This window comes from Malaclemys terrapin, chromosome 2 (genome assembly GCF_027887155.1).
Source record: "Malaclemys terrapin pileata isolate rMalTer1 chromosome 2, rMalTer1.hap1, whole genome shotgun sequence".
NCBI lineage: Eukaryota > Metazoa > Chordata > Testudines > Emydidae > Malaclemys > Malaclemys terrapin.
In genome coordinates this window covers 184,697,401-184,985,758 of record NC_071506.1, presented here as the reverse complement: position 1 = coordinate 184,985,758, position 288,358 = coordinate 184,697,401, and the positions used below count along the sequence as shown (strand labels likewise).

At 42.8% G+C, this 288,358-nt stretch overlaps 3 protein-coding genes across 10 annotated transcripts in view; 2 read left to right on the top strand and 1 right to left on the bottom strand.

Moving 5' to 3' along the window:
• The window catches only part of VWC2 (von Willebrand factor C domain containing 2), a 115,428-nt gene extending 12,763 nt beyond the window's left edge, over positions 1-102,665 (top strand). For 3 of the 7 annotated variants that reach the window (XM_054017170.1, XM_054017168.1, XM_054017169.1), the window contains exon 4: positions 97,487-98,015. In XM_054017170.1, coding sequence (XP_053873145.1) covers positions 97,487-97,878 — 392 coding nt within the window. In that variant the 3' untranslated portion in view covers positions 97,879-98,015. Of the gene's footprint in view, positions 1-3,962; positions 4,048-29,709; positions 29,809-97,486; positions 98,016-100,891; positions 101,359-102,124 lie in introns of those variants that run through there. The other 4 variants (XR_008443738.1, XR_008443739.1, XM_054017172.1 and 1 more) reach the window with 4 other exon arrangements.
• A 10,183-nt stretch (positions 102,666-112,848) lies between these two features.
• On the bottom strand, positions 112,849-198,153 carry ZPBP (zona pellucida binding protein). Of its 2 annotated transcripts, XM_054019651.1 has the most exons (8): positions 197,889-198,153; positions 186,115-186,195; positions 184,503-184,628; positions 153,517-153,666; positions 150,894-151,112; positions 146,324-146,400; positions 134,472-134,649; positions 112,849-112,940 (listed from the first exon to the last, which is right to left on the bottom strand). In XM_054019651.1, exons 1-8 carry the CDS (start codon positions 198,106-198,108, stop codon positions 112,849-112,851), a joined length of 1,143 nt encoding a protein of 380 aa, XP_053875626.1. In that variant the 5' UTR covers positions 198,109-198,153. The 2 variants fall into 2 exon arrangements, with proteins under 2 accessions (XP_053875626.1, XP_053875627.1); XM_054019652.1 differs by lacking the exon at positions 186,115-186,195.
• A 3,237-nt stretch (positions 198,154-201,390) lies between these two features.
• SPATA48 (spermatogenesis associated 48) lies at positions 201,391-249,938 on the top strand. Its single transcript, XM_054020009.1, has 9 exons — positions 201,391-201,904; positions 213,422-213,519; positions 214,641-214,717; positions 217,908-218,046; positions 220,294-220,361; positions 227,427-227,468; positions 227,997-228,104; positions 245,655-245,762; positions 249,769-249,938. Exons 1-9 carry the CDS (start codon positions 201,391-201,393, stop codon positions 249,890-249,892), a joined length of 1,278 nt encoding a protein of 425 aa, XP_053875984.1. The 3' UTR covers positions 249,893-249,938.
• The last annotated feature ends 38,420 nt before the right edge of the window (positions 249,939-288,358 follow it).

The following is a 288,358-nucleotide window of genomic DNA, read 5'->3' as shown; positions in this document are numbered from 1 at the left end:
TTTAATTTTCATAACTAAATGAATTAAACTTCCGTGTTTAATTGAATATTCTTTGTAACTAAAGTGGGTAGAAAGTCTCTACTGCTTAGGTGAATAGCACAAAGATGCATCTGAACCTGTGGGTATGTACCCCACACGGCTCACTACTCACCCAAGCAGTGCCTCCCCATCTACGCTGCTAGTTTAAGCAGTGTGGGGTCCCACTGCTGAGTCTTTCCCTCCACCCAGAAAGATTCCATCCGCAGTGACTCTGGCAGCAGGGAAAGGTTCGAGCAGCTCCTTCCTAGGTGTCGACCACTGTCCAAGACAGGATACAGGACCTGAGAGTGTGACACGTTAGTTTAGGAATGACGGGAGACACACCCATAGGGGTATTTGCTTTCAGTATCTGCTGTATTGTTTGTAGCTCCTAGCACAGACTGGTGGTGGCAGGGAGGAAGCCTGTCCCAGGGTAAGTCTACACAGCAGCTGGGAGATGTGATTCCCAGCATGGATAGACATACACGCACTAGCTCTGCTATTTTTAATGCGTTAGCTCCAGCAGAGTGGCAGGAGTGGCACAGGCAGCAGCTCAGCATATGCCGGAGTACGTACCCAGAGAGTTGGGTGGGATTGATCTTGGATAGCTAGTCCAAGTGGCTGCCTGTGCTGCTTCAGGTGCACTGCTATTTTTAATGCACTAGCATGAGCAGAGCCAGCACACACGTGTCTCCCCAAGCTGGGAATCTCACTTCCCAGCTGCTGTGTAAATATACTCTCTGAGGGTTTGGGTTAGAAGAGCAATACACTACATACACATCATCCTTTCCAAGGGATTTCCCAGGAGGCATTAATGCAGCTCTAAGCAGCAGTAAAACTCCCGCGTGATGACTTTTTTCCCCTCAGACAAAACGGTAGTGCAAAGTGGTGGGTACCTACCAACGATAGCTTGACTGTGAATGAGCCAGGAGGAGGAACTGGGGCAGGGTCTGGCTCTCTGAATGGATTCCCTGAGACCAGCAGATTTCCTGACACGCTTGGTTAGAGGATTGAACACCCTGCCCCAAAAGAGCAGACCTCTGTACTCATAAGCCTCCCTCCCCTCAGAGAGGGTGGTGCTCAGAAAGTGCACATAAGGAACCAGGCTGAGTTTCTAATTGAGCTATCCCCTCCTGTAAGAAAGGGTGATGGGATCCTGAACATAGACTGTTTCTCTGTAATTGTAATCACATGTGCCCTGTATAGTCTAGTGTAGAGACCGGCGACACTGACATAATTTCAGACAAAAATTGCTGGAGATGTTGGTTTCCAATGAGCTGTTCTGACATTAACAGGAGCAATCAGAAACTGAAAATATTTTTCCTTTTTAGGTTTTAGACAAGGAAAAAATGCTATTAACCAAAACAAAAACAAGACAGTTCGTGAGAGGCTTAGCTTTTCTGGTTCAGTGAAGAAGTTCATAAAGAAGCTCCTCTGTATAGAATTTGGTTTTAAAAATATCAGGCTCCTTGCTGTCAAAGCAGGGATGTAGCTGTTTAGGAGTATGGCACCTGCACAGTTTGAAATTGTTTGCCTTCGCAGGCAGAAAAGGAATATCGGTGAATGTTTTAAATTAATGTCTGGGCAAACTGATCAGCTAGGAAAGCTTACCCTGCCTTATCAGTCATATGCAAGCCTGGTGATACAAATTCACTGTGGGTATGCATCACAATATTTCATGGCAAAGTTGCTCACAATATGATTGTCATCACATCACCTTGCTGACCCAGAAGACCCTAGCTGAGCACATGGGGAAGGCCATCCATGCAACCTGGGAGGAGAGAGAAGACCAGCTGAATGTGGAAGCAGCTATTATGGAGTACCCTACAGCAGAAGGCCATAGAGGAGCGAGCAGGCTAGTTTCATACAACCCATTCCATAAGAGACTTGTGCTCTCATTCCCTGTCCTTGAAGTGAGTACAAGAGGAAGAGATTAGATTTGGGTTCTGGAAATTTCCTGATCTTTGTGGCAAAATCCAAACTCAAACTTACCTTGGTTTTCCTGGCACTTAGTGATACACAGCAGTTCCCCAACCCTCCCTGGCTAGAGAGCTCACTGTCAGTGCAACAAGAGACAGAGACATGCCCTTTGCAAATAAGACCATGTACACAGGTATGGGACTAATGAGTGTGGAGAATGGTTAGTGAAAGCATGACCTACATGGAGATGAGCAAATTCAGTCTGTACTCAGGCCGGTGCAACCACTAGGCAAACTAGGGGGCCGCCAAGGGTGCCAAGATTTGAGGGCGCCAAAAAGCGGTGCCCAAAATGTCTGGGATGCTCACCCAGTGCCGGCTAAATGTGTAACCCTCTTCCTGCTGCTGTGCGATAGGCAGGGCCGGCTCTAGGATTTTTGCCGCCCCAAGCAAAAACAATTTTGACCGCCCCCCCCCCCCCCTGTTTTTTTTCTTACTCCGGCCCCGCCTCAACTCCGCCCCTTCCCCAAATCCCCAGCCCTGCCTCCTCTCCCCAGGCTCTCAAACCTAGGAGGGACGGAGGGAGGGGGAGCAGCGGCGTGCGAATCAGCTGTTTCATTCGCCACGGCTGCTCGGGATCTCGCCCTCCCTCCCAGGTTTGAGAGCCTGGAAGGGAGGGCGAGCAGCGGTGTGCGAGCGGCAGCAGCAGCGGAGGTGAGCTAGGGTGGCCGGGGCACATTTTTATGGGCGACGGGCGGCATGGCTGGCGTCAGAATGCTGGCTGGCGCCCCTAAAAATGTGCCGCCCCAAGCACCAGCTTGTTTTGCTGGTGCCTAGAGCCGGCCCTGGCGAGGGGGCGCTGTGGCTTTGATAAGCTCTCGCTGGCTGGGAAGTGATGTCATTCCTCCTCTGGCTGCCGGGGGCGCTGCGCTGCTCCCTGCTGCTCTGGCCCTTCCCCAGGGCCCCGCCCCAGCCCCACTGCCCTGAGCTCTGCAGCAGGGTCAGGCCTGCACTCAGAGACCCGGCCCCAGCCACGCCGCCAGTGAGTGCTGGGGGGTGGTTCCCCCCTGCCCTGCAAGCCAGCCACGCCCCCCCACGGAAGCCTGGGGCCCCTCTGACCCGCCCCCGGAGGCCTGGAGCACCACCCACCCCCCGTGGGGGAGGGCTACGTAGGGCCTCAGAATATCTAGGGACGGCCCTGGTACCCGCCACCCTGTCCACAGCCAGCCCTGCTGCACCTCCCCTCCGCCCTGCCCGCAGCCAGCCAACCCTGAACCCTGCCCCGTCTCCAGCCAACCCCTGCCGCACCCCCCTGCCTGAAGCCAGCCAGCCCCACATCCTGTCGGGTTATTAATTTATTTTAATTAAATATGTAGACTAAATAATGAAATTAATAAATTTTCAAGCCGAATGTGTATGTATTCTAATGAACAATGCCACATTATGCAGTATTCATTTTTGAAAGTTTATAATAAGCGATGCTCCGGGGGGAGGTGGGGGTGGGGGGTACAAGGTGGAAGTTTTGCCTAGGGCGCAAAATATCCTTGCACCGGCCCTGTCTGTACTCCTGCAGGAGTATGGAACACTGCACATGGGATGGGGAGTCCTGCCATGTTCTAGCACCATCTTGGCACACTATCAAATAAGAGACAGGTGACTTTACATTTGGTAAATTTAACTGTTCACATACGCACAAGTACAACTGGTGCATTGAACGTGACGAGAAAAGTGAATGGAAAATCTGCTAAATAGCTAAGAATAAACGTCTTATCTTAAGTCTCTCTCTCTCCACCAGTCAAGAAGGAAATTGGGTGTTTTGATATCTGGGAACATCTGGATGTAGGTAAATAATAATGCTTTTTCTTATGGAAAGGAAAAGGCATAAAGAGCACCTCTGCTCTGAACAGCAATCACAATATGTAAAAATGGTACCTTTTTACTCAAAGGTTCTGCTCCCCGTGTGCACTGAGTTCTATCTTATTGGTTTAGTGTCCAAAATAAGTTTCACTGCTTTTTGTTTCTATTAGCCCTACAGAGACATCATGGATGAGAGCGAGCGAGCTGTGTTTTTTCCTTCTTGTGCATCAACAGAATTAATGCATGGTGGGTGAGGTAATATCTTTTATTGGAACAGTTTCTGTTGGCGGGAGAAATGAACTTTCAAGCGACACCGAGCTCTTCCTTGGGTCTGGGAAAGGTACTCAGTGTCACAGCTAAATACAAAGTCGAACAGAAACTTTAGTGTAAGTAGTTACAACGTATTCTAAGGGACCATTCAAGGTAAAGTGGCCCATTAACTCCCTATAGTCATAGCCCAAAAGGGGCATTTGAGGGTTACAGATTGTTGTAATAAACCATAAATCCACAATTTTTAGTGTCTAGCATGGTTATGAATTTAAGCTCCCAGGCTCGTCTTTTGAAATTGTTGTACAGGTTTCCTTTGAGGATGAGGAGTGATAGGTGAGATATAGAATGATCACTTTGTGAAAAGAATTAATGTACTAAGTTCCACTTGCAAGGCAGTCAATGACTCTAGGCATAATTTGGTCATCTGAACCTTTAACAAAAATAGTGAAGCAAAAAGAAAGAGATCACCTCCTACGAGATGGGACTAGACTGTCTGAGCCCAGGATTGGCAGTTGTGGGGGCAGGAAGAGTAATCCTCTTTATTTACAAACTGAATACATTTTTTCTGGAAGTCACTGAGACACAATAAACAGGGAAATTCAGGATACTTTTCAGACAACTTATAGGTAGGGAGTAAAGGTTAAATATGGCAAATACGTAGCTTTTGATGAATAATTCAACTAGGTCAAGTTTACACTGATTGGTATGGAAAAATAACACCAGGGAAGTGCAATTTCTTGTGAAAATCCTCTGCAGATCCTTGACCAAGATAATGGACCAATCTCAAAGAATCTATCTCAGATTTTACACAGGACCTTGCACATGCTGGGACGGGACTTGTGGAGTTATAGGGAAAGCTGAGTTACCAGAGAATTTGGACAGTTTTTGTATATATTATGATTGCATCTATGTACACAGTCAAATCAAGCATGTTAATTTAAGTGTCTTAGCCATTCAGTAGCTCAGGGAAGGGTGTTGTGCAAGTCCATGAGGGAACCAGGCAATCCTTGCCGTTGGATGCAGCCTGCAAGTATGTGAGCTACATCTTCTAATTGGCCACAACAGCAAAGGTGGGAGTGACAGAGGCCTCACTTATGGTCATCAGCAGCACATCTGGTCACTCCACATCTGAAGTGATTGTGCTTTACCCAAAGGTGGTGTGGAAAATCGAAACCAGGGTTCTGGACTGTTGGATCTGTCACAAGATAGTCATTGGCTGTGTTTGAATCTTGTTCTTGCCACCTGGAGGCGATGTTGAGGTTCCTTACGGGAATTGTCCAAATGGAGTGCCTTGAGCTGAGGAGGTGGCTTGGTGGATTAAACACATCTCTAAGCAGGGATAGATATGGCATGTCTTGCACCTTAAGGAGCAGATTCTCCATGATGACTTGTTGCCTAATATCAGGAGAGTTGATGTTGGTCAGAACTGGCAGCCAGGCCAAGTTAATTGGTCTCAGGGTACCTGCTATACTCATGAGTTTGTTCAGCTGAGTATCGACTAGTCCTATGTGAAAAGAGTTGAACTGCATCGGGGGTGGGAGGGTGATATTCTGCTACAAAATAGCACAAGGCAAGCCCAGAGTTTCTCAGTGTCTGCTCATTGGCTCCCCAGGAAGAACCAGCTAGTTTGCTGATCAGACTTTCTCTTACTTCTTTGTTTTCAATGAGGTCTTGATAAGATGCTCCTTAAAATTAAAGGTATGATCCAGTGTAACACCTAGATACACAGGCTTTGGGTTGTGGCTCAGCCTGTGTCTATTCAGGAAGCGGGGATCTGTTTGTTGGTCTTTGTATAGCATAGATGGAAATGTTTTTTATTCTAGGTTTAAGTATCTATCTTTTGCAACAGCAAGCCTCCCTTTCATGTCAGCATTCAGGACTTCTTCTAGATGTCTGAAATCCTAGTCCTGTACTGTCAGACAGATGATGTCTGCATGGATAAAATGCCTGGCAGTGGTGTTGGGAAGGTCACTTGTGAAGAGATTGTGAAGTGTTGGTGCTAGAATTGAGCCCTCGTGTAACCTGTTTTGGAGCCCCCAGGAGCGTATTTATTTATTTATTTTATTTTTCTGGCTGAGTGAAACTTGAAACCGGCGGCCTGTCAGCAAGAGTTCCACAGCCATGACAACCCACTTGAGTAGGCCCAATGACCGTTTGTAAAGTAGGCCCATTTGCCAGGCTGTGTCATACGCAGCAGTAAGATCTAGCAATTACTCCTGTCTTCTGCCTGGTGTGGAAGCCATTCTCAATATAGTTGTTGAAAGCCAGCTCTTGATCACAGGGAGTGCAATTAGGTCTGAAACCTGCTAGATATATACTCAGGAAGTTGTCAACAGTAGGGGAGGTTCTTTGAGGGATAAGACTTCCAAGTAATTTGTGTACAGAGTTTGGCAAAGAGATGGGGCAGTAACTTGTTGGAAATCTGTGATCTTTCTCAAGTTTTTGGCAAGGGTATTACTTTTGTGCTGTGCCAAATCTTAGGTATTTTATTCTCCTGGATAACTCTAGATAGAGAGATGGCTTAACCATTATCTGCTAGGTTTTTTCCCCCAACTTCTTCAGGAATTTGGGGGAGGTATTGTCAAGCTCAAAATATCTTACCTATTTTCATTGTTTTGATCACCCTTTCTGTTTCATCTTCAGTGAAAGGCTGGAAGTCTTATTTGGTTTCATATACACACCGTTTGTATTGCTGCCATTTTGTCTTCACCTCTCCTTCAAACTTTTTTGAAGGAGAGGTTGTTTTTGCAATATTTATCAGGTGGGCAGCAATGCTGTTTGGAGAAAATGGGTAATGGTGCTCTGGTGGAAGTTTCTGAGCCGTACCAAGTTTTCAGATTTGTGCTCAGACTTTGTAGCTGGATCTTGACATGTTTAGTTGTGCAGGGACCTGCTCTCATCTTTTTCTTCTAGAAGCATACAAGTGGTTTAAAAGCTGTCTGGATCGCTACTTGCTGGAGGGGTTCTACATGCTCCTCATCTATACAGGGAATGTAGCTTTTATAACAGCCTATTGGAATTGACTCAACGGAGCTTTATAAATGGTTTTTGTGTGCTGTACGTGAGCTCTCTCAGTAGAGATGGTGTGTGGGATACAAGTAATGGGATACAAGCAGTCAGTGAACTGTGTAAAGGCTAGGCCAGTTTGCTTTCCGATTGTTCCAGCGAGGGTTTTCATTGTAGCTCACAATAGGTATGGGTATGTTATCTTTGGTGAGGATCAGAGGATGTTGTCTACGTGAGAAGTTTTTCAATACACTGTTTATAGCTTGAAGTGTATAATTGCCTGTGCTGATGGAGCTCAGGAGAGTAATCTTCCTTTCAAAATGAAAAGTACGCCCATTGTTTTGGGTCATGGGTGAGGTGAAGATAATGAAGTGAGGCCCAGTCCAAAAGATCAACTCCATTTTGATCTGACTTGCTCTAGATGGTGTGGTGGCTATTAAAATTTCCAATACAGATGGCAGGGTATTGGAGCTTTGGGAGAATATTTGGGTTAGGCCAGGATTGGGTATGGAGCTTGGATGCATTTGCCACTCTGAAATAATCAAATCTCACAATATCATAGAGGTCTGAATTAGGTGTGAGTGGTTCCATACCAGTAAGATCTGCTCTAACGTAGGTAGTATGTGCATATTTGCTATGCAGAGAGTAACTCAAAAGATCATAATATTTGATGTTAATGCAGCTAGTAGAAAGGGAGTCAACGTGTCTCCTGAAAGCACAGATGTAATCTCCCATGTTTGGAAGGTAGCAACTGGAAGAAGGGAGCATTTAGCAGCTGAGACCTTCAGTGTTGATCATGGTTAAGATCCCTGACATGGCTTGAGAGACCATGCTGGCCAAGATCTGAAAGATTTGCAGCTTTGGCTATCAGGTATTCAACAAGAATGTAGCTGCACTGTACCCCCAACAGTTCAATAAAATTGATTACTATAATGCCAAGTTTTACTGGATTAATTAAAGAAGCCTGGGACACTTCAGGCAGCTGATAAATTAGTCTGACTACACTAAAGTATAAAGACCTGATTCTTTATCTCATTTTATTTTTACACTGCCGTAACTCCATTGACTTCAGTAGACTTACTCCTTATTTCTGGCAGTATTAGATCAGAATCCAACAGACACATTTCTGGAATACAATTCGGCCATTTAGAAAAACAGAATAACTAGCACAGAATTCCCTTTTCACTAGAAAAGGGATGGGCATTTGTTACTACTTGTGGCTGGTTTGTGTTTTGTCTTTTTTCTTTTTTTTTTTCTTCAGTGTTGCAAAGTGAATTATCTTTTTATCATTGAATTAGCTTGGTTGTCTGTTTCACATTTATTGTCAATACAAGTACTCTAATAGGCATCTCCATAAATGTGTCTCTCACTTGAAAGGTTGCTACTCCAATTAAGTTAATGGAGAGCCTGGTGCCTATGTCGGTAGGACATCAATTAAATCAGTACCCCAAATGGAGGCAGGGGGAAAAAAAGGATAAATTGTAAGATCCAAAGACATTTCTTTCTAAGACTCCCCAGAGATTTTCTTCCTTACTATAGCTAAGGCAGCATCCAAAACAAAATGCAGTTAATACCTGTCTCCTAGATCTCAGCCAGCAGATAGCTGATGGAGGCTGGCAGCTCTGTTGCCTCCTGCATCAGCAATCATCTCCATAGCATGAGGGAGGAGCAAGGGCATGGCATGGAAGAGCAGACCTCTACATGTCCTGTCCTCCATAAGGTCTCTTAGGAAACTTATGCCAGTGTATTTATAGTCTACACTACATTATATTCTGTGACAGGCTGGGTCACAGAAACCCTCTTGGGACTGCCACCTGATGTGCTGGGACTACTTCTGTGCCCGTTTTCCCTGGCAGGTTGGGACTTCAATACCTTGCCTGGTTGTACCAGACAAGCTTGCCTGCCACAAACCCAGACCCAGGTCTGAACCACGTCCCCCAAAAGCTGCAGGCTTAACTGAAAACAGCTTAAGAAGTGCTCCTGTCTCCAGCACCCAGATACCCAGTTCCCAATGGGGTCCAAACCCCAAATAAATACATTTTACTCTCTATAAAGCTTATAGAGGATAAACTCATAAATTGTTTGCCCTCTATAACACTGATAGAGAGAGATGCACAGCTGTTTGCTCCCCCAGGAATTAATTACTTGCTCTGGGTTAATTAATAAGTAAAACATGATTTTATTAAATATAAAAAGTAGAATTTAAGTGGTTTCAAGTAATAACAGACCGAACAAAGTAAGTTACCAAGCAAAATAAAATAAAACACATAAGTCTAAGCCAAATGCAGGTGTAAATCACCCTCAGAGATGTTCCAGTAAGCTTCTTTGACAGACTAGACTCCTTCCTAGTCTGGGTCCAGCAATCACTCACACCTCTGTAGTTACGGTCATTTGTTCCAGTTTCTTTCAGGCATCTCTTTGGGGTAGAGAGGTTATCTTTTGAGCCAGCTGAACACAAAATGGAGGGGCTTTCAGGGCCTTTTATATCCTCTCTTGTGCAACATCACAGCCACAAGATAGGGTCTCTAGCCACCTGGGCAAGTCACATGTGTAATGAATGATTGAGCTTTTTGCAGGCTGATGCCATTGTTTACATGTTAGTTTGAATGTTCCCAGGAAAGCTCAGATGTGGATTGGCGTCTCCCAAAGTCCATTGTTAGTTAAGCACACCCAATTACTTGAATGACCCCTTCACACTATGTTGACCAAATCTGTTTTATGTGCTTCCTACAACAAACACTTTAAATACAAGCATAGAGCCAACACTCATAACTCCAGATATCAAAATCATACATGCATACAAATAGGATGAATATATTTATCCTATCATAACCTTTGCAAAGATGTTACATGGCATATCTAGCTTATGTCATATTTACACTTATAAGCCTATTTCTATAAAGCATTAGGGGGTGCAACCAGTGATGAGCTCCCAAAATCCTAAGAACCGGTTCCCTACTGGGTCCTCGGAGGCACTTCGGAGGCAGGGGAATCTTCACTTGCTCCGGGTTTTCGGTGGCATTTTGGCGGCAGGTCCTTCACCCGGAGTGAGTGAAGGACCCACCGCCGAAGACCCGGTAGGGGACCGCACGGTGAATACAAGCCCCACGTGCCTGTCTCTCCCTCCCCCCCCCCCGCCACCCACCCATCCGACCCCAACCCACGTCCTGTCTCCCTCAGAACCCGCAAGCCATCACACCCCCCCTCCTTGTCCCCTGACCACCACCTCCCAAGACCCCCCACCCTAACTGCCCCCCAGGACCCCACCCCCTACCCAACTCGCCCCACTCCCTGTCCCCTGACTGCCCCAACCCCATCCTCCACCACCACCCTGACAGACCCCTGGGACTCCCACTCCTACACAACCCCCCCCACATTCCCCGTCCCCTGACTGCCCTCCCGAGCCTCTGCCCCCTCCAATCGCACCCTACCCCTTATCCAACCCCTCCTCCCAGCCCTGGCTCGGCTCCCTTACCATGCTGCTGTGTAAGGATGCCACGTAGCTGCTGGAGCTTGCAGCCCCACCCCCTTACCCAGAGGTGAAAGTAAGCCGGTACGCCCCCGTACGGTATACCAGCAAGAGCCAGTGCGCCATACTGGCATAGCCCGGCTTCCCCAGGTGGCAATTTAAAGGGCCTGGGGCTCCCAGCAGGGGCTGGAGCCCCTGGCCCTTTAAATTGCCACCAGAGCCCCACTTCTGGAGCCCTGGGGTAGCGGCAGCGGGGCTCTGGTGGCTATTTAAAAAGTCTGTTGCTCCCGCTGCTTCTACCGCCCCGGCCCTTTAAATAGCCCCCAGAGCCCTGGGGTAGCAGGGCGCTCCATGGGCTCTTTAAAGGGCCGGGGCTCCAGCTGTCTCTGCCGCCCTGGTCCTTTAAATAGCTGCTGGAGCCCCGCTGCTTCCCCAGGGCTCCGGCGGCTCTGCAAGAGGGGTGGGGAAGTGGGGGGAGGGGCCAGGGGAGCCTCCCCAGCTGGGAGCTCAGGCGGGCCAGACAGGACGGTCCCGCAGGCTGGATGTGGCCCACAGACCCGCCCCTTTAGGAACCGGTTCTACACCGGCTTCTAAATTTAGCAACCGGTTCTTGTGAACCAGTGTGAACTGGCTCCAGCTCACCACAGGGTGCAATGTCACATATTCATTTACAGGGAAATCGATTGGCAAACTTCAAAAGAATCAGTTTGGATAAGGACCACAAAGTTTGGAAACTTATCCAGAACTTAGCCAAATTATCCAATCACTTTGGGCTCTAATGCATTACAGAGATGAAGAAAATTAAATTTTTTGACACTGGGAAACCAAATTGATTTCAGTAGGGGTTCTGCTGTGGATAGACAGCAGTATATGGCCCTAAGGATATAACATCTTGTCTTTCTGTTCATGCATACAAGGACAATTGGAACAGCTACAGTAGTGTTTAATATTTAAAGTGGAACTTTTATAGTTGAATGGGAGGAGGGGAATGTAAAATATTCTATTAAAACATAAAAAGCAGTTTCTTCATAGGTTTTTCAGAACTGTCTTTGCCATATTTTCTTATTAGTTATTTCTGCCCAGGCTAAGTTCCCCCCCACCATACAAACTTTGGAGTGTCCTCTTTTTGTTATTTTAAAAAATGGTAACCCTATGGTTAGGAGTGTGCTTTTTTTGTTTTGTTTTTTTAAAGTTGCAATCTTTGTTAATGTATCCTACCTCTAATAACACACTTCCTGTCCGTTCCTATTGCTTAAGTGGTGCATCAAGGGAACTTCCTTACCCTCTCTGACATCAGAGTGAGACAGGTGATATTCCTGTACAGCCTCCACCAGCTGGAGACTCAAATGCTTGCTTATTTGAAAAACTATGACTTCATATTAAATCTACTCCTCATACTTGGTTGTAAGCGTACCTCACCTTGTGAACTTTTGGATTGCTGCCCTAGGTATAATCCTCTGTGCAGCTGTGATTTTTATATTTAAAGCAATTCCTTAGCTTCACTTGCACCTTTATCAAAATGAAGAATTTCCAAGGAAGTAGGGCTATGTTTAGTTTTCCGAACATTTAAAAAAAACAAAACCAAATACTATTTAGATTATGCTTTCGAGTAGGAAAACACCTAGCACTGTGTGCCCAACTTCTTGCTGTACAAGGCTATTTAAACTTGCAGCTCAGTGGTGTTTCTCCCCCCCAAAAAAATCACACTCTCTTCCAAACATGCTATATTTTAGCTGACTGTTCAGCTCTTTATTTGCTCTATGTTAGTAACCCCTGGACTGTGGTTGGTTTTGAGGTATCCAAAATGATGTGCACAAATCCAGTTTGCCTATTAATTTTATGGTTGAGCAATGTCATGCTTTTCTAGCTCCTCTTCTTCCTGGGGAACTTTGCCACTGCAAACTAGATAATGGGTGGGTTATTTATTTATTTATTTTTAAACACAATGGTAACTGAACACTTCCCACCCTCTTTTTGCATCCTGCATAGAAAGTCATTCCACCCAAATGTAGGATCATTTCCAAGGAGATTGATCAATGAGGGCAGCAGTAAAAAGTCCGTATAAACCAAGCTGTGTCATACAGTGTTTTATTTGAGAAATGCTTCTGAATCAAAACTCTGGATTAAAGCACCTCCAAATTTGAGGGAGTGATCAATATTCCAGATTGGATCCAGATCATAGTTCTGGGCCAGATTGAGAGATTCTCTCTTACAATATGTTGTGCCTTACTCCAAAGTAACTCAGTTGACTTCACTGGCACTGCTTGTGATATAAGGCGCTGTTCATTGTTAGTAAAGGTATCACAAATGTGTCCCAAGTGGCCCCTCTCTTTATGATAGTATAAATCGAAATCCTGGATCTAAATACCTCTGGAGATTTAAGTGTTCAAATGAAGAGCATCTTGGAAAGAGATTAAATGTGGTGCTACTACTAGTGGGTCTAGCTAAACCTATAATAGAAGGAGATTCTTAAGCAATGTAAGCACTCATGAGATGAGAGAAGGTCTTTTCATGGATCAGTAACTAGTTGAAAGATAGGAAACAAAGGGCAAGAATAAATGATCAGTTTTCACAATGGGAAGAGGTAAATAGTGGCCTTCCCCAAAGATCTGTGCTGGAACCTGTGCTGTTCAGCATATTCATAAATGATCAGGAAAAGGGGGTAAACTCTGAGGTGACAGTTTTCAGATGATACAAAACTACTCAGGATCGTTAAGTCTAAAGCTGACTATGGAGAGTTACAAAGGGATCTCACAAACCTGGGTGACTAGGCAACAAAATGGCAAATGAAATTCATTGTTAATAAATGCAAAGTAATGCACATTGGAGAAAATAATCCCAATTCTACATACAAAATGATGGGGTCTAAATTAGCCGTTACCACTCAAAAAAGAGATCTTGGAGTCATTGTGGATAGTCCTCTGAAAATATCTGCTCAGTATGCAGTAACAGTCAAAGCTAATAGAATGTTAGAAACCACTAGGAAAGGGAGACCTAAAATATTATAATGCCACTATTTAAACCCCTGGTACTCCCACACCTTGAATACCACATGCAGTTCTGGTTGCCACATCTCAAAAATATGTTACCCTTCTCCATATTTTTTCCAATTCTAAAAAATATGGAGAAGGGTAACAAATGTGATTAGGAGGTATGGAACAGCTTCCATATGACGAGAGGTTAAAAAGACCTGCACAGTTGAGCTTGGAAGAGACAAGAAAAGGGGGGATATGAGAGAGATCTATAAAAGAATGAATGAAAGGTGTGGAGAAAATGAATAGGGAAGTATTATTTACCTGGTCACATAACACAAGAACCAGGGGTCACCCAATGAAATCAATAGGAAGCAAGTTTAAAACAAACATAAGGAAGTATTTGTTCACACCGCACAGTTAGCCTATGGGACTCATTGCTAGGTGAGGTTGTGAAGGCCAAAAGTATAATTGGGTTCAGAAAAGAATTAGATAAGTTCATGAAGGATATGTTGATCAATGGCTATTAGCCAAGATGGTCTGGTCTGCAACACTAGGCTAGGAGTGTCCCTAAACCTCTGACTGCTAGAAACTGGGCCTAGATGACAGGATGGATTACTCTATATTGTCCAGTTCTGTTCATTTCCTCTGAAGCATCTGGCAGTGGTTACTGTTGGAAGACAGGATACTGGTCTAGCTGGACCATTGGTCTGACCCAGTATGGCCATTCTTATGTTCATATGTGTTATCACTAACTTATTTATATTAGTGAATACAGTAACTCCTCCCGGTTAACATTGTTTCATTGTTACGTTGCTGATCAATTAGGGAACATGCTCATTTAAAGTTGTCCAATGCTCCACTATTATGTTGTTTGGCTGCCTGCTTTCTCCACAGCTGGCTGCCTCCCTATGCCTCCCACCTGCCGGCAGACCCGGTGGATCAACACCTTTCCCCCTCCTCCTCCTGCCTGTGACAATCAGCTGGCTTGCGGCATTTAGGAGGCGGGGGGGGAGGAGCGAGGACTCAGCATGCAGGTTCCCCCTTCCTCCCCTGCCTCCTGAACACCGCAAACCAGCTGATTGCCGCGGGCAGGAGGCAGGGGAGGGAGGGGGAGCGGGAGCCTGTGCACCGAGTCCTTGCTCCTGCCTCCTAAATGCTGCAAGCCAGCTGATTTGCCATGGGCAGGAGCGAGGACACAGTGTGCAAAGTAAAGGGGGAGGAGGTGGGGCGGGAGAAGAGGCGGGTCAAGGGTGGGAGCTTGGGGGAAGGGGTGGAGTGGATGGGTCAAGGGTTGAGGCCCCTGTCCCTGCAAGAACAGCAAGAGGAACAGCCGGACAATCCACCTTCTTCCACTCTCTGACTCCACCACCTCAACCAGGCTTCATACTCAGCAGTGATGATTGTAGTATTAAATTGTTTAAAACTTATACCTGTATTAAATTGCTTGTTTAAAATGTATATAATGCCTTTTGTCTGGCAAAAATTTTTCCCCCTGGAACCTAAACCTCCCTCTTCTCTTCTCCCCCCCCACCCATTTACATTAATTCTTATGGGGAAATTGGATTCGCTTAACATCGTTTCACTTAAAGTCGCCTTTTTCAGGAACATAACTACAACGTTAAGTGATGAGTTGCTGTCCTAAAGAGTATAATAAGACATTTCAGAAGGACCTTAATAAGCTAGGTAACCGGGCAACACAATGGCTGATGAAATTCAGCGTACGCAAGTATTAGATAATTCACATTGAAAAAAACTGTTTGAATATAGTTGTGGCCTCTGATTTAACTGTAACCACTTGGTAAAAAGAGATCCTAAGCATCATTGTGAACTACTTAATATAAACCTATTAGGCTGCATTACGAAACATTTAGATATACTAGAAATATAATATTATGGTCATCTCTTTCCTGTTTAATGGGTGGTTTAGTGTTGACCACCTCTATCTTCAAAAGGATAGAGCAGAAATTGAAGGGAAGGGCAGAAAAAATTAAGGCATAAAAAGATTTCTCTATGAGGAGAAACTAGGACTCTAGAGTTTAGAGAGGAGATAGTATAGACAGGATCAGTCGGGAATTCCTCTCTTCTCGTAAAACAAATAAAAAAAGTTTAAAAATTGGAGAGGCTTCAGAGAAGAGCCATAAAAATGATTAAAGGTTTAGGAAAATTTGCCATAGACTCAAGGAGTTCAATCACCCTATTTCTTTAGCTTAACAAAGAGAAGGCTAAGGGGTGACTTGATTACAGTTTATAAATACCTACATGGGGAACAAATATTTAATACTGTGCTCGTCACTCTAGCAGAGAAAGGTGTAACATGATCCAATAACTGGACGTTGAAGCTAGACAAATTCAGGCTGGAAATATGGTGCATGTTTTCAGGCCCATCCTTAGGCATACGCAGCTTCGTAGGGCACCTGAAAATTTGGGGCACCCCTGGGTCTTAGTGTCCACCCTCCCATCTCTTCCTATCCCTGTGCTGACCCTTCCTGCAGGCTCCCACAGCTGGCCGCTGCTGCAGCCTGGTAAGTCTTCCTCTCTTCCTCTGGAGGGAATCTAGTGACTTAGGGCACATCTTCACTGGCAATGCTAAAGCTCTTACCCCCCCCCCCCAAAAAAAAAAAAAACCACCCACCTGCACAAGGGGAATAGCAACCAGCGCTGGTACACTGTCTACACTGGCACTTTACAGCACTGAAACTTACAGCGCTTAGGGGTGTGTTTTTTCACATCCCTGAGCAAGAAAGTTGCAGCGCTGTGAAGTTCTGGTGTGCAGGGCCGGCTCCAGGGTTTTGGCCGCCCCAAGCAGCCAAAAAAAAAAAAAAAAAAGCCGCGATCGCGATCTCCAGTGGCAATTCGGCGGGAGGTCCTTTGCTCCCAGCAGGAGTGAGGGACCGTCCGCCGAATTGCTGCCGATTACCTGGACTTGCCGCCCCTCACCGGAGCGGCTGCCTTGTCAGGCTGGTGCCTGGAGCCGGCCCTGCTGGTGTAGTCAAGTGGAAAAAGTCTTCCAGCCTGCCAGACCTATTAGCAATGAAACTGTTAAAGAGGCATTCAAGTGGTAATGAAGCCATTTAACAGGCATTTGCCAACCCCCAGGTATATACTATCAGTTTCCGAATTTACTGACAAAGACAGTTGTGCATTACTGTAATATTTACTAAGAACATGTTAGTCTACAAGACCTTAGTTTAACATTTGCTTTAAAAATATTTCATTAGTCTGTTGGTGAAGATTATAAAATTACATCTCTAAAAAATCCTTCCATAGATTTTTAGATGCACAATCTGAGTATTCATCTTTAGCCTTAAATGCTTGGATCTTCAGACATAAAGTTTTTTAAATAAATCCTTCAAAAGACCAGCCTTATCTAAAATACACATTTTATTTTTAATTATTATAGTACAAAAAACTTGCTTCTGAAGTCTTCCTGTCCTTTCTGTCAATCTGTTTCTCCCTTCACCTCCCTGTTGAAGAGAGCCGTTAAAGGGACAATACCCCTTTCCTTCCAGATAGCGGGACAAAGGAGTTTCCCTTTCTTTACTTCTGACTATTTGATGAACTAGTTTTAAGAGAACCCTCCAGCAAAATCAGTGCCTTAGTAAGATATAAAATCCTTTATTATGCCTAAAATCTTTGGAAACATATTTTTTTAAAGTTGGTGAAATTTCATAAACATGTCTATTGTTATAGAGATCACACAAAGTAAATTAGTGTTCCCTTTTTCTAAAAGCAATGGACATTGTTATGAACACACTAAACCTCTGTGACTGATTTAATTTAAAATAATGTCTTTGTTTCAGTGAGTTAAATATGTAGTAATCTGGAATGATTACTTTATGAAGGCGTAAGAGTACATTTAAAATATAAAATCAGATTAGAAATACTGATTAAGAAAATGCAAAACAGAGAAGAGCTGCATCATGTATTCCATAATATTTAATGTTGTATTCAGCAAGACGGCTGACTTGCCCTACGACAAAATTTTTGCAAATAAATCTCTGACAAACTTCAGGATATATCAAAAAACCTGTGACTGACATTTTTTATTCCCAAATGTAGTGCTTTTAATTAGATACCTTCTGCATGTCCAGTCTTCACCATCTGGCATGCAGTGGAAAACATGCTCCATTTTCTTTAGAAAGAAATTGCAGAAGAGTGGTTTTTTCAAATGTCATTTGCTTCATTTGGGTTCAGGGATTTGGCTGGAAGAGGGTGATCAGGGTGGGGGAAGGAAGTGAGGAAGGAGACAATGGGGTGAGGGCAGGGCAGGGTCTGGGGCAGGGCAAGGGGCGGAGCAGGAGTGGAGTATGGGTGGGGCCACAGGCAGAAGAGGTGGGCTGGGGAGCTAGCCTCCCCAAGCAGTAGCTTCACCTACTGCCCATGACAGTAGGTAAGAGTGGGTTGGCTCCCGCATACCCAGTGCGCGCTGCAGTCTCCTAAGGCAGGGACTGTATTCACAGAGCCAAATGTCCCGGCACCGCGCTTCCAGCAGCTCCCATTGGCCTGAAGCGGCGAACCACGACCAGTGGGAGTCACGATCGGCCGGACCTGTGGACGCAGCAGGTACACAAACCGGCCCGGCCCGCCAGGGGCTTTCCCTACACAAGCGGCGTCCCAAGTTTGAGAAAAACTGATCTATAAAATCAAGGGATGATTTAATGAAAATGAAAAGTAACATAGATAATAGTGTCTTTAATGCAGCTTGTAATTAGCCTGTGTAAAACACTGACATACATTATTGATTCACAGTATTTACTTGGATTATGAAAAAAAGAGACCTTTGATATGAATGATAAAAATAGCTCCAGTTACACTAAGATGAAAAAATATCTGAGGGATATCAACCTTCATGCTATAGAGACTAGAGGCAGGAAGAAACTTCTCCCATTAGCATGTTATTGCATGACTGTCCCTTATGGTGGAAGGGAGGTCTGTTTTTGTTTTTTAAACTCATGGAATCATAATTTCAGATTTTCAGCCTTTCTAAATTTTATGTTTTCCTTTTAAATTGCATTTTTAAGGTACTTTTCAGAAATGTGATTGGTATTTCTGGGCTACCTTAATTCCAGCCCAATCAAATTTTTGCCTGGGAATAAATGTCATTTGTTACTAATGGTTATTGTGAATCTTGGCTTTAATATAGTGGTCTTTTTCCTACACGTGCATTGCATCATCATTCTGATGTGTCATGGGACACAAAAAGTACATTCTAAAAAGAGGCCTTCAAGGCATTCAGACCAGGCAGATGGTGGAGAAAATTGCGAATGAGAATGTCTTTTGACATGTTCTCCTTTCAGGGATCCTATCAAGCTTTACTGAAATGACCTAAAGGCAGGTCAGCTGTGAATTGCTGTATAATCACTATGTGCACAGCCTAACTCTGCCCTTACTGAGTGATGGGGTCTTCTAGGTATAGCACTTCAATATTTAAAATGATCCGCAGAAGAGTAAATTAAAGAGGTCTAAATACCAAATAAATCATACAATGTGTGCAGTTACTGCTTGTGTCTGTGTGAGAGAGAAACATGCAGCCCCAAGACAGAAAACTAATTATTTTCTAGTAATGGCAGCTTGCTAGTTTGAGATATTCTTAATGAACTGATTTAGACAGGGGCCTGGCAGCATTATTAACATATGGGAATGACTATTTACTTAATAGTAATGCTTAGGTTCAAGCTAGACTGTGTTTATGACATCAAGCCCAAACTCACAGGTATTTCTGTGCTTAGTATTGAGATTATAAATACAGCAGAAATTTCTTGGAAAAATCTCTCTGCTGAAAGTTTCCAGCAGAGCCTGGTGGTATTAAAATACTATTGTCATGTCAAGAGTTGGCAGCCCAAATATTAGATCTGGTTGTGATTTGGTTTGTGGGTGTGTCTGAGCAAACCATGATGTCCTTCTGTTTTGTTGTGAGCTGGCAGGGAGATGAAATATATAAGAACCCTTATGCCAAATGCTTCAGAGAACAAGTTTTTTGTATATTTCAGCACCCTGCCTACTCAGAAGTAGAGTAAAACAGTGGGACTTGCATGTGTGTGTGATAGTGAGAAAACAGCACCTTGGGTTTATGGTTGGCAGATCTTTCAACAGAGGAGAATTTTATCACCTTTTATTCTGAGGGGGTGATGTGTTTGCCAGGATCAGGAAGAGGAACTTTTTTTAGAATTCATATCATTATAATATTCTCTAGTTGGGGGGAGGGTTTGGAGAGAGGTCCCAAGATCAATTCCTGGCTCTCGTCTTGATGTTCAGATGGGTCCCCAATTTTTCCTGGTTGATTTAATGTAAGAATTGGAGCAGTTCTTTAAAACCAGTGCATCTGTTAAAGATAACGGGGAACTAAAGCAATTTTTATTTTTGCCATGCATTGCTCCTAATGATCTACTTCTTAAAGAAAACCTTACATTCCTACATTTAAAAGATCAGGTCACGGCTTCTTTTTCTTTGCTGGAGGACTCCAGGCAAGATCTGTGGAGGAGTTGAAGAGTGATGTCACATGAGGCTGTAACCTGACCTGAAGATTTAGATATGTGAAAGAGGCATTTAAAGACATCTTCATTGCCACTTGTGACCTGTCTTCTCCCCTCCCCCCCCCCGCCCAATCTATGCCCTCTACAAATCTTATCAGGCTCTCCAGCAAAAAGCAGAAGTAAACTTTCTAATATAGAAAACCGAGAAAGAAAAAAGGATTTGGGTGAGATGGGAGTGACTCTTTGTACATCATAGACTGCAAAATCCAAGAATGGATTAAGGCGGTCTGGGGCAGTAGGTATGTCACTGCATGGGGGCCTCCTGCCTCATTCCCTCAGATCCCCCCCCCCACTTGCAAGTAGCAGGAGACCCTCTTTCCTCCCAGAAAAGCAGAGCCAGCAGCATGGGACTCCCTTCTCCTCCTTAGGAGTGGCAGTAGGGGCCTTTTCCATGCCCAGAGAGAAGCAGGTGGCAGGCAGGAGATGAAGGCACTCCCCTTCCCCTCCCCTCTCCCCCCCCCCCCCGGTACTTACCCCAATAGCCATGGTATATTTGCTTGACTGGATGGACCAGGCACGCAGCACTCTTCTCTTCCTGCAACACTCGAGTCTTTCCTTGGAGTGGTGGTATGGGATGCCCCGAGCAGCGGGTCTCGGTGTTAACAATCCATAGAGATGAATGGGGCAGTTCCCTCCTCTCAGAGCAATTGTTTTAGGCTGTCTGCAGACATCACTGCATCAGTTGTGCTCGGTTCATATTTTCTAGGGTTTTTTTGTCTTCACAATTATGAGAGCCAAAGATTTATTGCTGTCGTGTGTGTGTGTTTTAAATGACAACTGAAATTCTGATTTAATCATGGTTCCAAGAACCTATGTACGGGCCTATAGTGCCATGATAATAACTAAAATAGAATAACTAATATAGAATTGCTTTGAAATTCATCTTTAATTGCATACTCCTTGAAGTGGGCATGAATTTATGGAGCAGTTAAGGGTGCAAACTTCAGAGAAAAATCTTACCAATTGTAACAGTACAGAGATGCATTCCTAGTAATGTTGAATCCAGCAGCACCTCCAAAAGAAAATTCCTACCTCACGGCACTAGAGGTCAGTGTTAAGATAATTTACATTTGCCTTTAGGGCAGGGGTGGGCAAACTTTTTGGCCCAAGAACCACATCGGGGTTGCAAAACTGTATGGAGGGCCAGGCAGGGAAGTCTGTGCCTCCTCAAACAGCCTGGATCCCGCCCCCTATCCACCCCCTCCCACGTCCTGCCCCCGACTGCCCCCCTCAGAATTCCCGACCCATCCAACCCCCGCTGCTCCTTGTCTCCTGACCGTCTCCTCCCAGGACCCCCGCACCCCCAGCCAACCCCCCCTGTTCTCTGACTGCCCCGACCCCTATCCACACCCCCACCCCCTGACAGGCCCCCTGGGACTCCCACGCCTATCCAACCCCTGCCCCTGTTCCCTGTCCCCTGACCGCCCCCCACAGAATCTCCGTCCCATCCAACCGCCCTCTGTCCCCTGACTGCCCCCTGGGACTCCCCACCCCCTTACCATGCTGGAGTCAGCCATGCCGCTGCACTGCCCGGCAGGAGCGGCGGACCAGAGCGCTGGCGGTGAGGCGCGCTGAAGCTGGGGGAGGGGGGACAGCAGGGCAGGGATCGGGGGCTAGCCTCCCCAGCCGGGAGCTCAGGGGCCAGGCAGGACTGTCCCGCGGGCCATAGTTTGCCCACCTCTGATTTAGGGCAAAATTCTTTTTTCCAATCCACGCTCGATTTCCTGCAGCATACCTATCTGTTCTATACTGTGCCTGTGGAACCTGAATGGGTGGTGCGTCAGTAGTGGCTCTGTGTGTGGCCTGAGTGCACAATAGGTGTTATGAGAGTTGGAGTATGCCATAAGTGCAACTATCCTGTGAGTTCTTCTTTCAGGAATCTGACTTCACATCACAAAAGGAGTAACGTGTAAAACCTTTAATTCTGTTAATTCCGTTTTTAAGAAGTGTTCTATTGTTGGCCTTCTTGCTGTGAAATGTGCCGTATTTGTTACAATATTCAATATCTTCTCAGCAAATAATGACATCACTGCTAAGAAATAGATAGTTCAAGAAAGGGAACAGGGTGTATGTAAGAAAGGAGTAAAAGAAATCTTTATTTTTTTAGAGCTGTGTCCATATAAAGTGTGTTAAACACCTCTTAAAATCTCTCCTACAGTAGTATAATTTCCTTGATTTTTGGTGGAGTGATTGTTGATTTACCCTAGCGTAGGTTACAGAGAAACCAGGTCCATTAATTCTTCTTTTAAAAAAAATAATTCCGTGATTTGTTCATTTTTAATTTGTAAATTGGTTCAGCTGTCAGTGATAGGTCAAACTGAACTGCTGCTGGGGTGTGCTATCATTTAAAGCTTAGGAGGCTGTGTGCACCTAGAGTCTGAGCAAAGGCATGGAAGACATGAAGACTCTGATTACTTATCCCGGCTGAGCCTCTGACTTTGAATCTAACCTTGTGCTTCCCCAGCCCCTATAAGGACTGGGTAAGAGTTGACGCTTGCTGGCCACCAGCTGCTGAATCTGAGTTGAACTAAAGTGAGAAAATCTATTTTTTCATTAAATCCATTAACATCTAGCTCTTTTTTTTTTTTAAAATGGATATACCTAAATGTCTGTTTTGCTAGTAGAAATCTTCAAGATGTGTTGCTCAGGTGTATTCCACGTCCCGCCCTCCTTCCCCTCTGTTGGAGTTGTCTGGCAAGAAGGAACTGAGGATGGGGGGAGCACGCAGCCCCCTTTATGGTGCGACATACCGGCGCCACTCCATGGGTTGCAGCAGTGCTCCCCCAGTACGGATACTGCTAAGGGAAAAACGTCCAGCACCGGTGCATGTGGCGAGCACGCACACCTATAGTGGAATACACAGGAGCAAGCACTCGAAGAAGAAATAAACTTCTTACTGCTTCAGGTAAGAGACAAACCAACTAATGCATTCATTCCTTTAGGAGTCCATACCCCTTTCCACTGCATGCTAGAGAGGGTAGCAGAAGAGTGAATTGGGATGAAAATACCTGGAAAGTGATGGAATGGAGAAATGATGGTTTGCTCTATAGAAGCCCCCATTTCCCCCCCCCCCCTCAGTATGGGACAGGCCTGGTCTTACATGTCTGGGAAGGAGGAGAAGAACATGGGCAGGAGGTGGTTTACATGGCATGCTCCCTTTATCTACTGTCAATACTTCCATCTGAAAGTGAAACAAGTTATCTGCTACCCTCTCAGAAGAAGAAAGGTATAGGTGTAAGAGACAACCGGTGTTAACAGTGTTCCTGAGGGACCAACACAGGGGTATAGTTGGAACTGGCTTTGTGTGGCCTGGAGGCTATACCCTGGTGCCTTATCTAGATTGGGAAAAGAAGTTGCAGTTCCAAGTTTGCCTCTTGTGTAGAAAGAGGTTAATAGCATTTAATGTGAGTTTCCAGGTTCTGGTTAACTCTAAGCTCCCCTCTAACATGTGAATCTCTTTCTACAATGATGGCAAAGTCCTGATTGGCATTATGTCAGTCTCAATCTCTTCTCCAGTCTAGATGGGAGTTTCAAAACCCCTCTCTAAGGTGAACATGTGGCAAAATGTGGAAGAGTTTCCTGAGTTCTCTTTCCCCGTCCACGGGTTTTATCCTTGGGGAGGGTATGATTTGGACCATAGATCAAATGTCAAAAAGATCCCTTTCAGAACTTCATCAGAACAAATCAGGGGAGCTTACAATGTCACACACTGTAAGAACCTCTAACAGCAGGCATCTTTGTAATTTTCTCTCCATGTTTATACCTCTGTGCCATAACGCATTTTCCTTTTTGATTCTGTATCAAGTTCTGTTATGATCCTGTATCCCCACAAATGTGGTTCTTGTTGCAGTCTCTGTGTCTCTATATAGCAAATCCCTATGGTATCCCTGTGGTGTGTGCCATAGGATCAGGGATCAGTCAATTGCATACGTTGCATTTGGCATTGTACTTTCAGGAGCCAGAGGTTGCATGTGTGGGTTTGGCCGACTTCAATAGTGGGAACAATGTGACATCAGCAAATATCTTTAAGGCAACTAGCTAAATAAAATAGTTGTGATTAAAGGCTCTGTGACAAATAATGAGGATGAAAGCACATCTCTCTTAAAATTCCTATTCAAATATTGTTTTTAATTTTCCTGTTCCATTTATACAATATAATGAAATAATTATAAACAGCAAATTGTGATTGTTCTATATGTTCAGTATGCTAATTATAGGAGTATAGTAACATTTTCAAAAGTGCCTAAGTCCCATTTTAAAAACTAACTTAAGCATTAGAGACCTGAAGTCCCATTGACTTTCAGTGAGACTTAGATATCTAAGGGCTTGTTTACACGGTGTGTTCATCTGTACCAGAGAAGTATAAATTTTAGTGCATGCAGAGACGGCTCTATGTATTTTGCTACCCCAAGCATGGCAGTCAGGAGGCTTTCGGCAGCGTGCCTGCGGGAGGTCCGCTGATCACGGAGATTCGGCAGCATGCCTGTGGGAGGTCCGCCGGTCCCGCCGCTTCAGCGTACCTGCTGCCGAAATTGCGGGACCGGCGGACCTCCCGCAGGCATGCCTCCGAAGGCAGCCTGACTGCCGCCCCCCACAGCTTGCCCACACGTGCTTGGTCTGCTGGTGCCTGGAGCCACCCCTGAGTGCGTGCACTAACTGGTTTGTGTGGACACTGCTGGCTCACACTAAAAGAACCCTAGTGTAGTGGTTTTCAACCTTTCCAGACTACTGTTCCCATTTCAGGCATCTGATTTGTCGTGTGTACCCCCAAGTTTCACCTCGCTTAAAAACTACTTGCTGACAAAATCAGATATAAAAATACAAAAGCGTCAAAGCACACTCTTACTGAAAAGTTTCTCATTTTTACCATATAATTATAAAATATATCAACAGGAATATATTGTACTTGCATTTCAGTGAATAGTAAATAGAGCAGTATAAACAAGTAATTGTATGAAATTTTAATTTGTACTGACTTCACTAGTGCTTTTTATGTAGCCTGTTGTAAAAATAGGCAAATATCTAGATGAGTTGATATACCCCCTGGAAGACCTCTGCATAACCCTTGTTGAGAACCACTACCCTAATGTGTGTTAATGTATTCCTGAAACAGTGCTATATTAACACGCGTTAGGAAACTTATTGCATGCCAGCATGTCCACGTACGCCAGTTAGTGCATGACACACTAGTGCTCACTAGAATTTACACCCTTCCAGTGCAGACTAATGCACTGTATAGACAAGCTGTTTGACTATCTAAGTCTCATTGAAAGGCAGTGGGACAGAAGGTCTCTAGAGCTTGTCATATTTAAAAATGTGACTGAGGTGCTTTTGAAAATTTCCCTGTAATCTGCGAAGTATATATGGTTGAATAGTTATAATTAAACTGTCTTGTTTATAGCAGTCACTTGTGTAACAAAAGGCACGACTCCTAGGTTTTTCACAATATATATCAGTGTGGGGAAATTCTGGTCCCATGGATTTCATGTAAGGTCTTTGTTGCCCTGGGTAGACAAAGGAGCAGGATTCCTCTACGCATTTATACAATCTGTGTGTATGCAAGTCCAGTAAAAGTTTTTCTAGTGACTTGAAACTACCATTGAAATCATAAAGAGTTTTGAACGTTTTTTATTGTTAAAGGATATTTATTTGATTTTTCTTAGAACTTCCTAAAACACACTTAACATTCATTAAAATATATGCCACGATTTTCCTTTTTATAAGTGAAATGACTCTTGCATTTTGTGTCATGACTTCCTCAATTTTTTGCCATGACAAGCCAGCCTTAGTGATAATTAGAGGGACTACATTAGCATAGATACATGTATACACATGCTTCAGTCATTTGAAGCATTTTCAGAGAAAAGCAGCGAAGTGAATTCACAGCATTGCACTCTTAATGCTATGTTCAGCAAGGGAAAAACAAGGAAATAAACTGCTGGACCCTATCTCTGATCCCTCCCTTCCTCTCTGAGATGCAGCCATGGAATCTCAGCTGCCTGGGTTTGTACAGATGGGTTTTCATGGGCTCTTTGAAAGGGTGGGAATGTGGCACAGTTGTCCCATCACCTTTTTACCCCCTTCCCCACTTTTGGGGTATTTCCATCACATATTCTTCCTATTTATTCTCCTCTATATCTCAGAGCTTAAATTACTACTATGTTAGTTGGTTCAGCTCTTTATTTATTTCCATAAGATGTTTCTTATGTTCTTAAAGTAACAATAACAGCTGGAATTTTCAAGAGTCTAAGGGACTTAGGACCAAAATTCTAGCACATAACTAACCGTGTGACTCTTAGGCACTGATACGGCCCCCATTACCACAATATCTGAGCATCTCAAAATCTTTAATATATTTATCTTCACAACTGCCCTGTGAGGGAAGGAAGTACTATTAGCCCCACTTTAGAGATGAGGCACAGAGAAACAAAGCAGTTTCCCAAGGTCACCCAGGAAGTCTGCGGTGAAGCAGGGTCACAAACCTGGCTCTCTCAAGTCCCAGGCCAGCACCCTAACCACTGGACTATCCTTCCCTAGTCTTCTTTGAAAATCCCAACCAGCATTAATATGGAAGAAAAACAGTGAAGCTGTTTAAACTATTCCCTGTGGGGCAATGTGAGAAACTAAAATCCCCTGAGACATCATTATTAATTGAAACTATTCAGACATATGTAATAATATGATATATATTTTAAGCAATCCATTTCTATGCTGGTTAATCCTATTTCACAGAGCTTTGAAAAGAACATACTGTAATATGATTCTCTCCTTTAAATGCCTAAGATGAATCTATAAATTCAGCTGAAGCAACATGTCCTTTCTGTTGCTAAGCTCTTTCATTAGTGGCTCTTGACAAAACAGTGCTATGTAAAAGGTGACAGTCACACAGATAAAAATCCAGTTTTCTTTGTTTAACTAAAAAAGGGTACATTGTCTATATTTTTTTCTATGAGCTTTGAGACTGCTGGCAAGATTGAGATAGGTCTATAGCTATTCAGGTCTGTAGCTAGAATCAGTCACTGATCATTTTCCAGAAAGAACCATACCTAGCAATAAAAGCACTGATACCACAAATCTATGTTAAAAATGATAAATCTTACAATACACCAAATCTAAAAAAGGAAAACAAAAACAGTACCCTACCAAAATAAGACACTGAGGTTTTATATGTGTTAAAGTGAAGTAACTGGGGGAACAGGAGAATCTTAAGGAAGATGCACCCATTTTGTTTTTTAGTCTGAAAAAGATTGCAGAAATTAAAGTAATATCATAGTGCAGATTCAGACTGTGCTATAACTTTAATTCCATTGGCCATGATGTAGGTATATTTATATACACATTAGGGGGTAAATAAACATCACTGTTCTGCAGCTTGAATGAATAGAGGTGAGTGTGTGGTCTTGCTCTCTCTCATATAATTATATACAGAAGCTGGGAATGGGCAAAAGGCGATGGATCATTTGATGATTACCTGCTCTGTTCATTCCCTCTGGGGCATCTGGCATTGGCCACTGTCAGAAGACAAGCTACTGGGCTAGATGGACCTTTGGTCTGACCCAGGATGGCCATTCTTATGTTCTTAAGTACACACACACCAGTATACTCACCAATAATATTTAGACTTGACTTGTGTGTGTGTGTGTCCATAAGAATGGCCATACTGGGTCAGACCAAAGGTTCATCAAGCCCAGTATCCTGTCTTCTGACAGTGGCCAATGGCAGGTGCCCCAAAGGGAATGAACAGACAGGTTATCATCAAGTGATCCATGCCCTGTCACCCAGTCCCAGCGTCTGGCAAACAGAGGCTAAGGACACCATTCCTGCCCATCCTGGCTAAAGGCCATTGATGGACCTTTGTCCATGAATCTATCTAGTTCCCTTTTGAACCCTGTTATAGTATTGGCCTTCTCAACACCCTCTGGCAAGGAGTTCCATAGGTTGACAGTGTGTTGTGTGAAAAAATACTTTCTTGTGTTTGTTTTAAACCTGCTACCTATTAATTTCATTTGGTGGCCCCTTGTTCTTGTATTATGAGAAGGAGTAAATAACACTTCCTTATTTACTTTCTCTATACCACTCATGATTTTATAGACCTCTGTCATACCCCCCCCCCCCCCTTAGTAGCCTTTTTTCCAAGCTGAAAAGTCCCAGTCTTATTAATCTCTCCTCATACGGAAGCTGTTCTATACCCCTAATAATTTTTGTTGCCCTTTTCTGAACCTTTTTGAATGCCAATATATCTTTTTTGAGATGGGGGTGACCACATCTGCACGCAGTATTCAAGGTGTAGGCATATCATGGATTTATATAGAGACAATATGATATTTTCTGTCTTGTTATCTATCCCTTTCTTGATGATTCAGAGAACTATCCACAATGACTCCAAGATCTTTCTTGAGTGGTAACAGCTAATTTAGACCCCATCATTGTATATGTATAGCTAGGATTATGTTTTTCAATGTGCATTACTTTGCATTTATCAACATTGTTTCTTCTGCCATTTCGTTGCCCAGTCACCCAGTTTTGTGAGATCCTTTTGTAGCTCTTCGCAGTCTGCCTGGGACTTAACTATCTTGAATAGTTTTGTATCATCTGCAAATTTTGCTATGTCACTGTTTACCCCTTTTTCCAGATCGTTTATGAATATGTTTAACCATAAACAACAGTCATAAATCAGAGTCTCCTAGGAGGAGAGCTAAGTAACCATTTTATTTATGAATTGATTTGGATTACATATGTAATTATATTAGAGTGACCAAGAACTTACCTATGTTCAAGCTGCAGAAGAGCTTTATTTTCTAATCCCTGTAACATAGTGTACCAAGAGAAATACTATAGGCTCCTTAATTAGATGGCAGTCTGAAAAATGCCCACATTGTAAAATGCTTTATTCTCTAGTTTTCTTTTCTGAGAAGCTTGAGTTGGCACAATAGTTTATAGATCCCCTTGACTGAAGCACCGTTAGTGGTACATGGGAGGAGAGGGCTATTTATACTTGCCTTTAATTCTACTGAGATCTGAGTTCAAATCCTGGTTTAGGTGAAAAGAAGATGGAGAGACTGTGGGAATGAGGAAAAAATGGGAAAGAATAGATTAAAGAGGGAGACTAGTGGGAGAGAAGTGGATGAAATTAGGAAGGGGAAAGAATTGGAGGGTGGAGAGTGAGGTGTTGGAATTATGAAAAGGGAAAAGAGATACTGGAAAAGACTAAGGACTGAAATAACTATGAAAAAAATAGAGGAAAAAATCAGAAGAAATGAGCTAAAAAGAGGGGAAACTTACTTACTTTATTGTATAGAATAGCAAATAATTACACACACAGGCTGGGTTTTGTATATTAAGGAGATGTTGGAGGACATGACTGAGGAGGATGAGTGGACTTTGTGGGACCTGGCTGTAAATGGGAGTGAAGTGTTGGAGCTGTGTATGGAGAGGGATTAGCCTGCTTGGCTGGGTTTGTTTTTGCAACATTTGCTGCCGGCTGTTTCAAGATGTTTGTATAAATTCATATAAACAGTTAATGGTGAAATATCCAAGTGCGGTTTGGGTGTGAAATATTACAACAGACCTGAATTAGATGGGCAAGTTATTTTAGCATGGAAATCTAGAGAAATAGCAGGTAGATTCCCTGGCTTCTGACATACCATTTTAATTTGCTGTCTAGATTTGGAGGAGGATGGGCTGTCTCTTTCCTGGTCAAGACTAAATATTGCTGAGTAGAAGAATGTTGGGGAGTTGAGAAGAGAGAATAAAGGGATTCTAGGTACTGTATATGCCCTTTCACAGCTCTGCATTTTGTCCATCTCAAGCCAGTGCTCTACTGATTTTTCACTTTCTCTAGCACTAAATTCACTCCCATATTTTAACCATAAACAACAGTCATAAATCAGAGTCTCCTAAGGGGAGAATTAAGTAACCATTTTATTTATGAATTGATTTGGATTACATTATAACATGCATCTGACAGTGACTCTTTTCACAGAAGACCTTTGTTGTTTCAGCAGTTCAGTTGTGACCAGAAGGTGAGATGACGAGCAACAATTCTGGTGCTAATACTCCGAAAGAGATCTCAATGCCCTGTATAAAGTGGGGAGGGGAGGTATTATACTACTTCAAATGGGCAAAGTGAGGCACAGAAAAATGAAGTGACTTGTGCAGCGTTCCACACCAGGTTTATGGAAGAGCTGGGTTAGAACCCAGGTCATCTGACTCCTGGTCCAGTGATCTAACTGCTCCCTTGATTAGCTGGTGAGGATTCATGCAAGCTCCTTGTTAAGAGCCAGTCTTTGCCCTCTTCTCCCCTCCCCCCCGCATAGGACTTGTTTGTTTTAAAAGTAAATGTGTCATCTGTGTCCTAAAATAACAAGCCTGAAATATCTGAACTAATGCAAATAGGTTGATAGGGTTTAAAAGAACAAGCAGGTGGGTGCCACTTCTGCAGCTGGAGGAAGAGAAGTGGGAAACCTGGAGAACAAAAGAGAAAACCTACCTCCACACCATGCACGCTCACAAAGAATCATCTATCTCTCTCCCCCAAACCTGTAAGCCAGCTCTAAACATCACGATAGGCTCATAGACAATAATTGTTTCAGTGACTGGTAGAGAACAAAGCAATGGTTTTCAGACCCGATCAAGTATGCTGGTTTGCTCTTCTTGTTAAAATGTTCAGACATGTCTGAGGCTGGGTCTGAGCCAGTTGTTGCTTGTTCAGACAGCTGCCTTACCACACATACATGCTTCAGCAGCTGCTTCAAGGGGAGCTCCCTTTCTGTGTCCCTCATAAATACTCTTAGGAGCTTATGAGTGATGCACCGTATAATTCCTGCACCTCCCTCACCTTACTCTGGCCACTCCAGCATCACACAAAGAGTAGGAAAAACAGGAGGCAGAACCAGGTTTCTGTTCCAATGGGTGGGAGTCCTGTTGCTGATGAAGCCCCATTTTCTCTCTCGCAGTACCTGGCTGCCCAGCCCAAGTCCAGAGTTTGAAGAGCCAGTCCTATAAAGGAAGCCTTATTTCTTCCAAATTAACCTCCCCACAACCGTTTCCACATCAGCTAAGGAGACTTCCAGCAGTCAGTGGGAGGGACCCATTCACTTCAAGAACCAAAGGAGACCAACTCCTCACCTGAGTAACCACCCTATAAAAAGCAGCTCCAAGATGACCCACCTGTTCCTCTGAGGAACTGCTGCTCCTCTGAGGAATAGCTGCCATTTAGGGCAACCACCTATATATTGCTTCTATGAGGCGCTAGAGGAGGGGATAAGTGAAGAGGTGCCGAGCCAAGGACGAGTATGGAAGGATTGTACGACTTAGAGGCAGAGAGAGGAAAGAGTAGAAAATTGAGGAATTTTTGAGAAGAGGGGAAAATTGTATTTTCCCCAGGGAAATCTCACCTGACTGAGGTGGAATATATTTTGGGAGACTCTTGTTAAAATGTTAGTAGCACTGGCTCTAATCAGTAGACCATGTAGAGGTATTGGGGATATTCAGATAATTGAGCAATCTGATTAGCTGAATATTCATAGGTGCTTTTAATTAGTTCTCCTTAACTATAACAAACTACCATCCTGCTTGGCACTAATTGGGAGTCTCAACTGAAAGACTAAAGACTGAATGAGCACCGTTGGAGATGGTTCCTCCACGTCACGGTAAGGATGTATTGATGGGACAGTACTGTGCCTGTTCTATGCCTAAAAGGAGGGCTGCACACGCCAAGGCTATCAAAGCTCCAGCTCCTTTCATTACCATAAAATGCACATGAAAATATTTCTAGCTGTGGGGAGATCGAAGCTCTCAAATACAGCACTAGGTGTAAAGTCAAATATCCTGTAAATCCAACATTGCCCTCAATTTTTGTGATGTTCTTTATACATTCTCCATTTTGACACACTTTCTTTGTCCAGGGCAAGCATGATGTGTGTGAGAATCCCAGGGGAGGCTGACATAAGGCCATCTTATCAAAGATGAGTTAATGATGTCCTTGCAGTCTGTTGTTATTTTTGAGTGAAGAGTACATTACAGTGCCTGACTGTTTTGTCACTATCAAAGTCAGCATAATTGATGCTGACCATGGGAAAATCGGGGAAGAGTTGCTTTTTAGCTGTATTTTATTTTAAAGGGACACAGTCCACTTAAATTTAGCCTAAAATTTAAATGGTACAAAAACTGATTCTAGTAGAAGTGATTTGTCTTTTGGTTTATCTTCCAGTACTGATTCCAGGTCTCTTCTTTGCCTATTATCACTAGGGTGACCAAATGTCCCGATTTGGTAGGGACAGTCCCAGTATTTGGGGCTTTTTCTTATATAGGCTCCTATTGTCCCCCACCCCCTGTCCCGATTTTTCACACTTGCTGTCTGGTCACCCTAATTATCACTCTTTCAAACTAACCGAATCAACATGCTCATAGTTGTAGTTTATGTTTGCCGAAGCATCCAATGCGGAGATTTGGGGTGGATTTGTTCATAGAATTGAGCCTCATGTTGTGACTTCCTAGGGTGTGCATATGCTGCCTCACCTCTCCATCTTCTCCCTCACACAGTTACCAGCAGGATCCAATCCCTTGATCAAGTTATAACTTCAGTTTGGACAAATTTCTCTACAGTTGGTTATTATGGTGGTGCCCAGGAGTCCCAGTCATGGACCAGGACCCCATTGTGCTAGGTGCTGTACAAACAGAACAAAAAATCCCTGCCTGCAATGGGATGTGCACTCCACACTGGCCCTGCAAGAGGAGATGAATTAGGCCAGGTGGGCCCAATCAGCTAATTATGCTGCAAACAGGGAAGCTTTAGGCTGGAGGCAGCTAATTAGAGGCTCCCACGTGAAGCAGCCCAGGGAAAGGCCGCAGGGTGCAGGGAACGGACCTTAGTTGCTGTATAGAGAGTGAGCCTGGGTTCCCCTGCCAGCCACTGTGGGAGTGGCATTGGGAGGCAGTGAAGCAGAAGACTGCCTGAGACTGCTGGAAAGCAGGAACCTTGATATACTTTCCCCTGGAAGCGGAAATCACAATAGTGACCTGCTCGGAGGGCTGAGTCATGAAGAGGACAGCTGCAATGCTAGAGAGCGAGATGGAGGGGAGGGATAGCTCAGTGGTTTGAGCATTGGCCTGCTAAACCCACGGTTGTGTGTTCAATCCTGGAGGGGGCCACTTAAGGATCTAGGGCAAAAATCTGTCTGGGGATTGGCCCTGCTTTGAGCAGAGGGTTGGACTAGATAACCTGCTGAGGTCCCTTCCAACCCTGATATTCTATGGGAGCTGTCTGGGTGAAACTGATTGGTGTAACCACTGAAAGGGGCATCGCCCAGACCGATTGGTGTAACCACTGAAAGGGGCATCGCCCTGACCTCCAGGAGTGTCGCCATCCAGCAGAGTTTACAATCTAATTATATAAATATAATAGAAGCATTAATATATGAATATTATGGATGAAATACTGCCGCCTCAGTCCCTAAACTAGTACCTGCATATCTTTTATGCATAGTTGTTTGCCTCTAGAAATGGTCATCCTCATGCACCATCTTTTATATCCACAAAACTTGTTGGAGCAAATTTGGAAGCCTAATACCTTTCTCAAAAGGGTAAAATATCTCTAAAGGTTAAAATGTATCATATGGGGAAGAATATTTGGGCTTCATTATCGTTCCTGAATTGGATAATATAGTACAGTTTGGTTAGAAATCTTGTATTAGCATAAAGATTTCTACATTTTGCCAGCACTTTCATTGTTCATTTGGAACAATGCTTGCATTATAGTAAACTAGTAGTTTCCAGATTACTTTAAATGTTAGGGTTAGTAGCCAACACCTTTTCTGGATCAGAGACCTTCCTTAGCTAACACAGGATTAAGTCTGCTAGTTTAGGCTAATTGGCAGTATTTATCTTGAAAGCAACAGGGAAAGTGCATCATTTAAATTAATTTGTGAGGTAGGAATTATCAGTTTCTTCAGTGTCAGACCCTTTATTAAGAATGCATGTGCCAGGGCACAAGTTAGCGCCTTCCATGTTGCAATGTCTTCTGGTCTGAACAAAAATTGAAATAACTCATAATTGAAGAGAGAGACAGACAATATAGGACAATGTAATTCTTAGGGTTTAAAAAGAGAGTTTAGGGTTGTGTGGTGTTCCTCTCTTTCACAATGGGCTTTTGCGGTATCAAGTACAGGAGAGTTCAACATGCCACTACCATAATTTTACAGGATTTCTCTGCCACAAACCTACAGGGATGTGATTTCCCACCCCATTATGGGCCATTTAGATACAGTTACTATTGTGGTGCTTCTTGGTCCCTAGACCAAGGCTATCAAAATTTATTTGGTCACAAATTTTGGACAGTCCCTTGCTGCAGCCCTGGCAGATTCACGTTAGATGTCGGATTGTTGCTAAAGGTAACATATGGAAAAGAAATACGTAGTCTAATCTCACTGTTCGGGGATTTGTACATAGGAAAGTCCCAGTAATCCTCAGGACTGAGACCTGTCGCATCCCTGTGAATAGGCATGAGGATAAACCCTTTTAAAATGTATAGCTTTTTAAAAAAACCAAACATAGTATACGTGTCTTGGGGTCCTGTGTTTCTTGTGCAACAGTCAAGGATACAACTGATTATCCTGGAAGGCTCTATCTGACTACCAAACCTACATATCACCTCTAATTTTTTCCATCCACATGCGGAATAAATTTTATTATGTACACTAAGGTAATGTGTGGATGTGCACCACCAGTAGAAACAAAAAACCTAGATATAACATATATATTTTAAAAAGTTACCATAGGGATAATTACTCCAGCCAGGACAGCTTACGCATTTTAGAACTCACTTCTCAAAGAATTAAATTTAAGTGTATGAGAGAAATAAAAATTATGAAATGCATTGTAAAATATATGTTCTCCATATTAGAGTGGAATGCTAAGGAGAGCTGTGTCTTCATCGGGAGAAAAATTAACAAGCAATATGTGCCTGGCTATGAAAAAACCAATCCAGATTTATCTTCTATTTTCTATGCAAATGGGAACTCATCTTTGGGTTATTGACATAACATGATATGTTGATGCACTTGTCTGCATTGTCTGAGCTGTGTGACGATCTGGAAGTGACATAACTTGGTCACTTGAACAGTGTCTCTGTTCTGAGCTGGAGCTCTCAGTTGCAGTAATGTTGACCTCAAGCATTAGGTTCAGCATTTTGCATCTGTCTTTGCCACAAGTGTCAAATATAATTTCAAAACAAGTGGAAAAGTGTGTGTGCATGAGGGAAATAGAATACTAAATTGAATGGTCGTTAAACTGAAAAAAATCAGCATTAAAACTCTTCAACCTTTGATGTTTTGGTTGTTTAGATCACATAGCATTAAAAATGGGCTTAAAACTATCTTCATTTTATATATCATCTGTCAGCCATTCCAAGGGCTTTCAAGTTGGAGTCAGTTAAGGAGGCTTTAATGATAATGACCCAATTATTTTTAAGACTTGGTAGTAAACATATTCTGTAGAGATTATAAGGGTTTAAATTAATGGTTTCAGCTTTTAAACTTGATAAAAGCTACTGTAAATAACAAGAACACTCTGTGAAATTCCATTGACCAGACACTTTAATCACACTTTAGTCTGATTACAACAAGATGCGTTAATTAAAATTTTGAAACCTGGGAATAATTATTCTTTTCTCTTCAATATTTTTTGAATATCATTACCATATTCAGATCCTGTGAAGAGGGCACTGTTAGGTGTTTTGAACAACTAAAAATCATTTTCAGTCTTGTGGAAGCTTGAGATCTCAGTCTGGTTTTTTTTTGTTTGTTTGTTTTTTAACTGATTTTTTCCCTATAGAATCTGTGGACAGTTGTTTGTTTTTTTAGGCTGTTTATTGGTATGGGGCTGCTGACATTAATCACCTGTTTTATTAACAGGGAACAAAAACATTAAAGCATGTGACTAAAAATCAGCATATCAAAAATGTGAATAGACTTTGCTTATAGCTTTTTTTTTTTTTTTTTTTTTTTAATGAGGATGATTTAGAGAAATTGAAATGTAATATAGACCCTTTCACTCACTATATAATTGATTTGAATCTGGGCTTGATTAGTGGTGACCAAAAGTGATTTCCATTTGATGGCTGTTTGATGTATGTTAAATCAGTTTGGTCTGGTGGACAAGGGTCCCAATCACAAAATCCACCGCCACAATTGACACTCTTGTTAGCAGACTAAGCTGAGAAGCCAAGGACTGAATAAGAATGGAGACTGAGCTATCCTTTCAACCTTGTCATTGGCCCTTCCAGGTCAGGGCTGACTCACTTGGGAATGGGTAGTGTGGAGAAGCTTGTACAGTTTTTATACCAGTATACATTATTTCAGTGGGGGTTGTGTGTGGTTTTTTTTCTTTTTTACCCAAATAATTATATCAGTACAGCACCTAATGAGGACACATTTACACTGGTATAAAGGATTAGGCCAGGTCCATGCTACAAAGTTTTGTCAGCATAGCAGTGTTGGCTAGGGGCGTGAAAAAAAACCACACACCCTTACCTGATGTAGCAATGCCAGCAAAACTCCCATTGTAGACAAAGCTATTTTGACAGAAGAGATCTTCTGTCAGGACAGTAATGTCTTTTGGGGAGGTGGTGTTCCTTTATCAACACAAAATCTCCTGTCATCTTATGCAAATGTCTACACTAGGGGGCTCTGCTGGTGTAGCTATACTGGCAAAGGATCTGTAGCGAAGACAACACCTTATATCGGTCTAGCTTATATCCCTTTTCTTGTGCAAATAAACTATGCCAGTATAAAACACTTTATATTGAATAATTGTGCCTATACTAAGGGTACTTTAGTTGTACTAGGCAACAGAGGGTCCTGTGGCACCTTTAAGACTAACAGAAGTATTGCAGCATAAGCTTTCGTGGGTGAATGCCCACTTTGTCAGACACAAGTGGCATTCACCCACAAAAGCTTATGCTCCAATACTTCTGTTAGTCTTAAAGGTGCCACAGGACCCTCTGTTGCTTTTTACAGATTCAGACTAACATGGCTACCCCTCTGATACTTAGTTGTACTAGTGCAGTTAAAGAGCTGTCACTTTTGTGTGTAGAGAAGTGTGTAGTGGACACTGCGTGTGTCAGCTTGTATTAGTTATTCATATTTTATTAGATAAGAAGTTGGATCCTGCAGTGATTTTTATATACTCTGGACAGTGCATTTTAATGGTAAAATGCCAGTTCTTTTATTTAGTAAGGAAGACTCAGAACACCAGTATGTGATCCTTTCTCACTGTAATTGAAGTAACCCTCCTTCATTCAAATCACATGCTGGTACCATCATTTAGAACACTTCATGCTGGAACAAAGACAACTACACATATGGGAAAGTAAACAAAGACAAAGGAAGGAAGAAGAAACAATGATATGAACTCCTTCTTTGGTTGGCAGCCTGTTTCCTTTGTTCTTCATCTCTTTTCTCCTTCTCCTTATTCATAGATGCATGGATTCCAAAGCCAGAAGGGTCCACTGTGATCATCTAGTTTGTCCTCCTGTATAACACGGGCCATACAACTTCTCCAAAATAATTCCAATAGAATGTCTTTTAGAAGAACATTCAATCTTGATTTTAACATTGCCAGTGATGGAAAACCAATTACAACCCTTGGGAAATTGTTCCAATGGTTAATTACCCTCACTGTTAAAAATGTGTGCCTTATTTCCAGTCTGAATTTTTCTAGCTTCAGCTTCCAGATGCTGGATCTTGTTATAGTTTTCTCTGCTAGATTGAAGAGCCCATTATCAAATATTTGTTCCCCAGGTAGATATTTATAGACTGTAATCAAGTTACCCCTTAAGACTTCTCTTTGTTAAGCTAAACAGACTCAAGGAGCTCAATCACTATAAGTAAGGCTAAGATTTTGTCACGAATATCTTTAGTAAAAGTCACCACAGGTCACAGGAAATAATGAAAAAGTCACAGAAACCTGACTTTTACTAAAAATATCCATGATAAAATGAGGAGCCTGGACAGCTGTGGGTGGGCTGGGAGCTCCAGGGTCCCCCTCTGCTAGTGTGTGCCATGTTGGTTTCTTATTCTAATTTCTTAGTCAAAATGTCATCAATGCTCTAGATAAGTCTAAGTATATTACAGTAACACTATTACCTTTATCAACCAAACTTGTAATCTAATCAAAAAAGATATCCAGTTAATTTGACAGGATCTGTTTTCCATAAACCCTTGTTGATTGGCATTAATGATATTATCCTCCTTTAAATATTGATTGAGACCCAATTCAGCCACTCCATTACTTTGTCCAGGATTGATGTCACACCAGCAGGCCTATAATTACCCAGGTCATCCTGTTCACCCTTCTTTTTAAAACTGCTGAATATAAGTTATCTGGACTTGTTGATTTAAAAATATTTAACTTCAGTAGCCGTTGTTTAACATCCCTTTGGGATAATAGTGGAATAGAAAGTGTTATCATGATATGATGTGACGGTATCTGTTTTTTCCCCCAAATATAGACTAGAAATATGTATTGGACACTTCTGCCTTTTCTGCATTCATAATTCTACCATATCCATCTAATAATGGAGCAATACTGTTATTAGGTTTCTATTTGTTCCTAATATACTTTAAAAACTCCTCCTGATTGGCCTTACCTCTGCTGGCCATATATCTCTCCCTGTGTTATTAGGTTACTTCAGTTGTACTTCATTGAAATCAGTGGAATTATAACCATGTAAAAACTAGAGTAATACAGTGGTGAATCAGGCCCTGAACTTATGGTTTTATTTTGCTAGAGTAAAATAAGAAAAATATTTTCATTAATTCTTTAACGTGTTTTTCTCCAGAAAGCCTGGTGAGATTTCAGGTGGCTTTTACTATTTGGAACACATATTTAGTTTGCACTGGCCAGATCTGCCAGCACCCCTTATGATACTGATTTACAGGTGAACTGTGGAAAGCTGCTTGCCTGGTAAGACCTGTGTTTAGAGTTCAATATTTTTCATATACAGTGATAACACAAATGTCCTCTAGAGCAGAAGTATGTATTTCCTGCATTCCTTGCACCGCTTTAGTGCTAGTGACCTTGTAATTGTATGAAGGGAAACATAAGACCCTGGTCTTGGCAGGTATGTAAAGGAAGAACTGATTTTCATTGAAAGTATTTTGTTTAAAATTGTATTTGCCATTTTTAAGTGTGTGCACACTCTGTTATTGGTTTGAAATATCTTTCCTTCTCTATACAACAAAAATCATGTAATTTTTAAGGCCCTGCTCCTGCAATAAGCACTATGGGTCTTCCCTCAGAGGCCCATTGACTTCAATGTCTGGGTAAAGAGGTCTGCCTGCACAGAGCTGCTTATTGCAGGATCAGGGCCTAGCACCTTAAGATACTGACCATAGAGTGTGGTGCCATAATTGTTATACTTGCTGTTTTCCAACCTATATGATGTCATTAAAAAGCTTTTATGGATACATGCAAGATAAATTCTTTCAGTTAATACATTTGGATCTGTGTGCATCTTTCTCCTTTCAATTCCATGAATGAGAGCTGGAGACTCAGAGTAAGCGTGTGGCTATCACAGGGAATGATCGGGTTTTGCTGTGCTTGGAGGGATGATAAGTGCTGTTGTCACAAAGCACTGCAAAGTATTTTTTTTCTCTTGCAACCATGAATTGAATGCAGTTGCTGCTGTGACTGTGGGCCTGCTCCTGCTCCCATTGTTTTGAATGGCTCAGGATCAAGCCCTATGTGATTGCACTGATGCTCTATATTTTGTTTGGTATAGGGCTTTTTCCCCCAGGATTTGTCTTTAATTTTGACACCTGGCATTTTATTTAATAAAAATAGAATTAATAAGATGAGACTTGGGGAGGGCATCTATTTACTGGAGAATAGTCTATGTGGAACAGAAAATGAGTTTCCTTCTTGATGAACTAGGCAGTCACAGCAGATACATTTTCTTGACAGGAACCTCACACACTCTGAAAACCTTTTCATTAAAGGATTATATTAACCCATGTGCCCTTTTAGGAACAGGTAAACTATTCCCATTTTCCCTCCATCCAACCTTCTTATAAGTCTGTGACTTAATTACAGTATCAGTGGAAGAGATTGAAGTCTAGAGGCCCATTTGTAGCAATGTACTCCAGCAATGGACAAATGAAAAATAATCTAGTATGTGTGCCTCTTTTTAGGTGGTATAGTGAGATGGTCCAACAAAGAGCATTGATATGGGAAGTTACAAACTATCACTTTAATCGGAGACCCAACAGTATCATTTACACAGTGGTAGCAAGACTATATAACTTCAGGGCATTTATCAAAGTCCCTAGAGTTAGTTCCTTATTTCAAGCAAGATAGGTAAAACAGATATTGAGTAAAGAGTTAATCTCCATTCAGATCATTTAATAAATTGGGAGTTAAAAGTAAAAAACCAGAGAGGAGCTATTGGCTCTTGACTAACTGTGTCTTATTACATTCATAATTGTAAGTAAAAATGTCTTGAGTGCAAGTATGAATTTCCATTGTAAACATCATATTTAACTTTGTGATTTGGATGTTGTAATTGCATCTCTGGCTTGGTGCAACTTCCCTATGTTTAAAAGGTCCATGTCCCACATTTGGACTTACATAGTTGTAAGACATGTGATACAAATTCAGACCTAATCTTCTTTCTCCTCTAATCCTATTCAAAAGCCTTGGCTTACAGTCTGCTGGTAAAGCTGTTTAGCATCTATGTCTGTTTGCATCATCTACTGAGCTAGTCATCAGTGAAAAGCAAGTTATAGTCCAAGATATCCAGATATGATGGCTGCCTTCTTCCTACCCCCCCCCCCCCCCCCCCCCGCCCAGGGATTATAGAAGCTAGCACTAATTAGTGTAACATTTATAAACAGAGTAGAGGTTTGAGTGAGTGAGGGGGTGAAATTAGAATTTTTTACTTTATTTTTTTAAAACTTTTATGCTTAACTGCCTTTATTTTTATTGTGAATTTAGAGCTTGTGAAAGGAGACAAATAGATAGCCTTGGAGACTGAAAGTATCCATTTAGTCAAAGCATGGTACAATATATGCAGTCACAATGCAAGCTTCTCCTACCCCTTACACACCTGATATGGTAGATTAGTATCAATGGAGCAGATCCTGGAACCTGGCAAAATTATATGCAGTGCAAGAAAAGTTGGGGGTGCAAGGGTGGCTTAAAGCTAACCTTTGGATTCTGCTGATCCTGTAGCTGCTATGTGCAGGGCCAGTCCTGAGCTGCAGCAACCTGTGAACTGCTCCAACTTATGCAATCAGTAAATGATCTAGTGACTAAAAATTCAGCCTAGGAATTGGCATAACCTGTGGGGCATCCCAGCCAGTCTCCTTTTGTTCTGACCATAACATTTTCCCCCTGCTACACCTGCAGCAGGGAGTAGGGTCATGCAAGAGCCTCTAAGTGGATTCTGTGTCAGCAGAGAATCCCACCTGCACTGGGATCTCATAAATTTCAGTCTATATTCAGATTCCCAAATAAAGCTAAATGGCTATATGCCCCTGAAAATCTGGCCTCGTGTTCTTTCTACAGAGAGCCAAATATCAAGGGTTTTTTTTCTGACAGGGACACCTGTCCATGAAGGACTGGAGTGATTCCTTCAATGCTTCCCATCTGAAGAGCCATCAGACGGTACTGACATTGTCTCTTCTTATCCAGGAGTGACCAGGAGGTGAAAGGTCTCTTATACCATTACCAGTCCATGAATCATCTAACCACCTTAGTAATATTGTTCTTCAATAGCTGTTATGTTACAGTGTAACGCTATTGCAAAAAAAGCGAACATCCCTCTGGGATGTATTAGCAGGAATATTGTAAGCAAGACATGAGAAATAATTCTTCCTCTCTAGTCTGCGCTGATTGGGCCTCCACTGGTGTATTGTGTCCAGTTCTGGGCGCCACATTTCAGGAAGAATGTGGACAAATTGGAGAGAGTCCAGAGAAGAGCGACAAAAATGATTAAAGGTCTAAAAAACATGACCTATGAGGGAAGACTGAAAAAAAACCTGGTTAGTTTAGTCTGGAAAAGAGAAGACAGAAGGGGGACATAACAGGTTTCAAGTACGTAAAAGGTTGTTACAAGGAGGAGGGAGAAAAATTGTTTTTCTTAACCTCTGAGGATAGGACAAGAAGCAATGGGCTTAAATTGCAGTAAGGGAGGATTAGGTTGGACATTAGGAAAAACTGCCTAACTGTCTGGGTGGTTAAACACTGAATAAATTGCCTACGGAGGTTGTGGAATCTCCATCATTAGAGATTTTTAAGAGCAGGTTAGACAAACACCTGTCAGGAATGGTCTAGATAATACTTAGTCCTGCCATGAGTGCTGGGGACTGGAGTAGATGACTTCTCAAGGTACCTTCCAGTCCTATGATTCTACCTGGAAAGAGTTAAAAGAAAACTTTTAAACTGTGCCTGCTGTATGCAGCCTTATGGCTAAAGGCCTCATTGCAAAACAACAGTAAGCCAGATCCACACCTAGTGTAAATTTGCATAGGTTTTCTGAAATTAATGCAATTCAGTGAAACACTGTGATTTACACCATCTGGGGCTCTGGCCCATTCTTCACCTGCTACATTAATTGTTGTTAGTGCATGTTTATACAATTCCTCACTTTGCCACAGACTTCCCTTGTGACCTTAGGCAAATGACTTAATCTCTCTGTGCCTCAGTTCCCCATCTGTACAATGAAGATAATAGAAAACTTCCTTTCTCCCACCTTTTGTCTGTCTTGTCTGTTTAGACTGTAAGTTGTTTGTGGCAGGAACTATGTTTCCACAGAGTTTAGCATGATGGGACCCCAGTCTTGCTTGGAGCCTCTAGTCACTAATGTAATACAAATAATATTTATCATTATTACTATATTCTAAACAATTTTCAGTTAAAATACAGCAATTTTTTGTAGCTCTATGGCACACCAGTACTCTGTCTCCATCTGGAGAACACACACTGATGGGTAGTTGGTATTTGATATCACATAGTACAAAGAGATTAATTTCTAATTGTTATACCAACTGACATCTACTCATTAATTTGAAAATTTGAAAATCTGTTAGCTCTCATAATGTTTTTCTTCTTTTTATCACCTGCCTTGATATACAGAAAACCCTAGCTCTAGATTATATCACCAAAGACTAATCATTTTTTCTTATTAACAGAAAGTTGGGCAGACTGCCATAAACCTCACTCTAAGTGACATGTTTATAGTGTGACTTTAGTGTTCTTAGCAGGAAAGAGTTTAAGTAGAACAAATAATTGTACAGGATGAGTCAGTACTCCTGTGCTTCATGCCTGATTTACATCAGATCAAGGTTATGATAGGTGTGTGCAGTATGTGACAAAGTCAGACCACACAACCACCAGAGAGTGGTCCTGTTGGGATCCAGGCAGTGGGCATGCGGAAGGACGTCCCTCCAGCCTAAGGGGAGGATCCACAGGTCTGGGATTCCAAATGATTACGGATAACTAAAGAGATAATAGGAATGGGAGTGAGGTCACAGGGCTAAACGAAGGGAACCTGACAGGGACACCGAGCAGAGAACCCCAGACAGCGCCCACTGCTCCTCGAAGGTGTCAAGGGAGCCAGCAGATGCTGCCCAGAGGAACTCTGCCCTGATGCGTGACTGGACGGAGGAGTGGAAATAGGTGCCACAGTCACAGGAAACCCCATCAGGCAACCTCCTCTCCCTGGTTTTGTAAATGGCCATTTTGGCCAGAGCTAGGAGGAGGTTGACACTCCAGAGAGTGGTGGCAGGCAGCCATATCAGTCCTAGAATGGGAAAGGCCCTTGTCTCCATGACCTGAAAAGAGGTTACCTCAAGTCAATTAGGGACATCTGAGTCCAGTTAAGGGCCGCTTGTGACCTTAAAAAAAACAAACAAAAAAACCCACCCATTTTCTGGTGGGGGGAGGGTGGGAGAGATGAGAGACAAGCTGTAGCAGGGGTAGTGGTAGCTGGGAAGAAAAAAATAAAGCTTTGCCTGGGTGGAAGGCTGCTCTCCTCCCTATAGGGGAAGCAGCCGAGCTAATGGACTGTTTGGGGAAGGACTGGCACCCAGAGGCCAGCATACCAGAGCAATGCTCCAGAGAGGGGACAGGGAGAGATATTTCCTTTTTGTGTTATGAACTTGTTTCTTTTTGTTTGACTGAAGAGGATTCGTTGGGCCTACCTTAAGGCCCACTTTGTAAATACTGAAAAAATAAAACCTGAGTGAGGAATAAAAACTTTCTGGGATGGGACTGATTTATTCCAGGCCCCCACCACCAGAGGGGGAAATGCTGAGTCCAGTGGGGCGAAAGAGGAGCTTTGCCGTGTGGTGTCACAAGTGGGATTTGATGCAGTTGATTAGCCTGGGGGCAACATAGATTGCTGCTGAGAATGGATGACGTAATGAGGGTGCTGGTGCAGGCTACAGTGGCACAACAAGAGGCTACTGGAGTCCAGATGGCTGCTGAGCAGGAGTCTGTGTGGGTACAAGAAGAGACAAATCAACTGCTGATGAACCAGGCAGCCCAGGACAGAGCCACCATACAGGAGTTAGTGGAACAACTGAAAGCTCTGACAGCTCTGGCATGTGGCCATGATGGGACACAATCCCTGAGGGCCAACCGTTACCTAAAAAAGATGATAGCGGAGGATAACGCTGAGGTGTATTTCCTCATGTTTGAAAGAACAGCTCTACATGAGGCCTGACCCCAGGCCAGTGGGCCAGTATCCTTGCCCCTTTCCTGTGTGGGAAGGCCTATGATATGGCAGCAAAGGCCGCTACAGACTACTCCCAGTTGACAGCTAAGATCCTGGCAAGATCGGCTATGCCCACCATGATAATGGCTCAGAGATTCTACGAGTGGAGGTACCAGGAGAACAAAGTGCCCAGGTATCAACTGTTCGACCTGATCTATCTCACACCGAAGTGGCTTCATTCCATGACCCACTGTTACAGAACTCTTGGTTTTGGACAGATTCATGAGGACTATAGCCAGACCTATGAGGATAGGTTAACCAAAATGATTCTCTCTCTTATGATGATTTGGTCACCTTCGTGGCGATGCAGTTAATGGTCAGAGACCTTTCTTAGATTACCAGGGAAGAGATGTACTGGACCAAGAGACTAGTCCCTGGCCCATACTAGCTGGCTTAGGCTTGGGCTAAAGGGTGTTTAATTGCGGTGTAAATGTTCTGGTTCAGACTGGAGCCCAGGCTCTAGGACCCTGCAAAATGGGAGGGTGTCAGAGCTTGGGCTGCAGCGTGAGCCTGAATGTCCACACTGCTATTAAACAGCCCCACAGCCAGGTGTCTACCTGCAGTCTACCTATCCTTAGTGGCCAGCAGATCAGAGGGCATCCCCTTCTGTGATCCTAGCAGGGTCTGCTGGAGCAAACCCCTATCAATATCCTAGGTTTTGCTGGGACAGGGCTCCTCTCCAGCAGGGAGCTTTAAAAATAAATAAATTCCTGCTCACTTTCACCTAACTTTTTTTTTTGTGGGTACAGGGCCATGGAAGATAATGAAGCACTGCGTTCTGCTGAGAAACTTACAGTTTAAACAGTTAGAATTCCAGGAAATTCAGAGTGGAGAAGCACAAATATCCCTTTTACCAAGCAATGGTTTGTTAAATTAAGGGATATTCTTCTAATGGAAAAAATTGACTTGTCAGTAAAATTATTTGCCATAACGCCTGGCATCATACTATCATCCATAGTAAGTTACAAATACATGCAAGCAGCCAAAGCACCATCTCTAGCATAATTTGAGCTGGAATGATCTCAAGTGTGTGACTAGCAATGATAATTTTCAACAGCGATATTAATAGTGTGTCTGCATTTAGTAGCTAATATAATTTGATTGTTTAGTGTCAGTTGCCTTTTGTTCCCCACGTAAACTCTTCACTCCTCCCCCCTGGTCTATTACACAATAAAAAATATAGTAATTAAGGGTTAAAATCTTGTCTCTGTTTGAAGTCAATAGCAAAACTCTTTAGTGGGGCCAGGATTTCAGTCTAAGGGTCTGTCTACACAACAATAAAAGACATATGGCACTGAGTCCTAGAACCTGGGTCAGCTGACTCAGGCTTGTGGGGCTTGGGCTGTGGGATTAAAACCGTGTAGATGTTCAGGCTCAGGATGGAGCCTGGGCTACAAAAAGCCACAAGGTGGGAGGGGCCCAGTGCCCAGGCTCCAGCTTGAGCATCTACACTGCTATTTTTAGTTCTGTAGCTTGGGTAAGCTGACTTGGTCTCTGGAATTCATTGCCATGGGGTTTTTTTAATTGGTATGAAGATACATACTAAAAGTGTTTCTGAATTCAGTTCAATGTAACTACCAAGTTGTTTTAAAAAGAACCCATAATATATACAACTTAGATGTGTGTATTAAAAGTTATGGCTAAAAGTTTCAAGCTACAGTGACTAACTTCAGCTCCTAAATCCATATTTAGACACCCCAATAAAATGTTTTTATAGAGATACTGGGCACCCACAAAACCCAATGAAGTCACTTTAGACTCCAGGGTTTGTAAACTTAGGCCTATATATTTTAAATGTTTAAGGCCAGTGGAAAATGACAGGCCTTTCCATAATTTTCGCTAATAGCTTATTTTAAAAAATGCAGGTCATTCATATTTTTGTAAAGACTGTCCTCCCTGTTGAAACCATCTCAATATTGCACTCTAAGGCAGTCTTGCATAGAGAGAGCTTCAGCCAGAGAATGCTAGTTTCAGCAAATGTATGAAGCTACTATCTACTACCACTATACTTACCTCAATGAGATGCCTCGTTGGAACCATTTAAATGAGAATATTATTAATCAAAGTGATTTAATATTTATTATCCATTTCACTGCTCTGTGACAGTACAGTAACTCCTCACTTAAAGTTTTCCCGGTTAACGTTGTTTCGTTGCTGATCAATTAGGGAACATGCTCGTTTAAAGTTGCGCAATGCTCCCTTCTAACGTCCTTTGGCAGCCGCCTGCTTTGTCCACTGCTTGCAGGAAGAGCAGCTGTTGCAGCTAGCTGGTGGGGACTTGTAACCAGGGTAGACTGGCAGCCCCCCGTAGACTATCAGCTCCTCGCTCCCCTAAGTTCCCTGTACTGCAGCCACCCAGCAGGCTAGCAATTGCAGGCTATCAATCGGCAGTTCAGCTGTCCCTCCCCCCACTGCCATGTGCTGCTCCTGCCCTCTGCCTTGGAGCTGCTCCCAGAGACTTCTGCTTGCTCTGCAGGGGCGGAAGGGGGGGCTAATGTCAGGGTGTCCCCCTCCCCCCTGCTCCTGCACCCCACTTACCCCTTCTCCATATAAAGCAGGGAGGGGATACCGACGGAGAGAGACAGAGAGAGCTTGGGGCAGCAGCTGTTGTCTCAACTTCCTGATCCACTTAAAAAGACAATGCACTTAAGAGTGGGTCAGCTTACTTAAAGAGGCAGTGTGCATCTCTCTCTCTCTCTCCCCCACACACAAGGTATGTGTCTGTCTCTGTCTGCTATGCCTCTCCCCACCCTCGTGTTCATGCTGCCTTGTGTGAGAGGCTACATTAACAACAATGTGTTAACCCTTGAGGGCTCAGCTGAGTGCTAGTTCATCATTTAGCAGTAAGGCATTCCCTGGGAAATATCCCTCCCTCTTCCACCCTTTAACTTCACCACCTCAGCCAAACTTCACAATCATCATAGCTGTGAACAGTATTAAATTGTTTGTTTAAAACGTATACTGTGTGTATATCTATATAATATATAGTTTTTTGTCTGGTGAAAAAAATTTCCCTGGAACCTAACCCTCTCCCCATTTACATTAATTCTTATGGGGAAATTGGATTCACTTAATATCGTTTCACTTAAAGTCGCATTTTTCAGGAACATAACTACAACGTTAAGTGAGGAGTTACTGTAACACGGCTGTATTGCATTTATGGTCTTAGGAGCAGTTTCAAACACAAGGTTTATTCAAATGAATAGGCTGCCCAGTCCCCTTCACAGAGCAATCTCATTAGATCTCAGAAGTTAAGTAGGGGTTTGAGCTTGGTGTGCACCTGAGTGGGATGTTGCCAAGGATAAATTAAGGTGATGCAGAAGGTAGTGTTGGAGATTCTATAGCAGGCACTCCTTCCCACTCAACCAATGCACCAAAATGGCATTAGGGGGCATTCTGGTGCTGGAGGTTCCTTTTTTCCGATGAGATGTAGGTCCATTTTGTCACTAAGTTTTCATAACAATTCTTGGTGAGTCTGCCCCAGTACTCTGGCCAAATTCTGTCTTGGGTAATTACATTTTCCCTAAACTGTTTGTGATGGTGCTTATCATTATGGTTGCATTGTTCTACCCCAGAATCAGCTGCATATCCAAATGTTTTTGTAACAGAAATTAATTTATATTTTTCAACCAGCCTTACTAGAGAGATACCTAGTACATATCAAGGCACATTTGAGGCTGTGCTGTGTTTAGCCCTCTTAACTCTGACTGGTAGGTCTTTGTGTTCAAGTGTACACACTTAAACATTATTTTATGGATATCCAAGAATCCTGTTGACAAAACAGTAGCAAAAAGACTGTAGAGACTGAAACAGATGGTGACAGCTTTTCTTTACATGGGTTGTATGTTAATTTAATTAGGCATAGGTCAAAGAAAGCTTTGTATTCATCTATAGCTCCCCCAGGCTTATGCATGTCATACTTCTGATGCAGGGCATTCAGAGCTCCAGATACTCCATTACTATATATTCCTAAATATATAATGGGTCAAATTTTGCCTTCAGTTTGGCTTTTGTTGCGTTGTAAAAGAGTCGAATGTAGCTCCATGAATTTATTTGTAAGGGTTGCTGGCAGGAAGAAGAGGGAATTGTTTAATCACTCTGATGCTGTCACGGTTTTTATTGTGGATATTCATTGTTCATAAATGATTAATGTTCATGTGAAATAACTTAAAATGAGATTTTTGTGATGAACACAATTTTCAATCTTCTCTTTTTGTGCTTTAATGGATCAATGGATCTTCCTCCTCCCCAAAACCTAAAATTTGTTGTTTAGACAGATTGTGGTGATGCTGTACAGAAGTAACCAAATTCCCTGCCGAGTTCAACCCTTTATTGCAGTGAGAGAATGCCTTGATGGCAGATCTTCTCCGTTGCAACCTTGCAGCAGTAGATGGGATTAACTGTTTGCTCTAAAAAAGGAGCTGATAGTGAGGTTTAGCCACAACAACCATTTCAGAAAATCAATTCTGTATCAACTCACTAGCTTTCAGCAACCAAGAAAGTCAGACCACACTGCAGTAAAGATCAGGGAGTTCTGGAAAAACTTATGGGCACATTCCAGCAAAATATATCTCTGGTCTTCTGAACCACGCAAGTTGTGAAAGGTTGCAGCTGCTGGGTCTGTGGCAGTCAATTACCTGGGAACAGGCAGTCAGCAGTGGAAGCCAGAAAAGAACAAATAAAACTATGTCTATGCATTGTGGAGCTTTCTAGGGGAAATAACGTGTGCAAAGGAGTTCCCAGCCTTGCAAGCATTAATAGTCCCTGTACTTGGTCGACCTGTCAAACTTTCTCTGCATCTGTTCAGCCTGCAGAAATGAGTCCAGCCATAAAGTAACCCTCACTTTGTAGATTCAAATAGGAAAGTTGAGGTTCCTAGTTCAATGTCTAGGCCATAAAAGCAGGTGGAAGAGGAAACAAACTGATTATCATTGAGGGGGTTCACGCCCCCTCTTGCAATTGTTGCTTGTTTGGCAGCTGGAGGATGAAGTAATCTCTGGGCTACGTAATCTGTCGTGGACTTCTGCTCCAGATGTGGACTGGATACAGAACTTGTTCATACACACCAGATGTGTTCATCATAAGATCTTTTAATGCTCTACCAGGTGTGGCTAAGGTTTGTTTAAATAAGGTATTCTACATACAGCATCACCTAGTGGCTGAACAGTATAATTCAATAATGACAAGGCCAATTCAGTCAGTGCGGATGTAGTCCATTCCCAATAATTGAGGAGGAAGTATCAATACCAAGAGAGGGAAATTGCTTTTGTAGTGAGCCAGTCACTCCCAATCCCTATTCAAGCCCAAATTAATGGTGTTAATTTCAACAATTTCCACCCCACCATTAACCTCAGCCTGGACCAGTCCACACAAGAAATCCACTTCCTGGACACTACAGTGCAAATAAGTGATGGTCACATAAACACCATCTTATACCGGAAACCTACTGACCTCTATTCTTACCTACATGCCTCCACCTTCCATCCAGGACCCATCACACAATCCATTGTCTACAGCCAAGCCCTAAGATACAACCGCATTTGCTCCAATCCCTCAGACAGAGACAAACACCTACAAGATCTTTATCAAGCATTCTTAAAACTACACTACCCACCTGGGGAAGTAAGGAAACAGATTGACAGAGCGAGACTGATACCCAGAAGTCACTTACTACAGGACAGGTCCAACAAGGAAAATAACAGAACACCACTGGCCATCACGTACAGCCCCCAGCTAAAACCTCTCCAGCACATCATCAACGATCTACAATCTATCCTGGAAAACGACCCCTCACTCTCACAGACCTTGGGAGGCAGGCCAGTCCTCACTTACAGACAGCCCCCCAACCTGAAGCAAATACTCACCCGCACCTACACCACAGAAACACTAACCCAGGAACCAATCCCTGTAACAAACCCCGTTGGCTACTCTACCCTAGCGACACCATCAGAGGACCCAACCAATCAGCCACACCATCAGGGGCACATTCACCTGCACATCTACTAATGTGATCTATGCCATCATGTGACAGCAATGCCCCTCTGCCATGTACATTGGCCAAACCGGACAGTCTCTACATAAAAGAATAAATGGACACAAATCAGACATCAGGAATGGTAACATACCAAAGTCAGTAGGAGAACACTTCAATCTCCCTGGACAGTCTATAACAGATTTAAAAGTAGCCATCCTTCAACAAAAAAACTTAAAAAACAGACTTCAAAGAGAAACTGCAGAACTACAATTCATTTGCAAACTTAACACTATTAATTTGGGCTTGAATAGGGACTAGAATGGCTGGCTCACTACAAAAGCAATGTTCCCTCTCTTGGTATTGACACCTCCTCATAAATTATTGGGAGTGGACCACATCCACCCTGACTGAATTGGCCTTGTCATCATTGATTCTCCACTTGTAAGGTAACTCCCTTCTCTTTATGTGCCAGTATATTTATGCTTGTATCTGTAATTTTCACTCCATGCATCCGAAGAAGTGTTTTTTTACCTACGAAAGCTTATGCCTAAATAAATCTGTTAGTCTTTAAGGTGCCACCGAACTCCTCGTTGTTTTTGTGGATACAGACTAACATGGCTACCCCTCTGATACTTGAGCACAATTTAATTTCACATTCCATCTCCCTGTTTAAGTTCTACATTCCTACAATTTACAATATTTACATTATCACACTGTCTTTGAAGTTCAGAACGTATCAGTCTGTTAAGTGTCTCTGAATCATACTGCTTTCCTAATTACATGACCCGAAAGCATAACAGTTTGGTTTATTGGCTATCTATTAGTTGCAATAACTGGCTATGTTTGGTCTAGAATCCTTGAGTCATCATCTTGTTCTGCACCTGCCATCTGTAGAGTATGCTCTATTGATTGTTCTCTCTGAGGAACCAAACTGAAGATGTTGACGGTTTTTGTTGAACTCTCTGCTGTCAGTCTCGATTACATGATTTAGGTGCTGAATTCATTTTCTTTGAAACTTGCAGTTGTCCATCCCTTTTCTTCATCCGATTTGAAATGAACATCGTCTCCAGGTTCTAGACCCAGCAGTTATCTAATTGAGTGACCTCTGTTGTAAAAGCATTAAGCTTTTTTAGCCTTTTAATCGAATTTTTGGCTATTCTCTTCATGTCTGTCCACTTTGGAGACAAATTATTTTCCAAAGTTGGAATGGTAATTCTGAGTTGTCTTTCCATTAGGAGTTGTGTGGGACTATATCCAGTAGTTGTGCTTGGTGGTGATCTGTAACTCAGAAGAGCAAGGAATGGATCTTCCTGCTGTAGGATTTTCTTGGCTGTCTGTACAACTCTCTCAGCCTCTCCATATTAACCAGAAGTTAATGGACTGCTAGTAATATGATGAAGATCATATTTCATTTGAAATGACTTAAATTCTGCTGCAGTGAGCAAAAGTGCATTTCAGTTTCTTGATAACACTGTGACATGTTATATCTTTCAAGTACATTATTTCTATATTCCTGAAAAAATAGTCCATGGTGATCAGATAATTATGTTCTCTGAATTTGCATAAGTCTGCAGCTAGTCTCCTCCAAGGTCTGTTTGATAGAGGTGTTATTAAATGTTCTTTGTGTCACATTGCTTTGTTAGTTCTGCAGTATTCACATACAGAAGAACTTTACGTCCTTGCTGATGTACGGACACCGCACTGACTGGTTGGCCCATTCATGGCATTTAGTTAATTTCTGATGTCCTTCAATGGATGAGGTTTAAGATTTCTCCAGTCGTTTAATTTGGAATTACGATCCAATTACCTTTATTTTTGAGTCCATTCGACTTGTTTAATTGTCCATGCACTGCAAAGTAGTCTCTTGTCACTTCCTTAGGGTATGTCTACACTACGAAATTAGGTCGAATTAATAGAAGCCGGTTTTATAGAAATCGGTTGTATACAGCCGATTGTGTGTGTCCCCACATAAAATGCTCTAAGTGCTCTAGTCGGCGGACCGCGTCCACAGTACCGAGGCTAGCGTCGACTTCCGGAGCATTGCACTATGGGTAGCTATCCCACAGTTCCCGCAGTCTCTGCCGCCCATTGGAATTCTGGGTTGAGATCCCAATGCCCGAATGATGCAAAACAGTGTCGCAGGAGGTTCTGGGTACATGTCGTCAGGCCCCTCCCCCTCCGTAAGAGCAACGGCAGACAATAGATTCGCGCCTTTTTACCTGGGTTACCTGTGCAGACAACATACCATGGCAAGCATGGAGCCCGCTCAGCTCAGCTCACCGTCACCATATGTCCTCTGGGTGCCGGCAGACGTGGGACTGCATTGCTACACAGCAGCAGCAGCTAACTGCCTTTTGGCAGTAGATGGTGCAGCATGACTGGTAGCCTTCATCGGCGATCTGGGTGCTGGCAGCTGTGGGGCTGGCAGCCGTAGGGCTGCATTGCACCAGCCCCTTGCCTTTTGGCAGTAGATGGTGTATTACGACTGGTAACCGTCCTATTACAAGTTGGATCATCGCACATTAGCAGAGTCTTCCCTGAGCGGCAGATCGTGCAATAGGCCTGAAGGCCATCGTCATCATACAGGAAAAATGTGGCTAGCAGTCTTAGTACACTAACTGCCAAGCGCCCAGTATTTGCTGCCAAGCACCCAGAAGATGCCGAGGGCTATCAGTCATGCTGCACCATCGTCTTAAGATATAAAAAATAGATTTGTTCTGTATTCGTTTGCTTCCCCCTCCCTCCGTCAAATCAATGGCCTGCTAAACCCAGGGTTTTCAGTTTAATCTTTGGGGAGACCATTCTGTGTGACAGTTGTTTGTTTTTCTCCCTGATGCACAGCCACCTTTCTTGATTTTAATTCCCTGTACCTGTACGTCATGTCGTCACTCAGCCCGCCCTCCCTCTCGCCCTCCCTGCTTCCCCTGGTCTGTCAGATACTAGTTTCGCACCTTTTCTCAGACCAGGCGCCATAGCTAGCACTAGGATCATGGAGCCCGCTCAGATCACCGCAGCAATTATGAGCACTATGAACACCACGCGCATTGTCCTGGAGTATATGCAGAGCCAGGACATGCCAAGGCGAAACCCGGACCAGCCGAGGAGGCGATTGCAGCACGGCGAAGAGAGTGATGAGGAAATTGACATGGACATAGACCTCTCACAAGGCACAGGCCCCAGCAATGTGGAAATCATGGTGTTACTGGGGCAGGTTCATGGCGTGGAACGCCGATTCTGGGCACGGGAAACAAGCACAGACTGGTGGGACCGCATCGTGCTGCAAGTGTGGGACGATTCCCAGTGGCTGCAAAACTTTCGTATGCGTATGGGCACTTTCATGGAACTTAGTGACTTGCTTTCCCCTGCCCTGAAGCGCCAGAATACCAGGATGAGAGCAGCCCTCACAGTTGAGAAGCGAGTGGCGATAGCCCTGTGGAAGCTTGCAACGCCAGACAGCTACCGGTCAGTCGGGAATCAATTTGGAGTGGGCAAATCTACTGTGGGGGCTGCTGTGATCCAAGTTGCCAGGGCAATGAAAGACCTGGTGATATCAAGGGTAGTGACTCTGGGCAACATGCAGGCAATAGTGGATGGTTTTGCTGAAATGGGATTCCCAAACTGTGGTGGGGCCATAGACGGAACCCATATCCCTATCTTGGCACCGGAGCACCAAGCCACCGAGTACATAAACCGCAAGGGATACTTTTCAATGCTGCTGCAAGCCCTGGTGGATCACAAGGGACGTTTCACCAACATCAACGTGGGATGGCCAGGAAAGGTACATGATGCTCGCGTCTTCAGGCACTCTGGTCTGTTTCGAAAGCTGGAGGAAGGGACTTTCTTCCCGGACCAGAAAGTAACCGTTGGGGATGTTGAAATGCCTATCGTGATCCTTGGGGACCCAGCCTACCCCTTAATGCCATGGCTCATGAAGCCGTACACAGGCAGCCTGGACAGGAGTCAGGACCTGTTCAACCAGAGGCTGAGCAAGTGCCGAATGGTGGTGGAATGTGCATTTGGACGTTTAAAAGCGCGCTGGCGCAGCTTACTGACTCGCTCAGACCTCAGCGAAAAGAATATCCCCATTGTTATTGCTGCTTGCTGTGCACTCCACAATATCTGTGAGAGTAAGGGGGAGACATTTATGGCGGGGTGGGAGGTTGAGGCAACTCGCCTGGCCGCTGATTACGCGCAGCCAGACACCAGGGCGGTTAGAGGAGCACAGCAGGGCGCGGTGCGCATCAGAGAAGCTTTGAAAACAAGTTTTGTGACTGGCCAGGCTACGGTGTGAAACTTCTGTTTGTTTCTCCTTGATGAACCCTCCGCCCCCCTCCATCCGGTTCACTCTACTTCCCTGTAAACCAACCACTCCACCCTCCCCTCCCCACTTCGAGCACCGCTTGCAGAGGCAATAAAGTCATTGTTATTTCACATTCATGCATTCTTTATTAATTCCTCACACAAGTAGGGGGATAATTGCCAAGGTCGCCTGGGATGGGTGGGGGAGGAGGGATGGAAAAGGACACACTGCATTTTAAAACTTTAACTCTTATTGAAGGCCAGCCTTCTGATGCTTGGGCAATCACCTGGGATGGAGTGACTGGGTGGCCAGAGGCCCCCCCACCGTGTTCTTGGGCGTCTGGGTGAGGAGGCTATGGAACTTGGGGAGGAGGGCTGTTGGTTAAACAGGGGCTGTAGCGGCGGTCTCTGCTCCTGCTGCCTTTCCTGCAGCTCAACCATACGCTGGAGCATATCAGTTTGATGCTCCAGCAGACGGAGCATTGACTCTTGCCTTCTGTCTGCAAGCTGACGCCACCTATCATCTTCAGCCCGCCACTTGCTCTTTTCATCCCGCCATTCAGCCCGCCACCTCTCCTCTCATTCATATTGTGCTTTTCTCATGTCTGACATTGACTGCCTCCACGCATTCTGCTGTGCTCTATCAGCGTGGGAGGACATCTGGAGCTCTGTGAAGATATCGTCCTGCATCCTCCGTTTTCTCTTTCTAATGTTCACTAGCCTCTGTGAAGGAGAAACATTTGCAGCTGGTGGAGGAGAAGGGAGAGGTGGTTAAAAAAGACACATTTTAGAGAACAATGGGTACACTCTTTCGTTACAAGGTCGCATTTTTCCTCTTCTAGTGAGGGCCTGCCGGTTTGGTATGAGAGATCACTCACGCAGTGCCAGGCAACAGATTTCGGCTTGCAGGCAGCCATGGTAACATGTGGGAATGGTTTCAAACAGCAGCGCCCTCATTTCCCATATCAAGGATGAATTGGGTTGGCCATTTAAAATGGGTTTTCAATGTAAAAGGAGGGGCTGCGGTTTCCGGGTTAACATGCAGCACAAACCCAACTAAACCACCCGCCCCACACACACACCCAATTCTCTGGGATGATCACTTCACCCTCTCCGCGTGGCTAACAGCGGGGAACATTTCTGTTCAGAAGAGCAGGAACTGGCACCTCTGAATGTCCCCTTAATAAAATCACCCCATTTCAACCAGGTGACCGTGAATGATATCACTCTCCTGAGGATAACAAAGAGAGATAAGGAATGGATGTTGTTTGCATGCCAGCAAACATGGGGTCCATACGCTGCCATGCTTTGTTATGCAATGATTCCAGACTACGTGCTACTGGCCTGGCGTGGTAAAGTGTCCTACCATGGCGGATGGGATAAGGCAGCCCTCCCCAGAAACCTTTTGCAAAGGCTTTGGGAGTACATGAAGGAGAGCTTTCTGGAGATGTCCCTGGAGGATTTCCGCTCCATCCCCATGCACGTTAACAGACGTTTCCAGTAGCTGTACTGGCCGCGATTGCCAGGGCAAATTAATCATTAATCATTAAACACGCTTGCTTTTAAACCATGTGTAATATTTACAAAGGTACACTCACCAGAGGTCCCCTGTGTGCCCTCAGGGTCTTGGGTGAGTTCGGGGGTTACTGGTTCCAGGTCCAGGGTGACAAACATATCCTGGCTGTTGGGGAACCCGGTTTCTCCGCTTCCTTGCTGCTGTGAGCTACCTACATTACCTCCATCCTTATCTTCCTCGTTCCCCGAACCCTCTTCCCTGTGTGTTTCTCCATTGACGGAGTCAAAGCACACGGTTGGGGTAGTGGTGGCTGCACCCCCTAGAATGGCATGCAGCTCCGCGTAGAAGCGGCAAGTTTGCGGCTCTGCCCCGGAACTTCCATTTGCTTCTCTGGCTTTGTGGTAGGCTTGCCGTAGCTCCTTAATTTTCACGCGGCACTGCTGTGTGTCCCTGTTATGGCCTAGGTCCTTCATAGCCTTGGAGACCTTTTCTAATACTTTGCCATTTCTTTTACTGCTACGGAGTTCAGCTAGCACTGATTCATCTCCCCATATGGCGAGCAGATCCCGTACCTCCTGTTCGGTCCATGCTGGAGCTCTTTTGCGATCCTGGGACTCCATCACGGTTACTTGTGCTGATGAGCTCTGCGTGGTTACCTGTGCTCTCCACGCTGGGCAAACAGGAAATGAAATTCAAACGTTCGTGGGTCTTTTCCTGTCTACCTGGTCAGTGCATCTGAGTTGAGAGTGCTGTCCAGAGCGGTCACAATGAAGCACTGTGGGATAGCTCCCGGAGGCCAATAACGTCGAATTCCGTCCACACTACCCCAATTCCGATCCGCAAAGGCCGATTTTATCGCTAATCCCCTCATCGAAGGTGGTGTAAAGAAACCGGTTTAAAGGGCCCTTTAAGTCGAAAGAAAGGGCTTCGTCGTGTGAACGTGTCCAGGCTTAATTCGATTTAACGCTGCTAAAGTCAACCTAAACTCGTAGTGTAGACCAGGCCTTAGTGTCCTTTAGATACTTGGGCCAGCTATCTCTAATGTAACTTAGAGCTGCCATGTTTGTCAAGGCTGCTTTTTGTGGCTGGTGTAGCCTCTTTTCTGACACTGGTCTGTATATGTCCACAACATCTACATATGCTTTTACATTATCTTCAAGCTCATGGGTAGTTGAGTGTGATACTGGGCTCAGTGACAGAGTGTCTGTTACTTCCAGATTTTTCCCAGGTACGTATTTTGCAATTGGGTTAAATCCATAAACTTTAGCAATGGACACTGGCATCTCAGTGGTGCTTGATCAGGTTTTCTCCATTGATACGAGGGTTACAAGTGGTTTATGGTCTGTTTTCAGTGTAAATGAATCCAGTTCACTCAGATATATCTGTAAAAGTTCTCACGTGCCCATACATTTGCCAGGCACACTTTTTAAATCTGTGCATATCATTTTTCTGCTTCTGAGTGTGTGAGTGAGCAAAATGCAACTGGCTTCCATTGAGAGCCATACAGTACACTGCCTAGGCCGTAGCTGCTTGGCTCCAGCCTGATCATTGTGGGTCTGTTCACATCTCAACATTCATATGATCAAGTACTGTGATCTTCTTTTAAAAAAAAAAAAAAAAACTTTTTGAAGGTAATTTGCTTGATTTGACCCCATAGCCAAAATATATTTGAATGTAATAGTTTACTCAGTGGTTTGGTTATCATAGAATGGTCTTGTAGTATCAACTAAGGTAGTTTACCATCCCCAGTATATGTCTCAGTTCTGGTACATTAATTGGTATATTCAATTTTCAAATTGCTTTTACTCGCTCAGGGTTAGGATTGATTCCGTCTTTATTTATTTTCTGTCCCAAAAAACTCAGTTGGGAGTAGGTGGAAAATTCATTTTTCCTTGTTTAGCTTCAGTCCAGACGGACGGGCATTTTTTCCATTGAATATCGTTCATGAAAACTACAACTTTATTCTGTTTCTTAACAGTTCTGCTATCTTTCCTTGAAAAATATCAGGTGCACTGGAAATCCCAAAATCAAAGGGAAATCCCAAATCTCACAAAGGGTGTGAAAATGTAATCAGTTTAGCATTTTTTGAAGGAGGGGCTAACAGAATTTGCCTGAATCCACTCCAGGCATCCAGCTTGGAGAATACTGTACCTCCTTCCTCTTTGGGGGAAAAGGTCATCTAATGTTGGGAGGAAATACTGTTCTCTCATCACTGCTTCATTAAGGCCTTTTTTAAAGATCCACAATGATTTTGAATTTTGCCAATTTTCTTTATAACTTGTTCCATTGGGGAACCCCATGCTGTTGGCTCAGAGATTTTCTCGATTAGGCCAATTTGCTTCATTTTCATTAACTCAGTTTCCACTTTATGAAGTAGTGGGAGAGGAATCCCACACCATGTGTGTACGCTGTATGGTTCAGCATTGTCTCTTAATGTTATTTGTACTGGATTTCCTTTAAAAAATCTAATGTAAACAAATATTCTGTCAAGTTCTTCCGCTTTTCTCACTAGGCCCATGATGGTCAGGGTGCTGGAACGGGGAGGGGGAGGCAGGGGGCCATGGTTCCATCACAATTAAAAGTGGGAGGGCTATGCTCTCCCACTTTTTGGCCATGAGATGAGCAACGGGGGGAGAGGGAGGAAAGGAACAAGTGGGGGGAGGTCTTGGGGGAAGAGGCGGTGTGAGGGCGGGGCTTCAGGGGGAAAGTGTGAGATGAGGGGAGGTCCTTGGGGGGGCGGGGCCACGGTTCAGGTGCCTGTGCCTTCCCCACTTTTAGGGCACTTCCGCCACTCCTGATGATAGCTACCACACTACAGCTGAGAAGGCTGCTGGTCTGTGGTCCTTTGATCACACTCTCTGAATCAGGGGTCTCAAACTCAAATGACCACGAGGGCCGCATAAGGACTAGTGCATTGGCCTGAGGGCCACATCACCGACACCCACCCCTTGCTGCCCCTGGCCCTGCCCCCCTCCACCCCTTCCATGAGGCCCCGCCTCTTCCCTGCCCCCATTCCAACCCCTTCCCCAAAGTCCTCACCCCAACTCTGCCCCCTCGCTGCCCCCAGGGGGGGCAGGAGGGGCGCAGGGTGTGGCGGGGGTTCAGGGCAGGGAGTTGAGGTGCAGGAGGTGTGCAGGGTATGGCAGGGGGCTCGGCAGGGAATTGGGGTGTGGGGTGCAGGGAGAATGAGGGGTGCGGCAGGGGGTCGGGGTGCAGGGGGCTCAGGGCAGGGGGTTGGGGTGCAGGAGGGGTGCGGGGTGCAGGCTCCGGCCCGGCGCCGCTTACCTAGAGCTGGTTCTTGAATTCTCTGGTGAAAACATGCTTTTTCATAAATACCATTTCTCAGTGGTATAAAGTATGCATTAAACCAGGGGTCGGCAACATTCGGCATGCGGCTCACCAGAGTAAGCACCCTAGCAGGCCAGGCCAGTTTATTTACCTGCTGACGCAGCAGGTGCGGCCAATCCTGGCCCCCACTGGCCGCGGTTCATCGTCCCAGGCCAATGGGGGCAGCGGGAAGCCGCGGCCAACATATCCCTCGGCCCGCGCCGCTTCCCGCCGCCCCCATTGGCTTGGGATGGCGAACCACGGCGAGTGGGGGCCGTGATTAGCCGAACCTGCTGTGTCAGCAGGTTAATAAACTGGCCCGGCCCGCTAGGGTGCTTACCCTGGCGAGCCATGTGTCTAACGTTGCCGACCCCTGCATTAAACCTAGCTGTTTGACTGTCAACAGTAATAGTCATCTTTGTGACTGTCCTGAGTAAAGTCAAAAGATTTAAAGATATGCACTGCTTGCATCCCTAAGCATAAATTAAAGACGATACCTGCATATCTTCAGTTTCCTTGTGGATTTGTTTGCAATTTAAAGTTGTGCAAAGTACTACTTCCAGTCTGTCCATTATGAAGATTTGTCAAAGCTGACGCTCTCTGAGGCATTGAAGAGTGGCATGTTGATGAGATCTTGCAACCTTTGTTGCTATTTTTCCTTCTGTTTGTTCTCACAGCTTGCTCATATACATGAGATATGTTCATCATAAGATCTTTTAACACTCTGCCAGGTATAGCTAAGGTTCATTTAAATAAGATCTCTTACACACAGCACCACCTAGTGGCTGAACAGTATAATACAGTTGACCATTCCCTTACCTTAACTCTTCCTTTTCTCCCAACTCTGAAGTGTAACTATCAGCCCAAGAGCTTGATCTCTTCAGATTGCAGATCTTTAAGAATTCTTCATCACCTCACTTCTTCATTGAGGCCCTGAGTCAGGAAAGTATATCTATCCAGGACATGAAGTCAATGAGATCTAAGCACAAACTTAAAATTAAACATGGGTGTAAATGCTTTCCTGAGTTGGAGCCTGAGTTAGGAAAGAACTTTTGCTGTGTGTCAGGAGAGTTCTCTGACATTATTTCCAAGAGCGTCTTAACTGTATGCAGCAGTGGCAATATAGTTGTGTGTAAAAGCATTAATAGAGTACAGCCTATGACTGCTAGAGAGGAATTAATCCTGTACCCAGAATACATGACACTTCCTCCCCCACTTCTGCCATAGCCATTGAGTTTCTGGGGTTTCCTCCAGCTACATACAGGTAAGGCTCTGGAATACTTGAAAATGCAAGTAACTGTTCAACTGCCAGCTTTAGGCAGGCAAATTTATCAGGGTTTTGGAGCTGTGCTCCAGCTCCGCTCCAGCTCCAGGCAAAAACCTGCAGCTCCACTGCTCCGGAGCTCCTCCGCGCTCCAGCTCTGGTCTCCGCTCCAAAGTCCTGAATTTAGTTCTTGCTTTGTGGCATCCTATGGCATTCTTTGTGCCCCATGTATGTTGGTACATGTGTGCCCCTCCCCTCCCCCCGTCATTGAATATCTGACCCTATTAAATCTATGCAGGAAGAAACCAGTGTCATTGCCATGAGATGAATAAAGAATCACAACTTTTCTGGAACTACTTTTCATATTCATTATACTTTCAATAGAGGGAACATACTTTTGCTTTTCTGCAGGAATGTGTAAGCTGATACTGATCACTGGACTGCTGCTGGCTCTCTCTCCCAGTGTTTCAATTTTGGTTCTATGGACTCTTGAGATGGGCAGACCCTTGTCTGTCAGTTTTCAGAATCCCAAATTCAGAAAGGGAGGTGGTAAGGGCCCAGTTGGGTAAGGGACCTGTCCTTCCCTTTATGATTTTTTTCTTGTATTATTGTATCTGCATGTTGCTTCCTTTGATCTATACAAGCTACAGTTAGGGTAAGGCTGTTCTAAAGATGCTTTAAAATCTGCTTGGTTGATGATTTATGCAGTGCCTAGCTGTGCACACAAATGAGTGAGAAAACATCCTAATAAGCTTATTTATAATAAACTCCTATTATAGATTGCCTATGTAAATACTCATGATTAATGTGTACAATGTTTCAGTGCTATTACTTCTGGAAAAAATCCTCTTTATGTGAACATTTATCAAAACATAATTTGTGTGAGTGACAAAAGTGTGCGTGTGCATGAATATAACAGATTTCAGTAATGCTGCTATGAATATTTTAGTGCAGAAGTTGCACGCACAGTTCAACAGGGAATCTCTTCACTTTGAACAGTTTATAAAAATCTATCCAAAGACTTTTGTTCATGTAATGAGCTATCTGGCCAGTCAGTAAATCATGATGAAAAATGCAGACTGTCACCAAAGGATTTACTGGGATGGCATAGTTGTGTTGGTCCCAAAATATGAGAACGCCAAGGTAGGGAAGCAATATCTTTTATTGGACTAAATTCTATTGGTGAAAGGTACAATTTTTTGGAGCTACAAAAGTAAAACACCATATCACCCATAAGCAAACACTTTTCACGAAGTGATCACTCCATATCTGATCTTGCAATACTTGTCCTCAAGGGATACTAGAATAACACCTTCAAAAGGTGAGCCTGGGAACTTAAATTCCAAAACACCAAAAGTTCAGGGCTTAACAGGGATATACACTGATTTTATGGCTTATTACAATAATTTGTAACATACCACAATGCCTGTTACCTTTAACTGTCCACTTCAAAATGTATATGTATAACAGTCTAACCCCCAATTGCTCACTAACCCCCAAGTAGCTGCCTGCAACATGTTACCCTTTCTGCTTAACAGTCTGTTCCAACTTATATGTATTTCAGACACTCTGCTTCCTTCCCCAGACCCGAAGAAGAGCTCTGTGTCACTCTTAACCTTGTACCTTCCACCAACAGAAGTTGGTTCAATAAAAGATATTACCTCACCCATTTTGTCCCCTCTTTCAGCTCTTATTGCACACCGAGAAGAGGCCGAAAGAAGCTGTTTGAGAGGTACCACCTATGTAGTGGAGACTTGGGAAATGGGGTACAGAGTCAGAGAAGGCTTCCGGGTGTTGTGAGGTCCTGGGGGCAGGCTGCTGTGAGCTTAATTGGACTAATGGGAGGGTCATTGAGGTAGGAAGGAAAAGGGGTTGAGGTCACAAAGGGGAGAGATTTCAGTGAAGAGATCCTGTATGGCAGGGCAGAGAGTGACTAAAAGAATGAAGAGAGACCAGGGGAAATTCTCTCCGAAAAGAAAAATCCAAGGGCGTGTGCCCAGAATGATTGAAGGAGAGACTGGAGAAAAGTAAGAATGATGGTAGAAGGAAGGCAGCAGAGACAAGATAGGAGGAAATGTCCAGTGCAGAAAGTGTTGAAGCCATGGCAGGAAGAGAATTAGATCCTCTTGATGTTCTAAAATCTGGTCTTGCAGTGTAAACAGGACCAAGCCAAGTTCCCAAACTGTGCTGTACCCTTGAATTTTTTTGCAGGGTTCTAGCATGATTTAAGAGCACAGATCAAATATAGTTTTAAACCTGTCTACTGAACCATATTTTAACAGTGATGGGGCACTACTGTATTGTGATCCCCAACACTGTAGATTCCACAGTGGAGATGGGAGCACAGGAGGAGGAAGGCTGGAAAAGAAAAAATAGAGGAAAAAGGTGATGAAAGGAAAGAAAATAGAACAAAAAATAGAAGACACTAAATATTTCTATGCACTTTGGGCCTGATTTTCAGAAAGCATTCATGCAAATTCTTGAGTACATGAGTGCCACAACTTTTCAAGCATTGACACCTGTGTGGTTAGTTGACTGAATCTGTTAGCTACCAGTGCAGCTATCAGTGCTTGTATAGTACATACACAATTGTTGCGCTCTCAAATTGCCATGTGCACAGAAGAATGCTACACTAAGGCCTCTTTGAAAATTAGGCACCAAATGTTTCTATATGCATCAAATGGGAAATGTGAGGGCATTTGGAACCCTGGTTTCATAGTGTTTAGTGTGCACTAACTGCTGTCACAGAACCTAACCTTCATACTGTAAAACTTCCCTAGTAGAGAATTCCAGATATCTACTTTCTTTATAATTTAAAATAAAAGTCTGAAAATATTTGTACATCTTCTAAAATGCAGGAAATTGCTTCTGGTGTTTCAAAATGGTCTGGATGAAAGGATGCCTGGAAACATCCATTTTTGTTTTGTATTTTCTAGAATCTGAATATTTTCATCTACAGCCAGTGCTGTAGCCTATCTTAGATAAGAATGAGGTGTCAATCATACCTAAGCTTTCTAGCCTTGTCCCTTAATCACTGTCTTCCACTTTCTGATGATCTTGGGGTAGAGTCTGGCTTTTAATAAATATCCTTATGTTTGGAATGTTTTTAACAACAATGTCATATTCAAGAAAAATTTTCAATAGAGTAGCTATTAGAAAGAAATAAGTAATTGAATGTAGCCTCTAAAATCTCTACTTTGAAGGGAATGAAGCCTCATATGGGAAATTATTAGAGATGAAAGGCAGGTTTCTACTGCTGCCTTCAACTAGATTTAACATTTTATCCAATTTGAAGGGTTTGCCTCTTTCTGACAGTCAGTATCTGCCTTCAATCACTCCCTGTCAACACAGTTTTATTTAGGATGAATAAATATGACATAATTAGCTAAAGAGTCCCATAATTACAGGTGTAGAGTTCTTTTATTTGCTAAGACTTCGTGCCTAAGGAAAATGACACAACATGCCAGGAGTGTTTAAAATGTGAAATCTAAATTTATCAATGTGATTATTTAGCAGTGATTAGAGTATTTTGACTTTGTCCCAATTTTCTTTGACAGTTCTGGTGCCTGTAGCATTAGCCAGAGATGCAGATGCTTTTAGCTGTAGTTGTTGTCAAAGGCATTCTAAGAGCAGTTGCTATACTATTTTGGCTATATGATTCCCTCAGAGAATCTTATCTTTACAGCTGGATTATTTTGTCCTGCTGTTGGTACATTTTTACCTAGAGCACTGTTCTAAATACAACAGAATTCAGCTAATGTGGCAACGCAAATCCTCAAAGAAGGGTGTAAAATGTCTTCCAGAAACCACACAAATTCCACTAAGCAGCTTCCATTTCTAAATGCTTTAGCCTCCTTTCAGGTGTTAAAGTGGCCTTTTATAGTAAAGGGTCTGCCAGGACTTCCATTATAAATTACTGTTTTTCACAAGTTAGAAATCAGACATAAAACATTGATGCAGGTTAAAACTTGCATTCAAGGATTAAGTCTATGTGGACAATAAGGAAACAATGTTTCCTTGGCATTCTGGATTGGGAACAATTTAGACATGAAATTATTTTTAGAAATTGGTTAGTGCTTCTGTACCATGTGCTTTAGAAAAAATGTCATTTTTTGCTAAGGGACTACACAATTTATACTTTTCTCAAAGAACTGAGCAGGCCTCCCTGTGTATCTTGAAAAATAAGTGGTATGCTTGTGCTTAAAAGAAGGATGGCGCCCTCTGAATTAGCATTCAAAGCATCTGGTTTGACCTAGCAGAGCATGTGTCCCATGAAATAGTTTGCATTTCTGTGGTGCTTTCCAGATGAGGATCTCAAAGTCTTTTACTAAGGACTTCAGGCAAATCATCTTATGAAACTGCAATAGTGACTTCACAGTTATAATTGCAAAGTTAGTCATTTTCCAGTGTAAACCGGATCTTAACCCTACTCACTCAACTTTCTGAAAAAGCTCCTTTCCACCTCATGTTATTTCTGAGAGTAGGGTTTTCTGAGGGGAAGGATTTGGGGGCGGGGGAATCTTGATGTTGATTGGATGGGTAATCAGGGTGGCCCACTACAAAAGTGATTTTTCCTCCTGTTGATAATAGCCCACTTTAATCGAATTGTCTCGTTAGAACTGACCCCCCCCCACACACACACACTTGGTAAGGCAACTCCCATCTTTTCATGTACTGCGTCTATATATCTTCCTACTGTATTTTCCACTCCATGCATCTGATGAAGTGGGTTTTAGCCCACGAAAGCTTATGCACAAATACATTTGTTAGTCTCTAAGGTGCCACAAGTACTACTTGTTGTTTTTACTATTTACAGTGTTTTTCTTTTAGCAACGGTATTTGACACATCCACAACTCCACTCCACACCAACTCTATTACCTATGGTGCCTTGGATAAAGACAATCCTCAGGAGGAGGAAATACAACTCTCAAAGCAATTTTATAACAACATCTTTGCTTCTGGGGAAAAATAATTTAAACAGAGTTCTAACCTCAATCAGGCCTTGATTCAGCAAAGCACTTCAGCACTTGCTTAAATCTCATTCATCTAATTGAACATAAGAACATGTTGAAATGCTTTGATGATTGGGGCCTTAATCTTTATGCCTACCAGTAACTTTGGAGGAAAGGAGTCAGGATTCTTAGAGAGCAGTGCAGATTCTGTATCATACATAACATACTAAATAATGTGGGCTTTTTTTGTTTTAATCAGTAAATTGTTTGATCTAGTTTAAGGGCTCTCCCCTAAAATATTTAATAAAAATTAAGTAAATAACTAAAATTCATAATTATCGAGACATCTTCATCCAAGACCCAGGAACTTGCAATATCACTTAGGATGTTATAATTCAAAGGGAACTGATGTATCACTGAATGATTGCATTGTGATTGTGTGACACCCAAATTGTAAGGGTTTCTCAAAATGACAGCATATAAAACCAGCTTCCTCCTTCAGTAATGGTTTAAGAAATGGGTAGAATCAGTGTGGAGGGGACACGGTAGACTGATTTTTAAATCCGAGTGATTTAAATCACGGATTTTAATAATGATTTAAATTAGTGAACAGAAAATCTTTATTTGCATTAGCAGCTTTAATCTTGTTTGCAATTGTACTTTAATTAATTTCTTAAAGGGTTGATTCTTATTGACTGGTAGCCATTAAAACATGTTGATATACAAACAAATATAGCCTTCATTCAAAATTTGGTACTTTTTTTGCTAGCTATAGCTATACATGTTTATGTAAGCAATTATTTAGCTCAACATACATTCCTTCAGTTTCTTTTTACTTTTTTTTGTTAGAAAATGGTGAATGACATATTTATTATTTACTAGATGATGCTTATTTTTTTTACTTGTAGTTGTCAAGCTGCATTCCGATGGAAATTGAAATAGAATTAAAAATTCACAAAACGAACATTTAAGAACTGTTTTTCATTTAAATGTGCTGAGCATATAAGAAAATACATTTCTCAAAATATGTTTTACATTTTTAAAATTAAGTGGTTTATTAAACAAAGGAAGCCTTATCTGAAGTCAATGAATTGAACGGATTGTTTCTAGTCCTGGTGTCCTTTAAGATTTTTAGAACTAGTAACTCTCATCTTCCCACACCTAGTTTTTGGTCACATATTGGAAGAGGAAAAGAAGCTTCTATGCTTTTTAAACTCCCAGTCAATTTCTCAACTTCTGTCATTGAACTGAATTAGTTGAATAAATTGAAAAGAAGAAAATATTCTTTATGCACCTGCGGAAGAGGCTACTGTTGTCAAAAGCTGGTTTAACACACAACATAAACTTGTTCCAGATGCTTAGCCAGTGATTTCCTCCTGTTCAGTGGTCTTTCTTTAAAACTTTGGCAGCAAACACCTACTGCTTGAATATTATTTATTTGATTTAAATTATTGTAATCGATTATGGTAAGTTTAGGCCTTAAAGTAGGTTGTCATAATTTCAATTTAAGTATAATCAAATCTGATAAAAATATTTTTACTTTAATCCACTTTGGGAAGGGGACCATTTAAAAGATTAGAGATCCCCCAAGTGGCCATTTAAATGATATAACATGACTTTATTAAATGCGATAGTAGCTGGATAATGGAGAGCTGATTGAAGGATGGCACAGAGGCATTCCCTGCTTCCTATAGTAGTTGAGATGTCTTATTTGGTAGGGCATAATAAGTAATTTCACAGAATTCTGGGGATAACAGAGGCGCTAAATCCAGGAAGCTGCCTATGCACATACCTAATTATAACCTGATTATTTCAAGTGCTTAAAATAAAAATACTGTTGAGTTGGGGTCATGTTGTGCCAACATAACAGTGCAGGGCAGAATATTCTTTTCAGTGTTGAAATTAGTGGCCTTTAGGAGAAGATATTTAGGCCAGCATAATCTTCTGTTTTTCCTTCTATGTTTATGATGGAAATTTAATAAAATACTCTTGTCATATTGCTATTTTGAAGAGTAAATTACAAAAGAAATCTCTTTCTATCGCTTGCCTATGGTATTTTTAGTACTGGGTAAATGGAGACTTCCAACCTTTCAGTCTCTGCAGAATCTCCTTGGTATTTGTGAATGTTACTGTATGGTATGTCTTTATTATTGTCAATGTCCTGAAAGATCTGCAGCCTTCAAACTGCCTATCCAGTGATTTCATGTTTCCTTTGTTTCATAGATACCTCTGTGAGAATTCATTGATATTTATCTTTTTCTCACCACGCAGTTTGGTTTAACTCAAATTTCTGAGTCAGCAGCCTTGTTATTTAGTATCGAGCACCTAGTTCTGCATGGCTCGTAGACATAATTATTAATTGTATTACTGTAGCACCTAGAGACCCAAGCTGGGATTTGCACCCCATCATGCAAAGTGTTGTACTAAGAAATAGTAAAGAACAATCCCTGTCCTGAAGATTTTATAGTCCAAAAATAGATAAGACAGAAATGTTGGGAGGGGAAAAGAGGCACAGAGATTGTGACTTGCCCAAGGTCATACAGCAGTCCAGTGGCCAGAGCTAGGAATCAAACCCAGGTCCCCTGACCTCCCTGTCAGTGCCCTATTTACTGGACCCCAGACAGGAGCCCACCCCAAAAATTCTTACTCATGTGATTAATTTTATGCATGCAATACACTGACTTCAGTGGCACTACCTACATGTATAAAGTTACTGCTACCACTCACAATAGTAAGCAGTAAATATTAGCATGATCAGATCCTGAGTGAGAAAGTGTGACACAGGGATGAATCACACTGGGCAAAGGGGAACAAGTCCAAGAAGAGGAAGTTTACTCCCCCTTGGAACGACAGTCCCATATTCCCTTGGAGCATGTGATTCTCACATTGGAACCATAATGATAGATGTCTATCTCCCATATATTTTTGCAGTACTAAGATATTTGCACAATAATTTATAGCTGCTGCTTCTTTTAGGCCATGTCTACACTAGCACTTACGTTGGCAAAACGTATGTCACTCGGGGTGAAAAAACACCCCTCCTGAGCAACGTATGTTTCGCCAACATAAGTGATAGTTTGCACAGTGCTATGTTGGCATGTGAGCTTCTCCCGCTGACATAGCTACTGCCACTCATTGGGGGTGGTGTAATTATGTCAACAGAAGAGCTCTCTCCTGTCATCATAGAGCAGCTACATGAGAGATCTGACAGTGGCACAACTGCATTGGCCTGCTTTATGCTTGTATTAGGTAATTGTTGGTGGAAGTGGTCTAGAAATTCACTTTTATTACTGTTGAACAGAAGAACAGTATGAAGATAAATGTAGTGGCTGGCAATGTAATCATACACATAAATTGAGCTTTTAATTATTGCTTGAAGGAGATTTTGTAGAAACAATTTAATTAGATGAGTAAAATGAAATTTTTTAGGTTTTTTTGTCACTTTCCCTCATTTTATTTACCCCTCTTTTCTGGTACACTAATCTGAGTTTTATGAAAATCAGCCTGGAGAGTCTGGGGAGTCATTTCTAGTTTCCTGTAGCTCTAGTGTTGCCTAAGAGAAAGCAAACGTAGCTTTCAGATAAACATTAAAGTACCAGCTGTTCTCTCCCCCTCCCTCACTGGAAGTTTAAATTTCCATAATACTTGCCTTTGGAGATAATTTTACAAAGAAAAAAATATATAATATGGAAATATTTCAGAACAGGTTTACAATAATTAAATTACAGGAAATACAAATACTAGTTTTCATATCTCAGTAATTGCTCCAGATCCTGATGTCTTGGAGAAAAGGAGGTGCTAGCAGGTCGCTAAGTCTCCCTACAGCAGTAATGTGTCTGCGGTACCTAGGGGCTGGGAGGTGCATTGCTCTTAGCCAGGCAGCAGAAGGCCTGAGCTGTGTTATCTTCTCATGAGATTTCCATTATTAGAGCCATAAAGGCTCCTTTCCAGAAATACCAGCAATCAGGACAGAAGTGCCTGCTAATGGTATGCTTTCCATCCCAGGGTGGAAAGAAGTTTTAAATGTCAGTCATTTGTAAAACATCACATCTAGTCCACACTACCTCAAAGAGAAAGAAGCCGACAGGAGCCATATACCAGGCTTCCAGCTGCTAAGCTTGTGGGACTCTGGTTCACACAAAACCATGAGCCAGGGCTGGATCTCTCTCTAAGCACTTTGACCTCTCTAGGGGAGAGGAATGTGGCAGTGCATCCTGCCATCATAGAAGGCTGAACTAGCTAATATGAACAAGATACTGAAGAGGGACATCTCAATATTAATGTTGAAGGCTGACCGTACAAACTAGGACTGTTGCTATCCCATGAAAAGTTGTGCTGGGAGTGACTAAGGGAGAAATCTTGGCTATATTTTCTTCCTTTAGCTCCTCTGGAACTTGCTCCCATCAAAACATCCAATTATGTAGAAACCTGGCCCTTTTAGACAGAGCTACAAGACTCACCTCTTCAGCCTGGCCTTCCCAACTTGAGAGACTCAGGTAACACAGAGAAGAGGTCCAAGAATATGCTTATAACAGCCTGAAGAAGAGCTCTATGGAATTTAAAAGTTTGTCCCTTTCACTGACAGAAATTGGTCCAACAGAAGATACTACCTCCCCCACCTTGTTTCTTATAACAACCATAAAAGGAGAAAGTGAAATATTATTAGCTGTAAACAGGTGGACTCAAACTATCGGTCTCAACTTCGATTGACATTCAAAGAAAGTTTGATGCTAGATGGTAACACTGAAGACAGGGGAGCTGTGCAACAGTGTCTGAAATGCAAGAGATTTCCTTATACTACTATAGATCCTCATCTGTTTTACCCTGTGGCTCCAACTTGCAACTTCAGCAAGATTAAAGGGATTGTAGCATTCATGGAGCACTGCAGCCCTTTTGAGTTTTACAAAGCTAGATTGAATCCTCCTCACCCCAAAGCAGCCTGAACTTCTGTCAATATACAGCCCAACAGCCATGACACTTCTTCCTACTAAACAGAATAAATACAGTCCAAGTGTCCCCCCGCCCTTGTAGCTAACACTCTTGGGCCATTTTACTCACAGCCCTGCCTGCCTCTCCTGCTTCATCCCTCCATTGCTTGTGCCCTCACTACTCCTTCTTCTCACTCTTTATAACTCCCCCAAACTATTATTTCTTTCTTTGCCTCAAATCATCCTTCCATCCTCTGGCTCCCTGCCATTCCCTGCCCCCAAATATCTCCTCTACTCAACTGTTGATTTCCCTCCTTTGTTTCTGAATTTTATGGGACTGGAGAGAGCAGAAATTAGAGGGAGTTACAATTCCATCATTGTTTTCAAAGTTTATCTTTATATTTTGCATTTACCGTGTAATTGATTGTGGTTGTAAATAGCTCTTTTGGGACCAATAGGTTTAATCTAGTAGATCAGTAAAACTATTTAACTGTTACAACACTATCCTTAATTAAGCCTGCTGCTGACGAGAGAAATAAATCTGTCCTGTGTAATCCAGTGACTCTTGCCTCTCCTATTGAACAATACAGATAAACACTGTCCAGATTAGGGCTATTCATTACTTAGGTGGGTGTCTGTAACACAGGCACAAGAGCCTAACTAAAATTATTACTATGTCTACACTGCAAGCTAGGAGTGAGATTCCCCTGCTGGTGTATACATACATGTGTTTGCTCTCATCAAGTTAACACAAGCATAAATAGCAGTGTAGCTTGAAGTGGTTTCTATCATATACAGGGTTTACAGTTTGGTTCAATGGCTCTCAGCACAAACCCCCTCCCCCACCACCCAGCATCCCTGAGTGGCAGTGGAAGCATGGCTGAGCACATACCTGCCTGAAATGGGTGGGTATGTACCTATGCTACCACAGCTACACTGCTTTTTATACTTTTGCTAGCTAAATGAAAGCAACGGCAAGTATATGTACAGGAGCAGGGAAATCATATCTCTAGCTTGCACTGTAGACATAGTCTTAGAGATGTTAACATCTGCTGCATGCAGCCACTAGGAGCAGGTTTGCAAAGAGATGAGAAGTATTAAGTGGATGTCTTCATTTTTTACAAGAAAAATGTAGAAAAACTGTTTAACATGGTTAGACCACAATCCTGGGACTATTCACAGTGTGTAAAGTTAAGCACACACATAAGTCTTTGCAGGATCAGATCTTTAAATTTTGCCTATCTTGGAGAAGGGACTTGAATCTGGGTCTCCCATGCCCCAGGTGATTGCCCAAACCAGCAGGCAACTGGCTATTCTGAGGTGGGTCTCTCTCGCATGCATGCTATCAGAGGGGTAGCCATGTTAGTCTGAATCTGTAAAAAGCAACAGAGGGTCCTGTGGCACCTTTAAGACTAACAGAAGTATTGGGAGCACAAGCTTTTGTGGGTAAGAACCTCACTTCTTCAGATGCAAGTAATGGAAATTTCCAGAGGCAGGTATAAATCAGTATGGAGATAACGAGGTTAGTTCAATCAGGGAGGGTGAGGTGCTCTGCTAGCAGTTGAGGTGTGAACACCAAGGGAGGAGAAACTGCTTCTGTAGTTGGATAGCCATTCACAGTCTTTGTTTAATCCTGATCTGATGGTGTCAAATTTGCAAATGAACTGGAGCTCAGCAGTTTCTCTTTGGAGTCTGGTCCTGAAGTTTTTTTTTTTGCTGTAAGATGCTACCTTTACATCTGCTATTGTGTGGCCAGGGAGGTTGAAGTGTTCTCCTACAGGTTTTTGTGTATTGCCATTCCTGATATCTGACTTGTGTCCATTTATCCTCTTGCGTAGTGACTGTCCAGTTTGGCCAATGTACATAGCAGAAGGGCATTGCTGGCACATGATGGCATATATGACATGCAGGTGAATGAGACAGTGATGTTGTAGCTGATCTGGTTAGGTCCTGTGATGGTGTTGCTGGTGTAGATATGTGGGCAGAGTTGGCATCGAGGTTTGTTGCATGGGTTGGTTCCTGAGTTAGAGTTGTTATGGTGCGGTGTGTGGTTGCTGGTGAGAATATGCTTAAGGTTGGCGGGTTGTCTGTGGGCGAGGACTGGCCTGCCTCCCAAGGTCTGTGAAAGTGAGGGATCATTGTCCAGGATGGGTTGTAGATCACTGATGATGCTTTGGAGAGGTTTAAGCTGAGGACTGTAGATGATGGCCAGTGGAGTTCTGTTGGTTTCTTTTTTGGGCCTGTCTTGTAGCAGGAGGTTTCTGGGTATACGTCTGGCTCTGTTGATTTGTTTCTTTATTTCCTTGTGTGGGTATTGTAGTTTTAAGAATGCTTGGTGAAGATCTTGTAGGTGTTGGTCTCTGTCTGAGGGGTTGGAGCAGATGCGGTTGTACCTCAGCGCTTGGCTGTAGACGATGGATCGTGTGGTGTGTCCAGGGTGGAAGCTGGAGGCATGAAGGTAGGCGTAGCGGTCGGTGGGTGCATTCATGCTGTTTGGTTTTTGACCAGAAATTCCACCCTGAAGCCAAGAAACCATCCCAATTACATTTCCATTGAAACAGATTGGTTCCATGAAAAGTTTTGGATGAGCATTTTCCAATTATAAAACATTTAGTCAAAACGCTCCTGATCAGCTCTAAATGTCATACCTGTTACACCAATAAAGAGGCAATTTGTATATACACCTCTACCTCAATATAACACTGTCCTTGGGAGCCAAAAAATCTTACCGGGTTATAGGTGAAACAGCGTTATATTGAACATGCTTTGAGCCATCAGAGTGCACAACCCCGCCCCCCTGGAGCACTGCTTTACCGTGTTATATCCAAATTCGTGTTATATCGGGTCGCGTTATATTGAGGTAGCGGTGTACAAGATATATTCTTAGCACGTAAATAAAGCTGAAAATACTCCAAAGAATGTTGTTAAAGTTTATCATTGAAAACTGATGTCAGTAATGTTCTCCAGTTATATTTTTTAGTTAGCACTCGGAACCCCATCCCATTTGTGCCCATAACAGAACACGGATGCTGTTTTTGTGTGTGGGGGGGGAAAGGCACAAACAAATGGAAACTAAAGGGAATTTAGTTTTAAAAAGCAGCTAGTGTTCAGCCACAAAGAAGTTAATAATTCTTGGGTTTTTTAATAGTACACTTCATTTTTCTTATTAACAACCCCACGGCCATGCTCTGACAGGCAATTTTTTGCCCCAGTGCAACTGTTATTTTTAAATTAAATCTCAGGCAGCTTGTTAACTTCTGGAATACACTTCTGGCATGCGCCTGCTGCACTTAAACTCACTTACCACTTTCCACAAGAGATGGATAATTGTGTAGCTTTAGCATTAAAAGTTATAGTTCATGTTTCCAAAAGACAGAGAGAGAACAGAATGATGGATGTCTGGAGTAAAAAATCAATTGTGAAATATTTGATGGGCAGAATATTCTGGATATGCTTGTCTGAAGTGCGTGTGGATATCTCATATAAGAGGAGTGACCTGACTATTGAGCTAAGCTGGGAACCTGTGCCATTTGAAATTAAACAAAGATCATAATAATTTACCACGGGAAAACAAAGATAAGACAATGAATAGAATTATGAAAGATGTCCTCCTTGTACAGTAGCAATTTGTGTTGCTTTGTGATGGTCTGACTGTGCAACCACTACTCCAGTTCATGAAATATTCCCATTGACTTGAATAGGACTACTTGACTAAAGTGTTACCCTCTATAAGGGTGACTGCATCTGGCCCATTCTGTGTAAGGATAGGGGTTGATAGTAGCTGTGTTGCTGCATTCTCACCTTTTGTCAAGTAACTCAACAAATATCTTGATGAAAAAAGCACCTCTCAAAAGCTCTCTGATATGATGATATTAAAAAAAAAAAAACGTAGCTGCTATGGAAAGTTGAACAAACCCAAAATACTGAGTTACCAGCTCTGACATTCCATGCTACCTTTCCCTTCTGTTACGTACAGGTCTCATTTCAGTTAAGGGTCCAAACTTACTAATCCTTTAGCCCTAATAATATTCTTAGGTCTCATTTACACAGGCAGTTTGTACCGATTTAAGTTGAAATGTGAATTTAAGCCTGTATAGTTAGGCTGGCATAACTCCCCTTGTTGACACTCTGACTTCAGTGTAAGAGTGCCCCAAACACTTAAAGCACCTCAGTTGCAGAAGGACCTTTAGAGAAATTAAACTGTGTACTTTGACAGGTAAACAACCTTTCTAGAATTTAGAGAGGCAAGTGAGTGAGGCAATGTCTTTTATTGGGCCAATTTGAACGGGTGAAAGACAAGCTTTCAAGCTTATGCAGAATTTACTAGAATTTAGTATTTCTGGATTCAGTATTTGATGTAAATGACACACAATAATTCATAAGTAAGGCTACGTTTTAGTCACTGTTATTTTTAGTAAAAGTCATGGACAGGTCACAGGCAGTAAACAAAAATTCTTTCATTTTTACTATAGACCCCTAACTAAAACTTGGGCTGGGGGAGCATGGGCACCGTGGGTGCTCGGGGGGACAGGTAGCAGGCACAGCTCGGGACTCCTGCTGTTCCGTATGGATACGTTTGGCGGGGCTGGCAGGCTCCCTACCCATTTCCAACCAGCATAACTTCTAGGTGGGAGGGGTGGCCAGGGGGGACCTGCGTGCTACTCCCGCCATGAGCGCCAGCTCCGCAGAGCCCATTGGCCGGGAACCGCAGCCAATGTGAGCTATGGGGGCAGAGCCCGCAGGCGTGAACAGCGCGCAGGGCCCCCCTGACCATTCTGCCTAAGAACTGCAGGGACATGCAGTTCCCTAGGAGCTCCCCCCAGTGAAGCACTGCCACACACCCCTGCCTCAGCCCAGAGCACCCTCCCACACACCCAAACTGCTGTTGCTAGCCTCTGAGCCAGCACCAGCCGCTGCAGAAGTCACAGAAAGTCACGGAATCTGTGACTTCCGTGACAGACACGCAGCCTTAATCATAAGATAACTCTAGGACTATGTAAAAACATATATTGGATCTAAAAAGAAGTTAAACAGTAGCTGATACTTGGTATATCATTCTTGGTTTTTTAATTACATAATGCCTAACAAAGCAATAATTATGGACTAAATCTGGATATAGTACTCTGGATGAGGGCTACCCAGTGTTTTACATAGATAGACTGTAAAACTACTTACATTTATTTATATCCTATTCAACTACCAAGGTAGTGTTATATAATACTTTGGTTTCACTTTATCTTTGAATGTATCTGAAGATTATGGGGATTTTTCTTTAGTAACTCCCAAATCTCTTCCTTCATTAGTATTTGGTAGTCTTTGTCAGTTTAACACAGATTTAGTGTTAATATGCATAACATTTTCTATTTTGCTAACCTAGGCTATTGTACATTTCTCATTGACCTAACTAACTCCATTGCTGTGCTGTGAAACTGAGCAGTTTAGATTGTGCTGCAGTACTTTGGTGGATTAGATTAACTATTTCAAAATTTGTAGCACTTCTCTAATGCATTAAAGTACTGGCCTGTAATGCCTGCATTTTGTAAATTCAGTCTCTTTAAACAAGTGTGATAGTTTTAAGATAAGTTGTTTTGGGCCTTTAACAAGGAAATACCTGCATTTTACTGGTTTTTAAGGTTCAACAGTAAGATGATCTTGACGTTGTGTGAATGCTAAAATCCAGTCCCTGTTGAAGTCTATCCAAACCTCTTATTAGGCCCAGTTCTGGTATCACACTGGTGTAAGTCAGGAGTAATAACACTGCTCTACAGCCAAAATGCTTCTGACATAAATGTAGTCAAACTTTACTAATTCTGGGTCACTAAGAACGAAAATGATGCTTAAAATTGTTGATTGGCTCTAGTTTTCAAGATATGCTATTGGATCAGTATATACAACCCTTGACTTGGGAATGGCGGAGGATAAGTGAGTTATAAAAGGAAGGGATCTCAATTTAAACCAGAAATGACTAAAATACATCTTTGACTGGATCTATGAATAAATCTATGACTGGCTTTGGACAGTACTTGCTTTTTAGGCAAAACAATGAATGATGCAATCTGAAGCTGGTATTGCATCATACATGATCTGAATTGCATCATGTTATTCCTAGAAGTCATGGATGATGCAATCATAACGAAGCTTACATCACTCTGCTGAACAAATTGCCCTATATCAGCTCTAGAAATCATACAGTGTCGTGCTCTCTTATTTGTCAGTGTTTGATTTTGCAAAGGGACACATTTCTGTTTAGCCAAAGTGAGCAGAGATGCCTCGTACTTGTGTGAACAGTGTAGATAACTTCATGTTTGTGGTGAAGTGACTTTTGCATCCCAAAAGCGCAGTATAACCACTATGGTTAAGAGAGCCTATCACCTTTATTTTGGCTGCAAAATTGGAGATCAGGACAAGAGGTGGGCCCCACACATATGCTGCAACACTTGTGCAACAAATCTTCGCCAGTGGTTGAACAGGAAAAGGAAATCTATGCCTTTTAAAGTGCCAAGGATTTGGAGAGAGCCAACAGATCATACCAGCAATTGTTACTTCTGCATGGTGCCTCCAGTTGGGAAAGGTGTGTCAAAGAAGGAAAAGTGGACTGCGCGTTATCCAAACATTCCATCAGCTATACGCCCAGTACCCCACGGAGAAGGACTGCCGGTTCCTGATGCACCAGAAGCATTCTCACTTGAGTCAGACGAGGAAGAGGAAGAGGATGAAACTTCTGGTCCTGAACCATCAATGTCACAGGACCCACATTTTCTCCCATCCTCCTCCTCTGAACCACACCTCATAACACAAGGTGAACTGAATGACCTTGTCAGGGATTTGGAGCTACCCAAGAGTAAGGCAGAGCTGTTGGGCTCCAGAATACAGCAGTGGAATCTCCTGGCAGGTGATGTTAGGGTTTCCATGTTCTGTTACCGTCCAAAGGATCTTGTCCCATTCTTCTTCATGGAAGGTGATCTTGTAGCCTGCAACAACATCGATGGTGTGATGGCAGCCCTCAACATCGTTCACGATCCAGATGAGTGGAGACTGTTCGTTGATTCATCGAAGACGAGCCTTAAAGCTGTTTTACTGCATAATGGCAATGTTTTGCCATCCATTCCAGTTGGTTATGCAGTCCATATGAAGGAAACCTATGACAACATGAAACAACTTTTGAGGTGCATAAACTATGACCAACATCAGTGGCAGCTTTGTGGCAATTTGAAGGTGTTGCTCTCTTGCTTGGTCTGCAGACTGGATACACAAAGTACTGCTGTTTTCTCTGTGAATGGGATAGTCGTGCAAGAGATTCCCACTACATCAAGAAAGATTGGCCACTCTGACAGTCATTGGAGCCTGGGAGGAAAAGTGTTTAGCATCCACCACTTGTTGAATCAAGGAAGCTTTTATTACCACCCTTACACATCAAGCTGGGTCTGATGAAGAACTTTGTCAAGGCCATTGACAAAACAGAAGCAGCTTTCAAGTACCTCCGTGGAAAATTTCCAAGGTTAAGTGAAGCTAAGATAAAGGAAGGTGTCTTTGTTGGTCCTCAGATTCGTGAACTTCTTTGAGATGATGCATTTGACCATGCACTGCGTGGCAAGGAAAAGACGGCAGGGAAAGCCATCCAGTTAGTGGCAATAAATTTTCTCGAAAACAACAAGGCAGACAACTACAGGTTGTTGGTGGAAAACCTCCTCAAGGCATACAAAAGCCTTGGTTGCAACATGTCACTAAAGATAAATTTTTTGCACTCTCATCTAGATTTTTTTCCACCGAACTGCGGAGCAGTGAGCGACGAGCACGGCGAGCGATTTCACCAGGACATTGCAACAATGGAGAAACGCTATCAGGGCAAATGGAGCCCATCAATGCTTGCAGACTATTGCTGGACAGTGACAAGAGATGCTCCATTTAATGAATACAAGAGACAAGCCAAGAAGCGCCGAGTAGACACTGAATAGGACTAAACTACGTACATAATAGTTTTTTGCCTTTTGTTTCATAATAAATTTTATTTATATAACCCTTTTACTGATTTTTAAAGTGTTACATAAACAAGACAGGTGCAATATTATCATGTAAAGCAACCATAAACACATGAAAAGACCTAGGTTTACAATTTATGATTAAAAATCTACTATCTACACAATATACATAGACATAAAATGTAAAAACTTAAATATCTTAGAAACAGTAGCCAATCAGTTGTTTGAATTGTCATATTTGAATTCAGCACATCAAAATACATAATAAATAGCACATTTTATCTCTGAAGCAGACGACTTCTCAAAAATTGTAGACCAGTGTTATTTAAACCAATGGAGTCACATGAATTAAAGAGAGTACAAAAGAAGAAACAGACCTATGAACTTTTCTGGGAACATCAGTAGTCCCTGAAAGAACACGCACAGAGAGCTCTGGAGCAATCAGTGACTCATTACATTCTGCTAATAGCCACCAGGAGATGCAGCATACATGATATTCAACCTGGCCAGCAAGTAACACTTCAAGTTCTGCTTTTCTCAGTGTTCTCTCATTGAGATCTCTAAAATTTACATAACTGAAGGGAAATTTAGTGACGAGCAATCTAATTTTCTTAGGCTTATCCCCTTATCACTCTTCAGAAATATTTCCTGAACCATCAGCTAACATCTTTTCACTTTGCATTCTTGGACATACTTTTTTCTTCTTGTTTGAGTGCTGGTCTCTGTGGGTGCACATGCACGCTGTGCACTTGGGACCAGAAATTCTTCAATAGAAGTGTCCATTAGTCCATGCTTGCGCCCTCTGTTTCCTCATGCTCCCACCTGAGTGCGTAGGGGTCGGCATAGACCAGCTGCTTCTCCAGTTCCTTTCTACAGCTCGCAGTCTGAGAGGGCACCTTGTGTGTCTGTAGCCTTCTAGCTTTTTTCTTTGAACTTTGACCTGTAAATAGTCTCTTATATTAGATAGTAATTAAGTTGTAGATAGTGGGGGGGGGGTTGTCTTCCCTGTTGTTCCCCCCACTGTTTGGGGCACATACCCTCATATGCCCAAAGTCCTAGGCTTCATGCCCATCGTGGCCTGGTCTTCGGTCTTCCTGCTGAGTGACGTGAGGAGAGCTGCCTGTACTGCCTCAGGGAGTCATGCATTACATCAGTGTGAGACCTGCTGCTCCTTTCCGCCTCACAATCTTGAGAGTTCAGACTCTGCAGGCATCTAATGGAGTTCTCCATGAGGCCACTTTCTGATCTAGTACCCTCTCACTCTCCTCCTTGTCAGCCAGAGACTTCAGGCTTTGCTCTTCCTGCACTGGCATTTTCCAGAATCCTCCGAGGACTCCATGAAATGAAGCCATGAAAAGGGTAAGGAGAAATATGCTCATAAAGAGACACAAATCACCATATAATTCCTGTAAGAAAAAAACTGCATTTTCCCTTTCCTTAGCACTCTGTGAGACTCTCTGCCCTGAAGTGGGTGCATCTGGAGCTAACAGGGCACACAGACTGACACTGGCAGTACCAGGAGCTTCGAGCGCACTGAAATCATCCACAAAGGCACGTGAAGATAGAAAGGCGTATTCACCTTGCACACTGGCAGTACCACACTGCACCAAGACCACCATGCCCATGCCCACACTGGCGGACCAGCCTATACTGAAGACTCCTGCTAGTTCTCCTACCACCAGACCTCATTACAGCCTTCTTGGTGATTTACACAGATCCTGAGTCATTGATCCTGTCACATCCAGTTCTAGTAAAAGACATCACTACCTCATCCACGTCATTCACCAGTCCTGAGTACTAGTCAAGCTGTGATGCTGGTCATGGGGGTATGGCTTTGACCATGCTGTCATACTGAGATGACTCTTACTCCATGGATGAACAGGAGACAGTATTGCTGATTTCCCTAATGGTTCGGACATGGACATCAGCCCATAAAGGGCTTCCAGAGCCTCCCGGAGGCCCCTACATCCCATTGACCCATGTTATGGAGTTAGGTACCAATGGTGTCCCCAAAGGGCCCACTTCCATCTCTCTCTTATCCCCAACCACTGGCCATTACTGGAGCTCTTGGATTCCATACTATTGAGCCCCAAACTATGAGGACCCACTGCATCACTTTTGGAAGAGAGTGCCTCCAAGAGAGAAGCCTCAGCCCCTCTCTTCCCCTCCCCGCTGGAGCACATGGGAGCAAGAGATCTGCCAACAGCATCTTTTATCTCCGATGAGGCGTCAGCCTCTCCCTCCCTCTCTGGATGATTACAGGCAGCACTTGGAACTTCTTAGGGGGATTGAAGAAACCATCCAGATTCCATTGGAAGTGGATCAGGATCCTAAATACAAATTTTTGGACATTCTCAAGTCTATGGCTTCTTCTAAGGTGGATATCCTTATTAATGAAGCCCTTCTGCGGCCTGTTAAGGACATTTGGCACATACCAGCTACCTCTGCTTTGATCCTGAACAGGGCTGAGAAGACTTATTTTGTTCCCTCCACCGAAGTTGAATGTTTTCCTACCCTAATCACAGGTCTCTGGTTGTCCAAGTAGTCATAGAGAAGAACAGGCTAATCCTACCCAGGACCATTCCTTCAGACAAGGATGCCAGGAGACTACCTTCAGCAGAAAGAACATTTTCGTCAGCTAACCTACTATTCCGTATTGCAAATTACCAAACACTCATGTCAAAATATGACTATTAATTATAACAAGCTGTCGAAGTTCATCAATAAACTACTTCAGGAATGTAGGACCCAGTTACTATCTTAGATGGAGGGAAGCTAGTGGCCAGATAGTCCCCTTAGGTATCACTTGATGCAGTGACACAGCTGCTAGCTCCACAGAAACATGGTGGTTATGAGGTGGGCCTCTTGGCTGCAGTCATCAGGGTTCCCCAAAGGGTTCCAGGCAACAGCCTGGATCTCCCCTTTGAGAATAAGAACAACCTATTCAACAAGAAAAGTGATAAGTAGTTTCACTCCCTTCAGGACTCTCGTGACATCCCTTTGCATTGATATACACCCCGGCATTTTGCAAGAAAAATTCTCAGCAACCACTGCATATATACCAGCCTACCCCTCAGCTGTTCTATCACCAAAGGGAACTACAGGCACAGTTGCCAACTTTCATGTGGTAAATAAGCACCCCAACTTTCACAATAAGCCAAAAATCAAGCTAATCCTATTTTAAAACAAAGCCAAAACAAGCCAATCCCTAAGAGCCCCATCATTCTATGTGACTAGATTCCCCCACGGCGTGCAGTCTGGGACTGTGATGGACCCGCTACAAGCCAAAAAATAGCCAACAAGCAACTTTCAAGCCAATTAAGCCAAAACCAAACCCAATTTCTGTGGGGTTTTTTTGCAGGTTTCACCTGTCTGCCTGCCTACAAGCCAATGAAAAAAACACGACGGTGTGTTGCAGCAGACCTACTACAGCACCACCATCCTACCCTCCCCTCCCCCCACTTTCTAAGACGACATTTTGATGGCACACAAGAGAAGTCAACCAGTCGTTGCACAAGTAGTCTCCCCCACTATTTTGATGGCCGCCTGGCCTATTGCCTTTCAATGTGGCAGCTTATGATTTTGGACAAAAGGGTCTTAGGCAACATTTTAACTGGCTATACAGTTAAATTACTGTGTGCCCCTCTTCATGAACCCCACTCACAAGAGGATTCTCAGACAAGTGCTGTACTCCCTAATCTAGCTAGAGGTTATACAGCCTGTACCCCCTCATCATAGGGAGAAGGGTTTTACTCTGGAAAAAGAGAGGCTGCTGGAGACTCATCCTGGACCTCAAGCAGTTGAACGTCTTCATCCGCCACTCAAGTTAGAGGATGATTACCCTGGCGGCCATAATCCCTTCCCTGAAAATAGGCAACTGGTTTCTGGCTCTTGACTTGAAGGACACCTATTTTCATATAGACATCCACCAAGAAGATTCCTGCATTTTTACAGTGGATTTAGAGCACTTCCAAAACAAAATGCACATGTTGGGCCTTTTGATGGCCCCAAAACTTTCTATAGATTTCATGGCTGTGATAGCAGTGCACCTGCACTATCAACACAACCCTGTATTTTCCTACCTATATGACTGGCAGCTCATGGGACAATCACATCAGGAGGTGCACTTAGCAGTAACGTCCTTACTTAACCTGCGTCACTCCTTAGGACTTAAGGTAAATCCAAGCAACAACTATATAATTTTTTGGAGCAAATCTATACTTAATTGCAGCCAAAGCCTACTTACCGCAGGACACATACCTCACAATGAGAGTCCTTCATCTCAGTCCTCAGATGACAGTCCAGTCCTGCTAAGCCATGTAGCTGTATGCACCTATGTTGATCCCCTTTGGCAGGCTCCACCTTTACAGTTTCCAGGTTTGGCTGAGGAAGGTCTATGCTCCTAGCAGACTCCCTGGACAGAAGTCTCATTTCCTCACGGTGTCCTGACACTGCTCACCTGGTGGGTGCAGAGGGACAATATTTGTGTAGAGGATTTCCTTTGTTCCCCCACCACTCACAAACACACTAATTACAGATGCCTCTGGGCTGGGGATTGCATCTGGATGACCACACAGCTCCATTTCCTGGACTCCACATCAACCTTCTTGAGGCTTTAGGCACTTCACGGAGTGTGGAAGAGGTGCCTATCTTTCATCCAATCCACTCACGTCCAGGTCAGATTTTCCATTGTTTATTGCAGGGGTCTCAAAGTCCTGGCTGCGGCCTGAGAACCGCCTCACTGCAATGGAGGCAGCATCATTAATTGCTGGGCAGAGTCAGCCATGGAGGCAGCATCACTTTTTTCCACAATGAATATAAACAAAATACCGAACACAACTATCTGATGTACACCTTGCTGCGATCCTGAAGGTTTCAACTTCTCAGTCACTGAGGCCAAACATCAACAAACTGATAGAACTGAAGTGTTGTCAGGTGTCTGGCAAACACTAAAAACTCTCTGGCAGGCGAAGAATTGTATAAAGTTGTATGACAGTTTTATTATTTCTAAGAAATTTGAAATAAAAAATACAATATAAACGTTTTCTTTTCTGAACACAATCTTCAGTGACATTATTGGACTGCTGGGAGGATTTGAGGACTGGCACCAGGCCCTAAGGTAAATTGAGTTTGAGACCCTTGGTTTATTATATAAACAGAGGATCGAGGTCTGACCTACTCTGCAGGTAATCAGACAAGCTCTGGAATAGGTCCATTCAGCATCAGATTACCCTCTCTGCAGTGAACCTACCAGGTGTAACTAATTCCCTCAACCTCAGCAGGCATTTTCATGAGGCTTACAAGTGGGAGCCCCACTTATCAGTGGTCCACTGGATTTTTAGTCAGTGGGGATTCCCATCATGGCGCCCTAGGGAAATAGACAGGCCTATTGTTCTCGGACTGCCAAAGGGCACAACTTCAGAGGGGATGCCTTCATAAAGCAGTAGTTGGATCTGTTGATGTCTGGCTTCCCTCCCATGCCCCTCCTACCTTCTATTCCCCTAAAAGATCAAGTTGGATACAGCAATGGTGATCGTAACAGTACTACGGTGGCCATGATCATTCTTGTTCACCACTCGCTGCAGATGGACTCTCACCTGTGCATTCACCTATTGCTGTATCCAGCCTGTTGTCACAGAATTGAGGCAGGTCCAACCATCCCAACCCAGCATTGCTCCAGCTGATAGCCCGGTTTTTGGAATGGGCAACTGACTTAGAGAGATCTTGCTTGGAGGAGGTCCAATCCATCCTTCTCAATAGCAGGAAACCCTCTACTAGAAAGTGTTATGCTGCCAAATGGAAGCAGTGCTCCCTGAGGTGCTAGAAGCATTATTTGGTTCTGGAGGAGTCAGGGATGCCTCTTATCCTGGACTATCTCCTCTCACAGAAGTCATAAGGCCTGTCAGTTCACTTATGGGTACATTTAGAAGCTATTAATGTCTTTCATCCTCCTGTGAAGAGCTACTTGGTTTTTACCCACCTCAAAACAGTAAACCTGCCTGGGATCTGAATCTGGCCTTCTACTTGGATCTGAGGTTATGAGTCTCTCTTACGAAAAGGCAATATCTTCCCAAAGACTCTCAAAATGTATTTCCCACTGGATCCTCCTCTGTTATGAGCTTGTGGAAGTCCCTCCTCCTCAATCTACCAGAGCTCAAGCTGCCTCAGTGGCTTCCCTGCCAGGAATCCTACCGTCAGAGATCAGTAGAGCAGGAACCTGGGCTCCATTCAAAAGTTTACCAGCCACTGTGCCCTGCTTCAGGCTTCTGCTAAGGATGTTTCCTTTGGCTCAACAATCCTCTAAACTGGTACAGAGCAGTTCCTCACATCTGCCTGCTTGGGAGTCACCCACAGGTACCAGCACTTGAAGAAAAAAAGGAAGGTTACTTATCTTACAGTAACCAGAGTCCTTCAAGGTGTGTGGTTCTTATGGGTATTTATGATCTGTCTTCCTTTTCCTACTCTCACCTCAGCTTTAGATTTGCAGTAGAGTAGAAACTGAGGAGGCGGTCAGTCTGCGTTGCCCCTTACCTCCTCGGCAGTGAGTATGAGGAGATGAAGGGCACAGGCACGCACCAACAGACACTGCTATTGAAGAATGGAGCACAAAGCACATGCACACCCACAGTGAATACCCATATTGAGTACACATCTCAAAGAACTCAGTTACTATAAGGCAAGTCACCTTCCTTCCTTCTACTGACAATTATCTCGTTAGCCTCTCTGGTGTTAATGGGTATAGATGACTTCAGATGCAAATAAGCAGGGCCTGGCTCATGAGTGTTTTGAACCTGTGGCATCCAACATGAATTTATAGTTTATAAAAGCACCACCACCTCTCACTCCATAAACACCAAGCTGATGTCTGCTGAGTTCTAAGGAAGCACAAATACAGAATGTGTAAGCTGCTTGTGAGTTTCTAAGGACAACCAGAAATACACACAGTTCCAAAAGGTGTTCACCTCATCTCTAATTGGTACAGTTCCACAGATTCTGCAGGGGATTCACTCTTATACATCTTATCATTTTTGAAAATAATTTTAGGTTAAGTATCTCACTTCCACCATCTTTACTAGTTCTTCTGATCAAGAAGCTTGTTTCATGTGCCTATTTTTGAGACTCAAGTCTATGTATTTAATTTGGCCCTTTGTATGCTCTGATGCTTTGTTTGACTTACATTTGATAATACAGTGTTCTTTCTACTTTAGCTCAATCAGTTTATTTTCTCTGGTTTACTGGTTTTCTTTCGTTGACTAAAAAGATTTTTAAAATCCAGTCCTCTCAAATAGCACACCTTACACATTTTCATGTGTAAGAGAAATGTTGTTACAAATACTGTGTTCCTGATTCCCTATTACCTTGCATCTTGTACAGTCATTTACACCTCTGAAAAATTAATATAAAACAGTATAGTTCTGAATGGCTAGCATTTTACACTGTATTTGCACAGGCGTAAATGCTGCCACTAGGAGCAAGGCAGTGAAAAATCAGGTTCTACTCTCATGTAGAAAAGTGCAGAATGCTTTTACTGGGTAAGGTGGCTTTGTTTTGTTGAATTTCTGCACTTAAGTGGACGTCATGCATGGGACCAGAGCCAGACAGGAGGATCCATTAATAGCTCTGTCAGATGAAATATGCAGATTAAGTATAAAATAAAAAAAAAATCGAAGTTTGTAAGTCTCACTAACCTGAAAGGGAACTTAAAAGGCAGCTTTAAATGGAGATTTACCCTAGTTGTTGAAAAAATATATGCAGACCACAGCAAAAGCAATCTTGGTAGCACTTGTTACTATATATGTTTTGTACAGCAATGACCCAAAGAACACTTCCAACCCTCTTCACTGCACAAGTACTTAGTTCAGCTTTCTTCGGTCTCTCTACAGATGCTTTTCCACCCGTGTTCCTACATTTTGGCATGTTTAACAGTTTTTACTATACCAGTTTCTCTTTCAGTCGGTATCAGTTTTCTATGCATATAACAGGAAAAATGACCCTAGAAAAGTATTCTTGGTTTTCTTCTGCAATGCATTAAGATTCTATTGAGTATGAACAAAACAGTTTTCATGAACAACAGCACAATGTGCAATCCACCTTTTTCTATAGAAGCCAGACAAAATTACAAACAGATGGGAGCTTTTTTCTTTGAACATACACATTCACTACCGCTCTAAAAAGATGTCTTGATGGTTTAGGACTTTAATATGCAAAGTGAAGGCATTGATTAAACCATGTAAAGCACCCATTGTTAGGACCTAAAAACTTCCAAACTGTTCTTAAAAATTGAAATTCGACTCTTTATAACTAAAAACACTCCTTTAGTCTGGTACAGTGGTATCAAAAGATATACCTATCTATCGAGAGAGATAGGATAGTAAGAGGCAAAACTGGATTGAGAGTAGTCAATAATGTGGCAGTGACAGAGGTGATGAATTTATTTTTGTAGAAGAATGCAAGTCAGCTGTTCTAGTCTCAAACTACCTCTGCTAGTTCATCTAACTGCTTTCTCCACTTTTCAGAGAAACATTAGTGTGAAAGATATGTTATATCTACACACGTGATGGGGAAACAGTCAAATCAGGAAGATACAGACTCTTTAGATGAGATCAGATAGTGGAAGGGGATGAAGCAGATAGGGATACCAACTTTTAAGAAAGTAGGGATTGGATTTGGGGAGAGGCGGGGAATAGCCTGCAGTTTGGTCTAGTCTGGGTCTTTGTTAAATGGGGCACTTCCTTTTTCATTTTTTCTCTCCACGCTGTTACGTTTTTTTTAAAAATACATAGAATTGTTCAGCAGGCACAGTAGGGTCTTGAGTGTAATGTTGAAGGGAACCTTTTTAACTACAGCACTGGGAGCCAGTCTTAATAATCTGAAATTTGTGGTCTGGCCCTTAGCTTGCCTAACCCTAAGTACAACTTCTATGAAAGTTCTTTTTAACGGGAAAGACCCTGATGAATTTGCTGAAACAAAGTATGTGAAAAAGTCAGGTGAAACTGATTGTTCTGTAACTTAGTTTTATCTATGACAGATCATTGCCTTCAGGACAAATAGGTTTAAATTTATCTGTCCATTTAAATAGGTGGAGAAAAGCAAAGCTAACTGGCTTTTTTAAATATAATTGGTAAAGTGCTTGGGTACCACAGTGATGAGTGTAGTATATAAATATCTAGACAGATGTGCTATATGATGCCTGAGCAGTCACATGCCTATTACAGATTAGAAGGACAATTACTAAGTAGTGTAGACGGCTAAGACCAAAGGACAGAGCAGTTTTACATCAAAGTATTATTACTGAGGGTGGCATGTAGTTCTAAGGGGCTACGTTTTGCTCTAACTTGTACTTCATGCATTGAAGAGGTTATTTGCCCATCATTTGGCCTAATATATTACGGAATAGTTGAATACAATGTGACTAAGTTACTGTATCTGTCTGAATAGGTGAGTGCATATGCAAAAGCAAAGTCACTCTGCAAAGGAGTTAAACACAGTTAATACTGTAAAGCATAAATGTTTTGATGGAAGGGGAGGAGCAGCGGCTTGAAAGATTCTCTTAAAAGGTTGTCAAGGTTACAAGGAATACTGCACCTGTAGGTGAGTGGCTTGGACACTTTCTGTTGATAATTGGTACCAGGATGTTTTCTTCTGGGATAACAAAATTTGCATTTTAATTAAATCCTGTTGTATTTATCAACATTAGAGCATATAACATCATAATGGTATCATTCAAAGTATCAATTAGAAACCTCAAAATATTGTACAAGAAAAAAAACATACTTTAGGATATAAGAAGCCATCTCAACCTATATAGTCCTAATTAATACCTACCTATGTGTTTACTTAATTGGGCTGAAACACAACATTTCAACGTGATCAAGAAATTTAGGATTTCTTACTTAGCTGTCCAAGAACTTGATTCTGGTCTCACACTGGCTTTACACTGATGTAACTGCATAGTTTTCATGGAAGTTATTTTTGATTTATTCCATTGTTACAACAGAATCAGACCACTAGACCTCTGAAAGAAATCTCCCTATTGACATGAGTGCAGTTTTGCTTAAGTAAAGAATGCAGGATCAAGCATATACTTTTGGGAAACAAATTGAAGAATTTCAAACTACTTCTTGGATTGGGCACGTTGCGACTATCCTATAAGAGATGAGGCTACATCGTCAGCTGGTGTAAATAGGTGCAGCTCCATTGATTTCATGGGAGCTACACCAGCTTACACCAGCTGGTGACCTAGATCATGGTATTTGTCTCATTAGTATCTCCTCAAACAAACTCTAGTGGCTGTTGCTACGTTAAATTGTACAGATGTTAAAGTTAGAATGCTAGTATTAAAAAGAACAAGCTTAGAAACTACAAAGCAAGGCAGGTAGCATGCTTTATTGGTCAAGGAGAAGAGATTTGTTTTTCATTACGCTACTGGCAAACAGAGAGAAGCAACATTCCAGATCACCATAAAATTGTAATCCGCAAGTACACCTCTACCCCAATATAATGCGGTAAAGCAGTGCTCCGGGGAAGGGGGGGCGCTGCACACTCTGGCGGATCAAAGCAAGTTCAATATAACACAGTAAGATTTTTTTGGCTCCGGAGGACAGCGTTATATCGGGGTAGAGATGTATTTGGATAGTTTAGGTTGTAAAATAGTTGCTGCTCTACCCTCACATAGTTATTTTTTAATTCAAATGCTTTGAGTGATAAATCAGTAACAATTTTTTAAACCTTGGTTTGTCTTCAAGTGTCCAGCTATGCCAGGCCATCTGTCTTATTCAATAATAAATTAAAAATTTGCAGTTTGCGAACGCCAGAGCTTTGCTTAAACCCCTTTAACTTCCCTGGGGTGAGCTATGGGAGAGAGGCTAACTTCTCCTCCCCAGCTGCTCGGGCAGGGAATTGGGGAAAAGTTTTGATGGTTAGTGAGTAAATAACAAGATTGATTTACTATTAATTATCCATTATATTTTAATCAGGAATTCCCCTCTCATCACTTGGGGGGATGTAGAGAAGATGATGTCCAGTTAGATCAGTGTTTCTCAAATGCGGCCACCGTTGCCGCATGCAGCCACAACGGGCTTTTTCTGTGGCCACGACAGCCTGCTGGGAGGTGATGGGGGGAGAGGGGAGCAAGAGGTAGGACACAACTCTGCAAGATGAGTTCTTGACCTACATTGGAGGGACAAGGGGGTTTGGGCAGCAGGCTCCAGCGGCAGGACTTCAGGAACCTGGCTGTAAGGCCCAGGCTCCAAATGCAGGGCATCAGCCTCTGGCCTCTGGTTCCAGCTGCATGGCAGCAGGTGCTAGCTCCCGGCTCCAGTCCCGGGCTCCAGCCATAGGCGCCAATTCTCAGTGGGCTCCAGCTGTGGGGCTTTGGGTGCCAACCCGTGGCTCTGGCCGCAGGGTAGCAGGCGATGACTCCCGGCTCCAGTCACAGAGCTTCAGTTGACCTCTAGGCCCCAGTTCCGGCCATGCAGTAGCGGGCACTGGCACCGGGCTCCAGCCACAAAGCCCTAGCCCCTGGTGCTGATCCCCTGACCCAGCTGCATGACAGCAGGTGCTGACCCACAGCTATGTTCCCAGTTCCGGTCACATGGTGGTGGGAAATGGCCCTGGGTGCCAACCCCTGGCCCTGGGTGCGTAGCAGTGGGCGCTGACTCCTGACTCCAGCCACACACTCCTGGGCTCCATCATCCAGCTCCAGGCTCTAGCCGTGTGGTGGCAGGCACTAGCCCTGGGTGCTGACCCACAGCTCTGGCTGCGGGCTCCGATCCTTAGCTCCAGCCATGCAGTTTCTGTCCCCAGGCCCTGGCTCTGACCACACAACAGTGGGGCTCATCACCTACTCCCATCGCCCCCACTCCCGCCTCCCACAGCGCCGTATCCATACCCCCTCCCCATTCAGGGTTTAATGGGTCCTGGGGCTTGCTGAGAAAAGTGATATTAACAAACATGCAAGTATCACTTTTCACAGCAGACTTACTAGCTATCTGTGAAAAGTGATACTTGTACTTTTGTCAATATAACTTATCACTTTTCATAGCCTCCCAGGTAACTACTAAGTGTGCTGTGATATTAAGAGATATACAAAATCACTTTTCAAAGCAAGCCCCAGGACCCATTAAGCCCTGGATTGGATGGGCCAAAGAGGGAGGCAGCATTATTTTTGTTGTTCAATTTGTCAAAAACCCTACAAATCTACATTACAATGATTTGGATGTGAATCTGTGCATACTTGTTTTTCCTAATGTTAACTAAATATTTTAGGGAAAAAGTGTCAGTGCGGCTATCACGGGGAGTTTGTGGTTGCACTCTGAAGCCACCAAAAATTTTGTTGCGAGAACCCCTGAGCTGGTTTAAATCATACCAAATGTTTTATATGTTTCTAATAAGATTGAAAAATATCTTTACAATATAAATATTTCCTCTTTCTTGTTGAGTCAGGAGTGTCTAGTGCAGCAGTCCCTAAGCATAAAATATCTTCTTGCATATCTGTCTGTAGGGAGTCTCTCATCTCTGGCAGAACAAACATATTAAATGTGCACCTTAATTTTCATCAGAAAGTCTCCAGATTTATTTTTGCAAATGGTCCAGAAGACACACAGAAAAGGGGGGCAGGGGGGAAAGTACAGCTTTCTGGGGAGCATCTTACTAAATTCACAATAGTGTAGATATTAAACAGGAGATGCAATCACATACATATTTAGCAATTCACACCTTCAAAGTGTTGTTCAAACGTTGTTATACTGCCACTACTCTTGTAAGGGAGGTGTTATCCCCATTTTGCAGGAGGGGGACATTGAGGCAAAGGTCACACAGCAAATTGGTAGCACATATAGTTCACCTGATCACTCTGGCTAGCATGTCAAACTTAAGTCAAGCTATGGCTTTTGATACTAAAGCATAAAAGTTGAAGAAGAATTGTAGAATACATCTACATATCAACATGTAGAATACACTGATGTCTGTGTGCACATAAATTCCCAGTGTTTTGTTTGATGTAGCCTCTTGTTTGGTGTAACATTTTTACATCATAACCAGACGAAGTTTCATTTATTGTTTTAGCATGGTGGTTGATGTTATGGAAACCTCCCTGAGCAAAGCTTTCTGTATCAAAGAGGGAGAATAGCTTAAGACCACTTGAAGTAAACAAGGAACTTTGGTATACCAATCTAATTAACATGAAAGGTGCTCAAATGCTTCAGTGAGGGAAGAAAATACAAAACCCTAAAATAGATAATTTTCATGTGGCTGTTCCGAATGACCACTAACTACAAGGGAAATTAAGAAAACATCTTCATTGTTAATATCTTGCTGTCTCACCATTATTTTGTGATAGGCCTACCCTTCTTAAGTAGATGACTGACACTCGACTTACCACTATAAACAGCCTCTCCAAACTGAAGTAGTGTAACAATCTGTGATACCGTTACTCATGTTAAATAATGCACTGGTTTCAATGGCACTACTCATAGCATAAGATGCATTACAATTTGACCCTTAGTGAATTTAATTAATTGGGCTATTTTATTTCATTTCTTGTTGCTCGTCACAACAGAGTATAACATTTACTCTCTCAGAACAAAAGTCATTCCTGTAATTTCAGCACCACTTATGTCCCTCTTACACTTCAGTGCTTAAGTGGATTTTAAGTAGGCTATAGGTCTTGTGCAGATTCCCTGTACAGCAGTGAATTTCACCCTTAATAATTTAGCATTTGTTGCATATCGTTTACAGTGAAGGGCTCTATAGGATGATACCCAGGCATCTTTATCTCCCACTGAAGAGAAACAACTGCTGTGTTCTACCCCAGAAGTATAGGTACAATAATAACTGTATCTAACTGAAAGTTTAGGCAATCAGAAAGTGTTATCACTTGTAATATTACCAGGATACCAGAGTTGACAGATATATTGGTAGGAAAAAATCCAAAATCTTTAAAAAAAAAATAAAAATAAAGCACCCACAAGTCGTTTTTAATCAAATGTGAAAGATAGCGTATCTCCCAAAGGACTGTGTTTGGGGCATTAGTTCAGTAGTGACTTATAAGGAAGAATATCACTTCCTGCAGTAGCTGAAGTCTCCCATTCAAGTACTGATCCAGCCAAGTAATGCTTAGCTTGTGAAAACTGAAAGGGTCAGAGAACAAAGTGGTACCACCATAAAATTAGATACTTTAAATGCAGTATGCCGATTTTAAACTTGGTGAGCAATGGCAATTGTATTATGTGCAAAACTTTGAGCAAGAATCCAAAAACAAAGCCTAACATTTTAGTTGTCTGAGTTGTGGTCAGTCATTAAATAAACAAAGAATAAAATTATGCAAGTTCATCTTCATTTAAAAAGTACAATTGAGTTTTGGAAGTTCTATTAGACCACAGAAGAGTTGCCCCTGTAGCAGATACCTAAGGGTCTAATCCAGTGTCCATTGGAACTCATTAATTTCATTACGCACTAGCTCAGCCTACAGGTGTGGTATATCTGGTATACATACCCTGAACAAAATGATACTCTTTTATCCCAAGAGAGTAGAAACAAAACTTGAACACCTTAATGGGGCTAAGTCGGGAGGACCGGACGATCTTCATCCGAGAATATTGAAGGAATTGGCGCGGGAAATAGCAGGCCCATTAGCGATAATATTTAATGAATCTGTAAACTCGGGGGTGGTCCCGTTAGACTGGAGAATAGCTAATGTGGTTCCTATTTTCAAGAAAGGGAAAAAAAGTGATCCGGGTAACTACAGGCCTGTTAGTTTAACATCTGTAGTGTGCAAGGTGTTGGAGAAAATTCTGAAAGAGAAACTAGTTGAGGACCTGGAGGTTAGTGGCAATTGCGATAAATTACAACATGGTTTTACGAAGGGCAGATCGTGCCAAACGAATCTGATCTCCTTCTTTGAAAGAGTAACGGATTTATTAGGTAAGGGAAATGCGGTGGACCTAATATACCTGGATTTCAGTAAAGCGTTTGATACTGTACCCCATGAGGAATTATTGGTTAAACTGAAAAACATGGGGATCGATATGAAAATCCAGAGGTGGATAAGGAATTGGTTAATGGGGAGAATGCAGCGGGTCGTATTAAAGGGTGAACTGTCAGGTTGGAGGGAGGTTACTAGTGGAGTGCCTCAAGGTTCGGTTTTGGGACCCATTTTATTTAATCTATTTATAACTGACCTCGGAACCGATTGCAGGAGTGGGCTGATAAAGTTTGCGGATGATACGAAGGTGGGAGGCATTGTAAATTCGGAGGAGGACAGGGATATCCTGCAGGGAGACTTGAATGAGCTTGTGAATTGGAGTATAAGAAATAGGATGAAATTTAATAGTGAAAAGTGCAAGGTGATGCATTTGGGGATGACTAATAACAATTTTAGATACAAGATGGGGACGCATTGGTTAGAAGTAACGGAAGAGGAGAAGGACCTAGGGGTCCTTGTAGACCGCAGGATGACTATGAGTCGACAATGTGACGTGGCGGTGAAAAAAGCCAATGCTGTCTTGGGATGCATTAGGCGAGGTATATCTAGTAGGGATAAGGAGGTCCTGCTTCCGTTGTACAAGGCGCTGGTGAGACCTCATTTGGAGTACTGTGTGCAGTTCTGGTCTCCCATGTTTAAAAAAGATGAACTCAAACTGGAACGGGTGCAGAGAAGGGCCACTAGGATGATCAGAGGAATGGAAAACCTGTCGTATGAAAGGAGACTAGAGGAGCTTGGGTTGTTTAGTCTGACAAAGCGAAGGCTGAGGGGGGATATGATTGCTATCTTTAAATATATTAGAGGGATTAATACAAGGGAGGGAGAAGAATTATTCCAGCTTAGTACTAATGTGGACACGAGAACGAATGGATATAAACTGGCCGTGGGGAAGTTCAGGCTTGAAATTAGACGTAGGTTTCTGACCGTCAGAGGGGTGAAATATTGGAACGGCCTTCCGAGGGAAACGGTGGGGGCGACGGACCTGTCTGGTTTTAAGATTAAGTTAGATAAGTTTATGGAGGGAATGGTTTAGTGGTAAAACATAGTAGTCAAGGAAAACCAAGAAATGGTAGGTAAATAGTATAATGGCTAACAGGGGTCAGGCTGGAGACTCTTGCCTATATGCTCGGGGTCTTACTGATCGCCATATTTGGGGTCGGGAAGGAATTTTCCTCCAGGGCAGATTGGCTGAGCCTCTGGAGGTTTTTCGCCTTCCTCCGCAGCATGGGGCAGGGATCTCTAGCAGGAGGGTCTCTGCCGATTGAAGTCACTAAAAACAGGATTGGGGACTTCAACAGCAGAGTCCAGGGAAGGGGTAGGGACGGTTTTATGGCCTGCAGCATGCAGGGGGTCAGACCAGATGATCATAATGGTCCCTTCTGACCTCAAAGTCTATGAGTCTATGAGTGTTATTCAAATTAACATATGGATCATTCCATTTGTCCTCCACAAATAGTTGGCTTCTACTTTTTGTTTGCAAAGAAAACTCAAAAACAGTGTTTTATAAGGGGTAGTGCACCAGCCTGAAGAGACTATTGTTATGCAGTACTCCTGCCTTGTAGGTGGAAACAAACATGTTTCTGTGAACTCTAAGGCCTGGTCTACACTACGAGTTTAGGTCGACTTTAGCAGCGTTAAATCGAATTAAGCCTGGACACGTTCACACGACGAAGCCCTTTCTTTCGACTTAAAGGGCCCTTTAAACCGGTTTCTTTACTCCACCTCCGACGAGGGGATTAGCGATAAAATCAGAATTGGGGTAGTGTGGATGGAATTCGATGTTATTGGGCTCTGGGAGCTATCCCAGAGTGCTTCATTGTGACCACTCTGGACAGCACTCTCAACTCAGATGCACTGACCAGGTAGACAGGAAAAGCCCCGCGAACGTTTGAATTTCATTTCCTGTTTGCCCAGCATGGAGAGCACAGGTGACCACACAGAGCTCATCAGCACAGGTAACCGTGATGGAGTCCTAGGATTGCAAAAGAGCTCCATCACAGACCGAACGGGAGGTACGGGATCTGCTCGCCATATGGGGAGATGAATCAGTGCTAGCTGAACTCCGTAGCAGTAAACGAAATGGCTAAATATTAGAAAAGGTCTCCAAGGCCATGAAGGACAGAGGCCATAACAGGGACGCACAGCAGTGCCGCGTGAAAATTAAGGAGCTAAGGCAAGCCTACCACAAAGCCAAACAGGCAAACGGAAGGTCCGGGGCAGAGCCGCAAACATGCCGCTTCTTCGCGGAGCTGCATGCCATGCTAGGGGGTGCAGCCACCACTACCCCAACCGTCTGCTATGACTCCGTCACTGGAGAAACACACAGGGAAGCGGGTTCGGGGTACAAGGAAGATGAGGATGAAGACAATGTAGATAGCTCACAGCAGAAAGGAAGCGGAGAAACCAGTTTCCCCAACAGCCAGGATATGTTTATCACCCTGGACCTGGAGCCAGTTAACCCCCGAACTCACCCAAGGCGTGCTCCCAGACCCTGAGGGCACACAGGGGACCTCTGGTGAGTGTACCTTTGTAAATATTACACATGGTTTAAAAGCAAGCGTGTTTAATGATTAATGATTAATTTGCCCTGGCAATCGCGGCCAGTACAGCTACAGGAAAAGTCTGTTAACGTGTATGGGGATGGAGTGGAAATCCTCCAGGGACATCTCCAGAAAGCTCTCCTTCATGTACTTCCAAAGCCTTTGCAAAAGGTTTCTGGGGAGGGCTGCCTTATCCCATCCGCCATGGTAGGACACTTTACCACGCCAGGCCAATAGCACGTAGTCTGGAATCATTGCATAACAAAGCATGGCAGCGTATGGTCCCAGTATTTGCTGGCATGCAGACAACATCCATTCCTTATCGCTCTTTGTTATCCTCAGGAGGGTGATATGATTCACCTGGTTGAAATGGGGTGATTTTATTAAGGGGACATTCAGAGGTGCCCCTTCCTGCTCTGCTGAACAGAAATGTTCCCCGCTGTTAGCCACGCGGTGGTGGGGAGGGGTGAAGTGATCATCCCCGATAATTGGGTGTGGGAGGGGGAGGAGGGGTTAGTTGGGTTTGTGCTGCATGTTAACCTGGAAACCGCAGCCCCTCCTTTTACATTGCAAACCCATTTTAAATGGCCAACGCAACAGGTGCTTCATATGGAAAATGAGGGCGCTACTGTTTGAAACCATTCCCACATGTTATGAAGGTTGAAAAAGCCAAAAGACTGTGGTTTACCATGGCTGCCTGCAAGCCGAAATCTGTTGCCTGGCACTGCGTGAGTGATCTCTCATACCAAACCAGCAGGCCCTCAATATAAGAGGAAAAATGCGACCTTGTAACAAAAGCACATGTGCTGTGTAATGTGAACAGCAAAATTTAACGTGGAAGAGTGTACCCATTGTTCTCTAAAATTTGTTTTTTTTAACCACCTCTCCCTTCTCCTCCACCAGCTGCAAATGTATATCCTTCACAGAAGCTAGTGAAGATTAGAAGGAGAAAACGGCGGACTCGGGATGATATGTTCACGGAGCTCCAAATGTCCTCCCACGCTGAAAGAGCACAGCAGAATGCGTGGAGGCAGTCAATGTCAGACTACAGAAAAGCACAGTATGAACGAGAGGAGATGTGGTGGGCTGAATCGCGGGATGAACAGAGCAAGTGGCGGGCTGAAGATGATAGGTGGCGTCAGCTTGCAGACAGAAGGCAAGAGTCGATGCTCCGGCTGCTGGAGCATCAAACTGATATGCTCCAGCGTATGGTTGAGCTGCAGGAAAGGCAGCAGGAGCAGAGACCGACGCTACAGCCCCTGTGTAACCAACAGCCCTCCTCCCAAGTTCTCTAGCCTCCTCACCCAGACGCCCAAGAACACGGTGCGGGGGCCTCCAGCCACCCAGTCACTCCACCCCAGATGATTGCCCAAGCATCAGAAGGCTGGCCTTCAATAAGAGTTAAAGTTTTAAACTGCAGTGTGTCCTTTTCCTTCCCTCCTCCCCGAACCATCCCGGGCTACCTTGGCAATTATCCCCCTAGTTGTGTGATGAATTAATAAAGAATGCATGAATATGAAGTAACAATGACTTTATTGCCTCTGCAAGCCGTGCTCGAAGTGGGGAGGGGAGGGTGGGGTGGTTGGTTTACAGGGAAGTAGAGTGAACCGGGTGGGGGGGAGAAACAAACAGAAGTTTCACACCGTAGCCTGGCCAGTCACAAAACTCGTTTTCAAAGCTTCTCTGATGCGCACCGCGCCCTGCTGTGCTCTTCTAACCACCCTGGTGTCTGGCTGCACGTAATCAGCGGCCAGGCGATGCGCCTCAACCTCCCACCCCGCCATAAATGTCTCCCCCTTACTCTCACAGATATTGTGGAGCGCACAGCAAGCAGCAATAACAATGGGGATATTCTTTTCGCTGAGGTCTGAGCGAGTCAGTAAGCTGCGCCAGCGTGCTTTTAAACGTCCAAATGCACATTCCACCACCATTCGGCACTTGCTCAGCCTGTAGTTGAACAGCTCCTGACTACTGTCCAGGCTGCCTGTGTACGGCTTCATGAGCCATGGCATTAAGGGGTAGGCTGGGTCCCCAAGTATCACGATAGGCATTTCAGCATCCCCAACGGTTATTTTCTGGTCCGGGAAGAAAGTCCCTTCCTCCAGCTTTCGAAACAGACCACAGTGCCTGAAGACGTGAGCATCATGTACCTTTCCCCACCATCCCTCGTTGATGTTGGTGAAACGTCCCTTGTGATCCACCACGACTTGCAGCAGCATTGAAAAGTACCCCTTGCAGTTTATGTATTCGGTGGCTTGGTGCTCCGGTGCCAAGATAGGGATATGGGTTCAGTCTATCGCCCCACCAAGTTTCGCAGCCACTGGGAATCGTCCCACACCTGCAACACGATGCGGTCCCACCAGTCTGTTCTTGTTTCCTGGGCCCAGAATCGGCATTCCACGGCATGAACCTGCCCCACTAACACCATGATTTGCACACTGTTGGGACCTGTGCCTTGTGAGAGGTCTATGTCCATGTCAATTTCCTCATCACTCTCGTCGCCGCGCTGCAATCGCCTCCTTGGCTGGTCCTGGTTTTGCTTTGGCATGTCCTGGCTCTGAATATACTCCAGGACAATGTGGTGTTCATAGTGCTCATAATTGCCGCAGTGATCTGAGCGGGCTCCATGATCCCAGTGCTATGGCATCTGGACTGAAAAAAGGCGCGAAACTAGTATCTGACGGACGGAGGGAGGGGCGAGTGATGACATGGCGTACAGGTACAGGGAATTAAAATCAACAAAGGTGGCTGTGCATCGGGGAGAAACACAAACAACTGTCACACAGAATGGCCCCCCCCAAAGATTGAACTCAAAACCCTGGGTTTAGCAGGCCGTTGATTTCACGGAGGGAGGGGAAAGCAAATGAATACAGAACAAATCTATTTTTTATATCTTAAGGTGGCAGATGACGGTGCAGCATGACTGATAGCCCTCGGCATCTTCTGGGTGCTTGGCACAAAATACTGGGCGCTTGGCAGAAAATAGTATACTACGACTGATAGCCATCATCGTTGAGACAGTTCAATAGGACTGAGCATGTCTGCCCAGGTGCCCCTGAGTGACAGCCACTGCAGTACAACGACGACAGATACCAATCGTAATATACCATCTTCTACCAAAAGGCAAGGGGCTGCGGTTGTGTGCAATGCAGCCCCACGTCTGCCAGCACCAAGATCGCCGATGAAGGCTACCAGTCATACTGCACCGTCTACTGCCAAAAGGCAATTAGCTGCTGCTGTGTAGCAATGCAGTACCACGTCTGCCAGCACCCAGAGGACATATGGTGACGGTGAGCTGAGCTGAGCGGGCTCCATGCTTGGCGTGGTATGTTGTCTGCACAGGTAACCCAGGTAAAAAGGCGCGAATTGATTGTCTGCCGTTGCTCTGACAGAGGGGGAGGTGCCTGACGACACGTACCCAGAACCCCCTGTGACACTGTTTTGCATCATTCAGGCATTGGGATCTCAACCCAGAATTCCAATGGGTGGTGGAGACTGCGGGAACTGTGGGATAGCTACCCACAGTGCAACGCTCCGGAAGTCGACGCTAGCCTCGGTACTGTGGACACGGTCCGCCGACTTAATGCACTTAGGGCATTTTATGTGGGGACACACACAGTCGGCTGTATACAACCGATTTCTATAAAACCGGCTTCTATAAATTCGACCTAATTTTGTAGTGTAGACATACCCTAAAAAAGGGTGCTTTGCTTATTGCTGGTTAATGTAGCAATATATAGAGTGCATAGGGGGCGGTACAGATTTAAATTATGCTGTTATAATGGAGACAAGAAATATTTTCTCAGCTAACACAAAATAAAGCTTGGATACTTTACAAATATTATAGTATATTCTAAACATGTTTCCAGTGGAAGAAGCAGTAAAATCTAAAGTAAAATGCTTGATAACCTGTAGCGATGCTATAGTGTTCTACTCTTTCTGGACAATATGGAGTGTTTCTCACATCTGAAATCTGTATTTATCTACAGGAAAAGACTCTGCCCAGATGTCTATCATGGCTGTGTATGATCTCACTACAAAATACTGTACAACTAGCACACCTATACATATTCCTGAATGGAGGGGAAATGTGCATACAAAACCCCAGTACAAACAAAGAATAACTGGTTCTCATTCCCTTTTCTAATTAAATATCCTGTTTTTAAAATCAAAACTAAATGACATTAAAAGTAACATACTTTTTGTTACTAATTTTATACTAGGTCTGCAGTATTAAGGAGCAAAAACTAAATATATTATGCTCCAGTACAGCTTATATATAATTATTATTATTTTTCTTTTTTTTAGGCCCAAACTGCTTTGCCGAAACCACTGTCATTCCAGCTGGCCGAGAGGTGAAGACTGATGAATGCACTATATGTCACTGTACTTACGAAGAAGGCACTTGGAGAATTGAACGACAAGCTATGTGCACTAGACATGAATGCAAACAAATCTAGGGAATCTACAAATCAAAGTACTATGATGTTTTTATAAAATACTTCACTGCGGTGAAAACCCTAGATAAGCCTGGGAAAGATTATTAATTGTAATAAGAATATTTTTGGTGAGGAGAAAAGATCATCATACTGGTATTTTGTTTTTCATAGTAATGTAATACTGCAAGACAAAGAAATACATATATTTAAAAAAAGTTTGGACATAAAAAATCCTGTCTTAATGTTTTATTTTCACGGTGAGTGCACTGAGTACACTCTATCAAATATTCTATGTATTTATATAATCCCATTATGCAGGTTAAAATAAATGTTTTATATAGATACAGATTAAAATATGGTACGGTCGCCTGTCCTATTGTGTACATGCACCATGCCTAAAACATTTCCGTTTTAATTTTATCATGACTTTATTTGTGGTGGGCAACAATAATAGACGTGTGGCCAGAAAATAGCCAGCAAATCAATCACATATTTCAGGTACTTTGAAGTTCTACCTTTTGAAAATATACGGTATAAGCTTTAAAAGAATGTGCTAAATTTATTATATGTGCAAAAGTAGGCCAATTTCTCTTCTCAGTTATTCTGGTGCATCTCCAGTGGGCCTTCACTGGTATAACTGGGAAGAGAATATGAAATTGTGACTTTGATTATAGTAATCGTTTCAGAACTCTAAACGTGGATCCTATAAGGATTAATTTCAGGATGAATTCATTTGTGATGTAAAGCGTCCCATATCTGAAATAATGGCTATAAGTAACAAAACAATGAAACTTGCAACCATTTTACATTTAATGGTTGTGAAAAACAAGTACAACTGACAACAGAGGGTGACAGGGAGTATAACAGGAGAAGCAACTAACAGGTGTAAGATAAAGTAGGTCTCCACTATTTTATTTAAACATGCTCTTGTTTTTCTGCTACTCTCATATATTAGACTTGGGTTGAATCACTACTGAGGCCAAGGTTCAAGAAAGCACTTAAGTATGGACTTAACATATGCTTTGATGAATTAGTGCAATGTTAGTAATGAGTAGTTAACTACATGACACCTGATGCGTAACTTACATTGTTTATCTCTCAGACTTCTATCAGGATTTTAATGGAAGTTTTGCCATTGACTTCAAGGGGCCAGGATTTCACACCAAGTATCGATTTTGCCCACATAGCTACCAATCACCAGACAACTGTTTGTTTCTCAACCAGATCATGGACAAGAAAATGAGGAAACTACAAAGCAGCAAAGACATAAAATGCACAGCAAGCTTAAGTAACCATAACAATTAAAAATCTGAAGAAAAATAGTCCTACAACAAAATGTACCTTCAAGTTCACACATTGTCCGCCTGGATGGACTGAGGCTATCAAGGAAAGTAGGTTTTGGACTGATTATGATTTTTTCAAACGTCTTCTGAATCCATCAACTATCAAAATGATTTTCCTCAAGCCTATGTACATGTATATAAAGTACATCAAAATATTATACTAAAAAGCTATTATCAATAAGCAGCAGAAAGAATGTCCAACACATGTTTCACTCTTAGCATAAAAATATTACTCTGCTAGCGGTAGTAAATGGAAATCACTAATGGGCAGATTGTGAAGAGCATCATCACGTGTGCACCCAATATGCTAAGCACTCTTGCAAATCTGGACATAAAGTGCTTGATCCTGCTACCAATACCAACAATAGTACCTCATTCCCTGAGTAGAAATTACTAGCGCAGTAAGGTCCTACTCAATCTAACTAAAGGTGGCAGAATTTGGCCCTAAATCACAGCCAAATCCTATTCACCTTGCAAAAGTAGTTATGTTACTCAGATGAATAAAGCAAACAGATTTTGGTCCCAAGTTACTAAAAGCTACATTCACAAAGGTACTTAGGATTCCAACATTTAGGTGCCACTGGCATTCTGAAAACCACCACTCAGCTTCTGTCTAGCCCTACAGGTGCCTGAGTTTCGACCAGTCAGCACATGCAAAGCCCTGATGTTGCCCCACTGCTAATGAGTGAGGCTTCTGAGCAACCCAAGCCAAAGCCCTCCTGGGATTCTCAACCCAGGCATTCTCCAGCTTCAACAGAACTGATTGAAAAACCCAACCCAGAATACCCACCAACACAGAGATTAGGGCACTCATCTGGAATGTAGGAGAGTTAGGTTCAAATCCCTGTTCCAATTCAGGGGCATAGTTAATACTAAGATTTTCCACTTCAAATTTTTAATCCTGACACCAACATATCCATTTCACCCAGAATTTCCTGTCTGATTTATGTGATTCCTCATGATTTCTCAGGTCTCTCTGGTTTACTGAAGTTGTTTCTCTAATATTGTTGAGTTGCAGAGACTGCTTTTTAAAAATCACGATTGGGAGGATGACAAGATGGCTATGGAGATTCATAATGGGCTATGGAGCCTTTTTCATCTAGGTCACTGAACAAAAAGCCAGCCCAGGTCCATAGTAACTATTGCCAGCTGAGGGCTGTTCAGTGGTCTGTGTGAAATTGATGGGCAAAGACAAATTTCTAGCACAGATGTCAATGCTACACAGAAAACAACCCATAATTGGCTCTGACTGGCATTCTTGTTGACAGCCTCAATAAAGAGGCAAAGGAGTGAACAAGCAGGAGTATTGTACTCCACAAGGGTGATTCTACTATGTCAGTGAGCAGGAACATTGGCAATGTAATGTGTGGGAGCCTATCAGTATGTACCTGTGATACCTGTAGATGTGAACTTCAGGCTCCAGCACTGTGAATTTGGCACCTTGTAGATGCACTCATTTTTATTTAGCGTTTAAAATGTGGTGATGGGAAGATTTAAGATAGACTAGGGCTAATTCAGCCACTGTGAAAGAACAATATCCTCTCCCCTTCAAAAAGAAAAAGAAAAGGAATATACAACCTGCCGTGGGATGTTGTCCCTCCCCAGGTGCTGAGATCTATAGCGGAAAGAAAAAAAGTTACATTTTACAGAGAGTCTTTCAAATAGCAGTGGAAAAGAACAATAAAACCTTACCAAACATGGAATACAGGAAACAAAGACTGTCCATCTGCAGACTTTTTTTCTAAAACTTTTTAAGTAGCCCAGAATGTTCCTAGTGTCCATATTAGTTAATCTATACTGATCTAGCTCTCACCACATAACTAAAGTAATATTCCTGTTTCAATCTAGGAGCACATACTGTTTAATTTCTTCATACAAAAGCAGAAATAAAATCCAACTACATAGTTCCTAATGAGCAAAGCCACACACAGCATATTGAGTTGCTGAGCGTATCATACTGAGAAGTGTTCATCCGAGGTTTGAACAAAAATGAAGAAACATGAAAACAAGCTCTGTTTTGCTAACAGACAATTTACTGGTTACTGGAAGTTATATTTAACTCTTTCCAGTTTATAATTTTAATAAAATAAAACATATGTTACTGAAGTGAAGAAATGTCAGTTTGACATAAAATTATCATTTTAAAATCTGACTGTGGTAAAAATATGTAATACTGCAAATAATATTAGACAATGTATATTGTCAAAAACAGGGGACAACAGTTAAAATGGTCAGAGGCATCTGCCGATGTTCAAGCAGTATTACTTATTCCAGCTGGTTGGCAATTCTCTAACTTGCAGTTTTTTGTCCATAAGAACTAGTACTCTACCAAATACAGTGTCCATTGTGATCAATTTCATGTTCATAGGATTTTAAAAATAGTAAATTTCTCATGTGAACATCTGAAACAGAGTGTTGTAACCCTGGGCCTGCCTAACCAAAAAGGAGCCATGGGTGGTCGCAGGATTCCCATCCTTACTTCTGTGCTACCTTCATAGCTGGGCAGCCAGAGAGCTTTGAAGCCAGTGCCAGCACCAGCACAGAAGTGAGGGTCGCAGGGTATGGGGGGAGTCATCACTTTGAGGGGAGGGGGCAAGGGCCAGCCTTATGGGTTGGCAACCACCAAGGGCCATAAGGCGCTAGAGTTGGGAAGGTGCAGGGCTGGAGGCACCCCAGCTGGGGACTCCTACCATTTGCTGGGCTCCAGCTGCTTGACCCGGCCAGGCTGGGGAGGGATGGGACTTCCTCGTGTCCTGCAGAGGCCACTTTGGGGGCTGGGTGAGACCCGGGAACCTCCCATGGCTGCAGGCTCTGCAGCTGCTGGTTGAGAGCCCAGCTCTGAAGGCAGTGCAGCTGTGGAGCTTCCAGCAGCCAGGGGAGATTCCTGGAGGTGGGTCTGATCTGACCCAGAAACAGCCCCTGCAGAGGAAGAGCAAGACCCTCCAGAGTCCAGCTGGGACTAGCAGCTGGAGCCCAGCACATGGTAGGAGCCCTCCTCCCCTACAATAGCCAGATTTCACAGTTCATGGTGCATTTTTCATGGCTGTGAATTTGGTAGGGCCCTAATAACTAAATTTGAAGACCTTCTAATGGGTCATGAATAAGTCTGTATTTCATGGTAAATGGGTGTTTTAGGGGTGGGGGGAGGTCTGAAGATGAGCAGGCATTCTTCTTTCCCCAGTTGTTTTTAGTGTTACTTCCATGAACACAGGGTCTCTGCTTTTAATTCTCCTGCTTATTCCCCATCTGAAATCAGAGCCAACTTAACAGTGCAACTCTGACTTCTGTGGCTTTACAACAGGAGTGAATTTGGCCTCAAATACGCATAAGCAGTTGCTGCAGAGATCATGCCACATCTGTTTTCTGATAGGGCAATATGCAGAGAATATTTTTAAAAAAACAAACTGTCATTCCTATAAAATGTTCCTATTACTAAGAATGGGGGAAGAGGGGAAAAAATAGAAAATGTGAGTTCAAAACTATTTGTAAATATAACTTACTTTCCAGCTTTCTCCATGAAGCATTCAATTGTTCTTTCTTTGTTCTTTTCTGTCAGATTCAAAGTGATGGTGAGGAGGGACGGAAACATAGTAGATGGAAAGGTTAAATATTTAAAAAAAAATAGCATTCAGAAGTTTGCTCCCATGTTATACTATAGCACAACTGCCTGGTACATTATGGTAGCCTTTAAACTGCACAAGTTGAAGCATTGGTATGTTCCTATCTAACTATTCCTATTGGGATTTGGGGGCAAGGGACAGGAAAGACAGAAACAGACAAATAGAAAAGACCCCAAATAGAGAAGATAATATTGTAAAGGCAAATATAGCCATTCTTAAAGGGTTTTATAATGGAAAAAAAGGTGAGAGCAAAAGAACATCAGAAAGAGGAAGAGCCATAATGGTATGAGAGTGACAATGGAAGAAATACACCAATCCAAACAATAAGGAGAAAACTACAGAATTTGAGTACAGGAAGGTGATGAACAGAAAGACTATGAGTGGGAGGGTAATTAACTTAGTAAGAAGAGGTTCACGGGGTGGGGGAACAAAATGAGTGGGAAAAGACAGGGAGGTTGCAATAACATATCTTAGGACAAAATAAAGGAGGAGTATAATAACAAAGCAGTAAAGTCGTTGACACAGCACAGAAGAGTAGAAGACTGAGGCCCTGATTAGGAAAGTGCTTAAGTAGCTGTCCAGAATAGAGATGGATCCTTCAGCTGTTTTCCTCTCTTCTTTGGTGGTATAGACCCCAATCACACTTAAGAGATTCCTCACTCTTTGGAAAAAATATTTCATCTCTATATTCTCACACTATGTTTACATTACACTGCAGGACTATTAATTACTTTTAGTGTCAAAACTATATTTTTTGAAGGCAATTATAGTATATGGATCATGAGTTATTTCCACATTATATAGAGGGGATTTTGAAAAGGAATTCATTTAAAAGTCAGGCTGACTTAACAGCCAATGTGTTCCCTTTATATACTGTGTTTATATGGCTTCATGGAAAGTACACTCTGCCCAGTACATGGCTGAAAAACCCCCAAGGAAAGAAAAGAAAAGACCATGGTAGGGAAAAAATATGTTACTTTTCACTTTGCTATCCGTACATCCAAATTGTTCATCAATTCTAGGTGAAAAAGGAATTTTAGATTAAAGTTCAAGCATCTTATCATTTGTGATATTAAAGTCAACCCTAAAATCTATTATGCTCCAATACAAAAAAGGCATTGAGGGTGTTAAATTGTAGATGATGAAAGTTCTCATAGAAACACTTCGCAGTAAGAACCAGAATCTAATGCAACACTGAAACCATGGAAGCAAATGTCCCACAAAGCAGAAAAATCAAGGCTAAATATCAGAAAAAAATGTCCAGTCTGAAATATCAGACTATGCATCAGCCTCCTACCAAATGAGGTGGAGATGCTACTACCTGATTAACTTTAAACAGCACTGAAGAAAACAAATTTCTGGTACAACAGAATCCTGAATTGGTAGAGAGATAAGTAACATGACCTAATATATATTTTTGATTGCTAATTATGTATCAGTCATGAAAACACCCCACTTTGATTAGCTGCAGCTAAATTAATTGGAAAAAAATGTATTTACCTCTGAATTTATGAGGTAACATTTACTAATTTCTGCTTCCTGATGGCTCAACTGAGGCTAATAACGTATCTAGACCCTATAAATTCATTTCTTGTTAAGTTGTAAAAGAAAAAAAAGATAAACATAAGAAAAGAATGGCTATAAAAAGGATATATTCCGGATGAAAATATTCAGATTGCATGTATCAACACATAAAAGTGACTTAATATTTTGTCATAGTCAACATTCATTGTCCCTCAAGGTAAATATCGGGCTTACCCTTGTATCAGTCAGAACCTGGTGTACACCTTAACAGCAGTCAACATCTCATTGGAGTGAGATCATCCCTTCCATCAGTTCCCCTCTAGGTCAAGTAAAAGGGACAGAATGTCTTAAAGGGGCCCTCAGCAGAGTAGATTGTGGGTGGCAAATTCTCCTGGTGCAGACATTGTAGAAGGCAGCTGCAAGCCTGTCCTCAAATGACCCACTCAACTCCTAGTGGGAGTGCTGAGGATGGGCCTAGGCTTGAGGATATAAAAGACAAAATTAATGAGAAAATAAAATAAAAGCAAAGGTGACAAGGCAATATCAGGTCTCGCACCACAATGAAAAGTAGCAAACTAAGTAACAGGTATTGTAAGATTAAATGGGAAATATAAATACAAATCTTATATGGAATTATCACTGAGAACTGAAAAAGAGAGAAAATGAAATTTTCCGATTTATATGCAAAGAAGTTTGCAATTTCCAGCCAGGCATTGAGAGAATAAGGAAGTATTTTGAGGGAAATACAAAAGAGAAAACTGGAAATATTTTGGGAAGTATGAAAAATGCCAATTGCCTATCTATATACAGAATGTACACAAACATTTGCTGATAGCACGTGTAAATATATATATTCACAAATTACCAAATTCTGATCTTGGTTACACCAATGTAAATTAATTTCCAGATCAACACCAATGTAACTGAGATCAACATTTGTCCCACAGACTATATATATTCTATAACATCTGGATTTAATTGTGATTAATGAATTATCAAGATAAGAGAATGGATATAAGTAATCTTGTGAGGAATGTACGTTCATAGAATGTGAAATTCCCTCTATGTAGTAAAACAGCACAAGGCCTATGTACCAGTGGTACTATTTAAGCCCTCCAAATAAGTCTTAAGTAGGATTTAAGTGGTGTATAGGCATTGAGTTGGCCTGATCCATGGAATGAATTTCACTCATTATAAGGAGCAGAAAAAACAACCATTTTTCACACTTTGCTACAATGTGTGCATACAGAATCAAGTCAAGACCCTTATAGGATATGACACATCAAAATGAAAAGAACTATTGCAGCATAACACTTATCAATTCAATTCTATCCCAAGAAGTATGGTTGATATTACATAAATGCCTTTAGGTGATGGAATTGTGTGCCAACTACAGGTTTTTTTTAAAGGTGCATCAGATTGATAAATGTATTTCTCTATTTATAGAAAAAAATGTAAAAATTACAGCTTAATCTATATTTCTACTGCCTTAAAAACTAATTATTAATTGCAGAGGGTAATCCTGGAATTTATCTGTGGTAGGTACTGTACAAAGCTCCATCTGCTTACATTACCAACACAAAGCCTACATATTTGCAAAGGCAAGACTCGCTGTTTTCTATGCTTTATTAACCATTGATAAGTCAAACTAATGCTAAGTAATTTAGTGTTATCGTGATTGGCTAATTATGGAGATGACATTTATGTGCAGTGCTTCAAATTAATGTAACCACACTTAGAGTTTGCATTCTGTTTATCCCTGTTTACCAAATGAAAATGAGGAATAACTAGGATTTGGTCATTTTGTAGATTCCAGTTGAACAGAGATGAATTTCATAATTTACCGCTAAAGTATTTCCCCCCCAAACACTGCTTTTCCCCAACTACTTGTTTTAAAATGGCATTTGATAAAAACAGCTATTTTATATATTCTGCTAAATATTAGATATGCTGTTTATACAACTGTTTCAGCAATAAAAAGTCATTGTTAATCTTAATTATGTTTTTGCATTTATTTTTGATTAATTAGAGGCCCTTGACATACATACATAAATATGCACTACAGAGAAACTAGTTCATTAAAACTGAAAAAGCAACCTCTATGGTTTTTCAAACGTTTTAATTTTTTGGCAGAATTCACATCAAATCAGAATCTTTATGAAGTCTTTACATATAAAAATATACAAATAGGGTGCTTATAATATAATTTCTTTAATTAATTTCCCTTATGACTAAGAAGTAACATTAGGGCCTAGTCTACAGTATGGGGTTAGGTCGAATTTTGCCACGTTAGGTCGATTTAAAAATGAATGCGTCCCCAGAACCAATCCCATTCCGTCGACCTAAAGGGCTCTTAAAATCGACTTCTGTACGCCTCCCCAGCAAGGGGAGTAGCGCTAAAATCGCTTTGCTGGGTCGAATTTGGGGTAGTGCGGACGCAAATCAATGGTATTGGCCTCCGGGAGCTATCCCAGAGTGCTCCATTGTGACCATTCTGGACAGCACTTTGAACTCTTATGCACTAGCCAGGTACACAGGAAAAGCCCCAGGAACTTTTAAATTTAATTTCCTGTTTGGTCAGCGTGGCGAACTCAGCAGCACAGGTGACCATACAGTCCCCCCAGAATCGTAGCGCGTAGAATGTTTCTACGCTCCCCCTATCATCTCCGTCCCTGAGGTTATCGCAGATTAGAAGGCGGAAAAAACGCATTTGTGATGACATGTTTTCCGAGCTCATGCAGTCCTCCCGCACTGATAGGGCACAGCTTAATGCATGGAGGCATTCAACGGCAGAGGCCAAGAAAGAATTAAGTGAGCAGGAAGAGCGGAGGCAGGACGCGATGCTGAGGCTAATGGGGGAGCAAACGGACATGATGAAGCGTCTGTTGGAGCTGCAGGAAAGCCAACAAGAGCACAGACCCCCGCTGCATCCACTGTATAACCGTCTACCCTCCTCCCCATGTTCCATAGCCTCCTCACCCAGATGCCCAAGAACGCGGGGTGGGGGGGGCAGGGAAGGGGTCTGGCATCTGCACAGGTAACCCAAGAAAAAAGGCGCGAAACGATTGCCTACCGTTGCTTTCATGGAAGATGGGGCGACTGATGACATGTACCCAAAACCACCCGCGACAATGTTTTTGTCCCATCAGGCATTGGGAGCTTAACCCAAAATTCAAATGGGCAGCGGAGACTACAGGAACTGTGGGATAGCTATCCACAGTGCACCACTCCGTAAGTCGATGCTAGCCACGGTAGTGAGGACGCACTCCGCCGACTTAATGTGCTTAGTGTGAACATATGCAATCGACTGTATAAAATCGATTTCTAAAAATCGACTTCTATAAAATCAACCTAATTTTGTAGTGTAGGGATACCCTACGTATGCTGAAGCACCTGTATTTAATGCTCCTTCTCAGAATGTAATAAGTGTAACAGATCCAAACTTTTAAACATATGGTCTACGTGTATAAGGCTACAAATGGAAAATCCCAAACCTGAAGAGCTATGGTATTAAACTGTTTACCTAAAAACGCGTCAAAATAGCTAGAAATTGCCCCTGCTATCAGCTCCTTTATTTTGCAATGCAGGGTATACTAGGTGAGCTGAGATTACTTACAAATGAAATTTCCTGAGATCAGAATTAGTTGTTTCCTTCAAAAGGTAGCTCTTCCCCACTTTGAGGATATAAACTCCAAGGAAGTGTCTAAAATAAGGAAAACATGAAATACTTAAAAAAACAAACTAAATACTTGGAGACCCCCTCCCCCTTCAAGCCACCTATTGCCCCAAAAGGAAAAAAAAAATCAAGGGTCAAATGAGTTAGACCAGTGGTTCTCAACCTTTCCAGACTACTGTACCCCTTTCAGAGGTCTGATTTGTCTTGCGTACCCCCAAGTTTCACCTCACTTAAAAACCACTTGCTTACAAAATCAGACATAAAAATACAAAGAAGTGTCACAGCACACTATTACTGAAAAATTGATTAGTTTCTCATTTTTATCATATATATTATAAAAAAGCCAATTATATCAAATCAATAGTGTACTTACATTTTAGTGTACAGTATATAGAGCAGTATAAACAAGTCATTGTATGAAACTTTAATTTATACTGACTTCGTTAGTGCTTTTTATGTAGTCGGTTGTAAATCTAGGCAAATATGATTTAATGTACACCCTGGAGGTCCTCTGACTACCCCCAGGTGTACATATACCCCTGATTGAGAACTACTGAGCTAGACTATTTTCAGTACAGAAACTGATACTGATTTTGCAGCACAAATTAGACTTTTCAACATGAATTTGTTTCCACTAACACTAGTGTTTTATTAAAACTATATTGAGAATTCCATAGGGCTGCTCCACAAATCTCCTGACTAGGTAATGATCTGAGGCTGGTTTCTGACTGTGTGCTTAACATGCCCTTAAGGGTCAGACCCGCTAAGGAATAACAATGAGAAGGCATTAAGGCAACCAGTTAGTCATGCTTCTCTTAGACACAGGTTGACTCTATTATACCGGTGTAAAATGATATAAATAGATCTTTTATCTAAAGATTTAGCCTACTCCAGATAAGAGCCAAGAGAGCTTTAATGTTCAATTTGGGTACTGCTGGCATGGCCATAAGATTGCAGTGAAAATAGTGATAATATTATGACTGATTTATTAAATTGAAATTCTGCCACTTTTTTGGGAGGAACTGCATATGGGCCTGTAGCACTAATTTATGCTTATGAAATTTAATGTAGAATGGCTGATGCCCTACTTACCACGGAAACTGAAGTCACCGCTATCAGAAAGAAATAATTTCTTACCTGGTAATTGTTCATGGAAGAAACACAATTTAGTAGAGTCTCACACTTGGAGCTGTGTCCCAGTGTGCTCCACCTCTGAGCTACTGCTGTGGAGCCTGGGCTCCTCACAGTCCTCTAACAGTCTATGAAAGGACTGGATAATCTGGAAGATGAAATTACATGTACACCCCTAGAGGTGGTCCTTCTAGAAAAAGCAGAAGCACATTCGTAAGCAACTTGTAGGGAAGTATACATGCCCATTGCCAGTACTCGGTCTGTTCTGTGAGTAATTGGGGAGCTTTAGTCATCACAGCGGTCAATCTGGCATATTTCATAAACTCTAAATGTAGTTTTTAAAAAAAATAAAATACTCAAAAATGGTACAAGACCTAATATTTTATTAAAAGGGCTAGATATTACTCCTTTTTAAAACAAATTGATGGAACCAAAATTCACAAGTTGTTAAAATCATTTTATTGATATTACTATATTAAAAATGAAATACATCAGAGCTACTGAAAAGCAATGTATTCCTACTGACATTCTGCTAACATTTTGCTGCTCCGTATATCAAAGTATGGTTGCACTGAAGACAGTGAACTCCATCGTGGGGATTATATGATCCTGGGCTGCAGACAACTACAGACAGAGAAAACAGAACAAAAGAAATTTAAAAAAAACTAAATGAATGGTATCTAAAATATTGCTTAGATTAGAAATGTTTAAAAGCCTTTGCTTGGGATGTAATATTCAACTAATTGGCAAGATCAGATTTTTCTAACCTACTAATATTTGAATTAAAAAAAAAAGGACAAATGTTGTAAAAATGTATTTTTACATGCTGTCCATTCATTAGATATAATATTCTTTTCTTCACAAAAGTAGTGTGTATGACTTTCTGATTCCCCATTGCTCTACCCCAAGTAAGTTTTTTCACTATTGAAAACCAGTGAGCAGCAGCTGCCAACAGATTCTAGTGTGGTCAACACCTAGTAATGTTTGAACTAAATTGCTTTATCTCCACCTAGTGGACACAGATGTACTTAAAGGGAAATTTAAAACAAAACTGACTTTTAAGAATCTATTAATAAGTAGCAAGTGCACAGAGAATGCAACAAACAAGCAGACATCAATGTGTGGGGCCAAAGATGGTGTTGTGAGCAGAAGAACTTTTCTACTGGTTAACTCATGCTATGCCATTCTGTGAAATCAGTACACACTCAGCTAGGGACTGACCCTAGCCTGTATAAGATATGTTAGCTCCCAACATAAGTAATCAGGAGGAAGCAAGAAGGATCACAGCCAGGTGATTGGTTTGTCTGTGGTTCTCCTGGCTCCCTTGAACATCACTATACTTTGACAATTATAGCATTTTTAGAGGAAAAGGTGGGCAGTGAGGGTGTTAATGCTCAGCCCCACTGTACTCAAGCAGGTATACTCCTGTAGCTGGAGCACACCTGCTTCCCCACTTTGTAGCCCAAAGGTGTCCACTAAATCTTATCCTACCTGACACCTATTAATTCAACAGGATTTGTGGGGCTTCACCCTGTCTATTCCCATTGTTACAGAACCTTAGCGAAGTTCATCTGACCTATGGCAACCACCGAGGGTTGCCTGACTCTGCTTGTTCCTTTCTGGTGACTCAAAGGAGTTTTAGAGGTCTTCTCAAATGCCATTAGAAATGGGCAGAGCTTATTCACCATTTAGCAGAAGAGGCTTGCAAGTGGCCCCTCATCCCAACCCTAAAAACCACTGTATTAACTATATAGATTATGGTAAGGCCTAAAGGCCCCAACCAAGAGCAGGGCCCCATTTTGCTAGACACTATACAAATATTACACATGTATTTGAATCAAGGATGATGATTGTCTGACATTTTCATTAATTAAGCATAAAGGACAGCATCACAGTAACAATGATTGGTAGAAGGATTCAGGAGCCCTTCTCTCTCTGCAGGAGAGTCACAATTTTCCTCCCACTGCTAGGGAGAGTGAGGAAGCGTGTATGGAAATGGTATGTGAAGCTCTGTATCCACCCTTCAGCACATCTCTATGAGTCTGCTGGAGGAAACCCTAAATATACATGTAGCAAATAGCACTTCCCAGTCTCCACATCAGCTGGGCTGGTAAATAGCCTTCCTTCTCCCCAGTGTGTCTCAACATCAGAAGGAAAACTGCACTCTGCCCACTTCTTCTCCCAGAGAATTCCGTGTTATATGATAACAATCATATAAAACATTATTTGTGAACATCTCAATCTCAGTCTGCCATCTAGGGGAAGGCATGAAAAAGAGAAAAAATCTTAAGCAAACAGCCTACTGCTTGCTGAGCTGGCTGCTGGGAAAAGATATAAAGTTTCTTACAGTAAACATAACTTGTCTCAATCTTCCTTATTGAGCACAAATTCCCACTGGCCTAACTTCACCCTTCATGTATAAACATCTCCACAAAATACTTCACCTCATATATTTCATTTGTACCTATCTAATATACCATTTCACACTTCACAAACTTTTAAGTGCACTTGACATGTTAATTTCTTCTTGAATCCTATGTGCTGACATTTTCTGCTCTACTCCAATTTTTAGTACAATTTCAGTATTTGCTTGGGCAATACATTTTATTTAGAACTCTGAAATGATTATTCGTCAGATATAGTTTCTTTTTTTTAAATTCACTTTTTTGAGAGAACTGGAGAAATTCAAATTATTGTAATGGCAAGCTAAATTTGTACCTAGTCCATTAAAGCAAATTACTACAGGAAATCAAACTATAAAAGATAACAAATGTGGACAAAGACTATTAAGTTATAAATCAAGTCTGGGTTTCTGATTATCTTATCCCATGGGATGAAATCAAGTTGCCAGGAACGTATCAGGAGCCCACAAAAGATATGAATTTTGGTACTGTATTTCATCTATATCTGTAGCCTAACTCCTGAAAGAAAATGAAAACATTGCAGTAATGTTTTTAAGACCAACACAACAATAATTGTTTTATATCTAATGGTCCTGTGAAGACACAAAAGTGGTACAATTACTTTGTGTTAATTGAACTTTAATGGAGGATCTTAGCAATTACCCGAACATTTTATTTAACCTTCAAATATGCTTTATTTTATATACCTTAAGAGGCACTTAAACCACTACAATGAACAGGAATTATATTAAATTTATGTTTCTAAGATTTTTATAAGCTTAAAATGACAAATCTGCAAATTAAAATATGTTATAAATACAAATCTGAAACCAGGATGAAAACTGATTAAAAATGGGTTTTTATTTAAATTAATTTTCTTTTTAAAAACAAACCCCGTTTAAAATTAAATTTGAAATTATAACATATGTTAAGACCTAAACATATAATAATTATTCAAATAAAGTAATATTCGAGCAGTATACACATTGCTGACATTTTAAAGAAAATTAAACCACTGAACTGGTAGAAGTCATTGGTTAAATACCTGGAAGAAAATTACTTACTTGTACAGTACCTGGTTTTTCAAGATGTGTTTTATACATATATTCCACTGAGGTGTCTGTGCACCCAGTACACTCAAGCAAGAGACTTTTGGTTAGCAGTACCGAATGGGTTGGCACATACACCATAAGTACTCTTATACCTCCAGGCAAGAGCAGGATCGCTCCAACTGGCTTCTTGTTCCTTCACCAGTGGAATCTTGGTAACAATACAATCCATTGTAATGTGGATGGGGAGTGGGTAATGGAATATATACCGTATATATTCGATCATAAGCCGGTTCGTTTATAAGCCAACCCCGCCAAGATGGATAAGTAAAAATGGAAATTTTTTATGACCCGTTCATAAGCTGACCCTATAATTCAGGGGTCAGCAAACTTTGACTCCCGGGCCATCAGGATAAGCTGCTGGTGGGCCAAGATGGTTTATTTACCTCGAGCATCTGCAGGCACGGAGGTAAACCTAAGTAAACAAAGTGTTCCGGCGCACCAGCTGCTTACCCTGACGGGCTGGGACAGCAACTGGTGGGGAAATTTTTTGGGGGGGGAGAAGCTGGGGGTCAGGAAAGTAACCCCTGTGACCACCCACACTCTCCCCATCCCATCCCTTCCCACCTTATCTGGGGAGGGCCAGGAGAGGATGTCTCTGGCCTGGCTGGAGCTGCTCCGGCAGGCTGGACAGCGTGGCTGCAGCCTGCTCCGGCGGGCCAGACCACGCGGCGTGGCCGCAGCATATTCCAGCGGGCTGGGCTGGTGCTCTGACAGGCCGGGCAGCATGGCCACAGCCTGCTCTGGGGGGCCGGGCCGAGCAGCACAGCTGCAACCTGCCAGCCCCGGAGCTGCAGCTGCTTCGGAGGCTGGCATGAGAGCAGCGTGGCCAGAAGTGGAGAGACTCTGGCCCCGCCTCTTCCCTTCTGGTTCTTCTGGCTGTGCTGCCTCTCCTTGGGGGGAGGGGCTGTGTCCCACCTCTCCCTCTCTATACCCGTTCATAAGCCGACCCACTTCTCTGGTGCTTCCCTTTTTTACTAAAAAAATTCGGCTTATGAACAAGTATATACGGTACGCCTGCAACAAATATCAAAGAGCCACAGTGAATGTAGTAAATAATTGTTTCTTATTCTTCTTCTTTGATTGCTTGTACATATTTGTATTTCAATGATTCCCAAACAGTTCTCTTTTGGAGATGGAAACTCACTGTCGTCTACTCAAACTGTGATTGTAGAACTGTCATTTCAATGCTTTCACTATGGCATAATGTTGACTGAACGTATGGATGTAGCAACTCTATAAATGTCCATGAGAAAAATTATCAGTAGTGATATAACCACATTTAAGTGGAATTTCAAGACCATCTTTGACAGGAATTTTGGATGAGGTTTTAATGAGACCTTATACTTATAGATAGGCTTGGAAGGATTAGATTTTTGTTAGTAAATGTTCATTTCACCATACACACACAAACCAATGCAAGACCCTTTCCACCAATAATGACAGAAATTTAGAGATTGGCAAAGAAAGAAAAATGACACTTGAGAACTTAGAGTTTGATTTAAGGAAATTTACTTTATATATTTTAGACATGTGATGTTGACAATGTGTGTGTTAATGGTTACAATGCTTTAACTTTTTGAATCTACTATTAAATAGTTATTGTTATTGTCCCCTCCTGCAGAATTTCCCTCAACCATGAAAATTTAAATAAATACAAATTGGGGGGGGGGAGTGTAAACATCTAGATTATCTGTCAATTACATATAAAAAACCCCGACAAATTCTGCCAAGACTACTTATAGAAGACAGTATATGGAAGTCCTGCCATTAGATGTTCTTACTCTCTTTGCTGATGTTATTGCAACTAGAAATGCTGTCTTAGCTAATAAGTGAGAAAGGCAGCAGTATGCCAGTGGTTCAAAGGGCAGTCCCATAAGGCCTGTGAGGACTAAATTAAAGTCCCAGAAAGGGACTAGTACTCTTGTTGGTGGATAAAACCCTTATTAGGCCTTTTATAAGTATTCCTACTACAGGGATAAAGAAAACAGAACATCTCTGAATAGGAGGGCGAATGGTGGAGTTAGCTTGCTGAAAGTTGACCTTGCAGCTCACTGATAGGCCCAAATTCTTTAGTTCCAGTAGGTATTCAATACCTCTTGTACCTGTGCTTTGGATGGGGGCAGTTGATGATGCCAGGCCTACATTGAAAACCGCTTCTACTTAGCCAGATAAGCCTTTCTGGTAGAGTCCTTTCTTCCTGTTAATAAGGATATTTTGAAATCTATGCAAACAGTTTATTTCTGATAAATGTAGCCACTCTGCATCCATGCTGTGAGGTGGAGACTGCAAGGATTGGGGGTACAAAATCTGACTGGGTCTCAGCAATTGCGTCCAAGAATAAAGATAAGGTTATGGGAGGCTGCACTGACATAAGAACAGCCTACTGGATCAGACCAAAGATCCATCTAGCCCAGTATCCTGTCTTCCGACAGTGGCCAATGCCAGGTGCCCCAGAGGAAATGAACAGAACAGGTAATCAAGTGATCCATCCCCTGTTGCCCATTCCCAGCTTCTGGCAAACAGAGGCTAAAAACACCATCCCTGCCAATCCTGGCTAATAGCCCTTGATGGACCTATCCTCCATGAATGTATCTAGTTTTTTTTTTTTTTTTGAACCCTGTTATTGTCTTGGCCTTCACAACATGAAATTGGGCTTGTTTTTGCCTTATTTGGCTTGTGAGTTGCTTGTTGGCTAATTTTTGGTTTGTGGCTTGTTCGGCTTGTAGCTTGTTCCTTCTTTTTTTTGATCGGCTCCTGGTAAGCAGGAGAAACGGGGGGGCAAGCTGTGGCAAGGGGAGGAGAGAGTCAGGGGTGAACAGCGGGCCCACCACAGTCCCAGATTGCACGCCGCAGGGATCTAGTTACATGGAGTGTTGTGGTTATTAGGGATTGGCTTGTTTTGGCCTTGTTTTGAAATGGGATTAGCTTGATTTTTGGCTCATTGTGAAAGTTGGAGTGCTTATTTACCGCGTGAATGTTGGCAACTGTGCTTTGCAGGTATGAAGAAAGGCTCTCAGGTCTACGTTGTTTATATGGAGGGCTGTTTCTTTGCAAAATCGCTGACCTTGAGTTTACACTCTGTTCAGATCTGCTCCCCAGCCCAGAGTGGATTCATCCATTAGTGTTTTCTATGGAAGTGGAGGGAGAAAAGGGAACTCCCTTGCACACATTTTTCAGAGTCATCTACTCCTTAATGATAATAGGACTCAGAAAGATACATGAACCGCTATGTCCAGAGGATATTTGTTTTGCCAATATAGACTTCAACCAGCTTTGCATGTACTACAGGTAAAGTGTGGTGGCATGCTGAGTCACGCACATTCAAGATGCCAAGATTCCTAGCAATCTAAGGCAAGATCACATGGATGAACCTGCAGATTACTGCATAGGATGGACTGAAGTTCTCTGGAGATAGATAGGCTGTTGCAGTAAGAGTCGAGAATGGTCCCAAATAACTTGATTCTTTCTACGGGGGGGGACAGTGTCAACTTGCCTTGTTTATTCTCAGACCCAGCTGGATGAGCCACAACTGAATCTACTAATACCACCATACATTTTGTAAAAACTCTGGGACCTGATGAGAGACTAAAAACAAGCACTGTGTACTGGTAGTAGCAGACCCCAACTAGAAATCTTTTATTTTCCATGCCTTAATTGGATGACCACATGAAAGTTGGCATCTTGTAGCCCAAGAGCAGCGTATCAGTCATTCAGATCTTGGGATGGGATGATGATGTCAGCAGGTTTGCCTGGTGCCCTCAGATGTGACGGTCTCACTGGTACCAAGGTGGATACTGAAACCACTGTTTGCTGTGGGACCTGTTGGGCCACAAGCAGAAGAGTGTCTGGGACCAATGAACACAATGTATCTTTGGCTGCTATGCAGGCCCAAGGAGTAGATAGTACTGATAGGATTGCTACAATAGTCGATTTGTGCCAACAGTGAAACTGGACACAGCATCAGTACCAGGGCTGTCAGTACTGGAGGAAGGGATGGAATCGTCGGGGCTGGCCTCATTGCTACCAAGGTGATCAGTATCAGAGTCATTGATATCACTGTATACTGAATCCCTGGAAACAGAACCGGAGTTAGTGACACCTGTCCTCTTTAATCAGCCAGATTGGTACCTGACAGCTTATAAGGCAAGTTTTCACCACTTGCTGAAGCATGATGTTCAGAGCTACATGGTTCTTGAGAAGTCTTTCCTGGGTTCTGAGCTGCCCTTATGCTCTAAAGAGCTAGAAGTCTTAAGGGCCTTAGATGAAGGGCCAGGGATGGATTGCTGCCTCTTCTCTCTGGAATTTTTGTGGGACTTCCTCCTTTTCTCAGAGGCAGAGTCTTTTCGTGACAGAACAGCAACTGAAGATGAGGTAGCTGCAGGAATGCTTCTGGAGGAGGCATAATCGGAATGATCAGCCCTGGGCATACCAGGATCAGAGCTCAGGCCATCAACCTCTTCATGAGGTAAATCTTAAGCCAGGACTCTCCAGCTCTTTCAGGTTCTTTTCCAAATCAACTCAATATAGCACATCTAGCACTAGACAGATTAGACACCTAGCGTGTCTGTCGTTTAGTGACATCACTGCCTCACGTGTCAAGCAATTTTGAAACCTGAGGATTTATGTACCAAGACAACTAATCTCTACAGGAGTGTGGTGGGGCGGCTGCCCCACACAGGTATATGGAGGGTTAAAGCAGCCCGCAGGGAGGCTGCGCAAAACCCAACCAATGGGAGGATGGCTTGTAGAGAGCCAGTCAGGAGAAGAGTTGTTGGAGCAGCCAATCAAGGCCAGGGAGGGCCATATAAGAATGGCTGCTCAACAGAGCAAGGACAGTCTCTCCCTGGAGTGCAAGGGAGAAGGACTGGCTGCCTTAGAAGAGTAACTTAGATAGAGCAGTACTGGGCAGGGTCAGGGGAGCAATAGGGAGCTCCAGCCTGAGCGCTGCCAGACTGAGACCCTCGATACAAAGGGCCAGGAAGGTGCTAGGGCTACGGGAAAGTGGCCCAGGGAAATAGGCAGCAGGAGTTGGAGGAGTGGCAGCACATCGCTGCCGGCTATAGGGTCCCTGGGTCAGGGCCCGGAGTAGCGGACAGGCTCCCCCTCCCTTTCTCCTCCACTTGCCACAGAGGGGGTGGCCAGTATTCAGACTGAGGTTTATCCCTTGAGCTGAGGGGCTAGACCGAAGGCTGCAGTATGGCACAGCGGCAAGTGGATGGACTAGAGACAGCCGGTTCCAAAGCAGAGTGAGACAGCTGGAGGGCCGTGCCTAGAAGACGCCTCGGTCTGGGAGTAATGCGGGCCTTGGAGCAGAAGTGATGGTGGTGAGACACCACTAGAGGAAGGTGCACCGACAACCAAGTGCTAATTCCCAGCACGGCCAGCAGGAGGTCCTGAAATGGTGAGTCCCGCCCCATCACAAGGAGTACACCACAGGAGACAAATGAAAGAAAATAGGCCTCCTCTTAAAAGAGAACAAAATAAACTCTTACTGAAAACTAATACTAAACTACCTATCTACTAAGTATTATCTATTTACAAAAAAGCTGCTGATAAGCAAGGCAATAAATTGTGAGCTAAGAGGCATCACTGGGAGCACGATCAAAGCCTCAGACAATGAGAAGAAACCGAGAGGCAGCAGGAGCAGCCCTGCTCTTTATTCCCACAGTTGGAGGCACAATGATACTCAGGACACATGCATGGCTCCACACAGTGCTGATGACTAAAAGTCTCTGGTTTGAATGCACCGGGCACACATACTCCAACAGTGGAACATGTGTACAAGCACTCAAAGAAGAACCAGAGTTTGTTAAAATGCTAAAGTAGCTTCTGACAGAAGTGACATCTTCTGCAGATGCAGAGAGACTATTTTCTTTATTTCAGCTCATTCAACAAGTTCAGAGCTAAACGATTAGTTCATTCAAAATTAAGAAACTGACAGAAACTTGTTCTCTTCCCTTCTTGAATTAAAAACTGTGTATTACAGGATGAGATCTACTTGTTCTAAAATCTTGAATGACATCGTGACCAATTCAATTCACTAATTACAGAGAATACTTCCTTCGTTTAATACATCTGTTTTAAATTCAAAACATGATTTAATAAATTATTTTTTTCTTATGTGTCCAATACATTTAAAGGTAATGTTCAATAATAAAAAATGCTGTTTTATGCACTTGAATTGTATTACAATTTGCATCCAAATGCAGCTTAACACAAATCATGAGTAAAAAATTAATCCTATACTAAATAAGAATTCACAATTTTCTAAAAGTGTAAAAATTAAGAATCAGAATAAAAGAATGTTAAGCTACAAACTGCTTAAATAGATGTGCATAGACACAGTTTATCCTCCTTGTTAACAAACAGTACCAAATTTAGGGTAAAGCCTATATAGTAAAAGCTGTGTTATCCAGCACTTTACCAACTGGAAAGCTCTAAAAACCAGCATTTCTGATCTTCATTGAAAGTCCAGTTTGTAGTCCAGTTGGTGCAGGGCCGGCAGGTTCCCTACCTAGCTCCCTGGAAGCGGCGACATGTCCCTGCTGCTCCTAGGCGGAGAAACGGCCACGAGGAGTTCAGAGCGCTGAGTGTGAGAACCTCAGCCTATGGGAGCTGCGGCGGCAGCGCCTGTGGGCTTAGCAGCGCTCTGCCTAGGAGCAGCAGGGACATGCCACTGCTTGCGGGTAGCCACCCAAGGTGAGCGCCACCCGGCTCCAGCACTCCACAACCTCTCCTGTGCCCCAACCCCCAGCCCTGAGCCCCCTCCCATAACCAAACTCCCTCCCTCTTATTTAACCGGAATTTTTGACTTACCGGCACCTCCCCATTTCCCAAACATAAGAAAACTTTTACTATATTTAGCTGCAAGTCAACAAGTTCTAATGGTTAACAACCAATGAGAATGAACCTTTCTTTAGAAGAAAAAAAGTACAAATGCAAAACAATATTAAAGTTGAGCATTTAAATCAAATTTTCTAGCTTGTTGATTTAAAACCTGATTTAAATCAGTGGCTCTCAACCTTTCCAGACTACTGTACCACTTTTAGGAATCTGTGTTTTCTTGCATATCCTCAAGTTTCACCTCACTTAAAAACTACTTACTTACAAAATCAGACATAAAAATACAAAAGTATCACAGCATACTTTTACTGAAAAACTACTTACTTTCTCATTTTTACCATATAATTATAAAATAAATTAGAATATAAATATTGTACTTAAATTTCAGTGTATAGTACATAGAGCAGTACAAACAAGTCATTGTATGAAATTTTAGTTTGTACCGACTTCACTAGTGCTTTTTATATAGCCTGTTATAAAACTAGACAAATATCTAGAGGAGTTGATGTACCCCCTCGAAGACCTCTGGGTACCCCAGTTGAGAACAACTGATTTAAATGAATCCACCTTTTATGAGATAGAAAGGCTTTATTAACCAGAAGTAACTCATCTTCAAATGTATTGTCTCTATAGCACCACCCATTAAGAATGCCTACCCACGTGGCCTCAGGAACAATTTTGAGTAGTAGTCTGCAGTTACAAGTTCCAAGGGCATAAATAGTCTGCCTCCTCTAACCGCCCTTCAGTTACTCTCTACCTCAAGAAGTCTTACTTGGAGCTGGGCCTTGAAGTTATGTTAACAGAGGGTGACTGTGGCTCTGAGATGGCAATACATTCAGAGTATAAGAATTATCTCTAATAAATTAATAACCTTTTGTAGTTTCATGACATTGCCTCCACAGAGCCCTACTGTAGAAGACTAGCTAACAGTGATATCCCTTAAAATACAAGCTTGTTCAACAACAACTGAAGCATTGTCCTTCTCAAACCAGAGTCTGCTGCTGACAAAATGTCAAGAAAGTAAGTTGAGAACAGAACTCCACATATATCAGCCCTAAAATAGTTTTCAAGAGTGCTCAAGCTGGCAACAGAGAGGAACTGATGGATGGTTAGAAGGAGTATAGCAATTATACTCTTGGTCCATATAATGTAGGGCTTAAGGGAGATGTGTGTGGACCTCCTAATTGCTAACTACTAATCAAAAAGGCCTCTGTGAAGTCAATGTCATGAAGAACTACGTTTTTGTAATGTCTATATGTATGTTGTTTGGGGACCTGGGAAATGAAAAGATCTGTTTTACCAAGGGGCAGGCTAAAGTAAGATCTGTGGATTCAAGTGTGTTGCCAGAAGGGCGTTCAGTGACAGTCACAGGGAGTAGCCACAGAATTACTGAGAGTCCACTCAAAATACAGAAGCTCTGAATGGGAGGCAGTCAGCAGAGAGGGGTTGAGGTGCAGGATGGACTCTGCCCCTTCTTCAGGGCTGAATGCTGCCCTTCTCAAGAAGGGTGCATCACAAGTGAAAGCTTGCTGTTGTGCCTCCTGAAGGTACCAGCAGTTAAAGAGAATTGGCTCAGGAGGAAGGCCTATTTCTGTAGGGAACCTAGAGACACAGAGAATGAGCTTCTCCCTGATGTTTATTTAACATAGAATATCAGGGTTGGAAGGGACCTCAAGAGGTCATCTAGTCCAACCCCCTGCTCAAAGCAGGACCAATTCCCAACTAAATCATCCCAGCCAGGGCTTTGTCAAGCCGGGCCTTAAAAACCTCCAAGGAAGGAGACTCCACCACCTCCCTAGGTAACGCATTCCAGTGTTTCACCACCTTCCTAGTGAAATAGTGTTTCCTAATATCCAACCTGGACCTCCCCGACTGCAACTTGAGACCATTGCTCCTTGTTCTGTCATCTGCCACCACTGAGAACAGCCGAGCTCCATCCTCTTTGGAACCCCCCTTCGGGTAGTTGAAGGCTGCTACCAAATCCCCCCTCATTCTTCTCTTCTGGAGACTAAACAATCCCAGTTCCCTCAGCCTCTCCTCTAAGTCATGTGCTCCAGACCCCTAATCATTTTTGTTGCCCTCCACTGGACTCTTTCCAATTTTTCCACATCCTTCTTGTAGTGTGGGGCCCAAAACTGGACACAGTACTCCAGATGAGACCTCACCAATGTCGAATAAAAGGGAACGATCACGTTCCTCAATCTGCTGGCAATGCCCCTACTTATACAGCCCAAAATGCCGTTAGCCTTCTTGGCAACAAGAGCACACTGTTGACTCATATCCAGCTTCTCGTCCACTGTGACCCCTAGGTCCTTTTCTGCAGAACTGCTACCTAGCCATTCGATCCCCAGTCTGTAGCAGTGCATGGGATTCTTCCATCCTAAGTGCAGGACTCTGCACTTGTCCTTGTTGAACCTCATCAGGGTTTTTTTGGCCCAATCCTCTAATTTGTCTAGGTCCCCCTGTATCCGATCCCTACCCTCTAGTGTATCTACCACGCCTCCTAGTTTAGTGTCATCTGCAGACTTGCTGAGAGTGCAGTCCACACCATCCTCCAGATCATTAATAAAGGTATTGAACAAAACCGGCCCCAGGACCGACCCTTGGGGCACTCCGCTTGAAACCGGCTGCCAACTAGACATGGAGCCATTGATCACTACCCTTTGAGCCCGACGATCTAGCCAGCTTTCTATCCACCTTACTGTCCATTCATCCAGCCCATACTTCTTTAACTTGGCGGCAAGAATACTGTGGGAGACCGTATCAAAAGCTTTGCTATAGTCAAGGAATAACACATCCACTGCTTTCCCCTCATCCACAGACCCAGTTATCTCATCGAAGAAGGCAATTAGGTTAGTCAGGCACGACTTCCCCTTGGTGAATCCATGCTGACTGTTCCTGATCACTTTCCTCTCCTCTAAGTATTTCAGAATTGATTCCTTGAGGACCTGCTCCATGATTTTTCCAGGGACTGAGGTAAGGCTGACTGGCCTGTAGTTCCCCGGATCCTCCTTCTTCCCTTTTTTAAAGATGGGTACTACATTAGCCTTTTTCCAGTCATCTGGGACCTCCCCCGATCGCCATGAGTTTTCAAAACTAATGGCTAATGGCTCTACAATCTCATCCGCCAACTCCGGCGCCATGGACTTGTGCATGTCCAGTTTTTCTAAATAGTCCCGAACCACTTCTTTCTCCACAGAGAGCTGGTCACCTTCTCCCCATATTGTGCTGCCCAGTGCAGCAGTCTGGGAGCTGACCTTGTTCGTGAAGACAGAGGCAAAAAAAGCATTGAGTACATTAGCTTTTTCCACATCCTCGGTCACTAGGTTGCCTCTCTCATTCAGTAAGGGGCCCACACTTTCCTTGACTTTCTTCTTGTTGCTAACATACCTGAAGAAACCCTTCTTGTTACTCTTAACATCTCTTGCTAGCTGCAACTCCAAGTGTGATTTGGCCTTCCTGATTTCACTCCTGCATGCCTGAGCAATATTTTTATACTCCTCCCTGGTCATTTGTCCAATCTTCCACTTCTTGTAAGCTTCTTTTTTGTGTTTAAGATCAGCAAGGATTTCACTGTTTAGCCAAGCTGGTTGCCTGCCATATTTACTATTCTTTCTACACATCGGGATGGTTTGTTCCTGCAACTGCAATAAGGATTCTTTAAAAGACCGCCAGTTCTCCTGGACCCCTTTGACCTTCATGTTATTCTCCCAGGGGATCCTGCCCATCTGTTCCCTGAGGGAGTCAAAGTCTGTTTTTCTGAAGTCCAGGGTCCGTATTCTGCTGCTCTCCTTTCTTCCTGGTGTCAGGATCCTGAACTCGACCATCTCATGGTCACTGCCTCCCAGGTTCCCATCCACTTTTGCTTCCCCACTAATTCTTCCCTGTTTGTGAGCAGCAGGTCAAGAAAAGCTCTTCCCCTAGTTGGTTCCTCATACAGTCAATGCTATGATCCCAACTGATGTGAGGTAATAGGGTATATATAGCAACTACTTAGCACCAGTATGTAATCATGTGCTAGTGCTGCCTGCTGCAGGAAGGATAAGGAACAAAGCAGATAAAAGGAAGTGTTTGAAAATTAGTACTGTTCTCCCATCCATCAGGGCTGGGGAAAGAGGAAGATTCTGATGTGCGGAAGAGCAAATAGGACTTGGTTCTGGGAAGGAAAAGGGCTTCAAATCTGGGGCTGAGACAAAAACATTGCTTGGATATATATTAAGGGAAGAAGAAATGCGTGTTAGGAAGAACAGATATTTCTATTCAGGGCAGGGTGCTCAGCTTTGGAAAGAGACTGGAAAACAGAACGTTGGGGAATCTGGTTGAGCTAGCGGGAATCAAAACTTCTGGTGAATCCAGACACTAGTTATTCTTGGGGATTATGTACACAAACATTTAGTTTGTGGCAAGCTTGGGTGTGAACCTACCCCACACTAGCCTGCCGCACACTAACTAACTGTTCGTATGGACTCTTTTGATGCATACTAACAGTTCATTAATGTGCTTTAATCTACTCCCGTTTCAAAGCAGCAGGCTAGCATGAGGTAGATTCACACCCCAGCATGTCAGAAACTAAATATATGTGCAGACAAGACCTTGAGTTTTACTTCAAAACTAACACAACATAACTAAAATATTTCTAAGAACAAAATCTGTTTTAATTATCAAAATTATAATAATCTTTTAGCATGCACCACGTAGGAGCTGACAACAACATTAACAAAGTAGGGAAATGCAACATAGGTGGAGCTACCATAACATGAGTGCAAAACTTGTTGGAAAACAGTTCCACAGAGAGTAATCATCAGTGGTTCACAATCATGCTAGAAGGGCATAACAAGTGGGGTCCTACAGGGATCAGTTCTGGGTCCAGTTCCATTCAATATATTCATCAGATAGATAATGGCATAGAGAGTACACTTATAAAGTTTGTGGATGATACCAAGCTGGGAGGGGTTGCAAGTGCTTTGGAGGATAAGATTATGATCTGGATAAACCGGAGAAATGGTCTGAAGCAAATAGGGTGAAATTCAATAAGGACAAATGCAAAGTACTCCTGTGGTGGGGTAGCTGCCCCACATAGGGAAAAGAAGGGGTTAAAAGCAGCACCAGGGAAGCTGCGCAGAACCCGCGAACTAGGAAAGGGCTTATTGAGCCTACCAATAGGGGGAAGGCTTGCTGGAGCAGACAATAAGGGCCAGCGAGGGCCATATATTAAAGGGCTGATCAGGACAGCAGAAGGCAGTCTCTTCCTGCAAGGCAAGGGAGGAGGAGGACTGGCTGCCTGAAGAAGTGTCATAGATAGAGCAATGTTGGGCAGGAGCAGCAGAGTGTGAGGGTGAGCTGCTGGCTGACCATTGCCAGGCTGGGACCTTACTACAAGGGCTGAGACGGTGTTAGGGCTATGGGGGAAGTGGCCCAGGGAAAATAGGCAGCAGGTTGGAGGACAGGGACTCTATATCTGGCAGCCTACCTACCTAGGTAGGTGGCTGCCAGATATAGAGTCCCTGGATCCGGACCCAGAGTAGCAGGCGGGCCTTGGTCCCCCCCTCACTTGCCAATGAGGAGAGTGGCCGGTATCCAGAGTGCAGTTAGCAAGTGGCGGGACTAAAGACTGCCGGTCCCCTGGAAGTGGGGAGATACCAGAGCAGGGGTACAGCCAGAGGACTGGGCCCAGAAGAGGAAGCTGCAGTCTGGGGAGCAACGTGAGTCCAAAGAGTGGAGACAGCTGTGATGGCAGGCATGACACCACTAGCTGAAGGCGGATTGGAAGGGCTGAGAGCTAATTCTCAAGACGGCCAGCAGAAGGTGCCGCGGTGGTGAGACCCACCCCATTAAAACTCCATTGGGGAACAATCAGTTGCACACATACAAAATGGGAAATGACTGCATACGAAGGAGTACTGCGGAAAGGGATCTAGGAGTCATAGTGGACCACAAGCTAAATATGAATAAACAGTGTCACACTGTTGCAAAAAAAGTGAACATCATTCTGAGATGTATTAGCAGAAGTGTTGTAAGCAAGACATGAGAAGTAATTCTTCTGCTCTACTCTGCGGTGATTAGGCCTCAACTGGAGTATTGTGTTCGGTTCTGGGTACCACATTTCAGGAAAGATGTGGACAAATTGGAGAAAGTCCAGGGAAGAGCGACAAAAATGATTAAATGTTTAAAAAACATGACCTATGAGGGAAGATTGAAAAATATAGGTTAGTTTAGTCTGGAAAAGAGAAGACAGAGGGGACATGATAACAGTTTTCAAGTACATAAAAGGTTGTTACAAAGAGGAGGGAGAAAAATTGTTCTTCTTAACCTCTCAGGATAGGACAAGAAGCAATGGGCTTAAATTGCAGCAAGGGAGGTTTAGGTTGGACATTAGGAAAAACTTCCTGTCAGGGTGGTTAAGCACTGGAATAAATTGCCTAGGGAGGTTGTGGAATCTCCATCATTGGAGATTTTTAAGAGCAGGTTAGACAAACACCTGTCAGGGATGGTCTAGATAATACTTAGTCCTGCCATGAGTAGAGGGGACTGGACTAGATGGCCTCTCAAAGTCGCTTCCAGTCCTATGATTCTATGATTTTCAGCCCTTACACTGCCCCGGAGCACAAGGGCTTATTAGGACTATTGTGTTTATGGGAGCTAGCCTCTGCAAAAGGGAAGAGGAAGTGAATTCATGATAGCACTGGAGCACTATATACTATAAACCTTCCTAAGAGGTAGAGAGGTACTCCCAAAAACCCCACAGAGCTTTCATTCTAGTTTTCCTCAATATTATGTAAAACTATAGTTATGGATAAGGTAAAACTTTCAAATGCTTCACTACATTCCTTTGGAAGAAATGGAAGAAATTTCCGTGTGTGGTATAAACTCCTTCTCATAATCAGAGCAAATGGAAAAATCTCATATGCAAATATATTGCAGATCCTGCAGTTTTAGGGTCTTCTCATTATGTTTTCTATTTTGTTGCATAATCTTTGTTTCTTTTTTTAAAATAAAAGTCTCTAGATTGGATTACATCTTGAAAGATACGTTCTCTTTCCCTGTTCTCCAGCCATGCAGGAAACTGCCTTCACCAAAAGACCAAGTGCAGCTTTATTCTATTCTTCTGTAGACTTCTACATTACACCATACTATTGAGATTTCAGTCTCAATGTCTAATTGAGATAATTTGAACACTATTAAGGAAAACAATCTAAGAACAATTTAGAGTCAAAGTAACTTTTTAAAATGATGATCCAAACCTTGGTCACTTTACTCAAGTGTGTGATCCCACTGATTTTAGTGATAGAGCTTGTATGAATAAAGTGAGCAATATTTGACCCATTCTTTGTTTCTCCTTCCAGTATATTCTAGAACTGTCTCTTTTGCATGCTCATTCTACAAAGTGTGTGATCCCACTGATTTTAGTGATAGAGCTTGTATGAATAAAGTGAGCAATATTTGACCCATTCTTTGTTTCTCCTTCCAGTATATTCTAGAATTGTCTCTTTTGCATGCTCATTCTACAAATCTAGACGGTTTTTTTATATATAGATGTAAGCAGAGTCAGGATGAGCTCTACCCTGACATCTGGTGGTAAATTATGGCGAGGGTGGAAAAAAACTTCAGGGGCTGATCTTGTTTGCATAGGCACACCCACCCGCCTAGCCTGGGACAACAGCAACTGGAAGTGGTTACTTTGGCTGGTGTGGGATTTCCAGTTTCTCTATTATTGGGGCAGGAAGAATAAAGTATTGTTATCCTGATTTTGTGAATCAAGGCCAGTGGAACTGTTGTATGACAGAGGGACTCACCATTAACTAAGTAGCACTCGCTACACAAGGGGCATGGGTTACAAAACCCAGTGAATTAGGAGAGATTGGGGATAAGTATGTGTACCTGATGGTATGGGGCCCACTTTGAGGGCCTGGAACACCAATTACACTACCCCCCCTCTCTCCACTGTTGAATAGCAGAGCTAATTTTGCTTCTATTAGAAGTCTAGCTAGAGATTGCTGAGCTAAATTCACTTTGGGACAATAGTGCACCAGCACTGGGGCTCCCCTACTACACGCTGAAATCACTAAGAGCTAAAATCACTAAAAGAGCTAAAACTGCTGAGCTGAGATCACTGAGTGCTATGTTAACTAGTGGGGGAGCCTGAAGATATATTGCTAAGCAGCTGGCAGAGTGGAGCAGTTTGCGGGACGGTTGGAGCAGCCGACAGAACAGTGAGCTGAGCAGTTTGTGGTGGCAACTGGAGCAGTTCATGGGATGGCTGGTGGAGTGGCGTGGCTGGCAGAGCCGAGCAGTTTGTGGGGCGGTTGGAGCGGTCCACAGAACAGCGAGCGGAGCGGAGAGGAGCAGAGTAGTTTGCGGGGGGCAGCTGGAGGAGCGGTGCGGCGCAGCTGGTAGAGCGGAGCCATTCATGGTGAAGGCAGCAGCAGAACTCCACAGAGAGGCAGGGCAGTCGGCCTCAGACCACGTAAGGTGCCCCTTAACACTCCGTGTGCCCCCCCATTTCCGCCCAGGTTGCGGGGGTAAAACTCTGCAGATAAACTTTTGAACTCTGGGGCGGCACTGACCAGGGGCAGAGACTTTTGGGTTGTTGGACTTTGGGGTGATTGGACTTAAGACCCTGAGGGGAAAAGGACACTGCCAAACTTACTTGGAGGTGGGTCTTTTGCTCATGGTTTGTGTTATGAATCCTGTTTGTGGTGTTTCCCCAACATAATGCCACATTGTTTCCGTCCTTTATAAAAAGGCTTTTGCTACACTCAGACTCCGTGCTTGCAAGAGGGGAAGTATTGCCTCCTAGAGGTGCCCCGGGGGGGGGGGGGGGGTTGTACGTAATTGTCCCATGTCACTGGGTGGGGGCTCGAGCTGGTTTTGCACTGTGTTATTGAAACGGAACTCCTAGATTCCTGCTAAACAACCAGTGGGGCCCCTTGATGATCGAGATACAAAAGGAGCGCTTAAAGACGATAAAGTCATTGCAGAGAAACTAAATGGATTCTTTACTTCAGTCTTCATGGCTGAGGATGTTACAGAGATTCCCAAACCTGAGCTGGCTTTTGTAGGTGACAAATCTGAGGAACTGTCACAGATTGAAGTGTCACGAGAGAAGGTTTTGGAATTCATTGATAAACTTAACATTAACAAGTCACCGGGACCAGATGGCATTCACCCAAGAGTTCTGAAAGAACTCGAATGTGAAGTTGCGGAACTGTTAACTAAGGTTTGTAACCTGTCCTTTAAATCGGCTTCGGTACCCAATGACTGGAAGTTAGCTAATGTAACGTCAATATTTAAAAAGGGCTCTAGAGGTGATCCCGGCAATTACAGACTGGTAAGTCTAACATCTGTACCAGGCAAATTAGTCGAAACAATAGTTAAGAATAGTTAAGAATAAAATTGTCAGACACATAGAAAAACATGAACTGTTGAGCAATAGTCAACATGGTTTCTGTAAAGGGAAATCGTGTCTTACTAATCTATTAGAATTCTTTGAAGGGGTCAACAAACATGTGGACAAGGGGGATCCAGTGGACATAGTGTACTTAGATTTCCAGAAAGCCTTTGACAAGGTCCCTCACCAAAGGCTCTTATGTAAATTAAGCTGCCATGGGATAAAAGGGAAAGTCCTTTCATGGATTGAGAACTGGTTAAAAGATAGGGAACAAAGGATAGGAATTAATGGTAAATTCTCAGAATGGAGAGGGGTAACTAGTGGTGTTCCCCAAGGGTCAGTCCTCGGACTGATCCTATTCAACTTATTCAGAAATGATCTGGAGAAAGGGGTAAACAGTGAGGTGGCAAAGTTTGCAGATGCTAAAGACAGTTAAGACCAAAGCAGACTGTGAAGAACTTCAAAAAGATCTCACAAAACTAAGTGATTGGGCAACAAAATGGCAAATGAAATTTAATGTGGATAAATGTAAAGTAATGCACATTGGAAAAAATAACCCCAACTATACATACAATATGATGAGGGCTAATTTAGCTACAAGAAGTCAGGAAAAAGATCTTGGAGTCATCGTGGACAGTTCTCTGAAAATGTGTGCAGAGGTGGTCAAAAAAGCAAACAGGATGTTAGGAATCATTAAAAAAGGGATAGAGAATAAGACTGAGAATATATTATTGCCCTTATATAAATTGATGGTACGCCCACATCTCGAATACTGCGTACAGATGTGGTCTCCTCATCTCAAAAAAGATATACTTGCACTAGAAAAGGTTCAGAAAAGGGCAACTAAAATTATTAGGGGTTTGGAACGGGTCCCATATGAGGAGAGATTGAAGAGGCTAGGACTCTTCAGCTTGGAAAAGAGGAGATATGATAGAGGTATATAAAATCATGAGTGATGTGGAGAAAGTGGATAAGGAAAAGTTATTTACTTATCCCCATAATACAAGAACTAGGGGTCATCAAATGAAATTAATAGGCAGCAGGTTTAAAACAAATAAAAGGAAATTCTTCTTCACGCAGCGCACAGTCAACTTGTGGAACTCCTTACCTGAGGAGGTTGTGAAGGCTAGGACTATAACAGAGTTTAAAAGAGAACTGGATAAATTCATGGTGGTTAAGTCCATTAATGGCTATTAACCAGGACAGGGAAGGAATGGTGTCCCTAGCCTCTGTCTGTCAGAGGGTGGAGATGGATGGCAGGAGAGAGATCACTTGATCACTGCCTGTTAGGTTCACTCCCTCTGGGGCACCTGGCATTGGCCACTGTCGGTAGACAGGAAACTGGGCTAGATGGACCTTTGGTCTGACCCGGTACGGCCTTTCTTATGTTCTTATGTTAGATACTGAACCCGGCCCTTGTTGCTGCCAACTCAGAGGGGCAGAAGGATTACATATGCGCCCTATGTTGGGAAAAAGTGGAGGGCAAGGAAGGCTTCTAACCTTTCATCTTTCCAACTTTTATTTTTGGTTTTCTAATTTCTCCTATGATCAAAAAAATTCCTGAAAATATTTTCCTAAAATTTTGCATTAATTTTCCAGGTTTTGTTCTAATGATCTTTGCACATATTCTTTGTAAAATTTGTTAACTTTACCAGGAAGCTTCAGATAAATGATCAGCACTAATGATAAAGATCTTACATTAGTGTAACACCTTACATTCTGATGGATCAAAAAGTGCTACACAAATTTAACTTACTGATATGAAAGCTATTCACCTAGATCATTTCATCCACAACTTAAATTTCAACCATTCCTGGGGTGAAGCTTGAACCATTATGTAAGAGTGTATTACACATTACATAATAGTTAGAACAGGAAATGTGGCATAATTTCAATTGCAACTAGAGAAGGAATTTAAGTAAACCAAATGTAATTACAAAACTTGTAACTTGACTAAGATACTGTGTTAATACTTCTGCTGTTACAAAGAGTGGCATAGGGGCCTTTAGTAACAACAAAGAGCAGTCAGCCTTTTTTTTTCATCTCACTCGAAAGATGGAACCATGAACAGCATAGAGACCCCCTTAACACTTTGCAGGGCTATATGTTTAGCCTTAACTCACAAGAAAGAGTGCCATCTAAGGATCTGATCCAAATACCACTGACTTAAATGCACTGTGGATAAAAAAAACCTAAATCATCAAGACCGCTTTCTGCAGTATCATGCTGTTCCTTGAAAACATCAGTCTAAAATGGTAAAACAGGTCAATCTTGATTAGCTTCAGCGAGAGCTGACAGGATAATACCATAAGGTGGGTATGAATGACTACTCTGAAGTTAAACAATATATAGAGCTCAACGTGAACATTATCTTGAAATAATGTGTATGATTTGAAAATTTGTCACATACCACAACAATCAGGACAATCTGGATGTATCAGAGCATTTATTCCATATCCTGGATAGCAGCGATTAACCCATACCATTTGCAGAGTACCTTCAATATAGTATATTTCAGGTAAGGGTTCAGAACGTTTCCCCAGCACTTCCACTTGTTGGTTAAAAAATCTCTCTATAAGGTCTTTTGCCTAAAGTAAAACAAAAATGTTATTAAATCCTCCATTCAAAAATAAGTAAAAAAAAAAATTTCTAGTGTACTTAAGGTGGGAGAGGTTGTAGGGTACAGGATCTGAGAGATGCATTACTGTCAATATTGATCATTGCTGGGCTGGCTGGCTAGTCTATCATATTTTAAATTTAGACTACTATAACTGTGAATTTTAATTTCCGTGGAAGTGGTCAGAGGTTTGGCAGGCACTAATAGCTGTAATGAGTCAGAAAAAGTAAACAGTACCAGCAAAAACATTCTAAAAATGAGTGACAGTTTTTCCTATATTATAATAGGCATTTCTATGATGCAGCATCAGCAAAATAGGCTCATGGGTCTTCCATCTGCACAACTACTGACATACAGGATTAATCACACTTCAAATGCTCTTTTCACCCATGACAGGTCATCTGTTCAAGAAACAGACAATGCAAGCATCTCCCCAGAGTAAAGCAAACTACAAAAAAGTTATGCTATTGTAACTGTCAAATGTAACGTGGGAGATTATTCCCATTGCTGGAGTGGTTTCGCAGAAATCCAATTCTAGGTAACAAATTATTTTTTCTCTTAATGAATCAATTTCAACACTGAAAAGCAGGTGAAACTCCATGGTCTATAGACTCCAAGTAGCAATGACCATCAAAGTAAGCCTTTTTTCAGTGTTGGGGGGAGGAGGGGTTACTTAACTGTAACTGTACAGTAAAGCCTGGTCTACACTATGACTTTAATTCAGATTTAGCAGCGTTAAATCGAATTAACCTGCACCCATCCACACAACGAAGCCATTTATTTCGAAATAAAGGGCTCTTAAAATCGATTTCTGTACTCCACCCCGACAAGCGGAGTAGTGCCAAAATCGATTTTGTCATTTCGAATTAGGGTTAGTGTGGCCGCAATTCGATGGTATTGGCCTCCGGGAGCTATCCCACAGTGCACCATTGTGACCGCTCTGGACAGCAATCTGAACTCGGATGCACTGGCCAGGTAGACAGGAAAAGCCCCGCAAACATTTGAATTTCATTTCCTGTTTGCCCAGCGTGGAGAGCACAGGTGACCACAGATAGCTCATCAGCACAGGTAACCATGCAGGCCGATAATCGAAAAAGAGCACCAGCATGGACCGTACGGGAGGTACTGGATCTGATTTCTATATGGGGAGAGGATTCAGTGCTAGCAGAACTTCGTTCAAAAAGACGAAATGCCAAAACTTTTGAAAAAATCTCCAAGGACATGATGGAGAGAGGCCACAATAGGGACTCAGATCAGTGCCGCGTGAAAGTCAAGGAGCTCAGACAAGCCTATCAAAAAACAAAGGAGGCAAACGGTCACTCCGGGTCAGAGCCATGGACATGCCGCTTCTACGCCGAGCTGCATGCAGTTCTAGGGGAGGCCGCCACCACTATCCCACCTCTGACCGTGGATTCCAAGGCGGGGATAATCTTATCAGCTACACCTGAGGATTCTGCGGACGGGGAAGAGGAGGAGGAGGAGGACGAGCTTGCAGAGAGCACCCAGCATTCCATTTTCCCCAACAGCCAGGATCTTTTTCTCAGCCTGACTGAAGTACCCTCCCAACCCAGTATCCAAGACCACGACCCCATGGAAGGGACCTCAGGTGAGTTTACCTTTTAAAATATAAAACTTGTTTTAAAAGCAAGGGTTTTTAATGATTACTTAGCCCTGAGGACTTGGGATGCATTCGCAGCCAGTACAGCTACTGGAAAAGTCTGTTAACGGGTCTGGGGATGGAGCGGAAATCCTCCAGGGACATCTTCATGAAGCTCTCCTGGAGGTACTCCAAAAGCCTTGCCACAAGGTTTCTGAGCAGTGCAGCCTTATTCCATCCTTCATGGTAGGACACTTGACTGCGCCATGCTTGCAGCAAGTAATCTGGTATCACTGCATCACAAAGCCTGGCAGCGTATGGTCCCAGTGTTTGCTGGCATTCAAGCAACATCCGTTCTTTATCTTGCTGTGTAATCCTCAGGTGAGTGATATCGCTCATGGTAACCTGGTTGAAATACGGGAATTTAATTAAGGGGACAGAGGTGGCCGTTCCTACTGGCCTGTTTGCCTGTGGCTGAAAAGAAATCCTTCCCTGCAGTTAGCCAAGCGCAGGGGGGGGGGGGATTGGCCCAGAGCTTTTTGCGTTTGTCTAGCAGGGATCTTCCCTGATACCAGCCACGCGGTGGGGAGAGGGGTAAAGCGATCATCCAGAGAATTGGATGGGGGGGGGAGGTGGTTAGTTTGTTTTCTACTGCTGAAGGTTAACAGGAAAACCACAGCACTCAACGGGCTTTGCTTGGTATGTGGGAAAGGAGGGCGCAGAAGCCGAAAGACAATGGCTTACCATGGCCGTATGCAAGCTGAATTCTGTTGCCCGGACCTGCGTCTGTGATCTCTAGCAGCAAAGCCACAGGCACTCAATATTAAGAGGCAAAATGCGACCTTGGACAGAAATCACATGTGCTATGTAATGTGAATAGTGTTGGTCACCATGAAAGAGTATAAGCATTGTTCTGCAAAATGTATCTTTTTAAAAAATTCTCTCCTTTTTTCCCCTCCCTCCAGCAGCTGCAAATTCTTGAAGCCTCCCTCCTCCGTCCCGAAGGCTATCACAGATAAGGCATCGGAAAAAGAAGACGCGAGACGAGATGTTCGCAGAAATCATGGAATCCACCCGCAGTGACAGAGCTCATCTGAATGAGTGGAAGGACACGGTTTCAAAGTATAGGAAAGAAGCCAGTGAACGTGAGGACAGGAAGGACCAACGTGAGGAGAGGAGAGACGCTCGAGATGAGAGGTGGCGGCAGGAAGATCAGAGGAGGCAGGATGCGACGCTGGGGCTGCTGCGTGAGCAAACAGACATGCTCCGGTGTCTGGTGGAGCTTCAGGAACGGCAGCAGGATAACAGAGTGCCGCTACAGCCCCTGTATAACCCCCCACCTCCCCCTCACCATGTTCCATAGTCTCCTCACCCAGACATGTAAGAACGTGCGGGGGGGGGGGGGGAGGCTCCGTACACCTTCCCATTCCACCCCAGTGGACAGCCCAAGCAAAAGGCTGTCATTTTTTTAACCTTTTTTTAGTGGCCTTTTCCTTCCCGCCAATCCTCCTCCCAAACCCCACCTGGGTTCCCTCCCTCTTTTTATGATCTATTAATAAAGAATAAATGATTTTTAAATGATAGTGACTTTATTTGGTTTGAAAGCAAGCTGGGGGAAAGGGGAGGGTGGGTTCCTTACAGATAATGAGTCAATAAAGGGGGCGGGTTTTAATGAAGGAGAAACAAACAGATATTTCACACTGTAGCCTGGCCAGTCATGAAACTGGTTTTCAAAGCTTCTCTGATGCACAGCGCTTCCTGGTGTGCTCTTCTAATCGCCCTGCTGTCTGGCTGCGCGTAATCAGCAGCCAGGCGATTTGCCTCAGCCTTCCACCCCGCCATAAAGGTCTCCCCCTTACTTTCACAGAGATTGTGGAGCACACAGCAAGCAGAAATAACAATGGGTATATTGGTTTGGCTGAGGTCTGAGCGAGTCAGTAATGATCGCCAGCGACCTTTTAAACGGCCAAATGCACATTCTACCACCATTCTGCACTTGCTCAGCCTGTAGTTGAACAGCTCCTGACTCCTGTCCAGGCTGCCTGTGTATGGCTTCATGAGCCATGGCATTAAGGGGTAGGCTGGGTCCCCAAGAATAACTATTGGCATTTCAACATCCCCAACAGTTATTTTCTGGTCCGGAAAGTAAGTCCCTTGCTGCAGCCCTTTAAACAGAGTAGTGTTCCTGAAGACGCGAGCGTCATGAACCCTTCCCGGCCAGCCCACGTTGATGTTGGTGAAACGTCCCTTGTGATCCACAAGTGCTTGCAGCACCATTGAAAAGTACCCCTTGCGGTTTATGTACTGGGTACCCTGGTGCTCCGGTGCCAAGATAGGGATATGGGTTCCCTCTATCGCCCCACCACAGTTAGGGAATCCCATTGCAGCAAAGCCATCCATTATGACCGGCACATTTCCCAGAGTCACTACCTTTCGTAGCAGCACCTGAGTGATTGCTTTGGCTACTTGCATCACAGCAGCCCCCACAGTAGATTTGCCCACTCCAAATTGATTCCCGACTGACCGGTAGCTGTCTGGCATTGCAAGCTTCCACAGGGCTATCGCCACTCGCTTCTCAACTGTGAGGGCTGCTCTCATCTTGGTATTCTGGCATTTCAGGGCAGGGGACAGCAAGTCACAAAGTTCCATGAAAGTGCCCTTACGCATGCGAAAGTTCTGCAGCCACTGGGAATCATCCCACACCTGCAACACTATGCGTTCCCACCAGTCTGTGCTTGTTTTCCTTGCCCAGAATCGGCGTTCCATGGATAGAACCTGCCCCATTAACAACATGATCTCCAAAGCACCGGGGCCCGCGGTTTGAAGAATTCTGTGTCCGTTTCCATGTCCATGTCCATGTCCTCATCACACTTGTCGCTGCGCTGCCGCCGCCGCCACCTCCTCGCCTCGTTTTTCTGGTCCAGGCTCAGCATAAACTCCATGAGAACGCACGTGGTGTTTACAACGTTCATGACTGCTGTCTTGAGCTGAGCGTGCTTCATGCTTGCCATGGTATGGAGTCTGCAGTGTTCACCCAAGAAAAAAGGCACGAAATGGTTGTCTGCCATCCGTTGCTTTCATGCAGGGAGGGAGGGAGGGAAGGGTGAGGCTGTACCCAGAACCACTTATGACAATATTTTTTGTCCCATCAAGCACTGGGATCTCAACCCAGAATTCCAATGGGCAGGGGAGACTGCGGGAACTATGGGATAGCTATGGGATAGCTACCCACAGTGCAACGCTCCAGAAATCGACGCTAGCCCCGGTACATGGACGCACACCGCCGAATTAAAGTGCTTAGTGCGGCCGCATACAATCTGTTTCCCAAATTCGAACTATATACATTTGGATTAATCCCGTAGTGTAGACATACCCGAAGTGATGTTCTTAAAAATGTGTAGTCTGTATTTGTATTCCACAGCTGGTGGTTACACATCTAGAGCCTATGCACCAGAGATCTTTCTAGTCAGCACTGTCTGCTGGGGTGGCACATGCTCCATTCACATCCTTGTGTGCTCAGGTGAAGGTATAAAAAGGTATACCTCAGTTCCTTCACCACCTCAAAAACCTGTTGTCTGAAGACTCTGAAGTAGGGATGGTGGATGGGTCATGGAATATGTATACTGACTACACATCTTTCAAAACATACAAATAAGTAAAGAAGTATTAGTTTGTATAGTATATAAGAATGGCCTTACTGGGTCAGACCAAAGATCCATCTAGCCCAGTATCCTGTCTTCCGATAGTGGCCAGTGCCAGGTGTCCCAGAGGGAATGAACAGAACAGGTAATCATCAAATGATCCATCCCCTGTCGCTCATTCCCAGCTTCTGGCAAACAGAGGCTAGGGACACCATTCCTGCCCATCCTGGCTAATAGACATTGATGGATCTATCCTTCACAAATTTATCTAGTTCTTTTTTTAACCCTGTTATGGTCTTGACCTTCACAACGTCCTCTGGCAAGGAGTTCCACAGGTTGACTGTGCATTGTGATGGAGTTTTGAGAGGTATCATCTCTGGATAATCCCTGGGTGTAACTGGAGTTTTGAGAGGTGTAATCCCTGGGTGAGGCGTGCATACACTCCATGCACCTGAAACTAGAAGATTTTTCATTAGTAGTGTCCATCAGTTTGTGCCTGTGCCCTTCTCCTCTTGCTCCCAACTTACGGTATAAGCAGTGATGTGGACCGATTACTTCTTCTGTTCTTCTCTACCATGAATAACCTTAAGATAATTATCTGAAGCAGAGAGGAAGCAGGGAAGGTGATGGAATATACACAGGGACCACACATTTCAAAGAACTCTTGTTACTGTACAACGTAAGTTGCATTCTTTCTTCTTCAAAGGATGGTCCCTATGTTTACTCCACTCGAGGTGACTCACAAGTAGTACTCACTGAGGAGGAAGGCATGAAAAGCCCTGCACTGATAGGAGGTATGCTCTGCTGAAGGAGCCATCTGCTGCTGAAGCCTACACCAAGGTGTAATGCCTTGCAAAGGTATGCATGGAGCCTCATACTGCTGCTCCTCAGATCTCTAGAAGAGGGATGTCCTATAGTGAAGCTACAGAAACTGACTGGGCTCTAATTGAGTGTGCTCTCACACTCTGTTGGGCAGTTGTGCGAAGCAAAGCAGGCTGCAACTCAGAATGACTCTGAATGGAGATAGCTTCTCCTGTCATACATTCAATGAAGGAGACAAATAGTTTAGGGGATCTTCTAACGGGTTTTGTCCTCTATAGGTAGAAAGCCAAGGCTTGTCAGACATCCAGAGAATGGAGCGTCCTGTCCTCTCTGGTGGCACGTGATTTCAGGTAGAAGACGGATAAGTGGATGGCCTTCTTCAGATAGTAGTTCCAAGATCACCTTCCAAATAAACTTAAGATGTATCCTTTGGGAAACTATCACTATGGAAGACTGTATATGGAGGGTCTGCCATAAGAGCTTCCAGCTTTCCAACTCTTTGCTGAGGTCACTACAACAAGGAAGACAACTTTCATAGACAGATGACTGGAGGAACATGAGGCCAAGGGTTCACATGGAGCATTCATTCAGGCACAAAGATTATACTGAAGTCCCATATCAGCAACAAGGAAAGGCTCTGACAAGGCCATTCACATATCTCTCTGTAACTGGATGGATAAAGATTGTATTGTTGTCCACCGATGGGTGAAAAGCACTAAATGCTGCCAACTGTACTCGTAAGGAGTTGAGAGACAATCCCAACATTTTCAGAGAAGAGAGACTCAAATATAGCTGAAATTTTGGAACTTTCTGGGGATAGCTGTCAATGCTGGCATCATATAGAAAAATTTCTTCCATTTTGCTGTACAGCATTTCTCCATAGAGTCTCTTTTGCTGTTGCTAAGGTCTGACTAAAGAGCAGCAGAACACAATTGCTTTAAGTTTGTTGTCCACCCAAATACCAATCTGCCAGCTGGAGAGCTGCTGGGTTGGGGTGGTAAAACATGGTTTTGTCCTGGGTTAAGAGGTCTGATGGTATTTGAATGAAGATGGTGAGCAGTCATCTGGAGAATGCCATGAACCAGAACTGTTTTAACCACATGGGAGCTACCAGGGTTACTGTCACTTTGTGCTGCCTGATCTTTCTCAAGATTTGCAGTAAGAGTGGATGAGTGGAAATGTACATTACTGCTTGGGACAAGAAATATATCCCCTTTGGAATTCTGGCCTTGGGCCATTAGAAGCAGCAGGCCGGGCATTTCTTGTTCTCATCAGACACAGGGATTCTACAACAAGGTTCCCCATTGTTGAAAAATACTCCACATCACCAAGTCGTTTAGTTTCCACTTGTGTTCTCTGGCAAAGTGTCTGCTGAGGCTGTCTGACAGAGTTTTCTGCATCCCAGCTAGGTGCTCCACCTCTCACCAACCAGTTATCTAGACAGGGGAATTCCTTACCGTCTATTTTTCTGAGGTAGGCGGCTACTACCACCAAGCACTTGATCAATACCCCAATGATGCAGAAAACCCAAATGGCAAAACCTAGCATCAGCAATGGTTGTTGTCTACAGTGAAACTCAGATAGCATTTCTGGTCTGGAGGTACTGCAGTGTGAAAGAACGCATCCTGGAAATTAAGGGCAGCATATCAGTCCTTCTGATCTAGACAAGGGAGATCAAAGTGAGAGATATCCTGAATCTGAACTTCTTGATGTAAACATTCAGGTCTCTGATGTCCAGTATTGGCCAGAGTTCCCCTTTCTTCTTGGGAATGAGAAAGTATTTTGAACAGAACCCTCTCCCTCTTTAATGGGGGAGCACTTATGCTATTGCACTGAGAGCTACGCGGGATTGTGCCTCTCGATTGAGAGGAATCACTGAATACAGATGGGGAGGATGAGGTGAGTAGCAGGATAAGAAAGGAACTGTATCATATAGACGATCTCTACCCACATCCAACACCCCCTATTGAGAGATGTTGTTGGACCAGGTGTGATGGAAATGAACCTGATGGTTGCCAAGGAAGGGAAGCGGGGACATATCAGAGGCTGAGAAACAAGAGGTACACTGTCCTTGGGCACAAAGTCAAATTTGCTGCCTTGGGGAAGAAGGAGAGTGCTGGAACAGAGTGGTAGTTGCACCCAAGGACTTACTTCTCGAAAACCTTTGCCTCCTTCTAGTGTGCTCAGGTGGCCTATATTGGTAGCAAGGAAGCTGTCTCTCATGCAGTGGAAGCACAGTGTGCCTGAACTGCTGTTGCTTGAAGGCCGGGTGTAGACCACTAAGGATCCGAAGGATCCCTGAAATTTCTCATGGCCTCTTCAGTCTTGTAGAACAAAGAGCATCCCTCAGAGGAGATCTTCAACCATGGACTGCTGCTTCTTAAGTATCCTGGATGAGGACAGCCACAATGAGTGATGCATCATAACTGTTGCCATCATTGCCCTGAAGGCCATATCTACAGTATCCAATACTGTCTATGCTAGGATAGCTTGGAATTTACTCTTGTGATAGTTTGTCAATAAAGCATTGCATGGTACACCAGCTGAAGTGGTGGTACTTTACTCAGACTGCTTGATAGTGTAAGGACCTGGGGAGTAGAACCCTGGCCTGCAGAACCTGGAGCACCTAATATTCCCACAATGCCACCAGAAGGCCTTGTAAAGGCATAGCCAGGGAGCACTGCAGAGAATAGATGCTTCAGGAAGTACCTCCCGTGAGACCCAGTGTGACAGTACCCTGCAGCCCTCTGATTGGCCAAGTGTCCGTACTTATCCCCAGGCGTTGGAATGGATAAATCTTGAACTTATCATCATAATAAATCTGCCAGATTAGAATTGGAACAACTTTTCAGTTATGTTAGATTTTGCATTAGCACGGTTTACCAGGAAACCAAGATTCCTGATACTACGGAACTGTGTGTAGTTAAGATAGCATGACCATGACTAAATGATACACTTTTGTAATGTTTATAAACCTTACTTTTCTTTAACCTCTTGCCAGTGGTATTTGGATAATATTGTGTTAGGACCAAATTTATAGAACCATTTATGGTTGTAATAACATTCAAACTGTGTCCCAAATTTTGCAAACTTAAGGAGCGAAACAAAAACCTCAGTTGTCAGTGAATTTGGCACATTGCTGTTTAGCCCAGTTGGTAAAGTATGGCATGTGTATAAAGGTGAAAGTGATAATAATGGCATTCCAACTCCACCACCTTAGGAAAGGAACTTTTGATGAATTCACAGAATGTCTACAACTACATTTTGTCCTGAGGTATGTGTTTAGATCTCAGTCATTGTGTCAGCTCTTCAGCTGATGTAAATTGATGCAACTCTATTGACTTCAGTCCACCAACAACTGTTAACACCAGCTGAGGATCTGGTCTGTCGCGATTTGAGTGTGTGAAGTCAATGGCAGAATTTGACTCCTAGTCAGACACAATAAACCTGTGCTTAGGCTCTGGCTCTTCAGCTTGGATCATGTGACAATGTGATGGCATCAATATGATAGCATCATGTACAGCTTAATAGGCTTGAAGAGTATACTGCTGCACAAGGAAGTGTGCTTCTCAAGAAGGATTTGAGGATGTGCCTGTGGATTTCCTTAATCAGCCTTATTCAAGTCTTTAAAATGTAGTTAATTGAGGATGTCAGTCCTTGCAAAGATCAAATCCAATAAATTCCACCACACTTTTTCCTGTGACCTCAGTGTTGCAGTAGTATCAGCTTCCTTATTGAGGGTGACTAAGGTAATAGTAAGCCACATTTTAAATCTTCGTTTTCTGATCTGTATTTCCTATTTGACATCTTTTATTTTTGTTTATGCCCCTAGGAATCCACTGTTCCCTTGAAATATAAAGTACTGTATTTTCTGACAGTGTTTCTGGGGACAGTAAGCAAACACATCTCACATTCTAAGTCAAGCTCTACTTTTCTCCTTTTACCCTTATTTTTAAAGGCATAGAGCTCTTAATAGTCTGCACATTCTGAAAACCCCTATTCTTACCTCCCCTTCCCAAAGCGATCTCATCTTGTTAATCGAGTATCCATGGGTTGAGAATGGGCAGTAAATGGAAAAGCAATTAAAAGTGACCATATTTTAATAATAATTACCTTATCTTGTTTGCTGACCACGGCCATTTACTGTATTCCAAAGTTGTAGACCCAAAACAGAATTATTATTTTTTTGTGATAACTGTTATTTTTGCCTTAACTGGTTGGAGTGCTTCTCTTGAACAGGCCTTAAATCATTTTTTTCTCTGGAGTCTGTCAGGTGAACTGGAGCTAACTCTCAACATAAACAAACTAAGTGACCTTTCCAAATTCAGTAGAGCAAATTCCGCTTTCAGTTACACTCATGGAACCCAAGCTTTAGAAAAAGCTTTAAAAGTGACTTGCAAAAGGAGAAAAATATTGGGTTGTGCTCCCCACACCTTTTTTATTATTGTTGTTTTCTAGTGATGCATACATGAAGTAAGGACTTATTTTAAAATTTTGTTTTTTACCATAAGAATTATCAGGAATGTCAAGTCTAGCATTTCTTGGTTGGCTGAAGGACTCATTTGAGAACCTGGAAATGGACTATGAGTTCTTTCAGCACTCACATGAAGAGCTAGAGGATGTTGAATTTCTAACAAAGACATTTTTCTCCAAGTGTTTCTCAGGCATTTTGGATAAAAAGATGTTAAAAACGTTGGGGGGAGGGATCCTCAGATGGTGTAAATTGGCATAGATCCATTGTCCAAAGAGTTTTCTGAATAATCTGAATGATTACATCATCTCAAACTTGTTTCATTTGCTTGGTTTTTCTGATATTATTAATCCTACCAGTTCTCCAGTCATCCACAAAATCTTCTGGTGGGAAAAAGTGAATAGATACACCCAAATTTCTAATATATTAAGACTTTTTTCTGTTTATATCAATGATACAAAAAATGTACAAACTCATTTTTCCTTTTGTCAGATGAAGTGAAAATCTCAAATAACTGAATTTTGAAGGTTAGTTTGATAAAACCTTTGTTCTAAGACTCAAAAAAACTAAAAAATATGTCTTCTGAAATGTAGCTCAATAGTCTACAGTTCTGAAAAATGTCCTCTACATCTTATAAATATTGCCTTATTACTTAACTTTTTCTATCTTATTGTAGCACTTTACTTTTTAAAGTCCTGGTAAGCCACACATCAACATCAGGGTTACTGTCAAAGAATGTAAAGACATGCTTTGTTGCAAACTATGGTTAGATGTATAAAATACTTTACATTCAAACCTCTTCTGATTGTTTTACAACTATTTGCATTCAGTATCTTACTTCTGTGTAATTATCTCACCACCGGATATCAAACAGCTCCAGCCTGTTCTCCAAATAAAGCTACAATGCAATTTACCCTCTTTCACACAGCGAACCAAAAATTAAACAATATTAATAGGTGGTAAATTACACGTAAGTGCCCACTGGTACATCCATTTGCACATACGTTAACATTTTTAATTATTATACTCATTCTTTAGATCAGTTTATTGGCGCTAGAAAGAGTTGAATGATTGTTTTTGCTGGTCTTTGTGTTTTTTGATTTATCTACAGTACCTTCTTTAATCTTTTAGCAGTATCACAACTCTTTTGCTGACATGGATTGTTGGTTTTTTCTGTATCTAAAGAAGAAACTGTAACAAAACATACTCTACTTTACAAAGGAAAAAATACACTGAAATCAACATTAAACTTGCTAATATCCCAAAAATATACTTTAAGGTTTTCTTTTCAGATTCATAAAATTACATTTCTGATTATGCCTGAAGGAACTACACAGAAAATAATTTTTGCATGTTCAGATGTCTGACTAGTAATACTGCCTTAAAGAAATAATCAGAATTTTCCTCTCATGAACATATAATTAGATCATGGTGAACTTAAATATTATTTGATATCTCCTTTTTAAAAAAAAGTGTAATTGGAGGCAATACTTATTTGCAGATTTTGATCGCTAGGAAATTAGTAATCTTAGGACTCTAACAATGTTGTAAATATTCTAATTCTTTCAATTCAGATGAGTAATCCACTTGAGAATTATTTAACTGGAGTGGCTGTTTAATTAAGGCATAGGTCTTAATATATCACTCTTGGGTTGATGCTTTGAGTGTGTGGCCAGGCAGGAACTCCAAAAGCTCAAAGTTTTGATCAATTATTTCTGCAAGGAACTTCTTGAGCCTCCCCTGAAGGAAAGCCATGATAATCCCTAGTGCTTCCAACGATCAGTTCTTTTCTAGTCTTTCACTAGTGAAAGACTAATAGTACAGTAGAATATAATAAGGATTACTTCAGCAACTCTAGTTCTTCAAAAATGATTGCCTTATGGATCTACATTCTTGTGAAACATGCATGCTTTATAGGTATAAGTGTCTAATGCCTGAGCCCTAGCTTTCATTTTCTCAGGAATCCTTATACAATTCTGACATGAAGGATGGTGAGAAGCGTGGATCCATATAGGCAAACTATTACACTTTTGCAATCATTTGCCTGTCTAGATCCCCATTCTTGGGAGATTAACAAGCACTAACAACTCAGTATGATGGAGGGCCAGAAGAAATATTAATTAAATAGAGATTGAAGTGCTGCTCTCCAGCATTTGATATGAGAGTAAGCTGCCAAGTCAAGAATATTAAATGTATGAATTGAACTCTTTTTACCAACAGCTTAACATTGATCTGTAATGGAAACATTTCTGGGATTCTCAAACTTCATTGCCCCATGACCCCCTTCTGACAACAAAAATTACTACACAACCCCAGGACAGAGGATCGAAGCCTGAGCCCGCCCAAGCCCAGCTGTCTCGGGTGGGGGTGGGGGCAAAGCCAAAGCCTTAGTCCCAACGCTCTGGGGGCGGGGACCAAAGCAGGAGGCCTTTAACCCTGGGCCCCACCGCCCAGGGCTGAAGCTCTTGGGCTTTGGCCCTGGGCGGTGGGTCTTGGCCTTTGGCCCCGAGCCCCAGCAAGTCTAACGCCGCCCGCCGCTGGTCTAGGAGACTTACATGTTGTCTTAGTCCTATCTACGTAGTCTAGATAATAGCTAAGAATTCTAAATATCTAGGTTATATAATCTAAACTCCCCCCAGTAATGACTCAGATTTAGAGGAGAAAAACAGTAAACTATTAATGACTGGTTTGGTGAAACATTTAGGATTTGTTCTTTCAAACGCTTCACACAGATGTTACACCTGAAAAAATGAGTAGAACTACAGTCTTTGATGGACTACCCACGCTGAGCATTGTATTTTCTGCTCAGATTGTTTAAGCAAGTGTTCTTTGTCAGGAAGAATGTTATATTTCCTTGACTCTGAGACCATACAGAGACTGACTCCTGCATATATTGGAATCTGCCATTTGCAAGGCGGGTGGCAGCACATTTGGAATTCAGGACAAATTCTATGAAATCCGCTTTTTTTGTCAAAATGAAAGTTTACATTTAACACTAGCATTTGACTGGAATAGACTGCATAATGGATCCCTCTTGAAAACTGAGCTCTCAACAAAAAATCTGGGTAGGGACCAATACAGCTACCTTGACATCTTACAATTACTGACAGCACAGACAGACACTAGGTAAACATTCTTAAGGAAAAAGGTGTAAAGAAAAATACCCTATATTGAGAGGGGTCTTCACCCAAGCCAAGCCTCATATAGTTTTTGATCAATAAGACAGATGAAAATATGGAAGTAGGCATCCTTTACATGAAAGCCTAAACCTACTGAGTGAACTCTTTTCTTAGATCCAATATGCCTCTTATTTTCTCTTCCCCCTTCCTTCCTCCCTCCCCCGCCCCCGGGAATAATAAAGAATGTGGATGTAGTCCAAAGTCTCAAACGGGACTTGGACTCAGTGCTGCAATGCCTAACTTTTAGGTCCCTGCTGCTTAAGGAATTCCACAGGCCAAGGTTAGCTACCCAGGTTCCTTATACAATATAAGGAGCGTCAGGGGCCTAAGAATGGGATTAACAAAAATCAGCATACTGAGTAGGGAGCTGCCTAAGCTAGCCAATAGCAAATTTTGGGAAGGGTGACAGAGCCTAAGCACCACCCGGCAAAATGAGTTAGTCACCTAACTGATGGCATGTCCCTCTGCTTGAGATTCCCTCTACTTGAACATTCTCCTAGAGTAGGTGCTTAAGCCAAGGCAGTCCTTTCATGCAAAAAGTGGTGGTGGGACCTGTTGCCCCCCATCCCCACAATCCTGTGGTTAGTGCATTCACCTCAACGGGGGAAGACACACGTTCAAAACCTCATTCAGCCTGCTGTTGAACAGGGACTTGAACATGGGTCTCCCATACCCCAGGAGAGTACCGTAACCGGTCAGTCATTCTCTGTCTCCCTGACCCAGTGAATATTTATGTATTTTACAAAAAGTGGAAAAGAGACTGAGCTTCACCTCAAAATACCACATAGCTCAGGGTTTAGAGAAAGGAAGATCTGGGTTTAAGTTTCTGCTCCACATCAGGAAGTATAGGGATTTGTATCCAGGCCTCTTACATCTTATGTGAGTTCTCTAACCACTTGACTACAGGGTATAAGGGGCACTACTACCATCTCTTCCTCCATGGACACATACTGGACCATGATCTGCAGATGAGATAGGTGGGGAATGCCTAATCTGCAGATTCCACTGGGACGTAAGAGATTTTACACATGTCCACCAGCAGAATGCTAGGCACACAGAGACTTTAGGAGCTACAGGGTTAGGCAGCAGCTGCATGGGGGTTTTCAGAATCTAATTTTTGGCACCTTTGGGGATCTAGCCCTCTGAGTCTTATTTTCTTGTGAGACAGATTTGTAAGGATTAGGAAAGCCACTTGGAGTGATACTGGACAAAATTTCTTTTGTTAGTTAAAGGATTCAATTGTCCATTGAATTTTAAGGAGAAATTACATGGACAGCTGTCAAATTAGAAGACATGCAAGACAACTGAGGCAGCCAGCCAGCACAGCAACCACTGGAAGCTCCTTCATCAGCTGTAACAAGAAAGGAACTGACCATTGGCGGCATCTTGTATCTCCATAGCTGTTCTGCAGGGGCTGTTTGTAATGCCCCCACAAGAGCTGTTACTTTATGCTATATAAGTTCCCTCTTAGCCATGTGCTTGGAGCCTGGACCAAAGAAGGGGAATCAATTAGGATAGGTATCATTTTCTCATCTTTTGGTGATGGTTTCAGGTAGCCTAGCAAATTCTTGACAATTTTTACTGATAAAAATATACATCCTGAAGGTGATGTAATATACTCTTATTTCCACAGCTCTCTACTCAATGCCAAATCATGGAAAATCGAGTAAAGCTTGAGCAAAATGATTTTGCTCCAACACAAGTATGCTGAAGCACATTGGAGACAGAGGGATGGATTCTTCAACCTCAATTTGCGCTTTAGGGCCCTTCAATCTACTATCCCCTACACCCAGTTAATTTGGGGATAAAAACAGTAGCAGACTGTTAAGCAAATTATTAAGGCTTTGTCACAAACCTTGCCACCAGGAGCAGAACAGGAACTGTACTGTAACTCTCAGTCACACAGTGGTCCCTCCTTGCTTCAGGGAAAACAATCCACACACCAGCCACAGGCCTGGCACAGGCTACTTCCCCGGAGGTCTGAGTGGTGGTGGTGTGTGTCTGGGTAGGGCGGGGGGAAGGAAACAGTGGAATGCTTTTGCTAACTCCTCAACCATGGCCTCCCTTCCTCCACACACATGCATAGGAGGGGGAATAACAGCCCCACAGTAGCTGCTCTCCCACTGCACTGCTCCTCACAATATATGAAGGGGGCATATTATATCCCTTTACTTTCCTGTGTGGGCATGCCTCAGGGGTCAAAATCGCACTCTATGATAAGACCAACTAAATAACTGTGTCTGTGGGTAGATGCATAAAAGCTCCTAACTTGATTTGTGGGCTATTGTGAAGGATATTTTTTGGAGTCAGACATCTGAATTTTCATAATTTTTACATGGATTTACCACATAAATTATTTTTGTGTATTTTGTTACAATCTAGATAACTCTTTATGAATTAAAGACGTAAAATGCTTTAAATAGGAATAGTGAAGATATTCCATGAAATAAACTTTGCTTCACCATGAAAACACTAAGCAGTCTTTAAAAGATCAATAATTTTTACCTGTAAAAGTAAAGAAGATTTCATTTTGTAGACCTGCTTTCTGCATTTTTACATGATGGCACTCTGCCTTGAGTAAAGTAACCTCACAAGAAAGTTCACTGACAAGTTTGCTTAGTATTTGAAGCAACTTCTTCTCAAAAGAAATATTGTAGATACTGTTGCAAGGGGCTGCATGATACCGGGCTGTAAACTCATAGTAAAAGTTAGGATCAGAATAAGCTGCAGGTAAAAGAAAATACAAGATACTGAGAGATGCACATTTAAACATGAAGGTTAAGTTAAAAAGAGACAGTATTTTTGTGTAGTTGATAAACAAAATTGATTTACATCCCCATTGAAATTTTAATGAAGGATTCATGTGACAGAGAACAATGGAAAATACTTTATAATTCAGCATTCCTGTTTGTTTCCATAGATAAATTTCACCTTTCATTTTGCAAAACATATCCTAATAAGGACAAAGCCTCTATATATTTTTGTTTCACTTTCAAGAAATGAAGAGACTATAGTAAAAGTGCTTAAGAATATAAAGGAACTTAAAGACAATAGCAGTTTCAGAAGACACATTTCAACATGAGGTGCAATTTATTATCACAGGCATTGCATTTAATAATATATAATTATAATACAATATTTTGCACCTTCTAGTGAGAACCAAAAAAGCTATTTTAAAGGGCTTCAAGATTGACTTCTGTCCCCCAAACTGAGTCCCAAGAGACGTGTAGCAACTGAGCTCAGCAGCACATCCCTTCTAGATTAGTCTCTCTGCTGGTCCTGCTGAATAGCTGATACGGCAGAGAGGGGTGAGGAGAGTCTCTTCTGCTGCAATCTGTACTGAATTGAAGTTAGCTTCCCGAGCTCCCCACAATCACAGTCTTGCACATGGTGAAGGGGGTCATGACAACAGTAGGGGTTACAGATTAAATGGATGGATCACAAGGAGACAGAGAAATAATGGAAGCAGGGCCGGCTCCAGGCACAAGCATAGCAAGCAGGTGCCTGGGGCAGCCAATGAAGAGGGGGGCAGCACGTCCAGCTGTTCGGCGGCGGTGCCGTCACTCCCTCTGAGAGCGAAGGACCTGCTGCCGAATTGCCGCCAATCATGATTGTGGCTTTTGGTTTTGGGGGGTTTTTTTGGTGCTTGGGGCGGCAAAAACGCTAGAGCCGGCCCTGAATGGAAGCTAAAGAAAAAGAAGCAGGGAGGCATCAGAGCAATAGAGAATGAAGGAACAGAGAAGGGAGAATGGAAAAATCAGGAATACAAAGAGTACATGACAAAGAAAAAGAGAATGTGGAGACAGTAGAGAAATCAAGTAGCTGGGTTAAAAAACAATGCCATACAGACTACATGATGGTGTACTGGTCCCATTTAAAGATAACTCACTAGACCGTTCACTGCTTGTTTATAATGCAGTATCCCATATTCATTCTGAAATTTTTTAAGCCACATCATCATGTATTTTAATACATTCATATATCAATTATTCCTGTAAATTGGGAGACCACATCTGCTTCTGTGCCCAGGTCCCGTATAGTCTGGAAGCCCTGTACATTTCTATAAAAATAATTTTTCTTTCAGATATTTAGATTGTTGTGGGGAACAAGCAAGTTGTAACAAGACTGGAAGATAACACTAGAAAACAGATGCTGGGAACAATAAATACTTCAGCATTTTGATCATGAAAAAATAAAATTCAAAAGAAGTTCCCCCTTTTCAGCTATGTTCAGCAAGTTGACAAACTACTAAAGCAATCAGACTTCTTTTTTAAGGTTGGAGATAGTGGGCCAAATTCAGGTGAATTTAAAAGCAGGAATTAATTTGGCCTATTCTGTTCTACTCAATGTTTCTAAGCTAACACTGACTTCAACCTAGTTCCAATTGAAGTCAATAGGAGTTTTGCTATTGGCTTCAGTTAGAATAGAATCACACCTTAAGGGAAGAAAAGGGGATCTGGTAATGAAGAAATATAATTTTATCTGTAATACTTGTATTTCAGCAGAATCAAGGGGCATTCTGCTATATTATGCAACAAAATTTACTCTGAATAGTGAAGCAGAATTAACACGTTCTTTAAAAAATGCTAACACTTTATATTTCATTACACAATATTCACTCAGAAGAGCAGGACTTACTTGACAACACTGTAAAAACAAAACTGAATAAGAGCTTTACATTGATGTAAAGTGTGTCCTAGTGACTCTCCAGGAATCCCAGGAATAGGAGGTAAAAAAAGAAAAAGACATTAAAATAAATCTCCAATGGAATAATTCAGCATGAAATGAAGTTACTTTGGCCATAGTTTTTAAGAATTTTCACCCACCAAGTTTTTCAATTTTCTATTTTCCAATTATATTTCATGTCTCCTTTTAAAAGCAAAGAGCTATGCTTAACAATTTCTCAATCAAAAGACCAGAAAATTTCCTTTAAGGCACTGAAAATGACATTCCATGAATACTCTGGTAAGTGACAATTAACAGCAAATTATTGAGAGAGGTATAGATTCTGCAACTCTACTCAAATTAAATTAAGCTGGTTTATCAGAATTTCAAAACATCAACATACATTTTAAAAGTGAAAGAAAAAAGGTTTTTGTACTGTAAATTAACTATTTTGATCTCTTACCATAAATAACATATTTGAGCAAATAGTTTTTTTCAGCCTGCTCTGCAGTTGGTCTAAAAACGAGGGAACAAGTGTAAATTCCACTCATGTCGTATTTGAAGTGTCTGAATATTAGGGTTCCTGTTGGTGTTATTTTCACACTGCTATTTTCTAGTAAATAAATAAATAAATAAAGCAGTACAGTGAGTTTAGCTTTACTTTTCATTATAACATGGGAAAATATAAAAGGAGGACTCTGAATGGCTATGGTTCCAACCATGCACAGAATGGTACTTATAGCCTTAATACAAGAAGGACGCTCACCAGTAACTGTAGTTCTTTGACTGTATTACCACTGCATATTGACCATTATAGATAGGTGCCTCAGTACTGCTGAGCTTTTGGAATTTCGCACAAAGTAGTGCTCATTGGGCTGCACAAGTACCCTCACACAAAAATGTTCAGTTATAAACACGTTATGATCCCAACCATCTCAGTTCCTTTTAGTAAACTATAACTTCTCATAGTAGAGAACTCCCAGAAGAGGGGAATGTGGGCAGATAGTCTGAATAGTTACAGGCAATACAGTAAGAAAATATATATATTTATTCTACAGTTACTGGTAAGTAATCTTTCTGACAATTATCCCAGCATATTACTAGTTGTGGAAATTTAACAATTATCAGAACTCCAAAATAAGTAGGCTAAAAAATCATAATTAAACAAAGGACCACAAGACAAAGTTTCCCAAAATAAGTATCACGTAGAGATGCTAAATTGAAAGAGCAGTGCTGTGCTCTGTAAATGTGTGTACAAGACTTAAGGTAGCAGTTGTACAGATTTCTAGGATGGAAACAAGGCTTGAGGCAGTAGAGTGAGCTCTTAAGATATTCAGATACTGACAGCCAGACTAAATAACAATGGGTATCAAGGCAGACTCTGATTTACTTTGATAAAAGCTGCATGGGAATAAATAAACAAACAAACTAGTACAGTGTCTGCATTTCTGTCTGCATTACCAAGGGCACAAAATGTTTAGTGGACTTCCCAAATATTTTAGTCGGGTCAAGCTGAAACATCTATGCTATGGAGCCTAGATTTTTCTAGTGAGAGTGAGGTTTTGGGGAAAATATTGAGAAATGAATGGCCTGAATCAGGTGAATTTCATGCATCACTATTAGGGCCGGTGCAAGGATATTTTGCGCCCTAGGTGAAATTCCACCTTGCGCTCCCCCTTCCCCTCCCCTCCCCCCTTAAAATAAATCACATACATTATACACAATACACTGTCACAAAGTAACACGTTATAATTTAGAATTTATTTTTCTGCGCTTTAAGTTTAGCAAATTTAGAAACAAGTTCCTCCAAGTCAATGCTGTGAGCAATGTCATGTTCCATTGACAAGATAGATAGCCCAACAAGTCTTTGTTGCAACATTGATGTTCGCATGTATGTTTTTATCAACTTGAGCTTCAAGAAGCTTCGCTCACCACTGGCCACAGAAACTGGGAGAGTCAAGAGGATGCGAAGAGCAATAACTGTGTTAGGGACATTATCTGTCAGCTTATTTTCCAATATGAAGTTCAATACCTCTTGCAGTGATGCATTCTTTTGACTCGTCTTGCAATAGCTTGCAATTCACTGCACAAGTCAAAGGCATCAATATCTTTGGATTCACCATGTTGCAAAGCTTGCTCCGAATTCAAGCAATGTTCCATAATTTGCTTTGGTGTTGTATTTTGCAAACTGTAAACGTCATATATGAAGCCAAATACTGAACTAATTTGCTGTATCAATGTGAATTTTTCTTCAACCGAATGTATTGCTGTGTCGATGATTACAAAGTAAAAGTTCACTCTGCTTCATATGTGAACTGCTTCCTCTTTTTTCTAATACAGATTGGATCTGGTTCAAAAAGTGCCAATACATCCAACTCCTCCACAAGTTCACCTGCATCAACCAATGTTTTCTCAAAGCCTGTGTCACTTCTGCGGCCCACAAGAAACGTCTTGGTTTCTCCAAGTTCATTAATGGCGTCACATATGTCTAATTCTTTCGCCTGAAATTGTTTGCTAGTCATGTTGATCTCAAACAATATGTCATACAACAAAACAAGAGAAACAAGAAACTTGAAACTAGAAATAGCTTTTGTAAGATCCTTTGCATCAACTTGTGACGTATTGCCAGATGATCCTGTTAGAGTAGTGTCATCATAGATGTCACCAAGCTGACAGTGAAGAGGTTTCAAGGCATCGATTCGACTTTCCCATCTTGTTTCACTCAATGGTTTAACTGTGAGATTAGATACGTGCCATGTTAGAACTTCCCAGCAACGTGTAGAAGCTGAGAAATACACATACACACGTTGAACTAAATCAAGAAGGAGGTTGCCTCCAAGCAACACTTTGCAGCATCATTAACAACCAAATTTAATGAACGTGCACTGCAAGGAACAAAAAGGGCTCGTGGATTAATATCCAAAATTCTTCGCTGGACACCATTTTCTTTCCCTTTCATATTGCTCCCATTGTCGTAGCCTTGACCACACAAGTTTTCTATAGGCAGTGACATCTCTTCTAACTGGTGAGAATAGTTTCTATCATACCAGCTCCAGTTGCCTCCATAAGCGACACAAATCCCAAGAAGTGTTCCTTTATGCATACTGATTCAGCCTCATTCTCGGTCTCTGAAGTAGGCCTATCCACAAACCGAATGATCATGGTCATTTGTTCAACATGGCCTGCATCTGGTGTACAATCTAGAATGATCGAAAAGTATTTTGCAGCACGAGCAGATGCTAGGATTTTTTGTTTGATGGCATTGGATAGAAGCTGAATAAGCTCATTCTGTACGTCTTTCCCTAGGTAATGTACATGCATCTCCTTGTCCTTAATCCTGTGAAGATGCTCATCCATAAGCGGGTCAAACAAAGCTAGATATTCAACAAATTTGAAGAAGTTCCCGTTACCAGTGTGCAGTTTTTCATGTGTTCCCCGAAAGGCCAGGTTTTGCATACCAAGAACTCTGACCAAAGCAAGACATTAGTATTTGCTGCCAATACTTTTCTTCTTGCTTAATGAAGAGCAAATGTTCTTCATCAATTGTTCTCTTGTATTTCAATCGCAGCTCAAGTTCCTTCCATGTTTGAACATTCATCAAATGTTGACTGCTTTTCTTGTGTCCTGAAAGAGTTGCAGAATGTTTTTCCAATCCCTTGAGCCTTTTTCAGAAAGAGATGATGTGCCAATAGTACTACTGCCAAACAACTTGCAGCAGAAGCAAAAGACAGAATCATTTGATGTGGAATACTGCAGCCATTGACGGTGCATTTCTTTTCCATTAACAAGCCTACATTTGTAATGAATTGTCAAGAATTTTCTTTGCTTACTATCTTTGGGAAAAATCGAACTGCTGAACTTGTTCCGGCCCATGTTCCACCAGAATTTGTCGGACTTGATCATCGAATTTGGCCCAAGTAGCAGGATCACTAAAGCTCAAATTCAAACGAGTGACATTTTCACTTTCACGGTCTTCCAAGTTTTGATCCTCGTGTGTCTCATTTGATTCGTCTTCAATATTCAGATTATGTTCTTCAAACTCTTCTTCAACTTGTGAAACTGTCATCCCTACCTCCATCTCTGCTTGATCCTTTGGCATTGAACTACCTTTATCTCTGGCCAGTGGATGGAGATATTTCAGAAACGAACCTTCTTGCTTTCTTTCTTTTTTTTTTTTTTTTGCTTATCAGCCTTCTGCTTTCGAAATTGTGCCCCAGACAATTTTTTTCTATCTGCCATGAAAAATGAAATTTTATTCCTATCAGTTTTTTTTCTTGTTCACTATTAAAAGTAAAGGATAGAGCAGTGGTTCTCAAAGCTAGTCTGCCGCTTGTTCAGGGAAAGCCCCTGGCAGGCCGGGCCGGTTTATTTACCTGCCCCGTTCACAGGTTCAGCTGATCACGGCTCCCACTCGCTGTTCCAGGCCAATGGGGGCTGCGGGAAGTGGCAGCCAACACATCCCTCGGCCTGCACCGCTTCCCGCAGCCCCCATTGGCCTGGAGTAGCGAACCGCAGCCAGTGGGAGCCGCGATCAGCCAAACCTGTGGACACGGCAGGTAAACAAACCGCCCGGCCCACCAGGGGCTTTCTCTGAACAAGTGGCAGACCGGCTTTGAGAACCACTGAGATAGAGAATACATGTCACTTGCTATGAGTCACTATTTGAATTTCATCAACTGTTTGACGTAAACATTAATTAAGAGATCAAGACAACTTTCTCTTAAAATTAAGCAATGTTGATTGTATTCGGAAATATACCCTTTTTAGTCACGTATACTTCCTTCCTTATTTCATATCAAAGTCTGACAGGGAGTGCTGCAGAAGTCATTCTGTCCAACCAGCCATGCACCTCCAAATGATTAAAAACATCAAATGATACAAACTCAATTTGAATGAAAAGTTCCATTTTCTAAATAAATAGGTCACACTCTCTCAAATTGTTGCCAAGTGCTCTCTGTGGTGGTATGCTCATCTGCTCTAAATGTCTACTAACTTCCCTGTGAGAATCATCTTTGACTTTGATCCAATGAAAGCAGAATGGAAAAGCCCCCCCGAAGACCTAAGACATGATGGCTGGATGACATAAACAGACACCTGTCCCTCATAGGCACTACCTCATAACATGCCAGTTTTGCTCAGGGCAGAACATTATAGTGGAATATTATGCATTCAGTGATCTCTACACTGGCCAAGCAACAGCATAACAACTAACCTAACCTAACTAGTCCATCCAACTTTTCTGACTGCTTCTTGGGCACTGGCGAGGGGTAGTGGTGCCAGACTGAGCCCAGTGCCAGGGGTGCACTACAAGTCTACAAACCAAGGCGAGGTGCTGGGCCTAGAGTCCTGCCGAGACTGCAGTCCTGCGCCAGGTGGAGTGCGGCCTCCATGAGGAGAGAACTCAAACGAATATCACGCTCCTTCTGCGTGATTCCCCCAAGAACTTCAGGCAGCTGCTATGGGGGTCACTTACAGGCTTAGGCCTGTTGGAGGCATAACAGAGCAGCAGGGCTTAAAACCCAGGTACCGGGCATGACAGAGGCTGGGGCAGGGAGAGGAGGGCACCAGGGCAGCTCAGCTCTGTGGGCTGCCATCCTCTCCAGCCACCCACACACAAGGGGAGCAGGAGCACGGACCAGCAGGCGCCTGAGGTAGAGCTGTGGGGAAGCGCTTACCTTGCCCAATGCACGGGCGTCGGGGTTCTCTTTCTTCCTCCACCGGACCGCCGCCTGAGGCTCTTTTGTTTTCCGGCGGATGGGCGTGTGAACGCGCTCTCCGTGCCCCCCACTGGGGCTGAGTGTGGAGGCTGAGCCAGGAGGCAGCCACCCGTTTCCTCGCAAAGCCCAGCTCTCGCCGGGCTCATGGGCGCTAAGCGCTCTGCCCAGCCACTGGCGCCCCCGCCGGCAATGACAGTAATTGCATGGAGCAGCGGCTGTGCTGGGAGTGGGAGTCTGAGCCACACGTGTCAGCGCGCCGCCGGCAGCCCAGCCCAGGAAAAAAATATTGGGGCACCGCTTTTTGGTGCCCCCAAATTTTGGCACCCTAGGCAACCGCCTAGTTTGCCTAATGGTTGCACCGGCCTTGATCACTATCCAGATACGTTTGGCATGAGGACATTGGACAACTTTGTCCTTGTGGAATACAGTGAACAGAAGATCAGCTATTAAAGCCTGCAGTTCACTCAATCTTAACAGGTGTGACTGATTTAAAAAACTGCTGTCTTTAATGACAAGTGAAATAAAGAATATTATAAAAAATTAAAGAGTGAGTGTTAGGATATAGATATTCAGACCTGTCTGTAAAGGCCTATATTTTAAGAATTTACGTGTATTCTTATCACTTAGCTAGTTATAGAGGTATAAAAGAAAGAATCAAAATCATTGTCTATCTGTGTCTCTCACTGTGACAGTCTGAGGCCTTGTTTAGTCAAACTGAAATAAGGCAATCTGGGGCTGTTAGGAAGGTCCGATCTCTCACCTCCAGATAAAGGGAAGAGCCTAGAAGAAGTAAAAGGAAACTTAGTGTGATAGCATCCTGTCTAGCAAGAACTCACTTATCAATAGCTGGGATGTGAAATCCTCATTTCTGTATTGTTTTATCACTGTAGTCTCCACTTCCCTATTGTTTGTCTGTATAATCTCTGTCTGGTTCTGTGATTGTTTCTGTCTGCTGTATAATTAATTTTGTTGGGTGTAAACCAATTAAGGTGGTGGAATATAATTGGTTAAATAACCATGTTACAGTATGTTAGGATTGGTTAGTTAAATTTTAGTAAAATGATTGGTTAAGGTATAGCTAAGGAGAACTCAAGTTTTACTATATAGTCTGCAGTCAATCAGGAAGTAAGGGAGGGGGCATGGGAACAGGGACTGGGGTGGGGGAATTGGGATCATGTTGTGTTAAGGGAGGGAATGGGAACAGGGACTGGGAACAGGAACAGGGACATAGGCAAGGCTCTGTGGTATCACAGCTGGGAAGGGGGACACTAAGGAAGGAAACTGGAATCATGCTTGCTGGAAGTTCACCCCAATAAACATCGAATTGTTTGCGCCTTTGGACTTTGGGTATTGTTGCTCTCTATTCATGTTAGAAGGACCAGGGAAGTGAGAGGGTGAAGGAATAAGCCCCCTAACAGTGAGCTCTTTAACTTCAAGATGCCAGGTTGAGATTCCACATCAACACAGGTTCACAAATTTATGAGCATACCTTCACCTATCCTTTAAGGAATCTTATGGTGGTGGGTCACTGAGGACAGGGGGTATCAACTGGAAGGTTATATGCTGAGACAACAGACAGGTGCACCTTGGTAGAAAACAAGCAGAGGCTTAAGGACTATGGGCCACACGCTCAACCCTCCGCCCAGCGGCTCTGTGTTGTCCAGACAGTGCAAGACAGCCAGACCAGTGCCTGAATCAAGGTGCCTTGATATACGGGAATTTGTATGTAGGCACAGCTGGCTCTGTTACTAATTCATAAAGATAACGTCTCCGAATGATTGGGGTTTGCTGCGGGAAGATGTGAAAGAGCCTTCAAAACTGGCACTAATGTGCAAACCTATTTTGGCTCCTTTGAATGTCAAAATCCTATACCACTGAAAGAGGATCGAAGTGGGTGGAGCTATTAGCTAGAAATGCAAATCAAATACTTAAAAAAAATTTTTTTGCAAAAGCTCTTTTGTTCAGCTGCACTAAATTCTACAGGACAGATGGGCAAGATCCTTTTTGCTGTATGATGTAGGCTCTTTTACTAGTTCCAAATAACTACATTTTAATTTCAATAAGGCTACCCTTGTGTAAAAGAATAAAACAGGCAGATCAAAACTATGGTAGGTATGTAGAAAACTTCAGTTACATCCCTTTCCAAGCTAAACAATATCAGTCTTTTCAATTGCTCACAATAGTTAAACCCCACCCTATTACTAATATTTTTGACACTTTTCAGTCTGCACTGAAATTTTTTTTACATAAGGCACCCAAAATTGAACACAGTATTCCAGATTATGATCTAGCAGACTGTAATCTATATCATATCATATATTTATTTGGGGCCAGATTCAGTTTGTCCTTTATGTCTGTGCACAAGGGTTGAGAGGGAGCAGGGGATCTTCTACCACTTTACATGTGCCATGAAGGATCAGCTGCAGTTGCAGCACTTGTGCTTCGGAGTGCTTAAGGACTGTTTCTTCTCTACACCCCAGGGAGGAGCAAGGAGAACCATGCACTGCCACGCCCACACTCATCCCTGGTGCAAATCAGAGGGAAGAGCAAGCCAAATCCCGCAAACAATAAGGACAGCTCCACGTCAATGTTCCCTCTAATTTGGAGTTGGAGCAGAGGGTTGGAGTGCAGGGGGAAAGCTTTAGCTGGAGGTGTGGGCTCTGGAGTGGGGCTAGGGATGACGGGTTTGGGGTGCAGGCTGTCCCGGCCTGCAGCAGGGAGAGAGGATGACCCCCAGCCCCCTCTCGCTGCAGCAGCGCCAGGGCCGGGGGCCAAGTGCCTAATGCCCAGCTGGGGCAGCTCCGGGGCCGGGGAAGAGGCGCCTCTCCCTGCCTGCATGGCCCTTGATAGCCTGCTGTGCAGCCACACAACTTAGAGGGAAACTTAGCTCCAACTTAATGCTATGAGACTCATCAGTCACTCCAAAAGTACTCCTGAGGGCATTCTGCCCCCCCCCCCCCCAATTTAAAATCCTTCAGGTTTTATTTGTTAATAAATAAATGCAGAGGCTCCAGCATGGCAGTGGGGCGAAGAGGCCACTGGCTGCACGAAAGTAGGAGATCACCCTGCAGCCTCCTCACCACTCGCCCTGGGCAAACAGATTCAGTGGTGAGGCTGCACCCGACCCTGACACAGCACAAGGCCTGGGCCTACCCCAAAAACACCCTGGGGGCCCTGGCCCTCTGCACCCGGCACACCAGGTGTGGGGCAGGCAGGATCTAAGTGTGGAGGGGCTCAGTGTGGGGGGGATCGAAGTGTGGGGTGAGAAGTTTCTGTGTGGAACAATCTGGATGCAGGCAGCTCAGTAGGAGGTTTAAGGGTGTGTGTGGGGGGGGGATCTGCATACACAAAGGCTCGTTGGGGGGTTCTAAGTGCAGGGGCAATAAGACTCTGCAGAGGCTTCCAGGAAAAAGTGTTGGGGCTCTGCGGAGGGGTTTGAGGTAGGGGGTCTCAGCAGGGAGGTCTGGGTGCTGGGGGAGTGGGGCTTGGTGGGGTGGGAGTCTAGGTGCAGCTAACTGGGGTCAGGGACGTGGGGGTCTGGATATGGGGACTCACCATGGTGGGGGTTTGAGTGCAGGGAGATCAGTGGGGGGTGGTCTGGATGCAGGGGGCTCCAGTAATAAGGGTTGAGGTTCAATGGGGTGAGGTTTGGGTATGGAGGGCTAGGGGGATTCTGGATGTACAGGGTGAGGCTTGGCAGGGGTGTTTGGATATGGGAGCTCTGGATGCACAGGAGTTGGGCGGACAGGGGACCAGCTACCCATGCAGTGACCCCTCACCTCACAGCTGAGGAGTAATAGGGGCAGGAAACAGGAAGATGCTGAGCTTTCTGTAGCTGAGGGAGGTTTCTAGGGGTAGGTCTGAGACAGCCCCAGCTACTCCTTGCAGGGGAAGAGGAAGTCCCATCCTCTCCTGCCTCCAGCCCAGCTGGGACTAGCAGCTGATCCCAGCTCAGGGTAGGAGCCACTGGTTAGATGTCCCCAGCCCTGCAGTGATTTACCTCTCCACTGACTGCTCCCAGTCCCTGAAACAATTTGGCTGCACCGTTAGGGAGTGGTGCGTGATCATTTTTCTGCAAGGAAGCAAAGAAATCTGCGGGGACATGAATTCTGTGCACATACAGTGACGCAGAATTCCCTCAGGAGTACAAAAGGGAAGAGACACAGCTATATCTCCATGGTCAAGAAGCAGAGTTTACACTTAACCCCCTCATGATATGTAGTAGTGGGCACATTTCCCTACCTATTTGGGAACTCCAAGAGGTAGTGCACCTCCTTCAACAATACTTCCCGGAGCCTAACTATAGAGCTCCCAAAATGTGCAAGTTCCCAAAAAGCATAATTGAAACCTATTAACTAAAAAGAATTACAATAGGTGCAAATCAGCACGAGTCCTCTAGACTTCTCATATCTCCCCTTGTTATTTTATTTAACCTTTCCTTACAACTCAGTTGCACCAGATATTAGTAATTCTGATTTCTCTTTTCTGAACTCCTTCCATCCTGTGAAATAGTCAGGGCAGATAAATGTCAATAGTTTTTTTAAAAATTAAAAAGTAATGTAGATTAAAAAATCTGATAAACACATTTTCTTGTTTAAAACTAAAACTAAAATTGAAATTGAAATTATTGACAACATATTCAGATGTAAGCAATCTATTAAAGTCATCTGCATTACATAAATATTCAAGCAGCACATTTGTCCCAAAGTTTTAAATAAATTTAAACCATTGAATTGGGGGAAGTCACTGGCCTGGCACCTAAAACCAAAATTTTATTGAAGTGCTAAACCAGCTTTTGACAGCAGTAACCTCTTCTGCAGGTGCAGATAATTTTTTTCCATGTCAGCTTATTCAACTAGTTCAGTTTAATTACTAGATTATTCAAAGCTGTGAAAACAATTCAAAATTACAAGTGCAGGAAAGCTGGTTTACCACTTCCAATACAGGAATAAAAGCAAGATGTGAAAAAATGAGATTTACTAATTCTAAAATCTTGAAGGAACGGTAATAAGAAACAATCAGTTCAATTTATTAACTACACATAATACTTCCTACACATAATACACTTCAATAAATCCATCAGTTTTAAATACAAAATGTGTTTTGGACAAACTTTCTTCTTATGTCCATCGCATTGACAGTAATTTTATTTAAATTAACTTATAAAATGATGTTTCTGTGAATTTTGTCTTCAGATCTTGGTCAATAAAAAGACATGACGGAGCAATTTTCCAAAGGATCAGTTGTGCCAGTATGTCCTATGTTCCATTTCTACACCAAGATTGGCTGTCTGGGAGAAGTGGCTACCAAGTTAAAGGAAATGCTCAACATTTTCCAGAGGTTCACCACCTATGACAATTAGTGGTAGAAGGGGGACAATTTGTGCTGGGCAGGCTGGTGAAGCACCTTAGTCTTTCCAATGTTGAGGGAAAGTCTAAGGCTATAATAGGCACCTGAGGAAAGATCTAGGGTGGATTGCAAGTCAGCCTGTGTGTGCGCGAGGCTAGCACAGTCCTCAGCATACTGAAGGTCAGTAACAATCCTGGTGACCTTTGTTTTAGAATGAAGACACCACAGGTTGAAGAGCTAGCTGCCCACATGATAATCCCAATTCTATAAGAAAGGCAATCATGAATAAGAATCAAGCACATGACAAGATAGATGGGAAAAAAAAGAGATAGGGCAATAACACAGCCCTGCTTGACACCAGTACAGATGGTGAATAGTCTGTCACCATCCCATCACAGAGGACGATGGCAATCATCCCATCATGAAGTAGCCTGAGAATGCAACTGAACTTCAATGGACAACTGAACCTGGAGAGCACCTTCCATAACTCTTCATGATTGATGGAATCAAAGTCCTTTGTTAGGTCAATACATGCCATAAGCAATGGCTGGGCGTGTTCACTACACTTCTCTTTGATCCGTCAGGCAACAAAAATCACATTGGTGGTGCCCAAAGACAGTCTGAAACCACATTGGGATTCAAGAAGGATGTCTTCTGTAAGACGGAGGAGATGGTTCAAAAGGATGCGAGCAAGGATCTTCCTGGAGACAAGGGCAATATCTCAGTAATTCCCACACACTGACTTGTCCCCTTTCTTAAAAATGGGCACAATATTGGCACTCTTTAGGTAGGCAGAATTTCCTCATTAACCCAAATTCTAACAAGAAGTTGATTAAGTTTGAAGACCTCCACAAGGATGCCATCTGGGCCTGGTGCCTTGTTTCTAATATGAGCGATGGCACGCCAAACTTCCTCAGAAGATGGTGGGTCAACAAGAGGGTCTATTACTGGATGCGGAGAAATGGACTCGGTGGCAGCTGAGACTTCAGATTTGCAGTTCAACAGAGTCTCAAAATTCTTCTTCCAACATTGCTTGGGAACTACACGGTCCTTAAGAAGGGTGGAACTGTCCTGGGATCGCAGAGGGGTTGTGCCATTTGGACTTGGCCTGTAGATGGCTTTTGTTGCTTGAAAAAAAGATTCTCATGTCACGTTGATTAGAGAAACTCTGGTTCTCCAGGGCCTTTGCTTGCAACCACTGATTCTTGATGTCAGGCAGCCTCCTTTGAACTACAGCTTTAAACTGGTAAGTCTCTTGTTTTTACTGGTTAGAGGATTCATTTTGCAAAGTGCAAAGGGTGCTTCTCTTCTGATGAATAAGTGCTAGGATTTCCTCGTTCTCATCAAATGAATACTGATGGTGGTGAGTAGAGTATCCAAATCAATTCAGCACATGCCTTGTGAATAATGGTCCTGAACTCCTCCCAACATGTTTGGATGTCACTGATGTTGTCAGGAGGGCAGGAGAGCCTCCCAACCGAGGCACTGCTGAAGAGTCTCACAACTTGCATGATTCTGAAATAGCTTCATGTTAAATCTCTTCTGCATTCATTTACAGCAGTGGTTCTCAACCAGGAGTCCGGGGCCCACGGGGGTCCATGAGCAGGTTTCAATGGTCCACCAAAATAAACCAGAGAGTATGGCCAGCATTAGACTTGCTGGGGACCAGGACAAAAAGCCGAAAACCAAGCCCCACTGAGGACTGAAAGCCGAAGCCAGAGCAACTTAGCTTCACGGGGCCGCTTTTGGTGCGGGGCCCTAGGCAATTGCCCTGCTGGCTATCCCCTAACGCCAACCCTGGCTTTTAATCTACTGGATATGCAGAAAAACAATTTTGGCATAGCTGGGCCATAGAATTTTTTTAGCATGTTGGGTGGGCCTCAGAAAGAAAAAGGTTGAGAACCCCTGGTTTACAGCTGTATGTTCATGATTGATCTGACTAAGCGATCAGCTGTACCTCTCGTGGCTTGTGTAATATGGACATCAGTTCGATCACAGGCTCTGATGATGATGTAGTCAAGAAGATGCCAGTGTTCAGAACATGGGTGTTTCCAAGTGATCTTATATTTGTCCCTTGTCTAAAGATGGTATTTGTGATAAGCAAATCATGTGCCACATATTAGCTGAACAGAAGAATGCTGTTAGAATTGACTTTCCCGACACCTCCTTTACCAGTGCTGCCTCTCCAGAGTTTGGAGTGTCATTCAATTCTTTGGCTGTGGCTGTCAGGGTTCCCTCCCCACTCTGAACTCTGGGGTACAGATGTGGGGACCCGCATGAAAGACCCCCTAAGCTTATTTCTACCAGTTTAGGTTAAAAACTTCCCCAAGGCACAAATTCTTCCTTGTCCTTGGACGGTACTGCTGCCACCACCAAGTGAGTTAGACAAAGATTCAGGAAAAGGACCACTTGGAGTTTGTTTCCCCAAAATATCTCCCCAAGTCCCCTCATCCCCTTTCCTGGGGAGGCTTGAGAATAATATACCAACCAAATAGGTAAACAAGGTGAGCACAGACCGGACCCTAAAAACCAATCAGGTTCTTAAAAGCAGAACTTTATTATAAAGAAAAAAAGTAAAAGAAGCACCTTTGTAAAATCAGGATGGAAGGTAATTTTACAGGGTAATAAGATTTAAAACACAGAGGATTCCCCTCTAGGCAAAACTTCAAAATTACAAAAAACAGGAATAAACCTCCCTCTTGGCATAGGGAAAATTCACAAGCTAAAACAAAAGATAAGTTAATGCATTTCCTTGCTATTACTTACAATCTTTGTAATCTTGAATGCTTATTTCAGGTAGGGTTTTAGGAGATGGTTTTTCCTTCCCTGGTCCCTCTCTGTCCCGCAGAGAACAAGAGAGCACAAACAAAACCTCCCCCCACAGATTTGGAAGTATCTTCTTCCCTTATTAGTCCTTTTGGTCAAGTGCCAACCAGGTTATTTGAGCTTCTTAACCCCTTACAGGTAAAGGAGAGATTTTATGCTATCCTTAGCTGTATGTTTATGACAGTGGCAACGAGGACAGCATCAAGAGCACACTAGAACTGCTCCTTGTTGTCTTCATCATTGTCAAGTAAGGGAGCATACACACTGATGCCTATGGCATACTGGTTGTTACTCAGCTTGACGAAGAGTCATGAGATGTTTGTTAATACCCACAGGGAGTTCTAAAGACTGGCTAGCAATCTTGTTCTTGATGGCAAAACCAACCCCATGAATTTCATATGGCTTTCCTTTCCAAAAGAAGGTATAGCCACTTCCATCTTCTTTCAGTTGGCCTACATCTGCCTGACGTGTTTCATTTAGGGCAGTATTATCGATGTCAGAAGTTCTCTAGCTATTATGGCAATTCTTCTTTCAGGACAGTCACTGTTTGGGGAATCCATAAGAGTGTGAACATTCTAAGCGGCGAACTTTATTACTTTGTGAGTTCTAACAGTAAGTAGAGTGATTCCACTGGACAAGGCCATCCAGCTGGGGGAAGGGTGGGAGTCTGAGACAGCCTATGTTCAGGGCTTTTCTAGCCCCTTCCCCATTCAGGATGAGCAGAGGGGATCCTGAAAAGGACTACTCAGTCGTGGCCACAGCTGCTGAATTGCACTTATGTCTCACAAGTTCAAATGCAAGATGACCAACACACAGCCACCGCCTGTGTGCAGAATGACCAGGGATTCCCAGAGATCACTGTCCCCACCACCACTCATCCATCAGCACAGACTTTGTTAGTGGGAGATGTTAACACCGTTGGCAAAGGCCTGTGTGTGAAATCTTAACATGGGGAAGCCAGCGTGCAGGCGGCAACCTCACAAAACTTGATGGGAAGGAGCACTGGACCCAGTGGAAGGGAAGTCCAACACAACCAGAGGTCTTCAGAGGAGCTTTGCGAACAGGGGCTGCTAACAGGGAGTTTCGCAAGGGAGTTTGGAAGGGAGCAGGAAGGGGGCGAGGGTCCCTTGCCGGTTCCATCTGTTTTCTCTTTATTCCCCCTAATACCTATAAACCAACTACATTCAAAACTTCTTGTTTAAACAACCCTTTCAGCCGACAGGGGGCTGCAGACGGGAGTTTGACAGAGGGAGGCTTACGATGGTTAGGAAGACCCGCAACACCTGTGCCAGCACTGCTTCTGTCTCCTCCACCTGTGCCTGTAGCCAGACAGATCGCCTGAGCATGGATGCCTCTACCCAGATCCTGGTGTGGTTTTGCAGAGACTGTAACTTGCAATTTCCACTTACTGATATCCAGGCTGGGGATACCATCCAATGTGAAGGTGCCTGCTGGTGGAATCTCTCAGGCAGCAGGTGGGAGAGCTACAGGAGGAGGTGGCTAGGTTGAGGAGCATCCGAATCCACGAGCAATTCCTCGACAGTGTCCATGTGGAGACAGCTGAGGTAGCTGTCCCAGTACGCAGGACTTCTGATACACCACTGGTGGAGGAGGAGATGGCTCAAGGTGGACACTGGCAGCTGGTTACTTCTGGCAGCAGGCAGTGCTCCACCCCTGCTCCGAACCCTCCTGCTGTGGTAATAGGTAACCGTTATGCTCTTCTTGATACAGGAAAGAAGGAATCACTCCCTACGTAAAGGAGGAGAAGCCTCGTACCCCTAAGGCTGGGAGGTCTGCTGCCACCATTGCGAATAGGAAACGTAGAGTAGTGGTGGTCGGAGACTCTCTGCTGAGGGGGACAGAGGCGCCCATCTGTCGCCCTGACATTTCATCTCGGGAGGTATGCTGCCTGCTGGTATCCGAGATGTTATGGAGGCATTGTCGAGGATTATCCAGCCCTCTGACTACTACCCCATGCTACTCATCCATGTGGGCACAAATGATACTGCGCGGTGTGACACTGAGCGGATCAAGAGTGACTACAGGGCTCTGGGAGTACGGGTGAAGGAGTTTGGAGCGCAGGTGGTATTCTCTTCAATTCTTCCTGTCAAAGGTAGGGGCCCGAGCAGAGACAGATGCATCATGGAGGTGAATGTCTGGCTGCGAAGATGGTGTCGCCAGGAGGGCTTTGGCTTCCTAGACCACGGGATGCTATTCGAGGAAGGACTGCTAGGCAGAGATGGCGTTCACCTTTCGAGGAGAGGAAAGACCCTATTCGGACACAGACTGGCTAACCTAGTGAGGAGGGCTTTAAACTAGGTTCGACGGGGACAGGTGAGCAAAGCCCACAGGTAAGTGGGGAACATGGAGACCGGGGAGATGGGTCGGAAACGAGAGGGAGTGTGGGCTATATTGTCAGAGAGAAAGGAGGGTCAGGACAAAACTGGGAGGAAAGATCAAACCAGTATCTTAGATGCCTATATACAAATGCGAGAAGTATGGGGAATAAGCAGGAAGAACTGGAAGTGCTAATAAATAAATACAACTATGACATTGTTGGCATCGCTGAAACTTGGTGGGATAATACACATGATTGGAATGTTGGTGTGGATGGGTACAGCTTGCTCAGGAAGGATAGACAGGGGGAAAAGGGAGGAGGTGTTGCCTTATATATTAAAAATGCACACACTTGGACTGAGGTAGAGATGGACATAGGAGACGGAAGTGTTGAGAGTCTCTGGGTTAAGCTAAAAGGGGCAAAAAAACAAGGGAGATGTCATGCTAGGAGTCTACTACAGGCCACCTAACCAGGTGGAAGAGGTGGATGAGGCTTTTTTCAAGCAACTAACAAAATCATCCAAAGCCCAAGATTTGGTGGTGATGGGGGACTTCAACTATCCGGATATATGTTGGGAAAATAACACAGCGGGGCACAGACTATCCAACAAATTCTTGAACTGCATTGCAGACAACTTTTTATTTCAGAAGGTTGAAAAAGCTACTGGGGGGAAGCTGTTCTAGACTTGATTTTAACAAATTGGGAGGAACTCGTTGAGAATTTGAAAGTAGAAGGCAGCCTGGGTGAAAGTGATCATGAAATCATAGAGTTTGCAATTCTAAGGAAGGGTAGAAGGGAGAACAGCAAAATGGAGACAATGGATTTCAGGAAGGCAGATTTTGGTAAGCTCAGAGAGCTGATAGGTAAGGTCCCATGGGAATCAAGACTGAGGGGAAAAACAACTGAGGAGAGTTGGCAGTTTTTCAAAGGGACACTATTAAGGGCCCAAAAGCAAGCTATTCCGATGGTTAGGAAAGATAGAAAATGTGGCAAAAGACCACCTTGGCTTAACCACGAGATCTTGCACGATCTAAAAAATAAAAAGGAGTCATATAAAAAATGGAAACTAGGACAGATTACAAAGGATGAATATAGGCAAACAACACAGGAATGCAGGGGCAAGATTAGAAAGGCAAAGGCACAAAATGAGCTCAAACTAGCTACGGGAATAAAAGGAAACAAGAAGACTTTTTATCAATACATTAGAAGCAAGAGGAAGACAGGGTAGGCCCACTGCTTAGTGAAGAGGGAGAAACAGTAACAGGAAACTTGGAAATGGCAGAGATGCTTAATGACTTCTTTGTTTCGGTCTTCACCGAGAAGTCTGAAGGAATGCCTAACATAGTGAATGCTAATGGGAAGGGGGTAGGTTTAGCGGATAAAATAAAAAAAGAACAAGTTAAACATCACTTAAAAAGTTAGATGCCTGCAAGTCACCCGGGCCTGATGAAATGCATCCTAGAATACTCAAGGAGCTAATAGAGGAGGTATCTGAGCCTATAGCTATTATCTTTGGAAAGTCATGGGAGACGGGAGAGATTCCAGAAGACTGGAAAAGGGCAAATATAGTGCCCATCTATAAAAAGGGATATAAAAACAACCCAGGAAACTACAGAGCAGTTAGTTTAACTTCTGTGCCAGGGAAGATAATGGAGCAAGTAATTAAGGAAATCATCTGCAAACACTTGGAAGGTGGTAAGGTGATAGGGAACAGCCAGCATGGATTTGTGAAGAACAAATCATGTCAAACCAATCTGACAGCTTTCTTTGATAGGATAACGAGCCTTGTGGATAAGGGTGAAGCTGTGGATGTGGTATACCTAGACTTTAGTAAGGCATTTGATACGGTCTCGCATGATATTCTTATCGATAAACTAGGCAAATACAATTTAGATGGGGCTACTATAAGGTGGGTGCATAATTGGCTGGATAACCGTACTCAGAGAGTTGTTGTTAATGGTTCCCAATCCTGCTGGAAAGGCATAACAAGTGGGGTACCGCAGGGGTCTGTTTTGGGACCGGCTCTGTTCAATATCTTCATCAACGACTTAGATATTGGCATAGAAAGTACGCTTATTAAGTTTGCGCATGATACCAAATTGGGAGGGATTGCAACTGCTTTGGAGGACAGGGTCATAATTCAAAATGATCTGGACAAATTGGAGAAATGGTCTGAGTTAAACAGGATGAAGTTTAACAAAGACAAATGCAAAGTGCTCCACTTAGGAAGGAACAACCAGTTTCACACATACAGACTGGGAAGAGACTGTCTAGGAAGGAGTACGGCAGAAAGGGATCTAGGGGTTATAGTGGACCACAAGCTAAATATGAGTCAACAGTGTGATGCTGTTGCAAAAAAAGCAAACATGATCCTGGGATGTATTAACAGGTGTGTTGTGAGCAAGACACGAGAAGTTATTCTTCCGCTCTACTCTGCTCTGGTTAGGCCTCAGCTGGAGTTTTGTGTCCAGTTCTGGGCCCCGCATTTTAAAAAAAGATGTGGAGAAATTGGAAAGGGTCCAGAGAAGAGCAACAAGAATGATTAAAGGTCTTGAGAACATGACCTATGAAGGAAGGCTGAAAGAATTGGGTTTGTTTAGTTTGGAAAAGAGAAGACTGAGAGGGGACATGATAGCAGTTTTCAGGTATCTAAAAGGGTGTCATAAGGAGGAGGGAGAAAACTTGTTCACCTTAGCCTCTAAGGATAGAACCAGAAGCAATGGGTTTAAACTGCAGCAAGGGAGGTCTAGGTTGGACATTAGGAAAAAGTTCCTAACTGTCAGGGTGGTTAAACACTGGAATAAATTGCCTAGGGAGGTTGTGGAATCTCCATCTCTGGAGATATTTAAGAGTAGGTTAGATAAATGTCTATCAGGGATGGTCTAGACAGTATTTGGTCCTGCCATGCGGGCAGGGGACTGGACTCGATGACCTCTCGAGGTCCCTTCCAGTCCTAGAATCTATGAATCTATGAATCTTCCTGCTGCAACCCTCATCGACCTTCACAACCACAGAGAACTAACAAGTCCTCGAATAAGTCTGTTCTGTTTCTGGGGTCTTGAGAAGTTTGGACCCCACTTCATCTGAAACCTCACCTCAGAGCTGTTCGCCAAGGGTGGCCCTACCAGGAGTACAAGACTCAGGACAACATACTTCTGACTGTCATTGAGACACACAAGCCACTCCATCACAACAAGGTATTGGTTCAAGAATTTTTATATTCTAAGAATCTAGAGAATAGGACAATGTCATATGAAATAGACCCAGGGCTTACTACATGATGTAATAAAGGCCATATACTACAGCAAGTGATTCTGTTTGAAGTACTATAATTTTGTTATATAGGTGTATCACTTCATATAAAGTAATAATGAAAGACTGGTGAACATAACTGAAAATTATGGCAGCGATTCTATCAACTCCTTCACTCAATTAGCATGAGCCCACCCCCTATTACAGTTTAACAGATTTACAATCGGAAGATACACCTCTTCCCTGATATAACGCAGTCCTCGGGAGCCAAAAATCCCTACCGCGTTATAGGTGAAACCTGTTATATCGGGGTAGCGACAGCAGGGCTCCAGCAGTGATTTAAATAGCCCGGGGCTCCGGCCCTGGGCCCTTTAAATCGCCGTCCGAGCCCCGCTGCTGCAGCCCCAGGGTAGTGGCGGCAGGGCTCCAGCGGTGATTTATAGGGCCCAGGGTTCCCCACAGAAGCCGGAGCCCCGGGCCCTTTAAAGCGCCACCTGAGCTCCGCTGCCAGAGCCCCAGGGTTACCGCGCTATATGCAAACCCGTGTTATATCGGGTCGCGTTATATCTGGGTAGAGGTGTAATGCTAGATCCTCAAGATGCTACTGTACGATCAGTTAGCAGCAATGGTCAATTGTGAATTTTCCCCATCCTTATTTTACTCTTGGGGGAATTCTGCGCCACTACACATTCAAAGAATTCATGTCCTCCACAGATTTCTTTACTTCCCCACAGAAAAATGACTTTCTGACAGGGAAGCAAAGGGAAGCTGCAAGAGCAGTCACGCACCACTCCCTAGCTGCGCAAGTACATCATTTCAGGCAGCCATGGGAAAAGTAAATCACCACGGGGCTGGTGACGCCCCAGCCAATGGTTCCTACCGTGAGCTGGTATCAGCTGCTAGTCCCAGCTGGGCTGGAGGCAGGAGAGGACGGGACTTCCTCTTCCCCTGCAAGGAATGGCTGGGGCTGTCAGACCCACCCCCAGAAACCTCAGTATCCTTCCCTGCTTCCTGCCCCCATCGCTCCTCAGCTGTGGGGAGAGGGGTCGCTGTGTGGGCAGCTGCTCCCCTATCCACCCAACTCCTGTGCATACAGACCTCCCATACCCAGACACCCCTGCCAAGCCTGCCCCGGTACATCCAGAACTCCCCTAGCCCTCCATACCTGAACCTCATTCCACTGAGCTTCAACCCCTGCATCTGGAGCCCCCCTGCACCCAGACCCCCTGCCTCCAGACTCCCACCCCTGCACCCAGACCACTACCCACTGAGCTCCCGGCACTCAAACCCCCAGCCTGATGCCCCACCCCCTGCACCACCCTGTGCCCCCAAATCCAGACCCCCACACCACTGACCCAACTAGTTGCACCTAGACCCCCACTCCCTCAACACCCAGACCCTCACCCTGAGATTCTCTCACCTAGACCCATCCACTGAACCCCAACCACTGTCACCTGGAAGCCCCTATAGAGTCCCATTGCCCCAGCACCTGGAACCCCCCACCCCAACAAGCCTCTGTGCATCCAGATCCCCCCACACCTAGATCCCCCAATGAGCTGCCTGAACCCAGATTGTCCCACACAGAATCCTCTTACCCCCACACTGGGATCCCGCCCACACTGAGCCCCTCCACATTTGGATTCTGCCTGACTGGTTGAGGCTTCCTGCCTCACACCTGGTGCAGGGCCCCAGGGTGTTTCTGGGGCAGGCCCAGGCCTTGTGCTGTGTCAGGGTTGTATGCAGCCTCACCGTTGTCTGTCTGTCTGTCCTATGGCTGGGGGTGCTGCAAGGTGATCTCCCACCTTCGTGCAGCCACTGGTCTGTGCTCCTGACTGCCATGCTAGAGCCTCTGCAGTTATTTACTGACAAATAAAACCTGCAGAATTTTAAAAATATTGTGCACAGAATATTAATTTTTTGGTGCAGAATTTTTAATGTTTTTGCACAGAATGCCCTCAGAAGTAGTATTTGATGTGATAATGTGGAGTGTTGTTGCTTGATGTCTCCATATCATAGTGATTGACACAGCTAAAATAAATAGAAAGGCAGGCAGGCAATGATGTACATATTTTAGTTTTAAGATAGAAAGTGTGGAGCAAGGCTATCTTTTTGGGGAACCCAAAGTAGGAGAACAATAAGAGTGGCCAGGTAAGACTTTTTTCTCTCTCCCCTCACCCAGAAAAAGGGGGAATTATGACTTTTACTCTTGAACATGAAATTCCACAAACCACAGCAATGAGTGATATTCCCAGGCCCCTCGGGATGCTCTCCTGCAGGGCTTTGGGGTGGGTGGAGAAACTGTCCCTTGATGATATCCACTTTCCCCCTCCTCAAACACTGAATCTATGTCAGGATGCAGAAAAGAGGAGGGATTTTCCCGCTTGAAGAGGGGTCTGGTATATCTGCAACAGATCCCTTGAAAACAGAAACCGGGGGGAGAGGGGGGGCGCGAGGGAAGAGAAGCAGAGCCTACTGCAGGATTCCTAAATATCTTTATCAAAAGAGGGCACAGTGGCTCTCAGAGTAAATCTGGTGTTGGAAGCTCCATATTGGATTCAGTTGACCAAGACGAGACCAAGTTCCTTAAGACAGTTATGCAAGTCATGAAGCCATTTTGGTGAGCAGCCCTTTACAACAGAGAAATCTCTGTATTAATGGTGCTAGACTGAGTCAACAACAGGAGTCTGAGATGATGCCTCCCAATTCTTGCGAATTTAGTTGGAGAAGATGAAGCACATCAATTACATCTGGGCTGTAACCCTCTTCTAGGCACCAGAGACTCTGAATATAGGCATCTGTAACAGACAACACAGCTTTGCATGAAGCACAAGTCTCTTGAAACTGGTTTTCTTTCATGATTGAAGCATCAAAGTGTGGGATTAATGGATCCAAGAAAGAGGTGGGGGGAAAATCAACCTAACAGAACTGATATTGAAAAGGGAAGCAGCCCAAGTCGGCTGTGCTCAGAAGACACCCACAACAGCATGACCAGCAGAAAAAAAGCGTGGATTTTCTGTTTTTAAGAAAAAAAAGCTGGTGAACAAGCTAGATGAATTATATACTAAGACTATCATGAAAAAGAGCAAAGAAAGGAGAAAACCAACAAGGGAAGCACTGTGGACATAGAATCATAGGACTGGAAGGGACCTCGAGAGGTCTTCTAGACCAGTCCCCTGCACTCAAGGCAGGATTAAGTATTATCTAGACCATCCCTGACATGTGTTTGGAGATTTTTAAGAGCAGGTTAGACAATGATGGAGACTCACAACCCCCCTATGCAGTTTATTCCAGTGCTTAACTACCCTGACAGTTAGGAAGTTTTCCCTAATATCCAACTTAAACCTTCCTTGCTGCAATTTAAGACATTAAGACTGAGTGTGCTCTGAACTCTTTATATCCTAGGTAGTCAAAAAGATGTGTGGTTGTGCCCACTTCCCAATCTCCTGTGCAAGGGGAAACAGTTGGTGAGTGAGTGGCCTTAACAGATGCTTTCAGTGGAAGATCTTCTGCAAAACAGTACCTGTACCCAGGAATGGAAATCAATTTGGACAACATCAAAACAAGCAAGGCTGTGTTACACAGAGAAGCAGTAGAGTTCTAAGTTGAAAATGACAAAATGACATAAGAGCAATTAGGTAGCCTGGCTCCTTTATGTTGCTCTTGACTCTTTTTAGCCTCTTTGCATCTTGGTTGATAGGGACATAACACTGTCTTTTAGAATTTCTACTGCAGTTTGTAGAAAGAAAAAAAGATGCACTGCAAATCCAAAATAAGATTTAAGATTAGCACTCCATGGTCTGAGATAGACTATTGTGCTGGAAACTGGAAGATTTAATGACATTTGAAAGGGATTTTATTTGTTTGTTTCTTGTACCTCAAAACTTAGGAAAAAAACTGTAATCAGTAAAATGTTTATGGAAATTTTTTTTAGAAAAATTTCGAATGAAAAAGGAAGGTCAGATTAAACCTGCAGACCCATTATAGTAATGGTCATAGTGATGCACATTAGGATTTAGTTGGCATATTGCCATTTCAACTTACTTATAAAACTTCATCTTTTTACTACAATGAAACACATGATGAAATATTGGAATCGATGGTGACTGAAATTCCCTAGTAGAAGCATTTACAGCTATTACATAAATCTAGTAAGCTGGATATCCAATTTTCTTGCACTTGTTTGGAAAATGTCGGCATTATTCCTCAGGGTTTATGTAAAGAAACTTGAGTGTAAACCAAGAACCTTTGCATTGAACTAGAATTGTTCATTTTTATTTTATTTTCTAATGTACACATTATAAGAAAAAAGCCTTCTTGTACCTCATCAGGAGGATTTTAGTGGAATTAGATTTTTTTAAATGATATAATTACCTGTTTCAGGAGCTATAGTGGATCAATTCCTGAGTGAGTCATATCTGTGTCATTATTAGACACAGGAGGCTTACTCTGAAGCAAAAAGTAGGTTATTGACAATTTTCTTTCATTTCAATGTGTTTCTTGAAAGTACCTCAGGACATTGAGATAATGTCATATGTTTCTAAGTCTTACTTCCTATGACTGGAACCATTTATGCTTTTCTTAGATGTCTTTTATTGTTCTGCTTAACCAGTGGATCTATGAAAACGCTATGTGCCTGCGCATATGATAGACGTGCCCAACATTTAAGACATTTTGGAAAGCCACTGGAGCCTCTATAAGGAAAGATAAGCGGTCAGCTGTCGGGTAACCCCTTAGTATTTTTATTAAATGATCCTGAAAACTCTGAGTTTTATAAAAGCCATAAAGAACTGATCTCTCATCTCTTAGCTGCAGCTAGAATTAACATAGCAAGGTGGTAGAAGAGGAATGACTCCCAAAAAACTGGTTATCAAGAAGTGTGGGAAATTCTAAATCAAGTCACAGTTCTACAGGGGAGAAGGAAAAACGATAACTACTTACAACTATAATTACTGGGTGGAACTTTTTGGTGTCTGCTGGAAGCGGGTCATTGTCCACCACCAAGAAAAAAACGGTTATCTACCTTTTGTAACTGTTGTTCTTCGAGATGTGTTGCTCATGTCCATTCCATTCTAAAGTGTGTACGTGCCCATGTGCAATCATTGGAGAATTTTGCCTTAATGGTATCTGTAGGGTACCCTCTGGAGTGCCATACTCATGCATCGGTATATAAGGCGTCGCCAGCCCTACGCTCTCTCTCAGTTCCTTCTTGCCAGCAACTCCGACAGAGGGGCAGGAGGGTGGGTAATCTCGAAGAACAACAATTGTGAAAGGTAGATTACCGTTTTTTTCTTCGTGTGCTTGCTCATGTCAATTCCATTCTAGGTGACTCACAAGCAGTATTCCTGGAGGCGTGCTCGGAGTTCAGACTCGTGCGGCTTGCAACACTGCTCTACCGAAGCCAGCATTGTCTCAGGCCTGCTGGATAAGTACATAGTACAACGTAAATGTGTGGATGGACCATCAGGTAGCAGGTGCAGAAGACAATCCAAGATTGCCTGCAGCGAGGCCTGTTCGGCCTGGATACCTTAGTCCAAGATCTAGCAAGTGAACCTTTTCCATTTGGCCAGGTAGGTCGTTCTAGTGGAGGGCTTTCTTCTACCCAACAAAACTTATTGGACACAGGCCAAGCATTCCTGTTCTTCTGCATTCAGCCATGCAGTAGCCACGCTGTCAGGTGTAGCGCTGCCAGGTTTGGGTGTAGAAGACTGCAGTGGTTCTGGGACAGCAGGTCCAGCCAGAGGGGCAGCTGCAGCAGGGCGGCCACCAAAAGGTACAGCAGCATCCCAAACCAATGCTGGCAAGGCTAAGCCTGGGCTATCAGAGTAGCCTTCGCCTTGTCTTGTTTGATCTTCATGAGAACTCTGTGGGTGGGAAGGCATACATCAGAGCCACCGACCACGGGAACAAAAAAAATCAAGCAGAACACATGGCACTCCCAAGGTGGACTTGTTTGTGTCCCATCAGAACAGGGAGTTCCTCACCTTTGGAAGATCACACTGACCACCTCCTTTTGGAGCAAGAGAAGAGAAGGTCCTGCTGAGGCAATCTGCTAACACATTCCTGGCCCTGGGAAGGTGCACGGCCACCAAATGAATGGGATGCTGTACACAGAAGTCCCAAAGGTGGAGAGCTTCTTGGCAAATGGCCGATGACCTGGCTCTGCTCTGCTCGCTGATGTAATACATCACAGCAGTATTGTCCATCAGGACCTGTACCACTTTGCTCTCCAGGTGGGGCAGGAAAACCTGGCAGACCAGGCGATCTGCTTTGAGCTCCCTGATGCCCATGTGGAGGGACTGATCTTCCCATGACCAGCAGCCTTGAGTGCTGAGCTCACCTAGGTGGGCTCCCTAGCCCAGGTCCGAGGCATTGGAAACCAGAGTCAGCTATGGGAATGGGGCCGCAAAGGGAACTCCCTTCAACTCCAATCTGGGGTCCAACCACCAATTCAGGAACAAACGTACATGATCCAGCACCGTGACTACCCAGTCTAGACTGTGTCTGATGGGGACGTAGACCAACGCCAGCCATGCCTGCATTGGCCGGAGATGGAGCCGGGCACGACGGACCATGTATGTACATGTATGTGGCCTAACAATCTCAGGCAGGTGTGAGCAGTGGTGAGTAGATGGTCCTTCACATGGGACATCAGGTCCAACATTGCCTAGAAATGGGCCTCCGGAAGGAAGGCTCTGGCTTGTGTGATGTCAAGGACCGCCCCTATGAACTCTCTCCATTGTACTGGCCTTAAGGTTGATTTTTTTTCATTTATCAACAGGCCCAGGTCGTGGCAGGTGGAACATACCAGATCGAGGCTCCTTTGTACCAGTTTCCAAGACCTGCCCTTGATGAGCCAATCATCGAGATACAGGTAGACCTGGACACCTCAGTTAAGCGGCCACTGGTGCCATACATTTTGTGAACAGCCTTGGGGCCGACAAGAGTCCAAAGGGCAGTGACATGAATTGGAAATGGTGCCAGCCCACTATAAAACGGAGGAACTGCCTGTGCCCTTGCAAGATGGACATATGGAAATAAGCGTCCTTCAAAATCAAGGGCAGTGTACCAGTCTCACAGATCAAGGCAGGGGATGATGGAGGCCAGTGAGACTATGTGAAACTTCAACTTCTTGAGAGATTTGTTGAACTGCCACAGGTCCACGATGGGCCTCCGGTCCCCTTTTGCTTTCAGGATTAGGAAATAACAGGGAACAGAACCCTCTTCTTCTCATTTCCCAAAGAACCTCCTCCACTGCCTCGAGCTGCAGGAAGTTCTCAATCTCTTGAATGAGGAGTTGCTCGTGAGAAAGGTCCCTGAAGAAGGACGTCAAAAGGGGAGGCATCCGAGAATTCCAGGATGTAGCCCAGAAATAATTTCTGGCACCCAGAGGTCCCAGGTCACATGTGACCAGACCGAATGGTAGGGGCATAGGTGGCTGAGGAAAGCATGAAGCAAATCCGGGAAGTTGACTGGGGTGTTGCTCTTGAGCACACCCTCAAAATTAGTGCTTCTGTTCCCCCATGATGCTTCGCCAGGCTGGGTTGTGCAGGTGAGCGAGAGGAGGAAGGGCGGTGAAGACTAAAACTTGTGTCTCTATCCCTTCTCCTTGCAGACCTCTGTCAAGGCTGCCAAGGCCTTGGAGGCGGGGGCAGCTGGAACTGCTTCCTCCCCGACTGTGGCGTATGCAGACCCAGCGAGTGGAGGATGGCCTGAGTGTCCTTTAGTCCATACATCCTCTCATCCATTTGCTTTGAAAAGAGTCCATTCCCATCAAACAGGAGGTCCTGGATGGAGAATTGCATCTTCTGGGACAGGCCCACGGTCTGAAACCAGGAACCGCACCTCATGACCACTGCCGATTCAACCATCCTGCCAGCCACATCCCATGCCATTTGGAGGGAGCATCTTGCTGCAGCTGTACCCTCCTCAACTAGGGCCCTGAATTCTTGGGCCGAGTCCTGGGGCAGGGACTCCTTGAACTTATGTAGGGAGTCCTATAAGTTAAAGCTATATCTCCCCAAAAGAACCTGGTGGCTTGCCATCCTGAACTGAAGGCTGGCTGTTGAATACATTTTCCTTCCAAAAAAGGAGGCCAAGAGCCTGAACCTATTTTTGGGGTTAGAACCTCTTTGCCCCTTCTGTCTCTCTCATTGGCCACAGAGATGACCAGCCAGCCTACAGGCGGGTTAGCATACAAGTATTTGAAATCCTTAGCTGGGACAAAATACTTCTTTTCAGCTCTCTTGAAGGTGCGTAGGCTGGAAGATGGGATTTGCCAGAGGACTCTGGCTATTTTCAAGACTCCATTGTGCACCGGTAGCACAACATGTGCTTGAATAGATGCCAAGAGCACATTAAACAAAGTGTCTGACTGTTCTACCATCTCCTCCACCTCCAGGCTCAAATTCGTGGCCACCCTTTGAAGCAGGCCCTCTTTAAGGTGCTCTTTAAAGTCGGCCAGCAGGCTGACATGACAGGGCCCCGCAAACCCCTCATCTGGGGTAGAGTGAGTGAGTACTCATGGCAAAACCTCCTTCCCCATGGGACATGATGCCCCTACTGTAAATCTATTTACAAGAAAGTATGAGCTCGAAGAAAGGAGAGAACCGCTAATTACTTGCTAGGCAAGGGAAAAGGGCACTCTGACCAACCACCACGGGCAGTAAGAAGGAAATGAGAGGGCACAGGGTTGGCAGTGTCTAATATACTGATGCATGAGCGCGGCAGAGGGTGCCACAGCCAACCCTACAAATACCGCTAAGGCAAAAATCTCTGACAACTGTGCATGTGGGCGTGCACACATCCTAGAATGGAACTGACATGAGCAAGAACCTGAAGAACTACTTTTGAATAGTTAGGGAGAAATCCCTTCAAACAATAGTCAAAATTAAGATATTGAAGCACAGAAAACAGGACTATAAAGGAGAAAAATTTAACATATAGAGTTTTGACAGGAAAACATAAACAAGTTTCATAACTAAAATATGAGAAAAACAGAAGTTTGGACTCAAATATGAGAATGAAAGACTAACCAACATTACCAACTGACAAGACAGAGGAGGAAGACCAAGAGTAGAAAGGCTTCAGCCACAATAGGTGATCAATACCACAAAGCTGAAGAAAGTAGCACATCCCATCAACACAGCTTTAGGGATTTCTATAGGCCAATTTATAATCATGTATTAGCATATGTACTAAGTTTATATCTATTTTAGTTGTAAAACAAGTTTTATAAGATTTTTTCTACATAAGAATGGCTTTGTTAATAAACAAATTAAAAGTAAAAAAGAAAACGCTACATTCCATAATCGGTTTATGGGGAAGACTTCAAAATGACAAGCCAGACACAGAAATATCTCCTGGATCTATAGGTGAACAAATCTCTTGCTTACGCTAAAAATCGATCATCATACAGATACTGTAGGTGTACTGAGCTGGGGTTGGGGGCACTGACATTCATCTAAATCATCAGGTGTTGGTCACCGCGAGCCAGTCTTATTAGACTTGATGAACTTATGGTCCTACTTGTATGACAAAACTTATGGTCCAGTGTAACTTCAAAGCAAAAAGTAGTGATATTTAAAGACCACTGAAACTGTTAATAATAAACCCCCTCATATTCAAAATATTTTTCACACTATCCGTTACTTCTACTATATAAAGATGTGGAGCAGACATTTTGTCAGATATTAGACAAATATTTCCTTGAGAATATTTTGCAGCCAAATTTCTAAAGGTGGTGTATTGCTTCCCTTTCTGTATTCCTCAACAGCAGATAAAATAAAAATTTACAGGAGAGTAGAAACTTTTTTTCCTCTGCACTACAGTCCAACAACACACCTGCCTATGCAAAGTAGATGACCTGTGAGTGTAGAGATAATGTAATATTCTTCCCTAAAGGGCATGAAAAGATAATTGGATCTTCTGTAAAAACAGGTCATCCGGAGGACAATTTATCAGTCTGGATTTGCAGCAGACCTGATCACACAAATATCTGTTAATTTTGGCTTCTCTGAAATCCAGAGTAAAAAAATTCAATGTTTACTACTGCAAATGATAAAAAATGTTCAGAGCTACACAAAATAGTGGAAAGTAAAACAGAAATAGTTTAAAACTGTCAAATTATTTGTCGATATTAGAAGAATTTAAAACTCAAATATTATTAAATAGTAAAACCTATTCTATAGTAGTGAATTGTTGCCTGCTTATATCCTTGGAAGTATCAGCATAGGAATGTCAGATAACCACTAATTTAATTTGCCCCATATCCCCTGTTTGGGCCTGATTCTTTCAATTATACTTTGCTTTAAAAATTAAAGTAGTGTCTCCAGAATTATATTAGTCTAACTCAGTTCATATTCTGGCCCTCTTCCGTGTGTACCTATATTCAGCTGTCCCTTCATGCCTCCTGTGCAGATAGGAAGAGGGGGCATTGCTGAGCAAATTATGCTCCAGCAAACTTTGACTGTTGCATGGCTCCTTGTCTTAATACTCTACCACAAAGTCTGGCAGAGAAAATCCAAAGCAGATGGGAAGGAGGATGGGTAGTGGAGCACACATAGGGATACACCTCTTGAAGAACTCCAGTTATTGCACAAGATAAGTAACCTCTCCTTCCTTGAGTAGTGTCCCTATGGGTGTTCCATTTTAGGTGACTCCTGAGCAGTATCCTCATAAGAAGGACGGAGTCCAATACTGAAAAGAAATCAGCATTGCCAACTGAAACATCTGATCTAGAGGCATGGACCAGAGCATGGTTAGGAGAAAGTATATACTGAAGCTGAAATTTGCAGAGCTGCAACTTAAACAACTGGAACAATCTTGAGTGATGCCAGAGAAGTAGATTGCGACCTTGTGAAATGGGCTAACCCTCTAGAAGGAAGCTGAATATTGGCAGAATCATAACTAAATAATACATCCAGAGATCAATCTTGAGTCTCTGGGTGGAGACTGTAGAGCCCTTGGATCTGTTTGTAATTGAAAGTCTGGGAGAGGCATTCAGAAAGCCTTCTATCTGGACAGAACCACACCAAACACCTTCCTGATGTCCAAAGTACAGAAGGCTGGTGTCAAAGCAGACTTCAGGATTTAGTCGGAGCGTGTGTGCTCGCTACATGCACAGGTGCCGGAAGTTTTTCCCTCAGTGGTATCCACAGGGGACCAGCTCTGGCACCCTTTTGTTCAAGCTCCTCTTACCATCATTATAAGATCAGACACATCCCTCTTGGGCTTTGACACCAGGACAGTGGATAGATTTCATAGGGCTTCTCTGGATGTGGTGATGGGCAGAGCTTACCTACCGACTGACAGATTTCTCACCCTAAAGAATCTTTCAAGACCTTTCAGGAACCTGATTGTCATCTCATGCAAGAATACTGATCTGCCCTGGATGCAGGGATAGAAGGCTGATATGGCCACCAGGTGAACCTTGATCAAAGAGAAGGTCAGGCCCTGGTGCTTTAAGTAAAGCAGTTAATCCCGAATGGACTGCAGAGACGATTGGGTCAGATTGATATTCTGCTCCAACGCCCAGCAGGAGAAGCGCTTCTACTTTGCCAGGTAAGTCACTCTCATGGAGGGCTTTCTACTTTCCAAAAGAACCCGCTGGACCTGACTAGAGTAGGCATAGCATGGAATGGACGTGAGCAAGCACTCAGAGAAGAAATAGTTTTTTTGCCACCTTCCCCAATTTATTCATCTTTTTATAATCTCTCTCGCTCTCTCTCACACACACACACACACACACACACACACACACGAATTTCATCTTAAAATTTCTTTTTTACCATTCCCTTCCACCTACATTGTTTAGGTGCAGTTTTGTTATACATATTTCATTTTTTAAAAATCTTTTTGAGAAGCAGGAACATCACAAATTCTTTAAGTAGTATTCCATCCCAATTTAGATATCAACAAACATACAATCACAGGAAAAATGAAGAATGAAGCAAGAAAACAAATCTCTACCTGCAACAAGGTCACCTCCTGGTCCATGCCATTGGAATACTGGATCTATCAGCTCTGAATTTCGTAGCCGATTTGTTACACACAGAATACGTGGACTGTTGTGATTCACCTTGACATAAATTTTGACTGAAAATACAACATATGGTAATTAGCAAGTTTCTTAGGTAATAAAATTGCCTGTACAGTCAAGTAAGCCAGTAACCACAATCTTAAAATATATGTTTGAAGAATGACCCCAAGATATTGGGATTGATCCTCTTATCTCTATCACCAGAAGTGAAATGTTAAAGACATTCTTTTTCTGTCCTACGTGAAATCAAATGAAAAGTGTTGAAGATTTGTTCCAGTTCTATTTCATATTCTTCTATAACATCTAAGTCTCTTTTGCCTGACTTGATTTAATCTAGGTCTCTAAAAAGAACATTGTACCTCCTAGTGCCCACCAATGACCCTTTTGGAGGAACAGAACATGTTTGCACATCCATCCAATAGGTTCTCACTTGTAGGGTTCTACAGAGTTTTATTTTGTCTCCCCTAGAGTTCAATCTGTACATAAAGTCAATGTGAGGGGACAGAGAGTTAGCTTAGAGTCTGGGTAATTTTGCCGTTAGTATTCTAATAGGCTCTTGCAGTTCTAGCTGGCCTGTGAAAGTGTGGATTGGGGGCCTTCTGTGTGTCCTTTCAAAAATGTATGTAGAACCATCCATAATTTTAGCAGTAAGAGTCTAAACTCAGGAGAAGATTGGTGTATAGCAAGTACCCACAATCCCACAACAACCTTGAGAAGCTGTTTTCCTGACGTTATGTGGCATGGAATATAAACTTTGTTGTGTGTACTGAATGAGTACTTCTATTTCACAAAAAAGAAAGATTTAGTTAAGGTATTAAGGCTGAAAGTATGTTACAATGAAATCCAGCTAACTCCAAAACACAGTATTACATTTTGTTTACCAAAATTCTATACCTTTTAAACCTTTTACCAAATATTAGGCTGGGAAATTAACAATTAAAGGACCCAGCTAGTTCTCCAGTGCCATATAATTCTTCCATTATTCACTACCTCCCACTTGGCTTACATTGCTCACCCAATCTTAAACTTAATCCTCTAAAATTTGCACACAAAAAAATACAGTCATAGGTCAAAACACAAATTATAGGGAGAATATAAAATCCCATTTCCAATCCAAAGGCACAGGTCTGCATCTGAGGGAGAAAGTCACAATTGTTATGGGGAAAAAAGCACATTGGCCACTGAAGGCTAGACTCTAGGATCAACTGAAGGTCACGAACTACAAATCTCATTAATGAAGGATGGGCATACCTGCTTCTCAGGGGGAAAAGGATCCATTCCCACCATACTCCAGATCCTTCCCCACAAGACATCTTTCTTTCTTATTTGGATAAAGTATTAGCCAACTCACTCTTATGCAAACCCCTATCTCAGCCAACCAGAATGAAAGCAACCACACAGCACCATCTGGGTCTGCCAGAAAGGGGATATAGGAGTTGCTTGCTATTAGCATACTAATGGCAAAACAGTGAGCATAGTCCCCATAATTATTATTTTTAACCACCAGTAAAAACTAAGGTTTATTATTCCATTTATGAATACCTGGAAATGTGGTTGATCCTACTATTTTCAAATCATTATGGTTTGGATTTGCAATTCCTGAGAATCTCTTTGAAGACTGAACTGTCAAAATATAAAAATTAAAATAAGAATTGAAAACTTATCTGGAAAAGCGAACAGTGAATTATAGGCTGATTTCTAAGCTTTAATAGATGTGTTCTCTTATTATTTGTAGTAGGGATAGCACCATTAATACTAGGTGTGGATATAAAAATTTTATACAAAAAGTACGTCCCATTAAGTCAAATGACTAAGGCACGGATTCATAAAAGCATCCCTATTCTGCACTGCACTAAAGCACATGCTTAACTTTAACCACATTCTTAAATATTACACAAGTGTGTAAATCTTATCCAGAATATGGATAGATTTAAACGTGTGCCTTCCAGAATAGGTCCCTTAATCTGTGTACTGACCATTAATAAAACAAGCTTAACCATATTTATTTTATTATCGTAATCTCATAATTATAACAATCTGAAACAAAATGGTTAAATTTGTAGTGTATACATTTTCTATGTATAAGAATCCTGTACACCAAACAGCAACACATAAGACTCAAAGCTTGCTCACCTTACACCAAACAGTAACTTGAATACATTACTGATCTATATTAAGGCACAATTTAACAGCATGTATATTATACCCCACAACTTTGGTTCCTCATCCAAACTTCTGTTTTTCTCACATTTTAGTTATGAAACTTGTTTGTTATGTTTTCCTGTCAAAACTCTATATGTTAAATTTTTCTCCTTTATAGTCCTGTTTTCTGTGCTTCAATATCTTAATTTTGACTATTGTTTGAAGGGATTTCTCCCTAACTATTCAAAAGTAGTTCTTCAGGTTCTTGCTCATGTCAATTCCATTCTAGGATGTGTGCACGCCCACATGCACAGTTGTCAGAGATTTTTGCCTTAGCGGTATTTGTAGGGTTGGCTGTGGCACCCTCATCCCAAGCCCCCATTTCTTCAGCTCTATGTCCCAATCTTCCCACCACCCCCAGACCCTTTTCCTACCACCCCCGGGAACCTACATTCCAGTCAAGTTGCTTCCTCTCCCTTGTTCCCTGGGAACCAGCATGGGGACCACTGAGAGCACAGAATACCCAGTCTCACTGCTCTCAGTTCCTGTTCTTGGCACCATGACAGGCCCTTAATAGTCAGGAGGAGTAACTGCAGGGAAAGCCTTGCTCTGCTCGTTCATCCCTGGGCTGGAGCACACTCAGTATAATCTTCGAAGCATTGCCAAACGTGTTAACTGAGATCCTGTGGGACCCATAATTTGGCCAAATTTTGGCCAATTTTCATGGAGATGATCAAGAGTATCCCTGACACAAGGACTATAACCCATGACAAATCTCGAGTTCCTGCTCCAAAGAATGGGGCACCAGAGCATCTCAATTTAACACTTTTAAGAATTTTTAACAGAGGCAAAACAATGTATTTTTTCCACTATTCTTGTTCTAAGAAACGGTTGAGCCATTTTTGCTAAAATTTTCTAAAACAATTCAAGTTAAGGTAGGCATCTGGCACGGAAAATTACAGCCCAAAGGTTAAAGTTTGGCAAATTTATAAGGAACTGAAAACAGCATCTTATAGTGGAAAGTGATGGGCAATTATAACAATACGGATCACTACCTACACTGCCTTTAATATACATATGACTTTTTTTTTTTTTTTTTTTTTTTTTGGCAGTAACCACAAATTATATGAAGGCATTTTTAGTGTTTGTGGCCACAGATTAGATTAAACTGATTTTTAAAGATAGGATTTTTTCATATTTTCACATTCATGGTGACACTACAGGTCAGAATTAAGGAAGTTTGAATGCCTTAATATTGTAGTTCCATACCTTAACGTGTTTGGATATCTCTTAAGTATAAGTTTAACTCTCAATTTTCCAAGTTTGTAATGCTTGGTTTGGGGACAAATTACAACAGCGCTGTTTTTTTTTAAATTACTAATTATTGTTACATACTCTCAGTCTTGCCTCCATTTTACCAGTATTTTATCTTGGAATTTCCTTGGTTTATTTTAAAGTTAAAAGCTAATGAATATGAACACTAAATAAGAAACCCAATGAAAATGCTACCATGTGCTATTTCTAGTTATTTAAAAAAAAAAAAAAAGGACACGTACTGTCAACTTTAGATCTTATTTTAATTTTTGAGAGCAGATCCACTCATACATCAGAGCAGCATAAAGCAGCTAACCTGTTCAAACTGGGTTTACAGCAACTTTGCATCACTGGAACGGCATAGAACAGCTGAAGTGTACGGATTAATCTGGCTATTATCATGCAATTGACTTATTGGTTATGGGGCAGTACTGTATTAGTGAGACTGGCGCTATGTGAGGGGGTGAAGGATGCCCCATACCTGAATCCCTGTGTCTCCACTTCGAAGGTTCCCACTGTATTCCTATGTCAGATCCCTCAGCAGAGTTGCCTGGATGTGCAATGGAGCTGTGGCAGCAGTACCTTGAGGAGTTTTCAAATAGTGATGCCAAAGCTAACATGTGGTCTTGGCACTTTTAAAGAGCAGTGACAGTTGGGTCAAAGTAATCTGCCAATAAAAATTCATGGCACATGACCCCAGTCTAGCCCATACCACTGACTCCTTACAATCAAAATAACCATTGCATGCAAATTAGCTGTAGAAGGATTATGATGGTGTGAGATACTTCTGATGTAACAATGGCCCATTTAAGAGTTACCTGAACTGTTGACCTCACCCCTATATGCTCATAAACAATTAGATACAACATTGTAATTAAGTTAAATTATTAAATCTAATTTCTTCATATATAGCCTATGAACAAGATACCAATTTTAACTATGGGGGAAGTTCAGAGTCTTGCTTGTCTGTTATCATTTAGAACTGAGAAAAAGAATCATGCTAAATTTCTTGAAGGACTCAGTTTTTAATTAGTATTAGCTCACACTAATTAAATGCTCAGAAATTCACGCTGTACTCAAATAGTAAATGATGTAAGGCAGTGGACAATATGCCGTATTGTATTTATGCATATGAAGGTTGAATACATGGATTTAAGTGCAAAATAGAACTCAATCTTAATTATGGAGTCACGACTGGTGACAACATAATGTCTAGACAGAGATGTGTTAAAAACAAGCAGCTCTTACAACTATTGAGTGAGCTACAATTTAGAATCTACTGCATTTTGTATGTTTAAATACTCAAACATAAGGTTGCAACCATTGCATTAAATTTAATTGAGTCCTTATAGTAGACCAATGCATTCTTAACTCTGAATTTCCCCCTTAGAATTAGAATTAGACTTTTAAAGTTATTTTAACCTGTGTGTGCTACATATTCAAGCAGATATAAAGCAAGTAGGGCTGTCGATCAGTTAACTCACACGATTAACTCAAAAAAATTAACTGCGATTAAAAAAACTAATCGCAATTAATCACACTGTTAAACAATAGAGTATCAATTGAAATTTATTAAATATTTTGGATGTTTTTCTACATTTTCAAATATATTGATTTCTATTACAACACAGAATACAAAGTGTACAGTACTTTGTACTTTTTATTGTATTTTTTTACTACAAATATTTGCACTGTAAAAATAATAAACAAAAATAGTATTTTTCAATTCACCTCATATATGTAGTGCAATCTCGATTGTGAAAGTGTAACTTACAAATGTAGATTTTTTTGGTTATGTAACTGCACTCAAAAACAAAACAATGTAAAACTTTAGAGCCTACATGTCCACTGAGTCCTACTTCTTATTCAGTCAATCGCTAAAACAAACAAGTTTGTTTACATTTACAGGAGATACTGCTGCCCGCTTCTTATTTACACTGTCACCTGAAAGTGAGAACAGGCATTTGCATGGCACTTTTGTAGTTGGCATTGCAAGGTATTTACGTACCAGATATGCTAAACATTCCTATGCCCCTTCATGCGTCGGCCACCATTCCAGAGGTCATGCTTCCATGCTGGTGATGTTCACTAAAAAAATAGTGTGTTAATTAAATTTGTGACTGAACTTCTTGGGGGAGAACTGTATGTCTCTTGTTCTGTTTTACCCACATTCTGCCATATATTTCATGTTATAGCAGTCTCAGTTGATGACCCAGCACGTTTGATTTACGAACACTGTCACTGCAGATTTGTCAAAACACAAAGAAGGTACCAATGTGAGATTTCTAAAAATAGCTACAGCAGTCGACCCAAGGTTTCAGAATCTGAAGTGCCTTCCAAAATCCGAGAGGGATGAGGTGTGGAGGATGCTTTCAGAAGTCTTAAAAGGGCAACATTTTGATGCGAAAACTACAGAACCCAAACCACCAAAAAAGAAAATCAACCTTCTGCTGGTGGCATCTGACTCAGACAATGAAAATGAACATGCATCGGTCCGCTTTGCTTTGGAACATTATCGAGCAGAACCCGTCATCAGCATGGACACATGTATTCTGGAATGGTGGCTGAAGCATGAAGGAACATATGAAGCTTTAGCGCATCTCGCATGTAAATATCTTGCGACCCCGGTTACAACAGTGCCATGCAAATCCCTGTTCTCACTTTCAGGTGACCTTGTAAACAAGAAGCAGTTAGCATTATCTCCTGCAACTGTAACCAAACTGGTTTGTCTGAGCAATTGGCTGAAGTAGGACTGAGTGGACTTGTAGGCTCTAAACTTTGACATTGTTTTATTTTTTAATGCAATTTTTAATTCTAGTTTTGTAAGTTCAACTTTCATGATAAAGAGATTGCATTACAGGACTTATTAGGTGAACTGACATACTATTTGTTTTGTTTTTTACAGTGCAAATATTTGTAATCAAAAATAAATATAAAGTGAACACTGTACACTTTGTATTCGGTGTTGTAATTGAAATCAATATATTTGAAAATGTAGAACACAGCCAAAAATATTTAAATGGTATTCTATTATTGTTTAACATTGCAATTAATCGCATAATTAATTTTTTAATCGTGCAATTAATCACAATTAGTTTTTTAATTGCTTGACAGCCCTAAAAGCAAGTTTTATGAGAAACAATAAGGTTTGATAGAAATATAAAATTCTGAAGGAAAGACAAAAAAATAAAGTTAGTCATTCTAATACAAGTCAGACAAGCCTTTCTGCTGTACACCTGCTGGAGTCCGAAATAAATGAGGGTACACGGTGAACATTCTTGTTAGGTTTCGGTTTCCCAGTATTCTAGGTTCTTTGTCTTCACCCATTGTTTGGAAACAACATATCCTTACATCAGTTTAGGGTTATGTATATAATTTTAAATTCAGCAGATTACTTGGAAACTTGTAAGAGAAGCTATATAAATTAAGGAATAAGAATACTTAGCACAATTTAGAAGTTTAGCAAAAATACTGAAAATTTGAATACATCATTAATATAAATATTAATACAATTTTATCAAAATTATCCAAAGTAATTGTAGTTTGGGCACAAATAATTTGCTGCTAAGAACAATCAGTTAAATTAGTAAGACAATTTTTTTTTTGCAGTGAGCCCAAGACATGAGACAAAGTGAGTGAGATAACATCTTTTACTAAACAAACTTCCACCAACAAAGAAGTTGTTCCAATAGAAAATATTACCTCACCCACCTTGTGTCTCATAATATTTTAGAAGACATTGTACAATGCAACATTTGACAGTACAGATTAACAACATGCACTAATTAATTCCCCTACAGTCTCAAAGTAAAAGCTATGATGAATAAATTGATTACTCTGTAGGAGGAAGACAGATGTGGAATGTACTTGTCTGGGACATAGGAGATTTGGGTTCAATTCCCAGCTCTACCATAGGTTTCCTGATAATGGGCAAATAACTTCATCTCTGTCCCTCAGACCTCCATTTGTAGAATATGGCTAATAATACTTCACCACATAAGGTTGCTATGAAGATAAATACTCAGAAGGAACTCAGATCTTGCCACTCTGGGAGTCAGATAAGTATGTGAGATACCATCTTTCAACAAATTTGTCTGTATGTGTCATCTCAGAAGGTAAGCACAACTCTCCATAGAGATATGTTCAGGCAATAGAAAGCAACAATCTGTCTTCTCTTGGAATGTGTCATTCAAAAATGCAGTCATAGCCATCACAGAGTAGTCACATTCCTGATGAACTTCTGTGATTAAGAGTTTCATTAATTTTGCAATAGTTCTTTATACTTTGTCACTTTCACACTTTGCTTGAAAGGGTCACCAATACATTTCCCTTCTCCCAAAGAGACATCCTGAAGCATTTCAGACTTTTTACAGCACCGTTAAATGTAGGTCTCTTAGAATACTATTGCACATATATAAGAGCTGAATTCAATCTTCTCATTAAAACATGGATCTCCAAAGAACAGAGGACCAGATTCTCAGATAATGTAAATAAGAACAATTGCCTTGACTTCAATGAAGCTATGCTAGTTTACATCAATTCATAATTTGACCCAAGGACTACCGTGATTTTTCTGAACTCCTTTTGCCTATACTATATAATGCATAATTTGGCTGGGACAGATTAAGAACATTTTATGGACTGACATGGGTTAATTTATATGCCATGACTAAACTTTTTAATGTTGATTTAAGTAGAGCAGTAGAATATAAAGTAGGAATGAATGAATCCAGGGTTTTTATTTGTTTTTTTTTTCCCTTTCCTGTTGAATAGCAGGTCTGGATCTAAATAACACAATGTCTTGACATCACTGGCTAACTTGCACAATAGATGAACATAAAAAATTATAAGCAGCTAAAAACAGGATTATAACTGAAACACTCAGGCAAACTTCCCCATAGCTAGGGCCCCATCAAATTCACAGCTATGAAAAATGCATTACGAATTGCGAAATCTGGTCTTCTGTGTACTTTTACCCTATACTATACAGATTTCACAGGGGAAACCAGCATTTCTCAAACTGGAGGTCCCTACCCAAAAGGCGGCCGGGGTCGCAAGATTATTGGGGAGAGGGGGGTTCGTGCTATTGCCACCCTTACTTCTGTGCTGCCTACGGCGCTGGATGGCCGGAGAGTGGCAGCTGCTGGCCAGGTACCAGATCTGAAGGCAGCAGCAGCGCAAAAGTAAGGATGGCATGATACGGTATTGCCATCCTTACTTCTGCACTGCTGCTGGAATCACCACCGCTCTCTGGCCACCCAGCCATGAAGGTAGCACTGCTGTCAGCAGCAGTGCAGAAGTAAGGGGTGGCAATACCTCGACCCACCCTACATAATGTTGTGACCCACCCCCACAACCCGCTTCTGGGTCAGGACTCCCTACAGTTACAACACTGTGAAATTTCACATTTAAATATCTAAAATCATGAAATTTACTATTTTTTAAATCCTATAACCGTGATATTGATGGTTGGTAGGGCCTTAACTACAGTGAATACTCCTGATATAATTACACATACACACATTTTTCTTTAAGCAAGCTCTATGGGCAAGTTAGAGATTAGTTCTAATACCACAATACTAGCAATAGGGAAAGCTGCCAGCAGAGCAGAACCTTGGAGATAATCACTTTCTCTTTTGTTTGCTTTCCATGTTTGTATGAGAACATTATCCAAAAAGTTTTCACTTTTAACTTTTCAATGCTGACTAATTTATTAACTTGATATTCAGTCTTATTGGTAAACCGACAACTGTTCACAGAACTCTACTGAAAGAGCTGCTTAACAATACTTAAAAATTACAATATATATTTTTTCCAAGGATTCCTCTTTGTCCCTGTCAGAACCCAGAGAACAAACAAACGAACGCACGCACGCACACACACACACACACTCATCTTAGATTTATATCTCCAAGCACCACCTTTGCCAGTCTGGACAAACTAGAGATTGGAAACAAACTAGAGTCCTTCATATGATAGTGCAGAGCAAAATAATACAACAATCCCAGAGTGAAAGAAATGTCTCAGATATCTGTGAAAAGCCACTAAAACTCATTTAGATGTTTCATTGCATATGTGCAGCTAGAAAGATAGAAACTGACAAGGTGAAAACAGATGTATAGTATTGATAGGGGGATGTTTTTGTACTTGACAGATACAATCCTGGGAAGAATATTTTACATTAATATATTACCCCCAAAGATGGAGCTCTTGAACCACTAATATAAAAATTTTTTTGAAAAAAGTAAAAGTTATGCAGTGGTGTATTCCAGGGTGTATAACACAAAGATTGTAGAATTATTATCTGATTCTCCCTCAGAACAGGAGATAATTTAGACCAGGGTGAGCAAACATTTTGGCCCAAGGGTCACATCTGGGAATAAAAATGTGTGCTCATGAGTGCTCACAAAATTGGGGTTGGGGTATGGGAGGGGGTGAGGGCTCTGGTTGGGGGTGCAGGCCAGAAATGATGAGTTCAGGATGAAGGAGGGGCTCCAGGCTGGGGAGCAGGAGGGGGATGAGAGCCCCAGCTCGGGTTGTGGGCTCTGGATTGGGGCTGGGGATGAGGAGTTTGGGGTGTAGGAGGGTGCTCTGGGCCGGGACCAAGGGGTTTGGAGGGCAGGAGGGGGATCAGGCAGGGGTGCGGGAAGGGGTGAAGGCTCCAGCTGGGGGTGCAGGGTCTGGGGCGGGACTGGGGATGAGGGGTCTGGGGTGCAGGAGGGTGCTCAAGGTGGGATCGAGGTGTTCGGGGGGCGGGAGGGGGATCAGGGCTGGGGCAGAGGGTTGGGGCATGGGGAGGGGCTCAGGGGTGCAGGCTCCGGGCAGCACCTACCTCAAAGAGCTCCCGGAAGCAGTGGCATGTCCCTTCTCCGGCTCCTACATGGAGGTGCGGCCAGGTGGCTCTGCACGCTGCCCCATCCGCAGGCAACGCCCCTGCAGCTTCCATTGGCTGCAGTTCCCAGCCAAGGGGAGATGCAGGGGTGGCACTTGGGGTGGGGACAGTGTGCAAAGTGGAACCCCCTGGCTGCCCCTACACAGGAGCCAGAGAGGGGCCATGCCGCTGCTTCTGGGAGCCGCAAAGAGGGCCAGAGCACCCGAGCGGGGCAAGCCCCACACCCCAATCCCCAGCAGAAGCTTGAGGGCCAGTTTAAAATGGCTGGCGGGCTGTAGTTCGCCCACCCCTGATTTATACCCCCAAGAGCCAGGCTGACACTGAGCCAGATTTTGAAAACATGCCTTAGCTTTTGTTCCTTCAGTTGTTTGCAGGTGCAGCTTAGTCATTTTGATGTCTAAGCCCTAACTTCATACACTGCATAATTTACTACATTTGAACCACATTTGTCTAAGTTATTCTTCTCCAGCTTTTTTCAGATTTCCTATTTTATTTGAATTCCTTTTCCCTCCTCCTGATCTCCATGAGCCCAAATGCCCTTACCAAAATTGTCTAGAGCACAGAGTCCTCTTCCCACTCACACTTTCAATTGGATTAATTAAAATTGGATAGGTTGAATAATTCAAGTTAGTATAATGAAACCCACCAAGCACTGCAGAAAGAACAACAAAGTTCGCTGCGGAAAATTCATGGAAACAATTTTAAATTTGCCTTTTTTTTTAAAACAAGCTTTGAGCATCTCCAACCCAATCCAGCTTCTGAACTTTACAGGAAATGCAGAAGCTTTTAAGTTTTATCCATCCTAAGAAAGTGAACTGAGAGTTCTCAAACAGCTCCTAAGACAGCTTTCAAAGCAGTTTGCCTTGTAATATCTGTGGAATGCCACTACTACGCTAGAAACAGTACAAGGCCTGATTTTCCACTGCCTTATACTGTACCATCTCTGACTTCCTCATTCATGGGACCAGTCTGATCTAACATAACCCCCATCAGTAAGTTTTTGCAGCCTACATGGGACCATGGCAGCAGGTGGTGATCACTGAGGTGCTGGGGGCTCACTGGCCATGCAAAGGGGAATCCACACCACCTGAATTAACTGGTGAAAAACTGGGGAAATTCTCAGCAGAGCAAACCCAACAGCATTGTGACTGCTTTGTGCCTCCAAAGCAATATCAAGGATCTATCACAGTAAGTACAATATGGATAAAATATTAGCAGTCTGCTTTGGAAGCATTTTAAATCCACTCGGTACTCACTTTAAACAGGTGTTAATACTACACAACATGAAAGGCAGTGGGGAATCAGGCTCAGTTTCCCTGGTATTTTTCTGTAGGGGGCAAATTCCAACTCCTGACCAGAAGTGACAGATGGATTCCCCAAATATCTTATAGACCAGGCCTATCTCTGTGGAGGCCCTGCATCTCCAAACTGACTCCTCTATTCTTCTCCTGCCTCCAGACAGTAGAGCTACGATGTTGTCACACAACCATGACTTCTCCTAACAGTTGCTGTCCCTAGAAGCTTATACCTTGACATGGAGGGAACAATAATAAAAAACAGGCTATATAATGTAATTCTGTCAACCCTATAAAATGTTATTAATTTTGCAGTCTTAGAACAAAAACTAAAATCAAATAGTAAAATTAAACAACTTTCAAACAATTCATCAGAACATTAAATTTGGTCTGAAAATGGTAGTGGCAAAAATAGAGTTTAAAGATGAGTTTTGAATAATTACACAATTTATTAACTAATAAAATATTATTACTAGAATGCTATATTGGCATAGCTTCAGTTTATTTAGAAATGAAAGTTCCTTAAGGTGATGGAAAATGTTAGCATAAGACTATGGTAATAACTACAAAGTTTTAATTATGTTTTGAAATGATTCTGCAGAGATTTCTGCAGCAAAAATATAGCAGCTAGCTTACTTACTCAAATATTCAAGTATTTTTCTTGTGATTTTAATTACAAATGGTATTTCTCAGCTGTCTGCTGTAGAAATTATTATGCTGAAATGCTATCATTTTTAGCAGTATAAGTATGAAAGCGCAGTGGAAGAGATTGAAATCCAGTTTCCATTCTGCTCTAATAATAAATGATGATAATAAAAAGAATTATTATACTTAAAATGTTTGTTTATAGATTTTTTTTAAATCTCTCTTTTGATTGTTACTCAACTACTAAAGCAGTTTGTATATTAGTTTGGAGTCCCTTGGAGTCACTGTAAGAAAGCTAGTGTCACAAATGACATCACATTTCAGTGAGATGAACACCCCAGGCAGACAGCTCAAATATGCCAACTGAAATTAAAAAAAAAAAAAAAAAAAAAAAAAAATGAGGAGTCCTTGTGGCACCTTAGAGACTAACATATTTATTTGGACATAAGCTTTTGTTGGCTAGAACCCACTTCCCAAATAAATTTGTTAGTCTCTAAGGTGCCACAAGGACTCCTCATTGTTTTTGCTGATACAGACTAACACGGCTACCACTCTGAAACTGTAATTAAGACATTTTTAAGAAACATTTCACTTGTGTCAAATCTTTGCACTTTTTAAACAGCTTGGCCTGATTAAGATTTTCCTTTACAAATATAAAAGGAACTGATAGTTATGCCTTTCAGTAAACTGAAGGCAAAAAAGTCTTAAAGGTTCTTTGTCTTTAAAGCAATCTAAACTCAGGTCGCATCAGTGCCTCCCACTGTAATAAATGGGGCTAATTATTTGCAATATTTTTATTATTATTATTATTATTATGGAATATTGAAAGTTACTGAATTGATTGGGTTATTTTATTTTATTAATTATGAATATCCAGGTATTATTGTGTTATTTATTTATTTGCACGTGTGTCATTGCAGCATTTAAGACCCAGGGACCAACACCTAGTCATTAACGATAAATCATTAATATCACGCCTCTCCCCGCTACCCCCCGGCGGGCCCAATGCTGGGGGTTGGGGGAGGTACCTGCGGGGGGTCTCTGAAGCAGGAGGAAGAGGAAGGTGACGCCGAGCGCCGGAAGGCGGAAGGCCGAGGAGGGAGCAGCCCCCACCCGCCGCCTCCTACCCCGGCCCCGCCGGCGCGTAGCCCCGGGGGGCGAGTCCGCCATCCCTAAAGCCCCAGCGCCTCGCACCGCTCGGTCCTGTGCCTCGCGCGCGCGGCGGCCTAAAAGTTCGTTAGTCAGCATCGAACCCCGGTAGCGTCACGCTGGCTCTCGAGGGGGAGGGGCAGAGGGCAAGCGCAGAGAAACGGGCGAGGTCCGGCGGCGGCGCGTGCCGACCACGTGCTGAGCCCGCTTCTGCTCGTCATTTCCGCTCTGTCCCCTGCCGGCGCGTGGGCGGCGCGAGGCGCGAAGGCGAGGGATATTACTTTGCGGGCCTAAAGCCGACGAGTCGTCCTCTCGCTCCGACTGGGGAGGCCGCCGAACTCTGTGACCTTCCATGAGAAAGTGGGCTGGCCGCGTTGTTCACGGACCGCGCTGACTGCACCCGCTTCCCATTTGCGCTCCCCAGCCGGGCCTGCGTTCCCAGCCACACCCCTGGGTCCGGCGGCCCAGCCCTTCTTTGGCAGGTGGTGCCAGCACAGAGGGGAGCGTCCCGCGATCACTGAGCAGCCCAAGGCCACGTGTCTCTGCAGCCAGGCTTTGAAATCCCCCCGGGGGAGGATCTGTGTGGAGGGCAGCAAGCACCCCTGTGGGAAGCAAGCTGACCTTGGCAGGGGAACAGATCCACGAGCATGGCTGGCTACTGGGCCATGGGAAAAAGTTGGCACCCCCCTTTGTAAATCAACAAGGAATCAAAACAAAAAAGAGACATTCTTTGGACATCTTAATAAAAACGAGTGATTATTCAATTGACTTGGTATGGGGCTAGCGATGAGTGGCGCTTGTCTCTAAATCCATAGGGTGTGCTTAGGAAAAGTGACTATGTAAAAATGGCATAATCGGACAGCAGATTTATAGAGCCCTGCACGACTGCGGATAGCTGCTTTATATAATTTGTATCCATGCAGGGCTCTACAGTTTACTCTCTAGAGTGGGGATAGTCAGAGCAACACTTTTGTCACTGAAGACCAATTATAAGTTTGAATTGCTTTTTATTAGGGTTACCATATTTCAACAATCAAAAAAGAGGACAGGAGGAGCCCTGCCCTAGCCCCGTCCCTGTCCTGCCCTAGCCCCACCCCTGCCCCTTCCACTCGCTCCCACTTCCTGCCCCCTCAGAACCCCCAACCCTCCCCCTCCACGCCTTGTCCCCTGACTGCCCCCTCCTGGGACCCCTGCCCCTAACTGCCCCCCAGGACTCCACCCCCTACCTAAGCCTCCCTGCTCCTTGTCCCCTGACTGCCCCCTCCTGAGACCTTCCCCACTTCCTAACTGGCCCCCTAGGACTCTACCCCCTACCTGTCCCCTGACTGCCCCAACCCTTATCCACACCCCCACCCCCAGACAGACCCCTGGGACTCCCACGCCCCATCCAACCACTCCCCACCCCCTAACAGCCCCCCCCAAAACTCCCGACCCATCTAAACCCCTCTGCTCCCTGTCCCCTGACTGCTCCGATCCCTCTCCCCACCCCTGCCCCCAGACAGCCCCCCCCCCAGAACTCCCAAACACCCCCTCGCTCCTTGTCCCCTGACTGCCCCCTCCTGGGACCCCTGCTCCTAACTGCCCTCCAGAACCCCCACCCCCTAAGCTTCCCTGTGCCTTGTACCCTAACTGCCCCCTCCTGAGACCCCCCCACCTGTACTCTGACTGCCCAAAACCTTACACCCCCAACCCCCAGACAGCCCCCCCCCCGAACTCCTGACCCATCCAACCCTGCTCCCTGTCTCTTGACTACCCCCCCCCCCCAGAACCTCCCTGCCAAGGCTTCTCTGACCCCCGGCCCCCTTACTGTGCTGCAGAGCAGCGCGCTCGGCAGCGGGGGAGGGGAGCAGGGTTGGAGCTCCAGACTGCCGGAGGCCGAGGCGAGGGCCGGCGATCTGTGAATGCAGGGGGGGTGGAGGGGGAGGGAGGGAGAGGAGGGGAGTGGTCTCAAGTTGCAGGGGAGAGGAGGGGGGAAGTGAAGGAAGGGCTCTGGCTGCCGGAGCCCGTGCAAGTGGCACCATCCGGCCGGCTGCCCTGTAAGCCCCGCACGCTCTGCATGGGGGGGCGGGGGAAGTCCGGACATTGACAAATTCCCCCCGGACGCTATTTTTAACTGAAAAAAAGCCGGACATGTCCGGGGGAATCCGGACGAATGGTAACCCTACTTTTTATTCTTTGTGGCACCAAAACAACAAAGATTGAGTGAGCTGTGAATTCTGTTCCATCTTATGCACCATTAACAGAATTCTTTATTAAATTCTTACTATTTGCAGCTACATAAAACCAGTGTACATGAGAGAACATTCAGGGCCTGTTTGTCCAATCACATCTACGAGTTGCTCCTAACAATCGTAAACTAAAGCTTTAAGTCAGCATTTTCAACGTTAGATGCCTAAAGTTGGGCCCCTAAATCTGTGTTTAAGGCACCCAATTAAAAATGGCTTGATTTTTGGAGGTTTCAGAGTAGCAGCCGTGTTAGTCTGTATCCACAAAAAGAACAGGAGTACTTGTGGCACCTTAGAGACTAACAAATTTATTAGAGCATAAGCTTTCGTGGGCTACAGCCCACTTTTTGGAGGTGCTGAACACTTGCATTTAGATCAGTGTGAGTTGGGGGTACTCAACACCTCTGAAAGTTAGGCTGCTTTTTTTAGATCCCTAAATATAACTTTCCAAGCTAACATTAGGAAATCAGCTTTGAAAACTTTGGCTTTAGCCTTTAATGGATCATTGCCATCACGCCTAAAATAAGTTACAGTAAAAACAACTGGTGAAACTCTAGAGAAAAGCAATATTTTGTAGAGTAGATAATGTTAATGCCAGTGGTCGGTAGAATTTATTTACTCCTATTAATATTTTTCTTTTGTATGTTTCATAACTCTCATATCAGTTAAATCTCTCTCTTTCTGTTCATCTTTCTAATCTAAATGTCAATTTTGTAGTTTACTTTAAAAAGTATTAATTCAAAAATACTAAATAATTCTTGGGAAAATTAAAAACATTTTATTTGTGTATCCGTGGAATAAATAGTTGTACTCTCATTGAAAGATATCAACTGTGTTTCCTCGAGGGATCAGATTATTATGATATACACAATTACAAGTTTCATTGTGTCCTAGTGTTCCACCGTTGCCAAGCAACCAAGAGACTCTTTGCTCATTTGACAGCTTCATTCTTTCCCTGGCTGGATCACTCACTGCTTTTCAGGGAAGAATTCACCATTTGAACTCCTGTCTTGGCTTTTATGGTTTCTGTTCAGTAATTTTTTGGATGATGATCTCTAGCTTTACTGTTATTTGTTGGACAGGATTTCAGAAAGTCTAAGAAATAGAAGAGAGCAGAGTCTTTTTAATTTACTGTCATCTAAAACAATAAAAGAAAATGACCCTGGTTTCCCAGGGAACTGAAAGGCAGGTAAATGCCTTTAAAAGCTCCAGTCGGTCAGCTGAGCCACTTCACAAGATGGATCGCCATGAGTATCGAAGTCTGTTAAAGAAAATGTACATGCCTTTTGTGAGAGGTCCTGATGACAGACATGATTTTGCCAGCTTCCAAGAGAAAGACAGTAATTCTTTTCTTAAATTCAATCCTTACAGCCCTCCTGTGGGGCCAGATTACCCTTTATTCCCACACCGGGACAATGTGCCTTTAGCTGATCCCTGCTCAGGATTCATGAGCCCAGGAGCGGATGCTGATTTGCAGCCCTACTGTGGCAGAACCATTGAGTCACTGGTGGATTACAGTGATGTGAAACCTCACCAGCGAGTCCCCCTCCCAGAAAAGACTGCACAGACTACACACACAAGGCATGTGGTCCTGTTGGAGGAGGTGAGCCAGGACAGACGGTGGAACTCCAGGGCAGTGTCAGATGCTTCTATCAGGGCAAGACTTGGAGGTAAAGCACATTATTATTATGTATTAATTGTTAATTGCCAAAAAAAGGATGGTACTGTACAAGACACAAATAAGTAGAGTCTTCTCCCCAAGGAGCTTACAAACTATGAATTTAACAGAATATGTTTGCACTGGATGCTTCCACTGAAACTAGCAACTGGAAAGAAGTAGAACAGTTGGATGATTAATTGATTTAGCTGCAAGCATCAGCCAGGTGCCAAAATAGCAAATTGTAACATACATTGACCGAGCAGAGGTCTTTGGAAATAATTGATGTTTAAAAGAATTCATATTCTGTAAAGAAAGAGTAAAGTAGAATAATTAAAATGAGTCTCTACTGTAATGTGAGCTGATAGAGCAGATTATTTTGGAGAGTAAGCATATCGCCCTGTACACTTCTGTGGCATTTTAATGTTATCTGGCAGATAGTGTTAAGTGATTCATATTTAGGATCTGTTCCACGTCTATCCCCTTGGTAATCATAGAGAGGATCCAACCCTATAGATCTGTCATCATGCCTTAGCAAGAATACACCCTATCCATTTATTTTCAAATCAATGTGTTTTATAGAACAAATTTTCAAACAGCATTCAGCTAGTAAAAAGATGACTCCTGTCAAAGTCGACAGCAACTCTTTCCAGGGCCAACTCTAGGCACCAGCAAACCAAGCACGTACTTGGGGCGGCACATTTTCAGGGGCGGCATTCCAGCCATCTTTTTTTTTTTGCTTCAGGCGGCAAAAGCCTAGAGCCGGCCCTGGCAGCAGCAGCGCGTTATGCGTGGGGGCGCCCTGGAGCTGCTGCGGTTCACACCATGGGGGAGCAGCACCCACACCTTGTGGCTTGGCCGGGCAGGCTCCGAGTGGGGGACACTCGGGCTGGGGGTCGCCCTGTGGGGCGCATGGAGTCACAGGGCGGCCGTCCCCCAGCACCACTGCCGGGCTGGGCGAAGTGGCCCAAGCCGCTCAGGGGCTGCAGCAGGGCGGCCAGAAGCAGCAGAAGCAGTGGGGCCATAGAGGATAGGGCGCTGCCTTGCGGGGCCCGAGTCCCGCTCTCTGGGGCTCCGCTCCCTCTGGGGCTACCCTGCCCCAGCTACTCAGCCCATTGCCAGGGTGGTCCCCTGCCTCTGCCCTCCCAGGTCCCACCGGTCCTGGAGGTGGGAGCCCTGGCTGGAGGGACCCTTGGCTGAGGCACGGCCCAGGAACCCCACTGCTTACCCCAACCCTGCCAGCGCCGGACCGGCTGGTGGTGAGGGGGGAGCGGGCGGAGTCAGTATTGGTGCAGGGGAGAGCCCAGCGCTGGGGCGGCAAGGGTGTGTGGGGGGGGCGGTACTGGTAGGGGGGGAATGAGAGCCCAGGGCTGGGGTGGGGGGGCAGCGAAAATTTTTTTTGCCTGGGGCAGCAAAAAACCTAGAGCCGGCCCTGACTCTTTCATTGACCTTCATAGGAGCAAGGTCAGACTCTTGGTTAATCTTTTAAATGACAGGATGCTGAAAACTTTGGAAATGCAAAAATCTTTATAAGGTGCTTCTGAAGGCAAAATACATTCCCAGCAGTGAGTATTATAGTGAAACCTGTGTTAAGATTAAGCAATTGCCACAATCATTTCTCTAATAGAAATGCTATTTAAATCTAGAACAAAATTTTAAAGGATCGTTGGGAATACCGTAAAGAGGTTTCTGAGATAGGGGAATACCTGTTGGAACCATAAAGAAGCTGCTTGCCCCTTAATCACCATAAAGACTCTGAGTGCCACAAATTGTTACAGTGTTCTTAATCTCTGGATTGTGTCTCTTAGAACTTTTCACTTTAAACCTGAAACTTTAGGCAAAAGAAATATATATTTTTTTAAGATTAAAAGGAATTTGAAAGAGAAACATAACCTTTATAAGGCTCCCAACCCTTTGTTGTTGTTCTGATTTACCACTCAGACTCAATTTTTTAAAGTTTTTACTCTTTTAATATTTCTTTTTTATATATTGTTGTAATCTAGAACTTTGCAGGGGTCAAGGATTGTTAAATGCTAGACTGCTGCTAGCTATGGATAAGTGAAAGAAGGTTGGGGAGACAGCACGCCATGGAGTTGTTATGATTATAGTCTCTCCAGCAGGCAGACAGCAGACTTTGGCAGCTGGAGATGATTTGGAAGGGGTAGAGAATAAATCTAGAACTCTCTGTGGCCAAGTCAATCGTTCAGTACTCAGTCAGAGAAGTGACCTGAAATAGAGGATAGATCTGTGATGCAGGCACAGATCATCGGGCTTTTCTTCAGACACACAGTAGGGCTCAAGTTTTTTCTTGGTTGAAGTCCAGCAAATTCCCATTAATATCAATGGGGCCAGGAATTCACCCTATAGAGTCTGTCTTAGGAAAGAAATCCGTATACACAGCAAAGACCCAAGAACACAGAGAGCTCCAGCAGCAGTATTTTACGGGAGGTTGGACAAAGGTTTACAAACCTAGTTTTTATATTTAGAAGTTTACCTGTGGTGTTGGGGTGGCAGTTGGGAATATACAAATGTAGTTGGCATATAAGGGCATGGCTACACTTGCAGATGTAGAGCGCTTTGAGTTAAACCACCCTTCGTGGAGTGCAGTAGGGAAAGTGCTGTAGTTTGTCCACACTGACAGCTGCCAGCGCACTGGCGTGACCACATTAGCATCTTCTGCAACGGCCACAGAGAGCAGTGCATTGTGGTAGCTATCCCAGCATGCAAGTAGCTGCAGTGTGCTTTTCAAATGGCAGGGGAGAGGGGGTGGAGTGTGACCAGGGAGTGTGTTGTGTGTATGTGGGGGGAGGGGGGAGAGAGTGGGTTTTTGGGGGGCTGAGAGCATGTCAGCATGCTGTCTTGTAAGTTCAGACAGCAGCAGACCTCCCCCCTACTCCCCACCTCTTTCTCTCACACACAGCATTCCACAGTAATGGTTGCTTTGTCTTGGAGCAGATAAGCATGCGGGCTGTTAAACGGAGCTTTCAAAGGGCATATCCAAAGCAATGACAAGAGTGGCCACTTGATTTAAGGGGATTATGTGACGTTTCCGGAGGCTGATCAGAGCACAGTAATGCAACACCTCATTCATACTGATGCTGGGGTGCTCCAGCGGGGGCGCATCAAACGTTATTCTACTCGCCTAGGTGGAGTACCAGGAGCGCTCTAGCCATGGAATCAGAGCGCTCTACGTGCCTTGCCAGTGTGGACGGGTAGTGAGCTAGTGCGCCCGGGGCTCCTTTAATGTGCTGTAACTCACAAGTGTAGCCAAGACCTAAGAAGTGGTGGGATTATAAACTGGTCCTGCTAAGTTTCAACAGGATAGCAAAAGCAAATTCCTCATTTTAGCCTCACAATCCAAAGACCCACCAAGCAAGCCATGGTCATTTCAGCAAGTGATGAGTTAAGTTACAAATTTAGGCCCAGAGACATTCCACGGCTTGGCTATTTGGAGGATGCCTGCTGAAAAAGATGAATCTTGCATTATGACCTGAAGATTGCCAGACATGGGTTTGTGCTGATCTCTGGCAGTAAGGCATTCTACAGCCAAGGGATCCTCACAAAGAACACCATTTTTCATTTCTTGTTGTTCTGGCCTGTTTTTGTATGACAGTCTCTATCCCTGTGCTCACCCCTTTTTCAAGACTATGATAAATTTTGTACAAACTATGTCTTGTAAAATATCACCTGAAAACTCATGATATGCTGATCATTACTGTCCTAGTGGAAAGTGGGCATAAGCTTTCGTGGGTAAAAACCTCACTTCTTTGGATGCATAGAGTGAAAGTTACAGATGCAGGCATTATATACTGACACATGGAGAGCAGGGAGTTACTTCGCAAGTGGAGAACCAGTGTTGACAGAGCCAATTCAATCAGGACGGATGTAGTCCACTCCGAATAATGGATGAGGGGGTGTCAATTCCAGGAGAGGAAAAGCTGCTTCTGTAATGAGCCAGCCACTCCCAGTCCCTATTGAAGCCCAGATTAATGGTGTTAAATTTGCAAATGAATTTTAGTTCTGCTGTTTCTCTTTGAAGTCTGTTTCTGAAGTTTTTTTGTTCAATGATAGTGACTTTTAAATCTGTAATAGAATGACCAGGGAGATTGAAGTGTTCACTTACTGGCTTATGTATGTTACCATTCCTAATGTCCGATTTGTGTCCATTTATTCTTATCCTCTGATCCCACTGAGGAATACCAAAAGAAACTACACCATCTGCTCAAGAAATTCCCAGCTACAGTACGGGAACAAATCTACATGGACACACCCCCAGAACCCCGACCTGGGGTATTCTATCTGCTACCCAAGAGCCATAAACCCGGAAACCCTGGACGCCCCATCATCTCAGGCATTGGCACTCTTACAGCAGGATTATCTGGCTATTTGGACTCTCTCCTCAGACCCTACGCTACCAGCACTCCCAGCTATCTTCGAGACACCACCGACTTCCTGAGGAAACTACAATGCATTGGTGTTCTTCCTGAAAACACCATCCTGGCCACCATGGATGTAGAAGCACTTTACACCAATATTCCACATGAGGATGGACTACAAGCTGTCAGGATCAATATCCCTGATGAGGCCACAGCCTTGTGGCTGAGCTTTGTGACTTTGTCCTCACCCACAACCACTTCAGATTTGGGGACAACTTATACCTTCAAGTCAGTGGCACTGCTATGGGTACCCGCATGGCCCCACATTATACCAACATTTTTATGGTTGACTTAGAACAACGCTTCCTCAGCTCTCGTCCCCCAATGCCCCTCCTCTACTTGCGCTACATTGATGACATCTTCATCATATGGACCCACGGAAAGGAGGCCCTTGAAGAATTCCACCTGGACTTCAACAATTTCCACCCCACCATCAATCTCAGCCTGGACCAGTCCACACAAGAGATCCACTTCCTGGACACTACAGTGCAAATAAGTGATGGTCACATAAACACCACCCTATACCGGAAACCTACTGACCGCTATACGTACCTACATGCCTCCAGCTTCCATCCAAGACACATCACACGATCCATTGTCTACAGCCAAGCCCTAAGATACAACCGAATTTGCTCCAACCCCTCAGACAGAGACAAACACCTTCAAGATCTTTATCAAGCATTCGTAAAACTACAATACCCACCTGAGGAAGTGAGGAAACAGACTGACAGAGCAAGACAGGTACCCAGAAATCACTTACTACAGGACAGGCCCAACAAGAACAATAACAGAACACCATTGGCCATCACATACAGCCCCCAGCTAAAACTTCTCCAGCACATTATCCACGATCTACAACCTATCCTGGAAAATGATCCTTCACTCTCACAGACCTTGGGAGGCAGGCCAGTCCTCGCTTACAGACAACCCCCGAACCTGAAGCAAATACTCAGCAGCAACTACACACCACACCACAGAAACACCAACCCAGGAACCAATCCCTGTAGCAAACCTCGTTGCCTATTCTGTCCCCATATCTACTCTGGCGACACCATCAGAGGACCCAACCACATCAGCCACACCATCAAGGGCTCATTCACCTGCACATCCACTAATGTAATATATGCCATCATGTGCCAGCAATGCCCCTCTGCCATGTACATTGGCCAAACTGGACAGTCCCTCCGCAAAAGAATAAATGAACACAAATCGGACATTAGGAATGGGCCTAAATTTGTAACTTAACTCATCAGTTGTTGAAATGACCATGGCTTGCTTGGTGGGTCTTTGGATTGTGAGGCTAAAATGAGGAATTTGCTTTTGCTATCCTGTTGAAACTTAGCAGAACCAGTTTATAATCCCACCACTTCTTAGATCTTGGCTACACTTGTGAAATACAGCACATTAAAGGAGCCCCGGGCGCACTAGCTCACTACCCGTCCACACTGGCAAGGCACGTAGAGCGCTCTGACTCCATGGCTAGAGCGCTCCTGGTTCTCCACCTGGGCGAGTAGAATAACATTTGATGCGCCCCTGCTGGAGCGCCCCAGCATCAGTATGAACGAGGTGTTGCATTACTGTGCTCTGATCAGCCTCCGGAAACGTCCCATAATCCCCTTAAAGCAAGTGACACTCTTGTCATTGCTTTGGATATGCCCTTTGAAAGCTCCGTTTAACAGCCCGCATGCTTATCTGCTCCAAGACAAAGCAACCATTACTGTGGAATGCTGTGTGTGAGAGAAAGAGGTGGGGAGTAGGGAGGAGGTCTGCTGCTGTCTGAACTTACAAGACAGCATGCTGACATGCTCTCAGCCCCCCAAAAACCCACTCTCCCCCCCCACACACACATACACACAACACACTCCCTGGTCACACTCCACCTCTCTCCCCCGCCATTTGAAAAGCACATTGCAGCCACTTGTATGCTGGGATAGCTACCACAATGCACTGCTCTCTGTGGCCGTTGCAAGAGCTGCTAATGTGGCCACGCCAGTGCGCTGTCAGCTGTCAGTGTGGACAGACTACAGCACTTTTCCTACTGCGCTCCACGAAGGGTGGTTTAACTCAAAGCGCTCTACATCTGCAAGTGTAGCCATGCCCTTATATGCCAACTACATTGGTATATTCCCAACTGCCACCCCAACACCACAGGTAAACTTCTAAATATAAAAACTAGGTTTGTAAACCTTTGTCCAACCTCCCGTAAAATACTGCTGCTGGAGCTCTCTGTGTTCTTGTGTCTTTGCTGTGTATATGGATTTCTTTCCTAAGACAGACTCTATAGGGTGAATTCCTGGCCCCATTGATATTAATGGGAATTTGCTGGACTTCAACCAAGAAAAAACTTGAGCCCTACTGTGTGTCTGAAGAAAAGCCCGATGATCTGTGCCTGCATCACAGATCTATCCTCTATTTCAGGTCACTTCTCTGACTGAGAACTGAACGATTGACTTGGCCACAGAGAGTTCTAGATTTATTCTCTACCCCTTCCAAATCATCTCCAGCTGCCAAAGTCTGCTGTCTGCCAGCTGGAGAGACTATAATCATAACAACTCCATGGCGTGCTGTCTCCCCAACCTTCTTTCACTTATCCATAGCTAGCAACATATATAAGCCAGTAAGTGAACACTTCAATCTCTCTGGTCATTCTATTACAGATTTAAAAGTCACTATCATTGAACAAAAAAACTTCAGAAACAGACTTCAAAGAGAAACAGCAGAACTAAAATACATTTGCAAATTTAACACCATTAATTTGGGCTTGAATAGGGACTGGGAGTGGCTGGCTCATTACAGAAGCAGCTTTTCCTCTCCTGGAATTGACACTTCCTCATCCATTATTGGAAGTGGACTACATCCACCCTGATTGAATTGACCCTGTCAACACTGGTTCTCCACTTGTGAAGTAACTCCCTGCTCTCCATGTGTCAGTATATAATGCCTGCATCTGTAACTTTCACTCTATGCATCCGAAGAAGTGAGGTTTTTACCCACGAAAGCTTATGCCCAAATAAATCTGTTAGTCTTTAAGGTGCCACCAGACTCCTTGTTGTTTTTGTAGATACAGACTAACACGGCTACCCCCTGATCCTAGTGGAAAGTATGAGTCTGGCTATCTGGGATCGGAGGCTCGCTCCCTGCTGCAAAGTACACTTACCCAGAGAGGGGGACTCTATCGAGGGTGACCAGATGTCCTGATTTCATAGGGACAGTCCCAATTTTTGGATCTTTTTCTTATATAGACTCCTGTTACCCCCCACCATCCCCTGTCCTGATTTTTCACACTTGCTGTCTGGTCACCTTAACTCTATAACAGCCCTCTGTGATCTGTAAGGACAGCTGTGGAGTTGGCAGGGGAGGTGACTGTAAGCCATCTTTCCTCTTTCCAGATTCCGAGGCAACTGAAAGCAGAACTTAACCTAAGGGATGGAGCACCCACAGAGAAAAATTAGTGGGTGTTCTGCACCCACCGGCAGCCAAGCTCCCCTTCCTCCCCCCCATCCCACCTCACCTCCTCCCCCCCCCAAGCGCGCCGCATCCCCGCTCCTCCGCCTACCTCCCAGTGTTTCCTGCCGCCAAACAGCTGTTTAGCAGCGCTTAGGACTTTCCACGAGTGAGAGGGGAGGAGCAGGGACACGGCGCACTCAGGGAGGGGCGGGAACTTGGGGAAAAGGGGTGGAATGAGGGGAAGGGAGCGGGACTTGGGGGAAAGGGTGGAATGGGGGCTCGGAAAGGGCAGTGCAGGGGCGGGGCCAGGGCAGGGGTGGGGTCGAGCACCCACCAGGAACAGTGGAAGTCAGCCCCTATGCTACGGGCTGCTCTAAGTGCATTCTGTTTCTGGCCCTAGCCTGCCTCCAGCAGTAGTTTGCTCATTGCTGTTAGGTTAGTAATAAGGCCATTGGGCTCACCTGTAGCGTTCCCTTTCTCTCAGTCATATGAAACTGGAATTTCAGTCTCAGTCCCCTGAAGGGCTCACTTAAGGTCCCTTCACGCTGCTTAGTATGGCCCAAGGATCTAGCCCTAATTGTATACTTCTACTGGAGAAGCTCAGGTTCAGGAAACCTTGTTGGATCCAGTTGTAAAGTGTTATTCAGCTGCATATGCCTAAGACAGCTGTGCGTCTGGCAGGAACACCAGTCTCCATTCAACCATCAGGAATCTGGATCAGTTTTTTGGGAGGCTGGGATAAAATACCTCCTGTTCACAGGAATGAGAAAGACAGCTGGAGATGGTCTGGTCAGGAGCATTTGTGACCCCCACCCCCCACTGGAATCTGAGGCACTCCTAGGAATTGGGGGGGGGGAACAAACACCATAAGAAGATGGGAGAGAGTAAGGGAACACTAGATGTGAGCGTTAGGGTCTTGTTACTGACCTCATCTGTGAGCACAGCGCACCCTATTCCTGCTGTTGTAGAGCTGACTGTGGTTTGCTACACTCTCCTCCCAGCAGGCCTTTGTTCTGCCACTGGGAGGGATCTGCATAAATACCCCACTCTTTGGTGTAAGGTAGACTCAAAGGACCCACCATCATTCCTCCCCTGCCTCTCAAAGAGCAGATGGAAAGGAAGCACTATCACCACTGGCCCTGCCCTGTGCAATGATGTAGATATCTAGCCAGACAAGGTGTTTACCTGCAGTTAAGAAGAAAAGGAAATGGGAACAATTAGAGGCAACAATGTAAACAAAACCAAAAAAGCCCAAAAACATAAAATGAAAACTTTTTTTTAAAAGATCAAGCCTGGCCAATCACTCACCCAAATTACCATAGTTTACATAGTTCACAATCATTTACCTTGTACTGCAGTATAAACAGAGTTAACCAATAATTGAAAAATGCCAGCTGGTACTAACCAAAATAAAATGTTCTTAGCAACATATGTTCTTAAATAATTATCAAGCATGGATTGAAATGTGTAATAGTGTGCTTCCTATTAATCCTGTAAGTAGCTCATCAAGAAAGTACCACATAAAAATCCAAAGTAATCCCTTGCGCTATTAGTAAAACCAATTGTATTTCCTCAAGGGATTTGATTATTATGATTTACAGTTTCATATTTCATTGTGTGATAGTTTTTCACTGGTACCAAGTAACAGAGAAATTCTTTGCGTCTTCAGCAACCCCAGTCCTTCCCTGTTGCTTCTCCTATTGTGAAAGTCTTTACAATTTAAATTACCATTTTTTATTTTTATGTTTCTCTGAAATCATTTTTCAGTGGCTGATCTGTAGCTTCAATTTGTTGGATAGGAGTAGAGAAAGGAGGATAACAGCCACAGGGTATATTTATTTTCAGTTATATAAAGCAGTACAGTACAGTTTACACAGAGATTTAAAAATAAAACATTTATGCTTGATTAAATGATTTACCTCTAGGGCTTCAATCACTTCAACAAGGAGGCATGTGAACAGCATTACCTGCTGTTAGGGTCTGATCCTGCTCCCTTTGACATCAATACCAACACTTCCATTGACTTTGGTGGATGTCCGGTACAGCGCATCACTTTCACAAGAGGATTGCACTGTTGCCAACTCTTGTAACTTTTTGTGACTCTTGCAAAAGGTGTTTTTCATAAAGCCTTAGCTCCTGGTTTTATGTGATTACATAAGAACCACAACTTTCACTTAAAAAAAAAACAAAAAAAAAACAACCAATTGTTTAGTTCTTGTAGTTGTGCAAAAAATCTTGAAACTGTGATCAAATGCACCCTAAAGAGGTTCAGGCTCAGAAAACATCATACAAATAAAATGGACACAAAATGTATTATACACATCATTGATCCCTGTGATGTGATGAGTGAAGGCCAACTTCAAAAAACAAACCAGCTCTGATAGGATCATTAAGTTCTTGGTAAATAAAAGTGTCATGCAACCAAGCTATTGAGTTCCCAACATGGTCCAAAGAGGCCAGACAATGCCATCTTCAATCCTGTAGGATGAGCAAGACCAGGAGGGACATTGGGACCTCCAGACACTTGAGCTCTGGACCAGAATTACTCCAAGTATGCTGAATCTCTCCACAGAAACTAGAAAGAGAGAGAGAGAAAACAGTTAGAAGATTAATTATCCTAACAGCAAAAACCAGATGTGAAAATAGCAAATTATAACATACAGCAGAGATCTCTGAAAGTGTGTGTTCAATTTAGGGTGACCAGATGTCTCAGTTTTATAGGGACAGTCCTGATTTTGGGGTCTTTTCTTATATAGGCTCCTATTACCCCCCGTTCCCATTTTTCACATTTGCTGTCTGGTCACCCTAGTTCAATTAGTAAAGCAAATGTAACATTAGAACTATCTGTGTCTTCTGTATAAGACATGCAGGCAGCACAGCTATCATATTTACTTTATATATACAGCATGAGGAATAGTGCTCACAGCCTTTGGCACCAAATCTACGTTCTTTAACCAAAGAGCTGAAGGAACAATGTTTTAGCATAACCAGAGACAGTGCCTATGTGTATATAAGCAGGACTGCTTCTCTGCAGTAGAGGGCAGTAGTATGCATACATGTACCAATTAATTACAGCATTACAGGAATAAAACTATTCAGAGCAAGGTTCCTACATGAGTGTGTTGAATTTACTGGTCCCAACTAGCCTTTGAAATTCACAACACGCTGAGGCAAATGGGGATGACTTTCACTGTGCTATAGTAATGTCCACATGGGATGTTGCTGTGCAGCAAGCTGGAGTGTTGTAGATTCGTACCCTGGCTTGCTGTGCAGTAGCTCACTATATAGATAACTTCCTAGTGAAGTTTTACCATAATTGCTGATTTGGATAGTTTTCCTGTATATGTTATATAAGATAGCTTCATTTTCATTGATGATACATTGCATTTTGTTAAGTAGGGCCAAATCACAGCAGATGAAATGCTAATTATTGTTTCTTTCAGCTGCATTTTACTTGAATTTATTTTGCTGAAAGCCTGTAAGTAACTCTCTCTAAAGAGTCAGGAATGGGTAAATATATATCGATGTACTGTATTATAATCTTGCTGGTAATGTACAAACTATTTCATTTCATTTGTTTAATTTTTGTTAAAGAAATTAAGTAGAGCTGTAGAATGAATAGCACAATACCAAGTCTTTTCTTTCAGGTTGGACAAGTCCAATGAAAGTTACTCCTGCTTCATCTAAACAAAGAGATTCTTTTCAAATTCATAGCTTTGCATTTCATGTGGACCCAAAACTTAAGGTAGTGTGTCTGGTACTGTTTGTTTCAATGATTATACAAGCCTGGATGACAGAACAGACTTTTAAATCTGCAAACTTCTAGTCTTCAGAGCTATAGTGGTCAATGTTCAAAATCAACTTTTGCCAACACTTATCATGCAGTGGTATAATCTAGGATTCTATATTCTTTTCCTAGTCTAATTACAGTGAAATAAGCATAGTATCCTGTTGACATACTCACTTTGTAATATTGACCACTGGCCCTGATTTTTTTTTAAATCTTCTTTTTTATCACAAACCATGAATGAATGCTTAAAAGTAAGATTCATGCTGGTGAGATGATTTCATCAACTACATGCAGCCATGATCTTTGACTGAGGTTTCTAAGTGCTGCTATAAGCTAAATAATTATAATATACAGAAGGCATATATACTTATGCGCCCACACCACACACAGAGCTGATGCAGATTTCCAGAATTTACATCATGTGATACAATTGAAATTAAAATAAGCATACCCTGTTTATATCAGTTACTTCCCCTTTAGTCTTTCGCATCAAACAGTTAACTTCCAACAGTACAATTCTATAGTGAAAAGTCTAGTGGTCCTTCATCCTTCCACATCAAGGCCCTGATCTTATTTGAAATCAATGAGACTATTCACATGCTTATAGTTACACACATGCTTAAGTACTTTGCTGGATTGTGGCCCAAGAACATAATTTTTTCTGGTAGCAACCAACATACACTATAATAGGCATGTCTCAGGGGCTGAGAAAGGTAAGTTTGCACTGCCATTCCTAAAGAACGTTAGAAGTGGAGTCAGCTGGTACATTTCAAATGATTAAAGAGATGAGCTGAGTGAGAACATTGAATCAGAAATATCAATAAAACACACAGGAAGCAGAGCCAAATAAAGAGGCATTTTGCATAGCCTTGTGTGGTGCAAGTGGGATCGTTTATGAAGAATGTGAAACTACTTGTTTCACATTTTGATATTAATAAATGTCTACAGAAAGAGACCACAAATCCTGCTCAGCTCATCTTTAAAAAAAGTTCAGAATCTTATGAGTGTTCATGAGTTTCCCAAAACTAATTTGGGCATCCTGCCATATGCTCTCTCTCATATTATGTTCTCTCTAGAAATCAAGTGATCCTCCTTCTGCAAGTTGGCGAGAAGAAAAAGCAAGGGACTATTTCTACATCTCAAGTACCCAAAAGTAAGCAACTGTTTCTATCAAGAAGAGATTTTTTTGTTACTTCATATTTATCCACCTTCTTCCTCTATTCATCTTTCAGTAGCTGTACATTTAAGAAATTCATTCAGTTTTTCCTACAACCCTAAACTGCAGATGTTGGAAGGAGTAGTTACAATACATGCAGAAATTCAAAACTAGCAGCAGGCAGGGTATATGCGGACAATGCTCTCTATTCCTTTTATATTTCAATTAGGGAAGGCTTTGAATAACTGCTGCCAGTGAATCTATGTCAGGTGTCCCTATTCCTCAACACCGTTTATGGGGCAATTTCATTACAAATTGTGTATTTAGACTTTTCCTTTCTCACGAAAAGAAATGCTCATATTTATTTCTCCCATTGCCTTTGTTTGTCACAGAGTTGTTTATTTCCACCCAAATTTTCTGATTAAAATTTGGAGAGTTTAAAATAGGGCCCTATGAAATCTGCGTTAACAAGAATATGGATGGAATCGCGGAATCAAAACAATAACACGGAATCCAAGCTCTCCCCAGCACTAGGACTGCAGGAGCAGACGGGCAGCAGGGCTAAGCCATGTGCAGCCACTGGAGATAAGAGACCAACGGGGTGGGGTGGCGTGTGTGCAGGGGGCTAGGAACGCAGGAGGTGTGGGGGGGAGGTGCAGAGGGCATGGGGAGGGAGTGCAGGGGGCTAGGGCCACGAGGAAGTGCAGGGGCTAGGGAGAAGGGCTCGCGTCTGGGATTTAAGGGCAGCTTCTGAGAACTCAGTTCCTTGCGGTGTCATTTTCATGTCAGGAGCTGATATGCTCCTCTGGGACATTGGCATCACATTAAGGGAGAAGTTGAAATTCCCATGGGGCGCTGTGTCAATAAAAGTATTCAGTGCCCAAGCAAGCACAGATTCATTTGAAAGAACTTCTTCATGCTCCTTTATGTGGTATCAGTGTCCCCCTTCTCAAAGACCCACAAAAGGAGAACGCATATATATGTGTTATGAAGGGACGAGTGCCTAAAGTAGCAGAGGTGGTCCTACCTTATGTCTTCTTCCCTGTCAGCTCTGTAGCCAGAGAGAGGAGCTTTAGTAAATATTAAAATCTACTTGTTGGCAAGAGGGTATCAGTTTCTGAGGAAAACACTAACAGGCTAACCATAACGAATCACAATGGAGATGTCTGCCAGATATGGCAAAAATAATTACATTGAAGTTTGTCACTTTGTATTGCTACTCAGCAATAAACTATTGATTTGATAGTTTGAAATTATTTAATCACATTTGAAATTAATTGAAGCATTCCTTCAGAATGTAGGAAGCTTGAAAGTACCCAGTTTAATTTAAAAGGCAACAATGAATGCTAACGATGAACTATTTTATGTTTAGTGCGTTATTTTTTTATATTTTAATTATTCAAATATTAATTCAGTTAAATCGATACTGTAAGAGGCTGTTCTGCGGACTTCTTGTGTTACTGTTCAATAATGTCAGTTTGGTCATATTACCGAGAGCTACTTTTAAAAGTGATTTAGAATGTGTTACTTTCACTATATATTTGTTGCAATTGTAGGATTTTTTTTGATAAAATCAGTTTTTCCTATTGCAATCCAATTCTGAACATTTTTGTGCATTTATAGGAAGGCTACTTAATTGTTGTCAATGTATCACAAATTTTTGATTAAAAATTACAAAGAAATAACTTTTTTTTTAAATGGAAACAAACACAATCAGAAAATAATAAATCTGAAAATCTACAATAATAAATTGAATTTCATAGGGCCTTACTTAAAAGAAGCATCCATTTTGGTCATAAATTTATATGATAGAACAATACTTCATAGCTCATCTTAGATGTGCTGGTACTAGAGGCTTTGCTGTCCCTTTCACTAGCAGTTACTTAATCATATTATAAACTCTTTAATGTCTTCTAACCTTGTAAACAACTGTCCTCCCTGGAGTGAGTGTATTATCATTTTTGCTTAACGTAATGGGCTAATAGCAAGTTGCGTATGTCTTTATTCTATGCTGAAAATCTAACACAAATGTTCCACAAATCCTGGCAGCCAGAACAGAATTCCATGGACCACGCTGATGGGATACACAGATGGGTTTGTATAATGTTGCTTGAAAAGAAACAACATGCTATCCCAACTAGGACATGCTTCTTGTCCATAGTTTTCTCTGAAAAATGTAGCTAATGATGATTTACACTTACATGCACATTTTAATCTGTGGATGTAAAGATGCATGACAAAGGTGGGCATATAGGAATAGCACCACCTTCCTAAAAGCTTACCCAAACACCTAGATCTGATTCTTTAGGAAATGTTCCAAGGCCTTCCTCTTTAGAAAACCTTTCCATCATAAATGATACAATTCAACACCCCATTTATGGCAAAACCTCTGCTAATTCTCCAGCTTCTCCTCCCTCCCGCCCAAAAACCCTAACCCAAGCAGAGTTTTGACACCAAAAAGAGAGATGTGCCAGAGATTCCATGAAATCCATTAGAGATTTTGCTATTCCTGTTTTTTACATGGAAGGTGCGCATATACTATGGTGGTGGACGACAGTCTAAAACCTTAAGATAGATAGGTACTTTTTTTTTTTCCCCAGAGAGGCACTGTGGCTTAGTAGATGAGATTCTGCACTGTCATCTGAGACCTGTATTCTACTCCCAAACTCTGCCACCGACTTCATCCAATCTTGGGCCTCCTCTGTGGTCCTTATTTACTCCATTTGCAAGATGAGGAGATATGGTATTTGCCTTTTGTAAAGGAGAGGTGGGAAGTGTGGAGCCTGCTAAGGGCATTCAGTGGAAGAGAAGATCTCCTGGCTTTTAACTCAATGCTCCTTCCCATAAACTAAGGGGTATTTTGGTAAGACAAGTATGGCCACTTTAACTAGCTTTAGTGACTCACAGTGTGCCAAAAATTCCTCTCCCAGGAGGCAAGTTTTTGTCATTCATTCTCTTTCACTGAGTATCAAGGAAAAAAAATCACTCTTTCTCTGCAGTTTCCTGAAATATGTTCTCATGTGCAGATCCAATATGTTAGCAGACTATTAGGAGATTGCATTACAAAATCTAATCCTCACATGCAAAGTACATTTTAATCCCCTAGTTATACATGTCACACCATGCATCACTTATAATGACTGTTTTAAATATGTTCCTTTTCTTCTTCTTTTTATTAATGGTCTAGAGCTTATGAAGAAGTTCCTTGGGATAAGATATTACCACCCAAAATCCCACAGCCAGAGTCAACAGTAGAAATGATGGCTGATCCCATCTCCCAGTGTTTTACAATAAAGAGATACAATCCTGCGCCAGAAATAAGCCAAGTCAGTGAACCTTTTTTTTAAATAACAGTTTGTGGTTTTTGCTAATGAAATACAGCACAAAGTATGGCCTCAGGTCACATTAACCTTTCAGAAATAGGCCCAAACCAATACCCTATATCCAAACATCCCCATAGTTTGGGAAAGTCCAAAACTGGATTGTGACTTGATGGCTAAAGCCTATCTTTTGTTTTGTTACTTAGTATGTGACAAAGAAAGGGGTTAGTAAATGAGTCAGTTCATGAGAATTCAAGGATGTGAAACTGGAGCATTTACAAGCCACAAAAGCCATTTACTGCAAATCCAATGCCCACTGAAGTCATTCAGAACCTTTTCTTTAGAGCTGGGTGGAAATGGGCAATTTTCCATTAAAAATATCAGTGAAAATGGGGAAAAAATAGTTTTAGTTTAAATTTTCTACAAAAAGTTTTGACTTTCCATTATTTCAATCGAAAACATTTTTTATTTTTTTTGGTTTGGAAATGCTGTTGTGGTTTTGCCGTGTTGATGGTTAGTTAAAATTACATGTGCTCTAATTCTCCTCTATAACTTGGACCCTCTCACTGTACTACATCTTCCGAGATGCACCAGAGTCTCTCCTCCAGGTTGTTATGCCTCAGGCATCACTCACCATGGTGCATTATGGGAGATGTAGTCTGAACAAGGAGCCCATCCCATAAAAAAGAATTTTTGACCAGACTTCCTTTTTATTGATTTCAGCATGCGTTGGATCAGGCCCATAGTTTTACCTCACCTATATTTTTAAGAAATATTAACTGTAACATAATATTAAAACATATAGTCCCCTTTATTAGAGTGAGACAGGATTGGATTGCTTAGGGGATTGATAATGAAATATAGAGACTTTCACCATTGTGGTCCCACTCTAAATGTGGTGAAGAAATTATCTCCTCTGATTACCGCTAAAAGGCCTGTTTGAACTGGGTCTCCATCTAGTTCCCAGTGGCCAAATGTTCAAGTGACAAAAAATGCCATCACAATTTATTCTAATTGGCTCCATTAGCAGCCAACAGAGGCCAAGTTTTGAATTGGCATGAGTGTAAGCTATTCTCTCATCCCGTCAGGACAAGATTGAGGCACTTTCAGGGGTACAGTGTGGGAAATTTCCTCCCTCTGCTTTACACACAAAACCTGTAGCTTATTTACCTCGCAAGTCAAGTAGATTGCATGCAAATACGTCACAAATCAGAAGACAAAGTGCCATGAGGCATGCATCAGGCTGCTTAGAAAATCAGTACCAAAACTATGGGATTAATGCTCACAAATGCAAGGATGTTTCCTTTAGTTTTCAAAAGTAAAAAGCAGGGTCACAGTATTCATAGAGCAGACTCTGCCACTTGACTCAGAAAGCAGCACTTCAGCTGGCTTCACAGGGACTGGCTTCTTTTTTCTCTTTTCTAAATCGTTAAAAAATGTGTCCTAAGGTCACTGCTATACTATCTAGAAATTGCCTGAGGACAGAGGAGTTTATTTGTTATAACCTAAATCACTGACTCTTTCGAGGGAAAAGTGCATGAGAAACACAGTTCATTTTGGACTCTTCCTGTCAGGAATTAGGGCCTGCAGCAGAGCTAGTCTCCTTGAAGCCTGATCAGTGCAACTGGCCTGCAGCAAACTGCCTGATTAGCCATGCAACCTGACTGGCTGCAGAGGCCAACAGGCTGGCTCTTAGGCCAGCAGCAGCCACAGCTTGTTGTCTTCTCAATACTCCTGCCCACCACTGTGTCTGCTCCTGTGTTACCTTGTTCCTGCTGCTCCTGCCTTGCACCCAGCCTTGCCTCTGTCCTTCCCCTGCCTTGAGCCTCTCCTGGCCTGATACCCTGCTTGCTCCAGTTCCTGACCTCCAGTTTGACCCTTGGCTTTGGCTCCTGATGACAGACTATGGCTCTGACCCTGGCCACTAGGCTAGACTGCCCTCATCCCAGTTGGCTGACACGTCCAATATGTTAACAACTTGATCTGTTTTCCATTCAATTTAGTCAGGTCTCTCTCTCTCTCAAAAAAAGAGGATTCAAAACTTCATATCATTTGGTCTAGACTCTACACTACGTTTTGGTTGTCTAATTAAGATATTTTGGAAACTAAAGCCCAGTCCTGCAATTGGATCTGCACAGGCCAGCAGATCTGATTGCAGGATTGGCACATAAAAATATATCGGGCTTACCTAATTAAATGATATTGTGTTACACAGAGTTCATGTTTCAAGAAATGTTCTGATTGTGATTCTAGGTTGTTGGGGGCCTCTGGGACAGATTTCAAACAAGATCTTTTACTTCACCACAAAAACCAATTGATTTGTAAGTTTCTTTTTTATATTTTTACATTTTTATTGTCTTTTAATCATCATGGTTCCTTTATGGATCTCTCTGTGTATGGTATAGTTCTTTTTTCAAATATAGTTACACAGATGTCATCTGAGCTTGCAGTGATTGTACATTTCACCAACATACTGTAATCAGAAAGGTTAAAGATATTCCATTAATAATTTTATTGAAAATTATATCTGAGATCAGGCTTCCTGTGGGAGGATTAGACATGAAAATGTGACTAGAGAGGTTCCCAGTAGCTAGTTACTGTATAATAGTTGCACCTCTGACTTTTTCATTGACAGGTGCGTTTTTATTGTAGAGATTTTACAAATAGCATATATTTACAAAATCCAAGACTTTGTCCTTTTTTGTAGTGTTAGAAATGATCTCAGAATGCATTTCAACTGAACAGTAGGGGAAGAAAGGGAAAGATTAATAGGGACTCAGAGGGTGAGTCAGGGACAGGTAAAGAGAGGATGGGAGGTGAGCCAGGGACAGATTAAATAGAAGACAGTAAGGTGAGGCCGGGAGGGGAAAAGACAGGTTGGCAGATTGAGAAGGGAAGGACAGCAAAGCCCTAATGTGTTGGATCAGAACAAGAAGGACAGAGTAAGAGAGAAAGAGCAAATTCAAGCCTGATGTTAAATTGATATATCTCTCATTGAAGTCCATGGGATTTGAGCTTCCTTCTGAAGAGCAGCTCAGTTTTTAAAAAGCTTTGCCACACCGTGACTAAAGCAGCAATTACACTGGTCTACAATTTTTGAGAAGTCGTCTGCTTCAGAGATAAAATGTGCTATTTATTATGTATTTTGATGTGCTGAATTCAAGTATGACAATTAAAACAACTGATTGGCTACTGTTTCTAAGATATTTAAGTTTTTACATTTTATGTCTATGTATATTGTGTAGATAGTAGAGTTTTAATCATAAATTGTAAACCTAGGTCTTTTCATGTGTTTATGGTTGCTTTACATGATAATATTTCACCTGTCCTGTTTATGTAACACTTTAAAAATCAGCAAGAGGGTTATATAAATAAAATTTATTATGAAACAAAGGCAAAAAACTATTATGTACATAGTTTAGTCCTATTCAGTGTCTACAAGAGACAAGCCAAGAAGCACCGAGTATACATTAAATGGAGCATCTCTTGTCACTGTCCAGCAATAGTCTGCAAGCATGGATGGGCTCCATTTGCCCTGATAGCATTTCTCCATTGTTGCAATGTCCTGGTGAAATCGCTCGCCGTGCTCGTCGCTCACTGCTCTGCAGTTCGGTGGAAAAAAATCTAGATAAGAGTGCAAAAAATGTATCTTTAGTGACATGTTGCAACCAAGGCTTTTGTATGCCTTGAGGAGGTTTTCCACCAACAACCTGTAGTTGTCTATCTTGTTGTTTCCGAGAAAATTGATTGCCACTAACTGGAAGGCTTTCCATGCCATCTTTTCCTTGCCACGCAGTGCATGGTCAAATGCATCATCTCGAAGAAGTTCACGAATCTGAGGACCAACAAAGACACCTTCCTTTATCTTAGCTTCACTTAACCTTGGAAATTTTCCACGGAGGTACTTGAGACTCTCTGCTGAGGGGGACGGAGGCGCCCATCTGTCGCCCTGACATTTCATCTCGGGAGGTATGCTGCCTGCTGGGAGCCCGTATCTGAGACGTTACGGAGGCATTGTCGAGGATTATGCAGCCCTCTGACTACTACCCCATGCTACTCATCCATGTGGGCACAAATGATACTGCGCGGTGTGACACTGAGCGGATCAAGAGTGACTGCAGGGCTCTGGGAGTACGGGTGAAGGAGTTTGGAGCGCAGGTGGTATTCTCTTCAATTCTTCCTGTCAAAGATAGGGGCCTGGGCAGAGAAAAGATGCATCATGGAGGTGAATGTCTGGCTGCGAAGATGGTGTCGCCAGGAGGGCTTTGGCTTCCTAGACCACGGGATGCTATTCGAGGAAGGACTGCTAGGCAGAGATGGCATTCACCTTTCAAGGAGGGGAAAGACCCTATTTGGACACAGACTGGCTAACCTAGTGAGGAGGGCTTTAAACTAGGTTCGACGGGGACAGGTGAGCAAAGCCCACAGGTACGTGGGGAACATGGAGACCGAGGAGATGGGTCGGAAACGAGAGGGAGTGTGGGCTATATTGTCAGAGAGAAAGGAGGGTCAGGACAAAACTGGGAGGAAAGATCAAACCAGTATCTTAGATGCCTATATACAAATGCGAGAAGTATGGGGAATAAGCAGGAAGAACTGGAAGTGCTAATAAATAAATACAACTATGACATTGTTGGCATCACTGAAACTTGGTGGGATAATACACATGATTGGAATGTTGGTGTGGATGGGTACAGCTTGCTCAGGAAGGATAGACAGGGGAAAAAGGGAGGAGGTGTTGCCTTATATATTAAAAATGTACACACTTGGACTGAGGTAGAGATGGACATAGGAGACGGAAGTGTTGAGAGTCTCTGGGTTAGGCTAAAAGGGGTAAAAAACAAGGGAGATGTCATGCTAGGAGTCTACTACAGGCCACCTAACTAGGTGGAAGAGGTGGATGAGGCTTTTTTTAAGCAACTAACAAAATCATCCAAAGCCCAAGATTTGGTGGTGATGGGGGACTTCAACTATCTGGATATATGTTGGGAAAATAACACAGCGGGGCACAGACTATCCAACAAATTCTTGGACTGCATTGCAGACAACTTTTTATTTCAGAAGGTTGAAAAAGCTACTGGGGGGAAGCTGTTCTAGACTTGATTTTAACAAATAGGGAGGAACTCGTTGAGAATTTGAAAGTAGAAGGCAGCCTGGGTGAAAGTGATCATGAAATCATAGAGTTTGCAATTCTAAGGAAGGGTAGAAGGGAGAACAGCAAAATAGAGACAATGGATTTCAGGAAGGCAGATTTTGGTAAGCTCAGAGAGCTGATAGGTAAGGTCCCATGGGAATCAAGACTGAGGGGAAAAACAACTGAGGAGAGTTGGCAGTTTTTCAAAGGGACACGATTAAGGGCCCAAAAGCAAGCTATTCCGCTGGTTAGGAAAGATAGAAAATGTGGCAAAAGACCACCTTGGCTTAACCACGAGATCTTGCACGATCTAAAAAATAAAAAGGAGTCATATAAAAAATGGAAACTAGGACAGATTACAAAGGATGAATATAGGCACCCAACACAGGAATGCAGGGGCAAGATTAGAAAGGCAAAGGCACAAAATGTGCTCAAACTAGCTACGGGAATAAAGGGAAACAAGAAGACTTTTTATCAATACATTAGAAGCAAGAGGAAGACCAAAGACAGGGTAGGCCCACTGCTTAGTGAAGAGGGAGAAACAGTAACAGGAAACTTGGAAATGGCAGAGATGCTTAATGACTTCTTTGTTTCGGTCTTCACCGAGAAGTCTGAAGGAATGCCTAACATAGTGAATGCTAATGGGAAGGGGGTAGGTTGAGCAGATAAAATAAAAAAAGAACAAGTTAAAAATCACTTAGAAAAGTTAGATGCCTGCAAGTCACCAGGGCCTGATGAAATGCATCCTAGAATACTCAAGGAGCTAATAGAGGAGGTATCTGAGCCTCTAGCTATTATCTTTGGAAAATCATGGGAGACAGGAGAGATTCCAGAAGACTGGAAAAGGCCAAATATAGTGCCCATCTATAAAAAGGGAAATAAAAACAACCCAGGAAACTACAGACCAGTTAGTTTAACTTCTGTGCCAGGGAAGATAATGGAGCAAGTAATTAAGGAAATCATCTGCAAACACTTGGAAGGTGGTAAGGTGATAGGGAACAGCCAGCATGGATTTGTAAAGAACAAATCATGTCAAACCAATCTGATAGCTTTCTTTGATAGGATAACGAGGCTTGTGGATAAGGGTGAAGCTGTGGATGTGGTATACCTAGACTTTAGTAAGGCATTTGATACGGTCTCGCATGATATTCTTATCGATAAACTAGGCAAATACAATTTAGATGGGGCTACTATAAGGTGGGTGCATAATTGGCTGGATAACCGTACTCAGAGAGTTGTTATTAATGGATCCCAATCCTGCTGGAAAGGCATAATGAGTGGGGTACCGCAGGGGTCTGTTTTGGGACCAGCTCTGTTCAATATCTTCATCAACGACTTAGATATTGGCATAGAAAGTACGCTTATTAAGTTTGCGGATGATACCAAACAGGGAGGGATTGCAACTGCTTTGAAGGACAGGGTCATAATTCAAAATGTTCTGGACAAATTGGAGAAATGGTCTGAGTTAAACAGGATGAAGTTTAACAAAGACAAATGCAAAGTGCTCCACTTAGGAAGAAAAAATCAGTTTCACACATACAGAATGGGAAGGAGTACGGCAGAAAGGGATCTAGGGGTTATATGAGTCAACAGTGTGATGCTGTTGCAAAAAAAGCAAACATGATTCTGGGATGTATTAACAGGTGTGTTGTGAGCAAGACACGAGAAGTCATTCTTCCGCTCTACTCTGCTCTGGTTAGGCCTCAGCTGGAGTATTGTGTCCAGTTCTGGGCACCGCATTTTAAAAAAGATGTGGAGAAATTGGAAAGGGTCCAGAGAAGAGCAACAAGAATGATTAAAGGTCTTGAGAACATGACCTATGAAGGAAGGCTGAAGGAATAGGGTTTGTTTAGTTTGGAAAAGAGAAGACTGAGAGGGGACATGATAGCAGTTTTCAGGTATCTAAAAGGGTGTCATAAGGAGGAGGGAGAAAACTTGTTTACCTTAGCCACTAAGGATAGAACAAGAAGCAATGGGTTTAAACTGCAGCAAGGGAGGTCTAGGTTGGACATTAGGAAAAAGTTCCTAACTGTCAGGGTGGTTAAACACTGGAATAAATTGCCTAGGGAGGTTGTGGAATCTCCATCTCTGGAGATATTTAAGAGTAGGTTAGATAAATGTCTATCAGGGATGGTCTAGACAGTATTTGGTCCTGCCATGCGGGCAGGGGACTGGACTCGATGACCTCTCGAGGTCCCTTCCAGTCCTAGAATCTATGAATCTATGAAAGCTGCTTGTGTTTTGTCAATGGCCTTGACAAAGTTCTTCATCAGACCCAGCTTGATGTGTAAGGGTGGTAACAAAATCTTCCTTGATTCAAAAAGTGGTGGATGCTGAACACTTTTCCTCCCAGGCTCCAATGACTGTTAGAGTGGCCAATCTTTCTTGATGTAGTGGGACTCTCTTGCACAACTATCCCATTCACAGAGAAAACAGCAGTACTTTGTGTATCCAGTCTGCAGACCAAGCAAGAGAGCAACAACCTTCAAATCGCCACAAAGCTGCCACTGATGTTGGTCATAGTTTATGCACCTCAAAAGTTGTTTCATGTTGTCATAAGTTTCCTTCATATGGACTGCATGACCAACTGGAATTGATGGCAAAACATTGCCATTATGCAGTAAAACAGCTTTAAGACTCGTCTTCGATGAATCAATGAACAGTCTCCACTCATCTGGATCGTGAACGATGTTGAGGGCTGCCATCACACCATCGATGTTGTTGCAGGCTACAAGATCACCTTCCATGAAGAAGAATGGGATAAGTCCTTTTGATGGTCACGGAACATGGAAACCCTAACATCACCTGCCAGGAGATTCCACTGCTGTAGTCTGGAGCCCAACAGCTCTGCCTGACTCTTGGGTAGTTCCAAATCCCTGACAAGGTCATTCAGTTCACCTTGTGTTATGAGGTGTGGTTCAGAGGAGGAGGATGGGAGAAAATGTGGTCCTGTGACATTGATGGTTCAGGACCAGAAGTTTCATCCTCTTCCTCATCTGACTCAAGTGAGAATGATTCTGGTGCATCAGGAACCGGCAGTCCTTCTCCGTGGGGTACTGGGCATATAGCTGATGGAATGTTTGGATAATGCACAGTCCACTTTTTCTTCTTTGACACACCTTTCCCAACTGGAGGCACCGTGCAGAAGTAACAATTGCTGGTATGATCTGTTGGCTCTCTCCAAATCATTGGCACTGCAAAAGGCATAGATTTCCTTTTCCTGTTCAACCACTGGTGAAGATTTGTTGCACAAGTGTTGCAGCATATGTGTGGGGCCCACCTCTTGTCCTGATCTCCAATTTTGCAGCCAAAATAAAGGTCATAGGCTTTCTTAACCATAGTGGTTATACTGCGCTTTTGTGATGCAAAAATCACTTCACCACAAACATAGCAGAAGTTATCTGCACTGTTCACACAAGTACCAGGCATCTCTGCTCGCTTTGGCTAAACAGAAATGTGTCCCTTTGCAAAATCAAACACTGACAAATAAGAGAGCACGACACTGTATGATTTCTAGAGCTGATATAGGGCAATTTGTTCAGCAGAGTGATGTAAGCTTCATTATGATTGCATCATCCATGACTTCTAGGAATAACATGATGCAATTCAGATCATGTGTGACGCAATACCAGCTTCAGATTGTATCATCCATTGTTTTGCCTAAAAAGCAAGTACTGTCCAAAGCCAGTCATAGATTTATTCATAGATCCAGTCAAAGATGTATTTTAGTCATTTCTGGTTTAAATTGAGATTCCTTCCCTTTATAACTCACTTATCCTCCGCCATTCCCAAGTCAAGGGTCATATATACTGACCCAATAGCATATCTTGAAAACTAGAGCCAATCAACAATTTTAAGCATCATTTTCGTTCTCAGTGACCCAGAATTAGTAAAGTTTGACTACATTTATTTCAGAAGCATTTTGGCTGTAGAGCAGTGTTATCTATGATATGGTTTGAAAACCCAGAACTCTGCCTGCTGAACAGGGACTTTAGCATCTGTGCCAGCCCCCCCCCCCCCTCTCCCCCACACACACACTACTTGATTTTGAGCTCCCCCCACCCCGTCATTCCAAAAGCAAAACTTGGACTTGCTTCTGCCACTCCTGTGAGTCCTCAAAAGTAGGTCTCTAAGTCACTTCCTCTTTATCTTTTCATGTTTGCTGCATAAAAAGTTTGCTTAACATAGTAATCAGGTAAATCAATTCCATCTTTTTTCTAATAACTAATATATCTTGTATTTTTCTTAACAGTGTAAGCCCAAGCTCTCGAACTCAACATATTCCTCTCTACACGTAAGTAAAGATTTAGCAACATTATGTATTTTTTCAGTTTTGATTTAATGCAATCAGCCCATTTGTCTCATCTTCCTAATGCAAGGTTTGCAGCTTGACTATTCTCGACTTATTCTTGGGTAACGCCACTGACTTCAGTGGAATTGCTTTCATTTACAATAGTGTGAGTTAAGAATGAGGCTCCATTGTGTCCTCATCTCAAAGGTATCATACTTTACTGTGGCACAGAATAAGCGTCAAAGAAAAAAATAGGGATGACAGATGTTTCTCACGTTACTTCCAGCTTTCCCGAAACTGATCACTGCACATATGTGATAGAGTTGTCCCTAATTATATGCTGCTGGTTCTGTGTGTTTGTTTTTGTCTTGGGACAGTACTGCACAAAGGATAGTTCATCTCCATGTATTTTCTTGTGGACCATTTTAATAAATAACTATAGATGTGGAGCTTGAAGTATGATTCAGCTGCCTCCGCCAGCTGTCTTATGAATAATGTATATGTCTTTGCTTTTCCTTTTTATCCAAACAGTGGCTGTATTGGTGCAGAGAATTTTGAAGACCTAGACAATGCCAGTGTAGATGTGATTACTCTTGGCAGTGTTCGAACTTCAAAACCTCGCTACACAAGAACTGCTCAGTATGTTGCCTCTATTACCTTGCTTTACTATAACTACTGCTGGAGTTCTAGTCATCTTGAAAAGAAGAAAAAGGCCCGAGGTCCTGGTCTTGCACAAGAAAGGACATAGGATTTTCCCTATCCTGAATGGAAGGACCTGTATGAGGGTCTGTTGCACAAGTGATATTGTTGGGTTTTAGGTACCAGAGGGTTTTCACTGTGTGGCTCATTGAGCACACCAAAGGCCATTACAGTCAAAGGAAAGATAGCCGTTGACTTCAATTGCCATTAGAGTACAACTTCACGGCACATGGATCAATGCATTTGAGCCAATATAAAGGACCATTCTGTCTGGATACATAAAATATAGTCACAGCAGCAGCTACAAGATGATGGGGGATTTTGCTAATAGGATTATCTTGTACAGTATGGCAAACTTTACCCTTCATGTTTGTGTTAGATTATATCTCCCACCTGCAGCCTAACCTATGAATAAATTCATTACAGAACCCTAGGGCTTGATTCTCCGTTGCTCTATTCCAATCTGGTGCTGAACAGTGCTACTCATTTTAGTAGAGTTGAAGTAGTGTAAAACTGGAATAACATTGGCCCTTCAGAAATTCAGAATAGATCTTTTTCCATCTTTCAGAAATTTGATGCTTTTTCAGACTTCTTGCTTTTTCTTTCTCTCACCTCTTTTTATTCATTATCCAAATTAGACTTCCTATGGTACAGTTATTCCTGAAACTGCTTTAATAAGCACTTCAGGAGAAAATGAAGTTAAGCAGAAGCTTCTGTTTTCATTAATTTACAATTCTATAGATGGGTTACTTTGGAAAAACATAAGTAAATTAGAGGCACCTCTCCACCTCATTAATTCCTGTGTTTCACCAAGTGTATATTCTGTTGGATAAGAATCATTATGGCAAATATCATACTGTATGTCTGCTTAATACCGTCACTCCTTTGCTGGCAGATATTAGGGTAATGAGATTGATTCCCTATGGAGGAGAAATGAGAGACGTGGATTCTGGGCATTTTCTTGTAACTATTTTACTCCTTTTCATGGAACGTTTAATTGATATTTTGCTAAATGACCTTGGCTTAAATATGTAAAGAAAAATATCTTTGTGATTGGAAAACATTTGTAGTAATGTAAGTTAAATATGTAAATTCATATCCATCTCTCAGTAGTGTGGTGTTATCCATGATACTAGAACATGTTTGTAATAGCCTACCCACAGTTGTCTGTCAAAAGGTGTAGACTACTTATGATAGTGCCTATACACCACTGTGTCTCTATAATGTGATATTTATGGTCCAGTGGCTATGGAACAATGTTTGGAGCCAGAAAACATTATATATAAGGGATTATATATTCCTTCCTTTGCAGTTGATCCACTAGGGAAAAACACTTAGGACCAGATTTACAAAGGTGACTTCAATGGAAGTTAGGACTTAACCTGCTTAGATGCTTTTGAAAATCCCACTATGCATATATCTGTGTGTTTAAGTGCCTAAGCACCTGTCTAAATCTGGCCAATAGAGCCTCGCCCACATCTAATGAGTCAATTGAAAGACTCCTCCCATTAATTTCAATGAAGTTTTGGATGATGGCCTCAGACCCAGTTTTTCACAAGTAGTTTCTACGTTTGGATGCTTCTGTTTTCAGGTTCCCAACTTTAGATATCACCGGCTTGATTTTCAGAGGGACTAAACATCCAGAACTCCAGTTGAAGTCAGTGGGAGCTGCAGGGAACTGCAGTGGGAGCTGCAGGCACACCGTACCCTTAAAACCAATTTCTAGGGCCAACATTTTCAAATTTTACTTTCCAAAGTTAGGGTCCCCAATCCAAAGTCCACTGAAGTCTTGAAGTATTTCTATTAATTTTAATGGGCTTCAGATAAGGCTGACGCTGAGCAATTCCCACTGATTAAAATAAGAGCTAGAAATTGGCCCTAGAAGTGCTCATCACTTCTGAAAACAGTCACTTATTAGGTGTCTAAATATGAATAGTTGTGCCTGATACTAAGTACCTGAGTTAAAAAAATTGACATAAGTGTATAAAGTTGGACACCTAATACTACTGCTAACTATTATCTTCCTAAAGCTGTAAACCTTTCAAGGCAAAGATTTCGTTTTTACCATACTTTCAATAAACATAACAGGATAAAATCCTGGGAGAAACAAGTATAAGAACTCAATAGTTTTGGAGAAGAATGTAGCAGTTTATGTACACTATCCCTCTGCATACATAGGATACATGGCTATATAGCTGTGTTCTTTTGTGACATGCACAGAATCACAATATTAAACAAATAAGTCAAATCACATCAGACTCATTTAATACGACGTCCTTAACAAAATCACTACAAGGAGATGTTGAATTTTCTGAGGCATACTACAAGGACAGCAATTTCTGGAATTTAACATTCCGTTTTTTCTGTGGGGGGGGAGGGTAGTAAGGAAAAGTCCAATCCTAAATTAGTATACAACTGACTATTACTGTGTTACATTGCAATATTAATGAACAAGTCCATAGATAGCAAAAAAAAAAAAAAAAAGGCATTGTTTCTGAATAATAAGTAGCAGTCCTAGAAATCTGTTTGCCATGGGGAAAAACACAGAATTTGCATTTTTACAGAGAATCTTTAGTTTTTACTTTTTGTGAAAAAATGAAAACATATTAACTAAATTTTACTGAAAGTTAGAGTGACCATATTTCCCAAAAAGAACAAGGAGTACTTGTGGCACCTTAGAGACTAACAAATTTATTTGAGCATAAGCTTTCGTGGGCTAAAACCCACTTCATCGGATGCATGCAGTGGAAAATACAGTAGGAAGATATATATACATGGAGAACATGAAAAAATGGGTGTTGTCATACCAACTGTATCGAGAGTAATTGATTAAGGTGAGCTATTATCAGCAGGAGAAAAACGACTGTAACGACTCTAATCACTACAAAAGTTTTTTTCTCCTGCTGATAATAGCTCACCTTAATCAATTACTCTCGATACAGTTGGTATGACAACACCCATTTTTTCATGTTCTCCATGTATATATATCTTCCTACTGTATTTTCCACTGCATGCATCCGATGAAGTGGGTTTTAGCCCACGAAAGCTTATGCTCAAATAAATTTGTTAGTCTCTAAGGTGCCACAAGTACTCCTTGTTCTTTTTGCTGATACAGACTAACATGGCTACCACTCTGAAACCTGTCATATTTCCCAAAGTGAAAACAGGATACTGCACAGGGCTGACCTGAGCTCCCCAGGACAGGGACTGACAGCCCAAGCCCCCACCAAATGTTGCTCTGTGCCCCCCTAATGGCAAAACTGGGCATTTGTCCCATTTGCTCTTTCCCAGTTTGCCAAAAAAGTCAAGTCGTCCGGGACAGGGCTTAAAAAGGAGACTGGCCTGGTCCAAAACAAGACGTTTGGTCATCCTAGTTCGACCGATACCTATATATATTGAGGCTAGGGAAACTAAAGTTCAGCATTTTATTTTAATCACAGAAAAATGCAGATTTTAATGGATTTTTTTACCAGAGAATTTTGTTTTTTTGTCACGGAAAACTGGGATCTCTGATGATAAGATTGAGTGTTGTAATACTAAACAAGTGATTACTAGCTTTGGCCACTAGATGTCCTCTGAGTTTGCAAAAGCTGTTTATATTCTATTAAATATATGATTTCCTTTTACTTACAGTATGAACTTGAAAATATTTTTTTTCTCTTTATGTCCTTCCTGAATTTTTCTTAAGCAGGCTGAGCTGGTCAGGCATTTATCTGGAAAGCTGGGGTAACACATAAAGGTGGTAAAACAAAAGAGGAACAAAATTTTTTTTGTGTACAGTTTCTCATTAGCTAGATCTTTTCTTTCTGTAGTTTTCAATGAACGGGGTAGTCCACATTTGTAAGGAAACCACAGGAGGTATATTTTTTGTGGTAAAAATAAGCTTTAAAAGTGTTCTCCCCTCTTCTGCAGAAAAGGCAAACTCCCATTGTCAGAGAGATGGGCCTGCATGACAGATTTCAGAACATATGCTAAACAAATGTCTAGAACAGGTGTGGGGATGGCTGGTTTTGTTGTGTTCTTTAGTAATCATTAGGTTCAGGCATCTCTATTAATTTAATACAGAATGTACATTACTTTAAATAGCACCAGGTGCTGCTACCCTTACTCACTCTGAGTAGCACCTTACTCTTCAGGTAGCCCTACTAATTTCAATGGGACTACTTGCAGAATAAGATGGTATTCCCGGTGATTAAGGGGATCAGAATCTGATCCCTACTATACACACCATATCCACTAAGCCTAAATAAAAGATGATAAATTTATAGATCTTAAGGGCAGAAGTGACCATTATGATCATTTAGTCCTTCCTTCTGCATAACACTGAATTTCATCCAATCTACATCAAACCCGTAACTGCTGGTTGAGTTGGAGCACAAAAGAATAGAAAATGGTATCCTGAAATACATTTTTTAAAACGTATGGTCACTATGTTAACCCTATGGGTATGTCCACACTGCAATAAATCACCCGTGGCTATCCCCATGTCAACTGATTCAGGCTCGCAGGGCTTGGTCTGCTGGGCTATAGAATTGCCGGCGGACATCCAGGTTTGGTCTGGAGCCCCGGCTCAGGGACCCTCACCTGTCACAGGGCCACAGAGCTCAGACTCAAGCCCAAGCCTGGACATCTACACTGCAGTTTTATGGCCTCGCAGCCTGAGCTCCACAAGCCCGTCAGCTGACATGGGCCAGCCGTGGGTGTTTTATTGCAGTGTAGACATACTCTTTGAAACTGAAGTGGCGGCACTGTCCAAATAAGCACCACGTTCCCTGCCCACATTCTGGGTCTGGGTTTTTTTCACTGCATTCAACAGCAGTTTATATAGTAAGTCACTTTCAATGTTTTGTTAATGACCAGCTGCAATTTCTGTGTCAAGCACTAAAGTGATGACATCACTTTCATATAGTGCTCTGGGGCAAGTTCATGTTCTTCCCCAGGCCCTGCAAGAAAGAATTTACAATAAGAGCAGTAACAAATCTGAAACTAGAACTTCAGGGGCCAACAGTGGGCCAGGTGGCAGAGACAAAGGGGAACAGAGAGGTGGTGAGCAGGTTGGTGTATTCCTCTTGGGCCTATCCATTCTCCCCTTTTGGGGAACAGAAAGCCATTTTTTTACTTTTAAAGGAATTAGAAAAAAACAAACTCTGGTCATTATTATTTGTACTGTGGTAATATCTAAGGACCCCAACCAAGAATGGGGGCTTATTGTGCAAAATGCTCTACATAGACATAGTATAGTCCCTGCCCTGAAGAGATTACTGTGTAGCCAGGAAATAGTCCTATTCCACTTTACAGATGGGGAACCAAGATGCAGAGATATTAAAGGATTTGGCTGAGTTGGACAGAGAATTTGTGGCAGACCCAGGAATCAGACCCACATTTCCTGAATCCCAGTCCAGTGCCTTAATCACAAGACTGTAATTCCTCTATAATTCTTTTTACAGCGTGGCCTGTTAGAAACTTGATTTAAAAAAGTATATTAAAAAATACAAATAAAGATACAGAGATGTATTTGTTCTTGTAAACCATTTTTTCCCTGTGTGAATCAGACACAAAATAATTAGTGGAACCCCACTCCCATATAAGAAACCTGTGACTCAGCCACAGATGCTAAACTTGTGAACCTATATTTATATTAATCAAAATCATATTTCTGGTCTGGCTCAGTGGCCTAGCATTATCAGTCTGTGTTGCCAAGAGAGAGACCTGGAAATTGATTTCTCAATGTAATCTCTTGCTCCTCGTCACCCAGTAAGAGATCCCGAATGGCAATGCACTGCATATCACCAGGCCAGCCCTGAGTAGGCCATTGTTAAGGACGTTTTGTTTGCAGATTCACTCCTGAGCTGGCTACAAACACATTGGGGTTGATCCACCCCTCCTCTTTCATCTTTATTACATTGGAACACATGTCCGAGGACTGGAAGCACCTAGGATTTTAAGAAACGGTGAAATAATGTAATTAGAGAAGCAAACGGGCAGACATAAAACTTTTCTCTGTATGTGGTAGTCAATTAAGCTTCCAAAGTAAATGTTCTGGTTATTTATTGCAAGCAGAGCCAGTCCAGCTTTTTTGCCGCCCCAAGCACTGAAGCGAAAAAAAAAAACACCAAAAAAAAGATAAAGCCGCGATCAGCGGCACTTCAGTGGTAGCCCTATCGTGCTGCTTCATTCTTCAGCGGCAAGTCAGCAACGGGTCCTTCACTCCGAGAGGGTCTGAGGGACCTGCCAAAGACCCGGATGTGCTGCCCCTTTCCATTGGTCGCCCCAAGCACCTGCTTCCTTCACTGGTGCCTGGAGCCAGTCCTGATAGCAGGTTTTCTATGTAATTTTACCCCCAAAAAAGTATGCCGGAAACACTAACACCATGGCTATTAGATCTGCTCTTTGTGTCTTGTCCCTCCCCGTCACTTTTGTCTGGCTTCCTCCTTCTCTCTGCACTTATCTCCCTACTTCCTGCTTTCATATTTGTTTTCTTTTCCTTCTTTTTATCTCTTCTCTGTGGCCACAATTCATCAAAGCACTTACACTCCTGCATAAGTCCTATTGTAGCTGATGGGATTTACACAGGTATGCAAGTGCTTTGTTTATAGGGATGGAATTGAGCACATGGTTATGTGCTTTGACGGATTGCGGCCTTTGTCATTTATTCTGAAGCTACTTTGGGGTTTGAAACAAACTGGACTAACTAGTTTGCTTGATTTTTTTTTATTTGTTTGTAAAAAATGAATAATGAAGCTGTTTTTGTACATTACATAGCTGGCCAAGTAGGAGAAGTTGTGGGTAATGAGATAATGAGAAAAGTGGACTGTGGTGCAGATTTTCAAAATAAATCAACAGCTACAGTTAGGGCCAGATTTCCAAAAGAATTCAGTATGCTGGATGCTTGTAGGGTGCAACTATTATGAAGAACTGGCCCCAAGTGTCACAATTCATAGATTCATAGATTCTAGGACTGGAAGGGACCTCGAGAGGTCATCGAGTCCAGTCCCCTGCCCGCATGGCAGTACCAAATACTGTCTAGACCATCCCTGATAGACATTTATCTAACCTACTCTTAAATATCTCCAGAGATGGAGATTCCACAACCTCCCTAGGCAATTTATTCCAGTGTTTAACCACCCTGACAGTTAGGAACTTTTTCCTAATGTCCAACCTAGACCTCCCTTGCTGCAGTTTAAACCCATTGCTTCTGGTTCTATCCTTAGAGGCTAAGGTGAACAAGTTTTCTCCCTCCTCCTTATGACACCCTTTTAAATACCTGAAAACTGCTATCATGTCCCCTCTCAGTCTTCTCTTTTCCAAACTAAACAAACCCTATTCTTTCAGCCTTCCTTCATAGGTCATGTTCTCAAGACCTTTAATCATTCTTGTTGCTCTTCTCTGGACCCGCTCCAATTTCTCCACATCTTTTTTAAAATGCGGTGCCCAGAACTGGACACAATACTCCAGCTGAGGCCTAACCAGAGCAGAGTAGAGCCAAAGAATGACTTCTCGTGTCTTGCTCACAACACACCTGTTAATACATGAGATCTGTTGGCTGCTGGTCTGGCTATGGGATTTGTGCTCCTAAATTCCTTAGCTGCTTTTGAAACCCACCCTCCCAATAAATAAAAAGAAAATGATAAGAACATAAGAATGGCCAGACTGGGTCAAACCAATGATCCATCTAGCCCAGTATCCTGTCTTCTGACAGTGGTCAGTGCCAGTTGTTTCAGAGGGAATGAACAGAACAGGGCAATTATCAAGTAGTCCATCCCCTGTCATCCCATCCCAGCTTCTGGCAGTCAGAAGTTAGGGACACCCAGAGCATGGGGCTGTGATCTGGACCATCTGGGCTAATAGCCATTGATGTACCTATCCTCCTTGAAATTTTTTTTCTATCCAGTAAAATTTTTTGCCTTCACAACATCCCATGGTAACAAGTTCCACAGGTTGACTGTGTGTTTTATGAAAAAGTACTTCCTTTTGTTAGTTTAAAACCTGATGCCTGTTAATTTCATTGGTGACTCCTGGTTCTTGTGTTATGTGAAGGGGTAATTAACACTTCCCTGTTCACATTCTCCACACCATTCATTATTTTATAAACCTCAATCACATCCCCCCAGTCATCTTTTTTCTAAAAGGAATAGTCCCAGTCCTTTTAATCTCTCCTCACATGGAAGCTTTTCCATACCCTAATCATTTTTATTGTCCTTCTCTGTACTTTTCCCAGTTCTAATATATCTTTTGTTAGATGGGGCAACCAGAAATGCGCGTAGTATTCAAGATGTGAACGTACCATGGATTTATATAGTGGCATTTTTCTATTTTCTGTCTTATAGTCTATCCTTTTCCTAATGGTTCCTAACATTTTGTTAGCTTTTTTTGACTGCCACTGCACATTGAGCATATGTTTTCCGATAACTATCCATAATGAGTCCAAGATCTCTTTTTTTGAGTGGGAACAGCTAAATTAGACCCAATCATTTTGTATGTATATTTTTCAGTGTGCATTACTTTGCACTTATCAAAATTTAATTTCATCTGCAATTTTGTTATCCAGTCACCTAAGTTTGTAAGATCACTTTGTAATTCTTTGCATTCAGCTTTGGACATAACTATCCTGAGCAATTTTGTATCATCTGCAAATTTTACCCCCTTTTCCAGATCATTTATGAATATTATAAGTAATGACACAATTAATTTTCTTGTTTATTAACAAAAAATATTTTATTCAAAAATGCATAATAAGGTTAATTTTCAATACCAAGAGAAAACTCTGTTCTAACTTTAGCACATGGATTCATGACTCCACCTCACTCTGTTTATTTAAATGTCTTTATAGATCTTTTTCTCCTCCATGTACCAGCCACCAGCTTTTTCCTTTATCTGACCTCTTCCCCCATCAGCTGCTGCAATGAGATTATGGTCTAAGTGATATTTTAGTTCTGCAGGTGTTCTAGGGGTCAATGGAAAAAACTCCCACACTGCTGATGGGGATTTCCTCTGTAGCATTCATGTGGGGGGCACCAGTAAACGCTTGGTGTGACAGACACTGCATGAACAACTCTTTTTATTCCTGGCACGGCTGTAACTCACTAATGCATGGTGTAGTAACACTTAGTAAATTCCAACTTACATAACAAAGTTTCTTAAAGTGAAAGCTAACAGATCTCCTGAAATGGCAGCTTTAATGCTGCATCTGTCTCGTACTCTCTGTCTCACTATTTTTGTACCTTACATATTGTAACAAACATAACTTTCTGTTATTCACTCTGCTCCATATCACAGCCTCCTGAAACTACACAGCAGTCAGGACAGAACTCAAATTCTCTTGCTTCAAAGCACTGGCCCCTGTCTCCTGAACTAAATAAGATTCTCTGGCAGTCATTAACAATATAAGGCCTGTGACAAATAGATCAGCAATTTTCATTCCATTCAGTAGAGGGCAGTGCTACATGCATTCACTCACGCACTCACACCCACACGCTGTTTAACTAACATTTAATACTTTCTACTTAGCAGCACTTTTCAAGTGTTAACTAATAAATCTCCTTAACACTTCTGTCCAGTAAGAGTTAACTTCATTTCCTCCATTTTCATATCTGGAAAATAAGTATAAGTGACTCACTCAAGGCCACAGATGATGTTGGTGTCAGAAGCAGAATTAGCTCTTAGAAGACCCACTCCTGCAAGCTCTTGTTTGCAGTGGGAGCTCTGTATATGCAGTGTCTAAAGGACAAAGCCCCAGGAGTTCCAAGTCCTGCATTCAAACCATTCACCTCCCATAATTTATATTCCCTTTCTTTGTAGCTGTTCCTCCGAGTTTATCAGCACCCTTACTGTCAGTGCCCCAAACACACTGAGCCAGATTATGATCTCACATATGATCTTAGTTGTGTTACTCCAACTCTACATATGGGTTGAGATCAGCCTCTAGCTCATTGTTTTCATGTGTCCCTTAACCATCTTCAAGTCATAACAGAAACGTCATAGACCATAATTAGATAGACATAGGGTCTTCCAACGTCTTGCACCTTGTGTATTCATTTACTAGAACTGGTAAGAAGTTTTCCGAGTAACATCTTTTTCATCAGAAAATGACAATTTGTCAAAACTGAAACTGTCGCGGGAAAGGGTTCGTTTTGATGAATCTCCCAATTCAAAAAAGTATTGGGTTCAAAATTATCAAAACGTCCTGTTTTAACATTTTCAAAATGAAAAGTTACATTTTTCTGTTCAAAACTATTTTTTGTTTCAAGATTTTAGTTCGTGTATACTATATTTGACCCAATCCAGGGTTTTTTCAGATTATTGGTTTGTGAACATTTTTGAGATTTAGAACTTTTCCCTCCATTTTGGGATGGGAAAAATTTTGAACTCTTGAAAACTCTTGAAAACTCTCACAGGAAAACTGTTTCCCACCCAGCTCTATCATTTACACTAGAGCAAAGTGAGTGTGCAATACTACTAAATCAAAATATCCCATTTGTTTATGGTAGTGTTTTTCATCCGCTTTTCACCATTGTAACTAAAAGAAGGAGTAAGAAGCTGTGGGAGCTCTTCCCTGCTTTAAGAGCAGTGTATATTGATCATTTAGTACTCGCTGTGAAAGATTACTCTTTTACAGAAGTTTTTGTTTTGCAGGGAGAGTTAACAATGATCATGAACGTGTTTACCACTCAAGCTAAAGCACAGGGAACTAAAACCTACATTTTCAAAAGTGATTAATCATTCTGAGTGCCTCAGTTTTCAGGTGCCCAACTTAAACCACTTTCTGATTTTCAGAGAACCATTACCCAGCACTTCATGATAATCAGGCCCCTTAAAAGTGTCTCAAAATGGGCACCCACAAGTGGATGCACCCAATTTCTGTTTGAAATCTTAGGCCTTGTATAACTTCAATTGCTTATGCGTTGAATATGGTGGAGGCTTGTTTTGTTTTTTGTGGGGAGTGAGGGCTGCTAGTGTAATAACAAGGAAGCATCTGAGCAAGATGAGAGAAACGTCATGGTGACAGAAAGATAACTTGATGACGAGAAGCTTAACCACAAAGAGTGTTGTATGTTGCCAGCTGTAGCCTGGTACTCAGTTGTTTTTTTCAGCAGAGATGATCTGGTTCAACATCTCGGCAAAGAAAACACAAGAGAACTAGACAGCATGATCCAAAAACAAAAACCAAAGGGGTATTTTTTTAACCTCAGTCTCTTCTACCTTATCACACGCATAACCGCAGCACATTTCTGCATCCCTTCTTCAGGCTCCCATGAGGGCAGCTGGTTAACGTAGTATAAGGTTTCTTAGTATCCTGGTACTTTTAGCTTCTCTTTACACAGCCTCCTCCTCTTTCAGTGTAACATCCTTCAGCATGCTATGAAGTATGTTAACTGTGTGAATCACTTCTAAAAGGCAGACAACAATCTAGAACAAATCTGAATCTGGGACTGTCTCTTGCACTCATTTTGCTGTTTGTATGTCACATTTGGACATTCATGTTGCTTTTCTCTTATCTTCTTTCCAAGGAAAATATGTTAGTGAAAGAAATTAAATTGTGTAACTAGCTGTGCTAGGTTAGGTGGTTTTGCAAGCTTTAAAGGTCAGAAGATTTTATAAATCAGATGCTTCACAATGCATAATGAGACTCAGATGTCCACACTATTATACAGTTGTTATGTGAGTTAATTTCAACTAGCCTTATGATATATTGCAAGATATTAAGAGATTTCATGCAATGGCCCAAATTCTCTGTCGCACTGGTGCAATTCCATAGAAGTCATTAGGGTTTCATTCTATAACTGAGAGTCTAATGAGGAATTCTCATATGATATCTTATTACAGTAGAACCTCAGAGTTATGAACACAGAGTTACTAACTGACTGGTTAATCACACCTCATTTGGAACCAGAAGGACACAATCAGGCAGCAGAGACAAAAAAAAAAAAAAAAGAATATCCAATATAGCAGCGGTTCTCAAACTGGGGTCCGCCGACCCCTGGGGGTCTGGGAGGTTACTCTAGGGGGTCTGTGAGTAATGTCCAGCTCCAGGGTATCCATGAGTCATGTCTGGGACCGCCTGCCCCACTGATCAACTCCTCCCCCTCCCTCCCAGTGCCTCCTTAACACCGCAGAACAGCTGTTCAGTGACATGCAGGAGGCACTGGGAGGGAGACGGAGGTGCGGGGACAGGGCACACTCAGGGGAGGGGGCAGAAAGAAGTGGGGCGGGGGTGAAACCCTGGGGGAAGGAGTGGAGTTGGGGCTGGGGCTGAGCTTGGGGCTGAGCGGGGATTGAGCACCCCCTCGGGGAAAATTAGACACCAGCTTCTGGGTCCATGAAAATTTTTAAATCAAAATGGGGGTCCTCGGGTTGCTAATGTTTGAGAACCGCTGCAATATAGCACTGTGTTAAATGTAAACTACTAAAATTAAAGGGAAAGTTTTAAAAAAATTGATAAAGTAAGGAAACTGTTTCTGTGCGTGTTTCATGTAAATTAAGATGGCTAAAAGCAGCATTTTTCTTCTGCATAGTAAAGTTTCAAAGCTGCATTAAGTCAATGTTCAGTTGTAAACTTTTGAAAGAGCAACCATAACATTTTGACCAGTTACAAACATTTCAGAGTTCTGAACAACCTCCATTCCTGAGATGTTCGTAACTTTGAGGTTCCAATGTAAGTATCACATCATCGGGGTAGTAAAATTCCAATCACAGTCAGATTAAAAATAGTCCTGATGGACCAAATGATCAGAGATAGCTAAATGCATGTGTTTGCACAAATGTACCCATTATACTTACAAAACCTATATTTGAATACACACATTAGATATTTTCACGTGCAAATAGGTATGTGTATGTGCAATTGCCTGGTCTGCACATAACCAGGTCATTGTCCATTTGTCCACGAAAAGACAGAGTTTTGCACACACACCCCTTTTTAACTGTTTCAGAAAATGTGCCCTAATATGTCGGAGCATGGCAAAGGGGATAAGAAAAAAAAACTCATGGAAGGTCCCTTAGAGCCATGGGCAGCTAGATATAACATAGAAGACCCCCAAAACTACTCCTGTGTAATACTGTTGACCAGATCAGCATACCATCAGCCAGTGGATCTGAGTGGGCATGACATAAAATCCACCATTCCCCTCCAATGTTCCTATGCTGAGCTTAGCTAGACCAGAGGATTGAATCTCTTGTGTGACAAATGAATTTTCCAACAAATCCATCATGTTTTATCTCTGTATCACATACTCTATAGATACAGCATTCTAACATTATCTCTACTCCAATGAGAAATTAGAGTAACAAATTGCCTAGGTACACAGCCAAAGAATTATTTAATAAACCACCTCTCCCATAAGTCGATTCTTGCATCCTGCACTGAATTTATCTTAAAGGAATTTCTGGTCACTGTACTGAAAATTAATAGCTATGTACTATCTCACACTCCAAGATTTATTTTTCTAGGGAGCACATGGGTGTCAGAAAGTACCTTGGAAGCAATTCGTAAATGGGCATTGTTGTTATTTGCAGAATGCACGAGCCCACAAAAGGGTGACATTTGCAAGCTTTACAGTCCCTTGTACTTAGCTGAGTCACAGGCTGAAACAGCTTGTCATGAAAGACTTGTCGGCTTGTGTATGGGCAGTCTGGGTAAATCTATAGTTCAATGGTTACCTATTTTGAGCTGGCAAAACAGGAAATAGTTAACTGCTGATGCCAATAGTTGGTTGTTCCTAATTCTATATCATATCAAAATTGACATTTTTTAAACTATGCACAGGCTCCCTCTCTAATCTCACATGTCTTTATTCCTCCAGCTCTCTTTCAACCTGCTTCTCTCTTCTCCAGGGTCGGCTCTAGCTTTTTTGCCGCCCCAAGCACGGCAGGCAGGCTGCCTTCAGCGGCATGCCTGCGGGAGGTCCCCAGTCCCGCGGATTCGGCGTACCCATCGCCGAATTACTGCCAAATCTGTGGGACCAGCGGACCTCCCGCAGGCGTGCTGCCGAAGGCTGCCTGACTGCTGCCCTCGCAGGGACTGGCAGGGCACCCTCCACGGCTTGCCGCCCCAGGCACGCTCTTGGAGCACTGGTGCCTGGAGCCGCCGCTGCTCTTCTCTCCTTCCCTTTCCAATAATTCTTGCCATTTATTTCAGAGTGGTAGCCCTGTTAGTCTGTATCAGCTAAAAGAACGAGGTGTACTTGCTGCTGCATTCCAGGCATTGGTTGCATCCAAAGAAGTGAGGTTTTTACCCACGAAAGCTTATGCCCAAATAAATCTGTTAGTCTTTAAGGTGCCACCAGACTCCTTGTTGTTTTTGTAGATACAGACTAACACGGCTACCCCCTGATACTTGAGGTGTACTTGTGGCACTTTATAGACCAGGGTAGGCAACCTATGGCACTTGTGCCGAAGGCAGCACAGGAGCTGATTTTCAGTGGCACTCACACTGCCCGGGTCCTGGCCACTGGTCCAGAGAGCTCTGCATTTTAATTTAATTTTAAATGAAGCTTCTTAAACATTTTAAAAATCTTATTTACTTTACATACAATAGTTTAGTTATATATTATAGACTTACAGAAAGAGACCGTCTAAAAACATTAAAATGTATTACTGGCACGCAAAACCTTAAATTAGAGTGAATAAATGAAGATTCGGTACACCACTTCTGAAAGGTTGCTGACCCCTGTTATAGACTAACAAATTTATTTGGGCATAAGCTTTCGTGGGTTAAAACCCACTTCATCGGATGCATGCAGTGGAAAATACAGTAGGAAGATATATATACATATATAAAAAATGGGTGTTGCCATACCAATTATAACTAGATTAATCAATTAAAGCAGGCTATTATCAGCAGGAGAAAAACAACTTTTGTAGTGATAATCAGGATGGCCCATTTCCAACAGTTGACAAGAAGGTGTGAGTAACAATAGGGGAAAAAATTAGCATGGGGAAGTAGTTTTTACTTTGTGTAATGACACATCCACACCCAGTCTTTATTCAAGCCTAATTTAATGGTGTCCAGTTTGCAAATTAATTTCAGTTTCTGCAGTTTCTCGTTGGAGTCTATTTTTTAAGTTTTTTTGTGGAGAATTGCAACTTTTAGGTCTTTAATTGTGTGACCAGGGAGGGTGAAGTGTTCTCCTACTGGTTTTTGAATGTTATAATTCTTGACGTCTGGTTTGTGTCCATTTATTCTTTTGCATAGAGACTGTCCGGTTTGGCCAATGTACATGGCAGAGGGGCATTGCTAGCATGTGATGGCATATATCACATCGGTAGATGTGCAGGTGAACGAGCCTCCGATGGTGTGTCTGATGTGATTAGGTCCTATGATGGTGTCCCTTGAATAGATATGTGGACAGAGCTGGCAACGGGCTTTGTTGCAAGGATAGGTTCCTGGGTTAGTGTTTTTGTTGTGTGGTGTGTGGTTGCTGGTGAGTATTTGCTTCAGGTTGGGGGGCTGTCTGTAAGCAAGGACTGGTCTCTCTCCCAAGATCTGTGAGAGTGAGGGATCGTCCTTCAGGATAGGTTGTAGATCCTTGATGATGCGCTGGAGAGGTTTTAGTTGGGGGCTGAAGGTGATGCTAGTGGCGTTCTGTTACTTTCTTTGTTGGGCCTGTCCTGGAGTAGGTGACCCTGGAGTGAGTATTTTTTTGGCTCTGTCAATCTGTTTCTTCACTTCAGCAGGTGGGTATTGTAGTTTTAAGAACGCTTGATAGAGATCTTGTAGGTGTTTGTCTCTGTCTGAGGGATTGGCGTAAATGTGGTTGTATTTAGGAGTTGATCTTTCAATTGTGCTCCTATATAGCTAGAACTCTTTCCTCAGGCCCTTTGAAAACTTCCCTTTTCTCTTTATCATTGACTGTCAGTGTATTTAATTTTGTATGAATTATCTAATAATATACAAAGGCTCAATCCTGCCAGGTATTGAGTACTCTTGCCCATCCAGCAAAACATTTAAGTAAGTGCTTATCTTTAAGCAAGTAAGTAGTCCTAACCAAACTACCTATGTACTTCAACTTAAACATGTGCTTAAATTTTTGATGGATTAGGCCATAATCCAGAATGGATTCCCTGGATCATATTGTATCATTGCACATATTTGTTTCTTTTCTTTATATGGGTAGCTAAATAAGATTAAATTAAAGACAGTACAAATTCAGATGTTATATTCAATTTTTATAATAATATACATCTAACATCTTAAACTGCTTGTATAAGAAAAAAATGTATTGATGGTTCAATGCTTTGTATCCAATAGAACAGGAGCAAGGTATATTTTTATTTTTAGGAAAATCACCCAGAATAATATACCAGAAATCATACCTGAAATTTACAAAACTGTAGAATTGTTGTAGGATTTTGGTTTTCAAACTGGAGGGTTCCCCTTCTTGGGGGAGGGGGCAGTGGGGCACAAGGAGGTTAATGGGGCACTGAAGGACCTGACTAGTTATGGATTTTTTTCTTGTTTCTTCAAAATATTGTTGATAAAATAAGAATATGTTTCACTAGCTGAGTCTCCAGCTCCTGCCAGGCTGGAAGGATGAGGAGGAGGAAGGGTACAAGGAGTGAGGGGGGAGTGGTCTCTTCCTGTGCATAGAGTGGGTGTGGCTCAATCAAGCTCATTCATCTCTTCAGAAGCTGATGTGCATGGGTCCCCTTGGGAGGTCGTTTCGCCCTGCCAGCACAGGCTCTTGCTCATGCATGCTGGGGATTGTGCCAGGGCCAGAAAAGCCTGCAGCCTGTCAGTGACACTAGGGGCACAAGGAGGGGGTGAAGCCCAGCTGTCTGTGTCCTGCTGGGATCACCCACCTGGAGCATGTATCTGACAAGGGATGCTGGCGGGCTGGAATTCCAGACCCCAGGCATCCATGGAAATACTGTTTCTTAGAAAGAGGGGGCCGCACATGTGACATGAATCTCGAAAGCACAGGGAGCATTCAGCAAAGAAAAGTTTGAGAACCTCTGTTGCAAGAAATTTGGGCATAGGCCAAAAATTGCAGACTGAGCTACCTAAAGAACGTCACCTAAGTGCCATGTTTGAAATTGGGACCTAAATCCCATCTAAAATGTAACCCATGTTTGAAATATTGGCCTTAGTGCTTTTGTGAACTACTTGTTCTAGTTCTTTCCTCTTGATGAAATGTTGTTCTTGGTCATGAGGAGTGTACAGACAATCAAAGAAAACCCATCGTTTCAAAACAAGATGAGAAACGCTGGCCTCTGTAATCCAAATTGAGCTTATGGGCCAGATCTTCAGGTGGTGTAAATTATTGTGGCTTCGTTCATATCAAAGAAGCTATGACAATTTACACCAGTTGGGGATCTGGCCCGGTGCTTCCACGCAATAGACTATCACACGCTTACACTCTGTATCACCTATCCACCTTGGATATAGAAACACAAGCTAGTGGTTTTACAGCTGTCTGTGATTGATTATTTCAAGCCTGTACTCATTTAATTTAGTCCTTTCCTGCCCTTCCCCCTTTTAACTTTTTCCTTTAGCACTCCAAATATCCCTGGATACACTGGCAAGGTTCATTGGACAGCAACCCACCCGGCAAATTCTAATCTTCCATCAACATCCCCATCAATAATTGCACAAATGCATGGGTAAGTAAGTGTAAGGCGTATTACTCAATTTGTTCAGATACATTAGAGGAAAAGTCCTAATTATAGTTATTTAATTAAAGAACAATTAAATTTGAAGCATGACATTTCCTTGGTTTAAAGAAAAATATTGTGAGTCAAATCCAATCACGTGGCTGCCAAGACAATCTAAGATCATTCCTGGTTTTCATGATTCCTTTTAAGCTTACCACAGGAATTCATTAAAATTAATGTTGAGGTTAACCAGGAGTCCTAAAATATTGATTGTTTCCATGTTATGTCATTGGATATGTTGGCTAGATTATGACTCCTGTGATTATGTTTTGATAGAGATCTGTCTGTTCTGGAATTTTTTGGACTATATTACATTTAATAATGCCAAATATGAGGTTGCATTTTGTTGGGGGGGTCTGAAGCCCTCAAGACATGGATGCTTTCCTCACAGAAAATTGTTACAAATTGTCATCACTCTGTGTTCCCCTTCTATATCAGGTTCATCACTGCAGTAGCTGAGCGCCTTACCAAACATTTTCATTGTAAAAGTCCCTCCTGTGATTCTGTATCCTGCTTTCCTCCCCAGAAGCAGCTGGACAATTATTTAATAATTATTTGTTGTCGTCTCCCCTATATGCTTTTGTATTGCCCCTTTAGATCATTGACTATTTTTCCCCGATAGTGATGTAGGACTTCATGATGACATTGAAGCATCCACTAATTTCTAAGACATTCATCTTTTAAACACTCTTTTATTTTGATTAGTTTTAAGACAATATACATTCTGTACCACCAGTACAAGTTTTGGGGAGCTGACTGGCTTTTAAAGAATTCCTCTGTCGAAGCAGTTCATGACTAAGTGCGACATACTGGCACACTCTCCTGATACCTCTGCCTTTTTCTTATGTGGCTGTACTGGGAAAATAGGCATTTTTCTATAATAGCAGTTTGCAAGTTACCAAGATTGAAAATACACAACCAGGTCTTTGAGATTTTATAGGCTAATCGAGCTGAACTCAATCAGCTTGCTGTAAGACCAAGTTACTTTTAAATGTCACACACATGGATGCTGATGTGCCTCTGCAGAGATCACTGGCAGCATTCAGACAAATACCAAATTTCGAGAGCAAAGAATCAGGTGCAAATGCGATCTGAGAAAGTAAAATATGTCTGTTATTTCCTTTGACTTTCTGCAGGGTTATCATGCAAATGCAGTAAGCAGTGCAACTAAGCATTTCTCTGGTTCTACAATTGAACTTTACTCATTAAAAATAGGGACAAAATTTGTCATGACATTTTGCAAAAATTAATCCATATGGCAGGGCATGGATTTTTTTTTCTGTAATGCATAAAAGAATTCTTGTCCTGTGCTAATGGGGTCTTTCTGGAAACGAGGCAGAGTCACAGGGCTTTCGTAAGGGGAGTGTGTGTGAGAAAGACAGAGAGAGAGAGAGTATAAACAGGCACTGTGGACTAGATTCTGTTACCATTACTCATACAGAGAAGTACCTTTCCCTTTGAGTAAATAACATATATTTTACTTTTAGTGGGACTACTCATGGAGTGAGATACTATTCACTATGAGTTAAGATGGCAGAATATAGCCTTATATTTGAAACTGCTGTATTAAAAACAAAAATGCAGATCCTACGAGTACTCAAGAATTGGTCAGCACAGTACATATTGGAGAATAGCACATACGGTTTCATCCTGCACCTTTTGAAGTTAATGGCAAAAGACCCACTGATTTCAGTGGTGCAGGATGAGGCCATTAATGACCAGTGATGAAGAGGTGAATTCTGGTATTCCTGGGTCCGATCACTCTAACCAGGAAATGGAGTGTATTTTTTAATAGACCCGTATTCTCCTTTTGTGGGGAGGTTATCTCATCCTCTTATTGCTTTCATGGATGATGATCCATTTTGTTCCTATATTTTGGTCTTTATGGACTCCTCTTATTGTAACACTATTGATATGTAGGACTCTCGGTGATGGATATCTTTGTAGCGACCTCATTTGACATGTCAGCACTGTATATTCATTGTTCTGTAACTCCCACTTAGAGACATTTAAGAGCAACATAGGAGATTACTGTAGTCTTCATACTTTTTACATGAACGTTCATTAAACTATCAGCTATGGACAGACCAGGCAATATTCTAGACAACTTCTGCACCTCATTTAATTTGAATAGAGATGCACAATATCTGGAGTGAAATTCTTCTGCTGAAATCAATAGGGTCCCATGGGCTATACAACAGCACAAAATTGTCCTTTCATCTTTGAACATGAATATCATTCTTTTATAAATAAAGTATTTATTATTATTATTTGAGTGGTGCTCAGATACTGTGGTGTTGGGTGATACATAATTTCAATGTCTTTCAGTGCAATTGAAATATGGGAGCTGAATACTGCATTAGAAATATTTTGTTGAGACATGATCTACAAGAGAATGTTACAGAGAATTTAGAAAGTTTTTGTTTTGCAACTTTTAATGTTTGAAATATCTGTCCATAGCCATTCATCAAATAAAAATCCACATGGAATACATAGTGTGGTACAAATATGATGATCTTATCATTACAGTAGAATCTCAGAGTTATGAACACCTCGATAATGGAGGTTGTTCGTAACTCTGAAATGTTCATAATTCTGAAGAAAACGTTCTAGTTGTTCTTTCAAAAGTTTACATCTGAACATTGACTTAACACAGCTTTGAAACTTTACTATGCACAAGAAAAATTCTGCTTTTAACCATCTTAATTTAAATGAAACAAGCACAGAAACAGTTTCCTTACCTTGTCAAATCTTTTTAAAAAAACTTTCCCTTTATTTCTTTAGTAGTATACATTTAGCACTGTTCAGTACTGTGTTTGTTTGTTTGTTTTTTGGTCTCTGCTGCTGCCTGATTGTGTACTTCTAGTTCCAAATGATGTGTGTGTGGTTGACTGGTCAGTTCATAACTCTGGTGTTCATAACTCTGAGGTTCTACTGTATAAGCCTTCTTATCTTTTCAACACAGGGTTGCCACTAATTTTGTTTAAATAAGTAGTAAACTCATAATTGAGTGTGCCTAGCATTTGATTGCTTTTGGAGAGAAGGATTGGTTCCTTTCAGCATGCTGTTTGTAAGATTTTGAGCATGTGGCGCTTTGTAAGGGCAGGAAAGAGAGCTTTAAAAAAGAGGAGAATGGATTTGTTTTGGGAAGTGCACAAGAGGTAAAGTAGGATTTAAAAGACATAGAATCACATTCTTCTCTGATTTACACCCATTGAAATCTGTGAGGTTATACAAGTGTAAATAAAGGCAGAATTTGACTCACTCATGTGTATGTGTGGTAGGTATCCCATAGGTATATACCAGGAGTGGCCAACCTGTGGCTCTTCAAAGGTTAATATACGGCTCCTTGCATAGGCACTGACTCGGAGGCTGGAGCTACAGATGCTAACTTTCCAAGGTGCTGTGGGGTGCTCACTGCTCAACTCTCTGTTCTACCCCAGGTCCTGCCACCACTCCACCCCTTCCCCCAAGACCCCTGCTCCTTCCCCCAAGCATGCCATGCCCTCTCTCCTCCCCCCTCCTCACCAGAGCCTCCTGCACACTGCAAAACAGCTGATTGTGGCTGGCGGGAGGCATGGGGAGGGAAGAGGAGGGAAGGGGAGGCGCTGATTGGCGGGGCTGCTGGTGGGCAGGAGGCGCTGGGGGCTGGAGGGGAGTAGCAGATGGGGGGTTGTTGTCATATTACTCTGGCTCTTTAGCAATGTTCATTGGTAAATTCTGGCTGCTTTTCAGGCTGGCCACCCCTGGTATATACAACATAACATAAATTAATTCTGCTATGGAAAATATGGGAAAGCAGTAACAAATCTTGGTATTCTCAGTGAAAGCAAATGTTCACTGCTTATGAATTTTCTCCAAAGTCAGTGGTCACAATGGTTAGCAAAGAATGTGTTTCTGAGAAATATGAAAAATATTATTTTTAAAAGAGATTTTCTTCTGTTTATAATTGCAGATACATAGCAAAGTGTGGCCGCTCGTCTCGATTTAATCACCAGGGCCCTTTGTCTCAAATACTTACTCCAGTTTATCCTCAAAATTCTTTCAACAAGGTGGAAAAAGAAACTATTAAGGTTTAACAAGAACCAGTCCTGCTACCAATATGACTGAGAGTCCCAATGGCTAATGGTGGGAAGGAAGGAAATGTGTGAAATACGTACACCTTAAAAATGGGACCATAGTAAAAGAATACAGAAGCGGGTGTCTGTGTGGACGTGCTAGTCTTTATTACATGTTTTTACTATACCCAGTATTTATGACTTGCTATTGTTTATGGTTAAAATAATTTGAGAAGCAGGAGGACTCTTCACGGTTTGAACTATAGTTACTGTATTAAATTGCAGTATTAAGATAGAAAGTGATGTGTAGAAAGACTACCCATAAATACTGTATTCCATATGCAGTGTAGTCTGTGTATATAACATTTTTTCAATTTATTAAAAAATAGTCATCCTTTGTGCCTCTCATCAGTAGCTCTCAAAGTGCTTTACAAAGATGGGTATCATAGGGTGAGATTCTAGGCTATGCCTCTTGGAGATGCAGCACAAAACAGCTTTGGGGGAAGGGAGAAGAAAAGGTGCCTTTATTACATCTTTACACCCTTGGAATTCTAGAATGATCCAGGAGCCAAAATGGCTGCCTTCATAATTTAGGCAGCCTGGGGAGCTGTGCTAGGTTACAACAGCCTATCCTGGATTCCCTGTGGGTGGCAGCATTGCCAAGAATGTGCACCGTGCTATGCAATCACTCACTCCAGTCCCTGGTCATCCCCCTGGCACCAGGGCCTGTGATGGGCCTGTGTATTGAGCATATCTCCACTGAGGGAATTCTCCCACAGCCAACTAATGGGGTTTCTATGGCTCTTATATGCTTCAGAGTGATGTACACAGTCCAGGCCTAGTCGAGGGTCAGAGAGAAACCCACCCAGAGAAACTGAAAGATAGAAGTTAAACCAAATGTCACAGAGCAAGGAGGTGGCAAAGCTAAGAAAAGAACCCAGATCTCCTGACTCCCTTTCCTGCATCCTCACTCCTGAATCATGCTCGCTTCCTTTATTGGGGCCACAATGGCATGTAGTCTGGTGGATGTTCTCATCTTCCTCACAGCCTCTTGTTAGCATAGTTGACTTAGAAACAATAAGATTTGAGGTTCATATAATGTTGTTATGATTACTGACTTGTCACAACTTGCAGCCGATGTCCAGTCTGGGTAAAGGATAAAAGGGCCAAATCCCAGAAGTAAATGAGACTCAAGATTGTGCAGTTGGATCTTGCGCTCATAAAGGAGGAGCAGTTTGAAGTCTTTGCAGACTGAGGTTTCCCCCACCCAGCCTTGTGGCCTCTGTCATTCCATCCATCTTAAGCCCAGGGAGGGTATACCCCAAGTTATTGTTTGGTTTGTGGTACAAGCCCTGTAACCCACTGTGGAACCAATTAAATGCCTGGTATGTGAGAACTGGGGCAGGCAATATAATACCCTCCCAAAGGTATAATTAATAAAGTTGTGGCCTGCCGCTTAAACCCATCCAATGTGTCTGTCAATCATTCACCTGTTATTCTGGTCAGTTTACACGTCTCTGCTTGCATCTACAAAACAGACATTTTAATTCACATGTGAATTTGCACATCAGGGAAGTGGATGCTCAAGTGCACATTTAAATGTACAGTTACTTGGTTTGCTTGTACATGTGGGATTTGCAAAATTGGGTGTGCTTATGACTTTTTCCTGCATAATTACAGAGACTCTTTTGCAAATTTCGTCCTTTGTGTTCCATTGAATTAATATGTACCATACAAAGGTGCTTGAAAGTTTGTAGTCAGCTCCAAAAACTATGCTTGAAAAGGAGAGGGACTGGTATTCAAATTAAATCTTCTAGGGTCCCGATCCTCCCCTATGCCTGTGCAATGTCCCATTGGGTGAAGGGGCATTGCAGGATCAGGGCCCAAGTTTTGAAAAGTTTGAGTTCCACTAAAACAAATACTGATCATGTTTTAAACTGGAGATGGGTCAAACCCACAAATTTCACATAGAGAGCCAAACTTCTCCAAAGTTCAAGTGGGTTCAGATTAGGTGTTTAGCTCATCTCTGTTGTATTGTATTATACATGACAGTCAGACACACAGAAAGCACAGGGGTTTAAAGAGAGAGTTGTCAAGTTAAAAAATATGTCCCATGTTCTAGATGGTGTAAATTATTAATAGATTCATAGATTCTAGGACTGGAAGGGACCTCGAGAGGTCATCGAGTCCAGTCCCCTGCCCGCATGGCAGGACCAAATACTGTTTAGACCATCCCTGATAGACATTTATCTAACCTATTCTTAAATATCTCCAGAGATGGCGATTCCACAACCTCCCTAGGCAATTTATTCCAGTGTTTAACCACCCTGACAGTTAGGAACTTTTTCCTAATGTCCAACCTAGACCTCCCTTGCTGCAGTTTAAGCCCATTGCTTCTTGTTCTATCCTTAGAGGCTAAGGTGAACAAGTTTTCTCCCTCCTCCTTATGACACCCTTTTAGATACCTGAAAACTGCTATCATGTCCCCTCTCAGTCTTCTCTTTTCCAAACTAAACAAACCCAATTCTTTCAGCCTTCCTTCATAGGTCATGTTCTCAAGACCTTTAATCATTCTTGTTGCTCTTCTCTGGACCCTTTCCAATTTCTCCACATCTTTCTTGAAATGCGGGGCCCAGAACTGGACACAAAACTCCAGCTGAGGCCTAACCAGAGCAGAGTAGAGCGGAAGAATGACTTCTCGTGTCTTGCTCACAACACACCTGTTAATACATCCCAATCATGTTTGCTTTTTTTGCAACAGCATCACACTGTTGACTCATATTAGTCTAACTCCCTTTGATGTCAATGAACAGAAACAATGTTCAATGACTTTAATGGAGCTCTGGCAATTTACGCCAGCTGAGGATCAGGATCTGTACGTTTTTAAAATAACAAAACTAATGTCCTTACCTCTGTGTTAGAATGATGACCAAAAATAAAAAGACTTCTAAAAGTCTGATTTACATTTAACTGTTAATGCTGTTTGACCACCTGAGACCAAAAAAAAAAAAAAAAAAATTAACAGTGGAAAAAGAGGGTCAATTTAAATGTTGTTAATATCAGTTTAAAGTCACTTTCACTTTCTGTGAGACATGCCTAACAGGCAGAACCCTCCAGCTTTTGGGTTGCAAACACTGCAGAGCACTGTTTACATCCAAACGGCTCCCTCCCCCATTCTCATTTCACTGGAAATAAAAGCTATGCACATGCTTAAGCATCTTGCTGAAACAGGGCCTTAATATGTGTCTGCTGCTCATAAGCAGTGAAAATTTAAGTTACTAAAAAGCCACTCCTAGACCTGCCCTGTTATGCTATGGCATTGGTACCTAGATGAACAGGAACAGAGTTGGCTTCCGGTGTGCAGTTAAACCACTGCAAAACAATGCTGCTGAGACAGAGGCAGTTTCCTGGGTAGAAATCGGTTGTTTTTCTTTTAAAAATAAGAATTTAAAGCTGATCACTTAGGGCACACAAAGAAATACCATTCCACTCATAAATTGTGGCAACATCATTACTATTTAAAATGCAGGCTTTGAAAATGAATTAACCTAAAGTCACTCGGTATAAAATAATTGTCATGACACTGTGAGCATGTTTTTAATATAGCAACCTAAATGTATATGGTGAATAAGCATGTCTTCAACTACTCCATTCCATACCTTCTTAAACATCTTTAAACAAGTCCTTGTATGTTTTTAAAATGCATGCATATTAAAAAAAATCTCAAATATATTTGTTCTTATTTTGCGTAGCATGCATCATAATGAAACATTTTGACATGGAAAAAAATGTAGGCTACAGCAGAACAATTATTTTAACTTTAAATAAAGTTTACAATCTTGTCGGAGCAGATTCTTCTCCCTCTTGCTCCTTTCAAGGCCAGGATCAGAAATATGCATTTTAAGATACTGGTTTCCTTCGCTTTGTTTGTTATTTTATTCCTAATGCTTCTCATCTGCCATCTAGTAAAGGTCACAGAAATATTAATGTACTTCCAAAGCAAGAGGACCAAAAAGCTTAGCTTTCAACATAACTTAGAGTGTGGTGATGCAAATTGCAAAAAATCAGTGGCCTGTGTCTTCTCACAGAATTATTTAGTAATGAATATCCAAGTGAAAGAGAAAAGTCTGTTGGGTAAACAATACACATAAACAACTATGGTAGAAAATGATCAGATATCAGAAAATGTGGCATTCCTGATCCTGAAATCCTGAAAATTATTTTGGAGAATATACTATACTTAAAGAGGTGGGAAGGTGGGAGGATAAACTAATCAAAAGCTTCATTTTATTTCTTTTTTGACTGAAGCATTTTTATTTACTAAAATGAGATCAAAAATAGAAAAGCATCACAGCTAACGTGGCAGAAATCTGCACAACCTTGAGAAACAATTTGAAAGTTAAAGCATCATTTAATTGGAGAAAGACTTGCAGACTAGATGGTAAATGTAACCTAAACCAAAATGTTGCCTAGTTGGTGGCTAAAAGCCTCTGGTTTATGCTGAGTTTCAATCAACTACTGTTACCTTTTTTCCCTTCAGGATTACCTAATGATAGGCAGAGAGATGCACTCTGATGGGGCTGGAATTGATGGAGATCAAAACAGGAAGAAAAATATTTTCTCTATTCATGGAGGAAATCTGGACCAATTGGTCCAGCATGTGCATGTAGCAACCCCAGAGAGATTGCTTTTCAGGAGGCACTGACTTTCCCAGTGCTGAGACTGCACAGCTCCTCACCACCAGCTCCACGGGGCTCTGTGCAAAGTATACAGAGATGGGAATAACGTGTTAGGAGAGGAAATGGATGAAGCAGAATAGTGTATGCAACAAACCGCAGAGTAAGTTGAGGTTGGGAAAATATAATTGTCTGCACTGGAATTAAGGCCAGGGCACCGTGGCTAGCAAGAACCCCTTCTCTTACACAAATTGTCATATGACATTTAAAGAGGAGTAGAGGTCAAGACCTCAGCTTTATGTCTCATCTGAAAAATAGCACCTTGCTTCAAGAGCAGAATTGGGCATTGGCTCTGTACTGACTTAAAGATCACCACCAACTGAATGATCCCTTCCTGTGTTGCCCTGGATTTTTATTGGAGGTCTCCCATCTAAGTAGTGAGTGGGCCTGACTGCTTAGTTTATGATATCGGACAAGATCACTGTGTGAGGTGGCATGTCCTTTGCTAGCTTGGGTAATGAGCATAAGAAGCATCTTTCTGACAAGGTTCGTACACTATGGGTTTGTCTACAATGCAATTGAACATTTACAGCTGGCCCATGTCAGCTGACTTGAGCTTTCAGGCTTGGACTGGAGCCTAGACTTTGGGACCTTCCCCCCTCATGGGGTTCCAGATCTTGGGCTTCAGCCTGAGCTTGAACATGTACACTGAAATTGTATAGCCCTGCAGCCTGAGTCCTGCAGGCCTGAGTTAGCTGACCCAGGCCAGCCAAAGGTATTTAATTGCAGTGGAGACCTACCCATAGCTAACACTGGTTTTGTGCTGTAGAATTTTTTTGTAATGTTGGACAGCTGCTAATTGTTCAATGGCTGTGTATCAGTAAAGAATCCTAAACAGTTCTTCTTTGACAGTGGATTTTATTGTACACCTCCTGTTAGTGCCAGATCTCGGCCATCTTTTTTAAAATCAAGTTCCTTTTTTTAAAATCAATGATGTGATCCTGGTTGTCATCCATTTTGAGCAAGTTCTTGTATCTCTTTCTCTGACTCAGTTTTCCCATCTATATAATGGGGCTAATGATACCTTCCTTTGCAAACTACTTTGACATGTGGGATAAAAAGGGCTAAATAAAAGCTAAGTGACATTATTTTATTAAAATTAATTTCAGAGCAACACGAAGCTAGTTTCTGGTCCTGTATTCTCCACATTGCATTTCCTATTTCTATATTCAATCTTAACTTGAAGAGCTGTTAGTGGAATTTTACTGCATTTCCTGGGCTCATTTTCATATTTTTTGCTGACAACCTTGCTTGTGGACAATTAAATAATTTGGGTAAGCAGTCACCCCAATCAAAATGTTTTTCCAGCTAATTAGCAGATCAGATATCAGTGACAAAGCATATAATTGTATTAGCCACAAACAGTTTGACACTGTAAATACACTAGTATTTACACAGCCGAAACAATTATACAGTCAGCAGACAGTAAACCTAACCAACTTGTGCTTAAAATGATTTGAGAATAAAAGAGAAATGATTGAAATAACTGTGGGTCACATACATTAATGAGAAACAGGCAACTTCCACTTATTTGTTTTTAAGCGCTTAATGAGAACATCGATAAAATTGTCTCAGTCAAGTTTTTCTGAGCCCTTGATCCAAAGCCAAATTCTAGATAGGACTAACCCTAGTTATAGGAAACGTTTTATCCAAATTGCAGCTGACCACTGAGGGCCTTATCCAAAGCTCAGAAAAAGTCAGCGAAAAGACATCCACTGACATCAGTGGACTTTGGATCAGGCCTCAACTCTCTAATGGCCAAATCAATATCTTGGATCCAAAAATACCCCCAACTCCAACTCCAGTCTAAGGGAATGTTTGAATCAGGGCCAGGTCCAAACTTTATGTCTCAGAACTATTCTTCCTCAAAACTGTAGAATATGTACATGACCCCAATCCTGCAAACATTTAAGCATGTGCTTACCTTTACTCACGTGCAATCAAAGTGACTATACATGAGAAAAGTTACGCATGTGTTTGTGTTTGCAGAATCAGGGCCTCTGTGGCAATAAGTTACCCGCCCTACTACTTTGCAAACCCTCAAAGCTGGTTTTGTCTCACAGAGTATGTCTACGCTGCAATAAACACCGGTGGCTGGCCCATGTCAGTTGAATTGGGCTTGTGGGGCACAGGGTGCAGGGCTGTAAAACTGTGGTGTAGACCGTCTGGGTGTGGGCTGGGCTGGAGCCTCGTTTCAGGTCCCAGAACCCAGGCTCCAGCCTGAGGCTGAACATCTACACTGCCATTTTAGCTTCCTGCAGCCCAAGCCCACTTACATGGGCCAGCCGCAGGTGTTTTATTGCAATGTAGACATGCCCACAGATTCTGATCTGAACTGTTTTCCTAAAGCAGCTTCAAGCACTAGGCACTATTCAATAGCGATTGACTTGCAACAATTAGCTTGCTTCCATACAGATGCTGCTTGTGGGCGGTGAGCAATGAGTTTCCATTATATCAGCCATGCCTAGTTCTAATTTATCTTTTAAGTGGGCTAATGAAATCCAGTGCTACAGCTCAGCCTTATATGAACCATTTCTAGAGCACTGAATTGCAAAGAAAAAAAAAATCAAATGTGACAGAGATGAGCGCCCATCATATTTGTAAAACTTTCCCAGGAAGGAAATCCTGTCAACTTTCAAAAGTTCCTCATCCATCCAGACATTTCAGTTAGAGCTGTGTTTTTTGTGTATAATAAATTGCTTCTAGTTGGCTGAAAATCATTTTTTAGCCCTTATCTCTGTGATCGGTTACCTTGGCCGTTCTTTAATGGACTTCACCTCATTATGCGACTAGTCATTAAAAGCTTAGTATCCAGCACAATGGTATCTTATGTAAAGTGATCTATGAGAGCTTTATATAGACTTACCAGCCGCAGCCTTAATTTTACTCATTCGTCTTAATTTTTTGTAATCATTTTTTGTAAAGAGGGTATAATGTCAGGCATGCTTCCCTGCTACTGACAGATCCAATCTAGCAGATAATTACCATAAGGAAATTGATGCTTTAGTGTGCAGGGGAGAATTTAATTTACTCAGACATCCTACAGTACAATGCATTCCAAAAGATATGAGGATTTAAGTTTTTAAGAAATTAAATTTCACTATTTAACATGATTACTTATGTTGAACATCATTAACTAGCTTTTTTTAACTATTTGATATAATTACAAGCACAGTTATTTGGTCCAAAATCCAAAATTTTCTTTAAATAAGGGTTAAAGATCCATGAAATGTAAAAGAGAAGGCTGTAGTCTCTCCCCCACCCCTCCAAACCTGGCCTTCCAGCAACAGCATTTAAATGCCTATAAAGACTAACTAAGACCATGGATTCTTTGAACTGTAGAGCTTTTCCCAAAGATGTTTTAATAGATCCTTTACTATCAATCTATTCCAGTTCAACTCTGTTGACCTGGGAAAAACATTCAGAAGCATTTGAAAATACTAACCGCAGAAGCATAGAAGAATACCAGAGGCCACAGCAGGAGACATCTTTGCCAAAGTGGCAATACTAGTTTAGGCCCTGATTCAGCAAGGTACTTAAGGATGTGCTTAACTTTAAGCATGTGAATAGTCCCACTGAAGTCTATGGGACTTAGATTTCGATTCATGCTTAAGTGCTGTGCTGACTCAGGGTCTTTAAAATGTTTAAAATTTCTGAGGAAGTCTTCTCCTTAATCTATTATAGAATGTGAAAGCAGGAGATGTGAAAAGCTACCAGGAAGGTCCAAAAAGTAGTTAGTCCTAATTTGGTTTATACAAGCGCTGAGATTTCTGCCTCTGCCCAGTCCCATTGCTTATTTTTGAATTTCCATTATTTCCTTGTCTGGAGAATTACCCCAGGAAAGCTCTGGTTTTAGCTCTTTTTATTGCCTTTTAAAGCCAAAAGCAAAAGAAAATAGGAAGCTTGATACCATGTCAAGATAGCTGAAATTTTCCAAATGTCAATATTTTGATGAAATAATGAATCAAAAATTTTAATTTAAATCAAAAAGGATGATTTTTTTGCAAAAAAAAAAGAATAGGAAACATTTTTTTTTTTACCAATTCTAAGATCTAAAGTAAAGAAAAACTGATTTAATCTGAGTAATACTGTACAGGAAAAAAAATAGACATCTGGGAATTACAGATAACATCATCTACCCAGTTCTATGAGCTGATGCACACTCAAAGCTCCCATTGGCTTAAACAATGATGGTACATCAGATTTAAGAACATCAGGACAGCCATATTGGGTCAGACCAGTGGTCCACTTAGCCCAGTATCTTGTCTTCTGACAACGGCCAATGTGCTTCAGGAGGAATGAATGGAACAGGTAATCATCAAGTGATCAGTCCCCTGTTGCCCATTCCCAGCTTCTGGCAATCAGTGGCTAAAGAAGTAGTCTTTCAAGAGAAGTGGTTTAAGTCCCTATCATTTGGGACATTTAAAACTAGGCTAGGCATATTTACTAATATGCTATAGTTCTCTCTCAGTGGGGGCAATCATTTTAAAAAATACTTCCAGCACAGGCCCTGTTTGATAGAATTGCAAGGCCCGGATTCCCCACTGCCTTGCAAATTGTGCCATCAGTTACACCTGTGCAATGTGAATCCTGATTTGGGAGCATTTTCACCCACTTTGCACTTCCCTTTGCCCAGGTGTAAAGGCAAGGGTAAATCAAGCCCAAAGAATTCACTTTCCCTTTAGAAAGCACTGGCTATGGAAATCTTCAAAACTGTTATAAGGTGAGTACCCTGCATTTGTTAAAAAATGTGGGTTAATGTAACAGTTACTTACTAACTTAAAATGTTCTTTAAAAATTATAAAACTTTTTTTTCAACAACTTTGGAAATATGATTCCCAAAACTTCCTCACACACTGAAATAGGTCTCTCACTTCTGTTTTGCATGTTTAAAGCTGTCAAGCTTCTAACTTCTTTGTTTGCTTTATTATATGTAAGACCCTTTGAATTGTGTTGGATTTCCTCTTTCTAAACCTTAGATGTAGTGATTAGCTGCGAAATCTCTTGTTTCACTGGAGTTTTCTATGAGTGTTATCTATATTGCTGTAGAGCCTAGAAGCACCAGTCATGGACCAGGACTCCATTGTGCTGGGTGCTCTACAAATGCCGAACAAAAAGATAGTCCCTGCTCTGAAGAGCTTACACTCAGCCTTAGGCCCCAAGCCTACAAATACTTAGGCATGTGTTTAACTTCACTCCCATGAGTTGTCCCATTGATTTCAATTAGACTACTCATCATAGTAAACTTAGGCATGTACATAAGATTTTGAAGGATCTGGACCTCAATAAACTACTTCTCCTAACAGTGCTAAATACATTCAAGTTTTGGTTTTTGAATGAAAAACTGAACTCAAAATATGTTCAGTTTTGAAAAACGTTTTTGGTTTTAGCTGAAAATGTTTGCTGAATTTTTTTTTATTTCTATTTTTCATTGAAAAACCAGAAAATTTTGACCAATACAAATATTTTCCATAGGAAAAAAATTGTTTTGATAAATCTCAATCACTTCTACTTGACAAAGTGCCAGACAGAGGGAAGGGAAGGCAGAGTGGAGACAGTAGTAAGTAGGTTAAAGAACAAAGGACCAGATCGTTCCCCTATTGGTACCTGGGAAACTCTGGGGAAGGGACAGGAATCTCAGTAAGGCCACCATGGGAAGTAACCTTTGTGTGCTCCCCTCCCCGCCCAATCACTGAGGAACAAGGCAGTGATGGTTTTTTTTAAAGCATGGATCCCCTAATTTCTCTGTGATCCATTAAGGCTAAGGTTATCTGCTTGGAACTCCCTGCTCCTTTCCTCCACAACCTTGTCTGCACAAGGGCAGTGATACCATGCTGACAATCTTTCACCTGCCTCACAGCTGCTCCAGAAAACCCATTCAGAAGGGGAATTCCACAGGTCAGAGGGGCTCAGCACAAAATGTGATGCAGCCCCCCCTCCCCCAGTTTTGTAAGTAACTTTCTGCAAACTTCCTACTTGTTTTGGATAAATGCCTACCTGAGAGGAGGCATTGGAGAAGGTAACATGGGCCAGGATTGCATCCATTGGAAGGAGAGCTTGTAGCGGCACAAGGGACAGAGAAGGATATCGCGAAAGGGATAGAAGAACGATGGGGAAGATTAGCCAGAAATGAAAGTTATGAGAGGAAATTATGAGGCTGAAACTGGCATAAGGGAGAATGGAGAACGATATTGAACCAGATTCATTAAACTGCCAAAGGAATGTCTGGTCCCGGGAAAAGGTTGAAATTCTTGGACGCTTGCCCACACAGAGCTAAGGGGGCCTTGATTTATATAGTCTCATCCTAAAGACCATCACACTGTAAACTACACAATAATCAATTGATCCATGATAGCAACAACAACTGAGCCAATTGGACTGGGAGTTGACCCTGTGGTTCAGGGAGTGAAGAAATTACACACCTGATGCTTAGATCCTTGAGCTATCTCTTTCAGGTAAGTTAGATGCAGAACATTCAGTTTGTCAAACAAGTTCAGTTGCAACAAAACACAAATGACCACAAGAAGAGTTTTCAGTCCCATGTACGTTTGTTCATCAGCTCACAAAACCATTATATGCTCAATGGCCTGCAAAATACTTCTAGTCCAGCCTTGCAAAATTCCATTCACCCAGGCTCTCTTTTCTGATGGGTGAGTAAAATATCTTTATATTTTCATTATAATTCCATCTATGACAAAAGTTGGACAAGTAGATATTGGGAATAATTTTCAAATGAACCTAAGTGATTTAGGAGTCTAGTTCCTGTTTTCAAATGTCACTTAGGAGCCTAAGTTTCATTGAAAATCAAGGGAATTACGCTTCTAAATGCTTAAGTTGTGTTTGAAAATGGGAAGTATTCTCTTAAATCATTTAGGAGTGAATGCTTTTGAATATTTTACCCATCGTGTCTGGGTTAGTTAAATTTTCAGGCCAATTTCAACAGTGTACTTTAGTCAACATAAATTTTAAATCAAAGAAATAGTCTAATATACTAGGCTAAAAATAATGCCACAAAGATAGAGAATTAAATAAACTAGATATGGTTTCGTGCAGGCAGGACCTTCTGCATGATCAGCAAAGGATTGAGACCTAACAATTTGCTGCTGTTATGCAGCTTCTAGTTAGATACCAAAGACAGAATTTGAGTAGTAGCTTGAGAGTAAAAATTCAAGTCGATTGTGTTCAAACCTTGGAGAAATGGTGTGGAGGGGGAAGGGGCCTTGAAGGGTTGCAATTTGGCAAGGCACTGCCTAAATTGACAATTGTGTCAAGCTTGATTAGGTGCCTGATGATATTCCTATTAGTGTATTCTAGCCTTTTGTGGTTTTGTTTCCCTAAGTGCAGCTTCCATCATAAACCACATTGCATCTCAGACAAAAGCAGATCACGGCAGCTAAGCTATATCTCACGGCATGTTTGATAGTGAATTTAACTCTACCTGGTCAGTAAGGGCTTGGTTCTAAGACACCAGTCAAAACTCAGTTGAAATAGAGGAAGCCACAGTAAGACACACATACACATCCTTTAAATTCTGATCCCTGCTATAGGTTCTCAGCCAGGAAATAGGTTTTCCTTCTCCTGTATATACATTTTCTGCAGTTTGCATTACCACTTAATATGTTATGACATGCAATTTATTGTAGCCCACAGCTTTGGGTGCTGTCCTCTTAATTCTCACAGAAATTTCAAAAATAAATCACAGAGGTACAATATTGCATTTGGAAAACTATTTGGTTGCTCTGATGCTAGAAGCAATTTCACAGTTCCTGCTGTAGTACTTTGGCCAAAGTTTTTATATGTCATGTCCCCAAAACTCCTAGATAGGGTTGCCAACCTCCTGGTTTGGCTGGGAGTCTCCCGGAATTGGGCTTCATCTTCTGGAGGCTACTGAAGCCAATCTGGGAGATTTTAGACCACTAAAAGTCCGGCAGTGCAATGGGGCTAAGGCAGGCTCCCTGCCAGCCCTGGCTCTGCGCCGCTCCTGGAAGAGGCCAGCATGTCCCTGTGGCCCCTAGGAGAAGAGGGAGCCAGGAGGTGTCCGTGTGCTGCCCCTGCCCCGAGCGCCGACTCCGCAGCTCCCATTGGCTGGGAACAGGGAACAACGGCCAATGGGAGCTATGGGGGTGGTACCTGTGGGCAGGGGCAGTGCACAGAGCTGCCTGGTCACCCCTGAGCCTAGGAGCCACTGCTGGACATGCCGCTGCTTCCAGGAGCCATTCGAGGCAAGTGCTGCCTGGCCGGAGCCTATACCCCAAACCCCCTCCCGCCCCCCTGCCCCAGCCCTGAGCCCCCTCCCACATCCAAACTCCCTCCCAGAGCCCATACCCCAAATCCCATCCTGCACCCCGGCCCCCTGCCCTAGCCCACTCCTACAGCCAAACTCCATCCCAGAGCCTGCACCCCGAACCTCCTGCCCCAGCCCTGAGCCCCCTCCCACAGTCCAACCCCCTGCCTGAGGCTCAGCCAGGAGCCCCCTCTCACACTCTGAACTCCTCAGCCCCACCCCCCAGTGCAGAGCCCGCACCCCAACCCCTGCCCCATCCCAGTGAAAGTGAGTGAGGGTGGGGGGAGAGCGAGCACATAAGAGTGAGGGTCTACAGTGATTGGGGGTGGGGCCTCAGAGAAGGGGCACGACAGGGGCATGGCCTTGGGAAATGGGTGGGGTAGGAGCGGGGCAAAGGTGTTTGGGTTTGTGCGATTAGACAGTTGGCAACCTTAATGAGACTGTCACTTCATCAAGTTTGCTAAAAGAAACGCAGTTCCATTATTAGTTCTATTCTACTAAAAGCATTTCTGAGGCTCCTATCACTACTCCTTAGGTGTTGAAAATGCGTTGTGTGTGAGATTTGCAAAAGGCTCCGTATTACAGCCTAACTGTGCTCCTACTGAAGGCAGTTTGTCATTAATGCCAATAAGTGTAGAGTTAGGCCAGCACGGAGCTCTTTTAGAAAATCCTGCCCTGAATTTCTAAAGAATTTTCCATCCAACAATGTTAAATCACTTTACAAACATTAATGAATCAAGGCTTTCAGCACCTTTTTTAGGAGGGTGGTATTATCCTCATTTTTAACTTGCACCAGCAGGGGTTAAATTACTTGCCCAAGATTCCACAGAAATAGGACTAGAAAGTAAATCTCCTGACTTCTCAACCTTGGGCCTAAACCACAAAAGCATCCTCCATCCTAGAAGTGCTGGAGGAAAGGCCTATCACAGTCAGATTTGTAGACACAACAGTAAGTGTTAGGAGAGTTATGTTTCTCTCCCACTAACTCAGCATGGTTACTACATATATGCATCTACAGTTTTGTAAATCATGTGCTTGGAACTCCAAACTCCCCCAGCCCATGTAGGCAGTGGGTTACTTGACTCCCCTGGTGTTATTTTCAGTACTTTTTTCCCTGTGAATCAAAGCAAGGGCTATTTGTCACTTGTAGGCACACACTACTAAAGGTAGGAGTTGGAAAACGGGTTGCTCAGAGTGAACGATATGACTAATGCTATGTTGTTTAATGCGGTCGGCGCCATTCTTCTCATCCTTCCAGAGGCATGAGACACTTTTTTAAAGAAACTATGATGCAGTCATGTCTAGTTCCTTGTCCAATTATAGTTTAACAGGGGGAGGGATAGCTCAGTGGTTTGAGCATTGGCCTGCTAAATGGAGTTGTGAGTTCAGTCCTTGAGGGGGCCACTTAGGGATCTGGGGCAAAATCAGTACTTGGTCCTGCTAGTGAAGGCAGGGGGCTGGACTCAATGACCTTTCAGGGTCCCTTCCAGTTCTATGAGATAGGTATATCTCCATATATTATTTGTTTAACATTCCTATTTCTGGTTTCATCTAGTTCTCCTGTGGGGCATAGTTTTAAAATGGCCTATGCAAAAAAATCTTCATGTAATTGAGGGCCTAATTTGCATATACCAGTTTTTGTTAAGTGCAAACAACCAGTTATGCATTTTGAATGCACAGTCAAGATAATTGATCATGGGCTAGGCAAATAGTGACAAAATATGTTCACTAAATCTGTCTTGCAGTTTGATCAGACCTTGTTTATAACCTTTATTCACTTTTCTGCAAACATTTGGACAACTGTTTTTTTTGTTTGAATGACTGTTTGGGGAACAGTGTTTATTTCTTTAAAAAATGGGTATTTGTGTGTAAATGAGCAGATTTCTGCTAGAAATGCTGGCATATCCACCTCTGAAGATACCTGAGTGTGAGTTTGGTAGAACGGACATAAGGAGGGAGGAAGAGACAAGTTTAAAAAAGAAATCACTGGCACTTTCAAATAAACTTCATATAACATCAGCAGGAGCAGCAGTGAGGAGGGAAGGTGATAGATGTGGGTAAAGTAGAAGGGACTCTCTAGCAGGAAGATCAGCACCATATCTACATTCAGACCAGGACTGTGTATGTAGTTTTGTGGTGTAATGTGTATGGGGACAGAGGAATACACAGCAGCTCCATGAAACTGCCTGGCCAGAGTCCTTAAACTCAGCAATGAAATTATCCACACAGGGATCTTGCCACAATCTTCATTATTAGGACCCTGTAGGTACATGCATATGCATGTACTTGGTGTCAGAGTCACAAGAAATAAGTAAATGTAAAGTGTAGTAGATAGCTTTGGTCTTTCTCTCTACCTCACTGATGAAGGACCCCAACTATTTTTAAAACTGATATCCACTTCTGTAACTAAATATAATCAAAAAGCGGCTAGGAAAAGATATAAAATGTTCTACAGTTCTCCATGCCTGCTATTTCTTCCTACCCCTAGAAAGTGCTCCCTTCTTTTCTGTTCTATGAAAGAATCAAAGCCCCAATGACCTGCTCAGACATGCCTCTTGTTTATACAGCTTAAGTCCTCCAATGAAGGAACAGAAAGAATCACACCATTACATTTACAGATAATCCAAAAGCAGAAGACAGATTGCCCAGTGGTTAGAAAACCAGTACAGGACCTGGGTTCAGTTCTGTACTCTGCCACAGACTTGATGTGTGACTTGGGCAAGTCACATAACCTCTCTGTGCCTCAGTTCCCCATCTGTAAAAGGGGGATAACAGCACTTCCCTACCTCGCAGAGGTGTTGTGCAGATAAATATATTAGAGATTGTGAGGCACTCAGATGCAATAGTAATAGGTGCCATATAAATACTGTGGGGAGGTTAAAACAATGAGGAGTCTTTGTGGCACCTTAGAGACTAACAAATTTATTTGGGCATAAGCTTTTGTGGGCTAAAACCCACTTCATCAGATACATGGAGTGAAGAACACAGTAAGCAGAATATATATTATAGCACATGACAAGATGGGAGTTGCCTTACCAAGTTGGGGGTCAGTGCTAATGAGCCAATTCAATTAAGGTGGAAGTGGCCTATTCTCAATAGTTGACAAGAAGGGGTGAATACCAAGGGAGGGAAAATTACTTTTGCAGTGCTAACAAGGCCAATGCAATCAAGGTGGTCCATTTCAAACAGTTGACAAGTTGTGAGTATCAGCAGAGAGAAAATTACATTTTGTAGTGACCCATCCACTCCCAGTCTTTATTCATGCCTAATTTGATGGCGTCCAGTTTGCAAATTAATTCCAGTTTTGCAGTTTCTTGTTGGAGTCTGTTATTGAAGTTTTTTTGTTGAAGAATTGCCACTTTTAAGTCTGTTATTGAGTGTCCAGGGAGTTTGAAGTGTTCTCCTACTGGTTTTTGAATGTTACAATTCTTGATGTCTGATTTGTGTCCATTTTTTCTTTTGCATAGAGACTGTCCGGTTTGGCCAATGTACATGGCAGAGGGGCATTGCTGGCACATATCACATTGGTAGATGTGTAGGTGAATGAGCCCCTGATGGTGTAGCTGATATGGTTAGATCCTATGATGGTGTCCCTTGAATAGATATGTGGACAGAGTTGGCAACAGCGTTTGTTGCAAGGATTGGTTCCTGGGTTAGTGTGTTTGTTGTGTAGTGTGTAGTTGCTGGTGAGTATTTGCCTCAGGTTGGAAGCTATAATATATATTCCGCTTACTGTATTTTTCATTCCATGCATCTGATGAAGTGGGTTTTAGCCCACAAAAGCATATGCCCATATAAATTTGTTAGTCTCTAAGATGCCACAAGGACTCCACGTTGTTTTTGCTGATACAGACTAATACGGCTACCACTCTGAAACCCGTGAGGAGGTTGTAATTTATCCACACAAATGACTTCATTATGAATATTGAACAAATCCACTCATGAACAATTCACAAACAAAAAGCAATTACAGGAACAGGATAAATGATAAGTTATGAATAGCTCAGCTAGCTCTCTTGGTCCTTCCCATTAGGTGCAGAGTGATGCACACCCAATTGTAAAGAACAGACCATTCATATCTAGCTTTGGTGCTAGTATAATAATGCCTAGTTCTAGTTTCCAAATTACAAATACAAGAAAGCCCACATGGCAAGACCACATGTGAATCAGAGGATAAAAAGAAGAAAATGTAGTTAGAGACACCCCCCAATACATTACACATTTATGCCAGGCGCATGCTCAGGACAAACCAGCCCCTCAGCTGGTATAAACTGATGGAGCTTCATTAAAGCTCTCCTGATTAGCACCAGCTAAGGACCTGGCCATCAGTCCTTAATTATCTCCTACCAACCAGCAGATGGATTTCACTCACTGCTGCAAAGCAGCCAGAAAACAATCTTACCTGTTATCTGGGGATTTCTCTTACATAAGAGGAATCCCTGGATGGAATAGAACTAGCATAGCAGCTCTATGTCACCCCCTCTCCTGGCTGGTATGGGAGCACTTCTTGGAGGAAGGGGGCACGGCCGGACTGGCTCCTCATTCAGGTATTCTGTGACTGCTGGAACAGCCTGTTGGGGCCATAGGGAGCCAGGTCTAGTTCAGATCCACCTTGATGCTGCTCTAAGTGTCTCTAGGCACGATATTGGCTCCCAGATGCTGCCAGGTTTGGGATGCTGCAAATGTGCCCTTTCTCCCCACCTGCTCAGTCCTGTACTCCGCACAGCCAGACAAGAGAATCTAGGCCCTCCTTCCAAATTCTTCCCTCAATTGCACCGTACGTACTATGGTGTAAGAGACAATAAAAGGTGGCCCTTATCCTTTTTAAATATCTTTCATTGAATACTGAAATGGTTTTAAAATTGTGTTTAATCTCAGAGAGCTGGTTTTGTTCTTTTTGTTAGGATGTTAGTTCTAGGGTAGATTAGATGAATAGAAACACTTGACACTGAACTTTTTCCTTGCTCTAAGTGCTGGCAGCTCTATAGAAGCCCTTCAAACCATCTTCCTTTTAAGTTCCCAATGATAAGCGCTCAGATTTTACAGTGATAGATATAGTATAAGCATATGATTAGAACAGAATATTAGTGAGAGGCAAAGGCTTGGTTTGGCTAAACTGCCCATTGGAATGTTTATCTGACTCTTATCTAAACACCTTTCATCAGGAAATATCTCAAGATGATGATGCCTAGGGAGATTTCCATTTCTTCCTTTTTTCAGCCACCCCTGAAATACTGCTAGAAAAATCTTTCCTACCATATTTAAACTACTTCCCATCCTAGCCAGAAGGAGGGGCAGATTACCTTTAAATGGGACTCAAAGCCACTGAAACATTGGGATGCATGTGGGAAGAACAATCATTTGGTCTTTTTGGTTTGTGTATGTGGGGCAGGGAGAGAATGCAGATATGTAAACTTTGTAAAGAAGAATCTTGGCTTTCATTTAAAAATAAACATGGGTCTCTCTCTACCCCTGTTCCTTGTGCAGATTGCCTTGAAAATGTGCTGAAATCCTGATTTCGTCCCATTCATGCCAGGATAGAAGGCAAAGGTGCATGAAAAATATTTGTAAATAAGTAACAGCAATGTTAAAAAAAATTGCAGTTCAGTTTGTAGTTAAAAGTTTGGGTCTCTTCTGATTTTATCTGAACTGGTCCACCTTTTGGTTTCAATTACGTTGGCATACATCCAGAGATGTGAGTCACTTTGATTATATTCCAGATGAGATTAGAATTAGTAACCAAGATTAGAATCTAGCTCTGTAATCCTGGCCTGTCTATAAATTGGCTGATTTGGAATATTTATTCTAACCCCACTATACTCTGTGTAAACAGTGAATTGGGTCTTTGTAGTTTAAGAATTGGATGTGATCTATGAAAGAGTGTTTGTTTTTCGGGGGGAGAGGGGGAAGATTGGTATTAAATAGCCAAAAATGTTTTAAATAACTAACTTCAGTTTTACAGAGCCACAATTAATTTACTTCAAAAGACATTTTTGCTTATTGGCTGGGGAATCAGAATTCCATCCAACACTGCTTTTTTTACCTCCAGTATTTGCAGCATAAAGATTTTGTTTAATAAAATGATTTCTCCTGTGCTACCCCCATCACAAACAAAGCTGTTACATGTTAGAATGTTTACCATAAAATACAGGCGTTTCTCTGCTGAGAAGCATCATTCTGGAGAATTGAGCTGACACTAGATCAGCTTTTAGTGGTTTGATGGGCGTTGCATTGTTGCAGTGGAGGAAATTACTGTATTCCTTAGTCAAAACATTCCTAATAAATCAAGTGTAAATATCGACCATACTTAATCATACAAAAGGAGCCTGCAGAAATGTAGGTGTTCCCCTTACATCAACCTATATCCTGTTGACAACTTAAATGGCACCAGGACATTTATTGGTTTCTAGTGGTTTAACTGCCAATGTCTTGGTCACATAAAATGTACTATAAATACCATACTTTGTGCTGCTTTGCTGTTCAGTGGTACACCAAGCTTTCAGATGGCTGAAAATGTTGTTTCCCAATGGGAAATGTGGCATTTGGCAATCAGTTGCTCCTGTTTCCTTAGAGGGTATTAAGGGAAGGTTTACAAAAGAAATCCCTGAACTAAAAGGAGCCGTACGAGACCAAAAAACAGTATGCACTATTGAATGGTAAAGTGTAGGCAATATTTACCATTCTCTGGGATGAGATAGTGACTGCATGTTTTTACATCTAAAGGGAAACTCATGCTTGTTTTTTTCACCCACAAAGTTGGTGGAAAAACTCTTTAAAGTTGATTTCAGTAATTTAGGAATGAACTCCACTCTTGAGACTGATTTTGCAGCCAGAAAGCGGAACCCTTCGGGCACTGTAGTTTGAAGAGTCGCTATGGAACCAATTCGACACCCATTGCAGTCAATGGGCAATTTGCCAATGATTTCAACATGAAGAGGACTGGGTCCTGAATAGACAAACTGTGTCATCCTGGAATCCCAGAACAGGGTGAAAAACACCCAACTCTTCTTCATCTGAAACAGGGATGCCTGTAGAGAGAGGAGAAAGAAACAGCAGCACTCATCCTTTCCTCTGGGGAACTATGTAGTGCCATCGTGCCACTATTGTGTCCAAGAAAACCACAGGAATGAAGAAGAGCTTACAAGAAGAACCAGGAAAACCTGAGGGTTAAACACCATATAAAATTAACATATCTGCTGCTCTTTGGCCCTACTTTATTTTTTCCATATATAACATATTTGCCACCCTGGATTTTTCTCTCCATCATCAGTGGGACTTTTATTCTTGGCCTTTTGCTCTGTATTAATTTTAAGCAAAACCTTCTGTCTCTCCCCAACCCCACCATGGTTTCATTTTTCATGACTCTCCTCACCACCACTCCTACCCGAATCATTCACCAAGCCTTTTACTCCATGGAATTAGCAGTTGTGGTGGGTGAAATTAGGGGAGAAGGGCATGGGGCTGAATGTTTTCTAGCGTCATCAGGCTGAATTTTAGTCACCATGTAAGAGCATGAATTACAACTCCCAGGTGAAGGTGCAGGTGTCATGAAATGAAACAGTTAAATGCTGATCTGAGAATAAGACATGAGACCACAAACCATTTTTAATGCCTCAGAGTAATAGTCTCACTGCTGAAGCAAACAGAAAATGTGTTGTCCGTGCAGATAAGGGAGAGCCTTAGTGTACATTAGAAACTGTGACTCAGCACTCTTGCGCTACTATTGTTTTACAAGAAAGTGCTGACTCATTTGCTACTTAGACATTGATGGCGAAACTTACTGGAGCATTGACTGGAAAGTGATCAGATGCTCTCCAAAGTTAGCAGGCCAACTTTGGAAACTAGAATTGACCTTCGGAAATCCAATAGTGGGGGAAAACATCTTGATGGTTCTGGTTGCTGGGCCTTGTGGGATACATTTGAAAGGGACAACCGAAAAGTTTGAATGCTGCCACGCGGAATGCAAGTGGCAAAAGTAAAGGCAACAGAAAAGACAGATTCAGAGCTAGTGTTTCTGCTGCTGGTCATGCCTTCCCAGGCAATCTGATTGGCAGGTTCTCAGAGATCTCCTTTTCACAACTTAAAGAAGGAGGGAACCAAATCCTGAGCTGCTGTATAGTTGCATAACTTCAGTGAAGATCTAATGAAGATCTGTACTAGCAATTCTATTTTCCTTTTACATTTTCCATGTGATTTTAATAGTTGGCCTCCAAACAAAACATTTTGCTACCCTATAGTTAAGGTTGTTCAAACAAACCTCCTGTCAATGCAGTCACTAAAAACCAACAAAATTACAGTTAAGCTACCATTAATATCCAGACCAATTGCAACTGACATACTAATACTCCATTCTATGTGGGGACTTATCCCCTCCAGGACAAGCTGTGTTTCAGTTCTAGTGTCTGACCACCCACATTGCACACATCCGTTTCCTTAGGTTCACTTTCAAATCTACAGACCTTAACTCCAGCCTCCGTATTACTGTATTGACATGTCCCCCTGAGACACAGAATTACACTATAAAAGTATGTCGTGTGCTATTACTACCTAAAAATTCTGAGCTCAGAATTTGTTTGACTGTAGCTTCATCTTGAGTGGGACTCAGGAGGAGCCAAATTTGCTATATGTCAATGTCTTATGTGCCGAGATAGCAGCACCATGGAGTCCGTCAGTTGCCAATGCCTTGTTCCCCCAATCATACGTCTCCCTGTGACGTATAGGAATGGGGGTAGTATCCCTTTAAATAGTTTGGGAGGAATCTAGTAGTTCTCCCTGTCTTCTATTGCAGAAGCCACCAGAACCCTGCCAGAGCAACCATGTACATAAATATACAGGCCTAGCTACGTATATACTTATAGTTAGCACAGTCATTTGGAACCCAGTTGTGTCCCTGTGGTTTCCTCACATTCTTAACGTTATGCAGAGAGCAAAGATATGACTCCCCTTCCTATCTTGACCCAGTCCCCTTCCCACCACACTTTCCACCTGCCCTATCAACTGCCCAGGCATGCTGTGGGGAGATATGGGGGAGAGAGCAGCACCATGGGAGGGCATAGGGATCTGACTACCACTTCTGATGCAACTTCACTTGCAAGCTTCCCTTTCTTCCTGCCCCTGGTTTGGGGAGAGTAAGGGCTGCTCTGAGTTACTCCCAGCTACAACAGCTGTCAATGGACCACTTCGGCAGCCGAGTCTCAGGAGCAAGGGCCTGCAGCTGTGCCTGGGACTAACTAGCTTGGTCTGCAGGCAGAATAATGAACACAGATGAGCTATAGCGGAGCCACCTGATTGGCCAACCTGCCTGATTGGTTTGCTTTTGAGCTCATTGGTTGCTCAATGCTTATGGTGCAGCTGTGATTGTTTCTGTGCCTGCCTTGTTCCTAGCCCTGCTCCCTTGCCCAGCTTCTGACTCTGGCCCTGACCGTGCCCTGGCTCTAGCTCTAGTCACTAGGTCAGGCCAACCATGTCTCAGTTGCTGACGCATGTTTTCCTACAGTCATGCCATTGACCTATCCCCTAGACTGCAGCTTTGTGCGGCAGAGTGTTGATGTAGCGCTGGTTCTATGCCCGTTTTAAACCATTAGCATATTCCCTCTAGGCAAAGAGAATGCACAACAGGGCTTTAAGACTGTTTTGTGCCTTTAAAACTGCTCTGTGCCATCATAGCAGACATAATGGGGCCTAGGATCAGGCTTGGAGATTAAGTTCAGTCATTAAGGTCAGAAATAGTTGACTGTCTCTCTCAACACCACATTAACACTGGAGCTTTCAGGATGCCTCCAAAATCAAAGATGCTGTGTAAATAGGCCTACAGGTTAGAGTCTTCTCTCTCAGTGGTTCTCAGCCAGGGGTATGCATATCAGTGGTGGTGTGCAGAGGTGTTCCAGGAGGCACATCAACTCATCTAGATATTTCCCTAGATTTACAACAGGATACATCGGTGGTCCCCAACACGGTGCCTTCGGGCACCATGGCGCCCGCCGGGACATCTATGTGCGCCCGTGTACTGGCCGGTGGATGAGCATCCGTCGAAATGCTGCCGACAAGCAGCAGCATCCAGAGGTGTCGCCGATTTTCAACGGCATTTCAGCAGCGACATCTCTGGATGACGCTGCTTGTCGGCGGCGATGCCTATTGATGTTGCCGCTTCTCGGCGGCATTTCAGCGGATGCTCATCCGCCGGCCACGGTCTGCAGTAGCTCGTCGTCGGGCACCCACCAGACAAAAAAGGTTGGGGACCACTGGGCTACATAAAAAGAACTAGCAAAGTCAGTACAAACTAAAATTTCATGCAATTACTTGTTTATGCTGCTCTATATACTATACACTGAAATGTAAGTACAATATTTATAGTCCAATTGATTTATAATTACATGGTAAAATGAGAAAGTAAGCAATTTTTCAGTAATAGTGCACTGTGACACTTGTATTTTTATGTCTGATTTTGAAAGCAAGTGGTTTTTAAGTGAGCTGAAACTTGGGGTATGCAAGACAAATCAGACTCCTGAAAGGTGTACAGTAGTCTGGACCACAGGCACTGACTTTCCAAAGTGCTGGGGGATGCTTTACCCCCCGCTCTGCCCCAGGCCCCACCCCCACTCCACCCCTTCCCCCAAGGCCCCACCCCCACCCCACCCTGCCCCGCCTTTTCCCACCTAGTTTTGCCCCCTCCCCAGAGCATGCTGTGTCCTTGCTCCTCCCCCTTCCTCCCAATCTCCTGCATGCCATGAAACAGTTGATTGCGGCAGGCTGGGGGTACGGGGAGGGAGGGGGAGATGCTGATCTGTGGGGCCTGCCCACAGGCAGGAGGCACTGGGGGGGGAGCTGATAAGGGGGCTGCCGGTGGATGGTCAGCATCCACCATTTTTTTTCCCGTGGGTGTTCCGGGCCCGGAGCACCCACGGACTCAGTGCCTATGGTTTGGAAAGGTTGAGAGCCACTGCTCTATCGAACCAGATGACAGACACAATAGAGGCAGCAGCAGGGCAAGCTTCCCTATGTTGCCCTGCCAACATGCATCAGCCCTAACCTAAAGGAACAATTTTTAGGGATGAGGGGCTAGTTTGTTCCCTATTCCCTTTGTGGACTTCTTTGCTGGGCATAGTAATATGTATCCCTAAAGAGAGGCTCCACATGTAGGTGCCTAAATAAAAATGGCCTGACTTGCACCTCTCTAAAGTCCTCAATGATCTGTGTATGAAAAGTGATATATAAAACACTAAAAGTGAAATCATGGCTCCATTGAAATCAAGGGAACTTTGCCAGTGAATTCAACTGGGCCAGGTTTTCACCCTAAATAGTAACGTCTAGAGTATTTTGTTGCTAATTTGGGATCTCAGGCAGGGTTTTTTTTTTTTTTTTTCAATAAAATATTTCACTTTATCAGGGCAGGACTATTTACAGTGAATGTCTGAATGAAATAGCGTGATAAGTCACTTTACATTAGTTAATGGAGCTCTGCTACTTTACACTAGCCGAGGATCTGGCCCTGAATCTCCACTGCCATAACCCTGGTCTAGTCATTCACACCTGTGCAAGATGAGGATAAGCCACTGCCAGATCATAATGATTGCATTTCACACCCACTCTGCACTCACTTTACATAGGTATGAATGAGTGCACCAGGGGAGAGGTAGTAGGAAATCAAAACTCATACTCTGCTCTCCCCAAGAGTGTGGTTCACCACTACTTTACTTCAGTTTTGCACCAGTGCAACTACATTAACACAAGGGTAAGTGTAGAATCAGACACTGGCTTTAACAAGACTGACCGCAAGTTATGTGAAATTACCACTACCCATGATTTGGGAGGAACCCTTGCTGAGCACTGATTTTTAGACTTACCAAATCAGGGACATTATGCCAGCAGTGAATCTCACTCCACCATGACCCCCTACCCTTCCCATCCTATAATGTTTAGGAATAGGAGAGTACAAGTTTAAATAGTTTGTGAGCCCACTAGCGTTCTAAGTTATAGAAGCTGCCAGAAACCAGCCAGAGCTTCAATATGTATATAGCTAAACCTGGCATAGTTGCGTATACAGTTCATTGGGACCCAACTGTGCCCATGTAGTTCTTCACATTATTTTTTGGGGGTAAAGATCTAAAGACACAACACATCCTCTCCTCTCCTACTTATCTTCTCTTCCTCCTGACAGGCCCCTGTCTTCCCTTCGTGCCGTGGCATCCCACTTTTCTTGCCCTGCTGTGCCTCTTTCTCTGGCAGGCAAAGCTCCAGAGTAGGAGGTAGCAAAGCTGGTGTAGGAACTGATCTCAACCGGCTTTACGCTGGTGGAGAATCCCCGAGCCGAGGGGAATCCTCCTGGGAGCCAGTTTGGGTTCATTTTGCACTGCATAAGCAACAGATAGTGAATTTAGTGGGCTGGAGAATCTGAGGATAATGTAATGGCAAACCAAAACTTAACCTACATAACTGATTTAGTTTGGATAATTACTGTATACTTTGCTCTTGAATTTAGCTTTCTCCACCCCTTATCAACACCTTTACAGGCAAGAATGAGGTGTAGCTCACAACAAAGTGTTTCCAGAATAAGAGTACGGTCAGGGTAATGCTTCCTGGAGATTAGCTCATAGTTGGTATGACTCACCCTTGTCTAAACTGATCTTATCAGGTTTAGCTGATCACAATTTCTGCCAAAAGGCCTAGGATACAACGTTAGGGGCTTGAGCCTGTTCCGAAAGAAGTCAGAACTACCACTAACTTGAATTGTGAAGGATAGACCTTAAAGGCTGAGCTTTCGTAGGCTGACTATTGCCTTGTCCTTGTGACACAGCACAGGGAGGGAATGTGGCAGTGTACTATCTGTACCTATTGTATTTGCACTCCTGTGGCCATCTCCATGCTCTCGATCATCCTTAGTTCCTCTGTTCACATTCTTAATCCTGACTCACTAAAAGGATTACATTCAAAGAGGGCTGTGCTGTTATGCTCTGAACACAGGATTGGTAGCCATGTGCTCTTGAATTTGATTTCAGGTTGTGATACTAACTCCCCTAGAACCCTTGAGCATGTCACTTAACCACTCTTTCCTGATCTATAAAATTGGGTTTGTACTCCTAAGTGGACATCTTTCAGCGGTTTTGTGAGATTCATCAGGACCAAATCCTGGTGTATTAAACTCAATGGCAAATATCCCATGTGCTTTAATGGGAACAGGTTCTGACCATGACTGTTTGTTAAATGCTATATATGAGTTAAGTAAAACTGTCAAAAACATTTCTGTCCAAAAACAAGTTTTAGAAGGAAAATTTTTCCATGGGAAATATCCTTTTTTGAATATTTTTGGGGAGGATTCTTAAAGGCGAAAAAACCTGAAAACCAAACATGTTGCAGTCTTTGGATGATTTTAGTTTTCAGATTTTTGATGTAAACCTGAAAAAAAAAAATTTTAAAAATTGCCAACAGTTTTTTTTCTCCAATGATTTGTGGGCTGTGTGTGTGAGCATTCCTCAGCCAGCTCCAGAATTAATCATTGCTAATATAATTAGTGTGTTTAATTATAATTTCATTATTACAAGCATATTAAATGAGATTTAAGATCTATGGTAAACGTGAAGTGGAATTTAAGTAACACAGTGCCTGTGGCACTTAGATGTTCCTCCTTGGAGATAATAAAACGTGTGTACATAATTAAATAGCTGCTTAGTATTGTCTGTTGATTCAGGTTTAACGATTGCACAATAGATAGAGATGTATTTATAAGTGTCCACCACAAAATTGCTGACGCTCAATAAGAACAATAACTATTCTGAGGCCGTATCTGAATGTGGCTGTAGCCCAGAGGAATGGAACGCACACCCATCACCTGTGGGAGAGAAGATGCAGACATCTCATGCATGATCTCTCCCACTTGCTGAATTGCTGCCCACCCAGATTATGCCAAAGTCTGAATACTTTACTATATATAGGCTTTAGGCCAGGCTCTTTATTCCTTCCTGTTCAGGACAGTGAGAGGTGCTGAAACAAAGGAGGCAGAGACAAGGCATATGTGAGTGGAGGCTCTTGAAGCTGAGCAGGTACCGGGAAGAGATGGGTCAGGTCTGGTAGTCACACCCAGCAAGGCAGATAGTGGGTGTGGAAGTCAGGGAGGTGGTGCAGAAATGGTGGCAGATGGTGGGGTGGAGGGAAGAGTGGGGTGCTAAAATTGGAAGGGGAGAATCAGCAGTGTGAGTGAGGAGGAAAGGGGAAGATGGGGAAGAAATATGCAGCTGAGAGGAAAGTGTGAATGTGCTAGCAACTCTCCTTTGTGAGCTGGCAGATTGAGTACTGGGACAGTCCCTTTACTGGTTGTGTAGAGAGAGGAGTAACTTGCTGCAGTATATATACTGCTGGAGAACCACCTGTGGAGGACAGGAGCATCCTGACTAAGGCCAGGATACAGTTTATGCCAATTTATTAGTATTTATGTATTATTATTTATTTATAAAGCTGATCAGAAAATGAGTTTTTTTCATGAAGAATTTCAAAATAAATGAAAATTTGTAATTTTAAAAAATCACTGACATTTTTATGACAAAAAACTGAAAAATGTTCGGTTGTTTTCAATTTTTCATTGGAAAATGGAAAACGTGGACAGAAGTAAACATTTTGCATTAATGCTGTCATTTTGACATCATTCATCAAAGGAAGTTTGTGAAGTAAAATTTCCACTAGCTCTAATTATTTATTTGTATTTAAACTGGCATAACACCTAGATTGAGGAGTCCTGTCAGAGGCTGTACAAACTTTCAGAAGAGGCAGGCCTTGCCCAAAGAGGTCTCAACCTAAATAGACAAAGAGACAGACAGGTTAAGTCTACACTGGGAAAATGACATTTAAGACATTTTAATTAACCTGTTTTAACACATTTTTAACACCTAGTTTGGAATCCTGGCTCCTCTGAATTCAATGGAAAAATTTCCATGGACTTCAATTGGGGGCCAGGATTTCATCCTTAAGTGTAGATAAAAGCATGGAGCTTCTGGTTAACCATAACTAACCATCACACTTTAAGGCACCTCCTACTAGGTGCTAAGTGTATTTGAAAACATGTTAATTTTAAATGTGTTAGTTAACACACTTTAAAACACCACTCATTTTCCCAGTGTGGACAGGACCAAAGGGTGGGAGAAAGAAATTACCTTCATTCCCATTTTATGGGTGGGGAATTGAGGCACCAAACGACTAAGATGACATCGGAAGAAGAGCAGAGTCTAGAAATGGACACCGATATCCTGACTCTCAGTCAATGCATTAACTACAAGACTTTTCATTCTGTTTGTATTACATGAGTGCTCACAGGCCTCCAGCAGGATTAGGGTTGGGTGCTGTGCAAACAGGGTGACCAGATGTCCCGATTTTATAGGGACAGTCCCGATTTTGGGGTCTTTTTCTTATATAGGCTCCTATTACCCCCCCCCACCTCCTGTCCCGATTTTTCACACATGCTGTCTGGTCACCCTATGTGCAAACATAAATAAAAGGTGTCTGCTACCCAGAGAACTTGAAGTAGCTTTCAAGGAGATAAAAGAGGGAGTGTTTATATCTGGTAGGTATTTCAATACAGATATACAGTATGTGTTTACTAACTGGTCAATATGGTAATTGGTTGAATTTCTCTTTTAATCCTATTGAATGAAAAAATTGTTGACTTATTAGACAAAATGCTGAGTGACCCCTAGAAAACAGTGAAAGTTGGAAAAACTGTTTTATTTGCTTGCAATTTACAATCTTTACTTGGCATCTATTTCTTTATCTCCTGTTTCCTGAGTGCGAGATAATGTACTCCCTTTTCCTGTTACCCAAGGTAAGTTATTTGCGTTTCACAGAACATATCTCTTGCATATCCTTTGGTAATCATGGACAATGTGACATTTTCCACTCATTTTGACCTGACTGCCTTCCTTCCATTTTCAAATAAAACGTGCATAATTCTCACGTCCTTTGTAAGCAGAAGATACATGTATGGATGGTCCATTGTCCAGCTACAGTATAAATTACACATTGAAGAAGATTGGTATGTGTATTTTGATCTCAATGAACTTTCTTAGCCATTAGTGTGTGTAACTTTAGTGCCCTTGTAGCCAAGATGGAGTCCGCTTTTCAGGCAGCTCTGGCCAAGAGAAGGCGTGCACAGGAATGCAGCAGGGAAAGTCCCTTCCACCCCAGGGGCACCTGTTCCAAACCCCCCAGAGTGAACAACACACACACACACACACACACACACACACAATGGAAGAGTACAGTGAATATAGGAAAGGGAAATATTTATTTACAGAAGGATGAATGGAGAAAAATGGGGAGAGATAGAGGGAGATCAGTAAAACAGGGTTACATTCAACATTAGGCTCCGTAGGTCCGGTAGTACCACAGATGGTTGCCAGGTGTCCTGTTTTCAACCGGAATGCCCAGTTGAAAATAAACCCCAGTGGCTCCAGTCGACACAACCGACTGTTAAAAGTCCAGTCGGTGGCGCAGCGGGGGCCCGGGGTTAAGGCGGGCTCCCTACCTGCCTTGGTTCCACGTGGCTCCCAGAAGTGGCCGCCAGATCCCTGTGGCCCCTATATGCAGGGAGGCTCCATGCATTGCCTCTGCCTGAGTGCCAGATCCGCAGCTCCTATTGGCTGGGAACCGCAACCAATGGGAGCTGTGGGGGTGCGGGTGCAAGGGCAGCATGTGGCTCCTCAGAGCCTCCCTGGCTGCCCACGTATCTATGGGCTGCAGGGACCTGGCAGCCGCTTCCTGGGAGCTGTGGTAAATGCTGCCAGGACCTTGGACCCTCTCCCGAAACCCCAAGCCGCCCAGTAGGAAAAGCAAAAGTTCTTCCCGAAGAATGCTGAGATTTTTATGTGTGTCATGCCGGTTCTGGGGTGGCTGAGCCGGCGCAGCTGGGGTGGCTTGGGCCGACTCGGGGCTCCTCTGACCAGGGGATGGGGGAAAGTGGAGGGAGGGCTCGGAGCCAGGGGGCTAGCCTCCCCAAAGGGGGGAGGGGTCCACCCGTCGCCCATTCACCTCCAGCTCAAGTGTATCTGCTACTCAGACTCCAGAGAGATTACTGATGAACCTGGGAGGTTGAGTAACAGATAGTGCCTCCCAGCCGCCCTGGAATCTGCATGGTGCATAATAAGCAAAAACTTTCTCCAGCAGAAGCCCAGCCGACTCCCAGCCCTCACAAACTGCAAAAACCTGCAAACCAGTGGAGGTGGCTGTGCCAGGGAAAGCTAAGCCTATTATACCCGCTGCCTATGTGGAGGTGTGATTCCCAGCTTAAGGGGACATATTCTTGATAGCTCTCATTGAGTTAGAGTGGTAAAAATAGAGCATAGCCATCCATGGGAGCCCGAGCAGTGGGAGGGGCTAGCTGTTCCCAGTACATACCCATCTGAGACCCTAGGCACATACTCAGGGCAGCTGGTCCACTCGAACTGCCACAACTACATGCTAGTTTTAGCGACCTAGCTCAATGAGAGCTAGCATGAGTATGTTTCCTCAAGCTGGGAATCTCACCCCCAGCTTGAAGTGTAGACTTACCTTGAAATGTTTCAACTATTGCAGTGCCTGGTTGATCCTGCACATCTCTCATGGTCATAGGAGTTGTTTTTTTGTCATTTTCTTTAGAAACAAACAGGTTGATCTAGTGTTCTCATCTGCTGCATTTTCAAACGCACTGAAAGTTCCGTACGCATTTGGTATGCTAGGAAATACAATAAAGAGACAAGGTGGGTGAGGTAATATCTTTAATTGGACCAACTTTTGTCTGTTGGTATCTCTCTCACCAACAGAAGTTGGTCCAATAAAAGATATTATCTCACCCACCTTGTCTCTCTAATGTCCTGGGACTGATGTGACTACAACTACACTGCACAGAGGAAATACAACACACACTTACAGCTGCCTGGGAAAGAGGGACCCATTTAGTTACCAGGGATGGCATCAACCATACAGGATGAGAAACTGGTATGGAACCACCATATTGGTTATTTAAAAAATTTCTGCAGGCCCAGAACTATTAAGGGTCAACTTTTATGAAAGTTCAATTTATAAATAGGTTTTAAAGGGTTAAGAAATGATTGGATGATGTTTTAGTAAATGGTTAATGAATTGTTAGAGTCCAACAGGTCAATAGGTTAATTAAAACCATAGTTTATAATACTCTATAACATCTTCAAGTGATGTGCTTCTAATCCTGTACAACATGTGTAGTACTCCTATCAGTAATATGTTTAGAACATCTATTAATCACTTATTAACCCTTCATAAACCTTTATAAGTGGAACTTCATATAAGTTCCTATTCCCACCCTATTAAGCCCACAAAAACCTTTGCTTCTTGTCGATTACTTTCAGGGAAAGAGAGCAGAGAGATTCAGCTGAACCCAAACTTTCACTATTCTGGTTTGCCCACTCACATGTCCCACATACCTTCTGATGCCATTTAATGTCAAACATTCTGCCCCACAGTTTGAGCTCCTTGATGAAGAAACCATCTCTTAGATGTGAGAGGGGAGTGAATATAGAAAGTCACCTAAAATCCTGACTTTCCTCCAAGCAAAATCCTAGATAAATCATTTTATTTCACTCTACAGGTGCAGCGATTCTGAAAACCCCTCTGTCTAGTAAAATATATGTTAATAGGGTTTGGGGGTTAGAAATGAGAAATTTTCCAGTTTTGTGATCGTACATTGTGGAAGTTTCCCTGCACTGTCCTGCAATATTGTGTATTCTGCAATATTTCAATCATGGGCCCCATCTGGGAAGAGAGTAATAGCCTGATTTTGATAGCAAGGTATTCCAGCATTTCATTTCATTTCCAGTAAAAATAAGCCGGCTGACTGCAATAATAGGATTCCAGGAGTCCAGAATGAAAGAACTGCTCTTGACCCTTTTAAACCTTGTAGGCATGGATCTTTGGCTAGGCCACTATTGTACAGCTACTGCAGAAGTATAATTGAGAACTGAACTCTATTGAGAGGGAAAAAAATTGGCTTGATTTCCAGGACAGTCCTGGAAATAAGATATTCATTTTTCATTGTGATTTTACCTGGTAAAATATGATATGTACTAAACAAAAATGAAAGAAAGAGAGAGAGAGAAAAGGACCAGTAAAGAGAAGTAACTTGAAGTGGGTTAGATTTTTCCATGTAAGGAGAATAAAAAAGCAATGAAAAACAACCTTCTAAAATCAGAGAACACTAATTGTATCCTATCCTCCCATCAAAGGAAGAAATGGAGTGCACCTGTGCTCTATTCTTTTTATGGAGTAATTTTTGGAGTGTATTTTTCAACTGAAGTATCATTTCCATGAAAAGGAATATTCTAGCTCTCTGTATTTTTCGAATCCATATTTTTGGATGTTCTATATAAGGTTCCATGGCCTAAATTTTTGAAAGTGACTAGGGATTTTGAATGCTTCCATTTTTGGGTGTCCAACTTGAGTCACCTTACAGGGGTGTGGTTTTGAAAGGGCACCCAAAATCATGAGTCATTTTCCCAAATGTAGGCGACTATTGTATTTATTGTATTTTTCTTCAGTGCTCTCCTTCCTTTCTTGTGTGGATGACCTTGAAGGGTAAACATTTAAAGAACTGTAAAGCTGCCAAACATCAAACATTTACAACAAAGGAGTCTAATGTGTGGCTCTGACGATTCTGTAGTTTTCTCATTTGAATGTCATTTTAGGGTATGTCTACATTGGAATTAAAAACCTGTGGCTGGCAATGCTTTTTGTGCCTTGGTCTTCACAGAAAAGGTCAGCTCCCAGATTGCTGCACTGGGCAGCACAGTATGGGGAGGAGATGAGCAGCCCTCAGTGGTGAAAGAACAGGTTAAGGACTGTTTAGAAAAGCTGGACATGCACAAGTCCATGGGGCTGGGTGTAATGCATGTGAGGGTGCTGAGGGAGTGGGCTGATGTGATTGCAGAGCCATTGGCCATTATCTCTGAAAACTTGTGGTGATCGGGGGAGGTCCTGGATGATTGGAAAAAGGCAAATATAGTGCCCATCTTTAAAAAAAGGAAGAATGAGAATCTGGGGAACTATACAGATCAGTCAGCCTCACCTCAGTCCCTCGAAAAATCGTGGAGCAGGTCCTCAAGGAATCCATTTTGAAGCACTTGGAGGGAAGGAAGGTGATCAGGAACAGTCAACATGGATTCACCAAGAGCAAGTCATGCGTGACCAACCTGATTGCCTTCTATGATGAGATAACTGGCTCTGTGGATATGGGGAAAGCAGTGGATACAGTCTCCCAAAGTATTCTTGCCAGCAAGTTAAAGAAGTATGGATTGGATGAATGGACTATAAGTGGCTAGAAAGTGGATAGAAAGCTGGCTAGATTGTTGAGCTTAACAGGTAGTGATTAACGGCTTGATGTCTAGTTGGCAGCCAGTATCAAGCAGAGTTCCCCAAGGCTCGGTCCTGGGGCTGGTTTTGTTCAATATCTTCATGATCTGGATGATGGGATGGATTGCACCCTCAGCTAGTTCGCGAATAATTCTAAACTGAGGGGAGAGGTAGATACGCTGGAGAGTAGGGATAGGGTCCAGAGTGACCTCGACAAATTGGAAGATTGGGCCAAAATAAATCTGATGAGGTTCAACAAAGACAAGTGCAGAGTCCTGCACTTAGGATGGAAGAATCCCATGCACTTCTACAGGCTGGGGACCAACTAGCTAAGCAGCAGTTCTGCAGAAAGGGGCCTGGGAATTACAGTGGATGAGAAGCTGGATATGAGTCAGCAGTGTGCCCTCGTTTCCAAGAAGGTTAATGGCATGTTGGGCTACATTAGTAGGAGCATTGCCAGGAGATTGAGGAAAGTGATTATTCCCCTCTATTTGGCATTAGTGAGGCCACATCTGGAGTACTGCATCCAGTTTTGGGCCCCCCACTACAGAAAGGAGGTGAACAAATTGGAGAGTCCAATGGAGGACAACGAAAATGATTGGGGGTTGGGGCACATGACTTATGAGGAGAGGCTCAGGGATCTGGGATTATTTAGTCCACAAAAGAGAAGAGTGAGGGGAGATTTGATAGCAGCCTTCAACTACCTGAAGGGGGCGGGGTTCCAAAGGGGATGGAGCTCGGCTGTTCTCAGTGATGGCAGATGACAGAACAAGAAGCAATGGTCTCAGATTGCAGTGGGGGAGGTCTAGGTTGGATATTAGAAAAAACTCACAAGGAGAGTGGCAAAGCACTGGAATGGGTTACCTAGGGGGGTGCTGGTATCTTTATCCAGAGAGGTTTTTAAGACCCGGCTTGACAAAGCTCTGGCTGGGATGATTTAGTTGGTGTTGGTCCTGCTTTGAGCAGGGGGTTGGACTAGATGACCTCCTGAGGTCTCTTCCAACCCTAACCTTCTATGATTCTATGTGCCAGCTGACTTGGCCTAACAGGGCTCTGGCTAAGGGGCTGTTTAATTGTGATGTAGATGTTTGGGCTAGGGCTGCAGCTTGGACTCTGGGACCCTGCCACAATCATGGAGTCTGCAGCCCGAGCCCAAAAGTTTACACCACAATTAAACAGTTCCTTAGCCTGAGTCACCGGCATGGGTCAGCTGGGGATGTCTAATTGTAGTGTAGACATACCCTTGGTGTAGATTCTTTAATACTGTCTTAGGCTATGTCTACACTTAAAACACAACAGTGGCACAGTTGCAGTGATGCATTTGCTGTAGCGCTTCAGTGTAAACACTTACTGCAGTGATGGGAGGGGTTCTCCTGTTGGTGTAATAAATCCATCACCCCAAGAGGTGGTAACTAGGTTGATGGAAGAATTCTTCTGTTGATCTACTGCTGTCTAAAGGCTATGTCTACACTACTCACCTTACAGCGGCACAGCTCTTACCGCTGCAGCTGTGCTACTGTGAGGTCTCCTATGTAGCTGCTCCATGCTGACGGAAGAGAGCTCTCCCACTGGCATAATTAAACCACCCCCAACAAGAGGTGGTAGCTATGCTGGCGGGAGACCATCTCCTACTAACATGGTGCTGTCCACACCGGCGTTTTTGTCAATGAAATGTATGTCGGTCAGGGGTGTGTTGTTGTTTTTTCACACCCCTGACCACCAAAAGTGCTAGTGTAGACAAAGCCTATGTGAGGACTTTAAGGTAACCTAACTACGTCACTCAGCGGTGTGGATTTTTCACACCCATGAGCAAGATAGCTGGTCGATATATTTTTCTAGTGTAGACCAGCCCTAATACTTGAAATGAGGATATTGGTTAAGAGGCTGGTAATTCTCAGAATTATCTTGTGCATTTTAAAGTTTCATAGTTTCCTCCTTTTTTTTTGGATTTGTCAACAGAGATAGCAACACTTGCTTCTTATATCCATTTTAGCTGTGGATTGTGGGACTAATTATGTGTTCTCTCTCTCTCTCTGGTAGATTAAAGTATTCTTATGTGGCATGCAAGTCCTGAACTCATTCCAGATACACCATAGTTCCATAACCTCTGTATAAGAGGAAATTAAATGGCTCATCCATTTTAGGACCCAAGGCTTAAATCCTTGTGAACTCCCGATTCCCTCTGACTTCAGTGAAAGCCATGGATGCACATGAACTGCAGGATCAGGTGCTTAGTAACAAAACAAACATTTTTTTGGCATTTAAGTGCTGATCTTCCATATGCCTCATGGAAGTCAAAGTAAATCAAAGATCCTCAACACTGGTAAATCAGGCTGTAATATGCCCTGTAAACATTCATGGTCTGTAGGACTAGCTGATGTGTCCCCACAGGGAGCTCTGAGAGGGATTCTGCCTCGGGAAACACAACCCTGCCTTCTTGTTCTGCAGCATGTAGGGAGGGAGTGTGCAGGCTACCCCACTCCTTTCCATGAGCAGGCTGTTCTCTTTGTGCCCCATTAGCTACGGGGGGCCTATTGAGATGGGGCAGAGCCACAGCTTCACCTTCTACCTGCCCCCTTTGAGGTGGATTGTACCCTCAGGAGTGAAATTGTAGAAATTTAAGTCAATGGCAAAATATCTTGTGGCTTTAATGAGGCCGGGATTTCACCCCAGGAGTGCATGTCCCACTCTGTGTTGTCCCAAATATAGGGGGCGTGGTGGTCTCTGGCCCTTGTGTAAGGAGCACAGTGGTGGGGGAAGCGGAAGGTTTGTTGTACCCTCCCTGCTGTTGCACATCCAATGGAGGGCAAGTTAAAGTCTGTTCCTAAGCAAACTTCCTTTGATCCCGATGGGACCCTGTATGAAGACACAAGATCAGGTACTTGTGCGCATTCTTCAGTAGTAGCTATGAGCTAACTTGGCAAATAGAAAAAACTATCAAAATGCAATGTGAATATTACATGACTTCTTCCTGACATTAGCCATCCTGGAAAACTCATAACAATTCCATTTGGTCAGGGGTTCCTGTCACACAGGCTAAAAACCCAAAGCCATTAAACCAACACAAAAATGAGTTAGAAGAGTCATTTTCGAAATGTTGAGCAGGGAATTAGATTCATGCATCTCAATGAAGTTAAAGGGGTCAAGTGGCTAAATTCCCATACACCACTTTGAAAGTTTACCATTGAGACTTTTAATTAACCAAGAACATAGAAGGGAATTTCAAGTTATCTGCCATTAGGCCCTTCCTACCTACAAATAAATATTGAAGCACATTTAGGTTCCAGTCCTGTTCACCCTATCCATGGGAATAACCCAGTTGATTTCAGTGGACTCGTGTGTCTGAGGAAAAATTACCTTGTGGTTAAGGCATTGGACTGGGACTTAAAAGATTTATGTTCAGATTGTGGCTCTGTTGGGTTCTTTCCGTGTGACCATGGGCAAGTCATTTAACCTTGTGCCTCAGTTCTCTATCTACAAAGTAGGGATAGTTTACTTATATGCTTAGATTGTAAACATTTCAGGGCAGAGACACTTCTCTGTGTGTGAACACATGGTCAGGCCTTCTTTGCACCCTGCTGCAGGTGCCAATGCCCTGACACCCATTACTCAAGGAAAACCCACTCAGACTGGTCCAGCAAAAAGACTTGGCCATCCCAATGCCTGGAAAGTCCAGGAGGACACACTGACTGATCAGGAGCCAATAGACAAGTCACGAAAGCGCCTGCATCTTCTCAGGGGCATAGCTGGGTGAGGAGGGACAGAGAAGGGCTCCCTCCTCAGTGCTAGCCCAGATCCCGGGGTCAGGTCAGGGGTTTGCCCTCAGCGCTGCAACCTGAGCACTTGCCTTTGTTTGTTTAAAGGTGCAGATGGCCAAATTCTGAGTTTTTTGTTATCCTTAGTTAACACTTTGGAGACTGACGCTGAACGTACGGCACAGGCCAGCCGCCTCTGAGCAGGCAGCTGCACTTGTGGAGCCCCTGCAGCACCATGCTTGAGCCACAGGGGCTGCTACAGAGCAGCTCCACCCGTGACAATACAGTACCTGACAGAAAGGGGCCCTAATCTTAGCAGAGGCCTTTACTATAAATAATAATTGTGTGATGGAAGCGGGATTCAGCTCACGGTATGTAGGATCATGCACTGTTTTGAATTCCTGTAAGAGCAAGAGGGCCAGTCCTGCAGCCTTTACTCACATGAGTAGACCCTTGTAACAGCACTAAAACTGCAGATAAGTGTCCGTAGAGACTAGTTTACAGTTACTCAGGTAAAGCAATTGCATACGTCTTGTTAGACATTTTTATAAAAAGGCCTCTCCTGCCCCAGCCATGCTGAAGCTCTGTGCCCCATTCTCAGTGGCTGAGCGAGTCCAATCCCAGATGGGTTGCTGAAAATGAAAATGATTCCAAAGTCTGTTGAGTTTCCCAGTGTAGATGGACCATGACCTCTCTTTCACCTTTAGCACCGTGTGCAACGCACCTGGGATGTCCCACTGAACCAAATTGCTGGAAGGAAAGTTGAGTGGAGGAACCGATTGCACAGGCATAGATAGGGAAAACTGAAAGGACACAGGATTTTGAATGAATGACAAGCAGGTAACTGGGTACCACTTCTGACTATGGTGAAATCCTGTTAGCTACCAATCATTAACAATGTTCTATGACTCAGACATTCGTCTGTAGAACAGCTGGGGCCTTAAATATTGCAATATTGTTGATGGTCTTCTGCAGGGTGCTGGGCACCATCAGCTCCCGATGACAGTTATGGGTCAGAGTCTCACAGAATCAAGCCCTTGCTTACCAGCAGTTAAGGTTAGTGGGTTTTTTTGAGAGTCCAAGCAAAATCAAGAGCACTTAACCTAGTTGCAAGGTCATTAATTACCATAAGAACCTACTTTCAAAGCTTTATTACTGTTACAAACTGTAATAGCAATATTACATAATCATAATAACAATAGTACATCTCTAAATGGATGCAGGCTGCCTCCTTTGACAGCAGTGGTGGAAGATGGATCACTGAATGGTCATGAAATGTATATTTTCCCTAATCAGAATGGAGAGCTTTATTACCCTTATAATTATAGTTTAGCAGTCACTTATTAGATATCTTTAAAGATCTGTGAGTAAC

Excerpts from the sequence above, each read along its gene's own strand:
- ZPBP (XM_054019651.1), bottom strand. The coding sequence starts at position 198,108 with ATGCTGACTAACGAACTTTTAGGCCGCCGCGCGCGCGAGGCACAGGAC. Across the intron at positions 186,196-197,888 it reads GCTTCAGAGACCCCCCGCAG|TTCAGTCTTCAAAGAGATTC; the intron begins GTACCTCCCCCA and ends ATATTTTGACAG. Across the intron at positions 151,113-153,516 it reads GCTCAAATATGTTATTTATG|CTTATTCTGATCCTAACTTT; the intron begins GTAAGAGATCAA and ends TTTTACCTGCAG.
- SPATA48 (XM_054020009.1), top strand. The coding sequence starts at position 201,391 with ATGACCCTGGTTTCCCAGGGAACTGAAAGGCAGGTAAATGCCTTTAAA. Across the intron at positions 214,718-217,907 it reads TACATCTCAAGTACCCAAAA|AGCTTATGAAGAAGTTCCTT; the intron begins GTAAGCAACTGT and ends TTAATGGTCTAG. Across the intron at positions 228,105-245,654 it reads CGCTACACAAGAACTGCTCA|CACTCCAAATATCCCTGGAT; the intron begins GTATGTTGCCTC and ends TTTTTCCTTTAG.